The sequence below is a fragment of the Eschrichtius robustus genome, chromosome 3, assembly GCF_028021215.1.
Source record: "Eschrichtius robustus isolate mEscRob2 chromosome 3, mEscRob2.pri, whole genome shotgun sequence".
Taxonomy (NCBI): domain Eukaryota; kingdom Metazoa; phylum Chordata; class Mammalia; order Artiodactyla; family Eschrichtiidae; genus Eschrichtius; species Eschrichtius robustus.
Window position 1 is genome coordinate 88,424,040 of NC_090826.1, and position 288,358 is coordinate 88,712,397.

Consider the following 288,358-nt stretch of genomic DNA (forward strand, 5'->3'; position numbering starts at 1 on the left):
TTCACTGATACTTCTACCCCTATTGCTACTTTTGCTGTCTGCCACCTTTTTTCTATACTGTGCTCATTCCTTTTCTGTTCCATTTTTTCTTCCTGTGACAGCTAAGTGTACTGTTTTAAAGCATGGACTTAAAGGCAGACAAATTAGGATTTGAATCCCAGTTCACCTTTTAGTAGATATGGGAGCTTCAGTAATTACTTAGCGTCTGTAAGCCTCAGGTTCTCCTTCTGTAAAATACAGGTACTAATGCCTACTTTATAGGGCTGTTGTGAGGGTTAAATGAGATTGATACAGACAAACTACTCAAAGGTACAATCCTTATTGGGAGCTTCAGGCCTTGGGTGCTGACTTGAATCTTTAAATGTGTTGGATGCCTAGACTTGCAGTTTAGGCTTTGCTGGACACTCTTCCCTGCTGAGCTTTTGTACTGTCCGGCTTGTCTTCACCATCATTACCAACCAGTTCCGTTCCGTTCAGGAAATATGTGTTAAGTTTCTACTATGTGCTAAGCACTGTGCTAGGTGCTGGAGATCCGGAGATAAATAGGATAGCACTGACCTCAAGGAGAGTGTTGGGCAGAAAGGATATATACAAATCAGATCACAATACAGTGAAGTAAAATATTTTGATATGCACAAGATGCCTCAAGATGTTATGGAACCACAGAGAAGGAGTTCAGACCCCTGGGAGGAAGGAAGCAAGCCTTCAAGTTTGTGATAATATCTGAACAGAGAATTAAAAGATGAATGGGGCTAACTTTAAAAAATATAGGCAGAAGCAGTGGAAACATATTCTACATTCAGCGAACAGCATGAGGAATAGGAAAAGGTACTATGAATGGTATACACAGGGAAACTCAAAGCTGTTCAGTGTTGTTAGAGTATAAATTGTAAAGCTAGGAGAGGTTAATGAAAGTATTACTTTCTTTTGGTCATCAGTTTTGGGACTCATATCTTTACATCAGTTGTGGGTCTCATATAGTTAACCCTCTATTTTCATTGTTGTTTTTGTTTGTCTAGAGTTTTGGTCATTTTCCAAGATGCCAAAGCACATGTTACTGTTTTGTAATTAATAAGTGCCTCCATGTCTCTTTTTTTCATTTTAAAGCTTTTTGAACAGACTAAAAGATCTTTCTTTTCTCTAAAAAGCTGTACTTATGTCATAGGGTATATTTTTCCTGCTGGTGTATTTTAAAAATATTTTAAATCTTTTTTTCCCCTTACAACCACACATAATTACTACTATTTTTTAATAAATATATATTCATTATATATTATCTATATCTATCTACCTATCTCTTAATCTTAGAATAGTGCCTAGCTATTATTATTATGCACCAGGCACATTTTACTTCCAAAATATATGGACAAACATTAAGATCTGATATATATTCCACCATCCAGGGAATTTCTCAAGATCATGTTACAGAACATTTTAAAGCCAGTTATTCTACTCTAACACAGTTATTTAATTTTATTTTACTGCTCTCTCTCCGTTTGTCTTTCTTGGACGTAGTTTTAATCACTTGCAATATAAAGAGACACAGGCTTAATTCATAGCGGCATTGTGTTAAGAGGAAAGGGACAATCCTACTCTATCTACTATTTGGCGGCGCTGCTTTGGGCGCGGCTCAGCCTCAGGGTCTAAGCCAGGGTGGGAGAATTGGTCGTTTCCAACCGAACAAGCTTTCCAGATGACTGGGTGGCAGCCTGCGCCACAGCGAATCTCGTTGGTTTTCACTGTCAGTGACAGTCATTTTTAGAAGCGGGTCTGTTTCCTTCCCGAATCCACCTCCTCACTCCCTCTCAGGGTCCTTTGCCCCAAAGGAGTTTGACTTTACTTTCTCAGTATGACACCCTGGCGCCCTCCGCCACCTGGCAGCCCGGCAGAGGCCCGCCGCTGGAGTTACTCCGTCCGCCAGGTCCCCTCAGGACACATCTAGCAGGAGGCACTGCCCCGGGCGGTGACACGACAGTGAAGCCGGCACCGGGGGTCGCCCGCGGGGCCGCCCGGGTGCCTCGCCTTCGGGATGGAGCCGGCCAGTGCCGAGCTGGGGCCACCAGAGCGGAGCCGGGAACGGTGTTCGCCCGGGCCGAGGAGGAAGCCGGAGCATTTGGGGGACTGGACCGCGGGAACCCGGAAACGCCTGGGCCGCACCGGGCCGGCGGCAGAGACGGCGGCGGGAGCAGGTGCCGCTGCGCTTCAGGGGTCGCGGGGGACCCGGCGGGCGCCGCAGCCTGGGGTCCCGGCGGAGCGGAGCCGCCGCCCCCAGTGCGCGCAGCCTGCCGAGCCGCGCGGGAGGTGAGTCTGGCGCGCTCCTGGGCGGCTGCGGGCACGGGGAGGCCGGTGACCGCGGCTCCGGCCAGGGCAGTGATGTGAAATCCGTCTGAGTGAAGGGGACGGTGTGGAAGACCTTAAGTACTAGCTAAGTAGGGGTGGGAGTGGATGAAGTGACACGTTGTTAAGTCCGAGGGAATACGTGAGGAATGTGCTGGGTGGAGGAGGAAAAAAGGGCCCGGGGAAAGGGGTGTGTCAAGCGAATGAAAACCGCAGTGTGTGCCTTAGAGGCTGGGGCGTGGGGAATCGCGGCCGGAGGGCCAGGCTGGCGGTCATTCTGTCAGCGAGCTGCCCCGGAGCTCCTGCTCGGTGTGTGGCCCTGTGGCAGGTACCGAGCCACCAGACGGGGGCCCTGCGATGAAGAAGCCGCAGGGACTTAAAAAAAATGGAAAAGCAGTCCTTGGTAAGGTTAATACATAGGCAAGGGCTGTCTGAGGCCAGGTGGGATTCCTATCAGAACAGGTGTGTTTGTTGGGAGAGGATTCTGAGTGTTTAGGAAGGGAGGATTTTAATTAACATTTATTTAAACCAACTAAACTCCGGGGAACGCTGGTTCAAATGAATTAAAGGATAATAATATTAAATGTAGTACTGGGCCTTGCTTAGTAAAACACGTGTCAGTACTTTATGGTAGAAGACTGAATCTTTTATTATGTTCTGTTACATGTAGTATTTGAAAATGGAACCAGAGTTAAGTTTTTTGTTTTCGATCAACATTAAACTTTGGTAGTTAAATATGAAATTTGGTACAGTTTCTCACTTCGTGCGCTTACTTATTTTCACTGGTAAACTCAGGTTGTTTCCTTTAAAGGCATGACTTCTAAATTTACACTTTTGGTCCAAACTTTCCTCCCAGGTATTGATTCTACTTTTTCAGCATCTCAATTTTCTTCTTCCCTTTTTCATTCCTGTGCTGAACGTGGCTTCTCTTTCCTCTTCTTACTTGCGCTATAGCGGTGGCTGGACTTGCTGCCCTCAGCCTGTCTCCCTTCCAATAACTCCCCTCCATATTGCTTTTTAAAGCCAGAGGTATTGTGTATTCTTTTCCCTCAGAAATACTTGGTGACTCTCTATTGAATCCAGAATAAATTTAAAATTATTTAGGGTAGTATCCAAAACTCGTCAAAATTTGTAGCTGTCCATGGCTCCAATCAGATCAACATGTCCCTTTCATTCTTTTTTAAAAAATTACTTTATCCCACATATTCTATTTTTTAGCTAAACCATAGTAGTTACTTTGAAATGTAGTTTCTGAACATGTTCTATGCCTACCTGTCTTGGTCTTTGTTTACATCCTTTCTTCCTGCAAGGAAGGCCTTCCTTACCATCTTCGTAGAAATTATACTTATTCTTTAATGCGACCTCCTTCTTTAAAAACTTTTTAAAAATTGAGATGTAATTGACATATAACTGTATTAGTTTCCAGTGTACAACATAATAATTTTTTAAAAGTAAATTTATATATTTATTTTGGCTGTGTTGGGTCTTCATTACTGTGCACGGGCTTTCTCTAGTTGTGATGAGCGGGGGCTACTCTTCGTTGCAGTGCGCGGGCTTCTCATTGTGGTGGCTTCTCTTGTTGTGGAGCACGGGCTCTAGGAGCATGGGCTTCAGTAGTTGTAGCACACAGGCTCAGTAGTTGTGGCTCGCGGGCTCTAGAGCACAGGGTCAGTAGTTGTGGCGCACGGGCTTAGTTGCTCCACGGCATGTGGGATCTTCCGGACAGGGATCGAACCTGTGTCCCCTGCATTGGCAGGCGGATTCTTAACACTGCGCCACCAGGGAAGTACCTCAGTTTTTCAATCTGAAAAATGAGTGGTACCTCCTTTTACAGATTAAATGAGATTTAAATGAGATGATGCCTGTGAAGCACCTAGCACAATGTCTGATGGGTTGAAGGTGCTCAGTAAATGCTATTTCATTAATTTAACTTCTCTTGTGAAGCTGCAATTATTAGAAAATATTTAATGAGAACCAGTTTCAGCGTGCATTTGTCTTTTATGTATATACAGAGAGACTTAATTGATGAAATCATTCTTCCCTTCAGAGAGTTTACATATTGTGGAGTTTTATTTATTCTTTTATAAATCCAACTAGAGTAAATGACTAATATGTGACAGGCACTGGTAAGGAAATACAATGATGAATAAATGTCAACAAATTAGTTTGGTATTATGAAAGATACCTGCAAAATGGCATGGGAGTATAGTAGAGGGAAGGCTTCAGTTTACTTAGAAGACTTAGGAAAGCTTCACTGAGAGGAGTCTTGTATTGTGAGGTCTGTAGGATATATAGAAGTTCTACAGATAAAGAAAAGGAGGTTTTTTTGTTTGCTTTTTCTTTTTTTATGAAGGATATTTGTTCAAAGGATGCATGAAGAACAACTGTTTGAGATCAGTAATATTTTATGACAGGAAATTTAGGTTGGGGCCAGATTATGAGGGGCTGTTTTAAGTGAAGGAGTTTGTACTGTATCTTCTATTTGGTAGGGAGTCAGTTTAACTTCACACTTAGGGAAGGCATGTGATCAGATCTACATTTTATTAAGATATCTGCTGTATGCAGGATAGATTTAGAGTTGGAAGAGTCTGAAGGCTGTCCCCATCAGTTAGGAAGCAGGGCATGAGATGTATTCATAAACAGAAACAGACTCAACAGACACAGAAAACAAACTTATGGTTACCAAAGGGGAAAGGTGGGGGGAGGGATAAATTAGGAGTTTGAGATTAGCAGATTACAAACTACTATGTATAAAATAGATAAACAACAAGGTTCTACTGTATAGCACAGGGACCTATATTCAATATCTTGTAATAACCTATAATGAAAAAGAATATCTATAAGTATAACTGAATCACTTTGCTATACACCAGAAACTAACACAACGTTGTAAATCAACTATACGTCAATAAAAAAATTTTTTTAAAAAACAAAACATTTGGAAACAAAAAAACAAGAAATAAACTAAAATGTATTCATATTCTATATAGTTAATAAGCCCATAGTATATATAAACTTCTAAGACTATAGGTTTACTTGGGAGTGGTTGCACTCTCAGGTTTAGAAAGGATTTGAATTTTAATAGTGGAATTTTGTCCTTAGGGGAGTGTGGTAATCTTTCATTAATTACCCAAGCACAGTTAACAGCTAGGATTTTTAAAACTTTTAAAATGCTTGACAGTTTGTCAGGCCATAAATAAATAACAGCTCATTTTATGTGTTTTATTAAGTTTCAGTTAAATTATTTTCACTGATAAATACATTTTTCTAAAATTTTTACCATTTGTGAAGGCTGTAAAGAAAAATATTTTAAGGCCCCTTATCTTAAAGGTTTATCCTCAGGCTGAATTAAATAAATAGCTAAACATTATTCTTGATTACCCTAGTACATTTTAATAAACATATAAAAAATTGTTAGAAAATGCTAGAACCCTATTATTAATGTTACTGCTTAAGAATCAATACTATCTTATAGAATAATTATGTTTGACTTTCTGCATATAGGTAGATATATTTCAGATGGCATGTTTTGACACATGTAGTATACCTGAAATTGGACAGTAAATCATGTTTAAAGGAGTCAATTTGAGAATAATCAAATATGGACAGAAAACAAAACTGGAAATTAATTTCTAGCTTATAACCTTTATCTCTGATTACCTACTCTTACTATTTCAGGTTATAAAAACAGACTAATAAAAATATCATCTGTACTTCCTTTTGCCTTTATGTTCTTTAAAATAGCAAAGAAATTGATGTTTTCTAAAATCAGCTGTAGTAGAATTACTTTGTAATGTTGGTCAAGTCTTTACCTTCCCTATAGAAATGTTATTATTATTGTTATTTTTTGGTTTCTCTTTTTTTTTAACATCTTTATTGGAGTATAATTGCTTTACAATGGTGTGTTAGTTTCTGCTTTATAACAAAGTGAATCAGTTATACGTATACATATGTTCCCATATCTCTTCCCTCTTGCGTCTCCCTCCCTCCCACCCTCCCTAAGAAATGTTATTATTAATCATTTAGTTTTGGGCTAAAGTGAATGGGCTTCAGATTTCCCTGATGGATGATCACTAGACTAATATCTCATTTTTTTTGGTATCCTTGATTTGTTACTGAGTTTGGCATTTATTTTTAAAAAAAAATTTTTTAGCACATACTATGTGCCAGGAACTGTTCTATGCACTTTTCAGTATAATCCAGTTTTCCTGATAACTTATTAATTCTTTTGAGTACTGAAAACTTAATTTTAACCAGTCTTCTTCCCACACGTATTAAATGCATTCTTCCTGACTAGACATGGACTGGGGACCAATTACATTTTTTCAGTATAGACCCAGATGCTTGTATTGGTTTCTGGGGGCTACTGTAACAAATTACCACAGATTTGGTTGCTTAAAATAAGAGAAATGTATTCTCCCACAGTTCTGGAGGCCAGAAATCCAAAATCAGTATCATTGGGCTGATATCAAAGTGTCAGAGGGACTATGCTCCCTCTGGAGGCTCTAGGAGAGAATCTGTTCCTTTTTTTCATCCAGTTTTTGGTGGCTGCCAACATTCCTTGGTTTGTGGGTGCATCACTCCAGTCTTCAAGCCCAGCATCTTCAAATCTCTTTTTGCTCCATCTTTACATTGCCTTCTTCTCTTGAGTATCTGTATTTTCCTCTTCTGTCTCTTATGAGGACACTTATGTTGGCATTTAGGCCTCACTTAGCTAATGCAGAATAATTTTCCCGTCTCAAGATCCTTAACTTAATTTCATCTGCAAAATTCCCTTTTCCAAATAAGGTAACATTTACAGGTTTTAAGGATTAGGACCTGTTGCTCAGTAGGGTCAGCAGTTGGGAAGAGTTGACCTAAAGCAGGGAAGGGAGGATAACTGGAACCTGCCGGCACCTTTGTTTCTGTTTCACCACATTTAACTGAGAATCATCTGGAGTAATGGCTCTTGCTTCACTTCTGCCTTCCAGATCTTGTGCAGGTTTTGTGTTTAGCCAATTCTGACCTGGCACCATATAGAGAAGGGGATTTGCGGAAATGTGTTTGCGTTTAACCAAGTTGATACAGTAATAATACAAGGACCATAATTTCCCTATGATATTTTCCTATGTCATATCAGTTTACACCCTTATACTGTTCCTTAAATTATTTGAATAATATGTGTCTTCCATGCTAGAGGATAAGCTCTATGAAGAAACAGATTATATTTGTTTTGTTCATCATTGTGTATCCAGTGCTCACCATAGTTCCTGACCATAGTTAGTATTTAAATATTGATGGTGAATTGTGTGATACCTTTATTTTCTACTTCTGACCCGCATCTCCTGAGTCTTGAAACTTTACTAATGGTTAGTGCCTGTGGACCTGTCATGGAGGAGGAATTTTTCCTCTACTCTTCTAGGTTCTTCTGGCCCGTCTAAGAATTAAATTGACATGAGACAGATTGAGGAGAAAAATCACACAAAAGTTTAATAACATGTATACATGGGAGAGACCCAGGAAAACTGAGTAACTTGTTAAAATGGCTGAAACCCTCACATACCATCTGCAGCTAAAGACAAGAGAGGATGTTGGGGGTAGTGGTTTGAGGCTTCAAAGGGGAGGAAAGCAATTGACATGGAGATGGAAAAGCAAAAGTTTGGTAAATAAATGTTGCTGGGCCATGCAGAGACAGTGGGACACAGAGTGGACTCTGATCTCTAGACTCTGTCTAGAGTTTCCCTCCACCACACATAGCCCATATTCTTAATTCTTTGCAGATATCTCTGGTGATACTGTGGGAACAGGCCCTCTATCTAATTTTTTTTTTTTTTTTATCAGTTAGGGGAAAGGTCAAAGATCTTGCTGAGTCTTTAGGGCCTTCACTGTTTCCAGCTTGAAATAACCCACATGCCAAAGAGATATTTTGGCGTGACAAGTTTTGCTACCCTACAGATCCTACCTGGATTGTACAGTAGTCTCTGTTCTTCGTAGAATACCTATAACATCAGCCTTTAGCTGTAAGTGGTGGGAAGAGACCATAGCAGAAAGTGGTTGAGCAGAATAGCACAGGGGTGGGGAAATGAGAGGGTGAGAAAGGAGTACGTTTTTACATGGCACCTCACATTAGAAGGGGATCTTAGGGCTATATTTATTAGGTCTTTATGTTTTCCCAGTCATTGACATTATGTAAAGAGTACAATAATACTGAACAATTTATAATCTAAAAATCAGAATGCAAATAGGTTTTATGTTTGTTAAGTTGAAGAAATATTTGAGTACTATTGATTTTATCTGAATGTAGGAGTGGAAATTCTGCAGTCTATAAAAGAACAAGTTAAAAATTGACAGTACTGTAACTTACATACAAGTGATATTGTCTTTTGTAAACAGGTACCTGACACCTTGAGGAAGAAAAGGAAGGAGAAACAATAAAAAGTTGTTTAACTTAGAATGTAATAGGAACCATAGAATGTAAAGAGTCAGTTGTTAAGTGTTATCAAGCAGGATTTTGCTTTTCTAAAGCACTTAAGAGTGAACTTAAGTTCACTAACTTAGTGGAGGTTATTATTCTTATTGTAGAAACAAAATTGACTATATCAATAATGTAAAGTACCTTTAATTCATATTTCTTTCACTTTTATAAATAAGATTTTGGGTTTTCCACAGGATTATTATGGACTTCAAGTACAACATATTGTTGCTACTTTTGGGGAATACTGTCTCTACTTCTGAGATAGTTTGGCAAGAAGATATATAAATGCCAGTGTCAGAAGTAAAGCCAGTTGTGATGAATTTTGTCATTATTTAGCACACAGTTATAGGTTGCAGTTTTAAAGTTTTGGCATCATGGAAGATAATGAACAAAAAATTGCAGCTGAGGTCAGCATTACTTTTTCTGTTCATGTACTTGGAAAAACTTTAAAAGGTTTGTTTTTATACCAATAGCTGTTTCTGACTAGTGTAATGTGAATTTATATTTGCATAGCACTTTAAAATGTGTGTGTTTTCATATGTACTCTATTGTGTCATTAACCTGAAATAGATTATAATATTACACTTAGTATATTTCAGAACTAATGTTTAGAAAATGTAAATATAGCTCACTCTAAAAATCTTAAATTAGAAATTTAACCTTTTGTTTTTATAATAGAAGGAAAATTGATTTGCAGAATTACTTAGGTACTTAGTAGTCTTTAAAAATCTATATAAATTTTTTTTTTTTTAAGTTGCTAGTCTCTTTCCTGCCTAAAGGAGTTCCTTTAGCATTTGTTGCAAAGCTGGTCTGGTGATGCTGAATTCTCTTAGCTTTCGCTTTTCTGTAAAGCTTTTGATTTCTCTGTCAAATCTGAATGAGAGCCTTGCTGGGTAGATTATTCTTGGTTGTAGTTTCTTCCCTTTCATCTCTTTAAATATATCATGCCACTCCCTTCTGGCTTGCAGAGTCTCTGCTGAGAAATCAGCTGATAACCTTATGGGAGTTCCCTTATATGTTATTTGTCATTTTTCCCTTATTGCTTTTATTATTTTTTTTGCCTTTAATTTTTGTCAATTTGATTACTGTGTGTCTCTGTGTGTTTGTTTCTCCTTGGGTTTATCCTGCCTGGGACTCTCTGTGCTTCCTGGACTTGGTTGACTGTTTCCTTTCCCATGTTAGGGAAGTTTTCAGCTATTATCTCTTCAAATATTTTCTCGGGTCCTTTCTCTCTGTCTTCTCCTTCTGGGACCCCTATAATGCAAATGTTGGTGTGTTTAATGTTGTCCCTGAGGTCTCTTAGGCTGTCTTCATTTCTTTTCATTCTTTTTTCTTTATTCTGTTCTGCGGCAGTGATTTCCACCATTCTGTCTTCCAGGTCACTTATCCATTCTTCTGCCTCAGTTATTCTGCTATTGATTCCTTCTAGTGTATTTTTCATTTCAGTTATTGTATTGTTCATCTCTGTTTGTTTGTTCTTTAGTTCTTCTAAGTCTTCGTTAAACATTTCTTGCATCTACTCAGTCTTTGCCTCCATTCTTTTTCCCAGATCCTGGATCATCTTCACTATCATTATTCTGTATACTTTTTCTGGAAGGTTGCCTATCTCCACTTCATTTAGTTGTTCTGGGGTTTTATCTTGTTCCTTTATCTGGGACATAATCTTCTGCCTTTTCATTTTGTCTGACTTTATGTGATTGTGGTTTTCATTCTGCAGGCTGCAGGATTGTAGTTCTTGCTTCTGCTGTCTGCCCTCTGGTGGATGAGGCTATCTAAGAGGGACTGGGTCTTGCTCTGGTGGGCAGGGCCGTGCTCAGTAAAACTTTAATCCACTTGTCTGCTCATGGGTGAGGCCGTGTTCCCTCCCCTGTTAGTTGTTTGGCCTGAGGCAACCCAGCACTGGAGCCTACAGGCTGTATGGCAGGGCTAATGGTGCTCTCTGGGAGGGCTCATGCCAATGAGTACTTCCCAGAACTGCTGCTGCCAGTGCCCTTTTCCCCACAGTGAGCCTCAGCTGCCCGCTGCCTCTGCAGGAGACCCTCCAACACTAGCAGGTAGATTTGGTTCAGTCTCCTATGGGGTCACTCCTCCTTTTCCCTGGGTCCTGGTGCACACATGACTTTGTGTGTGCCCTCCCAGAGTGGAGTCTCTGTTTCCCCCAGTCCTGCGGAAGTCCTGCAATCAAATCCTGCTGGCCTTCAAAGTCAGAGTCTCTGGGGATTCCTACTCCTGTTGCCAGACCCTCAGGCTGGGAAGCCTGAAGCGAGCCTCAAAACTTTCACTCCAGTGGGAGAACTTCTGTGGTATAATTGTTCTCCAGTTTGTGGGTCGCCCACCTGGTGGGTATGGGATTTGATTTGATTTGATTGTGATTGCACCCCTCCTACCATCTCACTGTGGCTTCTCCTTTGTCTTTGGATGTGAGGTATCTTTTTTGGTGGGTTCCAGTGTCTTCCTGTTGATGGTTGTTCAGCAGTTAGTTGTCATTTTCGGTGCTCTCGCAGGAGGAGGTGAGCACATGGCCTTCTACTCCACCATCTTGAACCAATCTCTCTATATAAATTTTATTACAATTTAAAGACATTGACTAAAGATTTAGTTTTGTGGAACTTTTAGTGACTGAAGACATAACAGCAAAATACAGATATTATTGTCTCAGTAGAATAATGGGCTTCATACACAGACCTAAAGATTATACATGTAACCTATTGGATATAATGTAGCCAAGACTGATTTTCAGATTTACCTACAAGTACCTATCTCTGTTTGAAAAGATAAATAGAAATTATTAGTATATAGTGTTTTGAATATTTCAGAACTTAGTTAATGCATATCTAGTGCAATAATGGTGGTATATAAACAACTAATTTCTCACTAACCCTGATTAATATAAGGGTGGAAGTAGTAGTAGTGTGCATTAATGATACATATACTTTATGTAATGTATATTTTTTAAATGTTTAAGGCCTGTAAAGTAACTCAGAATTGGCTGACAAAGCACTGTAAAGGCAAGGATCTTAGGGAGCGACTTTAATGGAAATGAGGGATATGTAATTAGCATATCAAATGTACTTAAATTATACCTTCTAGCATGTTTTAAAAACCTTTTTTTCCCCCTTAAGAGTAATAAATACTGAGAATTTTTTTGAACTCTTAATAAGCTTACTAATATTTTTTGCACACAATTCTAACCAAGTCATCATCAAATCCAAATGAATGGAGCTTATTAGATGAATGAAGTTTTTGTTGTACATTTTTCTTTCAAGAGGTGAGAAGGGATTTAAAAATAATAAAATTCAACTTTGTAAATATCACACTTATCTAACAATTCAGGAGAAAAATAATGATTGGAAAGCAAGTACAAGATCTTTTATAGTGACTAACCAAATCCTGAAATATTCCTGTGCAGAGGACTTTTAGAAGTACTTTTAGCAGTGTGACTGTATCGAATAAGTATGATTATAGTATATACACACATACACAAAAATTATAATTATACATTATTATTATGCAATAATTATACACTAATAATTTTACAATAGTTAATGATTATATATGTTATTTATTACTGTGTGTATACTCAAAGTTTACAATTTAAAAATTGAGACACTTTTAGATGAAAAAATTGAAATTACTTTAATAAAATTGTGTGTGTGTGTATTAGAATTGGAAGAGACCTAAGAAATCATATACAATATTAAATTTTAGCAAAATGACTTGAAATATTTGTAGCTTATATAATATTTAGGAGCTACTTGTTGAAAAAAAATTTTTTTTTGACTTAAACAACAAACATTTATTTCTCACAATTCTGGAGAGTAGGAAGTCCAAGACCAAGGTGCTGGCAAATTCGATGTCTGGTGAGAGCCCTCCTGCTGGTTTATTGTAACTTCACGTGCAGAAGATATAACCGGTCAGTGAGACAGAGAGAGAGAGAGACAGACAAAGAGAATCTCTCTTGTATCTCTTCTTACTCATGAATGATCACGAGGGCTTCACCTTCATGACCTAATTAACTCCCAAAGGCCTCACCTTCAGATACAGTCATATTAGGGATTAGGGCTTCAGCATACAAATTTGGGGAGCACAAACATTCAGTGCATAGCAACCCCCAAGTAAAGTTTAAGACCTTCGAAGAAAGAAGCTGTTCCTTTGCTCTCGTTGGTATCCTCAGTGCCTATGGCCATCCTGAGCACAGAGTGGGTACTTAATTCTTTTCTGAGCAACTGATCGTTTCTGAAGGATAACCTGAGAAAGACCATTTTCAGTTATGCAACATCAGCTCCCCAAATGGCAACTCTTTATCCTTTCTGTCCTCATCCACAGTTTGCTGGTTGGAGCAGTCGCAGTTAGGGAGAGAGATACGGGAGAGAGCCCAACTTCTAAAAACTGTAGAGGAGGGAACAGGTTAGAGCCACTGTGGTGCTCCATTGAAATATCGAGCAGAGCTGCAGGGAATTGTTAATAAAAACAAATCTCTCTTACATTGTCATTATGTACATTTGTACCTTACATATTGTCTGCAGGCTCACCTCTTCTTCCCTGGTAGATATATACTGTTTCCTCAGCAGCATTCTTTTCTTTGTCAAAGTTGACTTCCCCTCTCCAGGTGGTCCAAGTGGGGCTGTCAGTGACATCTCTTCATCACAGTGAGATGCACTTGACCTATGACGGTTAATCAGACTAGCCACTCACCCAGCACAGTAATTTAGTGGAATGAAGCAGAGCCAATTACAATCTTCCGTGAGATTTGCTCTAAGGACACGAGGACATAGAAGGTCTCTCCCCCTTGAATCATATGTTGTGAGAATGTAGGCTTATAGATGCCCTCAGCCATCTCTCCACCGTATCAAGAGACTCTGCCTGTGGAATGAAGCTGGACCTTCTCCTTCCTTCATCTCTATTGTCTCGGTCCTCAATTTTTATTCATATCTTATTGTTTCTCTTCTGTTATGAATGGAGTCATGACTAGTCCATGTTGAGAGCTCAGGGGGGCTGGTCCGTTCCGGTCCCTCCAGTCCTTATCTGCAGGCTGTTTGCACTCCTATTGGATTGGGCACAGTCTCTCAGTTTCTCAAATGGGCATTCTGCACTTTTAGCGAATGTCTGTTGACGGTGTGGGGACTCCCCTATTCTTAGGTCTGAGAGACGTCTGCTCTTTCCCGCTGCTTCCCCCGAAATGGAAGCCGAAAACATCTAGGTCTTACGGCTATCGGTAATCTGTTCCCATCTCCTTGTATTCTGGAGTTAATGGGGATACTTTGTCACCTTTTTGGGTTGTTCATGGATTTTTTATCTTGCTATCTAGTTGTCTATTTCTTTTTTTTTTAATGAATTTATTTATTTATTTTTGGCTGCGTTGGGTCTTCATTGCTGCGTGTGGGCTTTCTCTAGTTGCAGTGAGTGGGGGCTACTCTTCGTTGTGGTGCATGGGCTTCTCACTGCGGTGGCTTCTCTTGCTGCGGAGCACGGGCTGTAGGTGTGCGGGCTTCAGTAGTTGTGGCTCGCGGGCTCTAGAGTACAGGCTCAGTAGTTGTGGCGCACGAGCTTAGTTGCTCCGCGGCATGTGGGATCTTCCTGAACCAGTGCTTGAACCCGTGTCCCCTGCATTGGCAGGCGGATTCTTTTTTTTTTCACTGTATTTTATTTTTACAGGAGATAAATAGACTGACACCAAGCATTGTAAATGGATGACCACAACAAAAGCAACAATGATTGCAATTACCAAACACAAAACACACTCATACTACGTCATAATATTGACATTCAGTCTAGTAATCCTCCACTGTAACAGCTCCTTTACTTTGCAGTGAAAATTGATTTGTATATTCTTTGCCTCTGAGTCCTTGTGGGATTTTTTTTTTTTTAATTCAAACAGAAAGTCACAAAAATTATAATTATCCTCATCAGTTCACTCAGTCCCATGTAATTAATTTTTTTTTCATCTTGATCTTTTGTTAGCACTTTTATGAGTTCATCAGTTTTTCATTAGAGTTCTGAAAATGCTTATTCATTCAGTTCAGCAGTACAGTCAGTTACCAGAAACCTGTACTTGTCAGAGTCTTCACCATGAATTCCTTGAAGATGAAACCCTTTTATAGGAACATATTTGCAAAAGCATCAGAGTACACCCAGAACTGTCTGTAAATGACAAAAGACTTAAAAATGACCACAGTTAAAGATTTGATGAAAGTTCATAATAATGCAATTGACAAGGAAATTTAGTTATTTCTGAGATATACATTTTAAAGTAATAACTAGAATTATGACTTATAACATTATACCAGAACATATAAGATTTTTAGAAATTTCATGTAATGTCTGAAACATTTATATTAACATATTTCCATACAAATAGCCCAATGAAAGTTTAGTATTAGTTGTTTTGTTTGTTTGTTTCTTTATACTGCAGGTTCTTATTAGTCATCAATTTTATACACATCAGTGTATACATGTCAATCCCAATCGCCCAATTCAGCACACCACCATCCCCACCCCACCGCGGTTTTCCCCCCTTGGTGTCCATACGTTTGTTCTCTACATCTGTGTCTCAACTTCTGCCCTGCAAACGGGTTCATCTGTACCATTTTTCTAGGTTCCACATACATGCATTAATATACGATATTTGTTTTTCTCTTTCTGACTTACTTCATTCTGTATGACAGTCTCTAGCTCCATCCACGTCTCAACAAATGACTCAATTTCGTTCCTTTTTATGGCTGAGTAATATTCCATTGTGTATATGTACCACATCTTCTTTATCCATTCGTCTGTCGATGGGCATTTAGGTTGCTTCCATGGCCTGGCTATTGTAAATAGTGCTGCAATGAACATTGGGGTGCATGTGTCTTTTTGAATTACGGTTTTCTCTGGGTATATGCCCAGTAGTGGGATTGCTGGATCATATGGTAATTCTATTTTTAGTTTTTTAAGGAACCTCCATATTGTTCTCCATAGTGGCTGTATCAATTTACATTCCCACCAACAGTGCAAGAGGGTTCCCTTTTCTCCACACCCTCTCCAGCATTTGTTGTTTGTAGATTTTCTGATGATGCCCATTCTAACTGGTGCGAGGTGATACCTCATTGCAGTTTTGATTTGCATTTCTCTAATAATTAGTGATGTTGAGCATCTTTTCATGTGCTTCTTGGCCATCTGTGTGTCTTCTTTGGAGAAATGTCTATTTAGGTCTTCTGCCCATTTTTGGATTGGGTTGTTTGTTTCTTTAATATTGAGCTGAATGAGCTGTTTATATATTTTGGAGATTAATCCTTTGTCTGTTGATTCATTTGCAAATATTTTCTCCCATTCTGAGGGTTGTCTTTTCATCTTGTTTATGGTTTCCTTTGCTGTGCAAAAGCTTTGAAGTTTCATTAGGTCCCATTTGTTTATTTTTGTTTTTATTTCCATTACTCTAGGAGGTGGATCAAAAAAGATCTTGCTGTGATTTATGTCAAAGAGTGTTCTTCCTATGTTTTCCTCTAAGAGTTTTATAGTGTCCGGTCTTATATTTAGGTCTCGAATCCATTTTGAGTTTATTTTTGTGTATGGTGTTAGGGAGTGTTCTAATTTCATTCTTTTACATGTAGCTGTCCAGTTTTCCCAGCACCGCTTATAGAAGAGGCTGTCTTTTTTCCACTGTATATTCTTGCCTCCTTTATCAAAGATAAGGTGACCATATGTGCGTGGGTTTATCTCTGGGCTTTCTATCTTGTTCCATTGATCTATATTTCTGTTTTTGTGCCAGTACCATATTGTCTTGATTACTGTAGCTTTGTAGTATAGTCTGAACTCAGGGAGTCTGATTCCTCCAGCTCCGTTTTTTCCCCTTAAGACTGCTTTGGCTATTTGGGGTCTTTTGTGTCTCCATACAAATTTTAAGATGATTTGTTCTAGTTCCGTAAAAAATGCCATTGGTAATTTGATAGGGATTGCATTGAATCTGTAGATTGCTTTGGGTAGTATAGTCATTTTCACAATATTGATTCTTCCAATCCAAGAACATGGTATATCTCTCCACCTGTTGGTATCATCTTTAATTTCTTTCATCAGTGTCTTATAGTTTTCTGCATACAGGTCTTTTGTCTCCCTAGGTAGGTTTATTCCTAGGTATTTTATTCTTTTTGTTGCAATGGTAAATGGGAGTGTTTCCATAATTTCTCTTTCAGATTTTTCATCATTAGTATATAGGAATGCAAGAGATTTCTGTGCATTAATTTTGTATCCTGCAACTTTACCAAATTCATTGATTAGCTCTAGTAGTTTTCTGGTGGCATCTTTAGGATTCCCTATGTATAGTATCATGTCATCTGCAAACAGTGACAGTTTTACTTCTTCTTTTCCAATTTGTATTCCTTTTAGTTCTTTTTCTTCTCTGATTGCCGTGGCTAGGACTTCCAAAACTATGTTGAATAATAGTGGTGAGAGTGGACATCCTTGTCTCGTTCCTGATCTTAGAGGAAATGCTTCCAGTTTTTCACCATTGAGAATGATGTTTGCTGTGGGTTTGTCATATATGGCCTTTATTATGTTGAGGTAGGTTCCCTCTATGCCCACTTTCTGGAGAGTTTTTATCAGAAATGGGTGTTGAATTTTGTCAAAAGCTTTTTCTGCATCTATTGAGATGATCATATGGTTTTTATTCTTCAATTTGTTAATATGGTGTATCACATTGATTGATTTGCGTATATTGAAGAATCCTTGCATCCCTGGGATAAATCCCACTTGATCGTGGTGTATGATCCTTTTAATGTGTTGTTGGATTCTGTTTGCTAGTATTTTGTTGAGGATTTTTGCATCTATATTCATCAGTGATATTGGTCTGTAATTTTCTTTTTGTAGTATCTTTGTCTGGTTTTGGTATCAGGGTGATGGTGGCCTCATAGAATGTGTTTGGGAATGTTCCTTCCTCTGCAATTTTTTGGAAGAGTTTGAGAAGGATGGGTGTTAGCTCTTCTCTAAATGTTTGATAGAATTCACCTGTGAAGCCATCTGGTCCTGGACTTTTGTTTGTTGGAAGATTTTTAATCACAGTTTCAATTTCATTACTTGTGATTGGTCTGTTCATATTTTCTGTTTCTTCCTGGTTCAGTCTTGGAAGGTTATACCTTTCTAAGAATTTGTCCATTTCTTCCAAGTTGTCCGTTTTATTGGCATAGAGTTGCTTGTAGTAGTCTCTTAGGATGCTTTGTATTTCTGCGGTGTCCGTTGTAACTTCTCCTTTTTCATTTCTAATTTTATTGATTTGAGTCTTCTCCCTCTTTTTCTTGATGAGTCTGGCTAATGGCTTATCAATTTTGTTTATCTTCTCAAAGAACCAGCTTTTAGTTTTATTGATCTTTGCTATTGTTTTCTTTGTTTCTATTTCATTTATTTCCGCTGTGATCTTTATGATTTCTTTCCTTCTGCTAACTTTGGGTTTTGTTTGTTCTTCTTTCTCTGGTTCCTTTAGGTGTAAGTTTAGATTGTTTACTTGAGATTTTTCTTGTTTCTTTAGGTAGGCTTGTATAGCTATAAACTTCCCTCTTAGAACTGCTTTTGCTGCATCCCATAGGTTTTGGATCGTCGTGTTTTCATTGTCATTTGTCTCTAGGTATTTTTTTATTTCCTCTTTGATTTCTTCAGTGACCTCTTGGTTATTTAGTAACGTATTGTTTAGCCTCCATGTGTTTGTGTTTTTTATGTTTTTTTTCCCTGTAATTCATTTCTAATCTCATAGCCTTGTGGTCAGAAAAGATGCTTGATATGATTTCAATTTTCTTAAATTTACTGAGGCTTGATTTGTGACCCAAGATGTGATCTATCCTGGAGAATGTTCCGTGCGCACTTGAGAAGAAAGTGTAATCTGCTGTTTTTGGATGGAATGTCCTATAAATATCAATTAAATCTATGTGGTCTATTGTGTCATTTAAAGCTTCTGTTTCCTTATTTATTTTCATTTTGGATGATCTGTCCATTGGTGTAAGTGAGGTGTTAAAGTCCCCCACTATTATTGTGTTACTGTCGACTTCCTCTTTTATAGCTGTTAGCAGTTGCCTTATGCATTGAGGTGCTCCTATGTTGGGTGCATATATATTTATAATTGTTATATCTTCTTCTTGGATTGATCCCTTGATCATTATGTAGTGTCCTTCCTTGTCTCTTGTAACATTCTTTATTTTAAAGTCTATTTTATCTGATATGAGTATAGCTACTTCAGCTTTCTTTTGATTTCCATTTGCATGGAATATCTTTTTCCATCCCCTCACTTTCAGTCTGTATGTGTCCCTAGGTCTGAAGTGAGTCTCTTGTAGACAGCATATATATGGGTCTTGTTTTTGTATCCATTCAGCCAGCCTGTGTCTTTTGGTTGGAGCATTTAATCCATTCACGTTTAAGGTAATTATCAATATGTATGTTCCTATGACCATTTTCTTAATTGTTTTGGGTTTGTTTTTGTAGGTCGTTTTCTTCTCTTGTGTTTCCCACTTAGAGAAATTCCTTTAACATTTGTTGTAGAGCTGGTTTGGTGGTGCTGAATTCTCTTAGCTTTTGCTTGTCTGTAAAGCTTTTGATTTCTCCATCAAATCTGAATGAGATCCTTGCCGGGTAAAGTAATCTTGGTTGTAGGTTCTTCCCTTTCATCACTTTAAGTATATCATGCCACTCCCTTCTGGCTTGTAGAGTTTCTGCTGAGAAATCAGCTGTTAACCTTATGGGAGTTCCCTTGTATTTTATTTGTCGTTTTTCCCTTGCTGCTTTCAATAATTTGTCTTTGTCTTTAATTTTTGCCACTTTGATTACTATGTGTCTTGGCGTGTTTCTCCTTGGGTTTATCCTGTATGGGACTCGCTGCGCTTCCTGGACTTGGGTGGCTATTTCCTTTCCCATGTTAGGGAAGTTTTCGACTATAATCTCTTCAAATATTTTCTCTGGTTCTTTCTCTCTCTCTTCTCCTTCTGGGACCCCTATAATGCGAATGTTGTTGCATTTAATGTTGTCCCAGAGGTCTCTTAGGCTGTCTTCATTTCTTTTCATTCTTTTTTCTTTAGTCTGTTCCGCAGCAGTGAATTCCACCATTCTGTCTTCCAGGTCACTTATCCGTTCTTCTGCCTCAGTTATTCTGCTATTGATTCCTTCTAGTGTAGTTTTCATTTCAGTTATTGTATGATTCATCTCTGTTTGTTCTTTAATTCTTCTAGGTCTTTGTTAAACATTTCTTGCATCTTCTCCATCTTTGCCTCCATTCTTATTCTGAGGTCCTGGATCATCTTCACTATCATTATTCTGAATTCTTTTTCTGCAAGGTTGCCTATCTCCACTTCATTTAGTTGTTTTTCTGGGGTTTTATCTTGTTCCTTCATCTGGTATATAGCCCTCTGCCTTTTCATGTTGTCTGTCTTTCTGTGAATGTGGTTTTTGTTCCACAGGCTACAGGATTATAGTTTTTCTTGCTTCTGCTGTCTGCCCTCTGGTGGTTGAGGCTATCTAAGAGGCTTGATGGGAGGTTCTGGTGGTGGGTAGAGCTGACTGTTGCTGTGGTGGTCAGAGCTCAGTAAAACTTTAATCCACTTGACTGTTGATGGGTGGGGCTGGGTACCCTCCCTGTTGGGTGTTTTGCCTGAGGCAACGCAACACTGGAGCCTACCTGGGCTGTTTGGTGGGGCTAATGACAGACTCCGGGAGGGCTCACGCCAAGGAGTACTTCCCAGAACTTCTGCTGCCAGTGTCCTTGTCCCCACGGTGAAACAGAGCCACCCCCCGCCTCTGCAGGAGACCTTCCAACACTAGCAGGTAGGTCTGGTTCAGTCTCCCCCGGGGTCACTGCTCCTTCCCCTGGGTCCTGATGTGCACACTATTTTGTGTGTGCCCTCCAAGAGTGGGGTCTCTGTTTCCCCCAGTCCTGTTGAAGTTTTGCAATCAAATCCCACAAGCCTTCAAAGTCAGATTCTCTATGAATTCCTCCTCCCGTTGCTGGACCCCCCGGTTGGAAAGCCTGACGTGGGGCTCAGAACCTTCACTCCAGTGGGTGGACTTCTGTGGTATAAGTGTTCACCAGTCTGTGAGTCACCCACCCACCAGTTATGGGATTTGATTTTACTCTGATTGCGCCCCTCCTACCATCTCATTGTGGCTTCTCCTTTGTCTTCGCATGTGGGGTATCTTTTTTGGTGAGTTCCAGTGTCTTCCTGTCGATGATTTTCCAGCAGCTAGTTGTGATTCTGGTGTTCTCACAAGAGGGAGTGAGAGCACGTCCTTCTACTCCGCCATCTTGGTTAATCCTGAAAATTTTAAAGAAAACTTTTAAATAAATCTTTAAAAGGAAAAGAAAGGATCTTAAATATTCATCAGTAGGAGAATGGGTAAATAGAAGGTCTGCTTATTTGTTGGAATAATATAGAGTTATTTAAAGCAATGAACTAGGTCTGTATATCAATGTAGACAGCAAGACAATGCTGAATAAAGTAAGGAAGATGCTGAATAATGTATACAGTTTGATACCATGTATGTATATTAAAATATTTAGGGTTACAGATATTTCTGTATAGGTGTATAAAATTTTAAAAGTGCACTGAAATACATACTCCAAATGCATGATAATAGGGGAGGGGAAAAGGAATAGGACTTAGAGTTTGGCTTAAAGGGGACTTTAACTGTAGTGTTTTATTCCTTTAAAAAAGGAAAGGTAAGCAAACGTGACAAGATTGACACTTGTTAATTCTGGGTGGTAGAATCATGGATGTTTGTTATATTCTTGGTACTTTATTGTATTTTTAAAATCCATTTTTTTCCCTCAAGAAAGATCTATTATTTTTTAGGAGAATTTGGAACTTTGTGATTACAAGACTAGTTTCTGTATAACTAAGAATCCCCAAAAGTTGTTGAAATCCTTTCAGTGGGAATATGAAATGGTCTAGGTACTTTATTTTACCTTGCTGCTAACATCCTTGAGTTTAGGGATTTCCAAAAAACTTAAGAAAAATTGACAGAATCTATATCAAAATATCATTAGATGTCTTTGAGTGGTGAGATTATGGTTCAAATTTTTACTTATTAATATAATTTTTAAGTTTATTAATTTTTTTCTCACTAAGAATATACTACTTTTTTAAAGTAAATAAAATAATAAATGTCTTTTTAGAGAAACCAGAACAAACGAAAACAAAGGAAAGCAATCCGAATGAAATAGTGCCATTTACTCTAGTGATCAGGAAGAATACATTTTTCAGGTCTTAGCTGTTAAGGTAAAAGTGGAGCATCTAAGCATCCTGTCTCTTTCACACTGCTGTAAATCTGAGAGCCTCACTGAACTCCAAGTGGGTTTAGGGAGCTTAGTAATTGGGGTCTTTAATGGAACACGGGTAGTAATTTGTTGACTGGTTCATGACTTTTTGACAGTAAACTGAATGAGGCTCCATTTGTGAAAGAACCTAACAGTTTCTTATTATTGATATAAAAGTTTCTTGGATAGGAAATTTTTATGAAACAAAGAATAATCTGGAAACCAGAGGATTGGCAACACCTGAAAGGATAAAAGAAGGGGAATTCAGCGGTAAGAGGAAAAAAATGTAGGAGACTGAAATTAAATCTTAAACATGAAATGGGTAAAAGATTGTTTTCAATTATAATGAGAAAATATTGTAGACTTTAAAATGAAGAAACAATGTTAATCTTATAAATTATAGAGGTGGAACATAATCTTTGTTTTGGTCTATTTCGTGTTTATGTATTTGCTTTGCATTTAGGGGTTGTATTAAGTGAAAGTACTAACTTTTACCTATATTGTACTAAGTGAAAGTACTAACTTTTACCTATATTGTACTCCAACCAAACTAAGTATTTGTATATCTTAGAAATACTAGTATTTTGAACTTTTTCATTTTGAGTTTTTTCTTCCCTTAGGCAGAATTGTAAATTAAATTGTAATTCTTTACAGGTGATCTAGTGCAAATGAGCGTGTGTTTGCATGTATTTTACTTCTTGACTTCATATTAGAAAAGCAACGCCGTTCTTTCCTCCTATGTGTTTCCTCTACTCCTCATACAGAATACTTCACTTCTGACACTTCTGGTCATCACATGTATGCGAGGTTTTTCCCCACACCAAGCAATTCTCTGCAACACCAGCTGGATGTCCTACTTCAATTCTCACACTGTCTGTCTGGAGATGGTATCAGATCCCACACGTTAAGGGCTCAGTCCCACAAGACTGCTCCCACCCCACTTCATATGCCAATCACAAGTAGTAGGTCCTCAGGTTAGGCACAACTTCTGTCTGACTTGGACTTGGCTACAAATCAGAGGTTCTCACGACCTTCTCCTCATGTTTGATTAAATTGCTATAGTGGCTCACAGAACTCAGGGAAACACTTATGTTTACCAGTTTATTAAAGGATATGATAAAGGATACAGATGAACAGTCAGATGAAGAAATATATAGGGCAAGGTCTGGGAAGGTCCCCAGCATGGGAACTTCTGTCCCCATGGAATTGGGGTGCCTCACCTTCCCTGTGTGGATGTGTTCACCAACTTGGAGGCCCTCTGAACCCTATATAGTATCGTGATTTTATGGAGGCTTCATGATGTAGGCAAAATGGATCATTAACTCCATTTTCAGCCCTTTTGCCTTCTCAAGAGAATGGGGAGTAGGGGAGCTTGGGGAATGGGGCTGAAAATTCTAAGCCTCTAATCATGGATTGTTCTTTCTGGTGAGCAGCTCTCTTCAGAAGCCATCCAGAAGCCTGCCCAAATTTGCCTCACTAGAACAAAAGACACTTCTATCACCCAGAAAATTACAAGGGTTTCAGGAGCTCTGTGTCAGGAACTGGGGTCAAAGACCAAATATTAGAACAAAAGATGCTCCTAGTGCTCTTATCACTTAGGAAATTACAAGCGTTTCAGGAGCCCTGTGTCAGGAGCCAGCACCAGAGACCAATATACATGTCTTCCTATTATCTCACAGACTTAGAAAAACAAAACAAAACATTGTGAGAGACTAAAAATATTACGAACTGTATTATCACAGTGAATGTTTATATTGATGTTGTATGTACTTGGAAATGGAAAAGCAAAATTGTACAAATAGTGTATCCTGGCTTAGAATCTGACCTTTAAATTTTCATTTGAAAAGAAATCAGAGTATTGCTGTTATAACACATACATTATGGTCTTAGTTGTACAGAATAAACAAAAGACTTTCTTGAACAGGTTTGAAATAATTGTTTGACATTTTCCAGGAAAATCAGATGCATGTGCCAAATGTAGACTGCTGGCAACTTGTTCTCCTTTTATACAGAGATAAAGGCCACCAGGAAGTCTTTTGAAATTCTACAGTAGCTTGTAATGGGATCTGCGGAACTTGATATTTAACTTTATAACTGTTATTTTCAATTAATAATTATAAGACCTTGAACAAGTCATCTAACTTCTCTGTTCACTATTTTCTTTATTTTAAAATGAAGATATTGTACTAGATGATTTCTAAAGCATCTTGTACTTCTAAAATGCTATAATTTTATTTCACATTAGGATTCTTCTGCTAATGCAGATTTATAAAAATGAGATAGTTGGTTGATAAAGTGGTTGTGGCATTTTACATTCCCACTAGCAAAGTTGAGAGTTCTATTTGTTCTAAATCCTCTTCAACACTTGGTAGCATCAATTTTTAAGATTTCAGCTATTTTAATAGGTGTATAATGTTATCTCATTGTGGCTTTAATTTGTATTTCTCTAATGACTGTGATGTTGAACATCTTTTCATGTGCATATTAGCCATTCATTTATCTTTTTTTGGTGAAATATCTATTGACATCTTTTGTCCATTTTAATTTGGGTTGTTTGTCTTCTACTCATTGTGTTGTAAGAGTTCTGTATGCATTCATTGTGTTGTAAGAGTTCTGTATACATTCTAGATACAAGACCATGGTCAGATTTTTGTGTTGAGAATATTTTCTCCCATGATGTGGTTTGCCTTTCATTATTTTTACAGTGTCTTTGGAAGAGTAGATTTAAATTTTGATGATGTCCAATTTTTCCATATTTTTCTTTTATGGTTTGTGCTTTTTGTATCCTAAGAAATCTCAACCTATTTTTATGTGGCTATGATTTTCTCCTATGTTTTCTTCCTGAATATTTATAGTTTTAGCTTTTTTAAAAATAAATTTATTTATTTAATTTATTTTTGGCTGTGTTGGGTCTTCGTTGCTGGGTGTGGGCTTTCTCTAGTTGCAGCGAGCGGGGGCTACTCATTGCGGTGGCTTCTCTTGTTGCGGAGCACGGTCTCCAGGCGCGTGGGCTCAGTAGTTGTGGCACATGGGCTCTAGAGCGCAGGCTTAGTATTTGTGGCACACAGGCTTAGTTGCTCCGCAGCATGTGGGATTTTCCCGGACCAGGGTTCGAACCCGTGTCCCCTGCATTGGCAGGCGGATTCATAACCACTGCACCACCAGGGAAGTCCCTGTTCTGGACTTCATTCTATCCCATTGACCTATTCTTTTGTCCTTATGTCAATATCAGTCTTAATTATTAGGGCTTTATAGTAAGTCTGGAATGTCAGTAGTTTAACTCCTTCCACTTTATTCTTCCTTTTCAAAATTGTTTTGCTGGTCTAGGTCCTTTGTATTTTCCTATAAATTTTAAAATCGATATCAATTTCTACCAAAAAAAACCTTCAGAGATTTTGTTTGAGATTGAATCTTTAGATAAATTTGAAGCAAAGGATGTGACCTGGGTTGGAGAGGCAGTTGACTGATCATGCACACTACATTAAGTCCTTCCTTGAAGGAGGATCTTAGTGGAGCATCTCCAAGTCTACAGAGTTACAGTGGTTGATAGTGTTGTTCAAATCTTCAATATTCTTACTGGGTTTTGTGTGTGTGTATATTCTATCAGTTACTGGGAAAGGTGGGTTAAAATCTCATATTCTGACTGGATTTACCTGTTTTTCCTTTTAGTTCTGTAAGTTTTTGCTTTATGTATTTTGAAGCTATGTTATTAGCACATATACATTTATAATGGTTATATCTTCCTGATGTGTTGATTCTTTTATCATTACAAAGTATCCTTTAATTCTAAAAATAATTCTTATGTAATCTGTTTTGCCTGATATTAATCTAACCCCTCCAACTTTCTCATAGTTATTTTCCTCATGGCTTTTATCATTTTCCACCCTTTTACTTTTTAACATATTTGTATCTTCATATTTAAAGTGAGTGTCTTAGAGTTAATATTAAATTGCTTTAGAAAAAATACAGAAACTTTGCTACTTTTATTATTGGGGGAAGCCAGGTGGAGGGTACATGAGAACGCCTGTACTATTTTTTTCAGCTATGTAAGTCTAAAATTATTTCAGGAATGTTTATAATTGCCTGTTGGTTGGTGCATTTTTGTAGTAACTTCTCTAAAATTCTTGTCTGATAATTCCAACATCTGTATCAACTATGTGTTGTTGTTGTCCTTTGATTGTCCTTATTCATCCTAGTTGAGATTTTTTTTTCTGTCTTTGGAATGATGAGTATACTCATTTTGGATTGTATCCTGGATGTTTTGAGTGTTATGAGACCTTGGTTCCTACTTAAATCGTCTATATTAGTAGGCAGCCACTGGAGAGGGAGGAATGGTGCTGCATCTTCGCTGACATTCCCCTTATATAGGGCAGGAATGGTTGGCAGGGCTCTGCCCCCATAGTCTTTGTGGCTGCATCCTGGTGGGGGATGGGAGGGCCACCACCTCTGTTGTCCTTTGTGCAGGGTTGGGATGGTCAGCAAGGCTCTGCCCCACAGATTATACAGCACTCATTTGGGAGGGTTGCATCCTTCAGGGCTGCTGTCTTCCCAGTCCTTTGGTTGGAGACAGTGGGTTTTTTCTTATGGCTTTTTTGTTGTTGACCTACACCTGTTGGTGGTTCCAGGTTGTAAACTGCTGTCACACCCAGGGTGAGATACATGAATGGCAAATCTCAAGATTTTTTAATCACTCAAGATCTGCAGTCTCTAGCCAGTTTGTCTTATTTTTGTCACCTTTTCAGAGTCTCCTTGTAGTTGCTTTGTCTTTGGTCCAAGGTTTATAGTTGTAATTAGCAGGAAGAGTAGGATGCAGTGCACTTATCTTGTTTGGAACCAGACATCTCTTACTGGTTTTTAAAATATTTATAATTTCTGTATTTTCTGTTTATTTGCCCTGTGTATTTTGTTTTTCAGGCAAATGAAGATAAAACAATGTCAGCCAACCTAAAATACCTTTCCTTGGGAATTTTGGTCTTTCAGACTACCAGTCTGGTTCTAACGATGCGTTATTCTAGGACTTTAAAAGAGGAGGGGCCTCGTTATCTGTCATCTACAGCCGTGGTTGTTGCTGAACTTTTGAAGATAATGGCCTGCATTTTATTAGTCTACAAAGACAGCAGTAGGTATCGAGGTTTTTTAAGTCATTGCAATTTATTTAATTATTTTGCAGTTATTCACATGTGATATATATATATATATATATATAGTATATATGTATAGGTACTTATATATGACATATATATATATTATATATAGGTAACTACACATTTGAACACTTGCATTATTTAAGAACATTTCAATTTTCATTTTATTAAGATGGTTTTAGTCTAGTAATAAAGGTATTTTATTCTTATCTGTTTTGATTCATGTCCTCTGGTTAATGCTGTAAATATGAAACAAAGTTTCTTGCATTTATAATAATTTGAGAGTAAGTAATTTAGAGGAGTAATAATTTTTTTACTAAAGTCAAGCCTTTTTTATTTTATTTGCTGCATGATTAGTCCAGCAGTGACTAATTTGATATAGTTTTTTTAAAAAAAAAAATCTTTATTGAGGGAATTCCCTGGTGGTCCGGTGGTTAGGGCTCCATGTGGTTAGATTATTTGGGGGTACATTAAAATGAAAAACAGACTTTTTTCATGTTTTTATATATCAAACCAAATGAGAAGACAAGCAACAGACTGAGAGAAGGTATTTACATCACAGGTAATCACTAATAATTAATATCCAGAATGTACAAAGAACTCCCACAACTCAATAAGAAAAAGATAAGAAACTCAACAAAAAAGGGACAAAAGATATAAATAGGCAACTCACAGAAGAGAAAACCTGAGTGGCCAATCAATGTATAAAAAGATGTTCAACCTCTCTAGGAATCAGAGAAATCAAATTAAAGCCACAAGACTCAATTCCACTACCCTCATACTGCTAATGAGAAAAATATGTGACAGCATCAATTATTTAAAAATTTAATTTTAAAGATGAGCTAATATTTTATATTTTTTCTGCTAAAACTAAAAAAAAATCTTTTGGTAATTTTTGTTTTACTTACATAATTTTTTTACCATTATTTTAGTCAGGAAAGGCTATCAAGTAGCACTCTTTAGTTATTTTCATTTTGTAAACTAAACATTGTAAATCAACTATACTCCAATAAAAATTAATTTAAAAAAAGCTATTTTCATTTTAAAACTTTTCATAAAGTTTGCAATTTTTTTTATCATCACCTTTTTTGACCATGATTCTTTCTTTCTTTCTTTATTTATTTATGGCTGTGTTGGGTCTTCGTTTCTGTGCGAGGGCTTTCTCTAGTTGCGGCAAGCGGGGGCCACTCTTCATCGCGGTGCGCGGGCCTCTCACTATCGCGGCCTCTCTTGTTGCGGAGCACAGGCTGCAGACGCGCAGGCTCAGTAATTGTGGCTCACGGGCCTAGCTGCTCCGTGGCATGTGGGATCTTCCCAGACCAGGGCTCAAACCCGTGTCCCCTGCATTGGCAGGCGGATTCTCAACCACTGTGCCACCAGGGAAGCCCAAGTTTGCAAGTTTTATGTTGGGAGAGAAAATCATCTGTGAAGTGTATTGTTGGTAAGGTGGTAGGGTTCCTTAGAATTTCTCCTTTCTTTGGGGGTTTATGTATCTCTGAAAGTTCTTTGGGCATTTTTTTGTGATTGATACTGTGGGTTGGCTAGCTCAGAGTCCATTTTTAACTCCTTTCTCCCTTTCTTATCTCTAATGTGGAGAATATAAAAGAAAAGAATTGATTTTCCAGCTCCCTTGTAGCAGGGGGTAGTCATGCAACACACAGTCTTGGTCAGTGAGAGGGAAGAAGATGCCTACTAGGCCACTGTTTCCTCCTCTTCTTTCTTCCTTCCAGAAAGAAGAACCAGAGGTGCATCAGTCAGTTGGTAACCTGTTGCAAAAAATCACGTAGGCAATACATGAAAAGCATGAAAATAAAAAGCCAATATATATACAGAGAGAGCTAGGTCCCTGATGTCATCACGGAGCTGCTGTAGCAGCTTTTGACCTGGACTCATGACATGTGAGACAAATCCCTATGGGTTTGAGCCACTGTTGGTTGGGTTTTCTGTTGTTTGAGCCAAACCCACTTCCTGGTATCCTTCTTTTCATGATTAAAGTCTTCATAATTATTAATTGGCATTAATGGCTGATGATAAAATACATTATAAAATACAAAGTATCAATATTATAATATTGCTATGATAAAGTAAGAATACTTGGTTGACAAGTTAATACTTTGAGGTTTTGGTTATCATAAATACATATGTGTATATATAATCAATTTGATTTATTTCCCAATGAAAAAAATATATATATAAAGATAATGCTCTTCTTAATATGCTACCTTATAATATTTAGTATTAGCATCATTAAAGGTATAGGTATACCTTATTTTATTGCAGATATTGTGTTTTTTACAAATTTAAGATTTGTGGCAACCCTCCATTGTCAGATGATGGTGAGTATTTTTTAGCAATAAAGTATTTTTTAATTAAGGTATGCACATTGTTTTTTTTAGACATAATCTTATTGCACAGTTAACAGACTACAGTAAAGTATAAACATAACTTTTATATGCACTGAGAAACCAAAAAAATTCTTGTGACTCACTTTATTGTGATATTCACTTTATGGCAGTGGTCTGGAAATGAACCTGCAATATCTCTGAGGTACGTCTGTATATTTTAGACCTAAAAGGATCTTAACGTGTAGCCAAATTTCCATTTTTTACAGGTGAAAAAACTGAGGACTTGAGAGTATGTAACTTATTTGGAGTTACTTAATTACTGATTTTGCCCATTTCATGTTTTTTCTAGAATGTAGTCTAAGAGCACTGAATCGAATACTACGTGATGAAATTCTTAATAAACCTATGGAAACACTTAAACTTGCTATTCCATCAGGGATATATACTCTTCAGAATAATTTACTCTATGTGGCACTGTCAAATCTAGATGCAGCTACTTATCAGGTATTTAAAATACATTTCTAGTAGTGTTTCTAAGAAAGAAAGAAAGAAACAATAATATTAGCTGTTTTCTCTTTCAGGTCACGTATCAGTTGAAAATTCTTACGACTGCATTATTTTCTGTGTCGATGCTTAGTAAAAAATTAGGTGTGTACCAGTGGCTCTCCCTAGTAATTTTGATGACAGGAGTTGCTTTTGTACAGGTAACTATTCAAGATAAGTATAACTTTTACTTTTATCACAGTTTCAAACCTCATTTTGGAGAATATGGTTCTGTTATTTGTTGAAGAAAATTAATGCTTATTCTCACAACTGACATTTTTTGAGGGCTTCCTTTGAGCAAGATACTACATTGGGACTGTAAATGACACAAAGAAGTAAAATCAAATTATCCGACGTAAAGAAATGAACAGTCTATTTAGGGAAATAAGACACTGTAGGTAAAACAAAGCTGATTTTTACTGAGTGTCTGGACATTTGAGATCAACCACTCCCTTCCTATTGTCTCTCAGCTTCCCTGATACCACTCGCTCCTGGTTCTTTTCACATCTTTCTAATGATTCCTTCTTGGTTTCCTTCCTGGGGTCCTCTTCCTTGATATTCCCATTAGATATTGTGTTGTTGATAGGCTTGTTATTTCTCTTAAATTATGTCCTCAGTTTTGGAGATTTCATTCTTTCTGAAGGTTTTTACTAACACATATGCTTATAGCTTCTTGGTCTGTGTCATCAGCTCTGGTTATCACCTCTAGTTTCAGATTTATATATCTAAAAGCACATTGGACATCTTTGTTTGGTTGTTCAATAGGCCTTATAAACTCAGTGTATCCAAAGCTATACTTTACCTTTTCCCCACCAAACCTGTTCTTTATTTCTGTTTTTTTCCAGTCATGATTTACTTAGCCTGAGAGTTGTCCTAGACTCTTCCTTTAGCCTGTACATCCAGTCAATCACTAAGACTTCCTGATTCTGCTTTCTAATACTTCTTGATTCTGTCCTTGTCTGTCTCTACTAACACTTCCCCATTTCATGCCTTCTTTGTGTCTCAAGTAATCTTTTGCCTCCTAATTGATTTTTTTTTTTTTTTTTTAACTTCTGTCTTACAATTCAGCCTCCACTTAGTCACCACTGTGGTCTATCTAAAAGAAATCCAATCATGTCAATCTCCTGCCGTCCAAAGCCCCCCTCCCCTACAATCACTTTCCTCAGAGTGTGGTATGTATATTTTGAATAAATATTTCTAATAGTTATTTAAGTGGTTATTAGAAAAATATAATTGGCATATCAAATCCATATTTTCATAGATCCTGCTTAAGGTAAGGTAAAGTCCGTATTCAGTTTTTAAAAGTGAGGTATTTTAAATTAAAATATCAAGTAATTAATAGTTTAGGGAGAACATACATTTGACAAAAACCATGAAGATGATAGGGAAATAAGTGAAGTTTTAGGAACACTGATCTACAGAATAAAGCTCAGAATGGTTAGCATGAAATGGACCTTCCATAATGAAACAACAGCTCCATACTCATTTTTGCTGCTCCAACACTTCACACTCTGAATTTCTACAACTGAACTGCTTGTGGAGGCTATTTTGTGCATCTGTGCGTTTATTATACTCTTTCTCTCTTTTAGGGTATTTTTGAAATTATAAATTATAACAGTAATATCACTATGGGGGAAAAAAATGATTCTAAGTTTTTCTTTCAAAAGCTCTCCTCTGCAATCCCCAAGAATGGTATTGGTTGCATTTTTACCTTAAGGTCTAAGAGTGGACTCTAAATATGTATTTTGTAAAACATTATAGGAATTAAACTTCAGTTTTGTTTTTCTTTTTGTTCAGTGGCCCTCAGATTCTCAAGAGCTTAATTCGAAGGAACTTTCAGCTGGCTCACAATTCGTAGGCCTCATGGCAGTTCTCACAGCATGTTTTTCAAGTGGCTTTGCTGGGGTTTACTTTGAGAAAATCTTAAAAGAAACCAAACAATCAGTGTGGATAAGAAACATTCAACTTGGTAAGTTTTAAATGTTTTCTAATATTATTTTTAAAGGATTATATTGTTATGTTTAAAGATTTCTGTGTTTTTCTGTTTCTTTAAAAATTTTTTGGCCACGCCGCACAGCATGCGGGATCTTAGTTCCCCAACCAGGGATTGAACCTGTGCCCCCTGCATTGGGAGCACAGCGTCTTAACCACTGGACCGCCAGGGAAGTCCTATGTGTCTTTAATTAAATAAACCTTTTATAAAAGCTGCTGTTGATGCAAATATCTAGCAGGGTTTTTGCCTTTTGAAAAACTGTCTTTTAAATGAATGTCTTTTATTCAAGAATATGGAATTTTAGGTCTGTGCTCATAAGAGTGTATGAAGCCTGTTTCTGTCCTCACCATTTGGAGCCTTTGTCTTTGGTTGCTATGTTTTCCACAGATGTTGCAAATAACTTACATATTTTCCTCCTGGAAAAAGAGATTAAGATAGCAAATTTAATTATATGATACAGTGTTATCAGCTACGGTCACCATGTTGTATATCAAATCAGCACAATGTACACTTAAAATGTCTTAGAATTTTACTTATCAATTATACCTCAATAAAGCTGAAAAAAATAGATACTTAAATGGAGGAAGTTTGAAATGAAGAAATTTTTGTCTCTTTAAAATCTTACTATGCTTTTTTATTTCAACTTGTTACACTTTAGCTTTTAAATACTACAGCATTTTTTAAACTGAAGGTGAATAGTTTAAAAGAAAAAAGAGATTGAGAGACTGCCTTTGAATAGATATTTAAACTATTTGTATACAGTATTGTAACATTTAACTCCTCATACAAAGATTTCAGAATTTAGTATTCTTGCCATATTCATTTTGGAAGATGCTACATGTGAGAAGCAGCTCAATTGCAAATCAACATGTTCTGTTTTAAGCCTCTGTCCCTGTGACTTTGGAGCTCACCTTTGAAACCATTGTGTTTTTCTTTGAAGCCACTATTTTTTTCTTCACATCAGCTTAATAGCTATACCATGTTTCATGATAGCAGTCATAACAGGCCCTTCCAGGCCCTATACAGTGAATTGTCTGTAATCCTAATGGCCTGTATTTTAAGACAAACCTGCAAAATTTGATTAAAGTCCATCCTTTCAGCTGTTTTCACATAATATGATAACAAACAGACTGAACCTTCATTTTATCACACAGTATTTATTTGTTTCTCTGCAAAATTTGTAGAAATGTATCGTGTGTGTTTTTTTTTTTTTTTAAGAACTTCAAGGTAAATATTTTTGAAAACAAAATTAAATTAGCTTCCCTTTGTTCAGTTTGCCTAGAAGGCAAGTTCAGACTTGAAAAGCATTCACCATTTCAGAAAGAGTATATCTATAGCATAGTGGTTAAGAACTTTTGGTTTGGTAGTCTGACCACTCAAATCCTGATTTTATTACCTACCACATGTGTGGCATTACAGAACTTACTTAACCTTCCTCTCTGCTTCCTCATCTATAAAATATACTTAATTACGGTACTTATTTCATATGTTGCTATGAGGATTAAATGAGATAATACATGTAAAGTGTTTAGAATAAAGTGCCTTGTGCTTTATTAGTGCCTAAGCACTTATGTCAGCTATTTACATTAATATGCAAATATCAGAAAAGAAGGAAATATTCAGGTTTGTATGAGTTGCCCCAAATTTTCTCGATTATAAGATAAAAATGAAAGGTCAGAACTCATGATTCTGTGGTATTACATGGATTTCTTATTCCTTGGTTTGACCTCATAACACAATCTAATGGTAATGGTAATAACTCAAAGTTCTGAAAAGGATACATAAATAAGTTATAGATAACTCGAGATTACAAAAACAAAACAATGTATAGAAGTTTTCAAACATCAACGGTCAAAGATTAGCTAATTGATAAGATCCCATATTAGCCACAGAATGGAGAAACAGGAACTCTTGTTACCTAAGGTTGCTAGGAGTACAGTCTTCCCTTGGTATCTGTGGGGGATTGGTTCCAGGACCGCCGTGGATGATCAAGTCCCTTGTATAAAATGGTGTATAGTGTTTGCATATAACTTTTGCAATCTTCTCATATACACTGAATCCTCTCTAGATTATTTATAATACCTAATACAGTGTAAATGCTTTGTAAATAAGTTGCTGTGCCAGCAAATTCAAGTTTTGTTTTTTGGTACTTTCTGGAATTTTTTTTTTTTACATTTTTGGTTCACGGATGGTTGAATCTGTGGATGCAAAACCTGCGAATATGGAGGGCCAACTGGTAGACTGATGTAACCTTATTGGATCTCAATTTGGGAATATATAACAAAATTTTAAATAAATTACAGCTTTAATGTAAAAATTCCATGTCTGGATAAGAATTTATCCTACAGATACAAATATTTATACAAGAGCACAAAGATAAATGTCCAAGTTTATTCATTTCAGCATTGGTTACCATTGTAAAAAATAGAAAACATTTAGAATACTGGTTAAATAAATTATCAATATGATTAAATGGTGTAGTGGTTAAGATCATAGACTTCAAAACCACTCTGCCTGGATTAAAATTTTGAATCCATCACTAACCAGCAACATGAATTTGGGCAAGTTTATTTAACCTCTCTTTGCTTCAGTTTCTTTATCTGTAAAGTGAGCTAGAAGTGTCTACCTCATAGGGTTGTTATGAGCTAACATACATAAAGCACTTAGTACATTTCGTTGCATGTGGCATTATATGTGTATTTCGTACTATTATTGTCCGTACGATGTAATATTATACAACTGATAGAAAGAATGCAGTAGATCTGTACATACTGACATGTGTGTACTCTTCTGTACTCTATACATTTTTTGTAATTATCAAGTGTTATTTTTATAATTAAAAAAGAAATGAATAATACCCTTGGAAGTGTTTATTTTTGTGATTTTGTATTATGCCAGTATTATTTTCATGTTCTAAATTAGACATATTAAAATGATAGAGTTGGCATAAATAAAATTTTAGAAAGAACATCTCACATCCCTTTTAGTTCTTTTTCACTGTGGAATACTTTGATTAGTTGTGGCTTTATAAAAAATTGCTTTACCCTGCAATCTTTGCATATCTTACCACAGACTGCCCCAAAGAGATGACCCCTGTAGTATCCATTTCTTTATTCATAGTTTAGGATTGCTCCAGGAAATCTCAGATCCAGTAGTCATGTGATAAGCTCTGTGGTAGAAGTAAGGGATTCAGCAGTGAATAAGACACATTTCAGGCTCTCACTGAGCTGACTTTCCCTAACAGTGAGACTTCAATAACAACATTCTGATGTTGCCTATGGCTGATGGTTTCTTAGCTCTAATTTTTTGTTTATTAATTATTGTACATCCAAAATTTCTAAATAAAGGAAAATGCTGCACCACATACCTGAGCTATTATATCTGCATGTATGAATGTGAATATATGAAAATCTAGATCTAGTAAATAGGAAGATATAAGATACAATGAAATACACCAAAAGTGAGCATTTTACAAATATTTGAATGGGACAGCCATTTAGTCCTGGAATGTATACATTATATTTTTTCAGTCCTCCAAAGTTGGTAATCTCTGTTCTTTTTTATATTCCCATGTCTTTTTATTACAGTCATAATATAGTACTCAGTATACTTTTCTTAAGTTTATATAATTATACAAGTAAAAAAATTTTAAAGTAGTCTAATTTTATCAAAAAGGAAAAGTTAAGTTTAAAATTATTTGGAATGTTAATGGAAAAAGATCTCTCCAGACAAACTAAATGATGTATGACATAGACTTTACTTTTTTTTTTTAGGTTTCTTTGGGAGTATATTTGGATTAATGGGTGTATATGTTTATGATGGAGAACTGGTATCAAAGAATGGATTTTTTCAGGGGTATAACCGGCTGACCTGGATAGTTGTTGTTCTTCAGGTAAAGCATTTAAAGTCTTACATTTATGCTAATAAATTTTATTTTAATATAGAGAATCAAAGTAGCTATGATATACTGATATGAGTAAAAAGGGTCCCTCCTATCAGTACTCTCATTATCTCTAGTTTATTCAGGGAAGTTAAAATAGAACTGATCTAAATGCCGTAATGAAAACTTATTTGAAAATGAATCATGAATGAACTTTATGGTATTTAAATTTAACATAACGAAAATGCAAGTTTAAGAATAAAAGAGTTGAAAGCTGAGGACACATATAACTTGTAATTTTTCTACTGTTCTGATCATTTTACAGGAAGTCTGTGGTCAGCTATTTCAGGCTCAAGAAGCAGATCTAGATATTTAAATCTGTAACAGTTTATAGTTTATATTTTGGTTACATATTGGAGTATTCCTATCAAATTACCTCGGCTTATAACTTGAAATTATTCAAGGGTTGAGTAATTTCATCTTCAAAAAATACTTACTGGGTACTCTGGAGGATACAAAAATGAAGATAGAAGTCTCTGTCTTCACAAAGCCTTTCTCTAGAGGTATTTGAAGCTGTAAGAAACAAGGTCCCTCAGGGAGGATGGGTGAAGGTGGCAAAGGATAGTTGTGTTTTGAAAGCAGGAAGGATACTTCTATTTTTAATATAGGAGAAAAGGAGACAAGGGTAAGTGAAAATTCAGAGAAAATTTGAGGTAGAGATAGGGTAAGTCAGGAGAGTTTATGTATGATGGCTTTTATCCTATCAAGGAGGGAAGCTCTCTTTCCTTAAGAGGGGGCTAAAGACTTGAGAAAAATTTTAAAGGTTTGGTACAGTTGGTATGAGGGAGTAAATAGAGGAATGAGAACACTGCTAAGAAATACCAGGACTCAAACATCAATTTGTAGTGAGCTCACTTGGCATAATTTGTGACTTTCTCTCATAAAGCTTCTACCATTTGAAGACGTGCAGTGAAAGTGGGTAACCCAGACTTGGGAGCTGATATGTAGGGTTTGGTAGAAAACAAAACTATGAGATATGGTAAAACTTTGTTATTTAAGTAGCCACAATTTGGAATTTGAGAGGGATTTGGTAGAAAGTTCTTCACTCTCAAAGAGAATGATTAAAGTGCTTTAGGAAGAGTAATCTGACAGCAATGAAAGGTAGATTAGAATGGGAAGAAACTAGAGGAAGAAATCGAAGTTGGCTATTAAAAGGCTAGTAAAATAACTTTCAAGTTACAGTTTATTTTTAATCAAAAGTAAAAATATTTCACTAATCAGTGTGTCCAATTTTCCCACATTTGTCTGAACAAGTGATATTTAATTACTAAATTGGATGAGGATAGATGTTTTATTCATAATACGGTCAAACTCCATTGTAACAAACTGCAGATTATGCTGGTAGTTATTTTATCAGATACCTTTTGAAATAAGGGGGCTATTGAACAAAACCTAGAAGTCCATTTGTTATGAGATGTTTAATAAAAATCACTTACTTTAATGGGATTAGATTATAGGACAAAGCCTAACGCTTCATTGAGATTGTTTTGAAAAGCAGTTTTATATATGTTTAATTTTTAAAATAATCTTTTAAATCTTCTGCAGGCACTGGGAGGCCTTGTAATAGCTGCTGTTATTAAGTATGCAGATAACATTTTAAAAGGATTTGCAACCTCTCTGTCCATAATATTATCAACACTGATATCTTATTTTTGGCTACAAGATTTCGTACCAACCAGGTAGTGTATTCTTTTCTATTTCTTTAAATCTCCAAAAGTATATAGACAAATAAGAGTCCTTCATAAGATCTAATCTGAAAAATTTTGTTCTATTACAACTTTCAAAGAAATATAGTAAGATTCATTTAACTATCTTTTTAAAAAGGTTTCAAACTCAATGCATGAAAGAAAATCTAACACTGGAAAGCAATTTATACAATTTGGCTGGCCAGAATTTTCCCAATGGATCTGAATAGGTTTTTTTCCCCCAAAGTTAGAAGTCATATTTTTAAAAGTTAATAAGTCATAAAAGTCATAAAATAAGTCATATAATTACATTTTTAAATGAAGAATTTATATAGCTAAAGCCAAGAGAGTAGGTGACATTCTTGAAGAGGTTAGTTTGTTTATATAGAGAAGGTGGCTCATGAGAAAATTCAGTTAGGTGGTGGCAGGGAGAAGAATAGTCTGAAAAAGAATTGCAAAAGGAATGATGGGTGAGGCAGGAGACCCAGGATCGTGTAGTGTCATGGATGCCAAGAGAGAAGACAGAGTGAGGAAGAATAAAGTGTAATAAAGTTCTGTTTTTTTTTACAATTACTAATTTGTAATCCCAGAGTAATGAGATTATATTTTAATGGATTCCAGGATACCATTCATGGTTTCCTCTAACTTCACTCCCCTCCTTATCTTCTCATTCTCTAAACTTCAGAGTACTCGCTTCATCTGTCCTTGGACTTCTTATATCTGCACTCACTCCCTTGGTGATCTCTATTCTCATGGCTTTAAATACCATCTATAGGCTAATAACTCTCAAATTTAAATTTGAATTCCAGGCTTTTATATCTAATTGTCTATTTGACATTTTTTTCAATGTCTAACTCATTCCCCATCTCTGTCAGGGTTTCCAGTTTAGTAAGTGGCAGCACCTTCATTCTTTCAGTTGCTTAGGCCAAAATCCTTTTTGACTTAGATAGGAACACAGTATATCCACAGTAACTTCAGAGAAGGCAGAGTCCATAGATATGGATATAGATAGATTTATAAGAGGAAGTTAAAATGTATGGAAATTTTTTATTTTCTTAGTGAAGTAAGGTCATCAGCTTCTCTTTACTCTTCTCTCACATGTCATTCTAATCCAGAAACAAATCCTGTCAACTCTTCCTTTTTAATATCTCCAGAAGCTGACCATTTCTCACAACCTCTACTGCTACCACCACGATCCACGTCACCCTCATTTTTCGTCTAGATTAAGGAAATAGTCTCCTGACTTGTCTCCTTGCTTCTTCTCTTCACCTGTGTCCCCGAATTTTCTCCATTCAGTAACCAGAATGATTCTTTTCAGTGTAAATCAGATCATACTCAGAAACCCTCTAATTGCTTCCCATGTCACTCAAAAGTTGTCACCATCGACGGCCTATTTGCTTTGGCTTTTAGCTACCTTTCTATCCTTACCTGATATTACTTTCCTCTTGTTTACCTTTTTTTAATTTTTTAATTTTTTTTTTTGCTATTGTAACTTCTTTGCTATGGGCTTTGACTTGCCCTATTTTTCTTGGAAAACGCATCCCCTACATATTCACATGGCATACTCCCTCATGTCCTCAGATCTTGGCTCAAATACCTCTTTATCAAGAGATCTCTCTAAAAAAAAGCACCCCCTCTTCCAACATTCTTTCCTCCTGTCTTCAGAAGACTTACACCATCTGATAATAAGTAAGCAAGGCTGGAGCTTGGCACATAATAGATACTCAGTATGTTTGTTGAATGAATGTTCAAGACCTTAAAATTTTAATACAGTTAGTAAAATTAATTTGTGTTAGTGACAGTTAGTGAGATAGGATTGTGGGTGGAATTTGGTAGTAGAAAAATGTAATATGCTCATTCTATTTCTATACTGAACATTTATGGTTTGGTTCTTCTCTAGCAACTTGGACAATAGGTCTGGGACATGCATGTTGAAATCTGTAATTTTTCTGAGGCATGAATTTAAAAGTATTTGTTTTTAACTTGGTATGGGAATGAATTACTTACATTGAGACAACTGTAATAATTAGCACCTATGTCTTAGTGATGCTTTATTCCCTACGTATTAAACGGGGAAGTTACATGCTTTAATATTATTTGAGAATGTTTGGAACTTGTAGGTTTTTAGGGTAACTTAAAAAGGCCATACCTTTTTCAAAAAAAATAAAACCTCAAATAAGGCCAAACTGTTAACTTTAAATCTTCAAATCATGCAGGGAATAAAACAAGTAAATGATCAAGTAAACCAGCAGAGGGACAAAAGAGTAGGAGTTTTTCAGTAAGCTACATACCTGCGTTTGTAAATCCATGTTTCTGAGGGAGCATGTAAGGTATGTAGGGATGAAGCTAAAAAGAGAAAAGACAATGATACTGTTATTATTGAATGAATGAATGTTTTGAGAATATGCATAGGACACCAAGTCAGATGGAGAAGACAGGTTATTTTTCCTAAAATAGAGAGCTAAGCCCTCCATCTTTATGTATTCTTACTTTTGTGGAGAACTTCTATTATCCAATAAATGCAATGATCTGTATTGTGAATGTAATAATATATTTTCCTTTGTTATCCCCATTTCACCTCCTGAAACAGTTTTTTGGTTTCTCGGAAGTAGTACCCCTGACCCCTGTACCTGCCTTTCTGATTGTTCCTTTGGTAACTGTCAGTCTTCACTCACTCTCTTATCTATCTCATCCACTGCCATGTCTTATCTGTCCTCTCTATGAAGATAACTCTAGATCCCTATTTTCAACTGACTGCTAGACATCTCTACTGATATATCACCAGTATTCCCTTTCCTGTTTTTTTTTTTTGTGCTCATTATTTTGCTTATTGGTATTACCATCCTTGTATTTAGGCTTGCTTATTCTTTTATCAAAAATTTATTGTGTCCACTATATGTCTGCCTGCCAGTGTACTAGATCCTGGAAAAACAGGAATGCCCGAATAAGGTATGATTTTCTATCTTCAAGGAGGTCCGAGTGACTGGAGAGACAGGCATGAGAATAAATTATTAACTATGATCAATGCAGCAATGGAAGTATATACACAATTCCATTAGAAAGAGGGGGCTCAAATCCTTGAAATATTAAATTCTGATAGCTTTTTCCTTAACAAAATTTTTTCTCTCAGAACCACCTAAATAATAGCTGTCTTGGGAAGCAGGGGTTTCCTGACAGCAGATAGTCTAGTACAGCGGTCCGCAACCTTTTTTGGCACCAGGGACCAGTTTTGTGGAAGACAGTTTTTCCACAGCCTTGGGAGGAGGGATGGTTTCGGGATGATTCAAACACATTTATTGTGCACTTTATTTCTATTATTATTACATTGTAATATGTAATGAAATAATTATACAACTCACCATAATGCTGACAAGAGGCAGAGCTCAGGCAGTAATGCGAGCCACGGGGAGCGGCTGTAAATACAGATGAAGCTTCGCTCACTTGCCTGCCGCTCACCTCCTGCTGTGCGGCCTGGTTCCTAACAGGCCAGGATTGGGGACCCCTGGTCTAGTAGATCCTGTTAGAGATATCATACAGTGGGTTCCTACGGTGGGTAGAAAGTTGGATCAGACAACTTTCCAACTGAGCATGTGATTCTATGTAATTCCAGATTTCTGGAAAGTTAAGAGAAGCTCATAATGATTGACAAAGAAAGTGCTCAGTCAGAAGCTTATGCAGCCTAAATAGTTACCAAATATTCCTGTGGTAGTTATTTTATTCAAGATATTTACATTATAGCAAGTTTTATGTTCTCTTAATCTTATATGTATACATGTATTCAAGGCTTTTGAAAAGTTACACATCTGCATCAACACTAGATTTATCATAACAGATAATGATTAAGCTCCCTATATATGCTAGGTACTAGGAATATAATGATGAATGAGGAACACATGGTTGAGCAGGGGAGCAGAATGTAAATAACACATTATTTACTACAGTGTGATAAAGTGTTACCATACAGTAACTCTGCTTAGGGGAGTTAGTCTTGGAGACTTAAGACCTGAGCTGCTATGAATAAGCAGTTTTCTTGGGAGGGACACTGCAGGCAGAGGAATAGTATCTACAACGATACTGCCCTGAAAGGCATGTTGTGTTCACTAAATGGAGCGGCTGAATTATAGGTGGGGTGGGGTGGAGTGTGGGAGATAAGGTTGGAAGGACCATATTATGAAGGGCCCTTTAACTCATAATAAGGATTAGTGATCTTTTTCCCTTCTAGAACAATTCTGTTTTTTTGAGGCAGGGGAATGACTTCAAACTGTTAATAAAAACTTTAAAAGCACAACCAATTCATGTCCCTGTAACAGCACTTTGAAGAATATACATGTTAAAAGTTAAGACTGATATTCCAGTTTACATTCAGTTTGAGTTCCAGTACCAGTTTAAATTCATTTCCTGTTTATAGTAAGGTATATTATATATATGGAAGAAACCAAGTCTTCCTGCATTCAGTCTTATTTCCTTTTGTAAAGCATCCTACAAAAATCCCGAGTTTTGCTTATTACTACCTTGTATTTTAAACTGAACTTTACTGTGGTTTGAAAAGAATGCAATTTTCCCTTTGTATATTCAAATTAAAAAAAAAATTGAGATCTCTTATTATTCAATGTATTATAGGCAAAAGGCACATTACAATGAAATACTATATATACATATATGTGTAACTGAATAACTTTGCTGTATACCTGAAACTAACACAATATTGTAAATTAACTATACTTCGATTTTAAAAAATGGTTTTGAAAAAAGATGAAATAGAACATTTTATACATCTTTGCTTTGGGAGACTACAGTATATAGCACAGTGGATGAAAGTGCAGGCTTGGCTCTAGAGTTAAACATACCTGAGTTTGAATTCCATCTCCCACTTCAAGCTGTGGGACTTTAAGCAAATTATTTAAATTCTCTAAACCTGTTTCCTCATATAGAAACAAATGAGGACAATGCTAGTCCTTCTTCATAGGGTTGTTGTGAGAACTAAATGAGATAATGCATGTAAAACACTTAGCTAAATATATGGAATATAGTAAGTACTCAGTATTTGTTAGCCATGTTACTGGAACATTTTGTCCCAAATTATATGTTTTTATAGTAAAGAAATATAACTTGTTTTGTTTTTAATCTGATTTTCTCTTTTTCATTTTTTCTTCATCTATTTAGTGTCTTTTTCCTTGGAGCCATCCTTGTAATAACAGCTACCTTCCTATATGGTTATGATCCTAAACCTGCAGGAAATCCCACTAAAGCATAGTGGTAATACTATCTTTATCTGGTTTTTCACAATGGTGCACTAGGAAGCTCAACATTAATCCTGCACAGAGGACTTCTACAGATTCTAAGAAAAAAATCATCATGCTGAATCTGATCATAATGTTCAAATGGTTTGAAAATATAAAAGTTTAAGGATAAAATATATGTATATGTAACAAAATGCCTATTGCATCTAGAAATCAAAACTTGAAAGTATTTCCAGGGATTAGAGTAATTATTGGAGGAAACTTGAAATCTGAATTTAAAAAGATTTTATGTTTTTGACTGCTGCAGAAATATCCTATGCATTCTTTGCAAGAGCACACAACAAACGTCAGACATCCGTTTTGCAAATTAGATATATTTAATCTTATTAAATGTTTTTTATCTTACTCTTTCTGTATAGATATATCAAATAACATGGATATTCAAAGTTTGAAAATTATAATTACCTATAAAGCTGTGAAGAAATAGAAGGATGATTTGAAAAACATTTTCATGTATCTCAGATTTTTATATTTATACAGAAGATTACTGAACAAAGGATTGCTATATGTTGCAAATGTTCAACTGCATAAAAATTGATAAAGTAACATTCTGGGTCTGATTTGTCAGACAATGAAATTCATATTTAAATTTAATGTAAAGAAATATACACATCTATTTCTCCATCTACATTTTAAGATCTTTCAGTGCTTCAGAACTGCTGGAAGCAAGCAATCCAGTTGTTCCTGTGCTAGATAGTAGCCAGTTTTACACTAATGGAGTTTTGTCCTTAATCTCTTAATTGTATTTTTCTGTAAATCAGATAAATCCTTAATATTACTTTAAAATAAATTTCTGTGTGTTAATTTCCATTAAAGTTTTAAAATGTAATTTAAATACTCATATAATAATTTAAAATAATAATAATTGTCTAATGTCTCCATTTGGAGAATTATGAACTATCAAAGCATATACTGTATATAACTAGAGCATTTTTAGATGAATATTTTTACTCATTGATCTGTAAAAACTTCTTTTAATCTACAACTGTTGACAAAACAACCAAAAAAATAGTAGTACAGATATCAATAAATTGAGACCAAAATGACTTTTCTTGGAGACATTCCAGATTGCCATGATATTACATTATTTTAAATGGCACTATAAGTATAAATTCAAGGCTGCTCAGAAGAACTTTCTAGGCCTCACGTAAACCCACCATTTCCAGGAATTCTCTGATGCATGTCTGGGAGAGGCAGCCGAATTCTGAATTCCCTTTCTGTGGCCCTACAAAAGCTGCCAGGAAGGAGCCACAGCTTTGCTTTACAATAGTGGTTTCCTTTCCATTTGATTAGCACTGGAGTTGAGATTGAAAATTACATGAGTTATTTAATAAATTGGTTCAGGGAGAGAAAATATAGCAGAAATGATCAAATGAACTGGTGGGCACAAATACTTTCTAAAATTGGAATATGGGTTTAATATAATTATTGACTAGAGACAGAATTACCTATTATGTATAGGAAGTAATTTATTTTTTTTCTTTCATACATTATATATTTTTAAAAGTCTCCTGTTCTAATAGTATAAATCTGTAAAAAATAAATATTTTTATATAATTCTAATGGATTTTGTTAAACAAAATTTGGCTGAAAAATACTATGTTACAAACTGTTGGCTACTTTTGGCTAATTAGGACTGGCTGTGTTACTTTGCTGAGGCAAACCTAGCCTCTACAGGACAAAAGCCTAATATATTCCATACAGAGTTTTAAAAAATGCTTAAAATTACAAAGTATTTTAAATTAATTTGCTGGCGATTCCAAGTTGGCACCAAGCAAACTTTCTGGAACTCTGACTTACGACTTTCAGTGACCACCTTTTAGAGTATTTATTTAATAACTTTACCACAATTTGAGAATGGTGTTTTTAGCCTGTAACAACATTCAGGCTTACAGCTTATTACTTACTGCTAAGGGAAATCTAAGTCCTATAATGCACAGAATTCTAGACTAAATGTAAAGATTTATGTTCAGCTCACACTGAAGTACTGGTTGGGTATTTATGTGTTAATTCGGTGTGCATTCATAATTTATTGTTAATTCAGGTTTAGTCTCTCAATTTTAACACTTCAAAAAATGATACAGCAAATTATTGGACATCAGACATGTTAGTTACAATAGTAATATATTTTCAGGTGTCCAAAATAACACAATTTTCAAGATTCCCACCAAAGTTTATAAAATGTAATCAAGAGTTCTGAGAAAGGGCAAAATAGTCTATTTTCAAAGTAAACTTTTTTAGACAGGCATAATTTATATTTTGCTTTTCTAGTAGGTTTGAAAATGTTATTAGAGATTTGGTTGTGTAGTTTATGATTCATAAAGAAATAATCATATTTGAGAAGGTGGACCTGTATCCTAGATCATGTCATATATACAGATAATGCTGTTTTCTTCTGTGTGTGCTGTGTTTTGATGACCTCCAGAAGCCTTATTGTATCAATCTTTTATAATGATGACTCCTTGATTATTTAAATTCTTATACTTTTTAGAGTTTACATGTTACTACTTTGTTCATTATAAAAATGTGCTAACTCATGGGAGAAGAGTGCCAATTGATAGTTCTATAAAACTTAAGAATATGGTATTTTGGAAGAAAATTTTGAAATGCAACATGTAGACGTATCAACACAGTAATATTATCAATTCTATAATAAGTGATTTTTAGAGACATTGTAGACTACTTTTATGGTGGAAAATGTAGTTTAGAGATGCGAAACTTAAATGTTTACATCAATTTATATTGAATGTCACAATTTCACAGAAGGAAAGGTGGTTTGATATTTAAACTAGATTCTAAGGAGACAGAATCTGAGTGGAAACTAATTGACTTTGTGCTCAGTAGACTTAGTGTAATACAAACTGTTCTTAAGAATTGATACACTTTTCCTACATATCAAATTATTAGACTTTTAACATGTCATTGTATAGTCACTCACCTGAGTTTTGTTTTGTTTTTAAAAACAGGGTTTAGCATCACTCATTTTATTTACACTTTCGTTGTTATAATATTTAATTACATGTGAATGTATGCTCTACATAAGAAAAAGCTTATAAAAGTTATTTATGCTATATTGAAAGTCATCTTAAGGATCTCCCAGATATGTAGCATATTTAAAGTAATTATAGGACCAAAGAAAAAGCACCTTTATCAAAATCTGGTCCTATGTGCCTTGCTTTACCAAATACCTGACTTTTCTGGAGGACAATACTGTAATTCACAATTTTGGACACATAGGCAAAATTAGGATGTTTTAAGAATAACTATAATTCAATTTTTTCGTTGTTTCAACATTTGCTATTTAAATCCATTATCTAACAGAATATTAAAATAGGTATATTATACAAGTATTAGTGAACAGAACTTATTTAAATAAATTATGGTACTATTGCTCCATCATTGAAATTTTGAAACTTTAACAATTGTAAATAACTGTCATTTTGGTTTTTTATTTCTTATTATAAGATATAATTTACTGTGATTTTTAAACTATTTTTTTAATGATTTGGATTCTGAATTTGTCTATATGTGTATTTCCTTTGTTTAGGAAGACTCTTTTGGGTTTGGGGCTGTGATTTGTATATTTAAATTTTTTACGGACATAATTCAAAGGAATCTGTAAATTGGTCTTTTGTTAAATGGCTTTTTAATTGATAAATTTCTCTTTGTCATTTTTTGGTATCCAGTTATTATCTATTCAGTAGATTTATGGAAATAGATTATTTTCATAACTATGTAAATTTTTTCCTATATTTCCTTGTTTCCCTATTCACCTGTGCTTGACTTAACCATGAATTAGTCTCCTCTCTATATATCAAAAATGACTCACTGAGCCTTTCCCTACCTCTCTAGTTACCTTTATCATGTGTGTGATCTTCCTTTTTACTAGCCTATGCCCTAGCATGAAAGGCTGGATTTTATTTAAACTCGTTAGAATTTCTCTACCTGTATGATGATAACAGTCTAAAAGTTTTTTTGCTTTAAATAAATTATCTCTTTGCTAGCCTCAGAGTTAAGAAATTACAGTAATTGGTATATATTTTTTTCATATATTTTTTTTGGCCGCGCCGCACGGCTTGCGGGATTTTAGTTCCCTGACTGGGGATCAAGCCCGTGCTCCCTGCAGTGGAAGCACGGAGTCCTAACCACTGGACTGCCAGGAAATCCCCAATTTTCTTCATAATTTGAATATAATTGCTTGTATTGTGACTATCCAATGCATAGAGATCAAATGATAAGCAATATAAAGGATTTTATTTCCACCTTTATTACTGAAGTAACCTTGTACAAAATGCTGTTTTAAAATGTTACTAAAATAAGAATATCAGCATTAAAATGTATACTCTTCTTTGGTATCTTCTCATGAGAAGCACTAACTGAAAATCTTTAAATATTTTTTTTATTGGAATACTTTCGTTCAAAGTGTATCAAAATCCTTGAATCCTGTGCTATGCAAATACGCCTCATAATCTAAATCTTATAGATACCACTGCCATTCAACACAGTCAGATAGTGACCAGCATTAGTAATCAAAATTGTCTTTCTTACTGTTCTTAAAAAGAGAATTTTTTCAAAGCAGGATTGATTACATACACATTCCAGAGGAGAAAATATCAGAGGAAATAAATTGCCGAACTTCAAATCCCAAAGATTTGAAATTGTACTGTAGTAGAGTGTCTTGGTGACTATAAATTCAGAGGTTCCCCAAATTCACCTTCAGGTTCAATAATTCACTAGAAAGAACTCACTGAAAGCTATTATACTTATAATCACATTTATTCCAGAGAAAGAATACAAATTAGAACCAGCCAAAGGAAGAGACACATAGGGCAGAGTCTAGGAGGGGTCCAAACTCCAGTCGTCCTTTCCAATTGTCCACTCCCTGTGGGGTCTTAGACAATATTATATACTCTGGCCACAATTTATGATACTACACGGGAGTACTGCCAATCGGGAAAGTTCACCCACGCTTTGGTGTTCAGATTTTTACTGAAGTTTTATTATGTGGCATGACCGATTGATTCTTCGCACACATGGTTGAACTCACTCTCCAGCCCTGACCCTCCCTGGAGAACTAGCTGACCTCAGGCTCTAGGGGCTCATGTTACCATAAATTATCAGATGTGATTTGAGGAGCCCAACATGAATAACAAAGACACTCCTCTCACTGGGACCTCCTGACGATGAAGGCCAGAACTCTTTGGGTAAGGCCAAATTCCTTACACAGTGGCCATTCGTCTCTAATACACATTCTTCTGAACTGATGAGGATGACACAAGCAATGACAATTGTTTATGGAGACATTTATACATTGTCATTTTTAATTTCAGAAATTTTGTGAAATGATTCTGAACATATGACTCGAGGGCAGAAAAACATAATCAGATACAGTTCTAAGTAGCATATGTAGTATTTATTTAGTTTTCAGTTCTGATATTTAATTACAATTTTATTAAGTGTTGGAATATTTAAAAGACAAATTTAAAAATTATAAACTTTTAATCTATGCTGTATATTAACATACAATTTTGAGCTAATTTTATTTATTTATTTATTTAGAAGCTCTGATTGGCTTTTTCGACGATTCATGAATTGGGCAGCATCCCATCTAGCAACTAGAAGGGTGCTCCCTGAGCTAATTGTAAATTACCAGTAGTCATCACTTTAGGTTGGCTCATAATAGGCCTTCACTGTTAACTGACAGCTCCACATTTCCAGTCATCCTTTATTGGGGTTAAGTATCAGCCCTCCATTGGATCTAGTCAGGTTTTTTAATTTATGCATTTATTTACATTTATTTATTTAGGGTTTCTAATATGTTAAAAGTAACTTCTTTAAAACAAACGGTAATGATATTCCTTTGGGAATAGTTTACCTGAGATACACACTTTCATCCTTTTTTAACTTGAACTTACTGAGGATTTAAAAGAATAATGAATGCTGTTACAGTGTTTTGGGTAATCATCTGAAAATTCGCTCTAAAAAAATGTACTTTAAAGTATTTAAAAGGCTTAGTTAAAAGTGTTAAATCAGACTTCACTTGTATATTTTAAACACAATCTGTGGATGTGAGTTTATGTGTTTGTTCTTTCTTTTAAAAAACACTGTATATACAAAAAACACAATTTCTAATAATTGAGGGTTTAAGTTTTCTCCTTTAGGCTGAAGTTTTATTATGTTCCATTTTATTTTATTTTGCTTGGATAGTAAATACAGCAATTAAAAATTATGATGCTAAGTGCTTTTTCTAATATATGCAAGCTGCTTCAATAGGTTTTTAAATATTATAGCAACAGTAATGTTTCTTGGATGCTAATGGGATTACAGAAAATGACGGAGGTGAGTTTATGTTTCATTTTACGGCCGTTTCAAAATATTGCTATGAATTCTAAAATTTTAAAATCTGAAGCTTACTTTGGATGTTATATATATATATATATAATGCCCCAAATTTTCATTACTTTATATTTGTCTCCATTCACCTTAAAGGCCTTTTTGCCGTGCCGCAGTTTGCGGAATGTTAGTTCCCTGACCAGGGATTGAACCTGGGTCTCAGCACTGAAAGCATGGAGTCATAAGCATTGGACCGCCAGGGAATTCCCCTGTTTTTGCTTTTAATATTTCGTTTTTATACTCTTATTGCCGTTTTAATGACTTCAATCATGCTATGATAGATTGTCAGCTTAGTTTTGAAAAATTCATGGGTCATCTCCGTGCACTCACAAAGTAAGCATTGTTAAAGACCTTTTTTTTTTTTAATTTAAATTTTCCCCAGCTTCTCACTTTGAAAAAATTAAGTACATAAAAGTTGAAATAATAGTATACCCGTTTGCCCTCCACCTGAATTCAACAATTATTAACATTTTGCCATACTAGCTTTATCAGGACACTTCTAAAAATATGGACATTTTTCTAATTAAATTCAATCCCATTATCACACTTAAGAAAATTTAATTTGATTGTATCATCTACGTTCATATTCAGATATTTCCAGTTGTCTCAAAAATGACCTTTTACAGTTTTTTTGGCTTTGATCCAGGATTCAGTTGAGGTTCATACTTTCTATTTGATTGTCTCTTTTAGTCTAGAAGATCCTTCCCTGAACCACAATGGCTTTTTTTCCCCCATGATGCGACTTTTTGAAGAATCTAAGTCACTTGGCATCTATCCATGATCTGTCAATATCCTTGATTTTTTCCCTTTATTCTTTGCATTTCCTTCAAACTGGAAGTCTGTAGGTTTGATTAACTACAGGTTAAATGTTTTGGGAAAGAATATTTCATAGATTATCTTGTAGGTTTTATATTGTATCACATTAGAAGACACATAATTCTAGATTGTCTCATTATTGATGATAATCATTCAGTCAAGGTGGTGACTAACAGATCTTTCCATTGTAAAGGTCATTTTCTCCCCTTAGTAATTAGTATTCTTTAGGGTAATATTTTGGCACCATGGGAATGTTCTTTTTCCTACCAGCCTTTCATTCAATGGTTTTAGCATCAACTGATGATTCTTTTTTTAATTTTATTTTATTTATTTATTTTTGGCTGTGTTGGGTCTTCGTTTCTGTGTGAGGGCTTTCTCTAGTTGCGGCGAGCGGGGGCCACTCTTCATCGCGGTGCACGGGCCTCTCACTGTTGTGGCCTCTCTTGTTGCGGAGCACAGGCTCCAGACGCGCAGGCTCAGTAGTTGTGGCTCACAGGCCTAATTGCTCCGCGGCATGTGGGATCTTCCCAGACCAGGGCTCGAACCCGTGTCCCCTGCATTGGCAGGCAGATTCTCAACCACTGCGCCACCAGGGAAGCCTGATGATTCTTAACTGAATCATTTATCACACTGAGGTGCAAAATAGTGATTTAACATTTTTTAATTCTCTAATTTTCTTCTACATTTATTATATAGTTTCTATTCCTCTATTTTAAAAAGACTATTTTCCCTCCTTTCTTGTTCCCAAAGCCCTCTTTTTTCTTTCCAGATATCACTGTCCTTAATCTTCAATGTAAATATTATAGCTAATTACAGTCACAGTTTTGTTGTTTTGTGTTTTTGTTTGTTTTTTTTTAGCTGTGCCTCACGGCTTATGAGATCTTAGTTCCCTGACCAGGGATCGAACCCAGGCCCTCGGCAGCGAGAGTGTGGAGTCCTAATCACTGGACCGCCAGGGAATTCCCCAGTCACATTTCTTTTTGATGTTCATATTGTAAGCCAGTAGCCAGTGGAGGTCACTAGAAGCTAGCTTCTGTTCTTTTAGACATGACCGCATTAGTCTTTGAGGGCCTCCTTTCTTCAGGTACAACAATATGTTCCAGACTTGCCTCGTACTCGTCCTTTTCCAAAGCTGGGGAATATCAGCTATTTCTCCAAGGAGCCCTATCTATTCCTTTTAGGAGGAACGGAATTTGAACTCCATTTGCTTATGGGCCATATATCAGTGGGCAGAGCTAGGAAATAACATTTTTAAGAGTTTATGAATTTAAATCAATGTTTACAATTAAAAATTAGTATTACAAGCTTTTTTTCTTATTTTATATTTTGCCTCTCTTTTCTCTTACGGTGAAAATATTGGTTCTGAGTAACATTAACTTATTTGCTTATATGTTTTATTATATAGCTTATGTTTCAGCACTACAATACCAGTATTACTAATGGAAAACATATTGAATAAAATTTAAGATCTCTTTGCAGTTCTCTTTGTCCTTAGAATAATAGTCCACTAAGAGTACAGTGTTCAGAAGTTAATGTAAATTACTATTTTCTCTACATGGTTATGCTATCACTGTGATAGAACTAGTTTAGTTTGTTTTTGTTTGTATTCAATTTTATATTTAATTTAAAATTTTTATTGCTTTTGAATACATGAAACATTTACATGGTTCAAAGTTAAAATTATATAAAAAGTATACTCAGATTAGCCAAGCTGCCATGCCTATGCTTCCACCCCATTCCTAACCACCTCCTATAGATAATTATTTTCATTAGTTGCTAGTTTATCTTTCCTGTGTTTCTTTTTAAAAAATAAATGTGTGTACATTGCTATATTTATTGCATTTCTTTCACCATGTGGAGTGTGTTCCTTGCTTTTAAAATTTCTTTTTATGTTTAGAAAGGGTTTTCTGTTCTAGTGGTTACCTTTTTACTGATAACATTTTATGTAATGCCATAAAAGACCTCTTTTTGCTTGTTTAAGCTTCTACTGTTGTTTGCCGTTTTAAATGTTCTTTGACTCCCATCTAATTGCCTTTGTGACAACCAATGAACTTATTCTACTCCTTCCTCCCATCTTCTCATATTTTTTAGTTGCCTTATTTCTATTCGAAATGTTTTAGAACATATAACATTTACACACTATTTTTTCACCCTAGTCCCTGCATTTGTTATAAAATTAAATATATTTTAAGTATATTTAATACTCTTCACCAGTACTTTAGCTGAAGGCTCCCCAATCAACTCTTGGCTGGATGAAGCTCTTCTAGTATAGTACTCAAGGAGGGCTTGTAAGTACAATATTCCTCAAGTTCTAGCATGTTTAAAATTTCTTCTAGAGCCTAGATACTTTAAGTACAGCTTGATGAACTATAAAATCTTTGGCTCACACTGTGAGTTCTTTTGAAAATGTTGCTCCATTGTTGTGTTGCTTGGTGTTATTGTCAAGAAATCTGGCACCATTTGATTTTTTTTCCCCCTTTGGAAAAAATATTAACTTTGTTTGTTGTTGTTTTTTTCCTGGAGGCCCAGACAATTTTTTCCATGTCATTTTCTCTCTGATCCTTATTTTCTCTTTTTTTCATTATAGCTGATTTATTTCTCTCCTTCATGTTCCTTATTTTCATGTGTATCTGTTCTCTCTTAGGAACCCTGTAATTTAGTTTTCATTTTTTTAGATGATTTTACTTTTTCAGTAAATTGCCTGAGTTTGATCAACTCTCATCTTCCTATTGAGTTTTTAACAGTTTGTTACATTTTTTCACATCTGCAATTGCTCATTTAATATTTAATTCATATTGGAGTGATGTATATAGTTTTCCTCTGCTTCATACTTTCTAGAGGGTAGTATTTTCCATTAATTTAAAAGTTTTTATTTTCTGTTTTCTTTTTATAGTAGCCTTTTATGGGGTTTTGGTGGCTTTTTCTGTCCCTCGTAAAACGTAAGATTTTCTTGGATCAGCAAGAACAGATTGTTCTACAGAAGGAAAGCTTGAAAGAATGTAGGTGACTGTTTCATAGTTAAGGAGGCCCTCTTCTGTTTGTATGGTGAAGTGCAGTTTCTTTAATAAACGGCACATTTGGGGGGATTGGATTCTGCCATACAATCTTGTTTCTTTAGGAATATTTAGCTTCAGCCACTTGCCCTTCTCTCCAAGGGATTTCTCTCCCTTCCAAAGTGCCTCATGAAGTGTTCTCATGAACTTTCCAAATACTGGTTCTTGCCTGTTTTCAAGCCTGATTATTCACCTTCTCATTAATTTTGGGAACTTCCAGGATCCTTCCAAATCACTCCATTTTGCTTATGTTAGCTAATGCTAGTTTCTGTTGACTATAACCAAAGAACCCTAACTGACACATCAACCTCTTAACGTAAAGTTTGTGAATCTTCACAACCCCAAATCACACAGAAAGCCACAAGTATATGCACAGTAAGTCTGTTACAAGACTCATCTCTTGTTTACTATTGCAGCTCTTCTACCACAATGCCTGGGACATTCTGGACATTCAGTATCTGCTAAATTTCTCTTATTACCTTTTTTACAACAGCACTTACCACAATTTGTAATTATCTTCATTTTGTGTTTGTTTTATAACTCTGTCCCCCAGTATAATTAAGCTCTACGTAGATAAATATCATGTCATCTATTGATGTATCTCCAGTGTCTAGTAAAACTGTGGCAGACACTTAGAGGTACTCAAATATTTTTTTGAATGACTGAACAATAATCAGTTGTTAAGGATGATAAATGGTGCAGCTGATGATAAATGGTGCAGATGATGATGGTGCAGCTAGATGAAGTATGATTTTGAAAAAGGTCGGAGTAACCACACAATAAATGAACTTACCAACCCTCCCTATCCATCCAAAACAAACTCCTGGGGATTTAACTGTGAAATCTATCTCATCTTACTTTCTCTAAAGAGCTTTAAGTCTGTTTCAGTAAGAGAATATTTTTTAAACAAATGTTGAGTTTACTTACTGAGGAAACATGTAACTTGAATTATCAAGCTAAAATGCCTTTCTTCTCCCTTCCATGGAAATTGATTTGTTCTCTATTTCTAGTCAGTTATCGAAATAGAAAGAAAATTCAATCAAATTTATTTTTTAACATTTTAAAATAATTTCAAGCTTACAGAAAAGTTGCAATAATAGTACCAAGAACATACACTCCCTTTACCCTGTGTATTAGTAATCTACAGCTGTGTGCCAAATTACCCCAAAGCTTAGTGGCTTAAAACAAGTACTTTTTATCTTACAGTTTCTGTCAGGAAACGAGGAGTGGCTTAGCTGGGCAGGCATAGCTCAGGGTTTCCTGAAGTTGCAGTCAGGATGTTGGCATGGGTTGCTGTCAGCCAAAGCCTTGAGCAGGACTGGAGGACTGGCTTCCAAGATGACTCACATATCTGTTGGTGGAAAGCCTCAGTACAGGCTGCCTAAGTGTCCTCATGACATGGCGGCTGGTTTCCACTAGACTTGGGTCCTGAGTGAATGAAAAAGAGAAAGCTAGCGGGAAGATGCAGAGCCTTTTACGACCTAGCCTACGAAGTCAGATACATCACTTCTACAATATCCTATTAGATAACAGAGAGTCACTAAGCCCAGCCCACACTCCTGAGAAGGGGAATTAGACCCCGCCTCTTCCAGAAGAGAATATCACTGAATTTGTGAACATATCTTAAAACCACCACACACAAATTCACTATTTTTTAAATCACCTTGCCATTTTGCTTTATCACTCTCTCAATCCCCTCCTCTCACATACATACATGGTATTTCCTAACCATTTAAGAGTAGGTAGCATGCATCACATTCCTTCACTCCTTAAGGCTTCGGCGTATATTTCTTAAGGAAAAGGATATTCTCTTACATAACACAGTAATCGCAAATTTAACATCGTGATACTTTAATTTGAAGTCCATACTCCACTTGTGACAACTGTTAATTAACAACGTTAATTTTTAAACAACACGGTAAAACAGGTAGTGGGCTACAAAGTGTGGCCTAGATTATGTAAATTTTTATTAGCAGGGATTAGAGAAAAGATCCTGCCTGGGGCCAGGGAGCTCCTGGAAACAGGCGGGCTTCAGCTGTGCTCCAGGCTTTCCCCACCCCCGCCCCCGGCACCAGAAGGACGAAAGACTAGGAAAACTCAGTTTATCTTTACTCCTTCAGTCACCCACTACTTCTGTAAAACTATTTCAACCGTTTCCTTCGGTTCCGGTGTTGGTGAGAACACAGTTGGAGACAGCCCTCATAGTTGAGGACACCTGGTTAAAATTCCAGTGCAACCGTTTATCAGCTGTACTTCCACTAGCAGGTAACTTTTAGAAACTTAAATTCTTCCTCTGTTTAGGGGATCTATCACCGTCCCCAGCGCCCAGGGCTGCGGTGAGGGCTGAGCGAGCTGGTGAACGGAGAGCACACGGCTGCCTCCACGCGCCGCTCCCTCCACCGGCTGCCTCCGCCGCGCGCCGCCCGCTTCCCTCGGGGCTTCCCTCCGCGGGCGCCGACTGCCCAGCGGCTGAGCGGGCGGGGCGCGTCACGTGGGCGGGGCGGGCTGGTCGACAGATCACACGATGTGACGCGCCGCCGGAGGCAGGTCGGGCCCTCAAGATGGCGGCGGGCGCCCCGAGCGGCTCGGCCCGGCAGTAGTGGCGGGACGGCACTCGCCGCTGGGGCCGGCCGCCCCGGGAGTGGCTGCAGCAACGCCAAGAATCGAGGATGGTAAAATGACCCAGGGGAAGAAGAAGAAACGGGCCGCGAACCGCAGTATCATGCTGGCCAAGAAGATCATCATTAAGGACGGAGGCACGGTGAGCTGGGGTACCGCGCCGGGAGGGTCTTTCGGGGCCCGGATCTCTTTCTGCCCCCAACGCTGACGCCTGCGGCCGCCCGCGACTGCCCCCGCCCTCCCTCACCCCGCCCGCGGTGCCGGTGTCTCGGGCTCCCGGGCCCCCAGTGCCTCTGCTCCAGGGGCTTTCCTCCTCGCCCCGGCCTGCGGCCTCCGGGGCCCGTCCTCTCGAATGGAGAAGCCGGCCGCCTCTCCCGCACCTGCCACCCTTTCCTTTGGCCGCCCCTGGAGGCCCTGCGGCCTTGAGCCCACGAGCGCCTCAGCCGCGGGGAGGAATCGACGCCGGGCTCCGCTGCCGGCCGGGTCGCCGGGGCGGAGCTGGTTCCGCCGTCCCCTTCGCCTCCGCAGCCTCGCCTGCGCCGTCCAGGCCCCGCGAGGCCGTGGCCACGCTCTGGAAGAGGCCGGGAGCAATCCCTGCCCTCCCATATGCTGCTAACCGGGTGGCATCTGGCGCGGCGACCCCGCTGGGGCCCCGTAGTGCGCTCGCTCCCTTCTTCCGCGGCGTTCTGAGTCAGTGCTCCTGCTCTTGGCTGCTTCCAGTACGGTAAACACTGTCAGAAGGTGGGCTTTGCTCCTCGCTTCCCGCAGTCAGGAGCGCGACGGAGGACACCTGGGGCCTAGGCTTCAATCTGCTAGTTTTCAAAGAAGAGTCATCACCCTGTTGTTTTAAAATCACCTGGTGTATTTTAAAACAAAAAATACTAGGTAGAGTTGATCATGGCCTGAGGATTGGAAGACCTTTGAAAGGAAGACAGATTGAGGGCGAGAAAAAAATTTTTGCTTTTTAGAAACAGTTGTCATCACAGTCAACTTTATGCGTTGTGCTGTTAACCGGCAGGGGACGTAGGCCTTTTAATTGACAGTAACTCGCCTATACTTTTTTTTAGCTGAAAATTCTCCGTTGCTACACTCTCTGGTCTTCGTTGCATTCTTTGATATCACGTTCCGAAATAGAATGCAAAGGTGAAATACATACTTCACTTTTCCGAGAAATGTGCAGAAATGGTTCCTTTTTTGCATATTTGCTTGTGTTTTGTTGGAGCCCTCAGCTACTAGCACAGTGCTAAATACGTAATTAGGTCGCCATTGAGGATTTGCTAAATTCATTTGAAATCAGAGACAACTTTCTTTTGACATTTAAGAATACGACCCAGTTAGTTATGCTAAAATTTAGAAAGCTTGGGACATATGTAGCAATTTCAGAATATACTTTTAGTTAACTGTCAAATCTGTAGATGTCATAGCTTTGACATTTGGTGAAAAAAGAAACTTTGAAATTCAAGTCTTCAGATCTTTTTGTTGTATTTAATTTATTATTATTTAATTAAAACATTATTTTGATTAAGTCAGTTATGAATTGTCATGGCTCTTTTGACCAAGTTGGTTAGAACTACTATGTGGGGAGAGAAATAGCTTGAAAGAATACTGGTTGCCTTTGTCAATCATAGGGATTTGATATTTTAAGTTCATCTACAATCTACAAAATAGAAGCATCAAAGAATTGTATTTTGTAAAAGCAAGTGGTATTTAAGATTAGTATTTTTTTTTAATGAATTTATTTATTTATTTATTTTTTTATTTTTGGCTGCATTGGGTCTTCATTGCAGCGCTCGGGCTTTCTCTAGTTGTGGCGAGCGGGGGCTACTCTTCCGTTGCGGTGCGCGGCTTCTCATTGCATGGCTTCTCTTGTTGCGGAGCACGGGCTCTGGGCGCGCGGGCTTCAGTAGTTGTGGCACGCAGGCTCAGTAGTTGTGGCTCGCAGGCTCAGTAGTTGTGGCTCGCAGGCTCTAGAGCGCAGGCTCAGTAGCTGTGGCGCACGGGCTTAGTTGCTCCGTGGCATGTGAGATCTTCCCGGACCAGGGCTCGAACCCATGTCTCCTGCATTGTCAGGCGGATTCTTAACCACTGCGCCACCAGGGAAGCCCCTAGTATATATATATATTTTTTTTTTTTTTAATAAAAGATAAGAATGAAGCTGTTTTCAAGAAACACACCTTTTACCTTGTAAAGTTCAGTTTTGTTACCTCTGACTTTTTAAATTCGCTTTATAGCAATTAAATCCTGGGCGATTTGGAAGAGGTTTTTTTTTTTTTTTTATCTTGATATTTACTGAAGTTGTAGTGAACTCATAGCTTGCTTTTGGACACAAAATACAGTTTTTACTCCATCATAAAATAAATGAAAGCTTCTTTTGAAGGATGTGGGCATGGGGGTATTATCATTTATCATCTTTGTACACTTATGCTGAACTTTCCATTCTAAGAGCGCTGGACACCTCTTTAGAATAGGGACTTTGTTTATGCATCTTTTAATCCTACAGGGCCTACTATGTGAATTTAAAGTGATAAAAACACATTTAAAGTGATTTTTAAAAATGTGTCTAGTAGCACATTCTTAAGATGATTTTTTAGTGTAATTTTATTTATTCCTATATATAATCAGGAGATATTTATATTTCTAGAAGTGCCAAGGTAATTTTTTGCAGTATTTGTATTTTAATCTACTCTAGCTGTAAGTGAAAATATGTGGAATTATTATAGTCATAAAAATAGTTTTAAAATGACATTTACTTCTCTGCCTCTCTACTTAAAATTTGTCGGACTACTGTTATGAATATCCAGGTGTCTGAGGCTATATGGTCACACATGACAAGCTCTGAACAGTATTTCACATCCCTGGCCAATGGTACTGACCTGATCCCCTTCCATTTTCTTCCTAGTGTTCAACAATGTTAATATTATTTTGCTTTGTTCTTCTGCTAATGGCATCTTTGTAAACTTGATCAGCCAGTTGTAATATTCATAAACAAAATTAGTAATGAGCTGTTAATTTGTCAAAAACTTAGCACATACTTATTGTAGTTTTTAACAGTTTTGAAGAAGTGAACCCTTCTAAGCAAACCAGGTTAATCATAAGTAACTAAATGTTTTTTTCTTGAAATTGTATTTCAGTTGGCGCTGAAGCCAGGGTAAGGCTGACTATTATGTTGTTCATTTGAGTAGTACACAATTAAGATAAATTACATGAAGGTGTGTGATTCTGTATCAGGAGTTCTTAACTTGGGTCTGTTCACCCTGAAGTTGTTTGCAAAATTTTCTTTGACTACACATTTTTCTAGGGAGATTCCACAAAAGGATCCATACTTCTTGAAAGTTTAAGAACAGTTGTTCTATATGAAAACAACATAAGTAACTAAAGAATAGTTTCACAGGTTAAATTCAATAAATATTTACTTAATCATCTACTTATACCATTTTACTGATGAAAGTGACTGTGACATTATTGGTGATTTTGCTTTTTGAAGCATCTGCACATAGGATTACAGTGTTTAATTATGTTTTAATGTATGTAACATTTTGCTACATCTCTTATGCATTGCAGACCATTTAGGACAGTTGAATTGAAAGTGCATTCTGACACTTCAGAATACTTCGGGTTTTGTTGTTAAATCATTACCATGTATTAGCAGATAGTTTATAAGTATTCTTGGTAGAGGCTAAGAGCCAAAGAATTATTTACGTGAGTTATTTGTATTATCAAAGATAGAATTTTCCTTACGATTTTTTAAAGTTTTCTTTGTTTTGTATTGTGATCTTTATTGTTCTGTGAATACAGTTGTGGGTCTGCATCTCTGACAAAGTGAAAAATGTCCATTTTTTTCACAAGAATTGGTAAAATGACTTTAAAAATTAGATAGAAAGCAAGGCATATGTGTATTGCTTTATTGGAAGTACCTGAAAAAAGTAAAATTGACATTTCAGATATACCCAGAGATGCAGAGCACCAGATGTTTATTCCTGATATCTCTGATTTTAATCACAATAAATAGGAGTCAAAAATCATTTCAAAAGTCTGGACCTAAGCTCTGATCATTTGCACTCTTCACCTGCTAGGATGGCTGAAGGAGTTGCAGAATAGCTCTTTGTAGCCCCCAGAGAGCAACCTCTGGTTCCTAGAGTGCAAGCCATGAAGAGGGCCACGGTGCCTTTCAAAAAGCAGCCGTTCTTTGAAATCAGTAGTGCATGCCTAGAAACATCAGGATGTATATATGTCCTTGGCAAGCTTGTGGCAGGCAGAACCATGAATGACTTACCTCCTTACCTCCTTGAGTCAACATTTGCTTTAGGTTAGTGTGTTTGAGGGTAAATTAGTAAACAGTTTTCTCAGATTATATTTCCAGTTTGTCTTACTATAGTTTGAAGACCTGCTTTCCAATATCATCTGTGGAAATTCACTTATAGTTGAAGTGTTGAAGTTAAGTAAAAAGAATAGCTTTTCTCAAGTATCATTCTGACAGGTATATATGATTTAAATTTTTCAGTTATTTAAAAGCTTGAGTTGTCTTTTGGCATTATTTTGAATTAGTTATGAATTCTACCACAGGAAATACTTCTTAGGGAGTCTTTTTAAAACAAGAGGTGGTCTATATTTTATCATTTAGCTCTATAAATTGAGTAATTAGAGATTACCCTAAGACCGGTCTTGAGCTTAGGCTCCATCTTAGACATTTGTGACAGTTTGATTTTTGTGTTGATGGGGGTTTTTTAATTTTTAATTTTATTTTACCTTTTTAGTGAGTTTAGTTTGTAGTCATTTGAACTGTGTAACCCATTCGGTGTTCATGGGGATAAGCACTTAATGTAATGATGACTTGATTTAACAGCCAGCCACATATTTTCCCCTCAAGAATGGAGAGGGATGCAATAGATTGTCATGTTACTTATCTTTTCAAAATTTACCTCAAAGCAGTACAATCTCAAGCTGTAAACCTTTTTTATTTTTTTAAGAGTAAAACTTGATCTCACTATACTCTTGTTGAATATTTATAGGAAGTGTATTTCATTCTGTTTAGGGGCAATCTAACCAATACCTCTTCACTTCTGTGATATACAAATATTGAATATCTCTTTTAAATTGATCCATAATGTATCCATAAAATAATTCTGAAGTCTCGCTGCAAATTAAGCCAAAGTGACTTAATTAGTATAATGGTGTCTCTACATGTTTATGGTGATTCATACTTTCAGGATATAAAGGATCAGTTTTCTTTTTGTTCACAAATGTAGTAAACCTTGCCTTGCCTGATTAAAGTCATAGAAAATAAGAAAACACCAGCTGACTTTGTGAGAGAGGAAACATGATACCAAATACTAGCAGTAAAGTCTTATTTCCTCCAGTTATTCCGTAATGTGTCAGGATCCCAGGAAAGCAGCTCTGTAGTTATGGTATTCTCTGTAGAAATTTTTGTTTTAGTGTTCTTCCATGAAAAGCTCCAGGTCTTAGATGTCTATAATTAAGAATCTTTGTCTTTTTTTGTGTAAGACTTTTACATTAAATTATTTTAGTAAACTTAGTTATATATTGTTCAGAGAAAATTCAGTGTTTCTTTCTGAAGATTTATTTTATCCTCATTCTCGATTGATAACTTGTCAGTATTAAATTCTAAGTTCAAAATTATTCTCCTTCATACCTTATTTTTTTTGTTGTGTTTTTTATTTCCCCAACTTTTATTTTGAGAATTTTCAGAACTACAGAGAAGCTGCAAGAATAGCATAATGAATATCTATTTGCCCATCCCATAGATTTGTGATTCACCAATTGTTAACATTTTGCCACATTTGTTTTTCCTTTCTCTATATATATTTTTCAATTTTTTCTGAACCATTTGAGTTAGTAGTAGACATCATGACACTTTATCCCTAAAACATTCAGGATGCATCACCTAAGAATAAGGATATTCTCCCACATAACCACAATATAATCACTATATTCAGAAAATTTAACACTGATACAATAATATTGTGTAATGTATAGGCCAGTCACATTTCCCCAATTTTCCCAATAACGTCCTTTATAGTCTTTTTTTAGATGCAGAATTTAATTATTACATTTAGTTGCCATGTCTCTTCTGTCTAGAATAGCTTTTTGTTTATTTTTGATAATATTGACATTTTTAATAGTCTAAGCCTTTGTTTTGAAGAATGATCCTCAGTTTGGCTTATTCTCATGGTTTCCTCACATGATAACATTCTGTTTAATAAATAGGATTATAATGGCATTATAATGCCCAGTTACTGGTGGAATTACTTCTTTCTCCTGGCCAACAACCCATATAAGTCCCTGATTCATTGATAGGAATATAACATGTTATTAAAGTCCATATTCCCCACAATAACTGCTGAATTCATAAACTCATATTGATTGGACAATCATAGATGTGGAATTTGAGAGTTAGATGAGGATTTAGGTAAGAAATTAATAGTTTACCCCTAACTGCTAAGAGAGGTAAAGTGACTTAAGTCATTTAACAGCTACTGACTCTCATGATAAGGGTTATCAGTCACTCCATGAGCATGAAATACCCTTTCTATACTAGGCATTGAGCTATGCATCGAGATACTAAGATGGTTAAGATTGGACCCCTACTCTTAAGTAACAGTCTGTGGTAATATGTGCAGTGTAACCACTGCAACCAGTGTAGCTCCAGACTTGGGTGGGCTTGGCAGTTGCCTGGATTGACTGATCCATCTCTTGTGTGCTGTATTGGACTGTAAAATGGAGATAATAGTATCTAACTTGAAAGGTTAGAAGGGGTAAATAAGATTATGAATGTAAATCATTCTAAGTCTTTAGTGATTTTTTTATTTTTTTAATCTCATGTATGTGTACAGTAAACCCATATGATAGATGGTACAGTAGCAGACAGTAAGAGTATAGAGGAGGGAGTTAATAGGGGAAGTTGCAAATTTAGTTAATGAATATATTGCCCTTTTAACAATATTTAAATACAGTAACCATATACTGAATGCCTAAAGTGATAGGTAGAGGAGACTTACAGAGTAATTCATTTCAGTTCTGCAAACACTTTTGTGCTATGCATGTACCACATGCTCCAGATTGTAGAAGAATAAAGCATAGGGCCTGCCTCAGAGAGCGTGAGCTTGAAAAAGGTAAGTTTAAGTTAAATAAAATGAAATAGGTACTTTACAAAACAAAATATAACTTTGTAAAAGTTATCTAGTGTTATAGAATAGAAGAATAAATAAGTAGATTTTTAAAAGGCTTAGCCAAAAGCCTAGATGATGAAACCAAATATGTTACCAATGGAAAGTATGCTTTGAGAAATGGAATTAGATTGGAGGGTGGAGGTGGGGTTAAAGGAGATTGTCCCCGACTTCTGAGGTTGAAGTTAGAGGTGACTGCCATGGAATCATCTCTCATGCCTCCATAAGAGGGAAATTTTCAGCTGAATGGACTTTTGGTATAGTAATTATTACGCTTTTAGGCGGAATATCTTGGCATTTAGGGTTGGGTACGTGTTAGTTTATGTTCAAATTTGTCTCCTTCAGAATTTTTCACTTTGTACCTCTTGATTCTTTTGAGAATCTTCAAATGTCATATGTTGATATGATCTCATTATGCTGAACTTTCTACTCTTGATGTTGTAAACCACGCACTGGTCAAATATTTGCCCCCTACCTGTCTGTTAACCCTCTTCCCTTAGTCTTTCTGCTGAGGCCATGACCCTTGTATTCTTCCCAATTTGTCCTGGAATTTTGATTATGGATCGGTATTCCGTTAAAACTTACATCAAAAGTCCTGCCTAGAAGTTTCTGTAATTCCAGATTAGTAAAATATTTTAAAAATTTGTCAGTTTTATTAAGATCTTGTATTACTTTTGAATTCATTTAAAACAGGATAGATGACTATGGATATAATACAACTCTCAAAATTACCAGTACCTTAGGGCAAGCAACTATCTCTCCCCCTGCCCTGCCTTAACACATACACACACACACACACACACACACACACACACACACACACACACACACACACACACACACACACACACACACACACACACTTTTTTCCCCCAACTCTGGGAAATATGAGAGAATGGCTTAAGAGGGACAAGCATATGCAACTACCTATCTTTTACATAGTTTTTCTCTTAGATAAGTAAAACATTTTCCTCTTATTTATTTATTTATTTTTAAAAATTTATTTTATTTTATTTTTATTTTTTATTTTTATTTTTTTAATAGATCTTTATTGGAGTATAATTGCTTCACAATACTGTGTTAGTTTCTGTTGCACAACAAAGCGACTCAGCCATATGCATACACATGTCCCCATATCCCCTTCCTCCCATCCTCCCTATCCCACCCCGTAGGTCATCGCAAAGCACCGAGCCGATCTCCCTGTGCTATGCTGCTGCTTCCCACCAGCCAACTATTTTACATTCAGTAGTGTATATATGTTGATGCTACTCTCACTTCGCCCCAGCTTTGCCCTCCCACCCCATTTCCTCAAGTCCATTTTCTGTGTCTACCTCTTTATTCCTGCCCTGCAACTAGGTTCATCAGTATCTTTTTTTTTTTTAGATTCCATATATATGCGTTAGCATACGGTATTTGTTTTTCTGTTTCTGACTTATTTCGTTCTGTATGACAGACTCTAGGTCCATCCACCTCACTACAAATAACTTAATTTCGTTTCTTTTTATGGCTGAGAAATATTCCATTGTATATATGTGCCACATTTTCTTTATCCATTCATCTATCAGTGGACATTTAGGTTGATTCCATGTCCTGGCTATTGTAAATAGAGCTGCAATGAACATTATGGTACATGTCTCTTTTTGAATTATGGTTTTCTCAGGGTACATGCTCAGTAGTGGGATTGCTGGGTCATATGGTAGTTCTGTTTTTAGCTTTTTAAGGAACCTCCATACTATTTTCCATAGTGGTTGTATCAATTTACATTCCCGCCAACAGTGCAGGAAGGTTCCCTTTTCACCACACCCTTTCCAGCATTTATTGTTTCTAGATTTTTTGATAATGGCCATTCTGACCGACGTAAGGTGATTATTTTATTTTATTTTAATTTATTTTATTATTTTTCGTTGTGTTGGGTCTCTGCTGCTGCGCGCGGGCTTCCTCTATTTGCGGTGAGCAGGGGCTACTCTTCATTGCGGTGCGCGGGCTCCTCATTGCGGTGGCCTCTCCTGTTACGGAGCACGGGCGCCAGGAGCGCGGGCTTCCACAGTTGTGGCTCACGGGCTCTAGAGCGCAGGCTCAGCAGCCGTGGCGCACGGGCTTAGTTGCTCCGCGGCATGTGGGATCTTCCTGGCCCAGGGCTCGAACCCGTGTCCCCTGCATTGGCAGACGGATTCACAACCACTGCGCCACCAGGGAAGCCCCTCCTCTTATTTAAAGTACACTCATGACTATTAGAAAAGATTCAGAAAATTCAGAACAACATAATAAACAATTTTATGTCACTTAAAATCACTATCTAATATAACCATTGTTAACATTGAGGTGAGTTTTTATTTTGTTCTTCATAGTTGAAATTACACATACAATTTTATATCCTCCTTTGATTTTTTTAAATTTAACATTGCCATAAACATTTTTACTTGTCATTAAAGATTATCAATAAACAGTTTTTGGCTGCATATTATTCTGTCTAATTTATATACCATGATTTGATTATAGGATATGTAACTAAAGGTTGAACATTTAGATTTCCATATTTACTACTATAAATGATGCTGCTGTGAACATCTTTGTGGTGGAGCTTGTACTGAATGTTTGGTTATTTCCATGATAGAATGTTATGAGCTATTTTTTAAATTATTTGTTTATATTCTTTATATTTTTATAGCGTCTTAGTGCTTTTGTATTGGTTTTCATGAATGCTTTACCTAGTTAAGATATTAATCTTTTGCTCTTTCTTGCATAGTTTACTCACTTTGTTTTCTTTAAATTCAGCTAATGCTGTACGTGTTTTTCTCAAACCAGTATGCCTGAAACTAATCTTTTATTCTTTCCCTTTTCTTCACTGTCCAGCTAACCAAGGCAGAAACTGAAATCTTTTCATCTTTGATCTTCTCTACCCTCCTCTGCTACCTCTAGTCATCCACTGACAGAGTCCTTATTCTACCTCTTAAATATTTTTTGTATCCATTCACTTTGCTCCATCCCTACTCCCTCTATGTTATTAATCCCTTTGCGAAGCTTTCCTAACACTGTCCTTGAATGATTAAGTGTTCTTCACTTAAGCAGCCACTTCCAGGCTTTTGGCCTATGTGTATATTTATACACATTGTTATGTAATTATCATCTTACTTTTTATCAGTATTTCTCAGACAGTTTTCCAAGGAACTCAAGTGTTGGCGAGATACTGTCTCTTATATGACAGAGGATTTCATGGTCAAGTTTGGAAAATAATATCTTCTTGGAGATTCATAATATAAATAATATAATATAAATTAGCATGTTAAAGGCCCTGAGAAGTTCTACTTGGCATTTTAATAGGTGCTGAGTATATGTGATGGTGAACAAAACTAGTTTGGAGCTTAACGAAATCCTGTGGACATTTGTTTTTACCTTATCTATTTGGTACTGGGCATTACCCCTTCCTTCCTAAAACTGCTCCTTTGTCATCTGTGACACTGTATTCTCTTGATTCTCCTGATGTTTCTCTGATTGTTCCTTCTTTATCTTCATGGGTTCCTTTTCTTCTGCCCACTGCAGTCGACCCATGAACAACATGGGTTTGAACTGCCCGGGTCCACTTATACATGGATTTTTTCAATAAATACATACTACAGTACTACATGATCTGCAGTTGGTTGAATCCACAGGTGCAGAACCTGGATATGGAGGGCTGACTGTAAAGTTATACATGGATTTTTGACTGTGTGGGGCTCGGTGCCCCTTAACCCCTGCATTTTTCAAGGGTCAACTGTACTTAAATTTTGGTGTTTCTTGGGGCTCTGTCTTAGCCCACCGCTCTTTTCACACTTCATCTCACCTACTCTGGTGGTTTCAGATATCACATTTGCTGCTGACTAATTGTTTTAATCAGCCCTCAGAGGACAATAGAAATGTTTTAAGTACAAGGGCTATCTTGTAGATAGAATCTGAAGTAAATCTGAGCCTCATGGGGGGAAAAGAGCTAGGAAGCTACCAGCTTCCACTAGTAGACAACCAAGCTAAAAACTTGGAAGTCTTCTTGACTCTTCCTCCCACATTTATCAAATTCTTTCAGTTTCAAATCCTAAATTCTTATTTCCGTTCCCTCCCTTCCAGTGTCCATGCCACTCCCCTATGTCATGCCCTCATCACCTCTTGTTTGAACTGATTCTAATAGCCTGCTTCTGCATGCAGTTTGCTCCTGTTACATCCTTTAGGAAATCACCATGATGTATTGAAAAATCCAGGTCTCATCACACCATTCTCTTGCTTAAAACTCTTCAGTGGTTTCCTATATCTCTAGAGTGAAGATGAAAAACTCCTTACCAAAGCTTAGAGGCTACTTCTCCTGCCTTCCTTTCAGCCTTAAACTGTCATGGCCATTGTCTACTTCGTCTGTTTTTTTTCTCTGATGTGATTGTCCACACTACTTCATTTTCTTGCAGTAACCTTTCCTTGCTTCCTAACTTGTATATGTCTCTTTTACTGCATTTACGTATAAGCAGATGATTATAGTGAGGCCTCTTCCTCTCTACACTGTGAGCTCCTTGAGATCAGGGAGTGTGTCTTACTGGTTTTTTGTAATCCCAGCACCTCTGGTACTCTGAATGTTTGTTGAATGAATGAGGTCTTGTACAAACTCATTCCCAGCCATGGTCCTTCAGCTCTTATGTCTCCCAACCCCTACCCCACCTCTGTTGTCTGATTCCTCAACTGCAAGTTCTCCTACAAAGGGGGTTTTCAGGTACCTGTATTCTGCAGGTTGGGAGAGACATCTATTTTTATAAAATGATATAGCATCATTTTTAGTGTATAGAGAAATCCAAATACTATTAATATTTTGCATATAAGACTACTGAATATATTTTTAAAACTTAAGTATGACATTGTTATATGTATTCATTAAACTTGTCTTTCTGTTATATAAACTTGTTAATGGTGACTGAGTTAATGTTATAGGTCATTTGCTTTTCTATCAATTTAATATTGCCCTTAGAAATATAAACTCCAGCAACTGAAGTAATTCTTAAGATATCTCTAGCAGCAGTATAAAGTTAATTTTGTAATGTCTTTCTTGTGTATATCAAGTCCCAGATCTCTCATATACTACTCGGGACTTTTCTGCTTTTGAACCATGTTGGTGTCTGTTACCATTCTTGCCACGTGATTCATTTATGTTTTGGGATCAGTGCAGTAGCCTCTTAACTTTCCTTAGTTTTGCCCCCTTTTAATCTATCTGTTACACCTTTGCCGGAATGATCTTTCTTAAAACTTTCATCTGTTTTACTTAACATCCTTTAGTGGCTCCCCATTGCCTTCAGAATTGAACATAGACTCCTTAGCATGGAAGTTAGCCCTGTGTGCCTCTAAGCTCATCTCTCAATACTCTCAGCGTGCAGCCCGTGCTCTAGTTGTACTGAACTGTATGAGTCCTGTAATACCTCCTGCTCTCAAGCCTTACCACCTTTGTGCAGGCTGCTTCCTTGACTTCTGCTGTCCTCCTTCCCACTCCTGCTCCTGGCCTACTTCCTTTACATCCTTTCAGCCTTCCTCCTGGAATTCTGATACTCCCCTCCCCACTCTGGATTCTGTGTTCCCATTGCACACTGTGCTTATATAATGTATGTATTTGTTTCCTTGTCTGCCCCCATCACCTTGAGGACAGGGACAGTGAGTGTCCAGATATGTGGCATAGTGCCCAGTACATGCATGTTCTCCATAAATGTTTATCGACTGTTGTCATTGTTAGTAATTCTGGAATGCACCGTTAATGTTTTAAAACTCTGTTTTTGTAGCCTCAAGGAATAGGTTCTCCTAGTGTTTATCATGCGGTTATCGTCATCTTTTTGGAGTTTTTTGCTTGGGGATTATTGACAGCACCCACCTTGGTGGTAAGTAATCTTTTAACTTATTTATCACTGACTTTAAAATTTCTTTTTCTTCGGTTTCAGGAGGGAAATCAGTTTTGGGAGGGAAAAAAGGCCCTTTTTCCTTTCCAAGGTTAATTCTCCCACCAATATCGTCAGCCCTTTAGTACTGTATTTTACTGGTTTAGTTGTCTTTTCCAGCCTTTACTTCTCCCTTACTTTTTAGCAGGGCTTGGGCGGGTGTGATTCTCTGGTGAACACTGGACAAGTTTAAGCAGGGCTCAGTACCCCCTCTGGGTAAGGTGGAAAGGATTCTTATACTGACAAGCTTAGGAAGAATGGTGTCTGTGCCCTGAATCACTCAACATTATTATTTTGAGATTCTTTCTTGCAGTTGCATTTTCCAAATACAAGTTTCTTTCAGTTTAGGCAGAGGATCTAGAGGTAGCCATCTTGAGAGGTCATTCTTTTCATAGCTCTAAGCTGATTTTACTCAAATATTCCCAGGTTTAGAACCTCACAAAAAGACCTCCCTGCCAGACCAAACATCTTAGGTGATAGCTAGTTTTCGCCTGTCGGTTTAGATGAGGGGAATGGAATGAAGGAAGGAGTAATGGTAGACCTCTATGATATCTTGAAAGGTGTAATCAGGATAAATGTACAGCTTTCTAAATCCCAGAAGAACAGATTTTTAAAGAGATATACTTCCTTGTATTTTCATGAGCTTGTTTGTTGATACACAAAAAAGACTTTTATAAACAGTTTGTTCATAAATAAATTGAATGATCATATATAGATAGATTGAACTAGTCTAATAATCATTATGATTATGACATTTGTAACCACATTATACTGTAATAACCTGATGTCAAGGGCTACTGTGGTGCTGTAATAACTATGTGTTCTCACACCTTTGTATTAGCTTTCTAATATTAGAGTGTGCTTATTTATAATCTACCAATTTAACATATAAATCTGTCTGGTGGATCATTAGTCCTGTGGTTTAAAGTACTTGAGCTTTGTAATAGCAGTTTGTATATATTTATATAATGATGAGTCCAGGCATGGTACTAAGCACTGTAAATATGTTACTTTAAATCCTCAAAACCACTTTATCAATGAGGAATTAGCCTCCTAACGATGCCGAAAGCTCAGCCTCTCTGTACACTGGTGCCAAATCAAATCTTGGAGACAGAGTTTTGGGTGAAGTAGAAGAGAATAGCTTTATGGCTTTGCCAGGCAAAGAGGAACACAGCTGGCTCCTGCCCTCTGTGAAACTATGAATATGTGTCCCAACCTGGGAGGATTTGATGAAGAGTTTTATAGCAATAGTTCAAGGGTGGAGTTGCTGATAAGATTAGGGAGGGTATGTGTAGGGCCTGCACTCCTTTAATCTCATCTCAGGTAATCTTGATGAGCTTCTCTGGTTCCTTTAGTCTGGCCTCAGTTGGTCTTCTCTGGTATGGAGAATGCTGACATCTTCCATTTGTTGGTTTTAATTCTATAAGAGGGCTTAAAGATATTGTTATGTGTGTCCCTTGAGGTGGAACCAGGACCCTCCCCCAAGGCTGCACTATTGTTTCTTGACTGTTCCTCCCTTGGCTCTGCATCCCTTCCCTTCCTGGATTAGCAACTGTTCAAATCTGCCCTTTGGAACTCAGGGAAGGTCATGGAGGCTGAACAGAAAGGCTCCCTGTGCCCAGGAGCCCCTACAGGGTCCTCCTCAGTTTCAGTAATACAGATGAGGAAATTAAGGTTTAGAAGAGTTAAGCAACTTGTTACTCTGATAGTAAACTGCAGCTTTGGTTTTAAACCTAGGCTTGTTTTGTTCCCAGTGCTCAGTCTTGGAGAATACTGGTAGCAAGTGGTTCATACCCATGTTTTAGGTAGTTGAGGTTATCTGCAGCCCAACTACTAGCTGAGTAGAGAGATTAAAATATTGGGTAAACTGTGAGCAAGCCATCAAAAAAAAGCTTTTTGTGATGATTCCATAATTTGAAGTGTGTGTATCTGTTTTTTAAATTCGTATCTCATTTATATTTTTTAGATATCTCAACTTTTTGTCTAACTTTGGTATCATTTTTTCTAATCGGACAAAAAGAGTCTCTTCTTTAAGAACAAGGAAGAAATCCAGTTATTTAGATATAACTGCTTGCTTGTTAGTTCATTTTTCATAGCTATGGGAAAACTGTGTGCTTAGTACGTTCTTAACTATTTTTTGTTAATTAAAAAATGGATAGTACCTTTGATTTTTCTTTTTCTTTTTCTCTTTTCTTTTACTTTTTAAAACACTGAATTGAATTATGGTCAGGAAAATGAAAAGTGCTAATTTGGGACTTAATGAATTATTTTTCTTTTGCCAGCATAAATACATTTCTTAGAATAATTGCTATAACATTGTTGCCAATTATTTCATTTATGGAAGGACTTTTTTTGCCCCATTGTTGTTGTAACAGTTACTCTTAATTCCCATGTTTGTTTTTAATACTTGAATTTTTTTAAATGGTGAAATGATGAGGTGTTACCTGGGGCAGTTGTCCATAATATTATCGTCATAATTCTTTACCTTTTTCAATTTTTCACTTCATTATATTTTTTTAAATCAAGCTTTCTCTCACGAAAAATAAGTTCAAATATTAATGAATGTTAAGCTCAGAGTTTTATTTTTCTGATTCTTTTCTCATCTTTAATGTATACACATTTTTAAAAATAACTGCAGTGTTTGTGCTCTACATTTTTTTGCTTGATGGGGAAAACCTTGGGTGGCGAGTTTTAGGCAAAACAAGGATTGAATTGTAGAGATTAGATGTACCTAAGTGTTGAGATTTGTTATACTCTAGGTACTTCCTGGTGTTTTGGCCTTTGGGCATTGGAACAGCAAGAATCTTTGAAACGTCACTGAAAAAGAATTGTGCATGGGAGATCCATATATATACAGTCCTCTCTCTCCATGTTATATATGTTACTTTTTAGTAATTAGAAACGCAGTGTGTGCCTGTTGTAGACCATTAAGCAATGTGAAATGTGTAAGAACAGGAAAGTTCTCCTGCAGTCCTACTCATCCCTCCAGGCAACCATCAGTTTAGGAGATTTTGGCTTCAGGGTAGGCTTTACCAGCCCCATTAGGACAGATTGGCCAACTGGAGATGAAGGTTTCAGCTGTTAGAATGTGGTATCTATTAATTCAGTGATTTTTTTAAACCAGAGGTGAATATTAGTGATACCTGTTTTTGTTTTTGTTTTTTCCCCCAAATACCTAGGCCTTACGACCTGTCTGGCTGAAATCAGAGTTTTCAAGGGGGGAGGCTCAGGCATGTGTATTTTTTAGAAGTGATTCTCATATATCTAGTATATATCACTAATTAAGAACCAATATACTAATTCAGTGTGGGCTTTTAAAAAAGGTTTTGCTCATTTTGAGACTTTCTGCTTGCAATTTTTTATTGTTGTTGATTTTATTAGCAGCCTTTTTCTCTTTGTTTTGGACTCCTATACTCCCCGGTGTTGGGGTGTGGGGAAAAGTGAGTTTCGGGGTAGAAGACACCAAGTTGTAGCACTTTGCTCTCTTTTCCAAAAGTCTGTTAACCTTTAAACATTTTATTTCTGTCTTAGGTGTTTTGAAACTGATTATAAATGGTGCCTGCTAGAGAGTCACAGCTCTTAACATTCATTTAAAAAGGGAAAGTGAGGATGTAGATATAATTGAGTTTATTTGCATTTTATGTATCTCTCTCTTCCCATACATAGCTCTCAAAAATTATAAAGTTTAAGCATTTCAATTTTCAAAGATACTCTTTGAATTAATTCATTTAACAGATAACCAAATTTAAAACATATTAATTATAATAAATGTTTGGTTTTGGATTTATAATAGCCTTCCTTTTAAAAAGTAATGTGAAGTTAAAAGAAATTTTTAAAAAATTTCATGTGGTTGCAATTATCTTTGAGTTTTAAGCCCATACAGCTTCCAGAACACTGTTCTAGAATACAGTCAAAGAACAAAGGCTGCGTTCTATGTGGAGGACCTGCCCAGGGGAGGATGGTGAAATCTCCACCAACAAAGGGATTTACGTTAATTACACAGAAGAATTTTATACTGACATTTTTAAGGACAGTAATCTAACACTTTGAGAGGTTATGACTGTATGGTTGGTTCATAGTGGGTGTTCAGTCAGTGATTATTGATTGACTAAATAATATACATTTACATAAAGAGAATTAATGACAGTAGGTCTAAGGATCTATAATGCTAAGAAGTGGCTTCACTTTTTTGACAGACCTATGGTTCTAGAAATACTAGGCCAATATTTGATGGTTCAAGTTGCTAGATGCACAATCCATGTTACAGAGCAAGACCCTGTGCTCCAGTCCTCCAGCATCTCTTCTATATCAGTGGCTTAGCATTCTTTGCTCAGAGATAGTCCTGAAGCATTTAATATTTTAAGGACTATTTACTCTCAAAATTTTTTAAGTTCTTAAAAATTTTAAGATGCATAAAATTTATTGAAAAATGATACATTTTTTTCCTGTTCAGCTCCAGTGTTTAAGGGTCCCCCAGGATCAAAAATCTTTACAACCAACATTTTTATTACTTCTTATATTAATATTTGTCTCTGTGTTAAAATTTTTGTTAAAAAAAAAAACAAACGTGAGGGTTTGTTACCTTTAGCTATACTCCTTTGGAGGGGTTATAAAAGTTTTTATTTTGTAACATTGGTTAAATCAATTTGCATAATTGTCATGTTATATTAAGTCATTTTGAAGGCAGAATTTATAATCTGTTAATTATGAACATTTAGTGAACAGTTAATATATGAAGGCACTCTATTGATGAGGGACTAATAGAAATAAAAATATACTAAATGCAAAGTGTAGTAGATATAGTGCCTGTCTGCCCTTAAGAAGTTTGAACTATAATTGAAAAGAAATATTTATCAAATACCTGATAAGATGAAAAGTACAAGACCTAAGTAACAGAGTACTGTAATATAAAAAATATTAGAAAGCTGTATGTGATGACCAAGGGAGTGCTGTAATCACCTATTATATGGTCCTAAAGGAGAAATTGATTGCTTTGGACAGGAAAGTTTGGTAGCAAAGGAACAATATGGAAGATTTTGGGGTCGACTAGATAGGGAAGATAAGGGGAACAAACATTTATGGTAGATAGGATATCATGTGTAAAAGTATGAATATTGGAAAGCATAGGAATATTTCTAAAATAGTGAAAAGACCGGATTGATTGGAATGGAAGATGGCTTGGCAAAGTGAATTGTTAGAAATAAGATTTAGTGTATTACAAAACTTCTTGTAAGCATTTGTTATGTCCTTCTTTCTTTTTAACACCAAATCCGTTCTTTGTCCCTAGAAAGAATTGGCCCTTAGTAATAACTGGAACAAAAGCAGATTTGAGTTGTTATGCAAGGTTTGGGGATACCAGTTTAAGGAGTTTAAAATCTTTTTCTCTAGTACAAGAACTAGCAAACTATGGCCAGAGCAAATACTGCTAGTACCCTGTTTTTTGTAAGTAAAGTCTTACTGGAACACAACCATACCTATTCATTTACATATAGTCTATGGTTGCTTTTATTGAGTTGAGCACTTGTGACAGAGACTGTTTGGCCTGCAAAGCTAGAAAAAACTGAAAATATTTACTGTCTGGTTCTTTACAGAAAAAGTTTGCACACACCTTCTTTGGATCCGTGGGTCTTCACTATAAATAATAAATAATAGGGTTTCTCAACTATTGAGATTTGGGACCAGATGATTATTGGGGGGGAGGGCAGGATGTATCATAGGATGTTCAGCAGCCTTCCTGACCTCTACCTCATAGATGCCAGTAACGTCTTTTCTTTCCCCCGACCCCCGCCCCCATCCATCATGTTGTGATAAAAATGTCTCCAGACATTGTCAGATGTCCTCTGGGGGTCAAAATCACCCTCCGTTGAGAATCACAAAATATATGAATATCATAAATATGTGATTTTTCCCATATTAGTGATTTTCTTTGAATACTAAACATTTCTAATTTAATTTTACATACAAGCCAATTTTTGTTAAATTTCTAGTTATTGGCAGAAGAGTGACTGAAGAAAAGCGAGCCTTCTAATCCTTCTAAAGGTTTTACTTGCAGGATGTTAGAAAGTACAACCAGCTTAGTTTTTCTTCCTAAAGAGAAGATTTTCCGACCTGTCTCATTCCCCACATTGCCATTCTCTATTGTTTTTATTGAGAAACAGTATGGTATAATGGAACAAGCATTGGCTTTAAGTCAAGCAAGAACTCAGTTGCCACATCTGTAAAGTGGTAATATCTAATTCATAATATTGTTAGGATTAAATAAAAGTATATATAAAGCTTCTGATACATAGGCTGTGAAAATGGTGGTTGCTGCTTTTTATTTTTTTAGTTACCTTTCCCCCAGTTACTTTCTCAACCAATGAGTTCCCAATGGTTCACTTGTTACCCGGTGAACAGACTGATGCCATGTGGTTTGAGACCAGGCCTTGGAAAGGATAAAGAAACTTGTTATACATTTTCATGGGTTGGGATTTTTTTTTTTTTTCTTTCTTACCTTATGGAATCTCTAGGTCCACTTTTTGGCAATTAAAATTTCCCTATTTATTCTCCTAGTCTCCTATCTTAGATAATACACCTTTCTGTAAAGGGAGTTATAAGTCAGTCGGTTATATGTTGGAAACAGGATAGCATAGTGATTAAAAGCATGGACTTTTTCAAGCTTGACTTCCTGTGTTCACTTTCAGTTTTGCCACTTACTATGTGATCTTAGATAAGACATTTAACCTCTCTGTGTATCAGTTTTCTAATAGGGCCATTACGAAGAATGAAAGGAGATAATGTGATAAAGTGCCCAATTTAGTGCCTTGGGACATAGTAAATGCCATATAAATGTTTGGTATTATTAGTATTTTACTCATATGCATAGTGTCATACAAACCTGAAAATTTATATGAAATAAAATTGGATTGTGTTATGAAGGGATGTTTTAAGTTTTACTAGGACTAAAATGTAGCATGAGCTTTTTATTTTGTTCTTATTCTTTAGGTATTACATGAAACCTTCCCTAAACATACATTTCTGATGAATGGCCTAATTCAAGGAGTAAAGGTAGGATCAATCATATATATATATATACATATGTATATGCATGTACACAAACATGCACATATATACTTATGTAAATATATGTAATTCTGCCAGTTTATTAAGTTAGTTGATCAGTCTCCTAAGTGTTAATTTTTACAATTGGAGTATATCTTGGGGGATTACTTAGCATTTTTTAAATGAACTGGGTTTTAAATATGGTTTGACTCACATATAGCCAACTGTGTATAATAATGATAAAGCACATCATAACAAATTTCCCCTGTGTTTTATGTGTTGGCACTTTCATTACAGAGATCTGAGTGCTTTTTGTAAACTAGCAACAAGAAAATAGATTGAAGAGAAAAGAACTATTTAAAAAATGCATGAGTATAAAATATATCAATATGGTAAACTTTTGATTATTCTACATATTCTTTACTCTTGATTCCATTTGATCAACAAGTTTATAAACTGATAATTAGCATATGATATTCCTTCTAGAATTGCTAGAGTTGTGGTTGAGAATTCATTAGAACGTTTTGTGTTTAATATGCTACCAGAGCCCGCACGCAGATGGTTCTATACGGTCTTGAGAAATTTTAAAATTATATACAGACAAGAAACAAGTTGTTTATCTAAAGTTTTGTGATATACTTATTTTAGAAATAAACTTGTTTAAAATTCTTCTGTGGTAGTAAAATGATTTGGTTTTGGCTCATCAGTATACATGGTATATGTATTTTCTTCATTTAACTTTTTTTTAGGGTTTGTTGTCATTCCTCAGTGCCCCACTTATTGGTGCTCTTTCTGATGTTTGGGGCCGAAAATCCTTCTTGCTGCTAACAGTATTTTTCACGTGTGCCCCAATTCCTTTAATGAAGATCAGCCCATGGTACGTGCACATTATAACAACTAAATATCAACTATTAATTGTTTTCTGAATATTCCCTTATTTCTTTCACTTTTTTTCCATCCTATCTATGTAGGTTTTTATTTTTCTAATACATTTATTCTTTGATACAGATAAAAGGGCCTTTAAAAATATAGTCGCTAAGTAATATAACAGTAAGTAATAAAGTTCTTTGAACTAGATGCCACTATAGGAAGCATGTAGACTACCAGCTAATCTACTTTTGGATTTCACAGCCCAAATTTCAAAACAATATTTTAGGTACTGGATAGGGTTGCTAACTTTTTATTTTCTTAAGTAGGATGTTAAAAACACAAGGTTTATCATCATTATCTATATTAATTAGGAATAGATTTTGTTATATATCAGTAAAGTCCCAAATAATAGTTTCTTAAAAACAAGGAAATTCATTGCTGATTTCTCTCCCCATATAAAAGAAGTCTGGAGTTGAGCAGTCCAGAGCTGGTAGGGCAGTTCCCGGGAACCAGACTTTTTCTATCTTCATGCTCTGCCATCCTCCACTCTCACCTCACGGTCCAGGATGGCTGCTTAAGTGAGCTCCAGCTTGTGTCACCTTCAGGCAGAAAAGATGGAAGGAGTGGCTACAAAGAGCATACTGCCTTCCTTTAGGGAAACTATGGAATTCCCACCCAACCTCTGCTTGCGTCTGTTTGGTCAGATTTCAGGCATACGCTGCTCCTAGAAAGCTCACAAAGAGAATGATTTTCCCAAGATAATAGAGCCCAATTTAGTTGTACATTTTTTAATTCTTTGACTAATATTCTACTCCACTTGAATATTAATGTTAGTTAATCGTATATCATAGATCGGCTGTATTTCCATGGTGAATCTAGAAAGGTCAGGGCTATTGATGAGGCAGGATCTTCTTTCCTCTCATAGGTGAGATATAACTCTGAAGGCCAAACCCTTGATGAATGCTAATCATTTAAATGAAATCTTACCAAACAAATTTAGGGCATGAACAAGTTATTTGCTGTGGAAAGCAGCATGTTAGAAAAAAAATTTGGTAAGCAATAAAGTCCCGGTGGCATGATATTTTGAAAGTGCAATATGATTTCACTTGATTTTAAAAACTAAACATCAGCATTACAATAGAGACTTCTTATTCTCAGCCAGGTATTTTTGAATCATGTATAGCAAAATGTAATTTGCTTTTTAAAATAGCTTTTGTTCATTTTATTTTGGACACTGCCATACAGGTTGTTTTGCCAACATTTGAAGAACTAAAGTTAACTTATGGAAAAACATCTAGTTTCTATATATAGACTCAAGATAAATATAGACTAACTTGTCCCTCAGTTTTATTTACTGGATTTTGTTTTTTTGTGTAGTACTGTGATGGGAAATTGTAATAGATGAATTATAGTAGACTCTAGTTTGTTGCTATTTTTAGTAGAAACAACAACAAAGCCACTTAACAATTCAACAATTGGGTAAAAAATTGACCTGAATTTTCTAATTTTAAGTATTCCTGCGTAGTAGCTGAGTTGCTATCGAAGGCCCACATCTAGCCCTGTTTACATAATATCTGGGGCTTATGATTTGTAGAAGAATTAATCTATGAACTGTCCTAGTAAGCTGTTGACTGAAATTAGCTATACGTACATTAGTTCACTTATAGAAATGAAGGAAGATTAAGGTAATAGTAATTGTTTTCTAACCATTTCTTGTCAATTGTCTTTCAATCCTAGGTGGTACTTTGCTGTTATCTCTGTTTCTGGGGTTTTTGCAGTGACTTTCTCTGTGGTATTTGCATATGTAGCAGATATAACCCAAGAACATGAAAGAAGTATGGCTTATGGATTGGTATGTATTTTTAATCTGTACCTTTGTATCTGCTGAAAAACACCCTGTTGTTGTCTTTTATTACAAGGAGTGCAAGCCTTTGCATTATAAGATTTATTTTTGCATAAATACATTTTATAATAAAATCATCCATTAGACTACATTAAATGTTTTTTCAGTACAAAGCCATGTAAGTTTTGATATTTTCATTCAGTATTAGTCACACATATCAGATTTGAAATTACAGTGGAATATTTTTACCTTATATAAGTTCTTTTTAATAGAATACTAAAAGTAAAGAACTATTTAATATGTAATGAGTTTTAAAATTACTATTATTTAATGGCTAATCTAAAATATAATAGGTTAACACCCATCTCAGGGATCCCAAACCTTTTTGGTGGCTTTCTGGGCCACACAGAGTCTCTCTCATATTTTTTCTTTTTTCTTTTCTTTTTTTTTTTTAACTTAGCTTTTTTAAAAATTAATTTTTATTGAATAAGTCTGACATAATAACATTATTTAACTTTAAGGTGCACAAAGTGTTACTTTGATCCATTTATATATTGTAATATGATTGCTGTTATAGCTATATTTATCACATTACATAATTATAGTACAATATTGTTGTCTATATTCATTTTACTTTGCATTGGATCTCTTTGGCTTATTCACTACTCCTTGCAAGTTTGTCTCTCATATTCTTTTGTTTTTGCTTGTGGACATGTGTTTATATTACTTTTAACATGGAAGAAACATTTATAGCTAGATTCGGCCCACAGGCAGTAGTTTGCCAAACTCTGAACACTTAATGTCTATCAAATCTAGAAATAAAATAAGTTAACAGATCACTGTTAGCCAGAAGTAGGACAGTGATGAGCTTCAGCAGGGAGCAAGCATCTTTTGTTAAATAAGGACTGAATATTGTGTCAGGTTGAATCTTACTTTTATGAGAGCCTGTTGTCTTTGATTCAAAGATCAAAAAATATAACAAAGAATCATGGAATTAAGAGGATTTGGAGGGAAATACCTATAGTGAGAAACTTACCAAAAAAACTAATGATCAGTTGTAAACTCAAGAACATTAAATGATATGAAGTTAATGATAGCCAGGATGTTTTTAAACAGCTTTATTGAGATACAATTTACATACCATAAAATTTGTCCATTTTATGTGTATAGTTAAATCAATTTTAGTAAATTTATACAGCTTTGCAACATGCCCACAGTCCAGGTTGTTTCCGTTTTTGCTGAGGTAATTTATTTTGTCATAGCCAAATCTTTGAAATTAATAACTTCAACCTGGAAGCTTTATGTATTGAAGGCACATCTAGGAAATGACAGTTTCAATCTTCTAGAAATAATATGGCTGCAGATAAAAGGGAATAAAGTGATCTTTGTGGTCCTCTTTCTGTCTGGCCAGAAGAAAATAGCCACCAGGGAGGAGAATTGAGGAGAAGGGAAATGACATGAAATACCTGCACTCTGATTAGACCTTTGCTCTCTCCTATTCCTAGATACCTCACTGACGCTTACAGTGAGAACCATCGCCCCTTTCCCGACTCCAGTGCCAGAGCTCTGCTCATAACCCAGGTCTCTCTGAGACCACAGCCCACTGTAATGAATTTCTAGAGCTACTGTAACAAAATACAACCACAATACAGTTTTAGAACATTTCCATCAGCCCAAAAAGTTCCCTTGGGCCCATCTGCCATCCGTCTCCACTTTACCTCTGACCCCAGGCAATCACCAGTCTACCTTCTGTCTCTGTAGTTTTGCTTTCAATAGAAATTTCATATAAATGAAATAATGCAAAATGTAGTCTTTTGTGTCTACACTTAGCATAATCTTAGGAGGTTTATCTATGCTGATACATATATCAACAGTTCCTTTTTTATTGCTGCGTAGTATTCCACTGTATGGGATATACCACATTTTGTTTATCCATTCACTAGTTGATGAACAGTTGGGTTGATAGCTAGATGTTTATAGTTATTAGAATTTTATGTACTTGTCAAATAAGTGCTTGTGTAAATAAGCACTCCTGTGAAGTTTAAATCCTCCATGCAAAAGTCAGAAAGAGCATACAAACAGGATAAAGCACAGAGTAGGGAGCAGAAGCTCATGCACCTCTAACATTGATTTCTAATTATCCTCTGAAGAGTGTGGTCTCTATCAGGTGTTACCTGCTGTCACACCTACTGTTGATTTGCAGTCCACTTTGTCCAGTAGGCCAGATATTTCTGGGATTAACAGTTTTTCTCCCCCTGTTTTCTCTACTTTAATCTGCATTTTCACCAGACTTGTATGGGCTTCCTCAGGATGTTAGAGAGACATGGCTAGAGATGGGCTCAATGCCAAGGATCGATGATCTCAATGATCTCGTTCTTCCTAACCCTGCCACCTAATGATGACCAAGTTCAGATTTGTGCTGTGGCTTAAAACTATTACTGCTGAAAAGATAAACTTTAAAGTCTTTAAGCTTTATTTCAGCCAGCTTTAAATATGTATCAAAGTAAACATTCATTTAGTTTTAACTTTAATATTGGGGGAAAAGTCACAGTGGCATTGGATTTCCTTAGAGTATTGTTTTAGACTCCTTTCACAGAGCACTGTGCGATTATGGAGGCACCCCAGGGGCCAGCATGCCTGGCAGTCAGGGTGGGGGGGGTATTTGGATGGTAATCCAGGCCCCCAGCCCTTCTTCAACTAAAACAGTTTTTTATTTTTAAATCTGTTTTTACTTACAAGTTTGTCAGTAGGATTTATTTAAACAGAGGGCTTCAAGGCTTAAAGGAAAGTTTGAAGCCACTATCTTAGAGGTTATTACATATTTTTTAGTTAAGAATCTAATTCTTTTCTCTTCCTGCAAAAGAAGAAAGTATAAGAAAACTGGCACAGGTAGGAGGAGGAAAGGGAGACTGCAGCAGGAGAACTGACATAAGTCAGAGTCTCTGGTGTGGAAGTAAAGGAGCCAGATGTCCTGCCTAATCTCTTTCTATTGATCTTGGTTTGTTGCAGGTTTCGGCAACATTTGCTGCAAGTTTGGTAACCAGCCCTGCAATCGGCGCTTATCTTGGGCGAGTGTATGGGGACAGCTTGGTGGTGGTCCTGGCTACAGCGATAGCTCTGCTAGATATTTGTTTTATCCTTGTTGCTGTGCCGGAGTCATTACCTGAGAAGATGCGGCCCGCATCATGGGGAGCACCCATTTCCTGGGAACAGGCTGACCCCTTTGCAGTAAGTTTATGCTTTTTCATTCACTTTGGCAAAAAAATGAATGTGTGGTTCAGCGCAGCATTAATGTTTTGTTGTGGATGTTTCTTTGGGGAAAACATCGTGATGGATTTTTAAAAATATTTTGAAATACTTTTCAGAATACTTTTGGGGAGGATGAGAATAAACTGGGGGAAAAAAAAGACAACTAGGTATCTGTATGTGCACTGCCAGAAGATATCTCTGCATGTTCTTAAGAATAGTTCAGTGTTTTGATATAAAACCTTGCATTGGTCTGTTTTTTGTTCTAGTCCTTAAAAAAAGTGGGCCAAGACTCCATAGTGCTGCTGATCTGCATTACGGTGTTTCTCTCCTACTTGCCGGAGGCAGGCCAATATTCCAGCTTTTTTTTATACCTCAGACAGGTAAAATTCTGTTCTACCAAGGTGGACTTTTCTTTCATTGTTTAGTGCCTTAATACAAAATATTTAATCTTGAGAGAACTTTAAGAGCAGAGCCTTTTAGAAATGACTATCATTTTTAAAATAATGGCTCACTAGAATTAACCTCCTGTTTAGTGTGGCTGATGTTGCTTATGCGTTTCTATGAAGACTTGTGGCTTAGGCAAAAAGAGAGAATTTTCCTGTCAAAGTGTGTCATTTGAGCTTGTTTATGTGTTGCTTATCAGGTGATGGGATGCTTTAATCCATTCACCTGCTCCAGTCTCTTTGTGATTTAGAGCATATATTTGTAAAGCAGCTAGCCACAATAAGAGCATTAGTTCTTTTCTCCTTGACACTAGTCTTACTAGGCAGAGATTAAGCCTTTATCAGTACTTGTAAAAAGCACAAAATGGTGCAATATTTATTTGTAAAATGGATTTTGAGTGCTTGATAGTGGTCTCCTATTTAGGAAATCGAAATTACGGGATTTAGATTTACTTAATCTAAGTTACGTAGCTATTATTTTCAGTATCTAACACTTATTATAATTGTGGTCCTCAGTGAAAGCCAGATTCTTCCTCTGAGGAGTTCTTTGGTTATAAATGAATTGCATTTTCTTTTTCTGGCCGATTTAATGTTAATATACAAGTAGTTGCATTAGTATGGTATTTGTTGTGCTTATTTTATTAATGTTTCTTTTTCTGGAAACCTTCTAGATAATGAAATTTTCACCAGAAAGTGTTGCAGCATTTATAGCAGTCCTTGGCATTCTTTCCATTATTGCACAGGTGAGTTACTTTTTCGTTAGAGGGAGAGATGTTCGAAGGTTCGGAAACATAATTCTGTTAGTATAGGTAGTATTGATTAGATTTTTGGGACTGACACGTACTAATCAACATACGATGTGTAAACCAGAAAGACAGTTTATTGATTTACACTAGAGTATTCACCTGCATAAAATCAGAAATTTTATGTTAGTCTTGTTCTACTGTTGATTCATTCATTCAGTAGATATTTATTGAATACCTATCATGTGTCAAGCGCTCATGATCCCTGCTATTGTAAAGTTTGCATTCTTGTGGGATAAGAGAATGAATAAGCATGTCAGTGTAAGCATATCAGGTATAATGAAAGCTATAGAGAAAAAGGGCACAAGGGATGTAGAGCATGGCTGGGGGCAGGGTGTTATTTTATTTGGAAGGGTCGGTAAGGCTTTGCTGATACAAGTGACGTTTGAGCAGAGACCCAAAGGAATGAGGAACGGTCCACTGGAATACCTGGAGGAACAATCCACTGGAATATGCCAGAACAGAACTACAACTCTGAAAGACAATTCCTGGCATGTGTAAGAAAGAGCCAGGGGACAGTATGGCTGTGGTGGAGTGAACAAGGGAGAGAGTGTCAGGAGATGAATTCTGAGAGGTGGAGAGGGACCAGATCGCGTGCGGCCCTCTGGGTCATCATAAGACTTGACAAGAAGATAGGAGGGTTTTGAGCAGAGAAGTGACATGAAAGTATTTTTATCTTGGAAACCCAGTTGGTAGCTGGTGGTTGTTTGATGAATAAGATATTAATCAACGCAAGATTCTGGATTTTCTTAGGAGATATTTCATCTGGCCTTCAAACTATCTCAGTTCCACTCTTTCTCCTTTCTGTGAAAAAACCCCTCGCATTTCTTTCTGTTGGGCTTTGTTTTTTCCAGACTCTGTAAACGATCTACTCTAACACTCTTTCCCACCTTAGATCCAGTCTACTAGGTTGCAGCTTTTTCTGTTTTATTCTACTCTTAAAATGGAAAGTAAAGTCCATTTAATAGTACTCTAGGATGTTTCACCATCTTGGAGGTAGGATTGCTTCTGCATATCTCATCATTTATGAATTTCTGGTAGATTTAGTGATAAACTTCAAATTTAAATTTCAATTGTATAATATACTTCCCCCAAGGCCTCAGAAATGTGCTCGTTAGCTTTGGGGTTATTGTTGCCCATATATAAAAATAGCTTAAAAAAAAAACCTTTCTGGGGGCTTCCCTGGTGGCGCAGTGGGTGAGAATCCGCCTGCCAATGCAGGAGACACGGGTTCGAGCCCTGGTCTGGGAGGATCCCACATGCCGCGGAGCAGCTGGGCCCGTGAGCCACAACTACTGAGCCTGTGCGTCTGGAGCCTGTGGTCCGCAACAAGAGAGGCCGCGATAGAGGCCCGCGCACCACGATGAAGAGTGGCCCCCGTTTGCCACAACTAGAGAAAGCCCTCGCACAGAAACGAAGACCCAACACAGCCAAAAATAAATAAATAAATTTATTAAAAAAAAACAACCTTTCTGAACACAAAGGAGAGTGTACTAAGACTAGAGCTCGATGAATTATCAAATGTTAAACTGACCTTGAATCCTGAGATAAATCCAGCCTGATCATTATGTCTTATCTTTTTCATATATTGCTGAGATTAGATTTGCTACTATTTTATTTGATTTAGATCTTAAAGAGAACAGGCTAACATTTACTCTAATGACACTTAAGAGGTTGGTAGTTGTAAGGTCTTAAGTTCCATTTCATACTTAACTGAGCATGCAAGCTGTAGGTGGGCACCTAGTAAATTTGGGCACACTGTGGACTGCTTGAATGATGAGTTGAAGGTGCTTTAGAGGAAATTTTCCCTCTGCTCAGTAGATTGCATCAGGCACAAAGGAATACAGGATGGAAAACAGTCCCTAAGAGCTCAGAATCCAGGAGGGCAGACATGTGAAGCCAGGAGGGGGCATGGTTGGGTTTGCGCTGGAAAGAGCCCTGCAGCAGCAGGGTCATGAGGGCTGTGAATCTAGAAGGAATGAGCCACGACCCAGCCAGCGTTGCTAACACAGCAGATACTGTGAACAGAAACCTGGTCTACAAGGAATACAGTACTTAAATGACCATTCAGCTTTGGGGGCCTACATAGAAGCATAGTTTTTGAGATGTAAAATCACATTTCTGAAAGTGAGAAAATTAGTTGAACTTCAAAAACAGGTGAATAGGCATATGTAGTCCGCATGTAAATATTGATAATTAAGTTTATGTCATTATATGAATTAAAATATCAAGTAAAATTTATAGCCCCAAAGGAAGAAGCATTAGCTTATGCTCTCATTTATGGCAAGTATACAGTTGAGAATGACTTCTCCCCTGTTGACCTCTAAGTGAAAGACTAGTGTCTTTGACTCTCCTCTCCAGTAGCACAGAGCCTGCCTCTCTTTGTTTATTTTCTTGCTTGCCCTTGTGCCTTTGTTCCTGCCGTCCTTACTGCATCCCCCTTTCACCCCTAAGTATACCTTCTCTGAGTTCTCATATTAACTTGGGTGTATCTCTATCATGGTACAGAATGCACCGTATTATGAATTTTACCTCTGTTTTTCTTATTATTTTTGCCTCAGTAGCTTTGTGAGCTCTAGTAGAGCTCTGAGAGGATTGCGAGGTCAGAATTATATCATACTTGTCTTGGTCAGGCTAACACCCTGCACTGTGCCTGCAGCCCAGCAGGTGCTAAATTAGAGGTCATTGGTTTTTTTCCCATAGTGATTTTAAAACTTTAAAAAGTAGTAGTAAGCATTTAAAAATTGGGAGGTATGATATGAAAATATGGAAATGCAGCTTCTCCCCCAAATGAGGAGACGTGGTAACATGAATGTGACCTTCAGTGACAGCCCCATGGTTGCTGCCCCTTCAGGCCTTTGCTCTCTGGTTTGCCACAGGCCCCATCACTTCCTTGGCACTAGCAGGCACGGGTTCATAACATCTGCACTCGATAAACGTTTACGCGAGTGCACGGAGATAGTTGTACACACTTCCTCAGTGCTGTCTCACACGCCTGCTGGGCATCCCACCCTTGACGCGGCTGTGACCGCCACCTGGCTTCCTTCCACCCAGTGCTGTTCGTCTCGTTCAGTGGCATCACCGCTCTCCTGGCTGCTGGGGCCAGGAACCTGGGTGCCATTCTTGATTGCTTTTTTTCTCCTTCTCCCACATCCAGCACATCAGATGGTATCTCCTTTCACTTCTCTCCAAAACATATTTTGAATTGAAGCACTTCTCACCATCGCCATTACTAGGAGTCTAGTCTAAGCCAAGACCGTAGCCTCCATCTGGTCTGTTTCCACGTTTGTCTCCCTACGGCTTATTTGCCACTTGGCAGAGGAATTGTTGTAAAGTGGGAGTTGAGCCATAGTGCTTTCTTGTTTAACATTCCCTTCCTGTCACAACCAGAATAAAATCTAGGCTCTTGATGGAGCCCCCGTTTCCCCCGTTCTCCATGTTGTTGAATACACTCCAGTCCAGCGCCTTTGTGCTTGCTGTCACCCGCAACTGGAGTGCTCTTTGCCTAGATACTCACATGCCACCTCCTCCTCCTCATTCGGCTCTCACCTCAGATGTCGCCTCAGAAGGGCCTTCCCTGCATGTCCTGGTTTGAGCAGCCCCTCTATCACACTACCCTGTCTTATTTTCTTAGAGCAGCTACAACCCGGAATTATCTGGTTTGATAAGTATGCTTATGTCCGTTTTCCCTCTACTGGGAGGTAATCTCTTTGCTGACCAGTACTCTGACCTGGGTCAGTGCCCTCAGACCTAGAATAGCCATTGGATACAGTAGGAACTGGGCAAATATTTGTTGACTGAGTGACCAAAGTTGGTGTCAGTTAACTGTTAATTAGCTGTGTCATCTTGGTTAAGTCATAAGTCATTTTAACCTTTACAACTTGGTTCTCTTGGTTCTCTCCGTTCTCTTTAAAATTTTTTTTTTTTTTTAAAGAAAGAACTTATGCTAGGTGCTGGGGATACAAAGATAAATGAGAAGGAAGTCCTTGCCCTTGGGAGAAAATCGATGTCCCAGTTAGAGTATCATATACACAGGAAGTTTTTCTTCTCTGAGTGCTCGCTCTGGGTGAGTTCCCTTTCATAGCTGTGGTTGTTGAAGAATGTACTCCAGGGCTCCGTGCTTTGTGGAATTCAATCTCACGCTCACCCGATTTAAGGGAAAATCTCAGAGAGGAAAGTTATGAGTGTTAATTGTTCAAGAATCCTTAAAAGAATCTTCATTTGCTTCCCGCTGGCTTATTTGTGATTAAGCCTGATTAAACTCTTAAATGATTGTCTCAATTTAAAGAATTTTAAACTTATACTTGATAATTTTGAGTTTAGAGTATCAGCCAGTCATCAAGTAGTGATTTCCTGAATTATTTTCACTTCTTCCTCTATGGACTTAATAGCTATCTTAAGGGGTATGTTTAATACTAATGTCCCCAAATGATTGCTGAATTTTTATTAACTTTGAGAGGAAAGCAAGAAAACCCAATTCATAATGTTGTTTATTAAATGTGCCAGGCACAATGCGAAGTATATCATTTCATCTAACTCACATGACACAGTTTTGAAGTAGGTACTATTATCACAGTCTTTTAAGAGACCAAACTGAGTTTCAGAGTGAGGTGACTTGCCCAGGGTCACATGGTTAGAGCCAAAATGATGATTAAGGCTGTTTTTCCCAAGGCTGTGTTCTTAGTTATTAGCCTACACGACTCCCAAGTCATACTTGTTAAACTGATCTACTGTTCATAAAAGCATCATGGTTTCAGCAGTAGGTTAATTTAGGTGAAGGATATATGAGTAATTGTGCTGTTTCAGCTTTATCTAGTCAGGAGAATAAGCGTTTTGGATTAACTTGGACCTGTAAAAATTTTTAAGCTATTCCATAACAGGGACCTCTAAACCATGAGTTAGAACCTTTCAACCCTACTGTTTACAATTTCTTATTTTAAGTGGTCCTCAGGAGAAATGTACTGAACACGAAGTTCACCTTTTCTATTTTCAGTTTTCTGACTTTTCCCCTGAATCTGGATCTGTGTCAGCAGAGGCACCTTTCATCTGCTTATATGACCTGGAGTAATGGTTTCAGATATATTCAGGGCAATTGTTGCTGAAAAGCCAAAATGTAGAAAAGTGGTAATAGTCCTTTTATATTATAGATTGAAATAGGTCACCAAATAGCTTTTTTTCTTTTCAGTATTAAAAAGCTTATTCTAATAAGCCACTTTGATTTTTCATATTTTCTAGACCATAGTCTTGAGTTTACTTATGAGGTCAATTGGAAATAAGAACACCATTTTATTGGGCCTGGGATTTCAAATATTACAGCTGGCATGGTATGGCTTCGGTTCAGAACCTTGGTAGGTACAAATATTTTAATTTTCTTAATTTTGTTGTTTGCCGTGTTTTTGTTTTTTTCAGCTTTATTGAGGTGTAACTGACAAAACTTTTATATTTCTTAATTTGCTTCTCAATTAAGGCTTAGACTTTAATGTCTCTTAATATGCTTTTTTTTTCTCTCAAAGTGTATATAACACAGGTTTCTCACTTGTGTATTTGTATATTCTATAGTGGCTTGAGGATAGCGGAGTGACATTTTGTATCTAAGCAACAGGTTGGGTTTTTGAATGAGATTGAGTTTTTCAATCTCTAATGAGCATTTAATCCAGTTTAGTTTGTCAGAAAAACACTTGTAATCCCAAAGCAGCAAGGTTAGAAAAAAAAAGTTGAGTAACACCAGTGATCATTACTGATGGCAAACCAGAAGTCCGGTTGTTTTGGTCCCGGCTTTATGCTGGGAAAGCTCTCTGCTTTTCTTGCCAGTCTGGTTTCCTGCAGGGTGGGAATAGTGCTGCTGTCAGGTTGCCCATGCACACCTTTGTGCTCAGGTATTACAGGACTGAACTCCACAGTGTGCAGTAGTGTTTCATTCAACTGAACACATCATCTCTGTTTGGACTTGGATGAGTAAGCACCAAGAGTATGTTTTGATGGATGTTTTATTTTTCAGTCTAGCCTTGCAAAAGAGGTGCTCACAATTTATCGAAAACATTTCTTTTAAACATCAAGCCAGTAGCACATTTAGATCAAATTAGTGATTTCTTCACACTGAATCACAGATCTCTGGGAACCTTGCCGTTCTACTAGCGAACGTTTGGAAACATTTAATGATGTTTCTCAACATTCTCTCCCCACCCGCCCAAGTCCTGCAGAAATAATACCCAACACACTTTACAGTTTAGATGTGATATGTGATATCCCAATTCTACATTGAAACCCACAGCATTCTTGTGAATAAGTGGTTGTTTTACTGCTTTCTAGAAGAGTAAACAGGGTTAGACTTTTAAGTTACTTGCCCAGTTACATAGGAAAGAAGGAAGAGCAAGTATAGTTCTCCTGACTTTGACAGGTACAATGGAGAATAATAACAACATACTATTTTTGTTTTGCTGCTTCTGATTGCAGGATGATGTGGGCTGCTGGGGCAGTGGCAGCCATGTCTAGCATTACCTTTCCAGCTGTCAGTGCACTTGTTTCACGAACTGCTGATGCTGATCAACAAGGTGAGTTGATAGGACCCAATGATAATTATTTAAAAATACAGAATATTCTAACCCTCTGTTCTGTCTCTTTCCTAAGTTCTGAAACATAAGCGTATCTTCACGGTAGAGAATTTTAAATTGCTTTCATTGTACTCAATACTCTGTAATGGCCCAAATGGGAAAAGACTCTAAAAAAGAGTGGATGTATGTATAACTGATTCACTTTGCTGTACGCCTGAAACTAACACAACACAGTAAATCAATTATACTGCAATAAAAATTTTTTAAAATAAGTAAATTGCTTTCATTGTAAAGAGGAAAAGCAGATTCTAGGGTATTATTATCCTTAGGTAGATAACCTTGTCTGTCACTGTGAATATGTGGCCCTGTCTGTTCTTTTGCTAGAGAATTTAGTGATGAAGGTTAGTCACCTTATATTCACTAACCATTTATTTATTACATAAACAATATGCTATGATGTGCTAGACATCTCAGGGATACACATATAACCCTTTCATTAACATTGTATGTTTGTCACCTAAAGACACATAGAAAATGTATTGTCTTACACTTTTGTGGCAGGAACACTTAATTCTTAAAATACTAATAGGTGAGGAATAATTCTTTGAAAAGCCTGTTTATGTCAAAAGGAAAAACAGGGGCATTACAAGAGTGGCAGAGGTCACTTAGTTATAAATAAGGAAAGGCCTGTGGCCAAATCAAGTTGCATTTTAAATTTGGGATAAGATCCCAGACGTAAACAAAAATCAAACACTATAAAAAGGGGCTATATTTGGGGTCTTAAGTAGCTGCTTGGGGACAGAGTTTTTAACAGCTGTGCTTATGAACTCATGCTGATTTTGAGCCAAGAGATTTTTTTTAAAGGAAATAAAGTGCTTTTGCCCCCTTGTTTCTACATTAGACCTGAGCTTACATTTGCATCAGATAGCTCACTATACTTTGTAGAGCTTATAACTTCTAAGTAATTTTGATGCCACTGCAGTAAGTTGCTAGTGTCTGATAAAAGTTTTGCCTTTAGAATAAGTGATTTCATGTTTGTATCGGTTCTAGGGTAGGAAAAAATAAGTGATACACTAAATAACTTGTGTAAACAATTCAGGTGTCGTCCAAGGGATGATAACAGGAATTAGAGGATTATGCAATGGTCTGGGACCAGCCCTTTATGGATTCATTTTCTACATATTCCATGTGGAACTTAAAGAACTGCCAATGACAGGAACAGACTTGGGAACAAACACAAGCCCACAGCACCACTTTGAACAGGTAATTATAAAATATAGTTCATTTGGCTGGATTGAAAGGTGATGTTTTTTGGTCACTAAAGCTTTTATTTGAGATTCTTAGATTGAATAAAAACACTTAAAACCAAAGCCTAAGGGACTATGTCCTCCCATATACGTACTTCTTTCATCTGAGGCTTCTGGAATGTGAGAGGTTCCCTGTATCAGGTCTGCCTTCTGTAGAAGAGTCAGTTAGGTGCTGGTAAACATCTTTGTTCACTTGCTCACTATACTCTCCTCCTTACAACTGAAAACATTAACAGCGAAACATTATTTTAGCCAATACAAACAACTCATTAGTTTCCTTGTATTTAGCAGAGTTCTACACTAATCTTCTAACCAGCTAAGACTACTTTTAAATGAAAAAGAATGTTTGTCTGTGGGCTCTACACAGGTAAAACTGGCAGTGCAAGTTTTTGCTAAGAATGAATGTGATTTGGGGCTAAAACACAGGTCTATTTGATTCTTCTCATGGTAACATTATCTGTGTTTTCCTTACTTGCAGTCACTAGAGAATATAGTTATCTTTTTAACAAAGAAAATGGTAATTGATTCTGCTACTGTAGTTAATATTGTATGTTACTTGATTTTACTTGTGAGATCTCCCTGTTTTCCTCTTGAACTAACAAATTAAGTGAAGGTTCATAGAATGTGTTCAGATTTTATGCTGTAAATGACAATATATTTTTGCATGTATTTGTTTTAAAAAAATCTTTTGGCTGTTTCTTGGGTCAGCTGTTATCCCCCAGAATTTTACGTTAAGAGTGTGATAGTGTTTCTTTTCCCCTTGAAAAGGGAATGTTTTTTCTAACTGTGGCTTTAATGAAGAAAGAGAGGAGTCATTGGCTTGTAATTCACAGCAATCAGTTACTACTAAAAGATAAGCAATTTCTTGTTATGAACAAAGAAGTCTTTGCAAAAATCCTAATTCTCTTTTTCTTCCTCAGAATTCCATCATCCCTGGCCCCCCCTTCCTCTTTGGAGCCTGTTCAGTCCTGCTGGCTCTGCTTGTTGCCTTGTTTATTCCGGAGCATACCAACTTAAGCTTAAGGCCCAGCAGCTGGAGAAAGCACTGCGGCAGCCACAGCCATCCTCATAGTGCGCAAGCGCCAGGAGAGGCCAAAGAACCTTTACTCCAGGACACAAATGTGTGACACCGAAATCAGGAAGACTTTTCTATCAGCACCCAGGTCTTAGTTTTCACCTATAGTTCTGGATGTACATTCCATTTCCATCTACAATGTACTTTTAAGATTGTCTTAAGAAATGTATCTGCATGAACTCCGTGGGAACTAAAGAAAAGAACTGGACAGTTTTCCAAAGATGTTACAATTTCTTTTGAAAAGAAACCTTTTGTTTATTAGCACCAGTTTCTTGCCACTAAGCTTTTTATTTTATTATACATCCTTTAATTAAAATTAAAAACTATATATGTAACTTCTTAGATACTAGCAATGTCTCTGCTACCATTTCCTTCAGGTGTTGAGCTTTAACTCTATTTATGCTGACTCGCAGTGAGACAGAGTAGATAGTATAGTGTGGAACTGTTCATTTTAACATTGTAAAATCGTGAGTCAGATTTTAATATTGTAAAATCTTGGGTCAAATAATTCAAAGCCTTAATGCAGATGCACTAAAGAAATGGTAAATGAACTGTTTGCATTTAAAAAACAAAACTCTTAAGAAAACTATACTAAATCTGAATCATGTTTCAAGCTTGTTTGTAGTAATTTTATTTTAAACATTATTCACTACTGTTTTTGAAATGAGAAAATATCAGCCATTTAGAATTTAAATTGGGGTGTTTGGAGCCTGTAAATCTAAATGCTGGCTCGCATTTGTTCCCAGCTACTTATACCACTATTCTTTTAATGTTTGCATAATCATAAGAACCTCAACACTTGAATACATAATCTAAAAATTATATAGTAAAGCTGGTAGCCTTGAAAATGTCAATGTGATATCTATATGTAGATAAATATATATAGTGGCCTTTCAGGACTGTCACAGTAACACTTTATTTACAGAGCTAATGTTTGTCCTAAATTTTCAGGACCCTAGAAGAGAGCTTTATACAATTACTGATGTGAATTTCTCTAAAGTGTATATTTTTGTGTCCAGTTATATTATTTAAAAAAGTGTTACTTTGTAAAAATTGTACATAAAGTATTGTATAGTTTACACTGTTTTCATCTTATGTGTGGTTACTGCTTAATGCTTTTTAAACTTGGAACATTCACTATGGTTAAATAAGGTCTTAAAAGAAATGTAAATATTCTGTTAATAAAATTAAATATTTTAATGATTTTTTTTTAAAGAAAGTCTTGATCTGTGATTTCCCTTATGAGGCCTGTTTTGGCTTTGTTACTATATTTTTTACAGTAACAAATCAAAGCATTATACCTTCCCCCTTTGCATCCATTTCATTTCCCTCAATAAAATACTGTTGTAGGAAGACAAAAGCAAAGAAATGAAAACTTAGTTCATAAATTAACTGTAAGTACTTAATTTTCTAAGCACAGGTGTTGTAGGTCAGTCCTATGTTTGTTTTTACATACTGTTTACGTCAGATTCCCAAAATATGAATACTTTTTATTAACAAATCTCACAGTTACAGAAATACATTAAATGCAATATTTTGATTATTAACGCATGTACAACTGCACACAGCAAAACAATTTCAAATAAAAGTTTAAGAGGTAGAGCAAATAATTAGCACACTAGAAAGTCTGTGTATATACATTTAATACCAAAAAGTCTGTAGCAAGTTTGATATCAAAATGATCTCTATCCTATCTTTTGGGAGTTCTCCCAATTTTCCATGTGTGGATACGGAAAAGGATATCTATATTTAAAAAAAAGAGCTACCTGTATGTCATGTATCCTATCCAAACCCTTGTCACAAAGTTTTATATTACATACTATTTACAGGAACGATTCCAATATTGCCAGCAAGTTTCTTTCCAGATTATTAGTGCTTTCAAGTTATTATAACTGAGTATTCTTACTAATATAGTATATCTAAATGACAAAAATATATATATAAAAAGTGACTACCTAATAACGGTTATTAAATTTTTTAGATAAGATCCCTAGTTTAAGACAGCTTGTGGTTGCCAGCAGTTTCAAAAGTATAAGGAAAGACTCAATACTGTGGCTTCATAAAAAAATTAGCAAATACTTTTTGTCTTACCATGGAAGCCAATAACATTAGCATGTCATCAATATCCTGAAATGTCTCTTTTCCTCATCTGTGTAATAAGGTCCTTGAAAATATTTTTTTTAAGTATCACATGAGCATTAGCAATCTCTGCAAACAAATTGATTTAGAGTTTTCTTAAGAGAATGCTACTCTACTGGATGGTTGTCAGTAAGAAAACAAAATGCAACCCTGTGTCTCTGGGTGAATTTTTTTAAATTACCTCATTTTTCCCAAGGAACAATTCTTACTTGAAACTTTTAATTATAGGGAAGAGAAGAAAGTTGTAACTTCTAACATTATTCATTTTGCCTACTTTACTAATAAGCAAACATGAAAATGAACCTATTTTGATATAAACAAAATGAATATTCATGATGCTCTCAGGAAATATTTTGTGTAAGTACTAATTTTTAAAACAAATATTCCACTAATACAGATTTAACTGCATAACAAACAAAACTCCAAATGAAGGAGAAAAACTGGATGACTGTAGACTTCCAGGAAGCATTAAAATCCATAAACTCTGCACCTCAAAAGACTAAAAGCACTTTGTACCTAATCTGGTCATGTAATTAGACTGTCCAAGATTTTCTGTACAACAAATTTATCAAAATTACTTAACAGACTTATTCAAAAGATAATTTAAAGGTTTCAAGGAAAATATTTACTTGCTATGAAGAATTTATTCATTTAAGGTAATTTCAGGACTTTTCCCTTTACTGTAAATGTCATCAATAATACATCTCAAGAGATAATTATTTTCCCTTAAAATTCTCAGGTGGCAAATTTAAAACTTTTATTGTACTAATGAAAATGATAAAATGAACTGATAGCATTCTTTGGTTTCATACTATATATCTGAGCAGGTTTTAATTAACTGAGATATTGAATATGATTAGAATGTCCCTTACAAGGATCAACTCTTTCCTTAGAACATTTGAGAATTTCTAAGGATTAGTTTAATAAAATTCATACTATTATTCTACAAAACACCATGTTCCAAACTAAAAAGAATCTTCACCCATTCCCTAGTACAAATTTGCCCCTCTAAACTGCATAAACAACAGCAGTACTTAAAAGGATCCAAACAATCTAATACAGTAAGTAGCTCAAGTAAACTTTGAAACTTGCTTATTCAGAATTTGATCTGTGCTGTTTCTATATTAAAACCACGCTGAATTTCTAAAATTTCAATAAAAGTAAAAGATGACACTAGGATTAACTGTTTGGTAACTGCCCAGGGAAATATGCTGAAGATGTAGAAGGGAGCACCGCGGGTTTTGAAGATGTCTGTAATGCTAAAGTGCCGTCTTTTTGATGGTCTGCAAATGAGGACAAAAAAAGATTATCTGCATTCATGTAAGTCTTTATATAATACATTTACTTAAACCACAGTGTACAATCCATTTCAGAAATGTCTTCTCACCTGGATTATTAAATAGATTTTGGTTGAGCCCACGTAAAGGAATGCTGTCTTCCCTTTTCTTCAGATATTTGTATTCCAGCCCTAAATTTTCACCACTTGAAAGGAAAATAGTAATTATTTACTTATTTTAACAGTCTTACTTTCTCTTCAGTAAAGTTTGAATGTTTAATCTATATACATACATACACTATGTATACAATAATATGTTATATTTATAGCTTTGTTCAAAACAAATCCCATTTTTCACTGGGTTCTTAAGCAAATAATTTATCTATTCATAAGCCAAAGTATACTTCTTCCCAGTAAAGAGTAAGTTATCTTTTTCCTTTGACCAAAAGCTCCTCAAAATTTTGTAATGCTTCAAAGTTGTCATTATTAAACGTTAATACACATTGTACAATAATGAATTCTGGTCGGATGAATACAAATATGAAATTTTGAAAAAACAAAGGAGAGGATATTTCTGTAGTTGTATTTTTCCTCTTTCAACCACGATATTCCTTCTTTCCAAATCTGTCCAGTATTAACAGTTTCTATATTAGTACACTTGCAAGAAGTAGTTCAGGGCTCTTGCAAAACAATGACATGTTATCTTTAAAATTAAATGATGGTCTTTTCCCAATTTTCAGAAAAGAATTAAGTGGGTGAATAGGTGTTTTTTCCAATTTTAAATTTTTTCTTTAACCGTTGCCACTTATTACTAGCTGACAACAAAACAACAAACCAATTCTAAACAAAAATCTCAAAATAGCTGAACAGTCCCAATTTTATGGACACATGATTATGTTTGATTTTGTACCACAAATATGATCTGTAAGTAAAATTGTTCTTAGTGTATATGATGGCGTTAAACATATAAGCATCATGGTGTTCTACCATTAATATGAATTCTAGGTGCTCTGCCACTTTAACAAATATGAGCTTAAATATAACAAGCACATACATTTCAGGACTTCAAAGAATTCTCACTTTTAAGAAACAGAGGCTCGGGGCTTCCCTGGTGGCGCAGTGGTTGAGAATCTGCCTGCCAATGCAGGGGACACGGGTTCGAGCCCTGGTCTGGGAAGATCCCACATGCCGCGGAGCGACTAGGCCCGTGAGCCACAACTACTGAGCCTGCGCGTCTGGAGCCTGTGCTCCGCAACAAGGGAGGCCGCGATAGTGAGAGGCCCGCGCACCGCGATGAAGAGTGGCCCCCGCCTGCCACGACTAGAGAAAGCCCTTGCACAGAAACGAAGACCCAACACAGCCATAAATAGATAAATAAATAAATAAATTTATAAAAACAAAACAGAGGCTCATAAACATTAACTATTTTAATACTTGTCTTGGTACTAATTTTAGAGGAGCCAATGAATGAAGAGAGCTGGAACAAGACGCCTCTTTGAGCCATGACAGTAATTTTTTAGTTTGTAATATATTGGGGATGGTGATAGCTCATGATAATGAGTGCCAGCAGACAAGCTTTAAAGCAATTACATTTTAAGTAAATAAAGGAACAATAAGAAAACAGTATTACAAACATAAAGACTACCCAGAGAGACAAGTTTGCATCTATAAGTTGTTTACTCTAGCTACAACTCACTGATTCAGCAAACTTCAGTATATAAAACCTGCTTAAGATCTAAAAAAATAGGCAAAGAATCTCTGAGTAGGCAAAACAGAAGTCACAAATTGGCACTAAAGCTTATTTATGTTAGCTTGGCTAGGGGGCAACCTCACAAACCCTTTTACTCTTATTTACCCCAGAATTCTAACAGTTTAACCAGCTGATTTCTCAGTTTACTTTACACTGGAAGCAATTACTCAGAAAAACAAAGAGCTTCTAGAGACAGACACAGCCATACAGGAAAACAAAAGCAAAACAGCCAACTCTGAGGAATTTAAAAGATTTCTATCTATTTGCCCGAGAATATATGAAAGGGTGTTCTTCAGTTATGTAGGAAAATCCCTTTAAAAAAATTAAATTTTACTGTATGTCTATCCTACAGTTTTAAAAAATATGAGAAACCTCTTTCTTATAGCTAAAAGGGACTAAGTCAAATCCCACTGATCAGCAACTTAAAACGTTACATAAATAAGTGGTCATAATAGCTTTCAAACACTGGTAAAAACTCCCTGACTTTCAAAATTACAAACATTAAATTTTATGTCAAGAGCTTACTTTTCCTTATCAGTTGAGCAAGGCATACTAACAGTTGTTCCTGACTGAACATCTCCTAGTGATGTACTTGGTTTTGTAAACTGCAAGTTAAACTGCACCTGTGAAGAGGGAAAACACGTAACTGAATTAGTGAGAACTGAGACAGTTCTATATGGAGATAGGTGGTTAAATTTTTTCTCTGATGAATATAGACCACAGAAGTTCAACCTATATTTTATAACACAAGCACATTTTATTGAGAAGATTTAATTTAAAAATCCTATTTCTCCTTGACAAAAAAGTTCCTGTCATATCAGCAAGATGAACAGCACACATTATCTTAATTATTTTGAAACAAAAACATGAACACTAATACATTTAAATGTTATTTTTAATGCTAAAAGTAACCAAGTACCGCAATGATGCATTTACCTCATGCATTCTGAGAATTCTTCCCTTTTCACGAACTTAAAGCCTGTCATATTTAAGGATTCTAAATGAGTGCTAGGAATTTGAATATTGAAATAGTCAAAAGTAATCCAAGAATCTATACAAAAGTCCAAACTAAAATATCAAGCATATAGGATGTAGTAGTTTACTTAAAATAATAATGACTATGACTGAGGGGGTTTCATACCAGGAATGGGTTCTATGTTAGGAAGTCTATAAATATAAGTCACCATACTAATAAATGAAAGAAAAAAGGTATGACAACTCTCATGCAGAAAAAAGAAAGAAAGAAAAAAAGAGAAAAAGGCATGAGAAGATAAGAAATATCTATTTTTGGTAAAAAAAAAAAAAAATCCTAATAAAATAGGGAGAGATACTAGCTTAATAGGATAAAAGTATAAATGAGAAAGGTATATGCTGCTGTCCTTGGCTATCAGGGTTCAATATTCTAAAGATATCAGATCATATTAAATACAAACAGGATTTTTAAAAAGTGAGATAAGCTGATTTTCATATTCCTTATAGAAAAATAAACATGCAAGAGTGAAGAAAATTTAAAGAGTATAAGATATTAATACATAATATAGTTTCCAGCCACCAATAATTAGAAAACCAGACAAAATAAACAAAAAGAATGGTCCCAAAAACTGAACAACAGGTAGTACAGGACTGTGATCTCTAAGAAAAGTGTGATCCTTACAACTGACCTGACCCAGCTTTCTAATTAGAGGCACTTCCTGACTATAGGTACGGAGAAAGAACATAATTGCTAAATGGAGGAGATTAAAATCAGTTCAGGGAGGATGAGGTGCCTGAAGCCTGCAAGGCACAATTCTGAAGAAAAGTGAGCTATAAAGAGAACAAGCCCCAGAAATCTACACATGAATCCCCTTGAGTTTTTGCTGAGTACTAGGAACATGCATATGGTAAAACTCCACAATGCTGGGCAAATAAAAATGGGAGTTTCACACTGAACAACTTCCAAGGTTCATAATCATGGAGACAAAGTGGACAGTCCTTGGTAATCATTTAGGGCATTCTGTGGGGAGCTTCATAACAGGGCTGAACTAACCCTTGAGTAAAAGTTACTTTAAATGCATCCTAGTAAAGCTAAAGGAAAAAAGAGAAACAAAAAAAAAAAACTCAAAAAGGACCAGTGGATCCACAAGTAACTTAAATACCTGCCACCCTTTAAAGGAAGATAACAAAATCCAGATAATCAACAATGTAACATTAACAATGTTCCACATCCTATCAGGAATTATTAAAGGGACTTCCCTGGTGGTCCAGTAGTCAAGAATCTGCCTTCCAATGCAGGGGACGTGGGTTTGATCCCTGGTCGGGGAACTAAGATCTCACATGCCGTGGGGCAACTAAGCCCACGTGCCACAACTACTGAACCCACACACCTCAACTAGACAGCCTGCGCACCACAACGAAGAGCCCTCGCTTTCTGGAGCCCATGCACCGCAACGAAGATCCCGCGTGCCACAGCTAAGACCCAAAGCAGCCAAAAATAAATAAATAAAATAAATATTTTAAAAAAATTATTAGAAATGACAACAAGTAGGAAAACATGAGTCATACCAAGAAAAATCACTCAACAGAAACAGATCCAGAGATGATACAAATGATAAAATAAGGATGAACATGTTAAAACAATTATAACTATGAACAAGGATGTAATGGAAATCAAAAGTATGAGAAAAATGGAAGATATAAAAAAGAATGAAATGGAACTTCTAGAGATGATAAATTAAATATCTAAAATGAAAAGTTCTCACTGGACAGAATTAACAGCAAATTAAACAATGCAGAAGAAAAGATTAGTGAACTTTAAGAAAGCATTAGAATCTAATATATATAAAATGAAGCAAATAAATGAACAGACTCAATGGGACAATATCATGTGATCAACCATGAGTAACTGTAATACTAAAAGGAGATAACAAAAAAAGTGAAGAGGGACTTCCCTGGTGGCGCAGTGGTTAAGAATCCACCTGCCAATGCAGGGGACACGGGTTCGAGCCCTGGTCCAGGAAGATCCCACATGCTGCGGAGCAACAAAGCCCGTGAGCCACAACTACTGAGCCTGCGCTCTAGAGCCTGTGAGCCACAATTACTGAGCCTGTGTGCTGCAACTACTGAAGCCCGTGCACCTAGAGCCTGTGCTCCACAACAAGAGAAGCCACTGCAATGAGAACCCTGCACACTGCAACGAAGAGTAGCCCCCGCTCGCCACAACTAGAGAAAGCACGCGCGCAGCAACGAAGACCCAACACAGCAATAAATAAGTAAATAAGTAAATAAATAACCAAATAAATACATACATACATACATACACACATACATAAATACACAACAGTTAAAAAAAAAAAAAGTGAAGAAATAATGGCCAGGCCAGAAACTGTTCAATCCAGGCAACTATGGAATGATGGCTTCAAAATGCTGAAAGGAAAAAAGAAACTTGTCAACCTAGAATTCTAAATGCAGAGAAGATAAGGTCAAAATAAAAATGTTATGAGACAGAAGCAGAAAGAATGAATTGCCCACAGGCATGCACTATAAGAAATTTTAAAGAGCTGCACTGTAAGAAATCTTCATTACAGGAGAAAGGAAAATGATACCAGATGAAAATGTAGATCTACATAAAGGAATAGAGTTGTGTAAATAGTAAGTATATGGGTAAAAGGACTTTTTCCTCCCTATTTAATTTATTTAAAAGACATATGACTGTTTAAAAAAAAAAGTGGGATTTATAACAAATGCAGAAGTAAAATTTTGACAATAGTTAGCAGGACAGGAATGAGGAAATGGAATTATTGTAAGGTTCTTACATTATATGGAAAGTAGTATAAAATTTTGAAGATAGATTATGATGAGGTGAAGATGTATACTGTAAACTCTAGAGCAAAAAAAAAATAAAGCCAATAAGTAGAGACAAAATAGAATGCAAAATAAAATCAGCAATTAATTGAAAAGTCAGGATTAAAGTAGAAAAGAGGGACAAAGAACAGATGGGATATATAGAATACAAACAGCAAGATGATAAAACGTATCAGTATATACATTAAATTTTAAATTGTTAAAGACAATGTCAGAATGGATGAAAATATAAGAGTCAGGTATAGAATATCTAAAAGAAATCCAGTTTAAATATAAAGATACAGATTGGTAAAAGTAAAAGGACAGAAAGTGATACATCATGTAAACGCTAAGAAAGCCAGAGTACAATATTAATATCAAGGTATAGTCTTCTTTCTGCTCTGAGAAATGAAAGAACAAATTCCTAAGTGTCAAAGAGAGTAAGGAAAATCCCCCTTCTTTCACAGTTCTCATCTGCCCCAACCCTCAGGCAATTCAGTGGAAACAGAAGCGAAAGGGGTAATGATGATAACAGCAGTGGCCAAGCAGGCACCTAAAACTCTGAAAGAGGGGAATCACACCCTCTGACCAGAGGTGCTGTGGTCTCAGACGCATGATACAAATTCTCATTATGTTTTTTCTTTCTCTGTCCTCCCAATGTTTGGCACCAGACACAGACACAATTGCAGGAACTGTGTCTTAGACCAGGGAATTTAGGTCCATGATTTCTAGCCAGTTTTCAGGAAGGAGGACTCAGGGGATTCTGAAATCTGGAGGGAAATCACAGAGAGAAAGGAACTCAAGAAAGAGATCCTATAAAAGCTGTATATGAACTATTGGGTTCTATTCTAAGCTGGACATGCAAGATCTGACCATAGTCACCATACCAAAGGCTCTGAGAACTCAACTATGGAGTAAACCACCACCCAGGTCACAGAACAGGCACTACTAGATGGTGCACACATAGACAGATCCAAATAACATGGGCTAACTCTTTAAGGACTGAACTGACACAGAAACCACAGCCTACAAACAGTAAGTCAGAATTTGCAATTTGAACCTAATAAAACTATTTGCTACAAAAAAAAATTTTTTTTAATTAAAAAAAAGTTTTAAATTCACATTCTCCTTAGGATTTAAACAACATCTAGAGTCTCATAACATTCAATACTGGATCCAGACAGAATCCAAAATCACTCAACAAAGAACCAGGAAAATCTAAGTAATTTGCAAGGCAAAAAACAAGCCAACAGATGTCAACTCCAAGATGACAAAGATAATGGAATTATCAGAAAGGCAGTTAAAAGTATCTATTATAACCATGTTCTAAGAAGTAAAAGTGAATACTCTTGAAACAAATGTAAAGAAAAAGTCTCAGTAAAAAAAAAATAGAACATGTAAAAAAGAAACAAATGGAAATTTAAGAACTGAAAAAATTCACTGGATGGACTCTATAGCATTAAACTGTAAGATCAATCAATAGAAATTATCATATCTGAAAAACAGAGAAAAAAGAAAGGAAGAAGAGAGCCTCACAGACCTATGGGAAAACAGACATGGTCTAACATTCATGTTGCCTGAGTACCAGAAGGACGGGGGAAGAGTGTAGGGCAGAAAACATTTTTAAGAAATAATGGTTGAACACTTCCAAAATTTGGTAAAAGTTATCAACTTAGAGATTCAAGAAACCTAGCAAATCCCAAAAAGGATACAAAGAAATTCATGCCTAGACACATCATCAGACTCCTGAAAACTAAAGGAAAAGAATAAATCTTGAAAGCAGCCTGAGAAAAAGGATGCATTATATACAGTTGAACAACAGTTGGAATTTACTTCAGATTTCTCATCAGAAATCACGGAAGTCTGAGGGAAGTAGAATATTTTTAAAGTGCTTAAGGAAAAAAAACTATAAATACAGAATTCTATGTCCAGAGAAAATATCATTCAGGAATGAAGGTGAAAGAAGCGTGTTTCCAAGAAGAAGAAAAACAAAGAAACTTCTGTGCCAGAAAACCTCCTCTAAAACAAAAGCTAAATAATATTTTATTATTCAGGGAAGTGATATCATGGAAAACATGGAATACCAGGAATAATGGAAGAGCAACAGAAATGGTAAACAGGGATAAATATAATGGACCATGCTTCTCCACTCAAGTGTTTTACACATATGTATATTTGTTAATAGCAAAAATTACAGCACTGTCTGATAGTTTCCAATGTATAGCTGTAATACATATGACATACCAAAACAAAGGGGTAAAGGTAAATGGACTATATGGTAGTAACATATTTATATTCCACTTGAAGTGGTAAAATATTAATTCTATACATACTGCGAAAAGCTAACTATGTTTATTATGATGCCTGGAGCAACCACTAAAAAAAAAAGTGTACAAAGAGATATAATTAAAAAACACACCAGAAGAACTAAAAAGGAATATTCTAAAAATGTGCAAATAATCCAAAAATGAAGTCAAGAAAGGGGAAACAAAGGAATGAAAAATAGAGGGAACTAAATATGCCCTTTACCTGAAAACCATTTTAAATAGGATATACACAAGTTTAAAGAAAAAGGGTGGAAAAAGATACTCCACGGAAACACCACTCGAAAGAAAACCTGAGTAGCTATATTCATATCGAACAAAGTAGACTTCAGAGCATGAAAAATTACCAAAAATGAAAGAGGAAATTACATAATGATGAAAGGGTCAAGCAACCAAGAGGACATAACAATTATAAACGTGTATGCACCGAACAAAAGAGCTTCAAAATACATGAGGCAAAAAATGATAGAATTAAATGGAAAATGATAGAAATGGAAACACCCATAATAATAATTGGAGATATCCACACTCCTCTCTCAGTAACTAATACAAAGTCAACAATGATATAGAAGAACTGAACAAAATCAACCAACTGAATTTGACTAACATTTAGATCAGTGAAGTTTATCCCAAGGATGCAAAGCTTATACAATATTTGAAAATCAACATAATACATCTATTAACTGATGAGAGAAAAATCACACAATCATATCAATTCATTAAAAAGCCACTAGTAATGAGTTTAACAAATGAGTATAGCAAGTTTTCAGGATACAAGGTCAATATACAAAAATCAATTACATTTGTATACAGCATCAATGAATATTCAGAGAAAGTAATTAATAAAACAATTACATTCACAATAGCATCAAAATGAGTAAAATACTTAAGAATAAATTTAATAAAAGAAATGCAGAATTTGACATTGAAAACTGCAAAACACTGATGAGAGAAATTAAAGGATACTTAAATAAATGGAGAGGCATATTAACATTCATGGATTTAAAAACAAAATATTGTCAAAATGACATTTCTTCCAAAATTGATCTATAAATTCTATATACCCTATCAAAATTCAAGCAGGCTATTTTGTAGAAGTTGACAAGCTGAATCCAAACATTTATATGGAAATATAAAGTATCTAAAATAATAAAACAAGTTTGAAAAAGAGAGTTGGTGGATTTATACTACTCAATTTCAAAACTTAATATTATTAAGTCACAGTAATCATGACAGTGTGGTATTGGCACAAGGATAGACAATCAATGAAACAGAATTAAGAGTCCAGAAATTCTTACATTTATGGTCAAATGATTTGCCTAAATCAAGTCTTTAACAACTGTTACTGAGAGAACTGGATATCCACATGCCAAAACAAAACAGAAAAATCCAAGACCCTTACCTCATTCCATACATAAAACTCATACTATACATAAAAAAAGTAACTCACAAGGGATCACAGATCTTATTTCCACCTGTGGTTGCACAGAGTTCGTAGATACAACTCCAAAAGCATCATCAACTAAAGAAAAAAATTTGGTAAACTAGACTTCATCAAATTAAAAACTTTTTGTTCTTCAAAAGAGAAAATAAAAGAGAAGCCACAGACTGGAAGAAATATTTGCAAACATTTATCTGATAAAGGACTTGTATCCAGAATATTTAAAGAACTCATAACTCAAGAGAAACAACCTAATTTTAAAGCAGGCAAAAGATTCAAATAGATATTTCACCAAAGCAGATATACTGATGTCAAACACACACATAAAAAAACTGCTCTCAACCTCATTAGCTTTTAGGGAAATGCATGCTAAAATCACAAGATACTTCTACACATCTAATAGAATGCCTGAAATTAAACAATTGACCATATCAAGTGTTGATAAGGATATAGAACTTGAACTCTGAGACTGCTAGTGGTAAATGGCACAACCACTTTGGAAAAGTGTGGTAGGTTCTTAAAAATCAAATATATATCGTCAGCCAATCCATTCCTAGGTACTCACCCCAGAGAAATACAAAGACTTGTACACAAATGTTCATAGCTTTATTTGTAATACTCAAAAGCTGAAAATGACCTGAATGTTCATCAGTTGATGAATGTATGGATAAGCAAGTTGTTGTATACCCATACAACAAAATACTACTGAGCAATTAAAAGAATGAACTACTGATACACACTACCACCTGGACAAAGCTCAAAAAAGTCATGCTGAGTGAAAGCAGACATAATGTATGATTCTATTCATCTGAAATGCAAATTTATAGAGACAGAAAGCAGATCAGTAGTTGCCTAGGGCTGGGGGCAAGAGTGTGGATTAACTGCAAAAAAGCACTAAGGAACATTTTGGGGAAATGTAAATGCTCAAAACTAGACTGTCATGATGGTTCCACAACTCTATAAACTGACTGAAATTATTGAACTGTAAACTTAAGCATGGGAGGACTGCATGTGTGAACTATAATAAAGTTTTAAATTTTTTAAAAAGGCACCTTAAAAAGAGTAAAAAGATAATCCAAAAATTGGGAAATAATAACAGTTAACATATAAAACCAACAGCAGACCAGTGAATGTTCAGAATATATAAAGAACACTTATGATGCCATCGTACAGGGGTTAAACATCCCAAACAGAAAATGAATAAAAGAAATGAAGAGAAATTATACAGAAGAGGAAACATAATCCATAGATACATAAAAAGATGTTCCTCACTTAATAATCAGGGAAATGCTGATTAACATCAGTCACTAGATAGGCAACATGCCTCTGACCTATAGTTACTTTTAAGAATTTGTCCTACAGTAAATACATACGCACCCAACATAGGTACACCTCAATACATAAGGCAAATGCTAACAGCCATAAATGGGGAAATCAACAGTAACACAATAACAGTGGGGGACTTTAACACTGCACTTACACCAATGGATAGATCATCCAGACAGAAAATTAATAAGGAAACACAAGCCTTAAATGACACATTACAACAGATAGATTTAATGGATATTTACAGGACATTCCATCCGAAAGCAGCAGAATACACCTTCTTCTCAAGTGCACATGGAACATTCTTCAGGATAGATCACATCTTGGGTCACAAATCAAGCCTCAGTAAATTTGAGAAAACTGAAATCATATCAAGCATGTTTTCCAACCACAACGCTATGAAATTAGACATCAATTATAGGGAAAAAAAGTGTAAAGAACACAAACACATGAAGGCTAAACAATATGTTACTAAATAATCATTGGATCACTGAAGAAATCAAAGAGGACATAAAAAATACCTAGAGACAAATGACAATGAAAACATGACAATCCAAAACCTATGGGACGCAGCAAAAGCAGTTCTAAGAGGGAAGTTTATAGCAATATAATCCTACTTCAAGAAACAAGAAGAATCTCAAATAAACAACCCATCCTTACACCTAAAGCGACTAGAGAAGAACAAACAAAACCCAAAGTTAGTAGATGGAGAGAAATCATAAAGATCAGAGCAGAAATAAATGAAATAGAGATGAAGAAAACAATAGCAAAGATCAATGAAACTAAAAGCTGGTTCTTTGAGAAGATAAACAAAATTGATAAACCATTAGCCAGACTCATCAAGAAAAAAAGGGACAGGATCCAAATCAATAAAATTAGAAATGAAAAGGGAGAAGTTGCAATGGACATCACAGAAATACAAAGGATCATAAGAGATTACTACAAGCAACTACACGCCAATAAAATGGACAACCTAGAAGAAATGGACAAATTCTTAGAAAGATACAACCTTCTAAGTTTGAAACAGGAAGAAATAGAAAATATGAACAGACCAATCACAAGTACTGAAACTGAAACTGGGATTAAAAATCTTCCAACAAACAACGTCCACGGCCAGATGGCTTCACAGGTGAATTCTACGAAACATTTAGAGAAGAATTAACACCTACCCTTCTAAAACTCTTCCAAAAAATTGCGGAGGAAGGAACACTCCCAAGCTCATTCTATGAGGCCACCATCACCCTGATACTAAAACCAGACAAAGACATCACACAAAAAAAATTACAGGCCAATACCACTGATGAACATAGACACAAAAATCCTCAACAAAATACTAGCAAACTGAATCCAACAACACATTAAAAGGATCATACACCATGATCAAGTGGGATTTATCCCAGGGATGCAAGGATTCTTCAATATACACAAATCAATGTGATACACCACATTAACAAACTGAAGATTAAAACCATATGACCATCTCAGTAGATGCAGAAAAAGCTTTTGACAAAATTCAACACCCACTTATGATAAAAACTCCCCAGAAAGCGGGCTTAGAGGGAACCTACCTCAACATAATAAAGGACATATAAGACAAACCTACAGCTAACATCATACTCCATAGTGAAAAGCTGAAAGCATTTCCTCTAGGATCAGGAATAAGACAAGGATGTCCATTCTCACCACTTTTATTCAACATAGTTTTGGAAGTCCCAGCTACAGCTATTAGAGAAGAAAAAGGAATAAAAGGAATCCATATTGGAAAACAAGAAGTAAAACTGTCACTGTTTGCAGATGACATGATACTATACATAGAAAATCCTAAAGATGCTACCAGAAAACTACTACAGCTAATCAATGAATTTGATAAAGTTGCAGGATACAAAATTAATGCAAAGAAATCTCTTGCATTCCTATACACTAACAACGAAAGATCAGAAAGAGAGATTAAGGAAACAATCCCATTTACCATCACATCAAAAAGAATAAAACACCTAGGAATAAACCTGTAAGGAGCCAAAGACCTATACTCAGAAAACTATAAGATACTGATGAAAGAAATCAAAGATGACACAAACAGATGGAGAGATATAACATGTTCTTGGATTGGAAGAATTAATATTGTGAAAATGACTATACTACCCACAGCAACCTACAGACTCAATGCAATCGCTATCAAATTACCAAGGGCATTTTTCACAGAACTAGAACAAAAAATTTTACAATTTGTATGGAAATACAAAAGACCCCAAGCAGCCAAAGCAATCTTGAGAAAGAAGAACAGAGCTGGAGGAATCAGGCTCCCTGACTTCAGACTATACTATGAAGCTACAGTCATCAAACAGTATAATACTGGCCCAAAAACAGAAATACAGATCCATGGAACAGAGATAAACCCATGCACCTAGGGCCACCTAACCTATGACAAAGGAGGCAAGAATATATAATGGAGAAAAGAGAGTCTCTTCAATAAATGGTGCTGGGAAAACTGGACAGCTACATGTAGAAGAATGAAATTAGAACACTCCCTAACACCACACACAAAAATAAACTCAAAATGCATTAAGGACCTAAATGTAAGACTGGATACTATAAAACTCTTAGAGGAAAATATAGGTAGAACACTCCTTGACATCAATCACAGCAAGATCTTTTTTGATCCACCACCTACAGTAATGAAAATAAAAGCAAAAATAAACAAATGGGACCTAATGAAACTTAAAAGCTTTTGCACAGCAAAGGAAGCCATAAACAAAACGAAAAGACAACCCACAGAATGGGAGAAAATATTTGCAAACGAAGCAACTGACAAGGGACTAATTTCCAAAATACACAAACAGCTCATGCAGCTCAATATCAAAAAAGGAAACAACCCAATCAAAAAATGGGCAGAAGACCTAAATAGACATTTCTCCAAAGAAGACATACAGATGGCCAACAAACACTTGAAAAGATGTTCAACATCACTAATTATTAGAGAAATGCAAATCAAACCTACAATGAGGTATCACCTCACACTGGTCAGAATGGCCATCATCAAAAAATCTACAAACAATAAATGCTGGAGAAGGTGTGGAGAAAAGGGAACCCTCCTACACTGTTGGTGGGAATGTAAATTGGTACAGCCACTATGTAGAACAGTATGGAGGTTCGTTAAAAAACTAAAAATAGAGCTACCACATGACCCAGCAATTCCACTTCTAGGCATATAACCAGAGAAAACCAGAATTCAAAAGGATGCATGCACCCCAATGTTCATTGCAGCACTATTTACAATAGCCAGGACATGGAAGCAACCTAAATGTCCACTGACAGAGGAATGGATAAAGATGTGGTACATATATACAATGGAATATTAGTCAGCCATAAAAAGGAACGATATTGTGCCATTTGCAGAGACATGGACTGATGCAGAGAATGTCATACAGAGTGAAGTCAGAAAGAGAAAAACAAATATCATATAATATCCCTTATACGTAGAATCTAGAAAAATGGTACAGATGAGCTTATTTTCAAAGCAGAAATAGAGTCACAGATGTAGAGAACAAACTTATGGTTACCAAGTGGGGAAGAGGGGGTGGGATGAACTGGGAGATTGCGATTGACACATATGCACTATTATGTATAAAATAGATAACTAATGAGAACCTACTGTATAGTACAGGGTACTCTGCTCAATGCTCTGTAGTGACCTAAATGGGAAGGAAATCTAAAAAACGAGTGGATATATGTATACGTACAACTGATTTACTTTGCTGCACAGCAGAAACTAACACAACATTGTAAAGCAACTATACTCCAATAAAAATTAATTTAAAAAAAAAAAGAATTTATCCTACAAATCTATTTGTACAAAGCCACAAAGAAGTATATACAAAGATAACTGCTGAAACATGTATGACTATCTAGACTGATAACAACTTAATCATCCATTAACAGAGCACTATTAAATTATAGTACATCCATATACTGGAGTACTTCTAACTTATTAAAAACAAACAAGCAAGCAAAAACGTACATTCTAATACATGAAAATGGACCTGTACCATGATAATACTGTTAAACGAAAAAAGCAAGGTGTAGAACAGTGGGCATGTACTATTTATGCTTATCTATACCAACACTCATGTATACAAACATACAGACATATACATATATCCTTGTATATATTTCAAGTATTTTTCGAATATATCACAAAAAACTCCCAGGATTTTTTCTCTGAGGAGGGGACTAGGGACCACAGTAGGTACATTTAGACAATACATCCTCTTAAATATTTGGGAGCTTCCCATGCTCATATATTTTTATCTATTTTTTAAATAGTTAATACAAAAGAAATAAAAATTAATTTAGAACCATCTGTGGAATGAGGTGGTTAATCAAACTGAGAAATGCTATCTCTAGATAAAATCTGTCTCTGAATACACACTCTGGGCTAAACACTATCAAAAATTAATCAATCATCTGATCTCAGTTCCTTTCTTACTGCAGAAAATCCCTCACCTACTTCATAATCTCCAGGATGAAATCTGATCATGTTTGACTTTGTGAATTTATGCCACACAAAAAGAATCAGAATCAGATACTCTAAAGTTTTTAAGAGATTCTGTCACAAGTACTTTCTTTGACATCAAATAACATCTCCTCTTTAATAAAAGGTTAGTCTGAAAGATACTACAGTTAACCATCATAATGGTGTTTCACCACAAACTGTACTTTGTCTTGTTCATTGCTATATCTCTTGCAACTAGAACAATGTCTAGCCACAGCAGACATTCATTAAATATATACCAAATGAATGAATCCTTAGAGATTACTGTCTTCAAAAATAAAATTGAAGAAACAAGTTATTTTGTCTATTTTGCTTTAAAAGTATCAAGTGATCTTTCTATTTGTCAGCATGGCACGATCTTTTAAAACACTCCTATGTATTTCCTTCAGCATGATTTTGTTTATTTCTTAATTTAACTCATGTTATTCTACATCCTCACAGTTAAACAACTACTTGAATGTACTAAATCTTGACAGTAACATTTTAAGAAATCAGGTACATCACAGATTCAATGTCATTAAATGATTTTTTTTTTTTTTTACCGCAACTAAAAAGAACATGTTTTAATCGCCATGGCTGCTAGCACAAGACTACCTAGATTAGTGGTCTCCATAGCAGGCAGTGATTACAACCACCCATTGGGGTATGAGAAGAAAATCTTTTAACTTTGATTTATACACATTTTTTAATCTCATTCTTTAGTTTCTATTTTGGAATACATTTTATTATTAATAAATAACAGGTAACATTAATGAAGCACTTACGTACCAGGCACTATTCTAAGCAAATGCAGCAGCTCACTTAACACTCACAATAATCCAGTAAGATAGATAAAATTATTGCTCCACTTTACAAATGGAGAAACTGAAACACAACAGTTGGATATTGTTTTTTGTTTGTTACTGGCTTGCCCAACTTCATACTGACAGAGGCAGGATTTAAACTCTAACAACAGATTCCATGTTTTTAACCATTATAATTGAGTAGTATATGCATTCAATTCACAAATAAATAAATATTCATGTATCAGAGATTCAAGCTCAAAGTGTTTTGTTAGTATTAGGGTTTTTTGGTTGTTGTTATTAGGGATGCATATCAAAAGAATATGGAGATCAATAATATAGGAGACACTTAAAGTCTTGAGTCAGTATTTAAGAACAGGATTGTTATAATGATTCCTCCGATTCCAGAAGAGCTATAAGAAAGCTAATCTTATAAGTCATATTTAGTTCTACCAACTAAGCAATTATCTGTAGTAGTTCCTGTCCTCATTTTGGACATTATATATATTCCTGGAAAGCTGTTTAAAATAAAAAAGCAATTGTGAATTTGATAATAATTCTCAAGAAAAAACTGATACCAAGACGTAAACACACTTGAGCATACTGATATTTATTTAAAAACAACAGTATTCCTTTGATTACACATATCTAATTTTCAATAAGCAGTATAAGAAAAGCCAATTAAATGCAACTAAATACTCCTTACATAATAACATTCTAAGCATAAAAACTCAGGCTTAATTCTCATTTCACTGAGAATTCTCAATAGCTCCAAATAGTAATTAATAAGGTTATGGCTAAAAAGAAGTACATGCCTAAGCAACACAGCAAACTTATTTTTAGGGCAGCCCAAAACTAATTTGAGAAAGAGTTTATAATAGCAGTTTCAAAGTCCTCAATTCTACCTTTTATAAAATATTCTTTTCAAAAATGTTTGTGTCCATGATTTAGGAAAAAAAATCAATTTGGACCTGAAGTTAGGAATGAAAACAGAATCAGTGGCTCATCTGGGTGGATTAAATTACAGTGAAAATAGAATTATAATACATGTGAAAACAGTGTATATATCTAAGACAGTAATAACAATGATGAAAAACTCAAGTGAGCAGAAAAAAGCCTTCGCAAATAAATCAAGGTTTGGAGGGATTGCTAAGCGTGTGCTATTTGAGATAATGTTGCCAGAACTACATTTTATAACTCGTTATAACCCTGCCCATCAGACCCTTAAATTCTGACAGTGGGATCCAAAATGTCACCACAGCTAATATACCGGCAGTATGAAGTCAGTAATCCTAGATAAGTTTGAGAGTTGTAGAAGATATAAGGAGAAGAATGAATAAAAATGGAGAGGTTGAACAGGAATAAAAAAAGTTTAAACATACTGATATCTAGGTTATTATAAATTATAGTGACTCAAAAAAAATCATACAATGTAGATAGTATTTCCTGTAAGCATATACACTAGATATTCAGAAATATATTCATCTAATACATCACCTAATACACTTAGCAACTGATCAAAGAATAAATTAATTTTTTAAATTAAAAAATAAATTGCTATTTAAAAAAAAAAAAAAAAAGGTATTAGAAAAAAAAAAAAAAGTATTAGATTTGGCTACCTTTGGTCCTGAAACTGGGTGGATGGTATTTTTGGCAGCTATAGGATGAGGAAAGGTATTCTGGAATGCAAATGCAGAGGAGACAGGATAACCAATCCCACAAGTTGGGTAAGTCAGTCTACTCTCAACCTAAAAATAAAAGCATAAAAAAGGTTAAGGATGAGAAATTAGTTCTAAATGGTATTTGGTGATCCAGGAGGCATTAGCATCTGTTATAATAACTAACAGTTAAGGACACTATCTCAGAAGCCGATTTTGTTTATCATGACACCACAAAACTCTGCTTCATTATATAATATATCACGAGGCTGGAATACCTTTGGCCCAGAGGGCTTTTCAGAGTGGCTTTGCAAGCTTAGACAAAACAAAACCACTGGACCTGCCTTTGAACTGAAGTAAAACAAAGACCTCTGAACCATCTTGGTTCCCTCGAGGCCTCAAATTACTGAAAAGGGGGTTGAGGGGTAGTCATAGATCAAAAGGCCAATAAGGGATAAAATAAAAATAATTTTCTGCCAGACTGAGTAAAAACAGTATTTGTGTTCTTAGAAATAATTTGCTCTACCACTAATTTTCAATATAGTGACACCACCATTAACGAACATCATGAAAAGTTTGTTTTTACAAGAGGACAATTACAACACAAATCTTCATAAGCACTCATGTACAAAAGTGGCTGTATGACAAAAATACCCTTTACACAGCTATTTATCATCAGTCATTGAGGTTAAGCCTGTCAAGTTTTTTCAAGTTCGTAATTCAGTACCAGGCACTTCATTCTGCACCTTTTCCCAAATTAGCACAAATCCTTTCCCTTTAAACATCAAGTACTATCTCATTTACTAGAGTAGATTAAAAATTCTATTATGGATTTGCATTTTAAATCCTCTGCCAATGCCCTCCAGTCAAAGACCACCAGAAACAAATCTAGAGGTGTACACACTCTTTGCAACAAGGAAGACTACACACCACGTGGAACCTAGTAAGAGAGGTGTCTCAGTAAGACAGTGTTAAAAGGGAGTTATTTATTGGACTTAGTCATGTGTTAGGTGAGTTAAGGAACAGTTTAAGAACACGGGGCTTTGCTGTGGACTGCACGCTATCAAGAAATGGGGATAACTATATGACTGGGTATCTGAATAAATCTTATCTAATAAGGTAGGATGAATGTATTAAGGCTGAAGCTATAATTAGTAATGAGCAGCAGTCACTCACTTTAGCCAGGGTAGAAGGATACTTGCCCATTTTTGTGGTTTGGCAATGTCATATTCTTGTCTGTGTTCAGACATGATTATGAAGTGGTCTTGTTTTTGTCTTGATCCATCACAGTCAGAGAGTGGCCTTGCCTGATGCTCATATTCTGTGAAACTGTTTATGTTCAGCAGGAGAACCCCAAAACCTCGCTCTCAGTGCAAGGTCAGTTCCCAGCAATCCCTAGACCTAGCTGATAATACCAAGCCAGATCCAGGTACTCAGAGCTAAAAAACTCTAACGAGTTTCTTCCAGAATCTAGAGCTGACAAGCCTGGTAACAGGGTTTTTCTTTCTCTCTTTTTCTTCTAATAGAATTCAGAATAGGCTCCTCCACTACAGTGCCAAACTTGAGCCCATACCTTGTTCTCCCTTACTGAGGCCTCCTAAATACTGTGTGTGTGTGTTAACAGTTTTTCAGCACATTTGGCATTAGTTAATACTGAGTGATTTCAATATCCATTAAAATCTTACAAAGACGTGTACCCTTAAAATATAGCCTCTTTGTTAAGAATAAGTGTACCTTTATGTCCCACTTCCAAATGGAACTTAAACTCTACTTCAGTGCTAAAAATTGTAGGACTCTAGTCATATTAGGTACCAGCACCTAACAATCTGGAAATATGTTTGTTTTAGAAAATTTACTAAGACCACTCACAACATCTTAATTTAAATCTTACCACATTAGAGTTAGGAGAAATTCCACTTCTGATGGTGTTGATACTAGAATGTACAGGTGGAGTGGCTGAAGGTCCCAATACATCTTGCTTTCTCACTAGCTGATTTTCATTTAATTCTTTATTTAACCATGTGATTACTTATATAAAAGAACAAGAAACAAGGTAAAGAATTTTGAATATTTTTATTTTTCTAATAATTTTAAATATTTAAAAATTATATTGAAATTTTTTTAATTATAAGTTTTTAAAACTACCTTATATCACAGGAGAACAACATAGGTTCACCTAAATTTTTGTCATTAAATATTCTTATTTTAGCAACTGCCACACAGGACTCCTTATTCTTTTACTATCAGAAGCACATATTTCTGCTAGTCAAGGATCTCTTTAAAGGCTTTCATTTCCAGAATGATACCTTCCAGTTTATTTAAAAATCAAGCTCTTATTTCTCATAATCAATATTAGAAACTGAGAAAATGTTAAAGGCTTAATCTCATATTTTTGTTTCAAATAATTCATACCATTGCCAGTAGGTAAACACAGCAATTATAACAAGTAGTAGTAAAGAATTTAAATAGTAAATTATAGTTAATATTTTCAACACTTAATTTTGGGTTACTGACACGTGTAATAGGGTTTTTTTAAATAATGATGGTAACTGTTTTACAGGACAGTTGATATAATTTACTACAGCAAAGACATTAAGATGGTACATTTAAAGCAGATTATTTGTATATAGCAGTACCTTGATTTACCTAGACTTATGAATTCAAATAAAAATTTCAGGTTAAGAATAAAGCTACGAACCTCATTTACATAAAAAGGTAAAATACTTACACTTCTCATTATTTTTTAGAAGCTGTTTGCTTTCTTCAAGTTTTTGAACTGTAGCTTCTAATTGTTCTTGTAATTTGCATACCTGAAATATGTTAATCCTTATAGTAAGCATAATAAAGGCTAAAACAAAGACTGAAGAAATGTATTCATTAAATAATTCATTAAATGTATTCATTAAATAATTCATTAAATGTATTCATTAAATAATTAACAACTATTAATTACTATTAAATAAGAAAGGAATTAGCTCAGCAGTGAAATAAAATATATACATATAATTACATATATACACACATATACATACACATATATACGTATGAACACTCAAGGTATTTGAGCCATGATAACTAACTTTTCAAACTGAAATAGGTTATTAAGTTCTGTTGATTATAGTCATGTTCTTTTGGGGAAAAAAAGCCAAAACTATTCTCTAAGATAACAAAGTAGAAGTTTTAAAAGTACATGAGGACATTCATTATGCTTTGCAAATAGTCACACATGCAAAAATATAAAATATTAACTACCTCTTGCTCTTTAATTCGGAGAGACTGTCCAACATCTTGTAATTCTTTTTGTTCCTTTTGTAATTTTTCTTCCTTCTCAGCCAAGAGTTTCTCTTGCTGAATAGTTACTGTATTCTTCAGTTTCAATTTACCCATTAAGGTCTTCAGATCCCCTTGCAACTTTTTGATAATTTCATTTGCCTGTAAAAGAACTTCATATGTACATCTCTACATAATCCAATGAAATATCAATATTCTATTAAGTTTTTAAAAACAAACCTTAAGAAGTTCAGCTGATAATGATTTTATTGTAGCTTCAAGTTTTCCTAGTTGCACCTGATTTTTCTCACCATTTTCTTCTAAAGCCACCTGATACATATTTTTAAAAACATGAATAATTAGGAAGTCTGTGTTTATTTAGGAAAAGCATCATTTATAAATGTGATCATTTATAGATCATTTATAAACCATCAATTTGTTTAGAAAATTTTAAAATAGACCTTTTGTTCCTGGATTGTATCAAATGCTTCTTTTGTTCTTAAAACAAGCTGATCCTTATCCTTGATTTCCTGTTCTAGAACAGCCACTTTTGTTTGTAGCTGATTAATATGCTTTTCTTTTTCATGGCACTCAGCATCAAGTGTAGAATTCTCTCTTCGCAAAGAGAGGACTTCTTGCTTAGCCCGCTGGAGCTCCTGGAGGAGGAAAAAAAAAAAAGTTGCATTATGAAAAAGGGAAGTTGGCTGGTCCGGTAATTTATAATTAAGATATTTAAAATAGAAAAAAAAGTCTTTAATAACTTTAAAGTTCTAGTACTGGTGTTCTTTTAAAGAAATGAAGGTCTCTCTAAAGGCATATGTAACTTGTAGATTTGAAATATAATTGTAAAATACACTAGTATCTAATGCAACAACAACAAGGGAAAATAAAACAATCCTTATTTATGAATAAATTACTAGAACTTTTGAAAACCAGTAACAAGAATTTTCTGATGTCTTGAAATTTACAGTTTTAAAAAAAATCACTTAGGTAATAAATGCTCATTATAACAGAATTTCAAAATACATAAAATATATAAATAAAAAGAAAGCCCTATCATTCTACCACCAAAGCAGTGACTCGCAATCTAGTCTGCATATTGAAATCACCTGGAAAGCTTTAAAAACTACTGATGCCTGGTACCATGCCCAAGAGATTCTGATTTCATTAGTGTGAGATATGGCCTGAGCTCTTCAACTGTTTCCAAGGGCAGCAAGGAATCATGAGATATTGTTAACTGACAATAATTGCTAATTAAAAACAGATTATCATACTAAGTGAAGTCAGAAAGAGAAAGAAATACTATATGATATCACTTATATGTGGAATCCAAAATATGATACAAATGAACATATTTACAAAACAGAAACAGACTCATAGACATAGAAAACAAACTTATGGTTACCAAAGGGGAAGCCGGGGGGCAGGCTGGCTATAAATTAGGAGTTTAGGATTAGTAGATACAAACTACTATGTATAAAACAGATAAATAACAAGGTCCTAATGTATACCACAGGGAACTATATTCAATAACCTATAATAAACCATAATGGAAAATATGAAAAATAATATTAAAAAATAGATTTAAAAAAAAATCTATACTAGATCACATCTCAATCAGCTAATATCAGTCCAAATGTTGCCAGTATACTATACTAAAGTCCAGTATGTAGTATTCCTAGTTACTTTCGATTTTAACAAAAACTTTACAAAATAATTTTAGAGTATTATACCATAGTGGTTTTAGAAGCACAGACTCTGCTATCAGGCAGACTTAGAATACATATCCTGGCTCTTCTGTGTGACCCTGGGAATTACTTAACCTCCTTAAACTTCAGTTCCCTTATTTGTAGAATAGAAACAACACCTCATAAATTATTTAACTTCATCTTCACAAAAACCCTTACATAAACTACTTAGTATATTGCCTGGCACATAGTAAATACCTAATAAATGGTAGTAATTATTAACTTTAGGGTACTAATCTCTAAAAGGTATAATTTAACATAATTAGGTAACAATACTCAGAAGTTTAAAAAAGAAAATTCCCAGGACTCATAATTTGCAAGTCTTATGCAAACCTTGGAAGAAATATTTTGATTACATTATATGAAAATCAACATAACAAAGCACACTGTTTATACAATGGCCAGTGTCAGTGCTAAAACAGAAGAAACCACATAGCATTATAATGAAGTATTCACTATCCAATGTACTATGCAGGCTGAAATGTTTTACTAACTGGTGTGAAAGGTGAAGGGGGTAGTGAGAAGGACTGAAGACATCTGTTAGGGCAGAATGCTGTGAGGATCTGAACATAAAATCAGTCAGGCTTTAGAGTTTCTAAGCATAACAGACTGGTGAAATGGAGTTGGATGTCTTGTGAGCTAGAATAACACTGGAGATCTTTACATTTAAACAGGACAGACTTAACAAAATCTACATACGTTTTCTAATAACTCATATGACAATAATGTATAATAATGCTAGGAAGGAGTCTATCATCACTGCCAAAGTATCAACAAAAGTACCACTATAGCAAAATATTTTAAATTGTCTCTGCTGCCTAAAAGAACAAAGTAGTACTAGTACTAGAGACAGGTAAATAAAGGATTTCAATCCTCACTATTCTACTTATGGCCATGCCAACTTGGGCAAGTTACTTAAGCTCTCTCTGTGCCTTAGTTTCATCATCTGTAAGATGGGGATAATAACAGTACCTTCTTTAAAATAATTGTTATAAGAATTAAATGAGTTAATATATATGCAAAGCACATAAAACAGTGTTCAGTAAGCATTCGCTATTATCATTTCTATTATTAGCATTATTATTTCTAGACACTAAACTTCATATAGTTGTTTAATATGTTGAGTAGACTGAAAGAAAGAACGAGCCCTGCCAACACTGAGCACCCTGAGCCACAGACACTGTGCTGATGTTGAAAGTACACTGAGAGATCTGAGGGCCGTGCCAATGAGCTGCTCCTCAAGGCCCCAACTAAAAATATCCAAGTTTACCTTAGCACTGTTCTCAAATAGTCCATTTTATTAGATTTCAGATTCTCAATTTTTTTCGTATTGTCTGAACTGACTACCCTAAAACTACAAGAGATCCTTGCAGAGCATCCCGAACACCACCCGTACACGTAATAAAGTAAACAAATTAAAATCAAATTAAACTGTGCTTTTAAATTTGGGGGTGGAAAGACCAACCCCAACGTTCCATACCTCTTCAACACCAGACAGTTTTGTTTTAAGTTCTCTGATGGTAGAGTCTCCTTTATATTTCCTTTCAGTGAGGTCTTTATTAGCAGATTCTAACTCAGACAATCTGTTTTGTAGCTGCTGGATGTTTCGTTGATGGAGAATTTCTAAATCTTTTTTCTGTTGTTCATGCTGCTGTTGGTATCGAACCTGTGCCTATTATATAATAAAATACAGAACCAAAATTCAAAGAAAAAAAATACAAATATGAGATTTGAAGAAAAAAAAATCTTAATTATTCTTCTTTATAAGATTTCCTTGCTTTTAAGAGAATCTATTTTCAATTATGGATTTCATGAAAAAGAAAAGTCAACAAAGTCAAATTTGCCACTATGATCTTGTTCATAATTTCTTCTTCTCCTAAACCCACATGTTTAGACATAATGGTCTTCAAATTAAGGGAAGAATGATATAGGATTAAGTTAAAAAAGAAAAAAGCAAATTGCAAAATAGTATATATAGTGTGAACCTATTTCTGAGAAAAAAAATGAGCAGGTACATAAGGAAGTTTCAGTATTTGCTTTAAACCACATTATACTGTTTCAGTTTTTTTTTTTTTTTTTAAACTTTGGGCTTATTTATTTATTTATTTATTTATTTATTTATGGCTGTGTTAGGTCTTCATTTCTGTGCGAGGGCTTTCTCTAGTTGCAGCAAGCGGGGGCCACTCTTCATCGCGGTGCGCGGGCCTCTCATTATCGCGGCCTCTCTTGTTGCGGAGCACAGGCTCCAGACGCGCAGGCTCAGCAACTGTGGCTCACGGGCCTAGCTGCTCCGCGGCATGTGGGATCCTCCCAGATCAGGGCTCGAACCTATGTCCCCTGCACTGGCAGGCAGACTCTCAACCACTGCGCCACCAGGGAAGCCCCTGTTTCAGTTTTTTACAACCAGTATATATGTCTTCTAATGAAAGAAACATCTAAACTTGTAAAATTGACAAGGTATTGCTCAGTCTTACATTTAGCTGTTACATTTTACCAACAATAAAATTTGAACATAGTTGTAACTCTGAAATCTCTGGTACCTCTTTGAATCATACCACTAATCTATCTTAATAATTTCTGTCATTGGACTTGGAGGGCATTATGCTAAATGAAATAAGTCAGAGAAAGAAAAATACTGTATGATATCACTTGTATGTGGAATCTAAAAAATACAGCAGACTAGTGAATAAAACAAAAAAGAAGCAGACTCACAGATATAAAGAACAAACTAGTGGTTATCAGTGAGGAGAGGGAAGGGGGAGGGGCTATATAGGGTTAGAGGATTAAAAAAGGGTTATTATGGGATTATATAAAATTATGTATGTGAAACTTTAAAAACTGTAAAGCACTATAGAATTTAAAGAATCTTTCAATAACAAATTTAAAAAATTTTAAATAATAATTTCTGTTGATGAACACTATCAAATCCTAAATACATTTTAAAAATAAAGAGTATTTTTCTGATTATGACAGTTACACATTCTCTTAAAGGCATAAAGAAAGAAATCACAAATAACCGATAATCTCATCCAAGGAGTCATTCTAAATATTTAGGAATATTCCTTTCGAGTCATTTATACACTTATACTGACACCACACATACACACATAACACATAGTTAAATTTAACAAAATGAGACCAACCTGTTTACACAATTTAATCATGCTTTTTAATACTTTAGCATTTGCACCTCCTCACATCATTAAAAAAACTCTTTGTAAATACTTTTAATAGCTGCACAATATTCTATCCCATGGCTATACCATAATGCAATTAACCCCTGCTCTACTATGGATACTGAGTTCCCAATTTTTCGCAATTACAAATAAAACTACGGTTAATATTTTTATACGTAAGCATACATCCAAATTCAGATTACTCCTTATGATCAATTATAGGTCAAAAATATGTAAACAAATATAAAGCTTGATACTAGCTCCAAAACTGCATTCCAGAAAAGTTGTACCCATTCAAAAATTCCTACCACAAAACCAAGAGAGTGTCTCTCTCATAAAATACTTTGGGAATTTTACATAACTATTTTAAGAATTCCTCATTTCTGGAAAACTGAAATTGAGAGAAGAAGGAAGAAAAAGAGAGAAAACAGAAAAAAAGAGTCCATATAAAACTGAAAATGCAACCTTGGAAGAAAACACTCAAGGAGCAATCAAGAAAAAAAAAAAACAATGAGCAAACTGGTACAGATGCTAACTGCAACTGTCTAAGAGGGTAATCAAACACACTGAAGGCAACAGAGACCAAAGATTATAAAAATAAAGAACTGGCTTTATCCCAGCGATAATCAGAATTTTGGAGCTTTTGTTTTAAAAAGTGTAATGGATAGGATTACAATATTTACATTTTCTACTTTGTTTATTTCAGGTGATTCTGATGCACACTAAAGTCTTAAAATCACTGCCCTATAGACTATCAGCAGGAAGAGAAGAGTGGCTTGCTTGGTTTTAAAGTCTCAAAGGACTGATTCACAATCCTATTAGAAAATGCAGTAAGGAATGCAAACAAATCCTTCAGTCATTTTGGTGTTATAAACAAATACACTTATTATGAGACTTTTAGAACCTAACTTGTTTGAAAATAGAGACAAAAAAAACTTTAGTAAACAATAGAAACTAATGAAATCAGGGTGGGTGGGGAGACAGTGTAGAACTAATTAATGAAAGAAAAAACTGGTTCTTTAAAAATACTACAAAAAACCAGACAATCAAGTCTCATTAAAAAAAAGACATTAAGAACGTAAGAGAAATGGTATGAAGACTTTAAAAATCATAAAACAACATATAAGATATTTTACTAATACATTTAAACACAAAGATGAAATACATGGCTTTTTAAGGAAATATAACTAACATAACTAACTCAAGAAAAAACAGAAAATCCAAAAGGACCAATAATCATGAAGGAAATCAGAAAAGAACCTAAAGAAAAATGTCTTGAAAAGGCATCAGACCCACGCACACGACCCGCCTGAGCTGAGGTGCTGGCAGTAGCCATTCCACACTAGGAACTCCAGTCAGAAGAGCCGGGTGCAAGGCCTCTGCACGTGGGCCCCTGTGAGCAAGTGAAACCCGACTAAGCACAAAGGGAAAAAAAAAGCTGTCTTAGAGCTGTGACTATTTTCAAGGCTACTGTTTTTCTGTGGAACACTGCCTTTGGGGCGAAACAAGGAAGAAACAGGTGATTCTAATATGCAGGCCAGCTTCTCCTACTGTCAAGGCACTCCAGCCATGTGGCTGACAGGGTCTTGATGCTCCAGCCAGGTGTCAGGCCTCAGCCTCTGAAGTGGGAGAGCTGAGGTCAGGACACTGGACCACCAGAGACCTCCTGGCCCCACATAATATCAATCAGCGAGAGCTCTCCCAGAGATCTCCATCTCAACACTAAGACCCAGCTCCACTCACCGACCAGCAAGCTCCAGTGCTGGATGCCCCATGACAATCAACTAGCAAGACAGGAACACAACCTCACCCATTAGCAGAGAGGCTAAAATCATACTAAGTTCACAGACACACCAAAACACACCACCGGATATGGTCCTGCCCACCAGAAAGACAAGATCCAGCCTCATCCACCAGAACACAGGCACCAGTCCCCTCTACCAGGAAGCCTACACAACCCACTGAACCAAACTTACCCACTGGGAGCAGACACCAAAAACAGCAGGAACTATGAACCTGCAGCCTGCAAAAAGGAGACCCCAAACACAGGAAGTTAAGTAAAATGAGAAGACAGAGAAATATGCAGCAGATGAAGGAGCAAGGTAAAAACCCACCACAACAAACAAATGAAGAGGAAAGAGGCAGTCTACCTGAAAAAGAATTCAGAGTAATGATAGTAAAGATGATCCAAAATCTTGGAAACAGAATGGAGAAAATACAAGAAATGTTTAAACAAGGACCTAGAAGAACTAAAGAGCAAGCAAACAATGATGAACAACACAATAAATGAAATTAAAAATTCTCTAGAAGGAATCATATAGCAGAGTAACTGAGGCAGCAGAACAGATAAGTGACCTGGAAGATAAAATAGTGGAAATAACTACCACAGAGCAGAACAAAGAAAAAAGAATGAAAAGAACTGAGGGTGGTCTCAGAGACTTCTGATACTAAAACCAGACAAAGATGTCACAAAAAAAGAAAACTACAGGCCAATATCACTGATGAACACAGATGCAAAAATCCTCAACAAAATACTAGCAAACAGAAGCCAGCAGCACATTAAAAGGATCACATACCATGATCAAGTGGGGTTTATCCCAGCAGCACATTAAAAGGATCATACATCATGATCAAGTGGGGTTTATCCCAGGAATCCTCACCTGATCATACACCATGATGAAGTCCGGTTTTATCCCTTCATTATATGCAAATCAATGAATGTGATACACGATACCAGCAAATTGAAGGATAAAAACCATATGATAATCTCAATAGATGCAGAAAAAGTTTTCAACAAAATTCAACACCCATTTACGATAAAAACTCTCCAGAAAGTAGGCACAGAGGGAACTTACCTCAACATAATAAAGGCCATATATGACAAACCCACAGCCAACATCGTTCTCAATGGTGAAAAACCAAAACCATTTCCACTAAGATCAGGAACAAGACAAGGTTGCCCACTCTCACCGCTATTATTCAACATAGTTTTGGAAGTTTTAGCCACAGCAATCAGAGAAGAAAAAGAAATAAAAGGAATCCAAATCGGAAGAGAAGTAAAACTGTCACTGTCTGCAGATGACATAATACTATACACAGAGAATCCTAAAGACGCTACCAGAAAACTACTAGAACTAACCAATAAATTTGGTAAAGTAGCAGGACACAAAATTAATGCACAGAAATCTCTTGCATTCCTGTACACTAATAATGAAACATCTGAAAGAGAAATCAAGGAAACACTCGCATTTACCATTGCAACAAAAAAGAATAAAATACCTAGGAATAAATCTACCTAGGGAGACAAAAGACCTGTATGCAGAAAACCATAAGACACAGATGAAAGAAATTAAAGATGATACAAACAGATGGAGAGATACACCATGTTCTTGGATTGGAAGAATCAACATTGTGAAAATGACTATACTACCCAAAGCAATCTATAGATTCAGTGCAATCTCTATCAAACTACCAATGGCATTTTTCACAGAACTAGAACAAAAAATTTCACAATTTGTATGGAAACACAAAAGACCCCAAATAGCCAGAACAATTATGAGAAGGAAAAACGGAGCTGGAGGAATCAGGCTCCCTGACTTCAGACTATACTACAAAGCTACAGTAATCAAGACAGTATGGTACTGGCACAGAAACAGAAATATAGATCAATGGAACAAGATAGAAAGCCCAGAGATAAACCCACGCACATACGGTCACCTTATCTTTGATAAAGGAGACAAGAATATACAGTGGAGAAAAGACAGCCTCTTCAACAAGTGGTGCTGGGAAAACTGGACAGCTATATGTAAAAGAATGAAATTAGAACACTCCCTAACACCATACACAAAAATAAACTCAAAATGGATTAAAGACCTAAATGTAAGACCAGACGCTATAAAACTCTTAGAGGAAAACATAGGCAGAACACGCTATGACATAAATCACAGCAAGATCCTTTTTGACCTACCTCCTAGAGAAATGGAAATAAAAACAAAAATAAACAAATGGGACCTAATGAAACTTAAAAGCTTTTGCACAGCAAAGGAAACCATAAACAAGAGGAAAAGACACCCCTCAGAATGGGAGAAAATATTTGCAAACAAAGCAACAGACAAGGATTAATCTCCCAAATGTACAAGCAGATCGTGCAGCTCAACATCAAAAAAACAAACAATCCAATCAAAAAATGGGCAGAAGACCTAAATAGACATTTCTCCAAAGAAGATATACAGATTGCCAACAAACACATGAAAGGTGCTCAACATCACTAATCATTAGAGAAATGCAAATCAAAACTACAATGAGGTATCACCTCACACTGGTCAGAATGGCCATCAACAAAAAATCTACAAACAATAAATGCTGGAGAAGGTGTGGAGAAAAGGGAACCCTCTTGCACTGTTGGTGGGAATGTAAATTGATACAGCCACTATGGAGAACAGTATGGAGGTTCCTTAAAACCTAAAACTAGAACTACCATATGACCCAGCAATCCCACTACTGGGCATATACTCTGAGAAAACCATTATTCAAAAAGAGTCATGTACCACAATGTTCATTGCAGCACTGTTTACAATAGCCAGGACATGGTAGCAACCTAAGTGTCCATCGACAGATGAATGAATAAAGAAGATGTGGCATGTATATACAATGGAATATTACTCAGCCATAAAAAGAAATGAAATTGAGTTATTTGTAGTTAGGTGGATGGACCTAGAGTCTGTCATACAGAGTGAAGTCAGTCAGAAAGAGAAAAACAAATACAGTATGCTAACACATATATATGGAAACAAAACAAAACAAAACAAAACAAAAAAGGTTCTGAAGAACCTAGGGGCAGGGCAGGAATAAAGATGCAGACTTTGAGAATGGATTTGAGGATGTGGGGAGGGGGAAGGGTAAGCTGAGACGAAGTGAGAGAGTGGGACTGACATATATACACTACCAAATATAAAACAGATAGCTAGTGGGAAGCATCACATAGCACAGGGAGATCAGCTCGTGCTTTGTGACCACCTAGAGGGGTGGGATAGGGAGGGTGGGAGGGAGACGCAAGAGGGAGGGGATATGGGGATATATGTATACGTATAGCTGATTCACTATGTTATACAGCAGCATCTAATACAACAATGTAAAGCAATTATACTCCAATAAAGATGTTAAAAAAGAAAAATTGTCAAAAAAAAAAAAAAGACATCAGACCCAAATGATAAAAGGCTAATTCTATCAGGCCTTCAAGGAACAGATAATTCTTCATTATTTGACTGTTCCAAAGCATAGAGAAAACCAGAAAATGTTTTCATACCTTTCCTGACGCTAGCATTAATTCTAATACCATAGTCCAAAATGCATAATTTTAATTAGCAGACTAAGATAGAGTGCAGGATAATAGTAATCTCAAACCAATCTCATGTGTGAATATACATACAAATGTCCTAAATTAAATATTAGCAAACTGATTCAACAGGATATTAAAAATCTTTGACTAAATATTATCCTCTGAATTCAAAAATGGTTCCACTTTTGGAAATCTATTATTATCATTATTTTACTATTAAAGTGAGAAAAATGATTATTTGGTTAAATCCCTAAAAGTCACTTCATCTGACTTAGCACTCTTTGGAAGCCAGAAAGAAGAAAACTTTCTCAAAAGCAGAGCAAACATCATACCTACTGGAGAGATATTTTAGCTATTTACCAAAAAAGATTAACTTACCAAAATTAATACACAGAAATCTCTTGTATTTCTATATACTGACAATGAAAGATCAGAAAGAGAAATTAAGGAATCAATCCCATTTACCATCTCATCAAAGAATAAAATACCTAGTAATAAATCTACCTAAGGAGGAAAAAGACTGGTACTCTGAAAACTATAAGATGCTGATGAAAGAATTGAAGATGACACAAACAGATGGAAAGATATACCATGTTCTTGGATTGGAAGAATCAATATTGTCAAAATGACTATACTACCCAAGGCAATCTACAGATTCAATACAATAACAATCAAATTACCAATGGCATTTTTCATAGAACTAGAACAAAAAATTTTATAATTTGTATGGAAACACAAGAGACCCCAAATAGCCAAAGCAATCCTGAGAAAGAAAAATGGAGCTTGAAGAATCCAGCTCCCTGACTTCAGACTATACTATGAAGCTACAGTCATCAAAACACTATGGTACTGGCACAAAAACAGAAATATAGATCAATGGAACAGGATAGAAAGCCCAGAAATAAACCCACACGCCTATAGTCAATTAATCTATAACAAAGGAGGTAAGAATATACAATGGAGGAAAAAAAGACAGTCTCTTCAATAAGTGGTGCTGGGAAAACTGGACAGCTACATGTAAAAGAATGAAATTAGAACATTCTCTAACACCATACAGAAAATTAAACTCAAAATGGATTAAAGACCTAAATGTAAGACCGGATACTATAAAACTCTTAGAGGAAAACATAGGCAGAACACTCTTTGACATAAATCACAGCAAGACCTTTTTGGATCCACCTCCTAGAGTAATGAAAATAAAAACAAAAATAAACAAATGGGACCTAATGAAACTTAAAAGCTTTTGCACAGCAAAGGAAACCACAAACAAAATGAAAAGACAACCCACCGAATGGGAGAAAATATTTGCAAATGAAGCAACCAATAAGGGATTAATCTCCAAAATATACAAACAGCTCATACAGCTCAATATCAAAAAACAAACAACCCAGTCCAAAAATGGGCAGAAGACCTAAGTAGACATTTCTCCAAAGAAGACATACAGATGGTCAAAAAGCATATGAAAAGATGCTCCACATCACTAATTATTAGTGAAATGCAAATCAAAACTACAGTGAGGTATCTATCACCTCACACCAGTAATAAAAAGTCTACAAACAGTAAATGCTGGAGAGGGTGTGGAGAAAAGGGAACCCTCCCACACTGTTGGTGGGAATGTAAATTGGTACAACCACTATGGAGAGTAGTATGGAGGTTCCTTAAAAAACTAAAAATAGAGCTACCATATGACCCAGCAATCCCACTCCTGGGTATATATCTGGAGAAAACCATAATTTGAAAAGATACATGTACCCCAGTATTCACTGCAGCACTATTTACAGTAGCCAAGACATGGAAGCAACCTAAAAGTCCATTGATAGAGGAATGGATAAAGAAGATGTGGTACTTATATACAGAGGAATCTTAGCCATAAAAAAGAATGAAATAATGCCATTTGCAGCAACATGGATGGACCTAAAGATTATCATACTAAGTGAAGAAAGTCAGACAGACAAAGACAAATACCACATGATATCACTTATATGTGGAATCTAAAAAAATGATACAAATAAACTTATTTACAAAATGGAAACAGACTCACAGACTTTGAAAACAAACTTATGGTTACCAAAGGGGAAAGGAGCGGGGTAGAGATAGATTAGGAGTTTGGGATTAACATACACACTACTATATATAAAACAGATAATCAACAAGGACCTACTGTATAGCATACGGAACTCTACTCAATAATTCTGTAATAACCTATATGGGAAAAGACTCTGAAAAAGAATGGATATACATATATATATATAAAACTGAAATCACCTTGCTATAAACCTGAAACTAACACAATACTGTAAATCAACTGTACTTCAATATAAAATAAAAATTAAAAAAAAACTGAAACAAGATAAGATTCCACTATTATTTATCATTTCTCTGCATAAGAAAAAAAAGATATAAATCTTGGAAGAGATAAATTACCATTTTTTATAGTTTACGTATCTATCAGAAAAACCTAAGAGAATCTCTGAAACTAATAGAATATGTAAATTAAAATGCAAATTTGTAAATATAACCTAGAATTAATGGGTATGACATTAATACACATAAGCAATAAACACTTAGAAATTATCACACTAGTGGGGTGTGATAGATGGTCCCATTTATAGAGCAAAAATCTGTAAAATCTCTAGGCAAAAACATTTAACAAGAACTGTAAAAGAGAAAAAGAAAGAGAAAAGGAGGTAAATAAAGAGTAAACTATAAACCTGTTTTAAACAAATAAGAAATATCTCTTCAAATAAATGAAGAGATATTTCTCTACACTGGACAAGAAAATTCCAAGGATATCAGTTCTACCCAATGGCCCAGAAACAAGACCAAATAAATAAAGGAATTTAGTATATATTAAAGGTTGCATTTTAAATCACTGGAAAATATGGTATTGGAACAACTCACTGACTATATGCCAAAAAAAATCCATCTCATACTCCAGAAAAATATACTCCAAACAGATTAAAAAGTTAAATTCAACAAGAAAATTATAGAAGTATTAGAAGAGAATACCAGAGAATATCTTTCATAACCTTGGTGTGGCAAAGGCTTTCCAAACATAAAATGAAGCCTTATACCATAAAGACACAGATTGAAAGACTGGATGACAATCAAATAAAAAGAACTATAGGGACTTCCCTGGCAGTCCAGTGGTTAAGACTCTGCGCTTTCAATGCAGGCAGCGCAGGTTCGATCCCTGGTCGGAGAACTAAAATTCTACATGCCGCATGGCGCAGCCCAAAAAATAAATAAATAAACAAAATTTTTAAAATAAATAATTAAAATTTAAATTTAAGAATATAAAAATTAAAAAAAGAACTATATATGGCAAGAGATACTAATAAATGCAAATGACAGGCTAAAATACAATGTTTATAATATACATAGTAGGTAAAGGTATAATATCCTTGCTTTACACCAGAAATGAAAAGGCAAGCCATGGACAGAAAATATTCACAGTGCATGTATCTGACAAAGGACTCATGTCCAGAATATACAAAGAACTCCTACAAATCATTAAAAAAAACACAGATTGCACAATTAATAAATAGGCTGAAGACTCAAATGGGCACTTCACAAGAGAATATCCAAGCGGTCTATATACATATGAAAAAGTGTTCATTATGAGGTACTACCATACACCCACTGAATGGCAGTGTGATCTGATATATCCACTTCGGAAAACTGTTTGACAGTTTCTACTAAAGCTAAACATATGTCTACACTAGAACCTAGCCATTCTAATCCTAAATATATACCCAAGGAAAATCAGTACATGTGTTCACAAAAAGACATGTACAAGAAAGTTCATAACAGTTTAATAATAGCAAAATGTCAGAAACAATTCAAATGTATCCCAACAGGAAAATAGATAAATTACGGCATGTTCATATAATAGAATCCTACACAACAACAAAAAGAAACACCCAAGAATATAACTGAATCTCAGAGATATTATGCTGAGTGAAGAAGCCACACACAAATAAGTACATACTGTATGTGTCTATTTATCTAAAGTTCAAGAACAGGCAAAACCTGTTTTGAAGTGATGGGCTTCCTGTGGGAGTATGAAATGGATTGGGAAGGCACACAAGGCAACCTTTTAAAGGGGTGGTACAATTTTCTGAATCTTAATTTGGGTGAAAGTACACATAAACTGTTATCAAGCAGTACCCTTAAAAGCAAACATTTAGTAAGGTGCAAAAAGCAAAAATAGAATTTTATATTAAAGAATAATTTAACATTAATTAAAGAAATTAATATGATATAAAAGGTATAAAATACTGTAAATCCACACTACAAAGCAGTAGAAAATGAGAGTCGCACAGAGAAAGCAAAAGATATTAAAAGAAATAATCCACAGAAGAAATTAAAATGGCCAAGTCATATTAAAAGATACTTATCTTCACTAAAAATCTAAGAAGTATAAATTAAAATTAATACTACTATAATACCTATCAGGTAGCAGATATTAAGAAGGTTAATAGTATCAGGAATATGGGGAAGTAAGTATGATCATACACTGTCTTTGGGATTCCATTTGGTACAACATTTTTGGGTGGCGAATTTGCAATATCTGTTAATATTTTATATGGGTATATTGCAATCTCACTTCTAGGAATAAAAATGTTCACTGCAGTATTATTTGCAATAACCAAGATTTGAAGCATTTAAATGTCCAGCAGTTAGTAAGTACTTAAATAATTTATGTTATGTCCAAGTAATGAATACTACTCAGCCACTTCTGAACTGATAAAAAAAAAAATGATATCAATTTAGGTGAAAAAAACGTTACAATCAATATATCCAGGAGGACCTCGTTAGCTTAGAACAAAACCAAAACTCAGATACGTGTGTACATATCTCCCAATTTACATATTTCTAAATTTATAAATATAAACAATTATTTATAAATTGTATATTATTTACATATATAAAGTCTGGAAAAACAAATATCAAAATGTTTATAAATTATCTCTGGGTAGCAAGATTTTTAAGGAGAGACTTAATTTTTATATACTTCCGCACTGTTTGAAAATTTTAAAGCAAGCATGTATTACTTACATAATTAACAAAATGACTAACGGCAATAACAAAATATTTTTCCAGTTTTTTTAACATTCATACCTGCAAAGCTTTTTCCTTCTCATTCGTCAGTTCCTGGGAATGCTTACTTGACAATGTTGCTGTGTGTGATGCCCATTCGTTCTGTAACTTATCTAATTCTTGGATTTTTTCTGATAATGTCTGCAGTAGAGTTCAGTATGAAATATTAAAATTCTTGAATATGTTATTAGATTGGAACATGAAAATATTTGCAAAGTATATTAAAGGAGATGGAATCACAGCTTTTTAAGACATACTCAAAGTCTTTTCTTACACAGATGTTTTTGTATTTAAAGAAACCAAGATTAGAATAAAAGCAATTTTAGAGTTAAAATGGTCCACAGTTTAACAATCACTAACCTTTTAGTTAAATCTGGCTCTTCGCCTCTCAATCCTCTCCTCTGGCATTAAGAAAAAAAGAAACCCAGGGTAGACCAAGTCATAAGTAGTACAGATGACCTTAAACAACACAGGTTTGAAATGCACAGGTACGCTTATACTCAGATTTTTTTTCAAGAAATACGTACTACAATACTACACAACCCACGGTTAGTTGAATCTGATGATGTGGAACCATAGATACGGAGGGCTGACTATAAACTTATGCAAGAATTTTCAACTGTGCAGGGGGCCGGTGTCCCTAACCCGCGTGTTGTTCAAGGGTCAACTGTAGTTTACTTATACACCTAAAACCTAGTAACACAGGTTCCCAAGATGGGTCATGTGGTGCAGGACTATTTTCTACCTGAAGCCATGCAGCTTATCAGATACTTTGGTCCTCAATTTCAAGGAGTAGCTATGACTGAAATGATGATAAGCCTATCAGAGGAATTAATTCTAAACTTAACAGAAGGAAGGAAGGGAAAGATTTAGAAGACAGGAACTGAAAAGCCATTTAGACAAGAGGAATGAGGTGAATTAAAGAGGAGCAGAACTAACATATGACAGATACTATATATTATTTAATGAAGACTTGGAGAGAATGTGTCATATACTGGGGATAACAGAAATGTTTGGATAGAATAAACTATCAAGAAGAAAAAGCATCAGATTTAGACAACTGGTAGGGGAAAGGTGGCAAAAAGGAGGGGGAATTCAATGGCAGTGTGCTTTGAAAAAAAATACACAAAAGCCTAGATTTGATTCAAGAAGCAATTCAGAGCCTATGTTTGGATGACTTACAAAGACAAAATGAAATTTGAATTACCTTTTGTGTGAAATTCAGTTGCCTGGTAACGTCATCTAGTGATTGTGTCAATGATAATTTTTCTTCCTATTTATAAAAATAAAATTATGCAGCTTACAATTTAATTTAATCATCTGTAGCTGTGCTACTCAAAGTGCAGAAAAGTAAGCATCAGTACCACCCTGGGAGTTTGTCAGAAATACAGAATCTCAGGCTCCACCTCAAACCTTCTGAGTTAGAATCTGCACGAGCAAGATCCCTAGAAGATTTGCCTAACCCTTAAATCTTGAGATGTACCAATCCATAGTATTTGACTGAAAAGACTTTCTGAAAACTCTTACAAGGCATCCCAATGTTGTTTCCTTGTGCCACGTACCTTATATAGTTATAGAGCACTTTCTAATCTTCAAGACACTTTCATATATTTTATCTCATTTAAGATGGCCTAGAAAGGGTACATATTTCCATACATATCTACCAGCTGATGAAACCAAGACACCAAGAGTTTAAGTGACTGCTCAAGGTCACAGAAAATTAGTAAAAATCCTGGGACCTAAGTTTCTCAATTCCTGGCCCAGTTCTATCCTGTTGTACCTTGACTAAAACAATAAAGTCAGTACATGCTATAAAAATTTCCTGGACATCTTTAAAAGAACTTTATTCAGAAAACAAAATCTAATAGCAATATAGCTTTTCAGTGGTTTATCAGAGAGCTTTGGGACTTATTTAAAAGACTAACTTAAATTTAAATCTTACCTTGCTACATTTCAAACAGTCTGCTAGAAACTTCTTTATTTCCACATCATTTCCAGGTAACAGTTTTAATGAAAGGTGTGTAAGATGCTTAAAAGGATTTGTCTCTACCACATTTAAAAAAGCAGGTGAGCTATCCAAAATAGCTTCTGGAGAAACTAACTGTAGCAAAAACCTTTGAAAAGAAAGTGTCACATAACACATTGATGAGACAGTGAAACTCTCCCATTGAATCATGAGCTCTATTGGATCATCAATGATTAAAAGGATCAGAAAAGGGAGCATAGTGGAATCATAGGAGCCAATATGAAAGGACTCCCAATGGTAAAACTGGATTAATTAGTGTAAACAGTAAAACGGAGATTTATCTATTGATTGAAAACAATGAATATATAAATGTCCATGAGTTCACAATGAGAAACAGATGAGCAGAGAGAGAAAACAAAACACTAAAAACAAAAACAAATCAAAAGCCCATTGAAACCACAAAAGTAACTAGAGTAACAACTCCTTACTCTGAAAACTGACAATTTAAAAGTAAGAATTGAGCATTTATCCTTTCCTGTATGAATTTTCAGAGTAATCAAATAGCTCTAATTGATAAAGGAAAGTTCTTCTTTATAGAAGAATTATATCTAATAAATATAGGAAGAATGATGGAATTGGACAAGCATAATTTTATAGTTGCTAATGAAATAATTAATTCAAACAAGAATCATCAATTGATGAAATTTATACATAAAAGGGTTGCGAGCTTTACAAGGAAAGGATTAGGTGTTACACTAAACAAATACAGATATATGTGCACACAAAATCTTATTATTCCCTTTTTCCAAGTTCATTACAAAAACATATACTTGAACACTAACAACAAAACTATCAAAAAGAGGAACTAAGGAAACAATCCCATTTACAATTGCACCAAAAGGAATAAAATTTCTAGGAATAAACCTACCTAAAGAGATAAAAGACCTGTATTCAGAAAACTGTAAGACGAGACACTGATGAAAGAAATTGAAGACGATACAAACAGATGGAAAGATATGCCACGTTCATGGACTGAAAGAACCAATACTGTTAAAATGACCATACTACCCAAGGCAATCTACAGATTCAATGTAATCCCTATCCAAATACCAAGGGCACTTTTCACAGAACTAGAACAAAAAAATTTTTTAATTTATATGGAAACACAAAAGACCCTGAATAGGCAAAACAATCTTGAGAAAGAAGAACACAGCGGGAGGAATCATACTTCCTGACTTCAGACCATACTACAAAGCTACAGTAGTCAAGACAGTAGTATTGGCACCAAAACAGACACATAGATCAATGGAACAGAACAGAGAGCCCAGAAATAAACCCACACACTTATGGTTAATTAATCTACAACAAAGGAGGCAAGAATATACAATGGGGAAAGACAGTCTCTTCAATAAGTAGTGCTGGAAAAACTGGACAGCTACATGTAAAAGAACAAAATAGAAAATTCTGTAACAACATATAAAAAATTAAAACTCAGAATGGATTAAAGACCTAAATGTAAGGCCGAAAACCATAAAACTCCTAGAAGAGAACAAAGGCAGAACACTTTCTGACATAAATTGTAGCAATATTTAGACCTATCTCCTAAAAGAAAAGGAAATAAAAGCAAAAATAAACAAATGGGACTTAATTAAATTTAAAAAGCTTTTGCATAACATAAGAAAACCATCAACAAAACAACAAGACAACCTACTGAATGGGAGAAAATATTTGCAAATGTTATGACCAATGAAGGGCTAATATCCAAAATACATAAACAGCTTATATAACTTAATATCGAAAAAACAAACAACCTGACTAAAAAATGGGCAGAAGACCTGAACAGACATTTTTTCAAAGACATACTGATGGCCAACAAGAACATGAAAAGATGCTCAACATGGCTAATCATCAGGTAAATGCAAATCAAAACCACAATGAGATATTACCTCACACCTGTCAGAACGGCTATCATCAAAAAGAACACAAATAACAGATGTTGACGAGCATGTGGAGAAAAGGGAACCCTCCTACACTGTTGGTGGGAATGTAAATTAGTGCAGCCACTGTGGAAAACAGTAGCGAGGTGTCTCAAAAAACTAAAAACAGAACTACCTTATATGACCCAGCAATTCCATTCCTGGGTACATATCCAAATCAAACAAAAACACTAATTCTAAAAGATACACGTACCCCAATGTTCATAGCAGCATTATTTACAATTGCCAAGATACGGAAGCAACCTAAGTGTCCATCAACAGATGAACGGATCAAGAAGATGTGGTATATATACACAATAGAGTACAAAAAAGAATGAAATTTGCCATTCACAACAACATGGATAGACCTAGAGGGTATTATGCTAAGTGAAATAAGACAGGAACGACAAATACTGTAGGATATCACTTATATGAGGAATCTAAAAAATACAACAAACTAGTGAATATAACAAAAAAGAAACACACAGAGATATAGAGAACAAGCTAGTGGTTACCGGTAGGTAGAGGGAAGGGGGAGGGGCAATATAGGGGTAGAGGATTAAGAGGTACAAACTGCTATGTATAAAATAAATAAGCTACAAGGATATATTGCACAACCCAGGGAATATAGCCAATATTTTATAATAACTATAAATGGAATATAACCTTTGGAAAAAATATACATTTGATGCTGTTAAATATTTCAGGTAACTTTAATGGCTTTGCCAAAACGTGAAAATTAAGGGGCAAATATTTCTGATTTTATAAATTTGAGATTTATGAACCTCTCACCACAGCTTTGAAAATAGACAGAGGTACTTATAATATATAGAATATTTTGCCATCAACTTGTCTTACAAAGAAGAGTCTGTCTTGAGGGAAGTTTAATGATATAGTGCTCTTCTGAGACTTACCTTGGAATTTCTTTGGCATGTTCTTGAGTACACTGCTGAAGGAGATCTATGAATTTTTGTGGGAAAGCTGAGAAGTCTATCAGAAGACCTTGTTGCAATTTTAAACTATGCAGAAGACAGGAAAACAATTTTTTTTAGAATTTTAATTACTGTATTTAATTACAAATAACATCCTGAAAGACTATTCTTTTATTTACTGAACACCCATTATAATCAAGAATTAAGCTAAGGAACTTTGATTTTTATAGAGCTTATTCAATGGAGGGAAAAGGTCAATAAATCTAGCTAAAGCTCCAAACTTCTGAGCTGTTAAGCAAAATGCTGATAATCTATGAAATATTTATTTTCAAAAACAGCCTGAATAATTACAGTATAAATAGTCCAATGTTCCCAAAATGCCCAAATGTTTCTAATAGGTATGTGTTTCAAAGAGGATAGTACCGATACATTCATAAAACTTAAAAACTTACTTATTCCTAGATCAAAGAACAGAAAAATAAATATAGTTACCTCTGAAAATCTTCCTCTGATATAACAAGGTTATACAGAAAAAATGGATCAGTATCATCAGTCAGACGGATAACTAAATCCTAAAAGAAAGATTGTTATTTTTAATGTTTTCAGTAGATTTGGCTTTTAGAGTAATTTCTTCCTTCTTGGACGTGAAATCATCTAGTATCATCAACGTATCGCTGTTATAGTTCAGACAGCTCTGTCTTCTGGTGCTGCTGGGTTTTCATTGGTCTTTGGAGACCTTAGCATCTTAAATAGGGGTAAATATTCTGCTCCTTGAGAGCCACATAGGGTGGAAGGTGGGAAGGAAAGGGGTCTATAAAAGCTAATTAAATGCTAGGAGTTGAAAGTTGAAGAATATATCATTCTATCAGAGGCTTAAGAAAGTTTAGACCCAGCCTTTGGTGCACTATGATACCATAACAAAAGTATTCTTTACCACTGATCATATCATACTCAATTATACTTTCAGTTTCCCTCAAGTTAATTGTCTGGTATTTCCAAAGTGGTAAATACATCAGCAGAAATGACAAACAATCATCTACCCTAGATAAGAAAGGAACATTTGTCTCTCAGGCAGAGGACAGGGGTATCATGTGACAGGCTGCCAGGGCTTCTTCCTAAGAGCCTATTCTCTCCCACTCTAAGTGGCCACTGATGTGGAACCCCATCTGTTTTCAGTTTCAAATGAAGTGAATACCTTTCATAAAGACCATTTTATCACAGCAGCTAAAACTCACAGAAAAGTACACAGAAATTATGTATTTCAGAGCATAATGGCACAAGGAAAACAGGACTAGCAAGATGATGGGCTAATAGAGGTTAAGATTAAGTTTCTACTTAGAAATAAAATCTACTTGTGGCTACTGAGGAACCGCTAGGGTCCTAGAAAAATCTAAACCACTTTTATGAGTAGAGCTGGAAAATGAAGAGGTACAGCAGGCATAGGAATAACATGTAAGAAGTATAATATATAATCTCTACCCTGGAAAATTAGCACCTAGGTGTTTGCTCTGCTTCAGAAGGCGCTGTTCTTAAAGCAGCTTCCATTTAAGTATTTCTTGAAATCCACCCCAAGATGCTATAAAAAACTGAAGCTGCTACTAACACCATTAGATCCTTGAATATGTATAGGGAAAGCTATGACACAGAGAAAACAGATGTATTTCTTAGCTCTCCATTCTATATCCTCATTTCTGTTAATGACTCATACTTTTAAATCAGCTTAGACTGATGCTCTAAACACCTCTCTTCAAAAGGCAAAAAGATTCAAAAATATCTCTTTGCAGTGCTTCAATTCATTCTGTTCTCACATTTACATGAAATGCTAATTCTACAGGGTAGCAATATATACTCTAGCAACTTTAAAAAGTGTAATGGGGGAATTCCCTGGAGGTCCAGTGGTTAGGACTCTGAGCTTCCACTGCAAGGGGCACGGGCACAGGTTTGATCCCTGGTGGGGTTCGATCCCTGGTCCAGGAACTAAGATCTGGCAAACCACAAGGGGTGGCCAAAAAAAAGTGCAATGGGGCAAACCTAAGGAGACTGTTGTCCCAATCCCCAATTCTTGCATGCTTTAGAAATATATGATATAATAATCTCTCAGTTGTTGTCTTAGTAGATTCTACCACCCCAGATCTGCAAGTTATAAGATGGCCCAAAATTAAAAAGCAAGATGATATAACAAAGATCTCACATTCTTAAAGAACAAAAATAATTATAATGTACAGAATTACCATATCTCAAAAAAAGAAAAATATTTATTTCAAAAGAAATAAATACCAACCTTTCTGTGAACTGGATTAGAAACTGATTGTAGTTCAATGCTCAGTCTAATACTCACTCTCCTGTATGAAAAGATATGCCCAACTATCAGAAACATTCACATGAAATGAATTATTACTACCATTTGTATAGCTAACATTTTCCATCTTAAGCCACAAGATCCTCCACAGGTTGTCCCTAACTTATGAACAGATGTTTGGAAAGCACGCTGGATCTGAAGTTTAAATTCCTATTTTTCTCCAAGTAAGCAATCAGGTTTTCAACCTGAGGATAAATTTTTCTCTCCTGTAAAAAGAGGTTGTTGTGAGGATTAAATGAGATAAATGATGTGGAATGCCTACTGTTAGCCTGGTATACAACCTTACTGGGCTGATTCTCAAATAACATCTATTGAAAGACAAACCATCAGTTTTATAACAATTTTTCACATTAAATACCACCTGATCTGTGCTAATTTCAAACCCTTGTTTTATGCATCACCCCACCTCAGCTTTCCCGTTAAGCAGCCATAGTGTGTTTTCTAAATGTGTGACTCTGTTCTGTTTTGTAATTCAGTTCATGTGTAGTGATTTTTACATTCCCTCTATAAGTGATATCTTAAAAAAAAAAAAAAAAATACCACCTAAAATGACCAAATTGATTTATGAGAGATTTCATTTGAAAAATTTAAAGTGTGAATAATATTAAAATACTTTAATGTTTACAACAAAGGAAATAAGAAAACATGTTCGCTTCCCTTATGCATACACAAAATAATTTTTTTAAGATCCACAAACTACATCTGATCAACAGACTCTCTATGCAATATATCCACAGAAGTATTGTCAACAAGTTTATTATCTATCTAATCCCAGAGTAAATCTAAACCCTAAAGGGAAAAAACCATAGCTTTACACATTCTGTACTGCATCTTAGAAAACCCGGTACTGAACAGAAGCATATAAATAAAGGTGCTCATAAACATTAATTAAACTAAGCAAAAATGTTTAAATAATTCAGGAAACAAAGGGGAAATGGTGAAAAATCATCTCTGCACAAGTGGTTCTCAAACTATTCTGCTAGAATTAAATAACAATGGTCTTTCCCTGATGTGAAGGGAAAATAAACTAACAAATTGAATTTGTTCAGTTTTAAGTTATTCTTTTAAAGATGTTTTAAACTTTTTCTGCATTCTACTATTTCTACAGAAGTACAGACAGAGTAACTGAGTGTTGATGGAAAAACTTGGTAATAGTTGACTAAGGCTAGATTCAATTGTTTAGTTTTTTTTATGCTCTGACTTGTAATTTATATTGGTTAAATACATGTCATTTTAGTTAAATTTCTTATTAAATATATGACTGGATATTAAATCTTAGTTCACATGATGAGGTTACCATAACTTGTACATTATCTAAAAAGGAACAAGCAGCGCTGGTAAACACCACTAAGATAGGAAGAATTACCTTTAAAACAAGAGAATGTTTTGTTTCTATCTTCCTAGTATCTAAAGCAATGTATGTGATACAGATTAAACTCCTACTCCAATTCCACTTAAATTAAGTGTTCTTGGCGGGGGGGGGGGGGGGGGGGGGCAGGGGACACGATGACACCTTTCAATTCCCTAATTTATAAAAAAAAGTGGACTGAGTTAGGTTTGTGAGGGCCTTTTCAGCTCTACAATGTCATTATGCTTCGTTTTCATCTTTTGAAGTTTTTTCTAGTACATACTGCCATAGTGATATGACACTGTGGTTGATAACTTTACACTTTTAAAAGTGTGTCATACTTGATAAATTTGTAAAAAATTTCAGGAAGCATCCATTAAATAAAGTGTTCTCTACATAATACTGGAAGTTTTATTACTATGATAAATTTCCAATCCTATTAATGATTTTGTTGCGTATATTCCAAAAGCCTATATGCATTAGATGCTGGGGGGAAAAAGAGGAGGAGAAGCCCATTGATTAAAACTATTCCCCACGTTTACTTCAAAAACCTCCAGAGAAATATCTTGTAGAAAAGCGTGAGCTTTCAGAGGACCTGAAATCACAAATCTTATTTCCTCCACTGTAACGGTTAATGTCATAGGAACAATATAAAATGAAGTTTAAAAAACAATTTAAAAAATGCTATTTTTCAAAATAAATGTCACATTCTGAACAATACATAAATCTGCATAACATCCTCCCTGTCAGTTAGATTCAGCAGAACTGGATTCTAACCCACCTCTGTCACATAGCAGCTGTGACCTTAAACTCTCAATTCAAACAAAAGCTACTCTAAGCCAGGTACTATGCTGGGTGCTAGGGATACAAACAGAAATAAACATGGTCCATGTCCTCAAATTGATATCAGATTAAATGACTTTACCCTAGGTTTGCTTCTGATTGTATTTTAAAGCTTCAATAGAGAGGAGGGAATGGTTACTAGCACTTACCAATTCATTCACTACTGAGTGCCTGCTGGACACTTTGCTTATATCGTCTTATTTAACAATAATGTTGTCAAGTAAATATTATCTCTGCCTTACAAAGGAAGAAGCTGAGATGCACAGAATTACAAATTTGGTTAAGGTCACACTGCAGAGCCCAAATGAGAACTCAGATTTTTCACCTACACCATGCTAATAAATGATTAAGGACAATTAATTTCAACTTAGGCAACTTTGAAAAGGTCCCTATAGCGAAAGAATTTAAGACAGACCTAGAAAGTTATGAAAGAAAAAGCATTTGAGGTTTCAGGAAGAGCTGGAGTAAAGTTATGATATTGAGAGAGTATCAGGTACACTCAGAGGATAACAAGTAGTCCTGTGTGACTAATATATTGGAGAGAGGAGCTTAGGGAAAACAAAAAAATGAAAAAGCAGGTTGGTGTTAAACCGTGGGCTTCAAAATTTTGCATCACTTTCCTCCAGACAGAGTTCTCTGAGCACTACTACTATCTTCAACTGAAGTCCCTTTTACTCTATGACTTTAATTCATTTACATTACTTCATGCATTAATCATACTTTAATAATAGCTAATGTTTACTGAATGCTCATTAAGTTCCAGGCACCGTTCTAAACACTTTATATGTATTAACTTATTTAATACATGCTCATAATAATCCCACAGGCAGGTACTTTTATTTTTATCAATTTAAAGATGAGGCACAGAGAAGTAAGAAAAATTGTACAAAAGCAAGCAATAAGTGGTAGAACTGGAATTTAAACCCAGACAGGGACTTCCCTGGTGGTCCAGTGGTTAAGAATCCACCTTCCAATGCAGGGGACATGGGTTAGATCCCTGGTCAGGGAACTAAGATCCCACATGCCGCGGGGCAACGGAGCCCACATGCCACAACTAGAGAGCCCACATGCAGCAACTATAGAGCCCATGCGCCACAACTAGACAGCCCATGTGCCGCAACCAAGACCCAACGTAGCCAAAAAACAAATTTTAAAAAAAATAAAATAAAATAAACCCAGACAATGTGGCTCCATAGCCTGAACTCTATTTTTTTTAATGTACAAAACAGAGGGATTATATATCCTTTTCTTAAATTGAACTATAGTTAATTTACAATGTTGTGTTAATTTCTGCTGTACAGCAAAGTGATTCAGTTAGAAATATATATTTTTTCATATTCTTTTCCATTACGGTTTATCATGGGATAGTGAATATGGTTCCCTGTGCTATACAGTAAGACCTTGTTGCTTATCAGAGCCTGAACTCTTAACCTATGCTATGCTGCCTCTCAAAAGAAGATCTTTTTGTTTCCCCTGTTAAAGTGTGAGTTCCTTGAGGGATAGAATGAAAATTGGTTTTTTGCTGTTGCTGTTGTTGGAGGAAGGTGGTGAGGAGGAAGGGAGCTTCTCAGCACCTAGGACAGTGCCTGGTACACAGTAGGAATTCATAAATATTTGTTGAGCTGAACTGGCCTTGAATACTTTTAACTAAAGAGTCTGGATTGTTTTTCCTGTAAGTCAAGGGTCAGCAAACTTTAGCTGTAAAAGGCCAAATAGTAAATATTTTAGGCTTTGCAGGCTATAAGGTCTGTCACATTTATTCATTTCTGCCCTTATACCACAAAAGCAGCAACAGACAATTCCTAAACAAATGAGAATGGCTAAATTTAATAAAACTTTATTTACAAAAAAAGGTAGTGGGCTATCTGGCCCACGGACTCTAGTTTTCTGACCCCTGCTATAGGTGATACGAATATACGAAAAGTTTCTAGACAGAAAGACTAAAAAGGCTGAAACTGTTTTTTTTGTTTTTTGTTTTTAAACTTCTTGGGTTTGTTTATTTATTTATTTATTTATTTATGGCTGTGTTGGGTCTTCGTTTCTGTGCGAGGGCTTTCTCTAGTTGCGGCAAGCGGGGGCCACTCTTCATCGCGGTGCGCGGGCCTCTCACTATCGCAGCCTCTCTTGTTGCGGAGCACAGGCTCCAGACGCGCAGGCTCAGTAGTTGTGGCGCACGGGCCTAGTTGCTCCGCAGCATGTGGGATCCTCCCAGACCAGGGCTCGAACCCGTGTCCCCTGCATTGGCAAGCAGATTCTCAACCACTGCGCCACCAGGGACGCCCTGAAACTGTGTTTTAAGAAGATAACTGTGATGACAATGTAGTGAGATGGAGAAGAGCTAGGAGTTTCAACATTGGGATCAGGAATTATGCCCTCCCTTTCTTTTATCTTTCTGTAATCATTCTAGAACACAGCTGTCCAATAGAGATACAATGGAGCCACAAATATACGGCACGTATGTAATATTTAATTTTCTAGAAGCCACATTAAAAAATTAAAAGAAACAGATAAATCAATTTTAATATTAACCCTATATACCATTATTGTCACCTTAACACATAATCAATATAAAAACTGAAATATTTTACATTCCTTTTTTCTCCTAGTAAGTCTTTAAAGTCCAACGTGCATCTTACTCTTGCATCAGTTCAGCTTAGCTCCATTTCAAATGTCCAACAACCACAGTGGCTCCCATGCTGGGCAGCACAAAAGAATGACCAACTAACCTATAGATCTCCATTTACAGCTGCTGGTCTTGGTACCGTCTCCTTGCCTGGCCTGCCAATTGATTCGGAATCGGATTCTGCACTATATACTACTTTCACATTACTGGCAGCTTAATATAGCAGTGTCTTCGTTTTTCGTATGTCACATTTCCACACCATTTAGTCTTCACACACATTTTCACACGTGATCCTCCTAACAACCAACCATGTAGGTAGGCCTGCTCTATCAGTTTTACAAAGGAGAAAACTTACAGTTCAGAGAAGTTAAGACAGCTGACACTCAGTGGTGGAACTGAGACGAAATTGAAATCTCCTGACTTCCAGCCAGATCTCTCTATTTAAGCCTCAACAGCACCACCTCTTTAGTCAGTTGTAATTTCGCATTTACCTGTGAGACTGGCCTTTATTTCCTCCCCCACTGGACTGTGAATTCCACGAACACAAGGACTTTTTCCTGACCATTGTATCCCCAGGGCCCAGCAAGGCGTTTTGCAAGTATGCAGTATTTGTTGAATGAAAAAATGAATGGATGAACTTGTAGTTTTCCCCAACTGTCTTTAGTCTATTAAACGTAATCTATTTTTAGTAACTAATGTTAAAAAAAGGCAATATACCATAAAGTTGATTTTTTTTTTTTAAGTCGAAGCTTAAATTTACTTCCAATATAATTCAAAGAAGAGAGAGAAAAAAAAAAGGCTGGGAGCCAAGGCCTGAGTTCTAGTGCCCGCCCTGCTGTAAACTCGTGAGCCCTCGAGTAAATAAAGTTCTCTGGGCCAGAGTTCTTACCTGTCAAAAAGAGAGAAAGGGGCTACACTGTCCACGAGAATGTTCAGTGATAAAGTTTTTTTTTTTTTTTTTTTTAGCTTGATGCGGGTCAGCGTCCCATTCCTCACACCCTTCCCTCCTCAGCAACGGCGGACTTAGTGAGAGGTAGCCACTAGGTCCCAGCAAGGTCTCCCTCCACGTCCCGGGGACTCCTGCCGGACACCCAGCCGCAGGCCGGGACCCACTGGCTGGAGCCGCCATCTTCCCCCTTGGCTCGACCCCAACCGCCATCCGCGGGCACGGGGTAACGCGGACCTCACCTGTCCTCGCAGTCTTTGCATTTCACTTGCAACGGGACGAGGTGCTGGAACAGAACCTGGCTCATGCTGAACCGCTTCCCCGGCCGGTGTGCGAGAAACTCCAACAAGCCCGGCCCGCAGCACTAGCCTAAAAGACGTCCGGGTCCTGTTAAAGTTTGAGTTTGGCGCTCGGTTTCCGCGGAGGAGGCGGGGAAAAAATAAAACAGAGAGGCTAGGCGGAAACTTTGGACCTCGCCAGCCACCATCAGCTTCTTCCGGTTTTTTTCGGCGGATGGGGCGGTAGTTCCGGCCATTATCCTGCGTGGCTGGACCCGAGGCAGACATATTTGTTAAGGGAAGGAGACCCGAGAGAACCTGACAACTTTTCCTCTCTTCACCCGATCAATGCTTGCCACCCAAAGTGAGCCCTGAATTATGGCGGCTTCTGCGCCGACGCCGCACGGAACTGGCTTTCCAGCAGAGGGGCGATGTGGCTACTATGTGGAAAAGAAGAAGCGCTTCTGCAGGATGGTGGTGGCAGCAGGAAAAAGGTTCTGTGGTGAACACGCTGGAGCCGCGGAGGTCTGGTATCGCCTTACCCTCTCGAGAGTCGGAAATAAGTTTCCTGGTCCGGCACCTCCCCTCTGACAGATTTCTGCTTCAGTCCCCTGGATTTTCCAGCTTTTCCTGTGATAAACGCAGTCCTGGCCTCCCTAGGGAGAGATGATGAGCCGTAGTGAAGTGCAGTGTTTTCTTGTACTAAGTAAAGCGCCAGCAGTGACCCGTTTATCTTGATACCAACTCATGGTAATGCTAGATTTTAGTTTTACGGCAGACTACCGCTTCTTGCCCTCCGCTCACTCTCCGCCTTCCTGATGGGAAATGGTGGTTTAGAAAGAAGAGCGATCAAAGAAGCATCCCAAGGTTTCACTAATTGTGTTTTCATTGTTCCGTGAATGATAATAACTTCTTGTCAATGCGGTTGAGAGAAACTTTTTAAATTTTTTATTTATACGTACAATCTTTTGAAAGCAACTAATAACTACTTTGCTGAAAAGGGGAAGGAAAGATTTGAAAACATGGAAGAATTGACTCTCCTTTTAAAATTGAGAACAGAAAGTGTACAGTTTTGTTCAATTATACATATGATTGTATTGTCAAACAACATATAACTTTAGTATGTGTGTTTCTTTAGGATATATATGATAGGAAATTTAAAAAACAAGAACAGTAAAATGCTAATAGAAAAAGAGCATGTTTAATAGGTTTTAGAAAGATTAGACCAAAGAGACAAGCGTCTGATTTTATGCCTTCTGAATGTCCAGTATTATTTACATTATTTTTCTTTGTTAGATGGTTTATCCTTCTAGGCAATATCCAGTACAGATAAGCCCCCAGAACACCTTCATCTCCTACTGTCCCTCATAGCTATAGCTCTAGTTCATATTTTGATTTGGCTAATATTTGCCTAGGGTGAAGTGTACTGAAACAAGCTTATTCTTGTTTTGGAATGTGGGTGACCTGTGACTTATGGGAACTCTTTGAAGTACACTCTCTGTTGTATTGGCTGGTTTTGAGAGCACCAGCAAACATCCCCTGATTGAAAAATGAACTTTCTGATAGGAGGAGGATTTTGTTCTCACTCTAAGACCTTACACTTCACCTTAATCAGACACCCAGAGGTGACTGCAGACGGTGACAGTGGTAGAATATGAATAGATCCTTACAGGGTGATCCATGTTCCTGGAGAGGAATGACATCATGTTATTAATCCCTTGAAAAAAGACTGCAAAACACTAAGTGGAAACACTTTCCATGACTATGATTTGGTTTTCAATTTTGGGCATCCTACTGAGTCTATAATTTATGTTATAATTGGGTGTATTGTTTCCGTCTTTTTTTTTTCTTAAGTGTCATATATGGCTGAGATCACCTGTACTCATTTTTACGCAGTGGTTCTTAAATGGGGGTGATTCAGCACCCCCAGACAATGAAGACATATTGGTTGTCACAACTGAAGAGTGTTTCTTGCTTCTAGTGGAGAGAGGCCAGAGATTCTGCTAAACATCCTACAATGGACAGGACGAAAAAGAATTACCCAACCTGAAATATCAGTAGTGCCAAGGTTGAGAAGCCCTGTTTGTAAACCCAAATAATAAATTTTAAAAGTGCTTTTTTCCCCTACTCTATCGTTAAGCTTTGGGAGGTTAGTATAGAGTCTTCTCTTTCATGGAGGTTAGACTTTCAAGTCAGCAAATAGGGAAGAATAATGTACTATATTTTCAAAAGATACTGAAAAGTCTCTTAGCATGTTCATGAAATTCAGTGTACATAGTTTCATGGATATGCTGGGAGGCAGATCAGAACTGAAATAAACTGAAAAAGGAATTGTTAATACTAATCATGAACACTTAGCATTTACTGTATGAACAACCCTTAGGAGGTAAGATATATTATTCTCATCTTTCAGATGAGGCAGTAAGACTACCTCAGGTCGTAGAGTTAGGAGCTGATAGTTAGGAGCCTGATAGATAGAACTGGGAATCGTACCTAGGTAGTCTGGCTGACCTGTGGTTTTAACTGTTATGCTATCCTGTTATATACAGATTCATATCAATGTTGGGTAGACTTGCCAACACTATTAATTCCTTTTTTTTTCCTGAGTATATGTAGTTAAATCCATGTAACTTAGAAACGAACAGGGTGTAACTCTTCTATACTAAAAAGTTGCAAAGCTAGTAGAGTAGGGCCACATACCAAATGGTTAAAATACCATAGAGACAGTCCCCAACTTACAATGAATGGTTCAACTTACGATTTTTTTAGATTTATGATGTTGCAAAAGCGATAGGCATTCAGTAGAGAGCGTACTTTGAATTTTAAATTTTCATCTTTTCCGGGGCTAGCGATATGCACTGCTGGGCAGTGGCAGGGAGCCAGGGCTTCAAGTCAGCCACGCTATCACTAGGGTAAACAACTAATATGCTTACTACCATTCTGTACCCATACAACCATCTGTTTTTCACTTTCAGTACAGTATTCAATAAATTACATGAGGTATTCAACACTTTATTATGAAATAGGCTGTTAGATGATTTTGCCCAACTGTAGTCTAATGTCAGTATTCTGATCACATTTAAGATAGACTAGGCTATGCTACGATGTTCAGTAGGTTAGGTGTATTAAATGCATTATTGACTTAAGATATTGTCAACTTACGATGGGTTTATCAGGTTGTAATTCCATCATAAGTTGAGGAAGATCTCTTTTGTTGTTTCTGAGATACTTTTTTTTTTTTTTTCACATTTTAACATCTCTGAAATCAGAATGCTTCTTAAAATCAATGACATGTTATAATTTAAATTGGCAACATTTTTTCTTTCTTAGTAGTACCTAAAATAATAGTGTATATTATAGTCAGTGCTGTCATAGATTGAAAAGTCCATATGTAGGCCTTTTCTATAACCTGTTTGAAGCTATAGACCCTTGTTGTCCAAAGCAGTATTTGCTCAGATATACATAAACGAGCTACACCAAAGATTTTTTATTTTTATTGAAGTATAGTTGATGTACAGAGTTATATGCTACAGGTGTACAATACAGTGATTCACAATTTTTAAAGGTTATACTCCATTTATAGTGATTATAAAATATTGGCTATGTTCCCTGTGTTGTACAGTATATCTTTGTAGCTTATTTATTTTATTTTATTTTATTTTATTTTATTTTATTTTTTTTTTCAAAATACTATTTAGCAACCTAAAAGAAGGATTTACTTATACATACAATAACGGATGAATCTCAAAATAATTAGGCTGAGTAAAAGAAGCAGGATTAAAAAATAATGCGTATTGGACAATTTCATTCATATCAAATTCTAGGAAGTAAAAAGTAATGTACGGTGACAATAAAGCAAATTGGTGGTTATATGTGGAATAGTGGGACATGGCGGCAGGAGAGGCAGGGAATGGAAAGGTGAATAAGGAAACTTTTAGGGGTAATGTATCTTGGCAATGGCTTCGTGAGTGTATGCATATATCAAAACATCAAATTGTACATTTTATTTATTTTTTATTTTTTTTTCATTTTTTTTCACACACACACACACACACTGTATTTTATTTTTACAAGAGATAAATAGACTGACACCAAGCATTGTACATGGATGACCACAACAAAAGCAACAATGATTGCAATTACCAAACATGAAACACACTCATACTATGTCATAATATTGACATTCAGTCCAGTAATCCTCCACTGTAACAGCTCCTTTACTTTGCAGTGAAAATTGACTTGTATATTCTTTGCCTCTGAGTCCTTCTGGGATTTTTTTTTTTTTTTAAATTCAGACAGAAAGTCACAAAAATTATACTCATCCTCATCAGTTCACTCAGTCCCATGTAATTAATTTTTTTTTTTATCTTGATCTTTTGTTAGCACTTTTATGAGTTCCTCAGTTTTTCATTAGAGTTCTGAAAATGCTTATTCATTCAGTTCAGCAGTACAGTCAGTTACCAGAAACCTGTACTTGTCAGAGTCTTTTCCATGAATTTCTTGAAGATGAAACCCTTTTATAGGAACATATTTGCAAAATCATCAGAGTACACCCAGAACTGTCTGTAAATGACAAAAGACTTAAAAATGACCACGGTTAAAGATTTGATGAGAGTTCATAATAATGCAGTTGACAAGAAAATTAGTTATTTCTGAGATATACATTTTAAAGTAATAACTAGGATTATTACTTATAACATTATACCAGAACATATAAGATTTTTAGAAATTTCATGTAATGTCTGAAACATTTATATTAACATATGCTTATTTATTTTATACATAGCAGTTTGTACCTCTTAATCCTCTACCCCTGTACTGCCCCTCCCCCTTTCCCTCTCCCCCCCTGGTAACCACTAGTTTGTTCTCTATATCTGTGAGTCTGTTTCTTTTTTTGTTATATTAACCAGTTTGTTGTATTTTTTTAGATTCCACATATAAGTGATATCCTACAGTATTTGTCTTCCCTGTCTGACTTATTTCACTTACTATAAAACCCTCCAAGTCTATCCATTTTGTTGCAAATGGCAAAATTTCATTCTTTTTTATGGCTGGATAGTATTCCACTGTATGTGTATGTATGTGTGTGTGTGTGTTTGTGTATATATATATATACCACATCTTGATCTATTCATCTGTTGATGGACACTTAGGTTGCTTCCATATCTTGGCAATTGTAAATAATGCTGCTTTGAACATTGGGGTACATGTATCTTTTCGAATTAGTGTTTTTAGTTTTTTTGGATATGTACCCAGGAATGGAATTGCTGGGTCATAAGGTAGTTCTATTTTTAGTTTTTTGAGATATCTCCCTACTGTTTTCCGCTGCACCAATTTACATTCCCACCAACAGTGTAGGAGGGTTCCCTTTTCTCCACATGCTCGTCAACATTTGTTATTTGTGTTCTTTTTGATGATAGCCATTCTGACAGGTATGAGGTGATATCACATGACACTGGAGATTTTTGTTGTTAAACTCTTTGACCTGATTTTGCCAGTGTTTTGTTAATGTCCTTTTAAGGTTTCCTTACCTTGTTTTGGTATAGCATAAGCTTATGATTACACTGAAGTTGTATCTAGTATCTGTAAGCAGTGAACTTGATATTTTATTCAAATAAATATGTCCTTTCTTTTTTTTTTAATTAGGAAGAAAATGCTCGGAAAAGAATCCTGTGTCCTTTAGATCCAAAACAGTAAGTATGGGTCAGAGAAGGGTTTTTCTGTGCTGGCAACAGTGATTATCCCAGTCTCATTTTAAATAATTTTCTCTTTAAATTTAGCACAGTATATGAAGATCAACTGGCAAAACATTTGAAAAAATGTAACTCAAGAGAGAAGCCAAAACCTGTAAGTGTTTGATCAGTAAAACTGAATGGTGAAATGTGTGGTATGTAATGTTTATATATACTTAGTAGATTACAAGTGGGAATTTTTAACAAGCCTCTTGCCTCAGGAGGCTTAAATATGGCAAATACATTTGAGTGTATATAGGACATCAGATTGTGAATCCACTTAGACTCCTAATTGAGATAATAGAATTTTATGCAAGAAGAGTGGTATTCAGAGAATAATTCCAGAGTTTATTTATTCAAAAATATTTACTTAGTGCCTACTAAATTCATTTCAATAAAATATGATCCCAGCCTTCACGGAACTTATTTGAGACTGGTAAGTAACTTGTAAATAATGGGCATTATTTAATAAGTTCAATGAAAGAAGTATGTACACATGTGATAAGAGCACATACTTGCATTAAAATTAAATCCAAGGGGTCAAGAAAGGCTTCCCAGAGGGAATAACACTTGAGCTAAGTCTTGATTTGGCAAAGAAAAGAAAGAAGAATCTTTCTAAGTGGCAAAAACTATATGTGCAGAGGCAGAAATTGAGAAACCACTTGAGGTTTTCAAGGAACTTGTACTTATTCTAAAAGATACAGGGAACCATTGAAAGATTGCAAGCGAGGAAATGGTGGGGTCAGATTTATCTCTTAGAAAACTTTCTCTTAGAGCAATGTGGGAGGATGGCTTGCAATCAGAAGGTCTAGTTAGGGGGGCATTGCTGCAATCCAGGTAGGACATGATAAGAGACTGAATTAAAGAGGATGGAAAGAATATAGATAAATGCAAGAATTATTTAGGTAGCAGAATCAATAAAACTTGCTGACTGATTGGAAATTCAGAGTTGGATATGTGAGTCCAAAACTCAGTAGAGAGGTTGGGTAAGTAATAAAGATTCAGAAGTCAAATACATACAGATCATAGGTGAAGCTTTGGAATTTTAAGATACCCAGGGTAAGAGATTAGTTAGAACTGGGGGGAAGTTGGGGGACTTGTTTATTCAATAGATATTAATTGAGCACTTATGCCAGACATTGTACCAAGCACCCTGCTTAAAATAACATTACAATCTAGTGGAAGGGATAGAAAATACAATATTATATGTGTTAAAATAGACTAAGTACAGAGTGCTATGGAAGAATAAAGGAGAAGAGCCTAACCCTTTTGGGGGAGGACATAGGGGTTTAGAGAGATGGGAAAGGAGTCAGGGAAGCTTTTCTGAAGGAATGTCATAAGATGAGACCTAAAGGTCAAAGGAGAGTCATCCAGACAAGGAAGAAAACATGGGTAACTCACATGACAAGTATGAAATACAAGGGGAGAGCTGAATAGAAGATGAGAGGTAGGCAGGAATTAGAGCAGGAGACCAAGGACAGAGCTCTAGGTGACACTGACACCTAAAAGGTGAGCTGCTAGTAGGAACCATAGAAAAATATTGACAAGGGATGGCTGGAGAGGTAGGAAGGAGAAAAAAACAGAGAAGCATGGTATATGGGAAGACAGGGGAAGGAGAATTTCAAAAAGAAACAAGTGATCAGCTGTGTCTAGCATCACAGTGGAGTCAAGTAAGGTAGGGACAGAGAAGAATCCATTGGGTTGGCAATATGGCAGTTTTTAAAGATCAAAGAGTTTAGCAAAATGCATATTAAATAGGGTGGAGTGGGCAGAAATCAGACTGAAATGATATATGAGTAAATGGAAGACAAGGCAGTAGAAATCTTAAGTGTCGACTATTCTTTTAAGAAACCAGTCTATGAATGGAACTTGAGAGGTAGAATAGCAGTCAGAGAGGAAGGTAGGACAGAAGGACTGTGTTTTAAAATGGGAGGGACTTCCCTGGCAGTCCAGTGGTTAAGACTCCACACTTCTAATTTAGGGGGCGTGGGTTCGATCCCTGGTCAGGTAACTAAGATCCCATGTGCCGCGTGGTGCGGCCAAAAATGAATTTAAATAAATGATAGATAGATAGATAGATAGATAGATAGATAGATAGATAGATAGATAGATAGATAGATAGAATGGGAGAAAAGAGTGCTATTTGTATGCTTAGAGTAATGAGCCAGTAGAGAAGAAGAAATTGGAAATAGAAGAGGGCATCACTGATAGTGTGAGGCTCCCCAGGAAGCAGGCAGAAATAGGGTACAAAATAGAGGTAGAAGGGAAGAAATAGGGGAAGAAATAGCTCTTCCATTTACGTAGATGGGAAGTAGTATAAGATGGATATCAGTTCAGGCATATTTAGCTGACAGGAGGTTAATTGAGAAAGATGTCATTTGATAGCTACATTTCCTTGCTGAAGTAAGAGATAAGGTGATTAAGGGAGGTGATGGTATAGTAGGAGATTTGAGGAGAGAGGTAAAAGTTTAGCATTAGAGTTATGCAGAATAATTGCTAGGCATCTTTGAGAGTCAGACTGATGGAGATACTGAATTTGAACTGGTACCAGTCCAAATGACTGAGGAGCTTTGCTTCAGCAGTGTTCAGCAGTTTTAACTTTCAAACTATTGGGAGTTAAAAGTCATATTAACGCAGGCATTAGGTTTTGTAAGGGTGGGTTTGACAGAGAACCAGATCGTGAAAGATAATGATAACAATGGTGCTGAGTGTCCAGGCTGGGTGGCATGAAAGGGAAGCCAGAAATTAGCTGAGAAGAAATAGAGGTCTTTAAAAGGTGAAAGAATATGATTCGGAACAAGAGAATCACTACACTTTGTACTAACATAGTACGAAGTTATAGTCGGAGAATGGGCTAATGAAGTTTAAGGTTTCAGAGGTTAAATGGTTCATAGTAACACCAGAATCTAGAGGGCCCCTGAAAGTAGTTTGCCAAAGTGGAGCAAAGGTCATTAGAATTAAGAAGGTCAAGCAGAGCTATTGGTTGGATGGCTTGAAAACATAGTCAAATTGGCTGAACTTAGTGGAAAGAACAGCTTGGTGTCAAAGTTCCTAATGAATATTGGATAATGACCAACAGGTTGATAGTTGACAACTGCTGGGAGATTTAGAAGATGTTTAACAGCCCAGTGTTTCTCAGTGGGGGCTTTTGGCATTTCGAGTGGGACAGTCCTATCCTGTGCACTTCAGAGCATCCCTGTATTTAGAATTCCTGGCTTCTGAGTGGCAGATGACAAAGGCCCTTGTCAAGAAGTATGAAGGATTTGAAATTTAATCTTATTTTCAAGCTAACAAGTTAGCCTACCATAGGTTTGTGGATGCTGGAAGAAGATATGAGACTCCTGGGTCAGAGACAAAGGGCTTTATTACTCGCTGCACAGCAAGCAATGTGAGCTTCTTGTCTGCATCAACTCCCTTTGTTCCCTCAAGTTGAAGTGGTCTTGGTGGATGCTGCACATGTTTGTGCACAGCTTGTGTCATAGCTGAAGAAGGCCAAGCTTAGGAAATACGTCTTTTTAAATGAGCAGTAAGGAAACCTGCCTCACCTTTGTTCCGTAAGTAGACATTTCTTTATTGTATTGTACAATAAGCAGGCCTGCCACTGCTCTAGAAGGAGACACTACTTCTGTCTTCCAAGATTGCTTGGTATACAAATGTCCTTGCAAAGATAGTCTGGAACAGAGGGGGGTCAGTGCCTTTGCTTATAAGACTTGCAGAAAATTGAGAGACCTGTAGATAATTGTCTCCCAATAGCACCTCTCAGTCATTTTGAGAACAAAATATCCCCATACATTTCCAGATGCCTCCCAAGTGAGAACTAGTAGGACAGATGGCATAAGTTTAAAAAGAAAGTATTTTTACATAAAGATGTGTAGAAGATTGTTTCCTTAATTTCTCTTTCTGACCTTTCATTGTTAGTGCATAGGAATGCCAGAGATTTCTGTGCATTAATTTTGTATCCTGCAACCTTACCAAATTCATTGATTAGTTCTGGTACTTTTCTGGTGGCATCTTTAGGATTTTCTACGTATACTATCATGTCATTGGCGAAGAGTGACAGTTTTACTTCTTCTTTTCCAATTTGTGTTCCTTTTATTTCTTTTTCTTTGATTGCTGAGGCTAGGACTTCCAAAACTATGTTGAATAAGAGCAGTGAGAGTGGATGTCCTTGTCTTGTTCCTGATCTTAGTGGAAATGCTTTCAGTTTTTCACCATTGAGAATGATGTTTGCTTTGGGTTTGTCATATATGGCCTTTATTATGTTGAGGTAGGTTCCCTCTGTGCCCATTTTCTGGAGAGTTTTTATCATAAATGGGTGTTGAATTTTGTCGAAAGCTTTCTCTGCATCTGTTGAGGTGATCATATGGTTTTTTTTTTTTTTTAATAAATTTATTTATTTATTTATTTACTTTTGGCTGCGTTGGGTCTTTGTTGCCACGCGGGCATGGGCTTTCTCTAGTTGCAGCGAGCGGGGGCCACCCTTTGTTGCAGTGCGCAGGCCTCTCATTGCGGTGGCCTCTCTTGTTGCAGAGCACAGGCTCCAGGCGTGCGGGCTTCAGTAGTTGTGGCACCCAGGCTCAGTAGTATGGCTCGCGGGCTCTAGAGAGCAGGCTCAGTAGCTGTGGCACACGGGCCCAGCCGCTCCGCTGCACATGGGATCCTCCCGGACCAGGGCCCGAACCCATGTCCCCCGCATTAGCGGCGGACTCCCAACCACTGCGCCACCAGGGAAGTCCAATCATATGGTTTTCATTCTTCAATTTGTTAATATGGTGTATCACATTGATTTGCGTATATTGAAGAATCCTTGCATCTCTGGGATAAATCCCACTTGATCATGGTGTGTGATCCTTTTAATGTGTTGTAGGGTTCTGTTTGCTAGTATTTTGTTGAGGATTTTTGCATCTATGTTCATCAATGTAATTTTCTTTTTTGTTTGATATCTTTGTCTGGTTTTGCTATCAGTGTGATGGTGGCCTCATAGGATGAATTTGGGAGTGTTCCTTCCTCTGCAATTTTTTGGAAGAGTTTGAGAAGGATAAGTGTTAGGTCTTCTGTAAATGTTTGATAGAATTCGCCTGTGAAGCCATCTGGTCCTGGACTTCTGTTTGTTGGAAGATTTTTAATCATAGTTTCAATTTCATTACTTGTGATAGGTCTACTAATATTTTCTAATTCTTCCTGGTTCAGTCTTGGAAGAAATTAAGGAAACAATCTCATTTACCATCTCATCAAAAGGAATAAAATACCTAGCAATAAACCTACCTAAGGAGGCAAAAGACCTGTACTCAGAAAACTATAAAACGCTGATGAAAGAAATCCAAGATGACGTAAACATATGGAGAGATATACCATGCTCCTGGATTGGAAGAATCAACATTGTGAAAATGACTGTACTACTCAAAGCAATCTACAGATTCAGTGCAATCCCTATCAAATTACCAATGGCATTCTTCACAGAATTAGGACAAAAAATTTTACAATTTGTATGGAAACACAAAAGACCCCGAATAGCCAAAGCAATCTTGAGAAAGAAAAATGGAGCTGGAGGAATCAGGCTCCCCGACTTCAAACTATACTAAAAAGCTACAGTAATCAAGATAGTATGGTACTGGCACAAAAACAGAAATATAGATCAGTGGTACAGGATAGAAAGCCCAGAGATAAACCCACGCACACATGGTCACCTAATTTATGACAAAGGAGGCAAGAGCATGCAATGGAGAAAAGACAGCCTCTTCAATAAGTGGTGCTAGGAAAACTGGACAGCTACATGTAAAAGAGTGAAATTAGAACACTCCCTAGCACCATACACAAAAATAAACTCAAAATGGATTAAAGGCCTAAATGTAAGACCGGATACTATAAAACTCTTAGAGGAAAACATAGGCAGAACACTCTTTGACATAAATCGCAGCAGTATCTTTTTGGATCCACCTCCTAGAGTAATGAAAATAAAAACAAACAAATGGGACCTAATTAAACTTAAAAGCTTTTGCACAGCAAAGGAAACCATAAACAAGACAAAAAGACAACCCTCAGAATGGGAGAAAATATTTGCAAATGAAGCAACAGACAAAGGATTAATCTCCAGAATATATAAGCAGCTCATGGAGCTCAATATCAAAAAAACAAGCAACCTAATCAAAAAATGGGCAGAAGACCTAAATAGGCATCTTTCCAAGGAGGACATGTAGATGGCCAAGGGGCACATGAAAGGATGCTCAACATCACTAATTATTAGAGAAATGCAAATCAAAACTACAATGAGGTATCACCTCACACCAGTCAGAATGGCCATCATCAAAAAATCTACAAATAATAAATGCTGAAGAGGGTGTGGAGAAAAGGGAACCCTCTTGCACTGTTGCTGGGAATGTAAATTGATACAGCCACTGTGGAGAACAGTATGGAGGGTCCTTAAAAAACTAAAATTAGAACTACCATATGACTCAGCAATCCCACTACTGGGCATATACCCTGAGAAAACCATAACTCAAAAGGACGCATGCACCCCAATGTTCATTGCAGCACTATTTACAATAGCCAGGACATGAAAACAACCTAAATGTCCAACGGCAGATGAATGGATAAAGAAAATGTGGTACATATATACAATGGAATATGACTCAGTCATAAAAAGGAACGAAATTGGGTCATTTGTAGAGATGTGGACAGACCTAGAGTCTGTCATACAGAATGAAGTAAGCCAGAAAGAGAAAAACAGATATCGTATACTAATGCATATATGTGGAATCTAGAAAAATGGTACAGATGAACCTACTCGCAGGGCAGGAATAGAGACGTAGACGTAGAGAATGGACATGTGGACACGGGAGGAAGGGGAGAGTGGGACGAATTGGGAGATTAGGATTGACATACATACACTACCATGCGTAAAATAGATAGCTAGTGGGAACATGCTATAAAGCACAGGGAGCTCAGCTTGGTGCTCTGTGATGACCTAGATGGGTGGGATTCGGGGGGGGTGTGTGGGAGGGAGGTACAAGAGGGAGGGGATATAGGTATACATATAGCTGATTCACTTCATTGTATGGCAGAAACACAACATTGTAAAGCAATTATATTCCAATTAAAAAAAAAAGAAAAAAACGTGTAGAAGAAAAGTGATGACTACCCCAGTTAGCCCCTCAGTAAGAAGAAAGAATGTTGCCTTTACTTTCAGGTATGCATGGAGGTTATCTTCCTTACCTAAGTGTCAGGCTTTAGTTAAAGCAAGCAGGTTGAATACGTGTTCTGGGAACAGTTTGAGAGAAGAAATGAATTTATTAAAAATGGAATACCCCTGTGAATTTCCTGGTGGTCCAGTGGTTAGTACTCCGTGCTTTCATGGCCAGTGGACTGGGTTCAATCCCTGGTTGGGGAACTAAGATCCCACAATCCACATGGCACGGGCAAAAAAAAAAAAAAAAAAAAATGGAATACCCCTGCACAGATTCCATTGCACGCTGGGACACAGTGGAAAGGAAGGGGAGAAAAGTAGTGGGATGACGAGATAAGAGGAAAGAAATGCAGAACAGTGTTTAGTACACTATGTGTAACATGAAACCCAGGTAAAATCTTATCACTCGTTTGTTTACTAATAGTTATAGTTAATTTTCTCTTATAGTTTTGCCAGTCATCCAACAAAGTATTCTAATACCTGCTTTCTTCACCTGTTCACTTAATCACTGGTTTCCGTTATTACCCACATAGGTAAAGGTAGCAACATACAATCCACATGTTACCTTTCTCCTATCTGTGTAACTAAAGCCCATTGCTATGCATAATGTCCCAGGAGTTGTTTTCACTTTCAAAACAATTTGTAAAAATTGTGCTATTTCATTCATCTATATCTACGTGGTCTAATATGGTAGCCACTAGCCATGTGTAACTATTAAAATTTGAGTCAATTGAAATTAAACAAAATTGAAAATCCAGTTCCTCAGTCACACTAGCCGTATTTCAAGGCTAATAGCTACCATGTTGGCCAGGGTAAATATAGAACATTTTCATTATTGCAGAAAGTGCCATTGGACAATGCTAATCTAGATCCTTACCTAGAGTCTCTCTCTCTGAAAATGGACTAGAAATATCTCACTATGTTAATTTAAACAACATAATATCACAGGATATTTCTATTTTCTATTTTAATTAGTATTTTAAAATAGAAGAAATCAGACCTAAACCATTGTAATATTTTTTCTTATCTCTGTTTTTGGTCCTGCTGCCTATCTGATAAACAGCCGTTTGTAGTTGGGTCTTTGTTTTTGCTTTAACCATTAGCAAAAATGACACAGTCCTCAGTCTATGCTGGAGACAGGTAAAAACTTTAATAAGGGCTTCCCTGGTGGCACAGTGGTTGAGAGTCTGCCTGCCAATGCAGAGGACGCGGGTTCGAGCCCTGGTCTGGGAGGATCCCACATGCCGCGGAGCAACTAGGCCCGTGAGCCACAATTACTGAGCATGCGCGTCTGGAGCCTGTGCTCTGCAACAAGAGAGGCCGCGATAATGAGAGGTCTGCGCACCGCGATGAAGAGTGGCCTCCACTTGCCGCAACTAGAGAAAGCCCTCGCACAGAAACGAAGACCCAACACAGCCATAAATAATAAATAAATAAATAAATAAAAATTTAAAAAAAAACTTTAATAAAAATTACTAATGAATTTCTTCAGGCTATAAATGTTTATTCAAATAGCCACCTCACTAGAATGTAAGATGCGTGAACACAGAGATTTTTGTCTGTACTGTTCACTGTGGTAAATCCTCAGCACCTAAAGCAAGTTAAGGACCACAGTAGTCACTCAGTAATTATTTAATGAATAAATGAACAGGAGAAAGGGAGGATGGCAGGTACAAAGTATTGGAAGAAGGCACGGATCAGTTTTTCAGCTTAATTTTTGTGAACTCGTCACATTAATGATGATATTGTTATGGTTTGGTTTTGTTTTTATTCAGGACTTCTTTATTCAAGATATTAATGCAGGCTTAAAAGATGAAACAGAAATACCTGAACAATTAGTAAGTACTTGACTTTTTAATTTTACAAAGTATTTATGAGCATCTCCACACTGTAAATAAGCTGTGTTCCAATTTTTGGGATAAATTAACTATTTTGATTTAGAATGCATTTTCTTATAGAATCAATGTTATTTATTAGTTCCCAGACCAGCTCACTCCCCATTTTTGTATATAGGTTCCAATTTCTTTTCTCTCTGAAGAGCAAATGGAAAACTTAATTAAGAAACTGAGAAAAGCAAGTGAGGGTAAGTCTGCCTAAATTTGCAAGTTAAATTTTTTTAGAATAATCAGGTGGTATATGAGTTAATTCCACTGTGGTTTAAGAGATATTACTACCATTGTTTAGAGCCCTACGGTTTCATGTTTGGTTGTTTAAGCTTTTGTGCTTTTATTTGGCACAGGTTTGAACTCTACACTTAAAGATCAAATTATGTCCCATCCAGCATTGCATGATGCCCTTAATGACCCTAAAAACGGTGATTCTGCAACCAAACATCTGAAACAGCAGGTATGTTTAAGCCATAGCAACTCTACTGAAAATGGCCTTTTTGTTCATTTGTCAAAGCTAACATTCTGTTGTTTCTAAATATAGTTATTAATGAGATTTTGTTTAGATTATCTTTCAGGGTACAGAATCCCCATTTCAAAAAATGTATATAAACATATATAAAAAAATCCTTGGAATGGATATAGTTCTGAGTACTACATGTTAAATATTTAAAAGCAAGAGAAAAGCTTTAAAGCCAAACAAAAATTATCAGTGTGAACATGCTGCCCTATATAGAAATTATCTTGCTATTTTCCCATTTGAGCCGAATGTTTTTGCTCTAGTTTATAAAATAATCTCGTGAAGTTTGCAGGCTTCTATTTTAGGTAACATTGAAAAATTAAAGTTACTTGGTCCAAGAAGATGCTTTGTTGAGTTTGGAGCAGGAAAGGGAAAATTATCTCATTGGGTTGATATTGCCTTAAAAGATGCTGAAGAAGTTCACTTCATCCTAGTAGAAAAGGTGACCACAAGATTCAAGGTAAGTGAAACCATTGTAGTATATTGGTAACCAAACTTTGTTTGCACTTTTCTTGTTTGAAAAACAATAACATGCCTCTTAAAGAAAATGAATTTTTTGTGTGTTTATTTGATTATAGCTTTTTATTCTAATTATATTGATGATTTAAACTGAAGGTAAATTTTTTAATCTAAATTTTGATAGTTCATTGATCTGAGTTCTTAAAATATTTACGGAGACAAGAAATTATGTGGAAAGAGCCAAGCTCAAGCTAGGAGTTAAAAGTCTTAAGTCCTAACTTACATCTGAAACTTACCAACTGTTTGTTCAGTAAACATTTATTGAGCATACCACAAGTACCTTGATAGATATTGGGTAAAGTCAAATAAGACAATGTTCTTATGTTCTGTTACTTATATTGGAAAGAAGAGACAAACAGATAAATGATTATAGAAAAGGGTTAAAATATGAAAAAGGGTCGTATAGAGTACAGTGTGGGTTCAAAGGAGGGAGTGACAAGTTTTACTGTAGAGAAGGGATGGTGAATGGCTACACAGAAAAGGTGGTGCTTGAGCTATATCTTGAAAAGTGGGTATTTGCTAGATACAGGGTTTGAGGAGCATTCTAGGAAGCAAGAAGAGTGTAACCAAATGCCTGAAACGACAGGGAAACATGGAAACATTTCTGTGTGATGGAAGTCCATGGTGTGAAGTAGAGTTCAGCAGTGATGAGATGGGAGAGGCGGCCTAGACTCTGGAAGGGCTCATATTTTATGCTAAGGGAGGAGTTTGACTTTATCCTGCTACATGCTGGGGATACAGTGGAAACAAGATTTAATTCTTGTCTTCAAGAAACTTAAATGTAATGGGACAGACTTATAAGTATCTTGGCTCAGTATGCTAAGTGTCTTATGATAGTGATAAGTACCAGATGCTATAGGAGTGTGAAGATAGAATGCCAGCCTCAGTCTAGTGTGGGTCACTGAAGCTTTCCTGGAGGAGGTGGTAGCTGAGAGGAGATTGAAAGAATATATAAGAATTGGTGAAGTAAATAGAAAAGGGTTTTAAAAGTTCCTCCTAGCAGTACCATTGAAGCTGTATCAGAAGAGTGTGAACCTTGAATTAGGGAGATTAATAATAAGATCATTATTATCCAGTAATCCAGGTAAGACATGGGCCATAGCTAAGGATGTTGCAATGAGATAGAGAGGAGGGAAAGAGTGTGAGAAATGTTATGATGTTGGAAGCCCCAAGACTTGGTGACTTGTTATCCATTAAGTATGAAAGAGGAGTTACTTCTGGTGACCTTTTGTGCCTTAAGTGACTAAGTGGTGTTCTTCCCTCAGATAGGGAATACAGAAGAAAGGAAGGGAAAAATAGTTTGGAGGGAGAAATAATGAGTTCAGTTTTGAATGAGTTTGCTGTTGAAGTAGAGCTTTTTATTATCTATGAACCTTAATTCCTTCATCAGTGAATTGGGAATTTTTAGAGTTAAAGGAAATAATGTGTACATAATAATTTATAAAATGTTCAAGTCTTATAAAGATGTACGATATTGTTATTTTGGAGATTTCATCACAGAATATACAATCTTAAATTTTTTAATTAACAATTCTACTTTTTAAACACTAAAAACTAAGATGGAAAATTATTTGCTCTGAATTTTGAAAACAAGTAGAAATCTTTTTTCATAAAGCTTTTTTTTTTTTTTTTTACATAAAAGCCATTGTTATAATAATGTTCTGTTTGCACAGGTAGATGGCAAACACAGAAAGAAAAATTCAGTGTTTGAGAGACTTCAAATTGATATTCAGCACCTGTGTTTGAGTAAGTTGCATAACTTGCAGTTGCTCTTCCATAAATCATAGAAGTTTCAAACTCTGAGGGTTGCTTAGAAATCCAATCCCACAGAACACTGCTTCAGGGAAAACAGAGATTAATCCATTGTTAATATAGAATGTTATATCTAACATTTAGGTAAATATAAATGGAATTAGGGCTGAAACTTTAAGAAATTGTTTTTCAGTATCAACTAGAAATGAAATATCATAGTAGGGAATAGCTTAAAAGTTTTGAGAATATGTCCTTATGTTGCTTCTTTATCCTGTTTAAATTAATTACTGAGTCTGTTCATACCATACACTAGCCTTCTGCCTATAGTTAACATGACTTTAGCTAAACTCTTACAGAAATGAGATAGTTCTCTGCCTAGCTAATATGTAAAAGATACTTAATGCCTAGCTAATATGTAAAAGATACTTTCTGCCTAGGTGATATGTAAAAAATACTTCCTACAATTTTAAATTATACCAAAGAAAATAACCCATCTCTATGGACCTCATACTTCATACACACACACACACACACACACACACACACCCGTCAGTCATACTCTTTAATGCCCTTTCTGTACCTTTTAATAGTTTTTCATATTATTTAAAATGAAAATATGGGCTTCCGCTGGTGGCACAGTGGTTAAGAATCCACCTGCCAATGCAGGGGACACAGATTCGAGCCCTGGTACGGGAAGATCCCACATGCCGCGGAGCAACTAAGCCCGTGCGCCACAACTACTGAGCCTGCGCTCTAGAGCCCGTGAGCCACAAGTACTGAAGCCCACGTGCCACAACTACTGAAGCCCGCGTGCCTAGAGCCCGTGCTCTGCAACAAGAGAAGCGACCACCACAATGAGAAGCCTGCGCACCGCAGCAAAGAGTAGCCCCTGCTTGCCGCAACTAGAGAAAGCCCGCACGCAGCAACAAAGACCCAATGCAGCCAAAAATAAATAAATAAATTTTAAAAAATAAATAAAATGAAAATAATACAAACATATGCCAGCAACCTCTTCTGCTAATTTTAATTCAGCTCTGTGACGCAAACCACAGCTGGCCCATGTAGTAAATAAAATTTATTGAGTTAATAGTTAATTTAAAATTTTGTTTACTTGGTCTTTTAAAATTGTATTTGTTTTAAGGTCCTATTGTATAGCACAGGGAATATTCAGTATTCCTGATAAACCATAATGGAAAAGAATATGAAAAAGAATATACATATGTATAACTGAATCACTTTGCTGTACAGCAGAAATTAACACAACATTGTAAATCAACTATACTTCAATTTAAACAAAAAGGTATAACTTTAAAATTTGTATTTGTTTTAATACATTTACCAAGTATTCTGTTAGTTTCTATCTTCCTGAAAAATTCTCTCCTGTATCCTTCAGGTACGTTCCAATGTAGACTGGGTGCCCTCTGTTCCTAGAGCACAATTGTCAACCTTAAATTTCTCTTCATTTTCATCCTGGGGATTCCCTTCACTCTCCTATGTTGGGATTTATTTTTCCACATCTTATCCCATATCTTCCTCTATTGATTTACTGTCTTTGGGGAAAGCACCTCCTCCTATAGCTTCCTGAGAAACAATTGCATTAGAGATAAATTTGAGACATTGCATTGTCTGAAAGTATCTTTTCCTTTACCCTTACACTTGATTTGCCTGGGTATTTCTATTTCTAAGAATTTTGAAACTATTACTCCACTAGTATTGTTGTTCAGAAGTTCAGTGCCATTCTGAGTCCTGATCCCTTGTGTGTTATCTGCTTTTTTCTTTCTAGAGATTTATAGGCTCTTTTCTTTGTCCTCAGTGTTTTAAATTCTCACAGTGATGTGTCTTGATGTAGTTATATTTTTATCTGTTGTACTGGGCACTTGATGGACTCTTTTATGTATAGCAGTGGTTCTCAACTAGAAGCAGTTTTGGCCCTCAGGGAACATTGGCAATGTCTGAGATATTTTTCGTTGTCATAAGAGTGCACGTGCTGCCAGCATCTTATGGATACAGGCCAGGGAGCCTGCTAAACCAGAGACCTGCTAAATATCCTGTAAGGTACAGTATAGCTCCCGACAACAAAGAATTATTGGGGTCGAAAGTTAATAATGGCAAGGATGAGAAATCCTGACTGAGAGATTCCAGTATTCTCAGCTTTCTGGGAAATTTCCTTGCATTCTTTCTTTCATAATTTTCTCTGTTCCATTTTTTCTTTTCTCCCTTAATGGAAGAACTTTTATGATTTAGTTATTAGACCTCCTGGAATGGTTCTCTACTTTTCTTGACTTTACTTCTCTGTTCTATATCTTTTGCCTTTTTGTATACTTTCTCAGATTTCTTCAACTTAATTTCTTCTATCATAGTTTTAATTTCTAAGATTTTTTTTCTCTGAATTTATCTTTGTAACCTGTTCTTTTTTCATAATTGTACTATCTTTGTGAGGATATTAATGATTTTTTTTAGAAGTATCCTCCCTTCATATTCTGTTTTCACTAAGTTGCTCTTTTCCATTTGTTTTGGTCTGTCTCTTTCAACTTAGAGGCTCTGCTCAAACATCTGTGCTTTTTGATGGTGTGTTCATAGTGAGGAGTGAGGGACTAAGAGCTCTGAGTCTTCAGGTGGAGTTGTTGACTCTGAGCTCCAGTTTGGAATGACCTGTCTAGAATGTGATCTTTCCTCTTGGGCTGGTCAGGTTCCCCAGAGAAGACTCTTCTGATCACCTGCCTAGAGGGTAAAGGTCTGATTACCAACATTCTGGGACCCAGTGACAAGTAAGAGCTTAATCTATATGCATACTCACTTAATCCTGCTATTTTACCACACTTCAACTTTCAACTTCCTATTATCCTTCAACCCAGTGACCTCCTGTTTTACTTGCTTGAGAGAATTAATCTACAGTTTTCCACCAATTGGTAAAGAGGTAGTCACCAGGTGGCTATGAGGTGAGGATCTGATTACTTCTTAAATAGACTTTCTGTAGGCACACTCTGTTATCAGTAACTAACTCAGCTCTACTTCCAAGGTTCCTGATGCCCCCAATTCCCTAAGGGCTTTCTTAGACAACCTTTCTCTTCACCCTGATTGAGGATAAGTTTCTTGAACCACCTTACACAGGCAAACTATTCCAGTTGGTACCAATTTCTTCTCCTAGTATGTGATACCATCTGAAAACAAGCAACAAAGAATTTGAAATATTTACTAAGGACCTCCATTGGACAATTCACTGTGCTGGGTGCTGTAGCTGGATTTGTAGGGGGAAACATACTTTTTATTTCAGAATCTTAGAAAAAGGAAAATGAATGGGGGGGGAAAATGGAAGCCTTAACTGTGATATACTACATTTTACTGCGATATACTACATTTTACTGCATTACCTTGTAGATGTCTTTTTTTATTTTACTTTTATACTATTATGAATCTTTTCTTTTATTCATATTCAGAACAGTGTGAAAGCTAAAATAATATCTTATCCTTGATTATCAAGATGTAATGAAAGCTATATTTTTTGTTTGATTATAATATTGAGTATAGTATTCTATAATATAAAATGTCGGTTGTATTATATGTATTTATCATATAAGTTATGCAAAATAAATCTAGTAAAGAAACTTTCGAGTCCTTTTATCAATGGGTAATAATATTTAGCAAAATAAGGCTTCTACAGGGTAAAGTCCTGAGTCAGTATAGAAGAAATAGCATTGGCCTAAAAGTCAAGAAATTAACTCAGGAGTAAAGAACCAGCTGGGGGCGAGGTGGGAAGAAAAGGAAGATAAAAATTTTTAACTCTGATTCTGGCTATGTCTGTAGCCATCTGTGTTACTTATCAAGTCACTACATCTTTGAGCCTCTTATTCCTAAGCTATAAAGTGAGAATTTTTTGTCTGTGTCTCTGTCAGCCCTAAAATTCAAAGATTCTAATTAGTTCTCTCTTTGGGAGGCCACTTAATGCCTTAATTCACAAGAGAGCTAATTTAGTTCTCATTTCTTTTTATTTCAGACAAGATTCCTTTGCTAAGCAAAGAAAAACTACCTGTGGTAGGAATTGGAAAACATCTGTGTGGTGTGGCAACAGGTATGTAAACATACTAATAACGTCACACATTAAGTTTTAGCTTAACATGGTCCCAAATATTTAAAGAGTCTCTTTTCAGTAGTTTTTATCCCTTGTTTGCAACTCATTAATCTTCATAGTAGCACTGGCCCTGTATTATATCAGATTTAGAGCTTTCCTACTTATCTGCTCATTTTGGCCATTTTGCAGGATGAATTAAAGAGTTTTACGTGTAAATACTGTGTCATATGGAACCTTAAAGTTTGTTGGGTTATACTTCAACCAAAAAGGAAATAAATCATTTATGGAAACTGTATGATTCTATCCCAGAAGCTACTCATTTTTTTAGAGGAGTTGCTTGGGAAGGACTCTGAAACTTCTCCCACTAGAAGATGATTATGTATCAGGATTCTAGGGAAAACAAAAAAGGAAATATTAAGATTTGTCTTAGCACTTGGATCCATCAGATGTAGCATGTTAAAGTAGAAAGAACATGGGCTTTGAAATCAGATAGTACAGGGTTCAACTTTGCTGTATAACTTTGACAGATTACTTTACCTTTCTGAGCTTTGGTTATCTCGTCTGTAAAATGAGGATAACAACATATAATTTGCCAGTTTACATATAAAGTGTCTGGCACATATCAGTGCTCAATAAATGTTAACTATTGTTACATCTTCTTCTGGCTTCCGCTAATTTCATGTCTACCCATAAGGGGAACTTGGAGCCTCCATAAGAGTTATTCAAGTTGGCTGGAGATGACTTTAAGTATTATATATTTGTGTTGTCCTTCATAGTTTTTAGATGATTTTCACGTACCTTGTCTCATTTAACTCTCATAAAAGCCTTCTGCAGTAAGCCAGTTCTATCCTGGGGAGGAAACAAAAAATGCTCCTTTACTCCTACCCATCTAACCCAAGTTTCTCAGAAATGTTATCTACACTGGCCATTTCTCATTGTTCCACACACTTTTTCCCTCCTTGATTCACTCTATCTGAATTCTCCCTTCATCACTCTATCATCATCTTAATGAAAAATCTCTGCTATTGTTGCTTACCCTTCTGGAAATTCTATTTTCTTCTCTTTTGTGACATTCTTTCCTGGTTCTTCCCCTACATCTGTGCCATTCTTTCTGTATATCTCACGGTGTCCTTCCACTACTTGTCCTTTAAATACTAATATTCACACCCATCTTCCACACACCTCATGTCTCTTTCCCCTTCTTAAAACTATTCAGTAGCTCCCAGTCACCTGCACCTTAAAGTCTAAGCTCTTTAACATGACATCCTAGTCTTAATCTGGCCTCTGCCTTCCTCTCTTTGCCCCTTCCTGCCTCTATATCTATTGGTCTATACATTCTAACCCTTCCCATATACTATACTGTGTCTGTTTCTAAACTGATCAATTTCTACTCCTTCTTCAGCTCATTGTCACCACTTTCAGGGAACCTCCCTAAATAAGATACTCCTCCTTAGTGTTTATCATAATTGCCTCTGCATATCTTAAGCTCATTGTATATTAGTTTTCTGTTTATATATCTAATTCTCCCAGTATGCTGTTTTTTTGTTTGTTTTTCGGAGCATAGGGAGTGTGCTAACATTGATGCTTGGTATATAACAGGAACTCAGTAAATCTTTGAATGAATAAATAATCTTGGCCACAAATGTGCTGTGTTTCCTTGTCCCTTTCTAGGTACGTGGCTTTATCCCTCAAGTTCTCTGTAAAGGAGGGGTTGAGATGGATTGCTAAAGCTCCTTCTGATTCTAAAATAACTTCATTCTTTTAATAATTTTTCTGATTATCCCCATTTCTGAAAATCATTTACTTAACTCCAATATAAGTAAAACAGTGACTGAATATCTTTTGTCAGAAAATAATAGTTTATAAAATAATAGATCAGCTATCGCCTTCTCCAAATAACAGGTTCCCGATAGTTTGTTGACTTAAATTCATATATTGTATTATATACACTATAAAATATCAGATCATTTACTATTCACCTGTGACATCTTGGGATAATAAAGTTTAAAAATACATATGTTTTTGATTGAGCAAACACAGTGTGACGTTCTAATCAGACAGAAAATGTGGATTTTACAGCATATATTTGGAGTCTTTCTAGTATTGTCAATAATATAGCAGTCGTCAGTGGGAAATTATCATAATCATCAAAAACCCATTTGTTTAGTTTTTAAGTGGACTGTAAATTTTTCATTTTAATATAAAGTTCATTTATCTCTAAGTCTGTGTTTATTAATCATCATACATCCACAAAGCCTTGCACATGAAAGACATTCAGTAACTATTTGCTGAATGAATGTATAACTATAGTAAGGCTACTCAGCGAGGCCTACTTTCCACCTTCTGACCCCACTCTTCTCAACTCTTCACTATTTGCTGTGAACATCTTACATTTCAAGACTGACACCTAACATCAACTTAGCAGATGCTTAGCCGATGCCTTTCCTCTTTCTTTCTTTGGGTTCTTTAAGCTCAAAACTTCCCTGGAATGTTAAATGTAGAGACATAAATTTTTTTCTATACAAGTCATTTCCTCAACAAGGGTAGGAGAAAAATGAGAGCAAATTTGAGTAGTTGGACAAATAGTTTTACAAATTTTAGATCTTAAGCTTCACACAGTTTTTTGGGGGAAGTTGGCTTTATGCAGAATAAATCATTAGAGAAAATGGTACAATAATGAGAAAAGGGCAAATATGAACAAAGTTGATAATTCATGAAAGAATTAGTACAAGTATAGAGCTAAGTAAGTTTTTGTTGGGCTTTTAAAAACCATACTGCCTAATATATGTAAAAAATACTTATTTTTAAAGATGATGTGGTTTGGGGGGCCACATAATTGTGTTTGCAGATCTTGCATTACGATGTTTGGTTGAAACCTATGCTGCCAGTTGTGAGGAAAGGAATGAAGAACCTTTAGCCAAACGCGTAAAGAATGATAAAACAGAAAAAGAAATTAACACTTTGGCCAAGGAAGGAAATGAAAAAAATATCCCAGAGAAGTGGACCCCTGTGGCTGGCATTGTTATTGCACTCTGTTGTCACCACAGGTGTGATTGGAGACATTATGTGGGCAAAGAATATTTCAGGGCTCTAGGCCTTGGAGCAGTGGAATTCCACTATTTCCAGCGAATGAGTAGTTGGGCGACTTGTGGGATGCAAAAAACATCTTTGGAAGCTTCAAATATCTCCACAAAAAGAAAAGATAAACAGAATGATGGCAGTGAAGAGCATGATGATGGAGGATACAGAATCACAGATGACAGCGCTGAGAGTTTGCCTGGGTAAGTGACTACTTTGAAATGCACAACACTAGGGCAGAAATACTTTATTATTACTATATTTTTAGATGAATATTACCAAAAATTCATTCATGAAAATATATTTTACTAAAATATATATATATATATATATATATATATTTTACTAATTTTAGAATAAGTTAAAATATACACACTTTAATTGTGGCATTAATAAAACGTATCTATCTTGGAAGCATGGGACATAGCACATAGTATGTTGTGGGTTATTTAGCAGCTTATCAATGAATAAGACTAACTAAAATAATTGGTCATAAGGTTTTACAGAATTTTAACAATGTGTTGTGTGTGTTTATTCAATTTAGGTTTCTTACTGTTGAAGAAAAGAAGAAAATAGGGCATCTTTGTAAATTGCTGATTGACCAAGGCCGAATCAACTATTTACAGCAGAAAGGATTCAATCCCGCTTTACAGTATTATACAGACCCTCTGGTGTCTTTGGAAAATGTATTGTTAACTGCTCTACCAAATCATTCTTCATCACCAGAAACAACTGCTTAATGGAAAAGAAATTTTGAACATCTGTCTTCCACCAAAAAAAATTTTTTAATTGTATTTTTATATTCATGAAAATATAATTTAAATAGCAGATAATATGAACTTTAAAAAATGTGGCCTCGTTGAACTTTGGTAATGGCTTTGTTTTTTACTTTAGAAGTCCAAACATTAGAGAATTCACCAAATTCCCAAAGTAATCCTCTTCAGCAGGACATCTTGAATTATATTATCCATCAGCATTTATAGAGTTTGGTAAAGTAGTAGAGCAGTTGACTTGGTTACCTGAAACACACATAACATGTCAACATGTAACTAGCACATTAACTTTCTATTTGCATAAATTTTGGAAACTTATTTTCCTTTGGTTTTATTTAATACTTTTTATTTTTCAAGTTCAAGATGTAATAATCAATTGTCAGTTTATAACAAGGACCAATCTGAGAAGTTCGCTTATGTATGGATTTTTTTGTCCAGGCAGATCTGGAAAGAATAATTAATTGTGATTATTTGTTTCTACTGCAAACAAATTCAGAGATTTTCACAATCAATTAATGAATTCACCTTCAGATTTCAAGAGCCATACCTGTGTTTATATATTATCAATCAGAATTTGTCCATGACAGACACCAAAACTAAAAAGATATTTTCAAGGAAAAAAACTATTTCACTTCATTTTTTTAATTAGTTAATTATCTAGTGAGAACTTCCAAAAAGATACTTGTTAAGCCTAATTCACAAATTAAATTGAAATTTGCAAGTAACTTCTGAAGTTAATTAGGTGTCATATCTTTTAAAAGGTCATTTTTACATATACAAGAACAAATATAAGTATATTCTCTCCTGTTCGGGAAAATAATTTGGAATAAAGTAGAAATTAGATAATGATACCAAAAACCTCACTTTCGGGCCTCATTTAGCTCATAAGCAGTTTCTATGCACAAGCAAACATTAAACCAAACATATGGTAAGACTGTTAGTCTTTTCCTCATCTTATCCTTGGTTTATTTCTGCCTTATTTGTAAAAATTATCTTAATCATTGTACATTTGCCAAGACAAAGATACAGAATTACTGATTGTAGATATTATAATGATATTCTTAGGTAACTATTATTTGTAGGTCTATGATTACCTTAATTATAAATTAGAAGTCTAGCTCATTTTTAGTTTCTGACCTTTCTACTTTAGTTTAATCTTACATGTCTTAGGAGACTGCCTAGGTTCAAATCCCAACCCTACTACTTGATCTCTTTGTGCCTCAATTCCCCGCTTAAAATGGGGGTGATGAAGATAATAATAATACCTCACAAGGTTGTTATGAGCATTAAATGAAATAACACATTAAAATGCTTAGAACAGTTCTAAGTACAGAGTAAGTACTCAATAAATATTAACCGTTTTTAATAGTACTAATTCATAATATTTTTAATGAAATAGGCAGACTTGGTTTTATTATCTCTGTTTAAGTTGTAACCTTTTTTCTCTTGTTATAAGTTCTATGTCAAATATTATTAAAATAAGGTAGTTTGTTTAAATTAGCTACTCATGCCCCCAAATCAAAACATAAATGAAGATAACAATACGTCGTTCAATAATTAACCTGATTTTACTCAGTTAGGCAATGCTAATTTGTGTTATACAGTCTGTTTTGCTTCATTCAACAATTTATGCCCAGAAATAAAAGCTATCCTACAACAGGCATTATCTCTGTTATATTTCATAAAACATACACACACGCACAAGAATTATACTGATAGAGTCCTGTGGCCCAATGAATGTTTCTGACAATGATACCAAGTCCTCTATGGGAAGATAAGGTTGTTCTTCAACATGCCAGCTGTAGACCAAGATTATTGTTTTCCCCAACCTTGCTTATTTCCCTTAAGATTACATGAGACAGTGAATGCATGGGATATGCATATAGCTGTTTCTCGACCTGCAGAAGTTGCAGGTTCAGCAAACTCCTTGAACTTTAGATTGATCTACACAACTACCTCTTCCTGCACGTCTCACAGATATATCAAATGTACTGTTAAAACTGAAGCTCATGTTCCACGTCTACCACCAAACCAGCTTCTATACTTCATTTCCCCATCTCAGCATTACCATTCATCCAGTTGCTCTAACCAAAAACACATTCATCCTGGACTCCTCCCTCTTCTCATCTTCATTCAGTCATCAATTCTGTCTCCTACTTGTCTTTTATATATTTATACTCTACTTTTCAAACCTAGGCCCCAAACTATTACAGCTTTTTTACATATCTTCCTCCAATCTAACCTCCATGTTACTGTTTCTGTGACCTTGCTACAACAGATCTAATGACCTCCATTGGATGTTGGTAAAAATATTTTCTCCAGCTGAAAATAATCTCATATCTGTTTGCTCAGATTATACCTGCTCTTCAAAGTAACTGTTTGAAGAGGTAACTAAATTCTACCTTTTAACTCAAAAATTCTTCACAGTTTAGTGAATTATAAAACCATGTTTTCCATTACTATACTATTTATTATTTTTTTTATAAAGCTGTTTTTAAAAAATTTATATTTTATTTATTTATTTTTGGCTGCATTGGGTCTTCGTTGCTGTACACAGGCTTTCTCTAGTTGCGGTGGGCGGGGGCTACTCTTCCTTGTGGTGCACATGCTTCTCATTGCGGTGGCTTCGCAGCATGTGGGATCTTCCCAGACCAGGGCTCAAACCCACGTCCCCTGCATTGGCAGGCAGATTCTTAACCACTGCGCCACCAGGGAAGTTCTATTATTTTTTTTATTAACAGAGAGTTATGCTCTTTGTCCTCTTCCCCTAATCTTGGGTTAAGTTAAAGTCATTCCTTCCTTAGTTAAAAAAACAACAAAAAAGAGGTTTTAATTCTAAATTATCTGAGATAAAAGTGAAATCTATGTATCAAAAACACATTTTAACTGTTGGCTAAAATCTATGTTCTCTTGATATTTTTCATTCCTAGGCACAGTAGCAAAATATTTTTCATTCCTAGTCAAAATATTTCTTTTTGCTATTTGTGGATTGTAGAAAAAGAGGAAATGGCGGGGAAGGCACTGTTCATGAGTAAACTGACATATGACAAACTGATAGAATGAGGTAGTGAAGCTTTAAGAATTACATCTTCATTCACTTGGTCGTGCTTCAAGTGCTTGACCAAAGAAGTTTATTTCCTGACTCTACTTGAAAGACTTTCAGTATCTTTACAACCTTTCTCTCCAAGCCTTTATCAAAATCGTGAACAGATTAGAATTTCACTTTTTTTTCCTTCAACAATATTGACTAAGAGACCAGAATTTGACAAAAGGTAAGATGGAATGAAAAGTCTATAAAGGAATTTATATATATATGCATTCCTCTACTAAAAAGAATTTTTAACCTGTGTTATATACAAATCTCATACCTTCTCTCCGTGACTCCTGTATGTATGTGTGCATAAACTGAAGGCCGAATAATTCCCGTTCCTCTTCCTCATCTATGCTTTCACAGGGAGGAAGTGTTACTTCCAATTTCAGTGGGTTGTCTCGGAAGTTGACAAACCTAGCAGTTCACCAAGAAACAGTATTTTTATAGGTGCCATAGAAGTGTACATTTATTTTCCTGGAGAAAGATCAAGTGGTTAATATACTAAATTACTCTTTTTTTTAACTGGTTTCAGTAACTGAACATCTTGGTGAGATGTGATATATCCCAAGAATCTTTAAGTTTCTTTCCTAGAGGAAAAAAATATTAGCTTTAGACAGCTTATTTTCCAAGCTTGTAAAAGCAACTATTAGTCCATAGCATATGTTTAATGTGGTACACTTAAACTTCCAAGAGCAACCCTAACGCATCTCAAATATACAATTAATGCTATGAACTTAAATTTTCTGCATATTTTATAAAGCATGTCTTATTTATCATTGTATCGTCACCATCTAGTACAAGGCTCAGTTGCTGAATAAGTAAGTGAATGATTTTGTTATGAAAGTTGTGGGATTTGGTGTGAATTCTCACGTCTTATGCTCACTGTCAGGAAATTAAGTTTTAGAAGTTATGAGGGAAGTTCTGTTAGTAATTCACTTAGTAAAAAGTTATATTTACCTCTAACATAATCGCCTTGTCCATTTGTAGTTATTTAGGAGGAAAATAATCACTATTCTTATGGTTTTGGTTTTCATATCATGGATAAAGTTTGTTAGCAGTTATAAAGATGATTTTCAGGAAAATGTCACCAACACAGGGCATTCCTTAAAGCTGATAAATCCCAGTACGGCTTAAGTTTCAAGGATTCTTTCTTGAATAATTTAGACCAGTATTATATTAATCCTATTTATAAATTATAGAATTTCAAAGTTGGAAAAGATTTTTAAATGTATTCATTTATGTGAATGAGAACTCAAATCTGTTAATAACAATTTCTTTATATTACTTTGTTCTGCAGCCAGAAAGGAACATGTCAGTTCTGTATCTACAACTTTTACCTTAGATTGGTCATCTCTTCCATGTACACTGGAATATCTTTCAGTTTATTGTTGCTGAGAACAAGAGTACCCAGATTTTTCATATTGCTGATTGTTTCTGGCAAGCATGTTATTTTATTCCGTTGGAGCCATAATGTGTGTAGACTTTGCATTCTGAAGAATTAAGAGGTTTCTGTGATTAATCACATATAATATGAAAACCCTGGTTCTTATTAACCCAAAATTTTTTTAAATGGCATCTTGTATAACAGCTCCTTTAACCAGTATATCTATTGAGTTAACTGACTTCACATTACCTGATTTTAGGGAAACTATAACAAGGGAGTTAATCTCTATCTACAGTATAGCTCTCATCATGTAGTGGTAGAAATTAAATCAGTGTATTCTAGAATTCTTCACTATTCTCATAGGATTTCTTGCAGAAGAACTGCTAAAATGCTATCTAATCTGAATTAGAGTCTTAAGAGGAAACTCAGAAATTATTAATATGCCCATTTAGGGCAAGGCAAGTATGCATAATGGTTAACAGCATGGACTCTGGGGCCAGGGTGCCTGGGTTCAATTCCTAACTGGCACACTTACTAACTGTGATCTTGAGCAATTTACTATCATCTCCACATTAGTTTCCTCAATATGTTTTTAAAGTGCACAGAAGTGCCTGGCACACACTAAGCAATGTTGTTATTGTTATGGCCTATTCTTGTCAATTTGTTGAAGTCAGCCAGTTTTTCTCTCCCAAACCCGCCGCCCCCCCTTTTCTTTTTTTGGCTGTACCACGTGGCTTGTGGGATCTTAGTTCCCTGACCAGGGATCAAACCCGACCCTCTGCAGTGGAAGCGCTGAGTCCTAACCACTGGACCACCAGGGAGTTCCTCAAAACCCTTTTTTTAAAATTTGGAGTACATGAATATATTCTGTTAAAAAGTAGCATACATTATTTGGAACTAAATGGATCTATTGTCATTGATTATGTTTGGGGTCCCCTGTGTTTTGTTTATTCTTTCTTATTTATCATAGAGAGCTCCAACACATCTCTTGGTAGCAAAAAAATTTATTTACTTTACCTTTCTATAGTATCAGGAAGTTGTTCAAGTCTGTTGCTTCCCATATCAAGCCACTCAAGGGCAGGCATGTTCAACACAGCAGGAGGGATAGTAGTAAAGTGGTTCATACTCAAATCAAGGTGCGTAAGCTTTAACAAATTGCTGAGCTGAAGAGGAAGGCAAGGGTTTTCAAAATAAATGTCCACAATGTAAGCTACTAGAACACTCACAATGGTACAGGAGATATATCCCATCAAGGATTGTCTACATGATGCTTGCACTTTATTTAGTCACAGCAGTCCACAACAAATTTGAGATAACAATAATGCTAAATAACCTCCAGATAAATGAAAAACTCTCTCATAGAAAGTTCATCTATTCAAAGAAAACTTATCTCCCAAAATAACCAAGCTCCAGGGCTTATAGCACCTGCCTGGCAGAAGCTTTTTTTTTCCCTTTCTGGGAGTAAACATATGTTTTCCTTTTATCTAGTAGTCGAGATTTTCTTGGGAAAACCCAAACTTCAGAATAATAGTTACTCTTGTTAACCCCCTTTCTTTGTGCCTGATGCTTTACATACGTTATCTCAGTCATAGAATTTACTGTTTGGTAATTCTATTTTTTAACTGAAAACATCAATAAAAATTTATTAAGACTATATAACAACACCAGCGTGCTCAGCTTAAGAAAACAAATATATCAATATGACTGCCCTCAATGTACTTCTCCCTTCTTCCTCTTTAAAGATAACTCTATCCTGAATTTGGTATCTATTATTCCCATGCATTTTTTAAATGTTTTTATTACTATACATAAATATATGTTTTCTATATAGTTCTCTCTCTGTATTACTATTATGTGTATTTTTCATAAACGAAATTATCTTTTTATATGTTTTTGCATTTTATTTAAAGATGATGATACTGTACTTATCTTTCTTTAACTTGCTTTTTTCTCTCAATATCAGTCTTTATATGTATTCACATTGATGCATATAGCTCTAGTTTATTCATCAACTTTACGAGGTGAGTACCTTTTTTCCCTTTTATGGACAAAATGGTTTAGGGAGGCCATGTGACTAGAAATGATGGAGCTATGATGTGCACTCAAGTTTTCGTGGACCTAAAGCTGCAAAATGTCTAAATTTCTCTTTCCTCTGTAGTGAAAATTTCAAAATGTAAGAATTTAGTTAACTTTTACAAAAGACTCTCCATTTAGCTAGGCAAGTTCTATGTTTTATTTCTATCTCAGGGCACATTCAGATTCATTCCACACCTTTAACACCTCAAAAAATGCACAAATATAGTGTTTTATGGGTAATGCAAAAAAGCAGTTTTCCATTTAGTAGCCGATATTTCTCTAGCTTTATAATTAGTCATGAATAAAACACTTTTCAAAACTTGTCATCAGACTTTTAAAATTTTCAAATGATTCAGAATAGTGTATAAAAAGATTGTTTTTACATTAGCATAAATTTGTTTGTGTGTTACAGTGTGTGCAGTTTAATGACTGAGAGCTAAGTCTCCTGTTGCAGATTTCTCAGTGGGACTAGAGCCCTTTGGTTTTAAAAGCTTGAAGAAAGATATTAAAACCATTATAATCTAAGTCTTAATTTTGCATAAGTGAAAATTGACACCTAGTTATGTAAAGTGGTGTGTTCAAGGCCACACAGCTACTTAAAGGCCACACTTGGAAATAATTCCAGGCTCAAGATCTCAGTTCACTATTTGTTCCTGTAAAACGTATTTCTTTAAGTAAAGACATTAAGGTAAAGACAGGTTAATAGACATGCCCAAATTCACATAGCTTTTTAGTGACAGAACCAAAGCTAGAAACAAAATCACAATAATTAAAAATTAGAAATAAAATGTTTATTGGCCCTTTTTTAGGTATAAAGAAATTGTCCCTGTGATCATGATTTTCATCATAATCAAGTGTATACATTTCACTAAACTGAACTATCATAAGATCAGATGGATATAACTATAGTAACTATGTTTTACTTGCAAGAGCAACAATAATTGGTGCATGTTTACTGATTTGGGGAGGAAAGTGACATTCTTACCAAGATAAAGTGGGAAAGGAGAATAGTCTTTTATTTTGAGTTTTATTATTTTTCTTAACTTTTATCTTGCAACATCATTGTTTTCAAGGCAAAGCACCATGGAAATTTCCTTTGCTGATTCTAAGAGCCTTAAATATGCTTGAAAAATAATAGGAATGTCTGTATCTCTATGATCAGTTTGGTCTTACCAAGAACAAGATATCATACCAAATCAAAGTTTGAGGGCTTTCCAAGCCCACTGCCTTGCTTTACTTGGTAGAGCCTAGGAAGCTAGCAAACACTTTTCCTAAACTGAAGAATTCATGTCTTTTTACTTTACCTCTATCTCAAAAGCTGATCACCTATAAAAACTAACTAATAAACAAAAGAGTTTTTCTATCACCACATTGTCTGCGCTTTATGATTATCATTTATTCATTCAATAGGCATTAAGTAACATCTACAACCTAGGCTGTGCCTTCAATTCTGGGAATTGAAATAAGTAAGATTCTCACTCTGGCCTTCAAGGAGATCACAGTCTAGTCAACTAATGATGTCAGTACTGTGACAATAATAGAAATAGCTTTTTATGCTAAATAAATCTTTCTCTAATTAAAAACATGCTTTATAATAATAGGAAATGGTTTTCACTAAATATTTTCTGAAATAAAATTTATAGCATTTTTCCATCAGTGTTATTTTTAATGATCACGCAGTAGAGAAGTAAACCACTAGTAGAAGGAAAATAAAATCATAGGTATTTATATCATTCTGACCTCTTGTGGAAGATCACATATATCTCTGTTAACAGCAAGTTCAAGTTTCTCCAAGCTGGCACAGTTACTTAGTTCCTTGGGGACAGTTTTGATATTGTTGTAACTAAGAATCAGTTCCTGAAGTCTAGTGAGCAGTCCTACAGAAAAATAATACACAATAAAGAGCAGAGGGATATACAATAATGTTTCCAGTTATTAAGTATTACAGCATAACTTACTTGCCCGTTTCATATTGGCAAATTCACACTTAGGCTCTTCCCTTTTCCCAATGTGTGTCCCTGCCCCTTCTTCAGATAAAGAGCTGGTGATTTATCAGTGCTATAGACAAAAATATTTTTTGCATTCTGTTTTATCTATACTATATCCTGACCAGTTTTCCATTTGGGGATTTTTTTTTCCTCATTTAAGGAATTTTTTCTAATTTTCTTTCTTGTCTTCAATTTGTTCCCTTCTAGGAGGAATAACCAAACCAACAATATTGTTTCCAGAATCTACACAATATTATTTCCAAAGAGACTTCTCTTGCATTGAAATCTCATCTTGAATCACCTCAGTAAATCCAGAAGCTTGAATTCCCTGGAAGCTTCAGTTTAGACTAGATGTTTAAAATTTTAAGATTCAGGACTATATAAAGATGAGATCTTTATTCCATGTATCAAAAAAAAATTCTCAGTGAAAAACACAGGAATAAAAGCAATTTTCCTTACCAATTCCTCGAGGTATGTCTGAAATTGTGTTTCGAGATAAATCTAACACAATAAGGTTCTGGAATCTTCCGATGAATTCAGGAATTTTCACCAAGCCAGTTCTATGAAGTTGCCATTCCTGTAGCTGATTTAGTTTTACTAGAGAAGAAGGGAGGGTCTAAACTCAAGTAAAAAAAATGAAAGAGTTACTATATTACTTAAATTATTTTAGTATCATGCCATACAGAAATATGACTGTAGAGATACTATTTGATTTGTAAAAGAACTTAGGAATATTTTTTCTTTAACGGGTTATATTTCCAAATACTTTGTGCTACTTCTAAGAACTTTCCTTTTTTGGCGGGTGCTAAACCTTCAAACCCCAATCATAATAACATAAACAAAAATAACATATTTCAGTCAATATTGCACACACATAGAGCTGTGTTCTAAAGATTCTATTTTATTAGGCTTAACTAGAGTACATATGTTTGAACATGAGAATATGGTGGCTAATTGAAATTAGAGAGAAACAAAAAGATCATTCTAATCAATTCAAACTTCCCATTCTGTTTTGAAATAGTTTAGATTTTTTAAGCAGATTTTCTTTTAATTTAAGAATTTTAAAAGTTTCAACTATTCTGAACTCTATGCCTTTTCCCTTTCAGCCTAAAGTAGCCAAAAGACAAAATAAAGGAGCTACCCCCTAGCTAAGTATACCGATATGTATGAAAACAAACACTGACTCAAGGGATAGAGGTGGCCCTTGTCAAAATTAGAGTAGGCCTAATGTAAATAAGCAACTATGTTTGTGTGTGTGTGTGAGAGAGAGAGAGAGGGAAAGAGAGAAAGAGGAGATAATGTGAATCTGGTTGTGGACCTAAGAAAAAAATTAATATACATTTCCATTTTGTGAAGTTTTAACTGAGCATTTCCTTTTTTGTTTTTTTACTTTAAGGCCAAAGCTTTATTTAAAACACCTTCCGCTGCTTTTAATTGAGCATTTGCTTTGAAAAAGCTACACGATTTTTGTTAAGCAGATGGTCACCTTTTTATGGAAAATGAGAAATTGCTTATTAGAAGGATTAGTGGGAGAAATATTACAAATGACTTAAATTTAGGCAGAGTTAAAGCACGTTGGTTGAAGTTTTGCAATAAAAAGTTGTGAAGTTACATTAATTTTCAGTTCATGTTGCCCAAATTCATTTGGTACATTATTAAAATTAGAATTCCTAACTATTCCAGACTTAAGCACATAATTTAAGAATCGTTCTCTCAACTCTCCCACAAAATGCGAAATATAAAAAATCAAATATTACTTCTATAAAGCTTACCTTCCATTCCTCTTTTTCTATCTTCAAAACGACCCTTCCGTCTTCCCTGGTGACCTTTTCTCTTAGCTTGGTTAAGCTCATTCGTTCTTCCCAGATTCCCACTAGCCTAGGAGACCAGGAAATCATTTTAGTTCACAAGTAATGATATAGGTAGCATTCACTTTTGTATGAAAAAGTGACCCATCAAAAACAACCATTTGATTGATAGTGTCTGGAAATCAGACAAGAATTTAGTTTTCAAGAATTATAAATATGATTAATATGATAAATGCCCTATTTTTAAGTTTTTGAAAAGTATCATAACTCTCCATAGGTTTTTTTGTAACAGCTTTATTGAGATATAATTCACATACCATAAAAATCCTTTTAAAGTGTACAATTCAGTATTTTTTCATATATTCACAGAGCTGTGCAACCATCACCACTATCTGATCCAAAACATTTTCAGCACTCAAAAAGAAACCCCATGCCCTTAGCAGTCACTCCCCATTCCTCCCTCCCCCAGCCCCTGGCAACCAATAATCTACTTTCTATCTCTATGTCTATCTTTCTTTCTCTCTATCTCTACTTTCTATCTCTATCTTTTCTATATTTGTCTAATCTGGACATTTCATATAAAAGGGATTATATAACATGTGGTCTTCTGTGTCTGGCTTCTTTCATGTAGCATAGTTTTATCCAAAGTTTATGCATGCTGTAACGTGTATCAGTACTTCATTCCTTTTTATAGAAGAATAATATTCTGCCAAATTTTGTTGATCCTTTCATCAGCTGATGGACATCTGGGTCAATTCCATTTTTTAGTTATTCTGGATAATGCTACTATGAACATTCATGTACAAATTTTGGGGTAGACATATGTTTTCTCTTGAGTTTGTGTATTCCTAGGAGTAGAATTGCTGGGTCGTTTCGTAACTCGATGTTTAACTTTTTTAAAACTGCCAAACTTTGTCCAAATTGATTGCATCATTTTACCTTCCCACCAGCAGTGTATGAGGGTTCTGATTGCGCCACATCTTTGCCAACATTTGTTAGTGTCCATCTTTTTTTTTATGTCACATTTCTTTTTTAAAAAAAATTTATTTATTTATTTATTTATTTATTTTATTTTTGGCTGCATTGTGTCTTCGTTGCTGCGCACGGGCTTTCTCTAGTTGGGGCGAGCGGGGGCTACTCTTTGATGTGGTGCGCGGGCTTCTCATTGCGGGGGCTTCTCTTGTTGTGGAGCACAGGCTCTAGGCACGTGGACTTCAGTAGTTGTAGCATGCAGGCTCAGTAGTTGTGGCGCACGGGCTTACTTGCTCCGTGGCATGTGGGATCTTCCCGGACCAGGGCTCGAACCCATGTCCCTGCATTGGCAGGCGGATTCTTAACCACTGTGCCACCAGGGAAACCCAGTGTCCATCTTTTTGATCATAGCTATCCTAGGGGTGTGAAGTGGTATCTCACTGTTGTTTTGACTTGCATTTATTAAATATCTAATCCATAGATATTTAATTAAAAATGTTTTAAAGACTTGCAAATGATATAGTTCAACTTCAGAGTTAAATTGTATATTACTATATTCTATTATATCCAGATTTAGTTTTTCAGATATAAAAATGTACAAAATTCTAGAGCACATCCTATTGATTTTTGGTTCATAGCAAACATACATAATGTCAAGCTTATAAAAATGACTAACAAAAGGTTGCAGATGGTTTTCTATTTCTATACTAGAAATTTTTCATGTATGAAAAATAAAGAATAAGTTTAGAATTGAAATTTTGCACTTTTAGCCTATTAGAATGATATATAATAAAGAAATATAAGCAATCATCAAAGAAGATAGGTTTAATTAATTTGAATATTTATTTGCCAAAATTCTCTTGACATCTAAGTGTTAATATATATTCTTAGCAATTCTGCGTATTAACTGATCTTCAGTGAGGATTTTATTTTAATGAACAGAAAACCAAATATCTCTAAAAGTATAATATTTGCTGTCTATATATGTTTGTGTTTGCAAAACATTTCTATGGAGTCTGCGTATTTTCATCCACTGCTTGTCTGAAAGTTAACTAATCTGCTAACAAGTGCACTGTGGCAATGGCTATGTGTAGCCTTCTAGACTGAACAGCTAAGCTTCCAATAGGTGTGGTTAAGTTAGACAAAATGTATACTGCCATCTATTCAATTACACCAAGTTTTATAAAAATAGAACTATTTAAACAGTAGACATAATGATTATTAATTACTTATTACTCACTGAAATAATGTATTTCAGAGCAAGATTTAATGATGGGCAATGAAGTGTGTTATTCCCTCACGTTTAATTTCAATTAAAGAATTCATCAAGCACCCATTTTATGCCAAATACTATGCTGGACATTGTGGACACAAAAAGCTCTGTCCTTAATGAGTGAGGCTAACTAGTATTAAACAAGTTTATTTCCATCTCTTAAATGATTCATTAATTCTTTCTGGCTCTGTATTACTATGATCTAAGTCCAGAATGTATCACTTAATTTGGTGACCATGGGCAAGACATCTCACCTCTAAGGACCTTGCCGATAAAACATGGGGTTTGGATTAAATAATATCTAAGGTCTCTTCTAGCTCTAGTATTCTATAATGCCTACACTGTTTATTTTAAGCTTGATGTTCTTTCAAAGTTTTGAAAGGAAATTTTCTACCTCCTCTAAAACCCTTTTATTATAGTCTAAAGACTTTCTCCAATGTTGTTATACCAACTCTTACCCAAGTGCTTGCTTTCTTCAAGGCAGCTTGGCATCCAAAGACAGAACAATTTCTGTTTAAACTTAAGGCTTTTTGAGCTAAATCTTTAGCCACTTTTAGCTGAGAGAAGAAGCATTAGATTACATTTTTACCCCTTGCCTGTTTTGTATAGAGAAAACTTGAAGCTGCTGAAATTAAATGATTCTTAACTAGACAAATATAACAGGTGAAATTCAAGAGTTTAGAACCAACTCGTGATTTCTGACCACAGTTTTTTAAAAAGTGGTTAGGATTTATAAGAGTACTCGAGTCAATAGAGAACAGAGAACAGACTTGTGGTTGCCAAGGGAGGGGTGGGGTTTGGGATTAGCAGGTGCAAACTAGTATATATAGGATGGATAAACAACAAGGTCCTATTGTATAGCACAGGGAACTATATTTAATAGCCTGTGATAAACCATAATGGAAAAGAATATAAAAAAAATATATATATACATATAACTGAGTCACTTTGCTGTACAGTAGAAATTAATACAACATTGTAAATCAACTACAATAAATTTTTTTTAAAAAAAGAGTACTTGAGTCAAGTTTGTCATAATTGTATAATATAAACATAATATGTGTCATAAGAGTAGTTTTACATATTTCAGTCTAGGGAAATTTAAGACCTAAGGTGAATATAAGCTTACTGAGTCACATTGCTTAGGTACGAATACAAGTGAATACCAGTTCCACATTTATTAGCCGTGTGATCTTTGACAAGTTACCTAGGCCTATCCTTCAGGTTTTCCATCTTTAAAATGGAGAAAATAATATCACCTATGTGTGGCAGAGACTGCTTATCTTTCCCCAGTATCTGTTACTCCTCTTCTTCCTCAGTAACAGATCCTCTAAATTTAACTGGGCACAAGACTTCATTTAGCCATCCTCCTTTGCAGCTAGGTATGGGTCATATGAAGCTTTGGCTAGTGAGATGTTAGCAGAAATAGTAATGTGTGCAACTTCCTGCTGGCTGGAATCAAGTACATTGGCCACAGTTGGTGTATCTATGTATTTGGGGCCATGAGGTGACTAAAGTCCATTCCTAAAGGAATGGAGACTATGCACAGTTGAGCAACAAGATAAAAGCCCGAACGTGTGACTCAGTGGAGTGCTGTGCCAGCCCTCTTCTTTGCTGGGAGAATGCCAGTTATTTCTAAGTGTTTACACTTCTTCCAAGTTACCCAAGTGTAAATCTTAATTTGTCTAAACCAATCATACAATCTCATTTCCCTGGAAGGTAATTGGATTAGGGGTGTACTAATGACCCAATTCTGGCCAATGAGAGGTGAAGGAGAAGTTTGATGGAGACCTCAGAAAGGTTTTCTCATTCTTAAAGAAGATACAGAAATAAATAATTCCTGCTCTTCTGATAACGTAATGATGCCTGGCTGTGATGCCTGGAAGTATACCAGTCATCCTGTGACACTGAGAGAAGCTAACCTGAGGACCAAACTGACACACTGATAAAAAGAAGCTGAGTCTTTAAAACTGTTGAAGCTTTGGAATTGCCTTACCTCAGGACTTCCTTATTGTTTAAGCCATTTTTAGTTGAGTTTCCTGTTATTTGCTGACACAAGACCATTTTTTTAAATGAGATATAACTGACATATAACATTATATTAGTTCTAGATGTACAACATAATGGTTTGATATTTGTACCTATTGCAAGACCATTTAATGTTTAGAAAGAGACCTAACAAATGATAAATGAAGGGAGCTACATGGAATCTATGAGGAAAGGGGCTATACTTGCAAGAGTAGTAGGATAATTTGGAGATACCCAATGAGGAAGGTAGGTCGGTATCAATAAGGCAGAGGAAGTGAGAGCCGAACTATTTAAGTATAGCCCAAATAGAGGAATCAGGTGATCCACAGGGGCCCTGGCTGGAACTCACAGTTATTTAAATAGGTGAGAATCTACCATACCTTCTACTGCCAGTTGTTGTTTTAGATCCTAGGGAATATAATGTTGAACAAACAATCTCTGAAAAGTAGACTAAATGATACTAATCAAACTTTGATGAAAGTTGAACAGACTCCTAGGGCAACTACTATTTTCACTTACAGACACTTGTATTTTTTGTGGCCCCCATCACATGGCCACACTTAATTGTCAGGTGCTTCCTTTAGTTATATTTTGGGTTTTCAGTAACAGAAACCTCTATCAAATTCAATAATAGGCATTTAATAAATACTATTTTTAATAATAAGGATGTTATGAATTTTTGCTAATTCAAGATAATAAACATGTTATAGCATACTTTAGTTGAAATTCCTTCTCTCGCTTCAGGTCTTCATTGTATTTCTTTATTCTTTTCTCCCAAACTTCCTTTAAAGAATTGACAGCTCCAGTACAAACCACATTTTCTGACATGACTTCTCCACATTGTCACAGAGTCACCAACTTCATTAAATTTTGAATAGCTGAATCACAGATGCCATCTCAGAAAGGGCCTGATTGTACCAGAGAGAAAAAAAAAAAACAGTAGTGTTTCAGAATGTTTACTGAGTACCACAATGATCATAATAGTTTTTTACTGAACACATTCCATGTTCCCAAAACTATTTTATGCACTTTACATGCCATATTTCACTAAATAATTCTCATAAAAATATCATGACATGGGTACTTTTATTGTCTCTAATACACAGACAAGAAAACGGATCCCTAAAAAACGTGGGCAATTGGTTAAGGTCTCATCTCTAATAAGTGGCAGAGGGGGGAACTGATGCCAAGTCTACTTCCTTTGTTACTATTAATTCACAATAATGAAAAACTGCAACTAGTTTACGTGTCCAGTTATAAGGAAATGTTTAATAATGGATATACAAGATAAGCAGGTATCTTGGTATATCTGCTTAATCTAGATGCTATATGTACAAGCTGGAATTCAGTTAAGTGGGATATATTGGTATTGTTTTCTCTTGTGTAAAATAAATGGCAAACGGACTCATCTAACACTGAGGATTGTGATGTGAATCTCAGAAATGGGAGGAAAATAATAATAGGGGAATGTTTATGTAAATTATGGTAGATCTATTTGATGGAATGCTCTTTGTCTTACAAATAATAGTACTGATTTTTCACCATATTATGTTAGTAATAATGAAAAAATTTGATTCACAATTAATTTAACTATTTTGTTAAAAATTCAAGAAGCCAAAGATGTCCACAATTACCACTTCTATTCAACATTATACTGGAATGCAATAATGCAAGAAAATTAAATAGAAAGGTATAAAGTTTGGAAAGGAAAAAGTGAAATTTGCAACAGCATAGGAAAAAAGGTACTCTCATGCACTAAAGGTGACAGTATATATTGTTATATTCTCTATGGAGAGAATTTTAGTAATATCTATCAAACTTACAGAGCCACATTCACACTCATAAGAATATATATTGTAAATATTTTCAACTGTAGAATGACATATTACAAAGTTATTCACTACGGTGTTTTTCATAACAGCAAAAGATTGGAAACAACATAACTTTCCACCAATAAATTATAGTACATGCATATCATGGGAAATTATATAGCTCCATAAAGAAGGAAAAGCATTTTATATACTGATATACCATGATCTCCAAAATGTATGACTATGACAGTTTATTGTCCATTCTAATTAATATGGATACTTGGGTCCCAGATTTTTGCTATTATGAGTAATACTGTTTCTCAAATTCCTGTTCTTATCTTCTTGTTGCTCAAGTGGTATTATTCCTATTGAGTATATACTCAGGACTAGAATTGCTAGATCACTGTGTGTGTGACTGTTCAAATTTATAAGATAGAGCCCAATTGTTCTCCAAAATGATTATGCCCATTTATACTCTTACTACAACTGTATAAGGGTCCCCATCAATGTATATCCTCACCAATACACTACTGCATAAAATGATATCTCATCGTGATTATCATTTACGCTTTCCTGATTAATAAATGCTCCAGGCTAATAAACAAAGATTGTCCAGTTGAATAAAAGACAAAATCCTGTGTATTGTTTACAAAAGGCACACCTGAAACATAAAGATAGAAAAAAATGGAAAGTACAAAAAAGAAAAAGATCACTCCTAGGTTTATACTCAAGAGAAATGAAAATATATGTTCACACAAAAACTTGTACATGAATGTTGATAGTAGCATTATTCTTAAGAGCCCTAAAGTGGAAAACAAATGGCTATTAACTAACGAATGGACAAACAAAATGTGGTGTATGCATACAATGGAATGTTACTCTGGCACAAAAAGGAACAAAGCACTGATACATGCTACATCATGGAGAAATTTTGAGTAAAATTATGCTGATAGAAGCCAGACACAAAATACCACAAACTGTGTAATCCCATTTACATGAAATGTCCAGAATAGGCAAATCCATGAAGAAAGAAAATAGATTAGTGATAACCAGGGGTTTTGCAGAGGGGGAAATAGGAGTGATTGCTAAGGGTACGAAGTTTCTTTTTTGAATGATGAAAATCAACTTTTTGAAATAAATCAACCTATGAAAAAGCAGACTTATTTATGGCTAAAAACCAGAATGTAATAAATGTGGTACATCTTGAAAATATAAAAATAAAAGTACTTTTAATAGAATGTGGAAGAAGGAAATGGGGAAGTAGAGGGTAGGGGAGTCAAGAGATACTGTCTATACTTTATGGAACAAGAAATAGAGATTTAAGTATTTAAGTTATAAGACAATCAAAAGAGAAATTAAAATAGGGATATAACTCTATGGGGGTGCAAGTGAACTTAAGCATCATCTTTCATAATGAAACTCCATAGATAATGTCTAAAGCTGAGAAGACACAGCATAACTGCCTTTGGAAAAGAAAAATGTATTATAGAGATAACCACTGAAAACTAATCCTGAAATAGTTAAAATGGTTACTTCACGACAAAGGAGGCAAGAACATACAATGGAGAAAAGACAGCCTCTTCCATAAGTGGTGCTGAGAAAACTGGACAGCTACATGTAAAAGAATGAAATTAGAACACTCCTTAACATCATACACAAAAATAAACTCCAAAAGGATTAAAGACTTAAACGTAAGACCAGACACTATAAAACTCTTAGAGGAAAACATAGGAAAAAACACTCTTTGACATAAACCACAGCAAGGTCTTTTTTGACCCACCTCTTAGAGTAACGGAAATAAAAACAAAAATAAATAAATGGGACTTAATTAAACTTAAAAGCTTTTGCACAGCAAAGGAAACCATAAACAAGACAAAAAGACAACCCTCAGAATGGGAGAAAATATTACCAAATGAAACAACAGACAAAGGATTAATCTCCAAAATACACATGCCGCTCATGGAACTCAATATCAAAAAAACAAACAATCCAGTTAAAAAATGGGTGGAAGACCTAAATAGACATTTCACCAAGGAAGACATACAGATGGCCAAGAGGCACATGAAAAGATGCTTAACATCACCAACTATTAGAGAAATGCAAATCAAAACTACAATGAGGTATCACCTCACGCCAGTCAGAATGGCCATTATCAAAAAATCTAGAAACAATAAATGCTGGGAAGGGTGTGGTGAAAAGGGAACCCTTCTGCACTGTTTGTGGGAATGTAAATCGATACAGCCACTATGGAGAACAGTATGGAGGTTCCTTAAAAAGCTAAAAATAGAACTACCATATGACCCAGCAATCCCACTACCGGGCATATACCCTGAGAAAACCATAGTTCAAAAAGAAACATGTACCACAATGTTCATTGCAGCACTATTTACAATAGCCAGGACATGGAAGCAACCTAAGTGTCCATCGACAGATGAATGGATAAAGAAGATGTAGCACATATATACAATGGAATATTAGCCATAAAAAGAAACGAAATTGAGTTATTTGTAGTGAGGTGGATGGACCTAGAGTCTGTCATAACAGAGTGAAGTAAGTCAGAAAGAAAAACAAATACCGTATGCTAACTCATATATATGGAATTAAAAAAAAAAAAGGTACTGATGAACCTAGGGGCAGGACAGGAATAAAGAGGTAGACATAGAAAATGGACTTGAGGACATGGGGTGGGAGGGCAAAGCTGGGTCAAAGTGAGAGTAGCATCGACATATATACACTACTGAATGTAAAATAGTTGGCTGGTGGGAAGCAGCAGCATAGCACAGGGAGATCGGCTCTGTGCTCTGCGATGACCTAGAGGGGTAGAATAGAGAGGATGGGAGGGAGGCTCAAGAGGGACGGGATATGGCGACATGTGTATGCATATGGCTGAGTCGCTTTGTTGTGCAACAGAAACTAACACAGTATTGTGGAGCAACTATACTCCAGTAAAGATCTATTTTAAAAAATAGTTACTTCTAGGGTGATAGAAATGGGGTGGATAATATTGCTTTTCATTATTAATCTCTAAATTACTGATTTCTTTAAACTAAAAGTATGCAGTGTGTGTGTGAGAGAAAGAAAGACAGAGACAGAGAGAGGGAGAAAAATGTGTTGATATTACAGAGGGAAAAAGTTTAACATTTCAGGATGAATGTATAAGTGCCAATACGCAGAAAATTATTAGGAGGAGGTCCTTATTTTAAGCAATGCATGCAGAATTTAAACAGAAACAGATCTGCAAGATCTTTTTGCCATCAAGAAACCTTGGGATATTTATGCTAATAATCCAACCCCCTGTCCAGTTACAATTTATTATCTCAGCTGTAAGCAGGTTTGAAGTAGTTATTTATCAAATAATAAAGTTTAAAATCTCAAGTATCTACATGTAAATGTGTATTTTACTGGACATATATAACTATTCATGTGCTCATTCATGTCCTCGTTTGCCATTAAACTTAGGTCAGCCATCTGTTTTTCTGTAATAGTGACCAATGCCCCTTTGAGGAAAACAAGTCAGTAGTGATATGTGTGTCTGCCTCCAGCATGGGATTGTGTTCTCTACCTTGATTACTACAACAGAAAAGCACATCGCGTGGCGGTGAAGTAGGCATGGCTGTGACATGACTCAGGAGTCAGCTTCCCAGAGTCAAAAGAAAACAAAAGAAATACAATCTCAGAAGAAATATTTCTTGACTTCTGGGGAAATCAATCTTCCAGAGAAGGACAACTACATGAATGATTATGAACCTCCAAGAGACTTTTAAATTCAATTCCAATTTTAGTTGTACATTCCAGCAAATACTGACACAGTAAAAACATCAACAGCAATTTATTTATATGTCAAGAGTGGGAATAAACGTTTTTGAAAAATACTTACCACAGTCGGTAGATGAAAACGCTGACATGCCCAAAGTTAGTGTATCAACTAGGAGTGGATTGCTGGGAGAACTGTTTTCAGTGTGACTCCGAATGATTAAAATCCTCAGTCAGACCGTAACCAAGTGAAATGTAATGTCAGCCTAGTTCTAATTTTAGTTCATGGTCAAAGCTGAGAATAGCAAAAATCACATGGAGCTTCTGCACAAAGGATCAGCTGATAATGTATGTGAGTGCATTGCGTACACTGCAAAATGCTGTACTGCAGGTATTATAAAACCATCAGGCGTAACTACTTCTAAGCTCCTGAAAAATAACTCCCATTGAAAGTCCTTCCACTTTTCATGATTTATACCTTTTGGGTATTTAATAGAATTTAATGAACCTGTTCCAAGCAAAGAAATTGAGAAATACACAGATGTATGCCATAACAAAAACCCTACCTAGTAAGCCATAGATATTTAAATATTTAAACTAAAGTTTCAACTGCTTCAGAAGAAAAGAAAAATGAAGGTGTGGAGAAATTCAGGTAACAGAGGAGCCCCAAGCTTCTGCTGCACCCAGGTTTCAGATTTAATTATCTCTTAATTCTCATCTCTTCAGACTTCAAAAATAGGAGTTAATTCCAAATTCTTTAAAAATATATGTATTTATTTTTTGAATTGGTAATACATGAACATGGAACAAAATTCAAAAGATGATGAACACTTCTCGCCTCCAGCCGTTAAGTTCTCTTCTCTGAAGGCAACCACTATTGCTAGTTACTTCTGCGCCCTTCCAATGGTGGTCTGTGAATTTACAAGCATGAATGTCTACATTCTTTAAAAGCCCACACACATGCTGGTATGCACACACACACAAATGGTAGCATACTATATACATTGTTCTATACCATGTTTTCTTACTCAGAATATCTTGAAAATTGTTTTATATTAGCATATTTAGAGTTGCATCCTTCTTTTTAATGCCTACATAGCATTTTGGTGTGTAGGTTGGTCATAATTTGTTTAGTCACTTAGACACTTCCAACAACCTCAGTGCTTTTAAATGCCTGATCATTCCATAGAAATTCTCTAATGCTTCTATAGTGAATAAGCTCAGAGAGTTATGGGGTTGCTCAAGATTACAGAAAGAGTAAAGATCACAGAACCTAAGCTGTAGTCTCCCTGTCCAGAGAGTTTGCACCATCCCACACGTGGCTGCCTTGAATATGTTCATAAGTCAACACTGAAGTTCAAGGAGTAGTTTTGTTTCCATTTAAAAGAAGACTAAATTGTCCCCATGGAAACAATTTAGATTTACTTCTGCCTTTGGCACTGTCTACAGTTAAATTTTAACTTGACAAAGTTTATAGAAAACCCATAAATTTCAAAGCTTCTCTCTCCTTCTCTTATCTAGCCTCTTATTTTCCACACTCAGATCTAAGAGGCAACACTGCCGGAAGTGAGACCAGTTGAGAAGTTGTTAAAGTGACCTACACTAGAGAAATGGCAGGGAGAGTGGGGAAAAGTGAACAGATTTATGAGCTATTTATGAAGGAGATTACAGTTCTAGTGATTTGAGGACAACAGGGGATTAGAGAGAAAGAAGAGATAAGGCATGTATAGTGAATATCTGTCATTCATGGCTGCCCCAAATCTTGCGAACACCTTCTCCACAGTTTGATAACCCCCTCATTGTGAATCCCACTTTACCAAGATAGAATTAAGGGGAAAAAAATCCCAGTCTCCCTTGCTACTGGATTAGGGAATGTGACTAAGGTTCTGCTAATCATATACTTTGATTTAGAGGCAAAGAATGTGAGGACAGAGGCTGGGTGACTGGAGTCCATTTTTGCTGGTATGGGTAGAGCAGACAATATATTCAGGGGTCAGTTTTGGCAGCAAGAGTTTCCTGACCACAGTAGACACAGCTAGTTCTGGAGACAAACTCAGCAGCATCCTTACTAGGCCAGTTCTGTAATGTAGCTCCAGGAGTTGTTTTGTGAACTAATATCCCTTCCTTAAACTTGCTAGGGAGAATTCTGTTATCTGCATCCGAGAAAATGACACAACAACTATTTTAACGGTTTCATGTTATGTTTCCAAACACATTCTTACATTGCTATTTCTTCATATACAAATTTCAGAATCACCTATTGACTTTGTACCATGAAAGATGAAAATTCTGTGGTCTTAAACCACCCACTCATTATATCTCTCCTCCTCCTGTCCTCACAATCTAGTTCTATCACAATTTTTGTTAAGTCAGTAGTGTTCATTATTATTATGAAAATATTATTCATAGATGAACTAAATAGTGGATATGATTACATTCCTTTGCTTTGGAACTTTCTGTTTTTTCTGGAGTTAAGTGTACTTTTTTAACTTGCTTAATTTTCTGTGTACCTATTACTATATCTTTATATACTTGAATATCCCAGCTCCCACTTGTACCTTGGACAAGTTATTTAATTTCTCTGTGCCTCAGTTCTTTATTGGTAAAATGTAGATAAAAATTAGGGCTTCTCATGGGCTTTTGTGAGTATTAAGTGAGTTAACATATGAAAGAGCTTGGACAATGCCTGAACATAATAAGTACTCAATGAGGGTTTGTTATTATTTCCACCCTCCAGTAGTGGAGCCAAGAGAAGGAAGGAGCTGGGTGTGGATTTGAGTGCCATATGATCATAAGAAGATTGGCTAAGTCAAAAGGAATTTTCTTCTGTGACTGAGACAAAATTAAGGAGAAGAAAGCTTTACAGTGGAGGGGAGATAAATGAGCTCATCTTAAATGGCTTCACTCTTCACACAAAGTATCTCATTTTACATTGTTGCACACATTGGTTTATCCTTTCCTGTCATTGTGTGTTGCCAGCCGCTTGGTGCCCAGGTTTGCATTCTGAGGTCCCTCAGGGATATATTTCATTGGAATCTATGGCCCTGACTGCATTCAATTGCAATGCTTGTGTTTAGAAAAAGAAAACAAATCTAGAAGAGGGCCAAGTGGGATGGCCAGGTGAGAGAGGGAATAAAAGCACATTAAAAATGTAACGTCATCCAAAAGAACTCAAAGCAGGACTCGAAGAGATATTTGTACACCCAATGTTCATCACAGCAAAACTCACAATATCCAAGAAGTGGAAGCAACACACGTATCCATTGACAGATGACTGGATAAAGAAATTGTGATACCTACAACGGAATATCACATGCTACAACATGGATGAAACTTGAGAACATTGTGCTAAATGAAAAATTTTTAAAAGTCACGAAAGAACAAATTATATATCATTCTACTCACATGAAGTACCTAGAGTAGTCAAAGTCACAAAAACAGAAAAGTAGAAAGGTGGTTAATAATATGAGGAAATGTTCATGATACCAGTTACAAGAAAGAAACGGTTACAGACTTTTTGTTCTATTCAGGTATTCATTTGATTGGATGAGTCCTACCCACATGAAGGGGTGAAATCCGCTTTACTCTGTCTACCTATTCAAATGTTAATATCATCCAGAAACACCCTCACAGACGTACCCAGAATAATGTTTGACAAATATCTGGGCATCCTGTGGCCCAGCCAAGTTGACATATAAATTAGCCATCACAGTAGGCATCCCTATTGTATGCACAAAAAATCCAAGGTTTAGAGAGAGTAAGGGACTTGTCAAAGACACAGCTGGAAAATAGCTGAGCTAAATTCCAACTCAAATGGATCTGGCCCCCAAACCTTGATCATTGGGCTATTCTGCTTCCTCTTAAAAACAAGTCTATGGAAGTTACACAGAGTTATATTTGTAGATAGACACCAATAATATCAAAGCAATTTTTTTTATTTTTAAATTTGTCTATTGAGAGGCAGTGAATGAAGATGGGAGAACAAATGTAAAAGTAACAGGGGGCTGAGAATAGTTCATGCTACCTAGTTCTATTTCCTTTTCACTCTATTCCATCATAACCTGTGTTAATAAATGCAGAAATTTAGAGAAAGATTGTAACGTTTTTAAACACATAACACTAAGTAAAGCAGTTATTACCTTGTTTTTTTTTTTAAATTGATTTTATGAAACCTAGAGTCTTCTTTTACAAAGTATAGTAAAACAATAGGATTAATAGTTGTTCAAACTTCTTCCCACAAATTCTAACAAGACTACAGTACTATAAGTAATCATATCAAGCATACAAGCCTCTATTTTGTGTGTGACCCATTCATTCAAATAAGAACAGGAGAAAATAATGGAACACAGGGAAAAATGGAAAATAAGAGTGTATTACCTTGGAATTTTAATTTTTATTATTAATTTATTAATTAATTAATTTTTGGCTGTGTTGGGTTTTCGTTGCTGTGCACGGGCTTACTCTAGTTGTGGCGAGTGGGGGCTACTCTTCGTTGTGGTGCACGGGCTTCTCATTTTGGTGGCTTCTCTTGTTGCCGAGCACAGGCTCTAGGCGCGCAGGCTCAGTAGTTGTGGTGCCGGGCGTAGTTGCTCCACAGCATGTGGGACCTTCCTGGACCAGGGCTCAAACCTGTGTCCCCTGCATTGGCAGGCGGATTCTTTTTTTTTTTTTAATTAATTAATTTATTTATTTATGGCTGTGTTGGGTCTTCGTTTCTGTGAGAGGGCTTTCTCTAGTTGTGGCAAGCGGGGGCCACTCTTCATCGCGGTGCGCAGGCCTCTCACTGTCGCGGCCTCTCCTGTTGGGGAGCACAGGCTCCAGACGCGCAGGCTCAGTAGTTGTGGCTCACGGGCCTAGTTGCTCCGCGGCATGTGGGATCTTCCCAGACCAGGGCTCGAACCCTGCATTGGCAGGCAGATTCTCAACCACTGCGCCACCAGGGAAGCCCGGCAGGCGGATTCTTAATCACTGCACCACCAGGGAAGTCCCTACCTTGGGATTTTGATCTGTAATGCTCTTTTTATGACCCTCTAGAGTCCTTTAATAAAACAAGTAAACTATTAGCAATTTGTCAGAATGCAAGGCTTTGAAACGGAAACACCATATAACTCTAGAGAACAAAGAAAAATAAATATATGAGACACCCTCATTTATTAGATCAATAATTTTTCAATGTTAAAAATTCTATCTTGCAAAGATAGAATTTGAAGCCTCTATAATTGCACTTCAAATATTTGAAAGACAAACAAGAATACTTTAAAAACTGATTTGTTCAGCTCTAGAACTTTCTGGAACACTGATATCCTTTAATGTGGAAATGTTCCAGTAAAAAAGGTTGGGTGAATGTGTGTGCATGTGTGTGTGTGTGTGTTTGTGTATCCTAAATAACAGATCACATACTTGCCCAATATTAGGGAGTCAGCTCTTCTCCATATTTTGATACTTATATTAGAAAGTTATAGCTACATACTAACTTGTTCCACTTTGTCTGACAAAACAGCTATTTCCTCCTGAGATGGTAGGAAATACCATTAGGCACCAAATGTCTTTCCCCTGGAGCTCCGGCTCTCAGATTCTAGCCAGTCTCAAATGACTTCTGCCACATTACTCCACAGAGTTGCAATGTTTTAATAACTTTAATAGTGAAGTTACTAAAATGGCTGAGGAGAGTATCTCATTTTAAATGCTAATTATTCCCTTTTCCCTATTATTAAATATGTGTTTTGTAACAGAAAGTTAATGTATTTCACCAGGCATGTACTTAAAATGTACTTCTGACCTTGAGACTTTTGTGCTGGTTGTCATTTTTGATAGATACACACACACACACACACACACACATCATTTCCCTAAACCAATCAACGGTGGAGACACAAGAAAATATTACATGAAAACCATTTATTCTATAGCCTACTGGGGATGGGCCAAAAATTAGAAGGTCATGGAAATGATTTAATCTTCATTTGTGAAAAGTATGCTGTGAATCCAGGTAACAAATATGTCATTTAGCCAACAAAATACAAGTGAACAAAACATAATTTCTCTTACGAATGAAGTGGTTGCCATATTTTTTCCCTTAAACTGCCTTTCTTATGTAAAGATAATTCTCACATGAAATATAGAACCTAGGCAATAGTACTCAATATTATGCAACTTCCTTGGGCAATTTAAACCTAAAATCGGATGAACACAAAATAAAAGCCATTATAATCTTGCCTTGAAAGAAAAAAAAATAGAAAAAACGATACCCCTTCCATACCCACCAAATATTGACACAAAAATTTCACTGGCTTCCTATATGTTGAATGAGATATTTTTACCTCATAACAAATTGAAAATATGTCCTCCTTCTGCTTTTATTCTTATACACTGCTTTTTAGTTCTATGGAAATAAAAGTTACCCTAAATTTTAAACTTTCACTGGATAATTTTGTATGAATTACATAATACTTTGTTTCCAGGATACTGACCCAACTTTTGAGATACTGTATACACTTCAAAGGGCAACTACAAAAATTATTTTTTCATATGTCCACAAATACCATGCAGAACCTTTAATAGCTAATAAAGGTAGAAACTATGAGAACTTTTATTGTATTTAGAAAGTATTATAAACTGAAAAGAAACATCTTATGGAAATAATGCCATTTTATTGAAACTGGAATGCACTGCATTTATATATCAATATTTTTAATATTCATAAACTTATTTGGGAAACTAGGGCAGTAAATGATAGTGGTGGTTTTAAAAAATCATGCCATCTCTCTGACAATCTGTCCTGCTCTGTCCAAGCAACACTTGAACCAACGGGGTCCTTCTAATCTTGTGCCAGAAACACAATAAGGTTAAGACCAGGTTCTGGCGCGATTTGTGAGCCTTTGGCTTGCAGAGTTGTTAGTCTGATGGCTTAGCCTGTGGATTCCTCTCTGTCACATTTGAATATCTAATGTTTCAAATTGTTAGTCATGTTCAGATTTATATTCATGTCTGCAGTTTCCAATTACTTACTTAGACCTGCCATCAACTTAGTTAACTTGCCTTGGTTACTGCACTCTGAACTCTGGTTGCATTTTTCAAGGAAATGAAATTGCTAAGTTTTTCCAGATAATTGCACTCTGTACAAGCTTTATAAGTTTTCTTTTACTTTCCTTTTCACCATATTTTTAGAACGATCTACCACATACTTAGAAGCTTCTTGCAGCAAACTTGAAGTTAGTTTATTGCAAGTTGAACCCGGTCTGATGGCTCCCCTGGGAAGGCGGGTGGGTGGGGGCAGTGTGCTGCTCGTGAGAGGAGGCTGCCGCCCGCTCAGCTGAGAAGAGGGTAAGCCCACCTTTAAGCGTCCTGACTTCCCCCTGTGTCTAACCTAAATTCTTGACCTCCCACCTGTTCTCATTTCTTCCATCCTATCTCTTAGTAAGACCCACAACAGCTGCTCCCCATGCTGGGCGTTGTAACATTCCACATGGTACCCAGTAAAAGCCTGATACAGATGGCTTCTTCCTAACAGAACTGCCATTTTTCTTGTCATGCTTCGGTTGTTTTTGTGGCTCCCCTCTGGACCGTCTCCAAATTCTTCTGCTCAGTTTTAGCAAGCTGGCCGAGAGTTCCCTCGCAGGGCTCTGACTCGCCTATGAATTAGCTTGTGGTCAGAGCCTTTCTGCTCAGTACCGGGACTGCCTCCTAATGAATTTATTTCCTTTTAATTCTAAGCTTGCAAACATCAAGGATTCATGATACCTTCAGTGTTCGTCTAAACGCGAATGCCTTCTGTCACATTGAAAAGCCTGTGGTTATTTTGATGGGGTTAACAATGGTAACATGACCCATCTGTGGTTTGGCATAAATAGTTCAGAGTTGACCTGGTCTGTCTGAGGAGATGTCCCTGAAACGTGTGGTGACCTTGAGTTGCTAAAGAGTGAAAATGAGCTTACGAGAGAGGTGGATCCAGAGAGAACTATTTAGGAAACATTTGAGAGAGAGATGTGGCCAGACCATTTGCCAAGCGCACAGGTGAGTAGTAGGGAAGGAAGCCAAACTGCAAGGGGTTCAAGACCACCCATTCAATTCTAATTGAACTCAAGTTAGGCAAAGGCAGGAAGGAGCAGGACGGGAAGCTTGTCCAGGCAGTGGCAGCAGAGGTAACAATGGGAAAAAGGAGTGTTTTGAGTCTTCTTTTAGGCAGTGGGAAATTAGCCATTAAAGAGGTAGGGAGGTTTTTTTGTTCGTTTGTTTTTGTTTTTGTTTTGGTGGTGGTGGAGGATTATTTTAAAAATAAGAACAGTTTTCTCTGTATGTTTATTTTATTCGTTAGGGCAGCACTGTCCAGCAGAATTTTCTGTGATGATGGATATATTCTGTATCTGCAATGTCCAATATGGTAGTCACTAGCCACACATGGCTATTTAAATTTATTAAAATTAAATAAAATTAAAATCAGTTTCTCAGTTACACAAGCCACATTTCAAGTGTGCAATAGCCACAATAACTAAAACTTAAATTTAAATAGTCACATTCGGCTAGTAGGTATTGCTCTGGACAGCTTAGAGTTAGGGTATTATTTTGAGATTAGTCTCCAAATAGTGTCTTAAAACAACAAAAGTTTTTCACCTGCATTACATTCAAACCAATCAGTGCTAGGACATGGGGGGTGGGGACTTTGCTGGTGCCCCCCACTGTGTGTAGCTGCCATCTTCAACATGCAGGCTTCTCGGCGGTGGAGAGAAAGGAGAGAGAGTGTGGAGGAGTTCTTGGGAGGTTTAATGGGCCACATCTGGAAATGGCCTACATCACCTCTACCCATATTCTAATGGCTAGAAATAAATCACACGGCCCTACCTAACTGCAGGCTAAGCTGTACATATTTAACTGTGTGCCCAGAAGGAAAAGTTAATGGCTCTAGGGACATTCAACATTAAACTTCCACATTTATCAACAATAAATTTTTTTAAATTTAGAGTGTTCTGAGTCTCTAATGACTTCGCTGTGAAGAACTGGAAATTAATCTTAACTAGTGTGCCAAGGGGATCTGAACTAGCTTAATTGAGGAACGATTGGGAGAGCACAGGATCAAAAGGGAGCATGGCCAGCTTTCCCCTGCCCACTTGGGCCCCTGGGAGCCTGCTGAGATCCCAGGCCTGATTCTCTGCCCACCGAGGCCCCCTCCAGCTGGCGGGTCCTGAGGGAGTGGGAGGGAGGGAAAGGGGAGCAAAAATAAAGGCCGGACCTCTTGGACTGGCACCCCTGAGGGACGGCTGGGGGAGGGGAGGAGTTCCTACACCCAGTGGGACCCACCCACGGTTAGGGGTCCAGCGGGGACAGGGGAGACCCTAGGGGAGACAGTGGGGGAGGGGCACAAAGGAATGGAAGGGAATGCGGCCAGTGCTTTCCCCGTCCACGTAGGCACCAGGGAGCCTGTTGGACGCCTGGACCTAATCCTCTGCCCTCGGAGCCTCCCTCCTGCGGTGCAGAGCCCAAGCCCCGCCCCTACACCCCCACCCAGGGCCCTACCTCTACATTAGGAGACCCCCTCGGAGACCCTCTCCAACACGCTGGGTCTAAACCCCACCCACACACCCTCACTCAGGGCCCTACCTGCAAACTCCGGAACTCCACGCTCCAGAGGCCCTCCTTTCCACGCGCTGCCTCTCCCCGTCTGTGCAGGTACTAAGCAAAGGCCCCGCCCCACGCTTGAACGTCGCCCAGCCTAGGCTCCGCCCCCAGGGCCTTTCCCTGCAGCATGGGTCCTGAGCCTAGGCCCTGCCCCATGCTCAAACATCACACCCCCACCCGCCTAGGTCCCACCCCCCTAAACCCAGCCCCTGCCTAAGTTCTACCCCCGCCTAAACTCTGCCCCCACAGCCAAGGCTTTCTCTTTTTTTTTTCTGTTGTGGTTTTGTTTTACCTTGTTGCAGTTGTTTCAATAATAGTTTTATTTTTCCTAATATATTTTTTATCTTTCTAATTTTATTTTGTTTTTTATTTTTTGATATCATACTGCTCCTTTTTTCCTTTCTTTCTTCCTTTTTTTTTTTTTTTTTTTAACCATGCCACGAAGCTTGTGGGATCTTGGTTCCCAGGCCAGAGGTCGGGCCCGAGCTCCTGTGGTGGGAGCTCCAAGTCCAAACTGCTGGACTAACAGAGAACCTCAGACCCCAGGGAATATCAATCAGAGTGAGGCCTCCAGGAGGTCCTCATCTCAGCACCAAGACCCAGCTCTACCCAACTGCCTGCAAACTCCAGTGCTGGAAGTCTCAGGCCAAACAACCAGTAAGACAGGAATACAGCACCACCCATTAAAAAAAAAAAAAAAAAAAGGGGGGCTTCCCTGGTGGCACAGTCATTGAGAGTCTGCTTGCTAATGCAGGGGACACGGGTTCGAGCCCTGGTCTGGGAAGATCCCACATGCTGCGGAGCAGCTGGGCCCGTGAGCCACAATTACTGAGCCTGCATGTCTGGAGCCTGTGCTCTGCAACAAGAGAGGCCATGATAGTGAGAGGCCCGCACACCGCGATGAAGAGTGGCCCCCGCTTGCCACAACTAGAGAAAGCCCTTGCACAGAAACGAAGACCCAACACAGCCATAAATAAATAAATAAATAAATAAATTCAAAAACCTTCATCTGTTTAAAAAAAAAAAATGAAATGACAAAACAATTTGTTATGGACGAAGGAGCAAGGTAAAACCTACAAGACCAGGTGAATGAAGATGAAATGGGCAACCTGCCTGAAAAAGAATTCAGAGAAATGATAGTAAGGATGATCCAGGGTCTTGGAGGGACAATGGAGAAAATACAAGAAACATTTAACAAGGATCTAGAGGAACTGAGAAGCAAACAAACTGATGAACAACACAATTACTGAAATTAAAAATGCTGTAGAGGGAATCAATGACAGAATAGCTGAGGCAGAAGAATGGATGAGTGAGCTGGAGGATAAAATGGTGGAAATAACTGCCAGGGAGCAGAATAAAGAAGGAAGAGTGAAAAGGGTTGAGGACAGTCTCTGAGACCTCTGGGACAACATTAAACACACCAACATTCGAATTATAGGGGTCCCAGAGGAAGAAAGGGTCTGAGAAAATATTTGAAGAGTTTGTAGTCGAAAACTTCCCTAACATGGGAAAGGAGATGGTTGGTCAAGTCCAGGAAGTGCAGAGAGTACCATACAGGATAAACCCAGGGAGAAACATGCGAGACACATATTAATCAAACTATCAAAAATTAAATACAAAGAAAGAATATTGAAAGCAGCAACAGAAGGGCACCAGGTAACATTCACGGGAATCCCCATAAGCTTAAAAGCTGATTTTTTGGCAGAAACTCTGCAGGCCAGAAGGGAGTGGCAGGTCATATTTAAAGTGTTGGGGGGGGAGAAACCTACAACCAGGATTGCTCTACCCAGCAAGGATCTCATTCAGATTCAATGGAGAAATTAAAACCTTTACAGATAAGCAAAAGTTAAGAGAATTCAGCACCACCAAACCAGCTTTACAACAAATGCTGGGGGAGCTTCTCTAGGCAGGAAACACAAGAGAAGGAAAAGACCTACAATAACAAACCCAAAACAATTAAGAAAATGGTAATAGAAACATACATATCAATGATTACCTTAAATATAGAAGGATTAGATGCTCCACCAAGGGACATAGACTGGCTGGGTGGATGCAAAACTAAGACCCATACATACACTGTCTACAAGAGACCCACTTCAGACCTGGGGACACATTCCGACTGAGAGTGAGGGGATGGAAAAAGATATTCCATGCAAATAGAAATCAAAAGAAAGCTGGAGTAGCAATTCTCATATCAGACAGAATAGACTTTAAAATAGGGACTGTTACAAGAGACGCGGAAGGATACTATATGGTGATCGGGGGATCAATCCAAGAAGAAGATATAACAATTGTAGATATTTGTTCACCCAACATAGTAGCACCTCAATGCATGGGGTGGATGCTAACAGCCATAGAAGGGGAAATCGACAGTAACACAATAATAGTAGGGGACTTTAACACCCCACTTTCACCAATGTACAAATCAACCAAAATGAAAATAAATAAACACAAGCTTTAAATGACACATTAAACAAGATGGACTTATAGTGTTTGGACTGATATTTATAGGACATTCCATCCCAAAACAGCAGAATACACTTTCTTCTCAAGTTCACATGGAACATTCTCCAGGATAGACCATATCTTGGGTAACAAATCAAGCCTTGGTAAAGTTAAGAAAATTGAAATCATATCAAGTATCTTTTCCGGCCACAATGCTATGAGACTAGATATCAATTACAGGGAAAAAACTGTGAAAGATACAAACACATGGAGGCTAAACAATACACAGCTAAATAACCAAGAGATCACTGAAGAAATCAAAGAGGAAATCAAAAAATACCTAGAAACAAATAACAATGAAAACACGACGATCCAAAACCTGTGGGATGCAGCAAAAGCAGTTCTAAGAGGGAAGTTTATAGCCATACAACTTACCTCAAGAAACAAGAAAAATCTCAAATAAACAACCTAACCTTACACCTAAAGCAATTAGAGAAAGAAGAATGAAAAAAAACCCCAAAGTCAGAAGAAGGAAAGAAATCATAAAGATCAGATCAGAAATAAATGAAAAAGAAATGAAAGAAACAATAGCAAAGATCAATAAAACTAAAAGCTGGTTCTTTAAGAAGATAAACAAAATTGATAAACCATTAGCCAGACCCATCAAGAAAAAAAGGGAAAAGACTCAAATCAACAGAATTAGAAATGAAAAAGAAGTAACAACTGACACTGCAGAAATACAAAGGATCATGAGAGATCACTACAAGCAACTATATGCCAATAAAATGGACAACCTGGAAGAAATGGACACATTCTTAGAAAAGCACAACCTTCCGAGACTGAACTAGGAAGAAATAGAAAATATAAACAGACCAATCATAAGCACTGAAATTGAAACTGTGATTTAAAATCTTCCAACAAACAAAAGCTCAGGACCAGATGGCTTCACAAGCGAATTCTATCAAACATTTAGAGAAGAGCTAACACATATCCTTCTCAAACTCTTCCAAAATATAGTAGAGGGAGGAACACTCCCAAACTCATTCTACGAGGCCACCATCACCCAGATACCAAACCAGACAAAGATGTCACAAAAAAAGAAAGCTACAGCCAATGTCTCTGATGAACACAGATGCAAAAATCCTCAACAAAATACTAGCAAACAAATTCCAATAGCACATTAAAAGGATCAATCACCATGATCAAGTGGGGTTTATCCCAGGAATGCAAGGATTCTTCAATATACGCAAATCAATCAATGTGATACACCATATTAACAAATTGGAGGAGAAAAACCATATGATAATCTCAATAGATGCAGAAAAAGCTTTCGAAAAAATTCAACACCCATTTATGATAAAAACTCTCTGGAAAGTAGGCATAGAGAGAACCTACCTCAACATAATAAAGGCCACATATGACAAACCCACAGCAAACATCACTCTCAATGGTGAAAAACTGAAACCATTTCTTCTAAGATCAGGAACAAGACAATGTTGCCCACTCTCACCACTATTATTCAACATAGTTTTGGAAGTTTTAGCCACAGCAATCAGAGAAGAAAAAGAAATAAAAGGAATTCAAATCGGAAAAGAAGATGTAAAACTGTCACTGTTTGCAGATGACATGATACTATACATAGAGAATCCTAAAGATGCCACCAGAAGACTACTAGAGCTAATCAATGAATTTGGTAGAGTAGTAGGATACAAAATTAATGCAAAGAAATCTCTTGCATTCCTATACACTAATGATGAAAAATCTGAAAAACAAATTAAGGAAACACTCCCATTTACCACTGCAACAAAAAGAATAAAATACCTAGGAATAAACCTACCTAAGGAGACAAAAGACCTGTATGCAGAAAACTATAAGACACTGATGAGAGAAATTACAGATGATACAAACAGATGGAGAGATATACTCTGTTCTTGGATTGGAAGAATCAACATTGTGAAAATGACTATACAACCCAAAGCCATCTACAGATTCAATGCAATCCCTATCAAACTACCAATGGCATTTTTCACAGAACTAGAACAAAAATTTGCACAATTTGTATGGAAACACAAAAGACCCTGAATAGCCAAAGCCATCCTGAGAAAGAAAAACGGAGCTGGAGGCATCAGACTCCCAGACTTCAGACTATAATACAAAGCTACAGTAATCAAGACAGTGTGGTGCTGGCATGAAGACAGAAATATAGATTGGTGGAGCAGGATAGAGGGCCCAGAGATAAACCCATGCACCTATGGTCACCTTATCTTTGATAAAGGAGGCAAGAGTATACAATGGAGAGAGGAAAGCCTCTTCAGTGAGTGGTGCTGGGAAAACTGGACAGCTACATGTAAAAGAATGAAATTAGAACACTTCCTAACAGAAATAAACTCAAAATGGATTAAAGACCTAAATGTAGGGCCAGACACTATCAAACTCTTAGAGGAAAGCATAGGCAGAACACTCTATGATATAAATCACAGCAAGATCCTTTTTGACCCACCTCCTAGAGAAATGGAAATAAAAACAAAAATAAACAAATGGGACCCAATGAAACTTAAAAGCTTTTGCACAGCAAAGGCAACCATAGAAAAGACGAAAGACAGCCCTCAGAATGGAAGATAATATTTGTAAACGAAGCAACTGACAAAGGATTAATCTCCAAAATATACAAGCAGCTCATGCAGCTCAGTATCAAAAAAACAAACAACCCAATCCATAGATGGGCAGAGGAAATGAATAGATGTTTCTCCAAAGAGGATATACAGATTGCCAGTGGACACATGAGGGGATGCTCGGCATCACTAGTCATTAGAGAAATTTGAATCAAAACTACAGTGGGGTATCACCTCACACTGGTCAGAATGGCCATCATCAAAAAATCTACAAACAGTAAATGCTGGAGAGGGTGTGGAGAAGAGGGAACCCTCTTGCACTGTTGGTGGGAATGTAGATTGGTGCAGCCACTACGGGGAACAGTATGGAGGTTCCTTAAAAAACTAAAAATGGAACTGCCATATGACCCAGCAATCCCACTACTGGGCATATACTCTGAGAAAACCATAATTCAAAAAGTCATGTACCACAATGTCCATTGCCGCACTGTTTGCAATAGCCAGGACATGGAAGCAACCTAAGTGTCCATCGAGAGATGAATGGATAAAGAAGATGTGGCAGGTATATGCAGCAGAATATTACTCAGCCATAAAAAGAAACGAAATTGAGTTATTTGTAGTGAGGCGGATGGACCTAGAGTCTGTCATACAGAGTGAAGTAAGTCAGAAAGAGAAAAACAAATACCGTATGCTAACACATATATACGGAATCTAAAAAAAAAAAAAAAAAAGGTTCTGATGAACCTAGGGGCAGGACAGGAATAAAGACACAGATGTAGAGAATGGACTTGAGGACACGGAGAGGGGGAAGGGTAAGCTGGGACGAAGAGAGTAGCATTGACATATATACACTACCAAATGTAAAAGAGATAGCTAGTGGGAAGCAGCTGCATGGCACAGGGAGATCAGCTTGGTGCTTTGCGACCACCTAGAGGGGTGGGATAAGGAGGGTGGGAGGGAGATGCAAGAGGGAGGGGATATGGGGATATACGTATACACATAGTTGATTCACTTTGTTGTACAGCAGAAATTAACACAACACTCTAAAGCAATTATACTCCAACAAAGATGTTAAAAAAAGAGAGAGAGAAAAGAAAAAAAAAAGAGAGAGAAGATGACTAGAGAATTACTTCCTAAAACCTGAGCAAGAGTATCAGAGAAGGAACTGAGTCAGAAAGGACTCAGAATGTCCCCTGAGTAGATTTCCCAGGGTTGGATGCCCTGGGAGACCCATTCACGGAAATTCTGTGGGTGCCAAGTTAGGTTTCTGATGGTTACCAAGGACATATAAATGATCTGAATAAGTTTTCATCAACCAGGGGAACGAGAATTCAGTTTTGGCAAGGCTGGGATGCAAAAAGGCGGAACTAGGAAGTGGGATGAAGACAACTGACTTGGTGCTGTCTGCGTCTCTCTGGAAAAACAGAAAAATCAAGACTGAACTTAAGATTCCCTCTCTCTTTTTTTTTAGTTTGTTTGTTTTTGGCTGCGTTGGGTCTTCGTTGCTGTGCACGGGCTTTCTCTAGTTGCGGCAAGCGGGGGTTGCTCTTTGTTGTGGTGCGCAGGCTTCTCATTGCGGTGGCTTCTCTTGTTGCAGAGCACGGGCTCTAGGCACGCAGGCTTCAGTAGTTGTGGCACTCGGGCTTAGTTGCTCCGCGGCATGTAGGATCTTCCCGGACCAGGGATCGAACCCGTGTCCCCTGCATTGGCAGGCGGATTCTTAACCACTGCACCACCAGGGAAATCCTGAGATGCTTAATTTAAAATGTGGAGTTCCCTGGTGGCACAGTGGTTAAGAATCGGCCTGCCAATGTGGGGTCACGGGTTCAGGCCCTGGTCCGGGAAGATCCCACATGCCATGGAGCAACTAAGCCCGCATGCCACAACTACTGAGTCTGCGCTCCAGAGCCTGCAAGCCACAACTACTGAAGCCCACACGCCTAGAGTCTGTGCTCTGCCACAAGAGAAGCCACCGCAATGAGAAGCCCAAGCACCGCAACGAAGAGTAGCCCCCGCTCTCCACAGCCAGAGAAAGCCCGTGCACAGCAACGAAGACCCAACACAGCCAAAAAATAAAAAAAACAAAGAACCCCCAAAAAAACCCAACTCCATAGAGCATTAAAAAAAAAAATACATAAAAGTATGTGTGGGACCGTGTTCCAATAAAACTTTATTTATAAAAAAATTATGTAAAGGTAACAGTAAACGACAACACAACAATGATAGTTATACTGTTCAAATGTGGTGAATATGACTATGGACACAGTTGCTTTCTTAAATTCTTTCTGAAAGTGGCAGGGCATAAATCAATAAATCAGTAAATCAATAAATTAAGTAGTTTCTATTTTTTTGGCATAGTAAATGCACCTGTAATGTGGGTATTGTTTTCCCATATAAATAACATTGGAGAATTTGGCTGTGTTATTTCCTGCTTGGCCTCACATAAATCATTGCTTTGCTTAGTCACATGGTGTAGTGGCATAAATGAATCATTTGCAGTAAACATTTTAAAAAGCAAAATAATGATCCAAGTTCTATAAAATCTAAAATGAGCTTGAAAGCACTAAACATTCTGATTAACTGAGGACTTACAATGAACTATGAAATATACACAACACATAGAAAATATAACTGTCTTTTGTCAAAAATTTAAAACAAATGTCTTACCAATTATAGGGAGGTTTGAACAGATTCCTTTTCCTCTAGATACTTTTCCTTGTAGCAGGCATAGCCATTCAGAGTCATTCCATAGATACAAGAGCTGCCTCATGGCCATGGTTGCTTCACATTATACTTTTCTGGGTCATTGGCAATGCTTCAATGCTACATGAGGACTTCATAAAAAAATGTAATCAAATCCAGGGCATAGATTTCTTTTTAAGTCAACCAGCACATACTGAGTACTAGGCAATTGAGCTGGGGCTACTGAGAGGGTTCACAGGCCAGCAGTGAAGACATACCCATCCAGCTACACCACTGCATGAGTCCTGTTGGAGGTGTGGACAAAGCAGGAGAGAGAGAGGAAAAATAAATATCGATTCAAACGTAGGGAGGCGCAGTCAGAGGAGGTCTAAAAAAGGAAGTGACTTTTGTTCTGGATTTTCTTCTGGTGGAGACCAGAGTGGAGAAACAAGCCCAGCAAAGGCATGGAAACATGAAATACACTGCATGTTGTTTTCAGGGAATGGGGACTAATTCATTGTGATGGACGATAAAGCGCATAAGAGGATCTTCTGAAACCCAAATTCTGTGCTTACCTCTTTCTAGTTTTCGAGTGCTTGTACCTGGGGAAGATAAGGCACTGTCTGCAAGGATGGAGACCCCAATCCTTTCCTCTGGAAGTCTCAGGATTTTCCTTTGATCATCTCCCGAAGCACGTGATATCGTCCTCATGCTTTGCTACAGGCCACCAGGAACAACTGGGACGTCACTGAAGGCAGCTTCAGGTTTCACTCTCATTCCTAAAGGAAGCATCCTGTACTCTGAGAATCCCCAATGGCCAGCTCTCTTCTACAGTTTGGTTCTGGTGTGTAAAGGCTGGCTCAGTAAGAGAACAGGAGGATGTTGGTAGATCCTGTTCTGAGGTGAACTGACATCATGCTGCTCTCATAAACTACTGCTGCAGAGAATTCATAACACCAAAACCCCTTCCTTTCGGTGCCTGGAGAACGCAGGGCCTTCAGGGAGCATTTCAAACTGCTAAGACCCCTAAGACAAACAAAAACTCTCTTTCTTTTAGCTCAATAATACCAGTTCCTCAAATGGCATAAAATCATGGACAATCCTGGCATTTGGAACACAAAGTGAGGTATAATAGTTTAGCTTTTTATACTTCTTTAGAGTATGTTAATCCACACGCATCCAAGTACTTAAACTCTGTTTCCTCAAATGGGGCTAATCATTGCACCTACCTCATAGTGTTTCTGGAGAGACGAAACGAATGAATATATGTAAAGCATTAGCGGTGCCTGACACTATTATTATTATTGTCTCAAATTTTACTCAATTTTTCCCTCTCTACCACTATTTCATGAGCATAGAGGCTAGATGACTCATTGATGGTAGTTTAATTAGAAGCTCTTTTATGTGCACTCTGAAAATATTATGCTCAGATGGTACAGCCCTTGCATATTGCTCCCTAAATGTCTGGGCTCATGTAGGTCCCCTATGTTGCTTGCCTCATGAAAAGCAACACCCAAACCGTAACCTGAAGAGCTTGAATGGCCTGTGTCTGTGTGACCTAAGGACAGAGTCTATCTCATTATTAGGTGTACGGTTTGTGAGGCAGGATTGATGAGGCAGGCCTAGTGTGTAAAGGAGACACAATGATCTAACCTCAGTGAGAAAAAGTTTATAGGGAAGGAGCAAAACCACCATAAAGAACCGACTGGAGATATAACTCAACTCTAGAAGCACTGCTCTCCTCCATGTTACTGGCACAGACCCACTTCTGGTGAAGGCTTTAATCACCAGCCAGAGTTCTCACTGTGAGGTCAGAAACTTCATCTATCTTCTTCATCTTTATGCACAGCGTATATCTCAGGGCCTGGAACTGAATACATGTATTCAGTAATAAATATGTGCAGAATGAACTAATTAATCAATTACAGGGTGAATGTTAAATAAGTCCGAAGACGTCAAGGAAAGGTTTGTACTTCGGGGTTGCAGGGCAGTGCTGAGTGAGTTCCATCATCTTTCTCAAACCGTAGTTTACTTAGAAGTCAGCAAAGAAATCCATCAAGTGACCTTTGGGACCCACTTTGGAAAGCCATGGGAAATGCTGAAACAGGCCTGTGGGCTCTCTTTTCCCTACATAACCACTTCTTGGAATGTTTCAAGATTTGGTACATTTTGATCTCTAAAATGGAAATTAATACCAATCTGGCTTCTGTCCTTCAAACTTCCTTCCCTATTGTGCTTCCTTTTCAAAATCAGAGGAATGCCCCACATAATGAATGGAACCTTGATTTTCTTGTTGGGCGCTCCCAACAATAATCTGGGGCCAATAACTTTGGCTTCTCCCCCATGGACATATAGTACCTTCCAACCTCCAGACATACTAGTGAAGGACTTGAATTTTCTGGCTTCTTCCCTTTAATTTCAACCTTTAGGAATACGGCTAAGGCCTTGTTCTAAACAGTTCCCGCCCTATGACGTGTGGAGCCCTGTGGATCCGCACTGCTACTAGGGCTGTGCTCCTGGCCCCCTCATCCCTCCCAGTGGATCCTCTTATCTTAAAGGTCCAACACACAATGGAAAGCAAATCCTTTGCTGAATTCTCAAAGGATGAGACAAAAGAGAAGGTGGTAATGGCAGGGATTTGGGATAGAACAGATAGCTCAAGGGTTTATTCTGAGCCAATGATGTTGGACTTTTAGGGGAACATATTACATACTTAATTCAAAGCTCTTGTTCTCCTAGTTTTCACATTTCTTAAGTGAAGGGGAAATTTTTACTGATCATGTCATTCTTCACTTAAAATTCTGTAAATGCCGTCAACAGGGAATTGGTTAAATTATGGTACCTCCTCTCCTGATCTTCCCAGACAGGATCAGTAACTTCTATTAGATGCTCTCATAGCACCCTGTTTTCTCCTACTTAGGAGTTAATTATATTCTTATTTTTATGATTATTAAATATCTGTCTCCCTCCCTAGACTGTAAGCCCAGTGAAGGCAGGAACCATGAGGATGGGCATTGTGTACCCACTGCTTAGCATCACACTTAGTATACAGTAGATGTTTAACATTTAGATGTGTAATAAATGCAAACAATAGAATATTATGCAGCCATTTAAAAGTATCATAATGTGGAACTGTTTATTGACTCATAATGTTAAATTTATAAAATCAAACTATAAAATAGTAGATACAGCACAATCTTATTTCCATAAAAAGAATAGCTATGTATACAGATACCTTGATCAAAATGTTAATAGTGGTTGGATTATGGTTGATTTTATTTTCTTTGCAACTCCTCATATTATCTGAATTTTAAAAATAACATTCATTAGATCCATTATTTTCTGAATTATACATCATTTCCATTTTGAAAAAAATCAAGTAGACATTAAAACAACTTCTTCTGTCACAAAACTTCACTTGAACATACAGTATTCAATTAGACAATATTAGAAACAACCTGAATTTCTGATTCAAGTGGGCCTCTAACAAAATGATCATGAGGATACCTTTATTTCTGTGCAAAATTTATTATTTTATTTTAATGTCCATAATTACCCATTAGTCTTCTCTCTCCCCTTATTCATATTCCTTCTCAGGATATGAAGAATAGAATAGACCCTAACTTCTTAATCTATCCTATTTTTTTAGCTGAAGACCAAGAAAGTAAAAAAAAAAAAAAGTTAAAAGGCAATGGACTTCTGAATGTAACACAATGTCAGTGGTTGCTACATTTAAAGTACCTTCCTTACATTGAAGCAAGGTTGTAAAGGTGAAGTTTTTCCCAATAAAAACTAAACCATTACCAAATTCTAAAAGTATATCCACTTTAAACAAATACTTTTAATGGCCTTACTGGCTATAAAACTATAATTGGGCATTTTTAAGATTAGCTTATAATTTTCCCTTTTAAAAGATATTAATTTATACAAATAAGACATTTACAGATGATAATCTCTACAGAGCAACACACTCCAGGATATCTTAAAAGCTAAATACAATTGCACTTATTTTATACAATAATTTGCATTCTTGTGGGGAAATAGAAAATACTTTTGCATATAAATTCCTTTTCCCAACTAAGTATAATTGAAAAGTTTCATTAAGAATTAGTTTAGAGACTTCACTGGTGGTCCAGTGGTAAAGAATCTGCCTTACAATGCAGGGGATGTAGGTTCAATCCCTGGTCAGGGAACTAAGATTCCACATGCCCAGGGCAACTAAGCCTGTGCGCCACAACTACTGAGCTCGCGTACCTCAGCTAGAGCCCGTGCGCCACAAACTACACAGCCCACACGCCCTGGGGCCCGCACGCCACAACTAGAGAGAGAAAACCCACACGCCACAACTAGAGAGAAGCCCGCACGCCACAATGAAGATCCCGTGCCGCAAGGAAAGATCCCGCATGCCTCAACGAATATCCCGCGTGCCGCAATTAAGACCCGACGCAGCCAAAAATAATAAATAAAATAAATTAAAAAAAGTTTATAAAAAAAAAAGTTAGTTTAAAATAAAAAAAAAGAAAGAAAAAAATAGGGCAAATACTGTATATGGCGGCCTGTCTTTCAGTAATATTCATTTTGTTGCCCCTGCCAGTTTCAATCCATTGACACAAAGACCTCAGCACTATATTAAGAAGTTGTACTATGACCTATAAAATGTGACAGCCCAGGAGAATTATTATACCATTATTCCTTTTCAGTAAAAACCCTAACAGAATAGTGATACATATTGTGTCTCAGAACTGTAATCATACATTACAAATCATTTACAATACAAACTGCAATGAGGAACGTGTGCTGCACAGCTGGGTTCTGCATTTTCTTTCGAAGCTCAGAAAGTTCAAGGATGTCTTATCAATCTTCATTTCAGATCTAGTAACATAAAAGCTGGGTTTTCTAAGTAGGATTTCCACAAATTGGAGAAGCGTGACATTGTAGCACCATCAATAATTCTGTGATCAGCTGACCAGCTCACATTCATTATCTGGGCCTTATATACTTCCCCTTTCTCGTTAAATCGGGGAAGGGCCTACAAATAAGGAAAAGGACAGAGTCAGCCTTCACTTGCTCAAAGCAAGCTCTAGTAAAAACAATGGTGAAAGATTAGGCAAATCTCCCTCCCTATAATAGAGAAGAAATGGGCATCCCAAATGACTTTTGATAATGCTAACTACTACTCTTCCCATCTTTGTGAGTGTGTGCTTCAAGCTTTCAGAGTTTCTCCAAGGTATTTCCTGTCACCTGTAAAATTTCCATATGTACAGTAAACTTCATTTCAGATTTCAATTATTTAACAGCTATTTATTGAGCATCTACCATGTACCAGGTACTCTTCTAGACTCTGGGGATAAAGCAATGAACAAAACAAATAACAATCCTTGCCCTCTTGGAGCTAACATTTTAATGGGGAGAGACAGATGATTAAGATAAATAAGTAAAAAATATATAGTGTGTTAGATAGTGAAAAGTGCAAATGAAAAACTAAAGCACTTTGGAATGGAGAGATAGAGATTATATGCAGGAGGTGGAAATAGGGGAGAGGTTGCATTTTTTTTTAACAGGTGGGCAGGGAAAGCCTCACCAAGAAGGTGTCCTCACTGAAGGCAGTGAGGAAGCAAGCCATATGGACACCTGGAGAAAGACGGGGGGAAGCATGGCTGGAGTGTTGGAGGACCAGCAAAGTTGGCAGGGAGGCTGCAGTGGAGGGGCCAGGGTGAAAGGTGGGAGATGAGGTCACAGAAAGATCAGGCTGAAGGGGGGCATGTTGCTAAGACAACAGTTATGCTTCCCAGTCTGTCTCTGACTTTTCCAAAAACAGATTTAAAAAAAAGCGAATTCATTGCAGGCTATTTTTAAAAAAATATATATCAAAAGTGAATATATATCAAAAATATATTATCTTTTTATAATGATATAAAAAGATATACAAAATGTTAAGATCCACCTCTTATTGTTAGGTTCAGTAGACATAAAATCACTCTGTCAAAGGGCAATGAAGGTTTCTAAGCCCTACTCTCCCCTTCTGTAGTTCTCCCCTCATAGGCCGGATACAACAGTCACAGCCTGATGTGGGTCCCAGTCACACTGAGTGGCACTGGTGTAGAGCCATGGTAGGCCACTGCAGCTAGTTTGCCTTTGATTTGGAGTGAGGTGAGAAGCTATTGGAGGTTTCTGAACAGAATGGCCAGTCACTGCAAGGAGAAGACTTCAGGAGGAGCAGGTGAGAGGGTGGGGTGGTGAGGGAAGGAGCAGGAAACTGGAGATGCCTAATTAGACTTCTGAGTAGGAAATAAGAGTTTGGAGTTCAAAGGAGAGGTCTAGTCTGGTCTGGAGATATAAACTTGGGAGCTATCCACATATAAATGGTATTTAAAGCCGTGAGACTGGATCAGATAAAGAAAAGGGCCAGAACTGAGCCCTGGGGTACTCCAATGTTTAGAGATTGGGAGACGAGGAGGTACAGGCAAAGGAGACTCAGAGGGAACAGGCGCTAGGTAGGGGGGAAGCAGACTAGCGAGGTTTTCTGCAAGTCGCAGCGAAGAAGCTTTTCCAAAGAGGCGGTATTGATCAACTCAAGTGCAGCTAATGGGTCAAGAAAGATAAGGACTGAGAATTGAGGAATGTGGAGGTTTTAGTGACTTAAGACTATTTAGTGACAGTTTAAAATTTACAGTGAAAACAAAAGATAGCAAAGGAGAGATGACCCAAAGGGAGAAAGGAATGAAATACTGTCCCTACCCAACAAAGATTAACTACATTAAGTCACTATGAAGATTTATACTTCAAGAACTATGCTTCATAACTTGAAAAAACCATGAGTAAGATGATTCTGAAAAAATGCATCTCACACAGGTAATTGTACACCAATGTTCATAGCAGCATTATTCACAATAGCCAAAAAATGGAAACAACCCAAATACTCATTAGAGATGAATAGATTAACAAAATGTGGTATATATTGTGCACACAGTCTCAGTTTGGGATGATAAAAAAGCTCTGGAGATGGACGGTGGTGATTGTTGCAAACAGCGTGACTGTACCTACTGCTGCTGAAACATACGCTTTGATTAAAATGCTAACATTTGTCATGTATAGTTTACCACAGTTACATACCTATATGTACAATTCAGAAGAAAACAAACTGCTTTCACGAAAAGGGAAAACAAAACTACTTTGTTAAATAGGTATGACGGTTTGTTTGTAAGCTGCAAAAAGTCAGAATTCTTTGAGAATCAAATGCTGAATGCTTGTTGGGGGCGGATGAGTGATAGAGAAGTTAATCCCTTAGAGAAACTCCTGATTTGGACAGAACAGTGTCATGCTATGTGTTCTTATTTTTCCTCCCTGTCTCTTCTGTGTGCCAGAAGGGAAAGTAGAGCTAGAAGAGGGAGTAACTTAGCAGCCAAAGTACCAGCTGCTAGAAAGCAAATCAAAGGCTGAATGAAAGTATCTGTGAAGATTTTGGATGCCAACATGAAAGTAATAAACTCAGGAAAAGCAAGTCCCAGAGATGTTCCATGTGGAAGCATTATAAATACAGAGAAGAAGCAAGGTTCTTCTGAAAACGTGAAGATCAAAATCAAGGTTAATGTAGTGACAATGACATTTAATAATGGTGGTATTGAAATGGTATCTATGAGCTTATTTCTTTAACTCTGGTGGTTCTCAACCCTGAGTTAATAGGGATGCCCAAGCCCCAGCGCCCCCAAATTCTGGTGCAGTTGGTATGGGGCGAGCTTGGGCACTTTTTTCACACTCTCCAGATGATTCTAATGTGTAGCCAGGGTTAAGAATCCCTGCAACCCTTATTCTAAGTCAGTCTCCTATAACATAGACACATGGGTTCTTGTTTAATATGTAAATTTTGGAGGCTCTGTCCCCAAGGCCAAGAAATCTGCATTTTTAACTGCACTCCCAATGATTCTTGAACAGAGCAAAGTTTAAGAAAAACGCTCTCAGTGGTGTTTTCCCGTTATAAATAATAATTTGGATTGGCTTACTATTATTCTTTGGTATTCTGAAATAAAGATATTTTGATAGACTCAGATTGGCTATATTTGTGATTATTCATAAAGACTCACACCTGTGCCTGGCATAATCCACAATGGTTGATCCATACAGAAACAATTCAGATCACAAGCATTTACTCTACAGAGGCAGCCATCGGAGTTGTAGACCTAGTTCTTAGGAAGAAATAATTGGCTTACTAAACCCAATACCATACTCAAACCTACAAAGTGAGGGGAAAAACCTCAGAAACAGTTACTCTTCTTTGTTTTTCCTACCCCAATTTGCTTAAACTCTTTTTTCAACTATGTAACAAACATACCTTAATTGTTCCCACGGCCCCAATTGCCACTTCGGGTGGCAATATCACTGGTCTGGCGTAGGTACCACCAATCTAGAAAACAAGCAAAATAGAGTAGAAAAATTAAGCTTCTGAGGAACAAATGGCAAATTAAAGTTTTTATTTTTAACTGAGCATATGGTCACAAATCTTAATTTATGGTTTATGAACTTGAACATTACTATTACTCACTGATCCAATGTTGGAAAGAGTAAATGTTCCTCCTGTAAGGTCAGTGGTGCTGAGCTGACCGGCAGAGCCCAATTTCTGGAGGCGGTTCAATTCAGTGGCAATCTCAAATATGGAGCGGATCTGAATATTTTTCACATTAGGTACAATCAAGCCCTGCTCTGTATCCATTGCTATCCCAATGTTATGAGAAGCCTAAAAACAAACAAACAAACAATTATACAGCAGCCTTTTCAAAAGCTAACAGAAAAGAAAGTCTCAACCTTCACTGCCTTATGAACTCAACTATAGAAAACTATTTTCACCATTTTGGTGATGATTTAAAAGAAATAATTTTAAAAGATTTTTTTGAAAAAGATAAATTTCTTTTGGTAAAAATATAGGGCAATAGATTATTTCCATCCATTGTTAGTGGAAGCGTAAGCTGGTATATACTTTCTGGAGAACATTTAACAGTACGTACCAACATTTACAAAAATGTGTGCTAAGGAGATAAATGCAAAAGTATGTAGAGATGAACAGAGATGTTGAGTCAGATTGTTTGTAAGATTGAGAAAGTGCAAATGATCAAAATGTTTATCAATAAGTCACTGGCTAAACAAATGATAACAAAGCTATATTTATTGACATGTAATGATGTCTAAAACATATTAAATAGAAAATAGTTAAAAGAAAAACGTTTTAAATTTAAAAAGATATATATTTTATATATATATATATATATATATAATATATATAATTCCATATTTTTTAACTATGTAAAAATAAAATCCTAGACAGATGTACATCTCAGCATAAACAGTGAGTTATCTTAGGATTATGGGACTGAAGGTAAATATCACTATTTTCTTGTCTGAATTGTTTGCAACAAGTATATACTTCATGAGGAAATTATATTAATAACATGGAAAGATTTTAGATGCAACCCCCCAGAATGTAAAGCTCACTTCCTGGTGTATATTTCCAATAAGAAATACAAGTAAGGGCCGCATCCTCAAAAGAGTTCTCAGCCTTAATGAAATTTCACTCCAAACAGAAGAGTTCACTCAACGAATTCAAACTTTCAGTACTTTGCTCATTTAAATGGTTGTTTTATTTTATTTATTTTTTAAATTTTAAAAAATATTTATTTATTTTTGGCTGCACCAGGCATTAGTTGTGGCACGTGGGATCTTTCGTTGCAGCACGCAGGCTTCTCTCTAATTGTGGTGCACGGGCTCCACAGCATTCGGGGCTTAGTTGCCCTGCGGCATGTGGGATCTTAGTTCCCCAACCAGGGATCGAACCCGCATCCCCTGCATTGGAAGGCGGATTCTTAACCACTGGACCACAAGGGAAATCCCTTTATTTATTGTTTTAAATGGGTATCAATACACAAGCATGTGATTTTATTTATTTATTTTTTAAAAAAAATATTTATTTATTATTTATTTGGCTGTGCCGGGTCTTAGTTGCAGCACGTGGGATCTTTGTTGCTGTGTGCGGGATCTTCTTGCGGCATGAGGGATCTAGTTCCCTGACCAGGAATCGAACCCGGGCCCCTTGCATTGGGAGCGCGAAGTCTTAACCACCGGACCACCAGGGAAGTCCCTAAATTATTCTTGTTTTAAAAACTGCAGGAATTCCATTTTGAGAGAGCTCTTCTGTTTGTGGAGAGGGTATGTACGATGGGAAATGTAAACCATTGCCTCACAGCTGTATATTTCCATTATTTTAACCAGAAAACCAAAAGGCGTTAAAAATGGCAATCTGCATATCTGAATAGTATCATTAATTATTAACCAGTAAAACCAACATCAATAGCAACAGATTTATCTTCAGTTTAATGTTTTACCCCATACTTTAATTTCCAGTTTGAAGAAGATCACCACTTGAGGTATAATAGAACCTTCTTTAACCTACAAGCACATTTGCACTTTTATTTATCACAGCACATAGCCAACCTTATATGTTATGTTCTGGCAGTTTTCATCCACAGAAGCATTAAGGATAGGAAACTGTAGTAATCCCAAGGAAGCAGCCTGTTTAGAGAGAGAAATACAACGTTAGCACTTTTAGCTTGGAAAGGATAGGGGATTTGAAGCAATAAGATGTAAAGGATGGAAGGAAAGAACTCTTATTTAAGCTGAGTTTAATTACAAGTCTACATGTACCAGGCATATTACTCCCTATGTTACCTCCCAGCAATGTGGAACTAGGTTACCCTTATCATTTAAGAATAAAAGATAAAGTAGTCAGGGAGCTTGTAAACATCAAGGAGATTTTCAAAGTAACTATGCAGACTGACCAAAGTACCAAAAAAAGGTCTAAATTCTACATGTTTTCCTCACTTACATGTAGAGTCTTAAGGTTTCCGTGAGAAGCAAACCTGTAGTTCAAAGAAACACTTTGAATTAAAACACAAAAAGGCAGTAAGCTATTTTCCTGTGTAGAAAGAACAAGTGATAAGGATTTGAGAGGCCACTGTTCCACCTGGTGTCCTTGGCCAAACGAAGGGCAGAGCTGGTGCAAACATTTACTTTAGAGCCCGTTTCCCAGAACTGATGGCATTTGTGCCTTCTCCTGCCTTAATCTCTCCCTTTCCTTTTTCCTTTTTTCTCTTACTACCATTTCTCTTCTGTCCATGTTCAGATTTACCTGTCTCCAAAATATTCTTTATAGCTGTTTCTCTGCCCATCCAGGATCTAATCAAAGTTCACACACTGCATTTGGCTGTCATGCCTTATAGTCAGTTTAAAAAGTAGGAAAATAGGGAATTCCCTGGCAGTCCAGTTGTTAGGACTCCACGCTTTCACTGCTGTGGACCCGGGTCAATCCCTGGCTGGGGAACTAAGATCCTGTAAGCAGTGCCAAGTGGCACAGCACACCCCCCCCCCAAAAAAAAAGGAAAATAAAAATGTTCAAAATTGTCCCTAAAAAGAATTCCCTCTCCTACTGCCTTCATCTTGTCCAATTAAGAGTTCTTTATGTGCATTGTGTTAAGTGTTATTTTTGTCTGTGGGTCAGTGGTCTTGACAGAAAAAAAGAAATCATATCCTTGAACTAGAGAGTTAAGGAAAGTTTTATTAAGCATTTGATTTGATAACTATAACTTTAATCTTCTTTATATAAAAATCCATAACTAAGGTTAAAGTGTTATACATTAAAAACAGTATTTTGAGTATAATCCAAATTTTGTAAAAGGAAAAACAAGGTGTGTGTCCACAGATAAGAGGTCATTTTTTCCCCCTGTACAATACTTTGTAGTATTTTCCAAATGTTCTAAAATTATATAGACTGGAAAAAAAATATTATTTTAAAACAAAGCATATTAACTTTTATTTTCAAAATAAAGATCAGATATTTCATTCAGACTGGAACAATAAAGAAAAACAATCATGAAATCAATTTAACATATTAAAAAGCTGGACTGTCCTTGCTGCAAAACAGACTTGTCATGGGAAGCAGTAAGAGGAACCCAGTCTGAAACAAGAGGTGGCACTCTCTTCTCCTCCAGGTGAACTTCTCCACCGGGGTCTGCATCTTCACTCCGCCCTCATGCTCAGGCACTGTTCTAACAGTGCTTCCCATTCACGCATTTTTAACTTTCCATTTTCCAGCTCTTTCCCTCAGCCTACAGATCTGCTCAATTCTTCCTTGAGGGTGTGCAGGAGGGGAGGGAGCAGTTGGAACCTTTCTTCAATCTACTCCAACCACCATAACTGTCAGCTGTACCTATGCGCTGTCTGCCTGTTTGCATATTTTTTCAGGTTTCGCCTCTTCCTCAATTTCTTTCATTCCCCAACTAACTGCAACCAAGCTTCTACCTCAACAATACTTTATTCAGTAAGTTCTGGCTGAGGCCACACATGACCTCTTCATTACCAGTCCAATAGCCTGTTCCCATCCCTTATCCTATTTAACCTCTGTAATGCATATAACCATTATCTACTTTCCTCTTAAAACTTTTTTCTTGTCTCTTGGTGTGAGAGGCTGAATCAAAGGCCCCAATCTTTAACGAGCCTCTGTATCCAAGTCCCTTGGCAGTGCTCTTGCAAGCTGATTCTGAGCTTAGTCATGTGACTTGCCTTGGTCAATGAGTTAAAAACAAACTCATTGCAGCACAGCTTGGGGAAAGTGCTAACATTCTGCTTCCGCTCTTCACCCCCGCCAGTACTGAGACCACGTGCAGGCTAGCATACTGGGCAGATAGGAGAAGCATCCAGAAGAGAAATGAGTCATCCTCACTGAGGCCATCCTACACCAGCTGGCCCCTAGCCAATCTACTACCTGTCTATAGACATATAAGTGAGCTCTGCTAAGATCAGCAGACTGGTCCTGCTCACTTGTAGATTCATGAGAAATAATAAATGGTAATTGTTTCAAACCATGAAATTTGGGAGTGGTTTGTTATACAGCAATAGATACACTTGGCTATTAAGTGACTCTTTTCTGGTTCTCCCATTGTCAAACCACTGACCCCACTCACCCTCTTCCATTGCCTTTGCCAACTCAATTTCTACCTACCCCTTAAACACTGATGTAAAACCCTCAGCCTTCTTTTCTTCTCCTTCACACATAATTTGGGTGATCTCATCCACGTGTTTCAATTGCTGTGCCTCTGCAGATGACCCTCTATAGCTGTAATATAGTCCAGATCTCTCATTTACTGGCACCTACTACATCTCATGTTTATAGACCATCTCTTTCCCTGTTAGGGTAGTTGTTAAAAAGATGGACATATAGGAGAACAGCTTCTGCCGTACAAGACTCAGCATCAGTGAAGAGACAACTGAGTATAAACACTTTCAATACATTGAGATAAACTGCAGTGAGAACAAAAGGCCATTTAACTCAAATTGTGACAGCCACTGGCTTCTGTAGGAGGAAACGGCTTCTGTATTCTGTTCCATACTGGAATAAAATTTGGTGTTTAGGATGCACATGTATTTGATCAAGGGAGGAGGAGGCATTTCAGGTCAAGTTGTGTATTCCAGCAACTATGCGTAGCTTAATCTGACTATAGCGGAGAGAGTGACTGTGAGAGAGAAGACTGGAGAGGTAGGTGGCAGAGGTGCATAGAAATACTTTTTTACGCCACGTTAACGCATTTAGAAGCTACCCTGAAGGCAATCCTGAATGGGAACCATTGAAAAGAACCATGGAAAGGGCTGGTAGGAAGCCACACTGGATTTAGAGATGACAGTATGCATTTTTGAGAAAAATGGACCAGAACCGAAAACTTAGCTTCTCCACTTGTTAGATATAAATTCTTGACAAGTTTCTCAACTTCTCTGAGTGCCAATTTCCTTAAATGGAAAATGCAGATAGCAATATTTACATGTTAGCATTATTCTGATCATTAAAAGAGGTAATGTATACAGCACACTTGGTACTGGGTCAGGCATATGGCGGCTGCTTTCTAAATGGTGGTTAGTGAGCTGCTCAAGGTCAGCTGATGGCCTTATTCTTTTTTATACTGGCACCAAGGCCTAGTACTAGAAATGATTCCCAGAAGCCTCAATATAAGTTTGTTGAAAAGTGAAAGATCAATACCAAGTCTCACTTTTCTTCAAATCAGGACTTTGCTGGAGTGATCCTTTCAGAATTAAAGGCTTTACCTACATGGCAGGACAATCCTCACCTAGCTCAAAGAGATAAGTAGATAAAAATCTGACACAGATATTTCAATTTTATAAACTTCCATGAAACAAAGAGAGTGTACTTGTACGTTTTTCTAACTATGTGATATTGTGAGAAATATATTTTTATTCAAACCCATAGTTAACACATTGCATATTCGCAAAACAAAATTTAGATGTCTTACTCAAGCCTTGTTTGAAATGACTAAAATCTTACCTTTAAGAAGAAGGGCATAAAGGAGAGTTTAATTCCACGAGCAAAAGCAATGGGTTTTAATTCTTCTCGTAGCTTAACCAGTTCAGTAAGGTCAACCTCATCACAATACCCAAAATGAGGTATATTCAGGGCTGCAGACATGGTCTTGACCATCGCTTTGTGAAAGCCTGGAAAACATTAAATATACATACATATATGCATATATATACATATATGCATATATATATGTACTTTATAACAATTCTTAAATCCTTTAATCCCTTTAAAAACTAAAATAGAAGGTTCTCTAATGTCACTTACTCTTAATTAAACTCTTCTTCTTGGAGCTACCATCTTCATTACATAACTTGAAAGCCAGTAATTTCAATGCTGAAGCACTGACTGTAGCACAACACCCAGTGTCAATTGTAATAATATAACAGGTAACTGCTTTCAACACTGTGGTATATAAAAAATTCAAAAGGGGGCTTCCCTGGTGGCACAGTGGTTAAGAATCCGCCTGCCAATGCAGGGGACACGGGTTCGAGCTCTGGTCCGGGAAGATCCCACATGTCGCGGCGCAACTAAGCCCGTGCACCACAACTACTGAGCCTGCGTTCTAGAGCCTGCGAGCCACAACTACTGAGCCCGCGCGCCACAGCTACTGAAGCCTGCGCACCTAGAGCCTGTGCTCCACAACAAGAGAAGCCACTGCAATGAGAAGCGCTTGCACCGCAACGAAGAATAGCCCCTGCTCGCCGCAACTAGAGAAAGTCCGAGCACAGCATCGAAGACCCAACGCAGCCAAACAAACAAAAAAAATAATAATGCCAAAATAATAATAATAATAAATTCAAAAGGATGCAAGCCATGTATTTACACAATGGCTTCTTGCAAAGCCACTCTTCTGGAAGTTAATCATCCTAAGAGTTTGTAAATAACAAATCAGAAGTAGTTGTTTTGCAAGCTAACAAAAAATAATATTTAAAATATCCCGAGCAAGTCTTCAAACAGAAAAATTATCTGTACACAAATTTATACTGTAAGAAACCTGCTAACATATTACTCTTTAAAAATTATCAGGGGCTTCCCTGGTGGCGCAGTGGTTGAGAATCTGCCAGCCAACGCAGGGTACACGGGTTCGAGCCCTGGTCTGGGAAGATCCCACATGCCGCGGAGCAACTGGGCCCGTGAGCCACAACCACTGAGCCTGCGCGTCTGGAGCCTGTGCTCCGCAACAAGAGAGGCCGCGATAGTGAGAGGCCTGCGCACCGCGATGAAGAGTGGCCCCCGCTCGCCGCAACTAGAGAAAGCCCTGGCACAGAAACGAAGACCCAACACAGCCAAAAATAAAAATAAAATAAATTTAAAAAAAAATTATCAGTATATATTAAAGCTTTTCCTAGAAAAACTGTAATTTCATCATGTTGAAGCAGCTTCCCCCCAAATAAATTACTCTATTACCTTACATTACTATTATTATTACCTTTAATGGGTTCTGTTCTGTCTTTGCCTGTGAATACTGGAGGTTTTGATATTGGTATAGGAATAGTTCTGTCTTTTGGTTTTGGTGGAGGTGGCATAATTTCAGCTTTTGGTGAAGGAGGTAGTATAGCTCCTGTTTGCTTTTCCAGATAGCTGAGAATATCTTCTTTAAGTATTCTGCCATCTTTTCCTGAGCCAACAACTTCACTCAGCTTAATCTAAAAAATGACACATTTTAATGCTAAAAATAAAACTACCTAAAAAATAAATAAACCCATCATTGAGGTCTCTAAGTGAAATTAAATGAACTGAAGGTAAAAAAGTATCTCTGCCCAATAAATTAGAATAAGGAAATAACATTTTAATTATCTTAATAGAACACTACAAACTATAAATAACATTTTCATCTTCTCAATAGAATGCTATAAACTATAGCTACTCTTCATAAGTGATCATTTGTTACTTTTGTACTTACTGTTCATTTGCCCATGCGGTAACAATGTAATATCTACATTGTATATAGCTATTTATGAAAACATATTTTTAAACAATCAACTATTTCAAAATTTCTTGCATAATTCTTATTTGATTTTTTTCTATTCTTGGAGACTACATAAGAAGAACTGAGAGTTTAAACAAGAGTTAAACACTATAACAAATGTAGACCACTGTTTCTGACCTTGGCTACCAGTAAACACATAATGGTTAAAATAATCATCCTATAAAAGCTCTCTTGAATTAGTTTTTTTCTGATGGCTGTTTTAGAAAGATCAGTACAAAACACTGAAATTAACTTTATTGAGGCATACTTGGAATGTGAGTTCATTGGTCCAAGTTAAGGGTCAAATAGTTAAGTTTTATTATTGCTTTCCACAGAATAAACAATTGATGATATAATTCCACTTTCTACTGGGCACTCATGATACTTTTTGGAAACATTTGTGAACTGGCTTTATTTGATCACTTCCTATGTTTGTTAATAGAGATAAAATATTTCACTAAATTGAATTGTACTTAAATAAAAAGACACATTAGCTTGGATGATATCCTCACGCATAGTGTATATTAGTTAAACTCTCAAGGTTAAGTCCTATTTCATTTGTATTAATGCTTCTCTAAGAATGACCATAAAAGAGTAAAGGACTTTATCACATCAAACATTTAGTTTATAACAAATGAACTCTAAGAATTTAAACATAATTTTTAGGTAGTTACAAACAACTGTAAGTGCCACTGGTTTTTAATTTTAGACAAACTCAATTAATTAATATACAAACTGCAAAAAAAGGGGGAAAAAGGTGATTTTATAATAATAAATCTATTATTTAATTTCTAGTAATTATACAAATGCTCTAATTGTACACATCTTTAGGAAGAGGAAAGCCACATCATATATTTCTACACGTAGTCCTTCTATATAATTTTTTTTAAAATGGTAAAATGTTTATAGCTTTCAAAGCAATATATAAGATCATTATTTCATCTGCTGCCCTTAACAGTGTAGTGTTCCATACTACTATTTCTATTTTTCTGTTATGCTAAATCGTCTTCATGTTTGAACACATTCAATGGCTAATAAATTTTCATTAAGGGTTTATAACATAATTTTCATAAGCATTTCCCTGATTTTGAACACATATGTGCCTTCTAATTTTTGGTTATATAAAACACTTTAATATATCGTAGATTATCTCCTTGGGATAGTTCCCCAATGGTAGGATAACTAGCTGAAGGAGAATGAACATTTTAATGACTCTTATTCCCAAAATGTAAACTTTTTTCCCCCCAACTGTAATTTAACTACTTCTCTCAAAAACAAACAAACAAAAGCCTGCATTGTGAGGCACAGTGGAAAGAACTCAGGCTTTGGAACCAGACAGATTTGTGCTCAAATCCCCAGTTCAGCTACTTACTTGATTTTAGGCAACTTAATCGACTTCTCTACCTTTTCTCATCTGCAAAAAGGGGATAATCCAAACCAGTCTGCAAGGTTACTGTGAGGATTAGCGATAATGTATGTATAGTGTCTGGCTCAGAAGTGCTCAAATAATGGAGGCATCAATTGTTGAGACACACACACACACACACAAAATTGTTGAGACACTATTAATGATTAAGAGCGCTGGTTTCAGAGTCGCAAAGACTCACTTCAGAATCCTGGTTCCACCACTGGGTTAGCTGTGTGACCTTGGACGAGTTATTTGACCTCTCTAAGTCTTAGAAGGGCCCTTTGTCTCAGAGTTGTGAAGATTAAATGAGATAACATGTAAATTATTAGCACAATGCCTAGGAGCCATCTCACTTTGGAGGTTAAGAAACAATGACTGTCAGTTAAGAGGGAAAACAGAAGGCCAGGCTCCTTGACTCAAGTCAGTATAGCTCTATGGTTTTCCCTACCTCCCTGGGATCAGGCAGATCCTTGGGACCACATCCTTGCCTGGCCCATTTCCCATCCCTTCCCTATACTGCTTCCTTCATTCCTAGTAAAGATGATCACTCTCTCAATCAATCAATCAATCATGTGTTCCCAAACGCCTGTCCTCAAGCTATGCTTGTAGGGTACCTGATCTAAGACACTAGTATTTACAAGTGCTCAATAAATGGTAGCCCTGAATGTTATTAGGCTCTCAGGAAGAATAATAAATCCACACTTCTCAATTAACATGAATAATAAGTTCACAATTTTTTTTCTCATTGCTCGTGAGGACTTTTATGCAACTATCACTTTTTAGTAACAGACATTTTCATGTTTCCTTTAATCCCAACTTGAGCCATCTCATCATGGGATAGCTGGGTAATTCTTCATAGATACACATGTATACCTTCTATGTGATCTCACACTTAAATATTAAGAAAACTTACATTGTTTTCCATTGCAAGGCGACGAACTGCAGGAGTTGCCAGTGTTTTTTGGCCCTTTATCTCTTGGTGTGTGTGTTCATCATGGGACACAGCAGGAGTTTCAACAACATCTTCTTCTGAATCTGGTAACAAGGTAAAATTTTACTCTTTAGTAGAAAATACTGAAACAACAAAAACAACAAGCTTAGTGTCTTATAACATATAAATAAATTCAACTTAAAGTATATAGTCAAAAAGCATAATAGATGAGCTACTTCAGAATGGAAAAACACAACTGTAAAATGGAAAAACATACAAGGGTACTAGAGTGAGTGAGAGGGGTGTACGGGTACCAGGTACTGTTTAATGATTATTATTGCCTGCTGTTTACTTCATTTCTGTTAAAATTACGTAGCAGCCTCAAGTTAAAAAATGCAAGTTTCTTTCATAAATTTTAAAACACATTGTATTGTAAACATTTTCCTAATAAATTTCTCATATACGTATGAAATGAGAATCAAATGTGAGGTAAATTACATGAATCATGTAAAATCTGTGACAACCTTAAATGCTTTCCTAAGATAATACAGCATTTAAATTTTTTCTTTGCTTGGATTATGGCTTAAGGAATGCTGTGGAAGGTTTTATTTTCATGGCTAATACTAATTTGGTTGTTTTATTCTCTAACTGTAGAGTAGTGATATAAGAAAAACTATCTTGGGCTATTAGCATGTATTTTTGCAACCAAAAAAAAAAAGTTTTTGAGAGCATTTAATTGTCAAGGTCGGATGCTAGGAAATCAGTGCTATAGTACAGCAGAATCTCTGTGGGAATAAGTAAACTAGAGCCAACCTGTGAAAATCAGCAGAAAACTGAGTTAGCTTTGACATTCAATTCTAAGCAAATAAAAATTTTCCACTGCTGGAAAACTATGGAAAGACATTCTATTCATTCATTCCTCCTCACTAGTCTATGAATTGGTCTGGTGGAGCTCTCAAAGTTCCCCTACGGTTAAGGAAGAGAAAAAACAAACACTTTGTATTGAACATGAAGAGTAGTAGAATATTCCACCCCAAAATGTGATTGTAGGAGTTCAGGACATGCCACCCCAAAATATGCCACTTTGGTGTACTGATTATTTTCAAGAGCTGTAGGCACTTGAAAAACAACAAATGCAGGGAGAGGCTTACTCTGAACTCTCTTCATGTACCTAAAGACATCCAAAAGGAACTCAACTGTCAGAAACTCCCTAGGAGTTTCATCCAACCAGGGAAGATTGACTCATCACAGGAGAAGAGACTAGAAATCAGCAACACACCCATATAAACTTTTGTCACAAACTATCATACCTCCCATATATTCTTCTAAGAGCCAATTCATCCTTCCTAAAAATCATTTACTCTTCCCTAAGAGGCCTACATCCCTCCTCCCCTTTCCCTATTAAGAAGGTATTTAAACCTGAATCCTAAAGCCACCTCTTTGAGTTATTCATTTTTCCTGGGTATCTCCCAGGTATACATGAGGTCTACATGTTAATAAATTTGTTTTTCTCTTGTTCATCTGTCTTTTATTACAGGGGTCTCAGCTAAGAACTGAGAAGGTACAGGGAAAATTATTCTTCCTTCCCACAATCACCTAGTATATATCGTATACTGCACTACATATGTAATATCTTAATCTTCACTCCAGTGTGTAAGATAGGTGTTATTATCCCCATTTTACGGATTTTAAAAAATGAGACTTGAGATGAAGAGATTGGCCCAAGGTCACACACCTAATAAACTGTGAAGAGCTGGGATTCAATCCTAGGGCTGACTCAGTTTGTGCTGTTTCCTTTAGTTCATGGCCCTAGTAGATTTTCTTTCTGGTCAAATAAGCTGGAATACAACTTCTACAGCCCAAGGCATAATTTTATTGCACTTTGAGAAGCCCTGTGTATTGTCCACATCTGTTGAAGTTACTGGAGAAACTAGTAAGAAAGATTAGCATTAGGAACTAAGATCCAAAGAAAAATCAAGGGGGTTCAGTTGTAGGAATCCCAAATACTAACTTGAATAATGCATATTTGCTACAGTTTGAGAAATGCATAAATGTCCAGACATATCATACACAAGTTATTATATAACTTGTTATTTATCAAATAAATATTTATTTGGTTATTTACCAAAATAAATATTTGGTTATTTACCAAAATATCATGTTATTTATTGCTACTCACCTTTCTGGAAAACATTCTATATATCACCAAGTAGTACTGCCTTTTGGAATAACTTCAGTGTAAGTATTAAGTAATAAAACAAAGATTTGCAAGAAGTCACTCATATTATATATGAGTTGTAGTTGTCATGTAGTTGTGGGAAGAAAGCTCTCTTAATACTAAAATACTACCTTGCTAAGGACATTGGAAAGCCAGGGATGATTTAACAGAGATTTAACAGAGAATATCTACCAGAAAGCCATTTCCATGATCCAAGGGTTTCCAGTCTTTTTGTTACCTTGATCATAGAACTGATCTTAAAAGTGACCCAGTAGAGAAGAAGTAAATCATAATTATAAGGATATGGAGGGAATGTCATTTTCTAAATGGATGAGTGTTTGTGGCATGATGCCAAGATAAACGGAGTGATCACCATCAAATCACAATTTCGCACAGATACAAAAGGATATTTGGTTCAGAACCTAACAACTAGGAAAACGATCTAGGAAGATGAACAGATCTTTTAGGCAGGAGAGAAAGGAACAGTTTCTAAATTCAACTTAGAGAGCTAGTGGCCACAATAACTTCTATTAGCATTTGATTCAATAACCTTAGCCCTGACTAGAGATTGCACATTTGGAAAACAGTTACAGTTTTGGAGAAAGTTGCTGCTGGTTCAATTTTGCTGATGGAACAATCTGTTCCTGTTATGGTGCCCTGTTACCTCGATGAAATAGAGATTGCAAGCTGTACAACTGGGAAACCAACAAAGTCAAGCTGTCCTGGCTGTTCTGGTTTAGCCTTTGAACGGTCAGCTTAGCTATAAACTGCAACATGTTTAACACAGGGGGAGGCCCATATTGCTACCCCCAAAATGTGGAATGCTTATTACTTTTTCCAGATTTAATTAAACATATGATTGTTCTATGCAATATGAAGAAAGTGTGGACAGTAAATCAGAGGATGACTAAAATAAAACCATGGTGATCTTTGATGTAAAACCAGAGTTTGTGTAACAGAGTGGGACCTGGCAGTAACTCCTGTCATTTTTCAACTTTTTGAAGAGTAAGTCCTAACATTTGACTCCTTCCTACTGTACTTCAAATAGATGACCAAGATGATGAAGAAATTATTAATAGTAAATTCTAGCTTGTACTTTCCCCTGAAGCTATTGGACATAATTGTTTTCATATCATGAGCTTATAAACAGGAACCTAGTATTTTATGATTGTAACCAATCAGACTTTGAAAAGCAGGAAGTTTTTTATTGTAAGTTAGAAAAAATATTCTTTTCAGGATTGTTTTTGGACATGTATATGGTAAAAGTACAACTTAAAGTGTTTAAAATAAATGTTAAGTATTTGGCACAATATTTTGAGGAGCTTAGTTAAACGTAAAGGACTTCCGTGACTTTTCACATTAAAATGTCAAATTCTTTTCAAATGAGGCTTTGGGGAAAATGATTTTGATCATACTGGCTTTGCTTATAATTCTATTCATTCAATGTACTTTATTCTTTGCCTTTTAAAATAACTGATTTTGATTCTGAGAAAATTAAGAATTCCAGTGTGATAAACGCAATTTTTCTTTTATGCAAAAATGAAGTCTTAGTAATTTTCAACTTAGTTTTGTATTCCAGGTATGAGGTTGCCTTAAAAAATCTTTTGAAACTTGTTTAAAAAATAAATAAATAAAAATAAAATACTACCTTGTTAAATAGCACTTGAAGTAATTTTCTAAGTTTTTTATATGATTATACTTATATAAAGTATACTTTATATACTTATTTTCTCCTTTGATGTTCACAATAATGCTACAAGAATGCAGGGCACATTTCTTGATTTTACCAATGTAGAAACAGACTCTAAGGGGGATGGAGTTAAGACTAAGCTAAAATTTCATGACTCTCCCCAGCTGATGTGATTTTCACTGTTCTTGCACTATACTCTATTATGTGGGATTTTATACCTTCAGTAGTGGATTTAGATACAGTTTTGAAAACCTTAATTAAATTTTAAGAAAGAACAAAAGAACTCTGGTAAATAAGTTTTTGTCATGAAGACTGTCAATTTAGTGTTGCTGGAATTCATCATGTGAAGCAAATTTATAATAAAACTATATTATTTCAGATTAAATAAAAGAGTAATTTGAATTAGTAAAAATATTAAAACTGTGAGATTGCAGTGGGAAATACTTTTTGAAATATCAAAGCACTCAAAGGTTTTTGAAAGAGTTGTTTTTGTAAGAAGCTTTAAACTTTTCCTCCCTGCAAAACTTCTTAGGAAGACCTTTCTTCATAGCACAAATCTAAACCTTAGTTTAGTTTCTGCTCAAATGATCATAAATCGAGAATTATTGACAACTAAACCAATGAGATTGCATAACATTTTCTTTCTCACTTCAAATTACTGAAACAGCTAATTCAATCAATTCAGTCTACAATTAGCTATACAAAATAAGGTTTTAGTTACCATTTACTGAGCACTTATCACGCCCAGGCATTGTACTATGCAATTTATGTTATTGAGTGTAATTTAATTAAATGACATGCTATGTTGTTCAAATGGTTTTATGTCAAAGAGCTTTTCTTTAACTCTAAAACACTGTATTATCCTGGCAAACATTTAATACTATAAACTCTATAGGATGCCTAACTTGTGTTGTTACAGCAGAATGTATGCATATGTACATTGTTAGAAATTTAGCCCCAGTGTTCTAGATGAAGAATGGAGCTGACACCCCGTCTCTGAATACAATTTTCAGTGTAACAAAGCGGTCAGGAACATGTGTTTTAGAATTAAACAGAGCTGGGGTCAAATCATAGCTCTACCAATTACTAGCTGTGTGGCCATGGGCAACTTATTAACCCTCTGTGGGTCTCAACATTGCATGTGTCAAATGTGGATAATAATCTATATGATTTAAAGAGGTAACGTATACATAGCATTAGCACAGAGAAAGCATTCAATCGATGATAGGTGTTCATGTTAAAGGGTAAATGCAATATAACAGCAGAATAATATAAAAGTATTCTGCTACATCTTATGTCCCTTCTGCTATAAAGTATTCTGCTACATCTTATGTCCCTTCCTCTCTTCCCTTAATACTTCCCCATGGTGGCAAGACTCCTCAATTAGAGCTAATTAGGTATAGTAACTCTCCACTTGTCTGGTGGTCAAGCATTCTGGCAACTTAATGTTGTACATAGCTGCAGGTGCAGAACACCTAAAACCGTGCCACGCAGCCTCAGCATTAAAACCATACACTTGCTCCAGAGAAAAGTCATTTAGACTCTCAGTCACATCCTATTTTCTCTTCTTAGCACATATTTCTTAACAACTTGGTTATCTGTGTTGCCAGAAAGTTAGGAAGGAGAGTGATGGCCTGGCACAATGACAAGGCTAAGAGGTAGGCTGAAAAAACAAAAATCAGAGGCAGAATTGTGTTTTTCCCAGAATAATGAATGTTCATTAACATGCCTTTGCATAATTAAAAAAGATTTTAGGTTATACCCAATATCCTCACTTTAAGAAGGTGTAAAATATGTAGGTTTAAAAAATAAATACATAAATAAAACTACTGATTCCCATTAAATAAATGGTTTAGAAAAGTTTGGGTTCAAAAAGCTTGACTTGTTTAGAAAAGTGAGGAGTCATCCTACTTTTTAAAATAGAGGTTAGAGAAAGCCAGGTTAGCTGTAAAGAGAACTCATGGCAATATTCCTAAAACTGAGTTCATAGCAGACAACATACTGAGACATGGATCAGCTTTGACATAATCTTGATAATATTAATTAACTAAATTTCAATTTGTAATTTTTTTTTTTAAACAGCATAAATGAGTCTAGTAAGCTCTTTTCAAGTAGAGTCTACCTACAGTCAGAGCACTCAGAGATAGGGGTTGGAGGTCACAAACACATTTTCCCTCATCAGAATTATCAAGACACTCCAGTCTTGAAAAGCAGGCTGCAACACCATGTTACAAAGAGAGTACCATAGAATATTATTTAAACAAGCATTAAAAGACAGGATTTAATTTCCATTACTGCTATTAGGACGTCTACTCTTGATTCCTTACACTCTTGATGGTTTTATGCTATAATTATTTCCAACCTGTAAAATGGACATAATGTGTCTTATACTTCTAAAAGACTTTTCTTTAGGTAACTTTCTATTTATAGTATAATTGGTTTTCTTGGCCCTAAAACAAGGAACAATATAGACAAATTCAGTATTACTACAAATTCTTGTTTAAGACAAGGTACACAAAATATTTAGAAACTTTTCCTGTTTCCAGAATTTAAAAAGAGGCACATATAAATTTCTTAGTAAATTGAACCTACTATTCTATAGGCTTGCTTGTTTGATATATAGGTTTATGCTTCATAGTTATTCTTCCAGTAAAAAACAATAAAAATTACAAGAAAACATAAATATAAAAGCAAGACGGTACACACACAAAATAAAACTAGCATGCAAGGCAATTATTCAGAATACACTTTGAATTGCAAATGAAATAGAATAGCTAACAATGATCAGTTCTCTATGAGGAAAATTATCAGATAATTTTTACTCTAAACATAACCTATCCAATCCCATTAAGTTTTTACAGACATATAATAAACTGCACATACATAAAATATAAAATTTCATAAGTCTTGAAATATGTATATACCCATAACTATCACCAAAATCAAGATAATGGACATATCACCCCCCAAAATTTCCTTATACTCCTTGGTAATTCCTCCCTCCTAACCTTCTGCCTCCTTCCTACCCTATCAGCAGGCAACCACTAATGGGTTTGTTGTCAAAATAGATTAGTTTGCATTTCTAAAACTTTATGTACATAGAATCATACAGCATGTTCTCTTTTATGTCTGGCTTCTCTGACTCAGCATAATTTTTCAAGATTCATCCATGTTGTACAGGAAATTAATTTTTGTAAAAAATTATCTAGAAAAAATATACCCCCTCCTGAAAAATTTCTATGATTTCATAATTTGCTATATCAAGACTTATTAAGTTGGATTTCATTGGAGATACCAAAAGAAACTCTAAAAAATAAAACTCTAAGAAATAAAAGGAAACAATAAAACCCCCCCACAAATCCCAATTGTTCACTTGTTCATATACAGTCAGCCCTGGGAATCCACAGGTTCTGTATTCATGGATTCAACCAACTGCTGATTGAAGATATACAGAAAAAAAATGTATGTAGGTTATATGCAAGTACTACACCATTTTATACAAAGGACTTGAGCAACCGCAGATTTTGGTGTCCATTTGTGTGTGTGTGTGTGTGTGTGTGTGTGTGTGTATGTCTGTCCTAGAACCAATCCTTTGCAAATACCACAGGATGACTATAATTTGCTTTTGTGGATGGCCTAGATAGGTATCTAATCTGGTCTACAGCACTTGACTGGGTATTCTAATTTACTGACATCCACAATAATGTTCAGCATCTTTGGTTGTCTCAGTTTATGCCAAGAGTATAATTCTTTCCTTTCTAGGTCTTAACTGAATGAAAGAAAAATCTATATCTATTATCTTGTTGATCTGTCAAAATAATTCTGTGTTTATTTCAGGTAATTTTTAAAGGTAAATTCTTTTTTGTTTTTAATATTCCTAAATCATGCCTTTCAATAGAAATTTGGAGTCAAGATAATAGGAAGCACCCCTAGTACCCAGATTATGGTCTCTTATTTATTCCACATTCAAAGAAACAGGAGGCCCTCAAGGAATGGATAATTCCAGGTCTGGGGCAGGAAAAGTATCAATATAATGTGAGTCCCAGATCATCTTCTTGTGCCAAAAGCAAGGAAGGTTTTGAAAAGTAACAGTGTCACGTTAAAAGAACACACAGAAGCCACCTTGAAATGGTCACCACTATTAATGATTTGAGCATTAAAAAGAATTATAATAAAAACATCAGGTCAAATGAAATATAAACAAAGAGAATGTTGGAAAAATTAATATCACCATTTGAAGGGCCTATTAAAGTAACTCCTTATTTTAATAATTGGTAAAGAAAGACTGGAATGTCTTTCCAATAGGAACTGTATTTCATAGTAACAAATAGCCCCAATTGATGAAGGAAGGGATAGCTCCACTTTACAGAATAATGCCACCTAATAATGTTAAAGGAATCCAAAAATCATCATTCTACAACCACTAAAACAATTGTTGATTTAGGCAAGGATTCTCAGATGATATGATAAACTACTTATATAGTACCAAAACATTACAACATCGATATCTCTCAGGTTGCAAAGGGAAAAACATAACTGTACAATGGAAGGGCAAGAGTATGGTTATCCTAATTCCATGTTTAAACTTAGCATCACTACACCAGGTCATCCAGACGTTATTTGTGTCCTGATATGGAGAAATATGAAGTACATAATATTTCCATGATGTAGATTCTAGCCAAAATATTTAACTGGAACCTAGCCTTTAAAACTTACTTCTAGTTTACAGGAAATATAAAGAAGAGAGGAACAAGTCAAACACCACCATGAAGAAGCAACAAGTCCAAAAGATGTGACATTCTGGAAAAAAAATGGCACCATCTCTTCAGCAAGTCAGTGTCATGTGGGGAAGTAGGAGCCAGATTAAAAGAGACCAGGTGCAATTTGTAGTCCTGTACTAGACCCTAGCTTGAACAAACCAGTTGAAATTCCAAGGACATTTTGGTGGCAATTGGGGAAATTTAAATTTAAATATGGTGTGACTACCAGATAAAATGAAAATGTATTGTCATGAAAACATGTAGAGTCATTAACTAAGCAAACACATTAGAATATACCAAATACAAGTCTGGTTAAAAAAATACCAAAATGCAAACAAAAATTAAATTCAAAGAAAAAATATTAAAAACAGCAAGGAAAAAGCAGAAAAATAACATACAAGGGAATCCCCATAAGGTTATAGCTGATTTCTCAGCAGAAACTCTACAGGTCAGAAGGGAGGGGCAGGATACACTTAAAGTGATGAAAAGGAAAAACCTACAACCAAGATTACTTTACCCAGCAAGGATCTCATTCAGATTCAACAGAGAAATCAAAAGCTTTACAGACAAACAAAAGCTATGAGAATTCAGCACCACCAAAACAGCTTTACAACAAATGCTAAAGGAACTTCTCTAAGTGAGAAACACAAGAGAAGAAAAAGACCAAAAAAACAAACCCAAATCAATTAAGAAAATGGTAATAGGAACATACATATCGATAATCACCTTGAATGTAAATGGATTAAATGCTCCAACCAAGACACAGACTGGCTGAATGGATACAAAAACAAGACCCTTATATATGCTGTCTACAAGAAATCCACTTCAGACCTAGGGACACATACAGACTGAAAGTGAGGGGATGGAAAAAGATATTCCATGCAAATGGAAATCACAAGAAAGCTGGAGTAGCAATACCCATATCAGATAAAATAGAGTTTAAAATAAAGACTGTTACAAGAGATATGAAGGACACTACATAATGATCAAGGGATCAATCCAAGAAGAAAACATAACAATTAGAAATATATATGCACCCAACATAGGAACACCTCAATACATAAGGCAAATTCTAACAGCCATAAAAGGGGAAATCGACAGTAACACAGTAACCGTGGGGGACTTCAACACCCCACTTACACCAACAGACAGATCATCCAGACAGAAAATAAATAAGGAAACACAGGCTTTAAATGACACAACAGACCAGATAGACTTAATTGATATTTTTAGGCCATTACACCCATAAGCGGAAGAATACACTTTCTTCTCAAGTGCACATGGAATGTTCTTCAGACTACATCTCATGTTGGGTCATAAATCAAGCCTTGAAAAATTTAAGAACACTGAAATCATATCGAGCCACAATGCTATGAGATTAGAAATCAATTACAAGAAAAAACCTGTAAAAAACACAAATACATGGAGGCTAAAGAGTGTGCTGCTAAATAACCTAGAGATCACTGAAGAAATCAAAGAAGAAATTAAAAAACACCTAGAAACAAATGACAACAAAAACACGACGATTCAAAGCCTATGGGATGCAGCAAAAGCAGTTCTAAGAGGGAAGTTTATAGCAATTCAAGTTCACCTCAAGAAACAAGAAAAATCTCAAATAAACAATCTAACCTTACACCTAAAGCAACTAGAAAAAGAAGAACAAAGAAAACCCAAAATTAGTAGAAGGAAAGAAATCATAAAGATCAGAGCAGAAATAAATGAAAGAGAAATGAAGAAAACAATAGCAAAGATCAATAAAACTAAAAGTTGGTTCTTTGATATACAAAACTGATAAACTTTTAGCCAGACTCATCAAGAAAAAAAGGGAGAGGACTCAAATCAATAAAATGAGAAACAAAAAAGGAGAGATTACAGCTGACACTGCAGAAATACAAAGGATCATAAGAGACTACCACAAGCAACTATATGCCAATAAAATGGACTACCTGAAGTAATGGACAAATTCTTGGAAAGGTACAACTTTCCAAGATTGAACCAGGAAGAATTAGAAAATATAAACAGACCAATCACAGGTAATGAAATTGAAACTGTAATTAAAATCTTCCAACAAACAAAAGTCCAGGACCAGATGGCTTCACAGGCAAATGCTATCAAACATTTAGAGAATAGTTAATTCCTATCCTTCTCAAACTGTTCCAAAAAACTGTGGAGGGAGGAACACTCCCAAACTCATTCTACGAGGCTACCATCACCCCGATACCAAAACCAGACAAATATCACACACACAAAAATTACAGACCAATATCACTGATGAACATAAATGCAAAAATCTGCAACAAAATACCAGCAAACAGAATCCAACAGCACATTAAAAGGATCATACACCATGATCAAGTGGGATTTATCCCAGGGATGCAAGGATTCTTCAATGTATGCAAATCAATCAATGTGATACACCATATTAACAAATTGAAAAATAAAAACCATATGATCATCTTGATAGATGCAGAAAAAGCTTTTGACAAAATTCAACACCGTTTGTGATAAAAACTCTCCAGAAAGTGGGCATAGAGGGAAACTACCTCAACATAATAAAGGCCACATATGACAAACCCACAGCCAACATCATTCTCAATGGTGAAAAACTGAAAGCATTTCCTCTAAGATAAGAAACAAGACAAGAATGTCCACTCTCACCACTATGATTCAACATAGTATTGGAAGTCTTAGCCTCGGCAATCAGAGAAGAAAAAGAAATAAAAGGAATACAAATTGGAAAAGAAGAAGTAAAACTGTCACTGTTGCTGATGACATGACGTTATAAATAGAAAATCCTAAAGATGCCACCAGAAAACTACTAGAACTAATCAATGAATTTGGTAAGGTTGCAGGATACAAAATTAATGCACAGAAATCTCTTGCATTCCTATGAACTAACAACGAAAGTTCAGAAAGAGAAATTAAGGAAACAATCCCATTCACCATTGCAACAAAAAGAATAAAATACCTAGGAATAAACCTACCTAAGGAGGCAAAAGACCTGTACTCAGAAAACTATAAAACACTGATGAAAGAAATCAAAGATGAGATAAACAGATGGAGTGATATACCATGCTCCTGGATTGGAAGAATCAATATTGTGAAAATGACTATACTACCTAAAGCAATCTACAGGTTCAATGCAATCTCTATTAAATTACCAATGGCATTTTTTACGGAACTAGAACAAGAAATTTTAATTTGTATGGAAATACAAAAGACCGCAATAGCCAAAGCAATCTTGAGAAAGAAAAATGGAGCTGGAGGAATCAGGCTCCCTGACTTCAGACTATACTACAGAGCTACAGTAACCAAGACAGTATGGTACTGACACAAAAAGAGAAATACAGATCAATAGAACAGGATAGAAAGCCCAGAGATAAACCCACGCACATACGGTCACCTTATCTTTGACAAAGGAGGCAAGAATATACAATGGAAAAAAGACAGCCTCTTCAATAAGCAGTGCTGGAAAAACTGGACAGCTACATGTAAAAGAATGAAACTAGAATGCTCCCTAACTTCATACCCAAAAGTAAACTCAAAATGGATTAAAGACCTAAAGGGTAGGATAGGGAGGGTGGGAGGGAGATGCAAGAGGGAGGAGATAAGGGGATATATGTATATGTATAGCTGATTCACTTTGTTATAAAGCAGAAACTAACACATCCCTGTAAAGCAATTATACTCCAATAAAGATGTTAAAAATAAAATAAAATAAAATAAATAAATGTAAGGCCAGTCACTATAAAACTCATAGAGGAAAACATAGGCAGAACACTCTGTGACATAAATCATAGCAAGATCCTTTTTGACCCACCTCCTAGAGAAATGGAAATAAAAACAAAAATAAACAAATGGGACCAATTAAACTTAAAAGCTTTTGCACAGCAAAGGAAACCATAAACAAGATGAAAAGACAACCCTCAGAATGGGAGAAAATATTTGCAAAAGAATCAACAGACAAAGGATTAATCTCCAAAATATATAAACAGCTCATGCAGCTCAATAGCAAAAGAACAAACAACCCAATCCAAAAATGGGCGGAAGACCTAAATAGACATTTCTCCAAAGAAGATATACAGATGTCCAACAAACACATGAAAAGATGCTCAACATCACTAATCATTAGAGAAATGCAAATCAAAATCACAATGAGGTATCACCTCACACCAGTCAGAATGGCCATCACCAAAAAATCTACAAACAATAACTTCTGGAGAGGGTGTGGAGAAAAGAGAACCCTCTTGCACTGTTGGTGGGAATGTAAATTGATACAGCCACTATGGAGAACAGTATGGAGGTTCCTTAAAAAACTAAAACTAGAACTACCATATGACCCAGCAATCCCACTACTGGGCATATACCCTGAGAAAACCATAATTCAAAAAGAGTCATGTACCCCAATGTTCATTGCAGCACTATTTACAATAGCCAGGACATGGAAGCAACCTAAATGAATGGATAAAGAAGATGTGGCACATATATACAATGGAATATTACTCAGCCATTAAAAGGAATGAAATTGAGTTATTTGTAGTGAGGTGGATGGACCTAGAGTCTGTCATACAGAGTGAAGCTAGTCATAAAGAGAAAAACAAATACCGTATTGCTAACGCATATATATGGAATCTAAAATAGTGGTACTGATGAACCTAGTGGCAGGGCAGGAATAAAGACACTGACATAGAAAACGGACTTGAGGACACAGGGGGAGAAGGGGAAGCTGGGACGAAGTGAGAGAGTGGCATGACATATATACACCACCAAATGTAAAATGGATGGCTAGTGGGAAGCAGCCGCATAGCACAGGGAGATCAACTTGATGCTTTGTGACGACCTAGAGGGATGGGATAGGGAGGGTGGGAGGGAAGGCTTTAGAGGGAGGGGATATGGGGATGTATGTATACATATAGCCGATTCACTTTGTTGTACAGCAGAGACTAACACAACATTGTAAAGCAATTATACTCCAATAAAGATGGGGGAAAAAAAAAAACCAAAATGCATATGTACATGTGCCTAGAAAAATGTCTGGAATGACATACACTAATGTGTTAAGAGTGGTGATTAATGAGTTGTAGGAATGTGTTTTCATTTTCTTATTTTTGTTTTTCTGCATTTTGTAACTTTCTACAATGCACACATCCTGTTTTTATAATAATAGAAATTAAATAAATAATAGGAAGGTTTTAATAAGTTACCTTCCAGCTTTTGGAGGCAACATGTTATAGCTGAAAATATTCTCGACAAAGACTCAGGACATCCGATTTCTAAATTTGGCTTTGTCACTGCCATTGGGCAAATTACCCAATGATTCTTCATCCATTAAACTGGAATACCTCACAAATAAGAATAAATAAAATATTAAGTGTGAAACATTGTATAAACTATAAAGTGTGACTATGATATTAGTATTATATTATTGTACAGACTGCAGGACTAAGAGTCAGCCAGCCACTCTAATTCAGACTCCTTCTAGACTTCCAAATTACACTACTGAAATATCTTTATCTCAGCACTTCCAGATAGATTGTGGGCTTAGGGTTGCATCACAGACTCTGCTCCCCCTGCCCCCACATCAAAGCTTCCTAGATGACATAACCTTGGTGTATCACAACAATGCCAAAGGGAACTTCTGATGTAGAGAGCCAGCTATTTGCTACCATAGGGACAGTGCACTGTTTTAATTTTCCAGTAACGTTCTCATAACGAATTCCCTTTTGTCAGGACATCTACTGCTTATAAGTTCTATGGTTGCTGCTGCTTCTGAATGCTAGTTTCTTTGCTTCTCATTCTGATTTTCCTCTTTTTGTCTTCTACTTCTCTTTAAGAAATTTGGCTTTCATAACCATCACCAATGAGACTGTGTTTCGGTTTTCGTATCAGCAGCAAACAGAGCAATCCCATTATGTGAGATTTAATCTTTGCATATTCCAAGTTTTATTAGTGACCAGTGTTTAAAGCTTGAATCTTTAATTCCCAAGAGAGCTTGTTGCTTCTGTGAACGCCAAGGTTTCCAGAAGGTAGGCCTCCAGATAAATGAAGTATTACTGTACATGTTTTTAACATGGTAACTGGTCAAAAGATAATCATGCATCACAGAGTACCTTTCCTATTTTCCTGATTTCAGCTTCTAAACCCCCCAAATCAAATCCTGTAAATTGTTAAAAGTAAACTCCACTTTCAATTGGTACCCAGTGACAAAAGGACAGCAGTAATCAATTTGGCAAAATAGATGAACATATATATACAGTACCTTTTAAAGCTTCCGTTTCTATGTCTACTAATGGCTTTCCCACATAGGCAATATCGTCTAGATTATAATATAGTTTTTTAATGACTCCATCGTAACGACTAGTGATAGTAACAGAAGCTTTATCACTTTGAACTTCACAGATGCTATCAAATTGAGACACTGTATCTCCTTCTTTTACATACCTAAAAGAAAAAGATGTAAGACACTTTTACATGAGCAATAATACAGATCATCTTAACGATATAAATGTTACACTGAATTAGATCAGTATCCATCGAGCCCAGCATTTGGTCCCAGATAGTATACCAAAGAATGTTTCAGAAGAGACTACAGTGACTTCCAGAGGCTCTTTGATGCCTATTCAAGAAATATAAAAAATATCAAAATAATTAAAAATTCATAGATCTATAACCCCAAAATTTAATTAATTTATCAGGTTTTCTGCCTCAAATATGAAAAAATGTATTTTAAAAGTGTTATTTCCTTTCATTGTCTTAGGCTTTATCAAATTTTAATAATGCCTATTATTTCTAGAATTAAATTTTAAAAATTGATATCCTCAATATGCATCCTTTTTAATTTCATGAATTTTAGTTTGAGTTCTTAGTCTTTGTTTCTAAGATGGCTAATAAGTTTCAGATTCAGGTTCTTCTGACCTGAGGTCATTGCTCTTTCCTTGATCCCACAATGCAACAGCTACAAAATCATAAAGTACATTTATGTTATTATAGCTCTCTCCTAACCTACAAAGCAATTATAATGAGAACAGCAGGGAAAGAATGTTCAGGTGGCTGAATCAGATTTTGGAAAGGATCTTTAACAGTATACAATTGTGGGAGAGAATCTATTGACTCACCTTAACTGTTACTTCTAGAAATCTTTGAAAATTATTTCAGTACCCAGAGGTGTTTCCTTTTTTTTCCAGAAAAGGGAAAGAAAGAAAAAGGATAGAAGGATGACTAAGTAAAGAGCTTTTTAATTTTTGTTTCAAGCCTTTTTTTTTAAACATCTTTTTAACCTTTCGAAAATTATTTTTTGATTCATGCCTTTTGGTTTAATATTGTAACTTTTTCTAAAAATATAGGCAAACTCTCAGGTAATGGTGAGTCAAATGTACTTGCATTCTTACTTAAGTCATTTTCGGTAAAGAGACCTTAGACTACATGATTATTTTAAAATAGTTTGGAAAAAAGCTCTAAGTTCATACAGTAAATGCTTTTCAAAACACATGGTCATATCAACTTAATACCTTTTAGTGGCAAATTTCTCTTTTTTAGCTGAAGTGAGTGGTGGGTAGTGAAAAAATTTTTTAAATGAGGAAAAAACAATCCTTAATAAATTACATTGAATAAAATGCCATACTGTAGGATGAATTGTGCCACCAGCATATTGGCAACACAAACTAGATTTACCTTATTGCTTTAAAAAAATCATTATATGTTACAGAAAGAGATGTCTCAATTTAAATAGATTTCTACTTATTTTTACTCAAATTATTTTTATACTTACTTAAAATTTTTTCAGAATAACTTACCATTCTTTAACAGTTACTTCTCTAATCCCTTCACCAATGTCTGAGAGTTTGAACTGAACAATCTGTCCCTGTAGAGCTTCAAAGACAAATGAGAAATGATCTCATTAAATATGTAATGTATTGCTAATAGACAGATGCTTTGACATCTAAAATTAGAAAATATTCTCAAGCAGAGGCAGAAATTATTCCATTTTTATAGATTTAAAAAGCATTTTATAATGCTTAAAAGCATAACCATCATTCATAACAACCCAAGATTTGGTCAATAGTCTCTGTATGCTCAGTCCATATACATGGAAACAAGCTGCATTATTTTTTTCAGAAATCTGAGATTGTTTCCAGCTCATGCAATATATCTTTTGCCATGTGGAAATAGGCCTCTTTGCACCCTGAGAGTAATGGACTGGACTTGGCAGAGATTACCATGATGAAAGCCACTCTGCCTGACTGTGGTTCCATTCAGATACTCTCACTTATTCTGTCAAATCCACTTGTTCAGTGCACTTGAAAATGGCTGTGCTTTTTCCACAGGCAACTCCTCAGGCAACAACTATTGCTCTTTCCTTTCATCCAAGCTTCAGGGATAACTGGAAGGTATCTGTGAGTGTAGGCACTTTTAAAGCAGCTGTTGACCTGCTCTCACTCACAACAGGAGTAAATGCTTTAGAATATAAAGGAACAAATCTTAAGTCCAATCAAATGGATATATATTATGACAGTTCACTATGCAAAGACAAACATGCTGAGAAACTTTCCTTTAGCCACGTGGGTCCAAGTTATCTCTGAAAACAGAGCCACGTCCGAGATCACACAGCCAGTAAGGGGAGAGAGCTATGATTCTGACCCAGGTTTGTCTGAGCAGTCTGTGTTCCCTCTAATCTTTGAAACAAAACTGTGCCCTAAAGATTTGCTTTGAAATGACCTAAATACCCAAATGTTTATTATTGGGTCAATGCTCTTATTTTCTGTTTTCATGTTACTGTGTGTGCAAATTTATTACACATGCTTGATTTTTCATTTGGTCTCCTCAGGTACATTACATGAAAAAATTTTAGATTGTATACAGAAAAGAAATGAAGTCCCACTTTGGTTTAAAGCAAGTAAACAACTAAAATTCCAGTTAAGGAGTCTGTATCTCATAGCAATTTAGAATAAAGGCTTTGAGTCACACACACACACACACACACACACACACACACACAAAACTACTATTAATCAAAATTGCTTATAAAATATACAACAAGCTGATTAAGGTAGGAAATTTTTCTTTAATAAATATGAGGAGATTAGTAGTTAAGAAATACAAAATACATTTTTGATATGGAGGTCCTAAGCACCTCCTGTTTCCTCTCTAGTAAGTTGGGCCCTCTCACAGCCTGCTGCTCATAGTACAAACTGGAACCTTTCTGAAAAATAGTTTGGCATTAAGAATCAAAAACCTTAAAAAAAGGGGCTTCCCTGGTGGCACAGTGGTTGAGACTCTGCCTGCTAATGCAGGGGACACGGGTTCGAGCCCTGGTCTGGGAAGATCCCACATGCCGCAAAGCAACTAAGCCCGTGAGCCACGACTACTGAGCCTGCGCGTCTGGAGCCTGTGCTCCGCAACAAGAGAGGCCGCGATAGTGAGAGGCCCGCGTACCGCGATGAAGAGTGGCCCCCGCTTGCCACAACTAGAGAAAGCCCTCACAGAAAACGAAAAAACCCAACACAGCCAAAAAAAAAAAAAAAACTTAAAAAAAAAAGTCTGTTTCTTTGACTCCCTAGGTAATTTTACTTTTAAGATTTTTTTCCTTGAAGAAATAGAGAGGTACACGAAGATTTCTGCTCAGGAATAGTTATCATAGAGTTATAATAAAGAATTGGAAACCAACTGAAGTAATCAAAAAATGGCAAGTAAGTACACTATGGCACCTCTATATGAAGCAATATTATGCAAGGAACAGCATGTGAAAGGGCATGGGAATACGACAGTATACAGCATGGTTAGGGAATGACAAACACTTCCGTACAGCTGAGGATAGGCTACGTGGCAAGAAATCAGCCCAGATTTAAGGCTTTGTGCCATGATGAGGTGAGGTGTTTGGAACATATCCTAGAGGTGATTAGGAACCAGTGGTAAATAATTATGGTCATTAATTCTTTGCAGCTCTTCCCATTAGAGGTAGAGTTTATCCTACCACTAGTAAAATCTATGCTGGCCTATGACTCGTTTTGACCAATAGAATGCAGCAGAAGTAAAGTTGTGTAGGTTCTGGAGCGCAAGCCTCACAGGACCTCGCAGCCTCCACTTTCTCCCTCTTGGAATGTGCCTTGAGATCCCCATGTTAAGGAAGCTGTTCTAGTCTACTGGAGGATGAGACACACCACGTGGAGGAGAAATGAGATGCCCCAGCTGAAAACCAGCACCAACTGTCAGATGACATATGAGTAAGACCATCTTGGACCTTCCAACCCAGATGACTGTGTAGCTGAATCCAGTCACATTAGTGAGCCCAGATGAAACCAGCAGATGACCTTGTAGCTGACTCCAGTCGCATTAGTGAGCCCAGGTGAAACCAGCAGATGACCTTGTAGCTGACTCCAGTCGCATTAGTGAGCCCAGGTGAAACCAGCAGATGACCTTGTAGCTGACTCCAGTCGCATTAGTGAGCCCAGGTGAAACCAGCAGAGGAGCCACCCGACCAACCCACCCCCAGAATCCTGAGGAACAATAAATCATTGTTCCTTTAAGACACTAAGTTGTGGGGAAGGTTATTATTCAGCAGTAATTAGCTGATAGGAGTCCCATCTACAATTTCAGACCTATAATTTTATATCTATAATTTTAGAGAAAAATATCTCTGGCAGGAGTGGGATGGAAAGGACTGGGGAAGGGGTGGCAGAGAAAGCAGTTAGGAGGCTATTGTAGGTAAGAAACTGAAGTATAGAACTTAATATATTTACATATTTTCAAAGCTGTCTGAAAAGGCGAAGACAGATTTAAGAAACATATAAGAGGTAATATTACTATATCTGGTAATCAACTTGATGTGAGACAAGTATAGGGATGGCTTCAGGTTTCTAGCTTAACTGTTTACTGAGTTAGGGCAGAATAGGAAGAGGATGTATCCCAAGTATGTAGAGCGGTGCCTTGGCATGGAGTTGGTGATCAGTCAGTTATCTGTGTTGAATGGATTTGCTCTCACAAGAATACAAAGTTGGATACTATGTTACTCCCATTTTCCAAATGATGAAACAGAGAGAAATTAAGTAACTTGCGTAAGGTTACACAGCTAGTAACCCAAAGCTCCTTAAGTGTTTAGAGACTAGGGTAGGAAGTTGGAGTTTCTGCTTGAATGGCCTCTATTTTCTCTGAGAAGTAAAGAGAAAAGATCAACTTTTGAAAATAGAATTTTTTTTTTTTAAATGGTGAAGATAAGGTTTACATATCTTAGGGTGATGCGGCAGAAGACATCTACAGGCATGGAAGGACTAATTGATCTCAGGGGTTGGATCCGCCTGGAATTCCGTTATTTTTCATCACTAGCACAGACTAAGGCACCAAGTATCTGTCAAAAGCTTAACGTTGTAACAAAAGTCTAGAGTTCTTTACCAGGGTTCTAAAACGAACATCAGGAAAAAAAAGTTTTAGTGCCTTTGCCAAATCTAATACTTAAGTCTCAAGTTCTTTGCAAGGTAGAAAAAGTTGGGGGAAAGGTAATTAAGTGGTAAAAGCCAGAGAACTTTCTATTTATACAAGCACCTCATCACACTATCTTAACATGACAGATTAAGTGCCTCATCCAAAAAAAACAGTAATACAGTGAGTACGAGGACACAATCTACTAAGTCAACAATTTAATCTAAGTCATATCAATGCTGACTGTTGCACTCAGGTAAGTCATATGATAAAGAACAGAGGGCCCAAGAGAATCCAGTCCCAGCATTATGAAGACACAAGTATTAAGGGAAAGTATGTGAAAGGGGAGTGGGAGCAAAAAAAAAGAAAAGAAAAGAAAATGAGAATTGGATAGATGTGGGGAGAGCAAGGAGGGCCAGGCTAGAAGTAAAAGGTCAACTTTTTTACTTTGATGAGTCTTCAGTTACTGAATAAATACAAAACATTATGTTGTACAGGCTATTCTGACATTACACTTACCAGCAGTTGTTTTCAGCAGCTGATGTGGGTGACTATACTTGAATGAAGGATAACCAAAGAAAGACACATAGTTTGGCTTCAAAACATGAATATTACCACATGTTTGAAAGTAGCGGACACAAATCTAGAGATGGGAAAACAAAACAGTAAAAGCTTTTATAAATGATCTTAATGGCGTATCTCTAAGTATATATTGAATTTCAAGTCTATTCTAAAAGTAGAACAATCATTATCACGATATAAACAATATGAAATTATCTAGGCTGAAATCAGAACACTTGGCATCAGTGACAAGTTTCTGGTCAAGAAACCAAAGGAATTCAAACCCTAGCACCCAGAATATTTTCTTGTTCTTTTGTTTATTTATTTATTTTGGCCATGCCGCGAGGCATGCGGTATCTTAGTTCCCCAACCAGGGATTGAACCTGTGCCCCCTGCAGTGGAAGCAGGGAGTCCTAACCACTGGACCACCAGGGAATTCCCTTGTTTAGTAAAATTATATCCTGATTTGTCCACATACTTATGATCCTTGCCTAAAATTCCCTATGAAAGTAAAAAAGTTTTAACAATGTTTTCTGTATAAACACAACAGTTTGTAGGTGTATTTGAGTCATTAAAGGCTTCCTGAAATAAAACAACTAAAGAATTCAAAAGTGAGTGCTAGCAGGCTTCCCTGGTGGCGCAGTGGTTAAGAATCCACCCGCCAATGCAGGGGACAAGGGTCTGGGAAGATCCCACATGCAGTAGAGCAACTAAGCCTGTGTGCCACAACTACTGAAGCCCACGCTCTAGAGCCCACAAGCCACAACTACTGAGCCCATGTGCCACAACTACTGAAGCCCACGTGGCTAGAGCCTGTGCTCCGCAACAAGAGAAGCCACCGCAATGAGAAGCCCACGCACCGCAATGAAGAGTAGCCCCCGCTCGCCACGAAAGCCCGCGTGCAGCAACAAAGACCCAACGCAGCCAAAAATAAATAAATAAATAAATTTATAAATAAATAATTACTTCTTTATTCTTAAAAAAAGTGACTCCTTTAGCATCTAAAGACACTGAAAAACACACATAGTATCGTCCCCAAAGGTTTTCTTATCATAATTTATAGATGACTCTTTAGATTTAACTATTGATATTTTATATAAAATCCTAATATAATAAAATACAATGTTACACAAATAAGTAGGACTGAATGTATTTCATTTGATATATCAAAACCTAAGTGTGTGAAAGGTACAATATTTTATTTTGAAAGTTAACATTTCAATGTTATTAATACCTGATTAACTACATCACACTTTTTTTAAAAAAAATTATACAATTTTTAAAGGTTACAGTCCATTTATGTTTCTTACAAAATTTTGGCTATATTCCCCATGTTGTACAATACATCCTTGAGCCTATCTTACACCCATAAGTTTGTATCTCCCACACCGTCACCCCTATATTGCCCTCCCTCCTACTGGAAACCACTAGCTTGTTCTCTATATCTCTGAGTCTGCTGCTTTTTTGTTCTATTCACTAGTTTTGTTGTATGTTTTAGATTCCACACATAAGTGATTACATACAGTACTTTTCTTTCTCTGACTTATTTCACTTAGCATAATGCTTTTCAAGTCCATCCATGTTGCTGCAAATGGCAAAATTTCATTCTTTTTTATGACTGAATAGTATTCCATTACATATATATATGTATATAGATACATATATATATATGTGTGTATATCACATCTTCTTGATCCATTCATCTGTTGATGGGCACTTAGGTTGCTTCCATATCTTGGTAATTGTAAATAATGCTGCTATGAACATTACGGTGCATATATCTTTTCAAATTAGTGTTTTGGTTTTTCGGATATGTACCCAGGAGTGGCACTGCTGGGTCATATGGTAGTTCTATTTTTAGTTTTTTTGAGAAACCTCCATACTGTTTTCCACAGTGGCTCCACCAATTTACATTTCCACCAACAGTGTACAAGGGTTCCCTTTTCTCCACATCCTCACCAACATTTGTTATTTGTGTTCTTTTTGATGATAGCCATTTTGACAGGTTTGAGGTGATACCTCACTGTGGTTTTAGTTTGCATTTGCCTGATGATTAGTGGTGTTGAGCATCTTTTCATGTGCCTGTTGGCCATCTGCATTTCTTCTTTGAAAATATGTCTATTCAATTCTGCCCATTTTTAAATGTTGAGTTGTATGATTTGCCTTGATCAAATTTATCAAAGGGAGCAGTGGAAGGAGCTCAAGTACCAAACTGCTGATGACTGTAAATGTCAGATTAAGGAGTCTGAACTCATACATTATGGATTATTGAAGAAAAAGGATTAATCATCTAACAAACGAAAGTCCAGGACCAGATGGCTTCACAGGTGAATTCTATCAAACATTTAGAGAAGAGCTAACACTGATCCTTCTCAAACTCTTCCAAAATATTGCAGAGGAAGGAACACTCTCAAACTCATTCTATGAGGTCACCATTACCCTGATACCAAAACCAGACAAAGATACTACAAAAAAAGAAAATTACAGACCAATATCACTGATGAATATAGATGCAAAAATCCTCAACAAAATACTAGCAAACAGAATCCAATGACACATTAAAAGGATCATACACCATGATCAAGTGGGATTTATCCCAGGGATGCAGGGATTCTTCAATATATGCAAATCAATCATTGTGATACACCATATTAACAAATTGAAGATTAAAACCATATGATCATCTCAATAGATGCAGGAAAAGCTTTTGACAAAATTCAACACCCATTTATGATAAAAACTCTCCAGAAAGTGGGCATAGAGGGAACCTACCTCAAAATAATAAAGGCCATATACGACAAACCCACAGCCAACATCATTCTCAATGGTGAAAAACTGAAAACATTTCCTGTAAGATCAGGAACAAGACAAGGATGTCCACTCTCACCACTATTATTCAACATAGTTTTGGAAGTCCTAGCCATGGCAATCAGGGAAGAAAAAGAAATAAAAGGAATACAAATTGGAAAAGAAGAAGTAAAACTGTCACTGTTTGCAGATGACATGATACTATACATAGAGAATCCTAAAGATGCCACCAGAAAACTACTAGAGCTAATCAATGAATTTGGTAAAGTAGCAGGATACAAAATCAATGCACAGAAATCTCTTGCATTCCTATACACTAATGATGAAAAATCTGAAAGAGAAATTAAGGAAACACTCCCATTTACCATTGCAACAAAAAGAATAAAATACCTAGGAATAAACCTGCCCAGGGAGACAAAAGACCTGTATGCAGAAAACTGTAAGACACTGATGAAAGAAATTAAAGATGATACCAACAGATGGAGAGATATACCATGTTCTTGGATTGGAAGAATCAATATTGTGAAATTGACTATACTACCCAAAGCAATCTACAGATTCAATGCAGTCCCTATCAAATTACCAATGGCATTTTTTACATAACTAGAACAAAAAATCTGAAAATTTGTATGGAAACACAAAAGACCCCGAATAGACAAAGCAGTCTTGAGGGAAAAAAATGGAGCTGGAGGAATCAGACTCCCTGGCTTCAGACTATACTACAAAGCTACAGTAATCAAGACAATATGCTACTAGCACAAAAACAGAAACATAGATCAATGGAACAAGATAGAAAGCCCAGATAAACCCACGCACCTATGGTCAACTAATCTATGACAAGGGAGGCAAGGATATAGAATGGAGAAAAGACAGTCTCTTCAATAAGTGGTGCTGGGAAAACTGGACAGCTACATGTAAAAGAATGAAATTAGAACACTCCCTAACACCATACACAAAAATAAACTCAAAATGGATTCGAGACCTAAATGTAAGACCAGACACTATAAAACTCTTAGAGGAAAACATAGGAAGAACACTCTTTGACATAAATCACAGCAAGATCTTTTTTGATCCACCTCCTAGAGAAATGGAAATAAAAACAAAAATAAACAAATGGGACCTAATGACGCTTAAAAGCTTTTGCACAGCAAAGGAAACCATAAACAAGACAAAAAGACAACCTTCAGAATGGGAGAAAATATTTGCAAACGAATCAATGGACAAAGGATTAATCTCCAAAATATATAAACAGCTCATACAGCTCAATATTAAAAAAATAAACAACCCAATCCAAAAATGGGCAGAAGACCTAAATAGACATTTCTCCAAAGAAGACATACATACAGATGGCCAAGAAGCACATGAAAAGCTGCTCAACATCACTAATTATTAGAGAAATGCAAATCAGAACTACAATGAGGTATCACCTCACACCAGTTAGAATGGGCATCATCAGAAAATCTACAAACAACAAATGCTGGAGAGGGTGTGGAGAAAAGGGAACCCTCTTGCACTGTTGGTGGGAATGTAAATTGATACAGCCACTATGGAGAACTGTATGGAGGTTCCTTAAGAAACTAAAAATAGAATTACCATATGATCCAGCAATCCCACTACTGGGCATATCCCCAGAGAAAACCATAATTCAAAAAGACACATGCACCCCAATGTTCATTGCAGCACTATTTACAATAGCCAGGTCATGGAAGCAACCTAAATGCCCATCGACAGACAAATGGATAAAGAAGTTGTGGTACATATATACAATGGAATATTACTCAGCCATAAAAAGGAACGAAAGTGGGTCATTTGTTGAGACATGGATGGATCTACAGACTGTCATACAGAGTGAAGTAAGTCAGAAAGAGAAAAACAAATATCGTATATTAACGCATATATGTGGAACCTAGAAAAATGGTACAGATGAATCGGTTTGCAGGGCAGAAATTGAGACACAGATGTAGAGAACAAACGTATGGACACCAAGGGAGGAAAGCAGCGGGGGTGTGTGTGTGATGAATTGGGCAATTGGGATTGACATGTATACACTGATGTGTATAAAATGGATGACTAATAAGAACCTGCTGTATAAAAAAATAAATAAAATGAAAGCATAAAAAAAAGAAATTAATCTAGGTGTGTGTGTTTGTGTGTGTGTGTGTTTGTTGGATTATAACAGGTAAAGCTTGGAGAGAAAGGACAAAGTTATGAAACAATTATTGTATTTGAGGCATGAAATGACACGCTCCTGGCTGAGAAGATTTAGAGTAGATAAAGAAAGAAAGCAACATAAGTGCAATAGGCATTATGTGATAAATAGTGATTGTGGCTATTAAGAGAAAGCTAAAACACATTAGTGAAGCTGCCGACTAAAGGTATAAAAACGAAAACAGAAGGATAAAAATGGAAGGGAGGGGCTTCCCTGGTGGCGCAGTGGTTAAGAATCCACACGGGTTCGAGCCCTGGTCCGGGAAGATCCCACATGCTGCAGAGCAACTAAGCCCGTGCACCACAACTACTGAGCCTGTGCTCTAGAGCCTGTGAGCCACAACTACTAAGCCCACGTGCCTAGAGCCCATGCTCCACAACAAGAGAAGCCACCACAATGAGAAGCCTGAGCACCACAACTAAAGAGTAGCCCCCGCTCGCCACAACTAGAGAAGGCCCACTCATAGCAATGAAGACCCCACGCAGCAAAAAATAAATAGATAAATAAATTTATTTTTAAAAAATGGGAGGAGAAAAAAATAATTTTTTAAGTATGAAAGACATTGTCTTCTACAAAAATAAAAAAAATACAAAGTAATGAAAAGACGGTTTAGCAGATTCACATAATAAGGAAATAAATTAGTAATAATTCAGCAGGCAGTTGTTGAGCATACCTAAAGACAGCATTGTTCTGTGCTCGAGAATTCAAAGCTAAATAAGATACAGAATACAGTCTCTGAATTCAAATTGCTTACACTTTACTGCAGGAAGACAGACAAAATAGAAAAATTCAAGATAATAGGGTAAGTTAATCAAGAGTCAAATGCATGATGCCATAGGGAAGTATAAACACAACATAATAAGGCTTTCTTAATAATTTACTATAGGTGATAAGACCTCTTGTTGCTTATGATTTTTTTATAACATATGGAAAAAAATAGACTTTTTTTTACTGAGTCGTTCAACAAATGTTTATTGAGTACCTACTATGTGCCAGGCATTTAGGATTAGAGAACAAAATTGATGTGATTCCTTCCCTTATGGAATGTATAGTCCATACTGTGAAAGATAAAAGCAAGTAAACAGGTGATTACAACAGTGTTATAATGGGGGAGATAGTGTTAAGAAAACACAAAGGAGGGAACCTACCTGGAGAAAGTGAAGTAAGACCTAAGGATGAGTAGAAGTCACCCAGGGGGTGAGATGTGTTGCAGAGAAGTCTATAGGGGAGTAAGGCAAGAGTCTTTAAAGCAGAGGAAATAGACGTGCAAAGGTCTGGAGTCAAGAGAGAGAAAACAGCCTGTGTTCAATTAACTGAAATTGTTCAATATACTTCTAGTGTAGTTTAGTGTGAGCTAAGGGTGAAGTGTCAGAGTGGGGACTGGGTAGGTAGGTTTTAGCAAGGAATGAAGCTGGAGAGGTTGGAAAGATCCAGATCATATATTGCTTCATAGTCACTTGAATTCTGAACATTTTGCTGAGAGCAGTTTTAAGCAAGGAAATGACATTCTCAAATTTGTGTCCTACTTTATAAGATCACTCTGGCTACACTATGGAGAATGGGTTAGAGAGGCACAAGATTAGAGGCAGAAAGTCCAACTTAGGAAGGTCCAGGATATCTGCAGCTGGAGACAGGTTGGAGAAAAATGACTAGATTTTTGAGATTTACAGGCTAGAATCAAGAGAAACAGGTTTGAGGGTTTAGTTCCAGAGCCTAGAGTCTGATGTTCCTCGGAGGCATTATAACAGTCACTGTGAGGTGGCTAAAGGCTAGTCCTTCCAAGCTCCCTTGTGCTAGCAGTGGCCATGTAACACAGTTCTAGCCAGTGAGTCTGGATGGTACCACCACTTCCTCCTTACTGCCCTGAATACAAAGTTGTAGCAGCCCTCCTGTGACCCTGAGGGAAAGGCCACATGAATTGCTAAAATGACAACCCTGATAATGATGAGCCACTTAATCAATCCCAGATGCCATCTAACTTTCAGATGCTTTGTATACACAGATACTTAATTTCCTACTTATTGGTTGGGTTTATTACTTACAGCTGAAAAACACCTAAAATACAAGCAATTTGGAGATTTCCAGGACAGTGAGATATATGGGGCTGCAGTAAAGCTGGCTGGAAGACTGGGGAACTTCAGGAATCATCAGCATATAAATGGCAACTAAATTTGAAGAAGTGGATGAGGTAACCCTGGAAGTGCAAGAAGCACACAGAGGGGCAAAGTCAGAACCCTTAAAAACACCAATATTTAAAAGTTAGGGAAGGAAAGAGGAGGAGGTTGGGATAAAGTGTTCAAAGATGTAGGAAAAAGAATACCAGGAAGCTGGTGTCACAGAAGCCAAGCATGAAGAGCTTTCAAAAGAAGGGAGGCCAATATCCAGTAAGGTGCTGCTGAGAAGAGCTTTCTTCTCTTGGTTACCTCCTACTTAGCTCTCACAAATCTCAAATTATACAGTATCCTCTGGGAACTCTCTGACCCCCCAAGATCCCTCCTATGTGTCCCTGTAGCTCTAGGCACTTGTTTCATCTTCTCATGCTGTGCTGTAATTGCTTGTTTAATGTCTATCTCTGCCTTTCTCCCCTGTGCCATACCACAAGGCTGTAATTAAACTCTGAGGGGGCAGAAATCAGTGTCTGTCTTATTCATATTTGCACCCCCAATTCCTAGCACAGTACCTGGTACATAGCAGGCTCTTGGAAGCTTTTGTAAGATCAGGGGCCCAACACTGTAGGAAAATTCAGAAGAGGGGACCCAGGAAGAAAAACGCTATGCAAATAGGATGAAACACTATGATTATTGGGATGTTAATTGTTTGGTGCTAGAAGACTGTGTGAAAGGGGAGAAATGAAGGAGAGATGGTGGTGGGTCTTAGCTCTGGTGATTTAAAAGGTTGGAAAGATACTGGTGCAAATGTAGGAGATAGGTGTAAACCCAAAGAACAAAGCTCGAGCCTCTCAGCTGCTTGGAGGCAAGGACCTATGGTGTTAACGCTTTCCTTGCCCAGTCTCTTTCTCTAGACTGTAAATTCCTCGAGGGCAGGGGTCGTAATATCAGTGTCTGAAATTAAGGGGTGCTCAATAAATGTTTAATAAATACAGTATATCTGTTTCCCCAGTGCCTACCACAATGCCCGGTACCCGGATGGTGCTCAATAAAAGGCTGCTGAACGAAAGGCTAGCTGGGCTTCGGGTGCAGATGAAGCGGGAGGGCGACCAAGTCACGACATAAGTGCGCCCAGGTAAGGAGAGAGAGTGGGTCTCCAGACAGGTTGGGCACCACCTTCGCTGCCCTTCGTTTTGCATACCTCCCTCCACCTCTCCATCACGCGAGCCCTGTACGCGAAGCACTCGGAGGACAAAGTAACACACCTCTCCCGGGTGACTCCGAACAAATCACTCCTTCCCGACCTCAGATCTGCCCAACCTGCTTACCAGACGGCCGGCAGTCCGGCTCCAGGTCCTCAGCACACGCACTGCAGCCATCTTACTCCGGAAATGACCATTGCTCTGAGGTTGGAGGAGTTGCCTGCGCGGGGGACCTATTGGGAGCCGGGAAACGAGCCTTCCCCTGAGGCCTGAGCGGCCAATGGAGAGCGAAGGAACGAGCCTCCCACCCAACAGCCAATCAGGGAGCGGGGCGGGGCTGAGATAACCCTTGGGGTGGGGTGGGAAAGCCCTGCGGAGGGGGAGGAGAGACAAGTGGGGAGGAGGGCTGCCCAAATTTAGTTTCAGGGACAAAGTTGGGTAAGGCACTGCTGTGTAAGTACATAGGCACCAACGATCATCTTTTCAGTGCAAGTAATGGGAGAGACGGAGTATGTTAAGGAAACAAAGGAAGGGCACTCACCTGGAGAAATTTACGTTGAAGTAAGATCTGAGGGGTAAGTAGGAGAAAGCAAAAACAAAGACAAAAACCTTCCTTCAGCTTGTATTGTAACCGCTTGATTACAGAAAATGGGACATTTCTATACTTTGTAGCAAGGATTTGTACCGCTAGTTGAGTCAAGTCTATACTGGAATACTTCCCAATAACGGGCATTTCTTACTCGCATTGTGTTCTTGGTTACCGAAACTGGCTTTTCGATTTTTTTTTTTTTCATGGAAGATAAACAAGGTTACCATAACGTCTAAGATAAATGTCATCAACATTATCTTTCCTTTTTAGGGAATCTGTCAGATGTAGCTGCCCAGCACGTGCAATATATGTCAGACATACTACCTTTATTTATTTGCCTCTTGGGGAAAGGTCAAATTGAGGTCAGTGGAACTGGTAAAGAAAAGATCAGAACTTTAATGGTCAATCCTCCTCACAGCAACTAAGAAACAAATTTCTAGAAATGTCCAGGATATTTGTCTGTTCTTCCTCTTATAAGGGAATGAACATCTGTACAGATGTCTAAAGAATTACAGAGAACAAAACCGGAACAAAGACAAAATCATAAATTCTCAACACCTGAAGATTAGTGGTCGTAAAACAAAATCTCAGGTACTTCACAAATTCACTGTCTGATATTACTCAAACTCACACTTTTTATTTTGCTTTATTTGCCTTTCAGTGTATTTCACACACACACACACACACACACACACACACACACACACACAAACTGTAAGCAATAAATTTAAATCATTACCTTTATAAGAAAACCTGGATAGTCAAAGAACTTTGATTTTTTTTAACTTTCCCACTAACAAAACATTTTATAGGCACCAATAATATATTTCATAATAATACATGCATGTGTTTGTATAAAAAGATTAAGTAGCTGTGCCTTTGAATTGTTTCCTTCCCAAAGCCCCTATACTACCTTCTTCCTCTTAACTTTCCCTTTGACTCTACCTTCTCCTAAGAAAATGTGTAGTTTACTTCTTTTCTTTTATACTCTTTACCTCAACATGATTACTGCTTCCAAATCCAGTATGGTATGTTTCCTTATCCTTCCTTCCAACATCAAGAGATATGCCACATATTCACTAGTTAATCCTTTCACTTGAGCTCAAAAGAGCCAAATAACCCATTTCTTCTCTTTTTAAAAATTTAATTGAGGAAATTCCCTAGTGGTTAGGATTCCGAGCTTCCACTGCAGGGGGCCTGAGTTTGATCCCTGGTGGGGGAACTAAGATCCCACAAGCTGCGCCAGTGCGGCCAAAAAATAATAATAATTGAATGATTGATTGTTACCTGGCAATTCTACTCTTAGGTATCTACCCAAGAGAAATAAAAACATATGTCCACATAAAGACTAGTACAAGAATGTTCTTAACAGCCTTATTTATATTAGCCAAAAACTAGAAACAGCCCAAATGTCCTCCATACGTAAATGAATAAACAAACTGTGGTGTATTCATATAATGGAATATTATTCATCACTAACCATGACTGAAGTAATGATACATGCTTTAACATGAATGAACCTCAAAAATATTATGCTAAGTAAAAGGAGCCAGATCCAAAAGATCACATATTGCCTGATTCCATTTGTATGGAATGTCCAGAGAAGGCAAATCTATAGAGACAGAAAGCAGATGAGTGGTTGCCTGGCACTGGGTGTGAGAATGGGGAATGACTGCAAAGGGGCAAGAGAAAGATTTTTGTGAACAATTCGGAGATTTTTAGTATATTTACAAAGTTGTAAAACCATTACCACCATCTAATTCCAGAACATTTTCATCACCTCCCAAAAGAAACCCCATGCCCATTAGCAATCAATTCCCATTCTGGAACTCCCTCCCACTCCTGAGTCCCTGATACTACTAGTCTATTTTCTGCCTCTATAAATTTACCTGTTCTGGACATTTTATATAAATGGAATCATACAATATGTGGCTTTTATGACTAGCTAATGTTCTCAAGGTTCATCTGTTTTACACATGTATCAGTGCTTTATTCCTTTTTATGGCCAAATAATATTTCATTTTGCAGATATAAATATTTTCCTTTATCCACTCATCAGTCGATAGATATTTGGGTTGTTTCCACTTTGGGGCTATTGTGAATGCTGCTATGAACATTAATGTACAAGTTTTTGCATAGACATGTGTTTTATTTTTCTTGGTTGTATACCTAGGAGTCGAATTGCTGGGTTGCACGATAACCCTATGTTTAATTCTTTGAGGGACTGCCAGACTGTTTTCAAAGGTGGCTGCACCATTTCACATTCTCACTAGCAGTGTATGAAGGTCCTGGTTCCTTCACATCCTCATCAACTCTTGTTATTGTCTGTCTTTTTCATTATAACCATGCGAGTGGATATAAAGTGATATTGAAACGGAGCAGGACCCTATGGTCCTTGCCCCCCGCCCCCCATATCCTCAGCCTGCCTTTTGTCTATGGAAAAACTTTAGCCAAAGAATAAGTTTAATCAGAGAAGTGAGAAAATGCAGAAACAAAGGAAAACAGTCAAAGGAGACCAAATAATAATATTTAATCATTAAGCATAGTCAAAGGACCTTTAGTTCCTCCTTAAGGGCTCTAGATAATATTCTGGGCCATATCCTGTGAGCTGTTTTGCAGCTACTGAAGCCCCCAGCAGGTGGAGGAGGATGACTACATGATGACCAAACTGAAGCCGTGACAGAAGATTCCACAGTTCTGAGAAGTGGCCTCAAAGAAAAGGGAACAAACCCTGGAACTAAAGATTAATCAGTAATCTTGAAACAACCAAGACGATGCTGATCAGACCACCACATTACTTACTTCAAGATGACTGTCAGAGCTGACTGTGCTGTTCTGCTCCCTCCCTCTGCCTATACAGCCCTGAAACTCCCCTTTAAAAGCCCCTGTCCCCTGAGCAACAATCAGGAGTTGGTTCTCTTGCAGGAGTCCACCCTCTCCCCCGGTTGCCGGCCTCCGAAATAAAGCAACCTTTCCTTTCCTACCAACACTTGCCTCTCAAGAATTGAGAGAATTGTCTTTGAATTGTCTTTCAAGCGGCGTTCAGTAACAATATTTCGTTGTGATTTTGATTCGGGTTTCCCTAATGACGAATGATGCTGAACATCTTTTCATGTGCTTATTGGCCATTTGTATACCTTCTCTGGAGAAATGTCTATTCAAATCCTTTGCCCATTTAAAAATTGGGTTGTCTTTTTATTTTGGCGTTGTAATAGTTCTTTATATATTCTAGATACTAGACTCATCAGATATATGACTTAAAAATATTTTCTCCCATTCTTTAGTTTGTCTTTTCACTTTCCTGATAGTAACCTTTGAAGCACAAAAGTTTTTTGTTTTAATTAAATTGAAGTCCAATTTATTTTTAAAAAATTGTTTGTGCTTCAGGTGTCATAGCTCAGAAACCATCAACTAATCCAAGGTTATGAAGATTTACATCTATATCGTCTTCTAAAAGTTTTATAGTTTTAGCTCTTACATTTAGGGCTTTGACCCATTTTGAGTTAATTTTTAAAATATGGTGGGAGATATTTAAGTCTTTAAATCATCTTGAAATGGTTTTTGTGTATGGTGTGAAATACAAATCCAATTTCATTTTTTCTTATGGTTAACCTATTGTTTCCACACCATAAACTGAAGAGTTCTTCTTTTCCCACTGATCTGCCATCTCATCTGTCAAAGAAATCAGTTTAAGGGCTCTAAGTAATCTATTTATCACTGTACCAATCTCACATTATCTTAATTACTTTAGCTTCATAGAAATTCTGGGTTTTCAGAGGACAAGTACCCTTTACCTCATTCTTTTTAAATTATTCTTGCACTTTTGTTCTTTCATATACATTTTAGAATTGTCTTGTCAGGCTCCTTAAAAAAGTACTGTGGGCATTTGATTGGAATTTTATTGAAACTATATTTTCAATAATACATCTAAAGATTCTTTGAGGTTTTCTTTTTTTAACTTTTTATTTTATATTGGAGTACAGTTGATTAACAATGTTGTGTTAGTTGCAGGTGTACAACAAAGTGATTCAGTTATACATATACATGTATCTATTCTTTTTCAAGTTCTTTTCCCAATTAGGTTGTTACAGAATATTGAGCAGAGTTCTCCGTGCTATGCAGTAGGTCCTTGTTGGTTATCTATTTTAAATAGAGCTGTGTGTACATATCAATCCCAAACTCCCTAACTATCCTCCCCCCCCACCATAAGTTTATTCTCTAAGTCTGTGAGTCTGTTTCTGTTCTGTAAATAAGTTCATTTGTATCATTTTTAAAGATTCTGCATATAAGCAATATCATACGATATTTCTCTTTCTCTGTCTGACTTACTTCACTCAGTATGACAATCTCTAGGTCCAACCATGTTGCTGCAAATGGCATTATTTCTATGTAGGTAATCATATCACCAGTGAATAATGACGGTGTTGTTTTTGTCTGTCCAGTCTTGTGTCTTTCATCTCTTTCTTGTAAAATCTGACGAGACTTCCATCATCTGTTGAAAAGAAGCCATAACTGTGGGCATTACTATCTTGTTTTGATTTTAAAAGGTGTCTTATGTTTTACCATTATTTACTGTTATTAAGAATGAACTTTGCTGTAGAGTTTTCCAGATGTCCTTAATCAGGTTAAGGGAGTTTACATTTATTCCTAGGTTCATTTGCTTTTGTTTTATCATAAATACATCTTGATTTTTTTTCAAATGCTTTTTCTTCATCTATTAATGGGATCTTAGGTTTTTGATATATCATCATAACATTTTTCCAATGTTAGAATGATATTCAATCCCAATTTGGTCATACTGTATGGTATTTCATAAACGTTGTTGGATTTATTTGTTAATATTTTGATTGATCCTGGTGCATCTGAATTTATAAAATTTATAAATTTTTCTTCTCCATGTCATCTTTGTCTGCTTTTGGTATCAGAGATTGGGTAAAGTATATGCATTCCCAGGGCTTTCTCTGTTACAAAAGTGGTGGAATGTTGGGATTAGGAGACAATTGTGTTCGCATCAGAGCACCACGGTTCATATCACAGTATGCTAGTTAACTGTGTGGCCTTGTAGCAAATTGTTTAACACATGCAGCTGTAAATCAGAGTAAAAACAGTAAGTACTTCAGCAGGTTGTAAATGCATGCAGTGGCTAAGTGCTCAATAAATGTTGACTATTATTTTTATGATTTATCATATTCTAATTGCTGCTCCCTCTTTACTGAACTGTAAGATAAGTACAGTACATTATTATCATTAAGAAGAATGACATTATAATTTATCACTTCTCAGTCTCTACTATATACTTCCAATAACTTCGAGGCAGAAAATACCTTACTCTTCTTTGCTTACCTAGAGGCTTGCATATGATTTGGTACTCAGTTAATGTAGGAACTGAACCACAAGCGGAATCAAGACGCGGGTTGTCGTTCCTGCCCTCCTCTGAGGTGAATTACGTTAGTGGCACTGTTCATTGCAGTCATGAACTTGCACTCATTCTCGGACAAGGTGGCATAACTTTGGCTTTTTTGAGCATTATATTACTGATTCTGATTCTGTCCTTTTCCACTCATCCCCAAATAAATGGTGTCTAGCAGAAGAAAAAGAGATAATACTCTACACACACACACACACACACACACACACACACACGAAGAACGAGAGGCTCATGGGTATCATCAATGCACCAGGGATACACATTTCAAGGGACAGGCTGCAGAGAAGGCAAACCCGACCAGAGAGGGTGGTCGGTGCATTGCAGGGACCTTTCCTACATCTTCAGCTCTAAGAGTCTCCAGTTCTGGGTACGGCAGGATCCCCGAGAAAACAGAGATAAACGCAGATGCTTGCACAAGCCTGCGAGACAACTGGAGGATCCGACTAGAGTTGAAAGGGAGGCTTTCGGCAATCTGCGCGTTTTGCTGTGTTCAGGGCGCAAGTCTTCCAGGGACACATTTTCTACGACGCTCCAGGGAACCTCCCCGGCCACCACCCCTCCTGCTGGACAGCTTCCGATTTGCCGGAATTTTGTGGGCGCCGCCTCTTTAAGCGCCGCGCGGCGCGCATGCGCCCTGGCTGTGGGCCGGGTGAACCCGGCTTCTGCACGCAGAGCGGCTTGGTTTGGGTCGGGCGTTCCCGGAGCCGGCGCGTCCTCCGCATTTACGTGGAGCCCGCGGCCCCAAGCGAGGACCGCGCCTCCGGAGCTGCGGGGCAGGATCCCGCGTCTCCTCTTCCTCCCGCTCGGGCCGAGGCTGAGTCGCGGCTGGCCCGGCCCCAGGACGCCCCCCATGGCGGGCCCGCGGGTCGAGGTGGACGGCAGCATCATGGAAGGGGTGAGTGCCGAGCCCGAGGCCTGGCGGGTTGCGGCTGCCGCCCGGGGTGCGGCACAGAGCTTGCCCATCTGATGTTCTCTCTCTTCTCTCCGCACCAGGGCGGGCAGATCTTGAGGGTGTCTACGGCTCTGAGCTGTCTCCTGGGCCTCCCCTTGCGGGTGCAGAAGATCCGAGCAGGCCGCAGCACCCCGGGCCTTAGGTAAATCGGGGAGCCAGGCGGCGGGACTGGAGGGTGGAGAGCGGGCTGGGGGCTCGGGGCGGGGGACAGGCCATTGGGGGATGGGGGACGGGTCTTGGGGCTGGGAATCTGGAGCCCGACGGTGATGCTGGGAAGATCCGCCGGCCCCAGGGTTGAGGACTCTGCAGCCGGGCCGCCGGGCCGCGGGACGGTGTTTCGGGCTGGGCGGTTAGCCGTAGCCGGGCTTGTGCGCCCTTGAAAGTTTCAAGGGGCAAGTTCAGAAAATAGGCCCATGTTTTCTCTATTTGGCTAGAGTTGTCTCGTTTCCTAATGAGTTATCTTTTAAACGGTTTCCCCACCTCATCGAGCATTCCAAGTACCCGGAGAGCTCGTAGCAGCGGGCAAGGTAGATCAGGGCAGAACAGGCTCTAGGGCCGGAGGAAACCCCACTTTTTAACCAGTGCATTTTCTGCTGCCGCACGTTTTAGTCTCATAAGGACCCTGAGATGTGTCATTCCAGCTTTCATTCAGACCTCTAGGAAGCTGTGGATACGACCAGGATTATCAGTTGTAGGAGAGGGAAAAGTGTTGACAGTTGACCTTGTTTCTTCTGTCTGGGAAGCTAGGCATGCCACTATTTTAAGTGTCAGGTATATGCACCCTTTAGAAGAGGATCCAGGGGGAAGACAGACTGATTCCTTGTACTTGTATTTTGTATATATTTCATTCTAATGGATCAGCTATCTCTTAGTCTCTTATCCACATTCCATGTTGAAATTATTAAAAGGCAATTACTGATATGTGTGAACAGTAATTCTCTGTCACAGCAGTAGTTTGCAGTAACCCATTTCACCAATAGGGAAATTAATTCATTAAGGCTGTGTGAGGTATTTTATTAGTTTGTTAGGGCTGCCATAACAAAATACCACAGACTAGGTGGCCTAAACAACAGAAATTTATTTTTGCACAATTCTGGAGGCTGGAAGTCCAAGATCAAGGTGCTGGTAGGGTTGGTTTCCTCTGAGGGCCATAACGGAAGATTCTGTTTCAGGCCTCGCCCCTTGGCCTGGAGGTGACCACCCTCTTGCCCCCTCTTCCCATGCTCATCCCTCTGTGCATGTGCACCCCTGGTATGTCCTAATCTTCTCTTTTTGTAAGGACACCAGTGAGAGTGGGTTACAGCTCACTCTAACTGCCTCTTTTAACATAATCATCTCTTCAGAGGCCCTGTTTCTAAATACAGTCACATTGTGAGATACTTGAACATATGAATTTTAGAGGAACACAGTTCAGCCCATGCAGGTATCATAGATTATTCAGTGAAATGCAAGTGAGACTGGTGGCACTTAGATAGTTTTATTAGTTTTCCTCTTTTGCATACTTCTAATTTGCAACAATATTATCAGCATATATGTTTATAGTTAAAATAACTGGTCTGGAAGGAACCCTTAAAATAATGCCTACCAGCAGGTAGCCTACGTGCATAAAAAGCCAGAAGGAAGCTCTGGCACTTACTATGGTTAGAGCTTGCTGTTTTCTTGCCATTGAAGTTTTGCAAATGTGTCATAAAAAGTGGGGATATAGGCAGTCTGAATGCACACGTTTTGATGCAGTATTATGACCTGAAGGCCTCAGCATTTATCTGGACTGGAAATGATTCGAGATTTCTGTGATGGGCAACTGGAGGGGGCAGAAATCGGCTCAACAGAAATAATGTTTACGCCAGAGAAGATCAAAGGTGGAGTCCACACAGCAGATACCAAGACAGCAGGGTATGTGTCTCTTACATTCCATTTAAGTATGGGTTTCGGAATTAGACCTGGATGCACATGCAGGTACTACCACTTACTGGACAAGTGGCTTAACCTCTTTGAAGCTTTAGTTTCCTCACTTTTAAAATGGAGATAAAACACTTACCTTTCAGGGTTAGAGACTGTGTAAAGTTTCAGATACCTAATTGCTTCCTAATTCTAGCTATTGCTATACCTATCTAGAATTTTCTCACATGTGTAGTATAGCATATTTGTTTCTTTAGTTTTATCACTTAGAAAATGAATATCTGAAAACAACCGTAGCTTCATGCTCTATAGTGATAGTAGTCTTTGTGGTGTAGCATATTTAGTTCTTGGCTTACAGCAAATTATGAGCCATCTTCTACTTTTAGTCTAGGTATTTTTGTTATCCTTTAATAGATACTTACACAACCCTATTTAGAAATTTTTATATATGATCTTGGCTTTTTCTCCCCATTGAAAACTGGATATTTAACAATTAAATTGAGCCTTTATCCCGTTCCAAGAATCCCTCCTTTTATTGATAAAACATGGAGAGCAATTTTTGTGTCTTCTGTGTTATTGGCTGATTGTTATTGTAAGCAGCATCCTTTTACCAAAATCCTATCCATTTACTAGGAAATTTGGTAAAGTAAGAAATAGTACTGTAAACCCAATGCCAGTTTGTTTCAGAAATGACTGTTTCAAAAAATTATGATTTTTTTTAGCTTAAAATGTTTAGTGACGATTGAGATTTGAGTTATGATGTGAATAGAGTTCTGCTAAAAGGGGCTTGCTGCTAGGCCTAAGGTGAAGTTTGCCAAATGAGAACTTTCTTAAGGGGATTAAAGCATTTTGAGGTATCTTTATAGTGAGCTTATTATTTTGGGCATTCTCTGGTACAAAATGGGGGAAAAAGTTATAGTTAATCAGCTATCTAAAAATTAACTAACACAGAATCATAGAATTTTGAAGCTACAGGAGAGAAGGTAGAAACCATGTGTTCCAACCCTTTCTCCACTTTGTGAATGAGAGAGTGAAGACCCTCTGGTGTTAAGTGATTAACCAGAGGCGATAGAGTCAGGGTCAGAGCTAGAATTAGAATCTAGGCCTTCTGGATTCTAATCCACTAGAACGTATGGGCAGTGAGTTTAAAGTTGATAATCCAGCTCCATTCAGTAGACTCAAACAAGCTTGTTCCTAGTACGAAAACACATCTTATTTATTTGAATTCTAACATTTTCATCCCTAACTGTGATTACAGTACCATGTGTTTTCTCATGTCTACCTTTGTCTTTGCATTTCCTTACTCTTCTAAAATTAAGGTTTTCTTTAGTCTTCTTAGAATCTGATTTTATTGAATGGAAGAGAGACACTTGAACTGTGTTGGGTTTCTCAGGGAATAAACAGAAGTTCAGTAGTTATAAACCTATGGTTTATAGTAAACTGAACATTTCCAGGTTTTTTTCACTTGCTCCTAGGCTCAATTCCTGAGAACAGGGATTATATTGTATGCATTTTCTCTTACAGTGCCTAACACATTATACAGTCAATAAATATTTACTGAGTTAATGAAATGCATTGTCAGTGATAGAGACTTGTCTAATTCAGTACACATGCATCATTGCTATAAGAAAGTTAAGTAAAGGCTGTCTTTTGGTATGTAGAGGCTATGTTGCACTCCTTTTCAAACTACAGTCTATGTATTAATATGATTGTTTTCCCTTGACTTTGGAGAAGGGAGATAACAGCTCATTTAGGAATTCTGACTGTTTCATTTTATAAAATGCTACATATTCTATAATTATTTCTTATGATTTCTCACATTATTTGACTATAAGGACCAAACAGAGGTGAGTTATGGTAAGGATTATCTCCTTAACAGTTTTTTCCATGTAAAATATTTGGCATCAGTCTTTGTAAAACATTACTCTATCATTACCACAAATGCCACGATAGTAGGAACTGTGTCTTAATATCTGGAACGATGCCTTGTGCATGGTGGAGACTCAGATACAATCATTGGAATATTTCTAGACCTTGATGGTTTTGAATGCATTTTCATAAACTGTTACTTTTAAGAATCCTTTTATAAAAACATTGTAAAGATGCTTTAATTTAAATTTTTTTTTTACTTCTTTGTAACATAAAGAAAAGTGTTAGAACTTACCTAAGATCACACAGCTAATGTATTTAGTATTGGATTCAAACCCAGATTTGCTTATCATTTAAGGCCAGTTCCTTCTACTGCGAAATACTAATCGGATGTTATCATTCAGTCACTGGAGTGTTTTTTAACTTTAAACTTGAGGGCGTGTGCCTGCCTTCTCAGTTGTCTGTGCTTCAGCTAATGGTGATATGTAGTAGTAATGTCTCTTTCTTGACACTTTAAAAAGAAAATGCAGCTAAGCCTGTTCTGCCTTCTCCTTAGGAGTGTATGCCTCTTGATGCAGGTCTCAATGCCCTGTGCTCTCTTTGCTGCTTGTCCATCAGAACTTCGTCTGAAAGGTGGAACTAATGCTGAAATGGCACCGCAGATTGATTACACAGCCATGGTAAGGGCTTTTGTTGCTGTTGATAAACTAAGATGATTTCACATAGTCTTCTGAATCTCCATTCTCTATTTAAATATATCCTGAGTGTTTTTGTGTACATAGCTGTTTAATTTCTTAATGGTGTCTGGTTCTGTTGTGGGAGAGGATAATTATTTTAGTTTGTGTGTTGTATCTTAGAACTGTGCTCATAGTGAATTCTTTAAAAAGCCTCAGTTATTATATACATTATATTACTTATAATGTATATATATTATATTGCTTATCATATAAGTCTGTTATTTTCTGAATACAGGGATCATGATTTGGAAGAAAAACTCAAAGTAAGAATTAAATACTATGTTTGACAGGATTGGTGAGGATGTGGAGAAATTGGAACGCTTGCACACTGTTGATGGGAATGCAAAACGATGCAACAACTGTGGAAAACAGTATGGAGGTTCCTCAAAAAAATTAAAAATACAACTACGATATAATCCAGCAATCCCACTTCTAGGTATTGTCCTAAAGAGTTGAAATCAGAATCTCCAAGAGATATTAGCATTCCCATGTTCATTGCAACACTATTCATAATAGCCAAGATGTGGAAACAACCTAAATGTCCATTGATGGATGAAAGGATAAAGAAAATGTGGTATATACATACAATGGATTACTATTTAGCCTTAAAAAAAAAAAGAAATTCTAGAATATGTGACAACACAGTTGAACTTTGAGGACATTGTGCTAAGTGAAATGAGCCAGTCACATAAAGACAGTACTGGCATGATTCCACTTATATAAGATATCTAAAGTAGTCAAATTCATGGAATCAAAGAATGGAATGCTGGTTAGGGGAAGGGGGAAATTGGGGAGTTAATAATCATCAGACATAAATTTTCAGTACAGTAAGATAAATGAGCTCTAGAGATCTGTTGTACACATTGTAACTATAGTCAACAATATTCTGTTGTACTCTTAAAATAAATCTCATGTTAAATATTCTTACCACAATAAAATAAAATTTTAAAAAATAATTAAATACCATGTTTTGACTGTAAATTTTTAGAATGATAAAATTCAGTATTGGCATGCTTATACAACTAGTGGGAGAGAAAAGTGGTATCATCTTTTTTTCTCCAGGTTTATTGAGGTGTGGTTATTTATACTAAAATTCACCGTTTGTAGTGTACAGTTCTGTGATTTCTGATGTATGATTGTGAACCAGCCACCACAATCAAGATAGAGAATTACTGTAGAAAATTCCGTTATCCCTCTTTGTAGTCAATCCCACCCCTCCACCCTTGGCAATCAATGATCTGTTTTCTCTCATAGTTCTGCCTTTTTTTCAGAATGTCATATAAAAGAATAATACTGTATATAGCCTGTTGAGTCTGTTTTTTTCACTTATAATACATCTGGTTAGGGGAGAGTAGGATGGGGGAGGGATGGATTGGTAGTTTGGGATTAGTAGATGCAAACTACTATAATAAATGAAACTATAATAGAATGAATAAACAACAAGGTCCTACTGTGATAGACCATAATGGAAAAGAATATGAAAAAGAATGCATATGTATGTATAACTGAATCATTTTTTTAAAATAAATAAATAAATAAATAAATTTATTGCCTCCTTGGGTCTTCGTTGCTGCATGCAGGCTTTCTCTAGTTGCGGCGAGCAGGGGCTACTCTTTGTTGTGGTGTGCAGGCTTCTCATTGCGGTGGCTTCTCTTGTAGCGGAGCATGGGCTCTAGGCCCGCGGGCTTCAGTAGTTGTGGCACGTGGGCTCAGTAGTTGTGGCTCGCGGGCTCTAGAGCACAGGCACAGTAGTTGTGGTACACGGGCTTCGTTGCTCCGTGGCATGTGGGATCTTCCCGGACCAGGGTTCAAACCCTTGTCTCCTGCATTGGTAGGCAGATTCTTAACCACTGCGCCACCGGGGAAGTCCCATAACTGCATCATTTTGCTGTATACTAGAAATTAACACAACATTGTAAATCAACTATACTGTAATAAAATAAATTTTAAAAAATACGTCTGAGAGTCATCCATGTTGCTTGTATCAGCAATAAAAGCTAAGTAGTGTTCTAGTATATGGATGTTTATCAGTACCAGTTTATCCGTTCATCAGTTGAAGGACATTTGGACTGTTTCCAGTTTTTGGCAAGTATGAGTAAGCCACTATAAACACATACAGGTTTTTCTGTCTGAACATAAGTTTTTATTTGTCTTGGGTAAATACCTACAGAGGGGTTGCTCAGTTGTAATCATAAGTTTATGTCTACCTTTATTGAGAAACTGCCAAATTGTTTTGGCATACAATGTGGCTGCATTGTTTTGCATTTTCACCAGCACTGTAGGAGAGTTTCAGCTCTTCTTCATCCTCCCCAGCGCTTGATAGTCTCAGATTTCAGTTAAAAATGTTTTTGCCATTTTAATAGGTGGTACAGTCTTTTAAAATTCAGTTTGATAGTATGTATAATGAAAGTTAAAGTTAATCTCTCTTCACCTAGTAATTCCACTTCAAGGAAATGACCCTAATTAAATATTGTGAAATGCAGCAAAAGATAATGTTAAAGGTATTGGAGCAGAGCATTATATACTATAATTATTGTTATATAATATATATAATTATGTAATAATGAAAACTTGGACAGTGGTTAGGTAAATTATGCTAGAATGCCATGAAGTCATTCAAGTATTTTTTAGGAGGAATTTTATAATGTTGGGAAGATGCTTTTGTTTATAATGTTAAATGGGGAAAAATGTATAAAACGTTGTATATGCAGTGAGATTTCAACTATATAAAAAAAAATTGAGAACGCAGAATGGAGTGCTATTCAACACCCCCTAATTTCTTATGGTACATTATATTGAGAAGGTTAGGAAATACTGGCCTCTGGAGTTAAAAACTGCTAGGATCAAGTATGCTGAGTTCTGATTTTTTTTCTTTTTCATTAGATAGACTTGCACAGCTCTGATTAATTAAATGTTAAACTTTTAATTTTAGCTACATGTCAATTATTTTATTTGAAAAATAGAACTAGCCTACACATTTTTATATCACTGTTTATCCATGGTGCCTCGTTACTACTTCAGTGCAGAGCACTTTTGTTTACTAAATATACTTGTTGACAGTGAATATTGGTGATTAAAGTAACAGTAAACTGATTTTTCAGGTTTTCAAGCCAATTGTTGAAAAATTTGGTTTCACATTTAATTGTGACATTAAAATGAGGTAAGTTACTTATTTCTTAACCCTTTGACCCACTACTTGTGCTAAAAATAGTGGAAAAGTTAGATCTTGGAGAACTGTCATTCCGTAACCCACTTAATACATATCTTATAGGAAATAATAGTACTTCGTGGCTTAAAAACAATAAGCAGCAGAGGCATGGGGACTTGAAAGGGAATTGCTACACTGAGGCACCTTCCTATCTAGAATTATCCATGCTCACCACAGACAGAATGCTCACTGTGTGCGGACAACTGGAATGGGCACTGCAGGGTCGTAAAAGGGATTCTCTTCCACAGAGCAACCAGAATTATTTTTCTAAGAGACACGTTGGGCATTCAGGTTATTTCTCTGTAAGGCTTCCCTTCCCTCTGTAAGGCCACATAATAAAAAGGCCATATTTCTTGGTGTGGCATTTAAGTGATTTGCAATCTTATTCCAATTTACTTTTCTAGCTTTATTCTCCCTCCCCTCCATATATTCTAACTACATGATTGCTGCCATTCCCTAAACATACTTTGTGCCTTCAGACTTCCATATCTTTGTTCATGTTTTTCTTCCCCTGCTCTCCTAAAAATTGGAAATCCTACATTTTCTGAAAATGAAACTTGTAATTTCTTATGTGAATTGTCAGTGGTTGTGCCTCAGTTGGAGTTCCTATTTACATCTGTCTTGTAGTCCTCCTTACAGCCTGGCTTGTGTCCTAGTAGATTATATGTGGAGCCCCATCTTACCAGGTGGGGAGTTCTTTGTGGACAAGAGCATTGCCATTCTCATCTGTGTGTTCTCAGCATCTCTGTAGAATAAGTGACACTAAATATTTGAGTTAAAATTTTATTAGTGGTTCAGCTACTAAATATTCATCATATATTTATTGAGCACCTACTATGTGCCAGACATTGTTTTAGGCACTGGAATATAGCAGGAACAAAATAGACCAAGCTCCTACCATTAAGTAGTTTAAGTCTAAAACAGCACTGTTGAATAGAACTTTCTGTACTGAGGGAAATGTTCCCTATCTGTCCAGGATGGTAGTCACTTGATACATATGACTATTGAGCACTTGAAATGTGGCTAGTAGGATTGGGGAGCTAAGATTTAAATTTTATTAAATTTAAATTTAAATAGAGAATTCCCGGGTGGTCCAGTGGTCAGGACTCTGTACTTTCACTGCTGAGGGCGTGGGTTCAATCCCTGGTCAGGGAACTAAAATCCTGCAAGCTGTGTGGCCTAAATAAATAAATAAATAGATTTTTTAAAAAAAATAGATTAATTAATTAATATTTATTCATTCACATGTAGCTTGAGTCTACCATATTGGACAACACAGATCTAAAACATTATTTGGAAGTTTCAAACATGAATTATGTAGTTGGATATCACTCATATGTTATTTTATTGTAAATATTGAGCTTTTTTTTTGTTGTGCAATCAGTTTATTTGAGTATTTATGATACTTTTTCATAGGGGCTACTACCCAAAAGGAGGTGGTGAAGTGATTATCCGAATGTCACCAGTTAAACAGTTGAACCCGATAAATTTAACTGACCGTGGCTCTGTGACTAAGATATATGGAAGAGCTTTTGTTGCTGGTGTTTTGCCATTTAAAGTAAGTTATCTAATTCACTTTACTGTATACTTGAAACTAACACAACATTGTAAATCAACTATACTCCAATAAAAATTTAAAAAATAAAGTAATAAAAAATAAAGTTGTCTAGATGATCTTAGAAGTGTATGCATGTCTTGATAAGTATTATATCATCTAAATTTTGAAATTGAAAGAACTTAATTTTTAGATAAATCTTTTCATTAAAAATTTTTCTTAAAATTCTGTGTTCTCTACCATTGAAAATTGTGTTTTTATATGATGCATGTAAAAGTTATTAATTATATGTCTTTGAAGGCTTGAAAGCAATTGTCAAAATAATCATTAATTTATTTTATTCTATTTTTTTGTCTTGCCAAAATAGGTAGCAAAAGATATGGCAGCGGCAGCCGTAAGATGCATCAGAAAGGAAATTAGGGATCTGTATGTTAACATCCAGCCTGTTCAGGAACCTAAAGACCAAGCTTTTGGCAATGGAAATGGAATAATGTGAGACAATATACTTTTTCCTAGATGTTGGTTGAGAGAGCCCTGAAATAATTATTCTATTTTAATTAAAGATTTGTCTTTTTTTTTTTGTTTGTTTAAATTTGTAGTTTTAAGAAGATATATTTTTAAGGGCATTCCTACCTAAAACAACAGTATGATGAATTATGATGATTATTTTATTCTGAATTTTTTTTCTGAGGATGGTTTACCTTTTATTACATTATAAGAGCCTTTTTGTTTATATAGCGAACTTAAATGTTTAAGCTAATCAGAAGTTAGCCTTTGAAGATGATCCTAAGAGAAATATTTCCATTTGCTTTTCTATATCTCAAATGTGAAATCAGTTTACAAGTAAATATTAGATATGGCGAAGATCTATTTAACAAAGAAATATAGTATATTAATCCATTTAGTAGTTATTGATTTAAGTGTTATAAAAATGCTTTAATTAATATTTTTGAAGAATAAAAGTATCTTTTGTGGATATTTAAATTTAAGCTCTCTTTTCCAGATTTTCTATTAAAGGGTTTAAAGTAAATGCATTTTCTTTGTATGACAGTACTATCTAAAAACTATAAAACAAAACCAAACATCTCTGTAGAAGGACCTTTTCATTTAAGAGAATGAGTGCAGTATGCCTTTGAAATGGTACCACTTAGTGCTGATGACAAGACTTCTGGGAGGGCCATTCCTTACCTGTGAGTGGATTAGAATCTACTGTGACTTCTTGTCCGAAGTGCTGAAAGATACTCATACCCTGGTGAAGATGGAGAATGCTAATCATGCTGCTCTCTATGAAGACTTTCACTTTTGTAATATACTAGCCAGATCTAATTCTGCTTATTTAATAGTCACTGTTCTCCTGTGTTATATTTGCATGTAATTTTGGAATATTTATAGCATAGATAGTAATACTTTTTTTTCCCTATATAGCATTATTGCTGAGACATCCACTGGCTGTTTGTTTGCTGGATCATCGCTTGGTAAACGAGGTATAGCTAAATGAAGGGGGTCCACTGTTCCCATTGCTAGTGTACAATTCTTTAATTATCTGTCAAGATTAGGATGTTGTAGAATGATGGATAACAAGTTTGAAAGGATATGGTTAACTGGTTCTGTGTTAGAGTCAATTAAATTTTCAGTCTTTCCCCCAACTTTATACTTTTAAAATTTTCAAACTTATAGAAAAGTTGAATGATTAGTGAATATCCATACACTGTTTGCCTAGATTCACTGGTTATGAACATTTAGCTACGTGTTGTGTGTGTTTCTGAACCGTCTCTATGCAAGTTTGCAGGTACCAAGTCTCACCCCTGAATACTGCAGCGTGTCCATCCAAAGAATAATATCTGCATAATCACATTACCATTTTTATACCCAAAGAATCTGTCTATTATATATGTATATTTTTTTAAGATTTTTTTTTTGATGTGGACCATTTTAAAGTCTTTATTGAATTTGTTACAATATTGCTTCTGTTTATATTTTTTGGCTTTTTGGCGGTGAGGCATGTGGGATCTTAGCTCCCTGACCAGGGATTGATCCCGCACCCCCTGCATTGGAAGGTGAAGTCTTAACCACTGGACTACCAGGGAAGTTCCCTGTCTATTATATTCAGACATAACCAGATGCCTCCAAAATATTCTTTAGAGCAATATGGGGTTTTTTGTTTGCTTGCTTCTTTGTTTTTGAGCACACACAGCATTTGTTTGTCATGTCTGTTTAGTTTTTTTTTTTTGTTTTAAACCACAGAATAGTCTCTTCACCTTTTTTTTCCTTTCATGATATTTACATTTTGAAAAGTCCAGGCCATTTTCTCATAGGATTTTCCACAGTTTGAATTTGCCTGATTATCTCATGATTAGATTTGTTCAGGTTAAACATTTTTAGTAAGAATATTACACAGGTGATTTTGTGTGCATTCTATTGTATCACATCAGGGTGCACGTAATGTCAGTGTGCCCTTTATCAGTACAGCTGACTGATCACTTGGTTAAGGTGGTGTACTCCAGGTCTGTCTGCTATAAAGGTTCCTTATTTATTTATTTATCTACCTACCTATCTACCTACCTGTCTGTCTGTCTGTCTGCCTGTCTATCTATCTACCATGCTTCGCAGCATGTGGGATCTTAGTTCCTCGACCAGGGATTGAATCCGTGCCCCTTGCAGTAGAAGCACGGGGTCCTAACCACTGGACCACCAGGGAATTCCCCCTTTTCCCTTTATAATTAATAAATACTCTGGGATAATACTTTGACACCATCTGATTATCCTATCTCAATACAACTTTCATCCAGTGGTTTTAGCATCTGTTGATGGTTCTTCCCTGCATCCGTTATTACAGTGTTGATTTCAAAATACTGAATGTTTTTGTGAAAGGGAAATTTCTGTAGTATTTGGTATATTTGGGAGAGTAGATACATGTATGCCTCTGTTGGTTCGTATTTAAAGTTACTTTTGCCATTGAGGCAACTTCTAATTGAACTTTTCACTGTTTGTGTGGCAGTTGATTGCTTTATTCCTACTTTGTAGCATCTTTAAAAGATGCTTACTCTCGCTATGCCATTTAACCACATTATTACTGCTGAATACAAAAAAACCAGGTAATTTTAGTCTACTCAGTTGGTTGATCTAGATACAGTTGGGTGTCAAATCTAACCAGTGTGATAGAATAGGTAAAGTCAACACCTTTGGTTGACTGGACATAAATGAATTCTGTTTAAAACCGTGCTGTTCAGTGTGTGGTTGGCAGACAGGTAGCATATTGGCATCATCTGGGAGTTTGCTGGAAATACCGATTTTGGGGCCCACCTCATGTATCAGATTAGAATCTTTGGGAGTGGGGCCCAGGAATCTGTTCGAACAAGCTCTCTAAGGTATTATAAAATTTGAGAAATAGTGATCAAAAGCATATATTTAGTGTATACTCATTACTTGTTAGGTGCGGTGAGGAATCAACACGGATCAGTGAGCCACTACATGCAATATCTTTAAGTCTTGAGAGGGCAAAGATAATGCAAAATATAAAGCAGAGACTAGGACCCTATGTTACAAGTAGTAAGTGCTTGGCAGGCATTGGGTGGAATGTGAGTTCAGTTTGTTTGTATTATCGTTGGGTACCAAGATGTGCCAGGTACTATATATGAAGGATTCAGAAGTAAGAGCCACCGTTTCTGCCTCCTGGCTTAGTCTGGCAGAGGAGACAGACCAGTGCTGCGATTGTTCTATCCCCAGGGCACCATAGGAACACAGGAGAAGAAGAGCTCATTCTTTGGGGGCTGACTGACCTCAAATCTGTCTTGTGCCATTCAGTGATCCTCCAGTGGGTTCTGTAGATAAGTAGAAGTTAGCCAGATAGAAAAGTGAGAGCTAAGGAAGAAGGACAAAGGAAAGTGCTGACATAAAAGTGTAGTTCTGTGTTTGGGCAACTAGAACCATAGGTGATGAGTACAGGATCTGGGTCAATGCAGAGACTGAGGTTAGAGAGGTCAACAGATTTTTGAAGGGCTTTATAGGCCATATAAAGGAGTTTGGGTTTCATCCTGAAAACATAAAGATTTTAAAGAGGGATGTAATTCCAGGTCTTTGGAAGTAAGTCTGATAGCTGTGTAGAGGATTAGAGGAAAACCATAGTGGAGGCAGGAAGACAAGAGTCTGTTACAGCAATTCAGGTCAGAAATGGTGAGGACCTACACCAAGGAATGCAGGGACTGAGTCTAGAGAGATGAGTACTGATATAAGGGTATTTAGGAGGGTGAATAGACAATTTGGTGATCAGCTGGAAATGGGGGGTGAGAGATGCAGTGTAATGACCTTCTAGATTTCTAACTTGGGTAACTGGAAATACTTAAAACTTGTGAATATGGGAGGTCGTTAGTTTGCCAGGGTAGATGATAGTTTTGGATATGTTGCATTGACATCATAAATGGTCCGTTACTCTGTTATGAGCAATACTTGGAATTAACTTTACTGCCAGCCCTGAAAAACTTTCTTTCCTAATATTCCATAAACATTTTTTTTCACTTTGTCACATGAGACAGTTTTTACTTTGAAGTTGTCTTTGGACAACGCGCATGTAGAATGCACAGTACTTATTTTTAGACTTATAGTGGTAGGAGGGAATAGAGGATAGAGCAGCATACTTACTGAGGTTGCCTGACTCCTTCTGGTGCCTGCCCTTGTTTCCTGTCAGGCAGTTAAGTCAAAGGAGATGTCATTAGCAAATACAAAGACCTTGGGGTCTTCTCTCTTAGTCTAAGTAGTCTATATATTAAGCATCTCAGAGAATGTGATGGATCCCAATATCCAGATCCCCTTTTTATTTCAGATTTAAATTAACTAGAAAATTACTAGACTCTGAATCCTAATGTTTAAGCGTTATTATCAGAAGCAACATTGGCTGGTTGTGCACACCACCATATGTATTAGAAGCAGTAAGTTGTAACTAGTCATGCTTTTGTCATTGTCTCAGTTACTAAAACTATTTTGACCTTAGTTTCCTTATCTACTGAGTGAGAGAGTTAGCCTGAAGAATCTCTGAAATCCTTCCAGTTATAACATTCTTTAATCCTGTTGCAAAGGTGAGGTTTGTTTGTGTGTTTTTTTTTTGGAGGGAATCTTGCAGTTTTAGATGGAGGCAGTGCATTATAACAGAGAGCACTAAATTGAGAGCAAGAAGGCCTAAGTTTTGGTCCTATGTCTGTCATTATCTTACATGGTGACTCTGGGCTTTCCTTATCTGAAAAATGAGATTGGACCATTATCTATGTATAAGAATCCCTTCCAACTTTATATGATTGCTGTATGGACAGAATGTATTTGTCTTTACATTGTTGAATATCTGTGTATTCGTTGATTTCTCACCTTCCAGTTAGTGTTCTTTACTATGGGACAAATCAATTTGCTAAGATGAATTATACCTCTGGTTTATCAATCCTGTTTTTTTATGTATGGAAACTGCCTAGCTTGTAGTAAGCACTTTTTTTCCTCCTTCAGTATATGTGGTAATTCATGGCCTCTCTCTGATGCTATAATCAGTCCTCTAGCTTTCTCTGTTCAGCCTGATAACTATTTTATAGTTTTGTCCTTTTAATAAGCTAGAAGAAACCCCAAATCATTGAATATTCATTTTAATTTGTTATAAACCATCAAAATTGAGACCGTTTTAAGAAACCTCTAGAATATCAGAAGAGTATTTGTCAGAAAAGCCTTAAGTTTTCAGAAGAAACTAGGATTTTGCTCTTTTGTTTCGAACATAATACTAATAAGAAAAATTCTCATATTTACTTCATTTTGTTCAGTTGCCACAGACCGCTAGTAATATGTGGTAATTATGTTAGATCCATTCATACCATTATTCGCTCTCAAGGCGGCTGGGTAGGAAGGAATGTGAATGGCTCTGAGAAATACTTTGCCCCTAGGCAGAGAAACCTTGAGAAACCTTAGTGTGTCTACTGCTCTCTGATACTATTGATACAAAGCCAGGAATTCCTTCCTTCTCCTTCGCATCTTCCATGCAAATTTTAGCCATTCTTCAAGGTCTCACCTAAGTCCTTCATGCTCCATGAAACCTTCTCAAGTTATTCTAGAACCTGTAATTTCCTTTTCTGAAATCTCATTGGATATATAGTTTATACCATAGAGATTAGCAGTTACTTATCCTCAAATACTCTTATATATGAGTATTTTCTGATGTCTCCTTAGCAAAGGAACCAGTTTCTATCACTTAGTATGGTACACACATAGTAGGTACTCCATATTAACTATTTTTCTTAATAGCTTATTATGAACCAGTCTTGGTAATAGAAGCTTTATAAATATTATCTCTAATTTTAACAAGTTTGCAACTTAGGTATTATCATCTCCGTCTCCATCTAGAAGAAGGAATGGAAAAGGCAGAGTGGTTTACCCAAGAAGTCAAGATTCATACATATTCCAAACCATTTCATTCAGTCATGTAATGAAATGGTTTGGAATATGTATGAATCTTGCCTGATTGATGTTGTGAAGATAGTTTAATTTGTTATATTATTATAATAATTGCTGTAAGGGAAAAAATGGTTAAAATTTGATTTCCCCTTTTCTGGTAAATTTTATCAAGACATGCATATAGTCAAATGAATTTCCAAATATAAAATAAAATAAAAAATAACCACATTCTCATTTTTCAAAGGACATTTTCATTTGTAGCCAAGGGTTAATTTAGTTTAAAGTAAATAAAAAGAGTCATTTGACATTCCACTACTTCTGATGGACTTATTTTGTATTCAGCATTGTACCAAATATTTGTGGTATGTGTAGAGAAGTAGGAAGTAGAACATGGGAATAAATTTTCTGACTTATTTTCAAAATTAGGTGATACCGGGAAATTCCTTGGTGGTCCAGTGGTTAGGACTCAGTGCTCTCACTGCCAGGGGGCAGGTTCAATCCCTGGTCGGGATACTAAGTTGCTGTGAGCTGCGTGGCACAGTAAATAAATAAATAAATAAATAAATAAATAGTTGAAATTTTAAAGGAATAAAACTTTATAATATTTGATCTGAGAATTTTTATCTGTTCTTCCTTAGATGAAAATTATCTGACTTAAAAAAAAATCCTTTAATTCTAATGCAATCGGCTGCCGACTAATTGTAACATATATGAATTGCAAATTTAAAATTTTGAAATCAAGGTGTAGTGTTATAGGGTCATAACTTAGTTGTAAATTGGTTTTATAGTTAGTACTTCTTTTTTTTGTGTTCTTTGGCCACACCATGTGGCATTCGGGATCTTACTTCTCCGACCAGGGATAGAACCCATGCCCCCTGCAGTGTAAGCATGGAGTCTTAACCACTGGACCTCCAGGGAAGTCCCCCTATAATTAGTACTTCTTAAACAGGGCCAAAGCAGCCTGTTTTTTCTTACACTTGTGCATTTAATAAAATATTTGCATATGCTTAGCTCTCAGAAGATTAAATATACATGAAGATCTTATCCTAAAGGTTGCATTGGGTGAGTTCAGAGGCCTAAAAGATATTACACCAGTGCTAACTGGGATATATTAAACTTTTTGCCTTTTAGTAATTAATTTAGTTTTTTTTACATTGTGCCTGTTGTAGGTGTTAATGCAGACAAGGTTGGAATTGAAGCTGCTGAAATGCTGTTAGCAAATCTTAGACATGGCGGTGCTGTGGATGAGTATCTGCAAGACCAGGTAATGACACTTTTAGGATAAAAACCTTCAAGCCTATTAGATTCAAATACTGGGCAATTAGATTGAATGTAAATTTTAGTCATTGACTTTCAGACACTGATTGGTATGTCCTAGTTCAATCCATTTTTTAGGTATTATTCTGGAATGTATATACCATAAATTTCAGTTCTCATCTTACTTGACCTGGCTACAGCATTTGGCACAATCGAGCACTCCTTCCTTCTTGAAATACTTTCTTCGCTTGCTTTCTGAAATACTGTTATTATCTTTGTATCTCGCTAGCCATACATTCTAGTCTCTTTGCCAGTTTGTTACTGTTGTTTGCCTCTTCTCAACTTCTAAATTTTGGAGAGCCCTTGGGCTTAGGCTCACACCTCTTTTGTTTATCTGTATTCAGTCCCTCAGTTATTTTGTACAGTCTCATGGCTTTAGTACCATCTGTATGCTGACAGCTCCTAAATTTATATCACTAGCCCAGACCTTTCTCCTTAACTGCATGCTCATTATATTTCTTATGCCTGTCAGCATCTCTGCTTGGATGTGTCATACACCTCTCAAACTTAACATATCTACTCACATTGAGAAGTGCTAGTGAATATTTCCGAATAAAATCTTTTTATGGTGCACTGTCTTGATAGATTTTCCTTTCTACCCTAGTTTTTTCTCCTTAATAGCAAATCAGATGTCTATGTTTAGAAATGTATTACTCGAGATTTCTTGACCAGTTTCTTCAGACAGTTTTCCTTATGTCTAGTCTCTTCTTTCTTACTAGTCTACACTCCAGTAATTCTGTATTAGTGTATTTATTTATGTGTTAAAATGTTGTAATTCTACAGTATGGAAGAAAGTTTTGTATTGTATGTAATAGCTTGCAAAGATAGTTGGTCTGATTAAATTTATTAACTTTCTATATTCTGAAACATTAATTTTAAAAATCTATATTGAGATCTGCTACTAAGCATTTCTGTGCTACACCACAGACTTTTGGTAACATAGGTTTTGTATCATCTTAAGACTTTTGGAAACCTAAAGAAATAGAAATTCTTTTTTAGCTATGTTGATTTCTAGTATCAATAGTATTTTCATATGGAAAGCAGTAGAATTTTAACCCCAAATATTAGTAAATGTGTAAGAGTTTTCTTCTTGGTTCTTTTTTTAATAGCTGATCATTTTCATGGCATTAGCCAGTGGAATTTCCAGAATAAAAACAGGACCAGTTACGCTCCATACCCAAACGGCTATACATTTTGCTGAACAACTAGCAAAGGTGAGTATTCATCAGAAAGAGTAATTGATTTTCATTTTGGCCAATTTGGAGTCACATTTTAATCAACAGAAAACTTAATAGTAATTGTAATTGCTGTCATTCGGTGAATACTTCCTATGTGGCAGACACTGAGCTCACTCAGAAGTGAAGCTGAGTTGTCTCACTCTGCATGACCATTTTAGGTGGCCATTTATTATTAATCCCATTTTACTTATGAGTCTAGTGAGGCAGAGGAATTAATTGCTCAAGATAGTTTCTTAGTGGCAGGACTGAGCTTTGAGCAAACTGGGAGAGCATACATCTAAGCTCATGTGTGGTAGGTACTGCCTTCCAGTAAGTGAAAATGTTTTAATGGGAACTATAAAATCAAATCACAAGGGATTTGCAGTGGGCTATAAACTTAAATTATTTATATAAAAATTTTAAATGTTTTATTTTATTTTCTTGTGATTTTATTGGGGTAGACTAGAGTATTTGCTGGACTTCTAACATTTACCAGTCCTTTCAGCTTCAGAAAAGTAGATTTATAATTTTTTTTTTTTTAATTTGGCTGCACTGCATGGCTTGTGGGATATTAGTTCCCTGACTAGGGATCGAACCCCGGGCCCTGGCAGTGAAAGCGCTGAGTCTTAACCACTGGACCACCAGGGAATTCCCTAGATTTATAATTTTTAGTGAAAAAGAATTTAACATTGAATAAGCTCATATTTATACCTTTTCTACAGGATTCTTAACTTAAAAAATGTGACATGTATATTTCATCTGAAACTAATTTCTTTATAGAAAATTTAGAAAATAGAGGAAAAAAGCTGTCCCTAACTCCTCCTTGCCAGTAAAACCACTCTTGACGTTTAGGTATTCTCCTCCTCTCTTAAAATTGTTTCTCTTTGCATTTTTTTGCAGTTAATGCATACAGCTTCATTTCTTGCTTTTTTCAGTAATGTGTGGCATATTTCCATTTTACCATAGTCTTTATAATGTAATTTTATAAAATAATATAAAATTTATAACTCAGAATTGTATGAAGGAAGGTGCTGACCTTAAGCATTTTAAAAAATTATAAAAATAATGTACAGTAGTATTAAGAAATTAAGCATTACAGAGGTGTACCAAGCACAAAGCCATGGTTGCCCTACTCCTAACATGTTATTTGTATGATTCTTAATAATATGTACTTTTTTTTTTGTTACTAGAAAGGATAGGTAGATTTTGGTTAAATTGTGGGAAAAGGCTTGATAGGAGGCAAAGGCAAATTGTGTTTGATGTCAAAAGATAGTTAACTGTATTTTTTATTATTCTACTTATGCTGTATTTTGTAACTACTATTTGTCTCCCCACGTAGACTGTGATCTTCTTGATAGCAGAGGCAAGGCTGTATTCATTCTTTTCTTTTTTTTTTAAATTTATTATTTATTTATGGCTGTGTTGGGTCTTCATTTCTGTGCGAGGGCTTTTCTCTAGTTGTGGCAAGCGGGGGCCACTCTTCATCGCGGTGCGCGGGCCTCTCACTATCGCGGCCTCTCTTGTTGCGGAGCACGGGCTCCAGACGCGCAGGCTCAGTAATTGTGGCTCACGGGCCCAGTTGCTCCGCGGCATGTGGGATCTTCCCAGACCAGGGCTCGAACCCGTGTCCCCTGCATTGGCAGGCAGATTCTCAACCACTGCGCCACCAGGGAAGCCCCTCTTTTTTTTTTAAAATAAATTTATTTAATTTATTTTTTGCTGCATTGGGTCTTCATTGCTGCACGCGGGCTTTTTCTAGTTGCAGCGAGCAGGGGCTACTCTTCATTGCGGTACACGGGCTTCTCATTGCGGTGGCTTCTCTTGTTGTGGAGCATGGGCTCTAGGCGCGTGGGCTTCAGTAGTTGTGGCATGCAGGCTCAGTAGTTGTGGCTCGTGAGCTCTAGAGCACAGGCTCAGTAGTTGTGGCACATAGGCTTAGTTGCTGCACGGCATGTGGGATCTTCCCGGACCAGGGATCGAACCTGTGTCCCCTGCATTGGCAGGCAGATTCTTAACCACTGTGCCACCACGGAAGCCCTGTATTCATTCTTTCTACAGTACTTTGCACATAGTAGACACTCACATGTTATTTGAAGTGAATACACAGTGGAAAGGGCCGTGAACTGGAATTTTTAGCTCTGGTTTCTTGTTCAGCTTTGTTGTGTTTTAACTCAGTGATTTGGGGCAAAGGTGCTTCATCAGTCTGTGTCTCAGTGCAGATAATTCATCAGTAAGGTCAGAGAGTGTGCTGTAGTCCCTATGGCTCCTTCCAACTCTAAATTTTTGTAGTTTTCGGTAAGTTTATATATAGGCTAGAAATGATTTCCATAATTGTTACCTGTGTTTCATATTTATATAGTGCTTATAATTTGAGAAAAATATATATACTGTATAAATTGTCTATCTAGCTCAGAATTCAGATTCAGTGTTTATTCATTCAACAGTAATTTTCAGTGTCCAGTGTGTCAGTGCACTGCCACATAATACTGAGACTGGAATAATTTGTAAATATTACAGTTCAACAGGACCTCGGAGTAGTGGTTTTCAAATTGTATTTCAGAGAATCAAAAGGTTTTAGGCATACTTGAAATCCCTTTGTCACAAATTCAGTCAGCCTACTCAGTTGTTTTGATTTTAATTCAGTTTTCTTAGAATGAATACATTTGCTTTTTAAAAAATCATGTTTCCACAATACAATGATAGAGGTCAAATGTTTCAAAGCCAAACTTGAATTAGTTAAGTGAAAAATACAATGTTAAGCCCAATAAAGATCAATGAAGATGTTAGTTGTTACCTCCCTCTACCTTTCTGCTCTGAACTAGGTATTTTAAATAGTATATTTAGGGAATTAAATTAGCAAGAAAATTTGAGGGAATTAAAGGGTATTTTGATACTTGACAAGATAAAAGAAGTATAAATGCTTCAGTGCCATGTTTTAGAAAAATTTTAGGAAGTAAGTAGTGGAGATGCATTATTATTAACAGTTGAGATTTTAAAATTTATATTTGCTTAAGCTGTACTCCTTGGGGGTTCTGATTCAGTGGGTATGGAGTAGGGCCCAGGCTGTATATTCTGACAGAACTCCACAGGTATGTATACCCCTGAACACGGACCATGCTTCTGGAACAGAATATTTTATATCTAGGCCATTGAATTTCTCATGAGTCATTTGGTATTTGTATCTCTAGCTTCTTCAATAAAATGAGTTTGGTATTAACTACTGCCTATTTAAGCTGGAGTTGTGGGCTCGTCCCTCTATCGCTTTTCATATTATTTATATACTAAATTCTCTTCTGGTTTCAGGCTAAATTTACTGTGAAGAAATCAGAGGATGAAGAAGATGCTTCTAAAGACGCTTACATTATTGAGTGCCAAGGAATTGGGATGACAAATCCAAATCTATAGGGTATTTGCCTTTTAAATGATACCTCAATGATGTATTGCACTAATCATTTCATAAATATTATAGAACAATGAATAAGCAGTAACTTATTAAAGGACCTGACTTAAATTTGGAGATGAAGTACAGAAAGTTCTATATTTGCTGAGAATGCTTCGTCCTATTAATCTCACTTTGACTGTCTTCTGAGATAGATAGGGACAGTGAAATTTAAGAGTTGGTGAATATGTATGATAGCTGATTTCAGTATTAAAGTATTGAAATAAAATATTCTTTTCACCTGAAGTGTGTTTTTTTTTTTTGATATAGTATATTAAGTTATGGATGTAGATTTGATCTGTAATTTGTGTATAATTCTAATCACTACTAGAATCTCATGTAAAATTTAATGAGACAACTTTGTACACATGTACTTGCTGTGTCAGCAATAACATTTAATAAGCATTGTCTCATTATATGTATCTTCTTTCTAGTGGGTATTTGGTAGATATTGATTTTGAATCTGTTGAATATGTTGTGAAAGCTAAACAATGAGAATTGCAGAATTTCAACCCTAGTAAATTTGGCCAAATCAGCCCCAGGTATGTTTTTGTTTGGCTTATAGTATTAAAAAAATAATTGCCTTTAGAACAGAATGCTTTTCATCACTCTCTATTGTCTTACACCTAGCCTGTTCCACATTTAGATTATTTCCTGGTCCCTGTAGGCAGTTGAGGTTGTGACTCAAATGAAACTAGTTTTATGTAACAGCTAAATATGCCGTACTGTAATATAGTGAGGAATTCATTCAGACTTAGTTCTGTCTTGGACTTAATCTGGTAATGATTAAAACGTAGTACAAGATTGGGATTGACATATATACACTAATATGTATAAAATAGTTAACTAATAAGAACCTGATATATAAAAAAATAAAATAAAATTCAAAAATTAAAACAAAACAAAACAAAACAAAAAACATAGTACAAGATACAGAGCCAGAGGATGATATTATAAAACATTCAGAAAGTGCAGAATTAGTCTGTATAAAAAGGTGTAATGAAAAAAACTACTCCATGTACATAATCGTAATTCTTGTCAGTGATTTCTGTGGCCTTGGACAGTTGAGTTCAATTTGTTTTAAATATGATGATGATAGTATTGCTTGCTATTTGTATTTTCAGGGAGTAAATTTATAAGTTAATTTCTATAACACATAAGGCATGAAATGTCTTTCTATTTTAGAGTCAAACTACACTTTTAGTATAGCTGTTGGAGGGGCTGTGATAAGTTTGGGGGTTTTAAGACCAGTGATGATATCTGCTGCTTCTGATGAGGTGTGTGGCAGTGTTAACGAGGTAGGTTGGAATGCAGAGATTGGGAATTTCGGAGCAAGAGATTTAAGGTCAACAGTGTACGTGATGGGTTTATGATTAATCTTGGCTTGGGTGTGTCACTACTGTTAGTCTCAGCTTGGGTAAAATAAAGGGACTACTGCAAAGAAATTTTTGTGAAGTTCTAGAAGATGTTTATTTTCCTCAAACAAAATTGTACTTCTGTTCCTACTTCTATATCTGAAATTATATTGATATTTCAGTATGCGTCTTCATTTTTTAATAACGACCTAATCCAAGTAATTCTGTTGATTGGACCCTATGTGCACAATGGGTACATTTAATATTTTGATATTCTTTAAAAATATTCTTTAGTGACTTTCAAGCAGGGGTATTCATACCACTTGAGTTTCACAAAGCCTTCCCATGAATTTCAAGTTTTCAGATGTCAGTAGTTTTTAGAGAATATGTTCCCAAATTTCTCTACTTAAATATGTACTTCTTTCTAAAATAGAGTTGCCTGCAGTCAAAGTAGAACTTTGCAGTTTCTCCTTTTTAGCTTCTCTTTCACAATCTCCATTTTTCCTCTTTACAAAAGGAAAGTTTATTTTTTACCCAGCCTAATTTTCCTATGGTGTATTCCCCTGGAATATAAGAAAATCTCAAAGGCACCAAATAAAGGGAAAATCTGAAATATTAGTCTCTGAAAAGTCTTCTCAAACTAAGAGATAAACCTGGACCTTATATATATTTGCATGATTTTAAGTAGGGAGATGAAAGCGCCAATGTTTACTTTCCACAGATCAACATGACACCTTTAAATAAAGCTTATTTTTCTGATTATTAGGAGAAACATTTTCAGTAGCTTTGCCGAAAGGCTACTAGAAAATTTAAATCTTTTTAAAAATTTATTTATTTTATTTTATTTTATTTTTGACTGCGTTGGGTCTTTGTTGTTGTGCACAGGCTTTTCTCTGGTTGCAGCGAGCAGGGGCTACTCTTCGTTGTGGTGCGCGGGCTTCTCATTGCGGTGGCTTCTCTTGTTGCGGAGCATGGGCTTCTAGGCTTGCAGGCTTCAGTAGTTGTGGCACGCAGGCTTCAGCAGTTGTGGATCACGGTCTCTAGAATGCAGGCTCAGTAGTTGTGGTGCACGGGCTTAGCTGCTCCGCGGCATGTGAGATCTTCCCGGACCAGGGCTCGAACCTGTGTCCCCTGCATTGGCAGGTGGATTCTTAACCACTGTGCCACCAGGGAGGCCCTAAATCTATTTTTTTTTAAACTTTGGTAGATTACTGCTTAGTAAGAGTTATGAGTTACTTCTCTGCTAGCTGTTCACCCCTACCATGTGGAGTGTGTTGTAGCTTCTATAATCTATATTATTAATATTTTGTAAATAATACACACAACAATTATATATTTTTAAGCCCCACACTTGATAACCTTTTTGTTATTGATTTCCATTGAGCTCTATTTCATCCCAGTAATTAACATTATCTGTCCATAGATACATGATCTAATTTTTTAAAAAAGAACATCAATCTTATTAAGAGATATATTTCGTTTTTTTCTTTTTTTTTTTTTCCCCTATTTTTTGGCCACAGTGCGGGGCATGCAGGATCTTAGTTCCCCTACCAGGGATCGAACCCATGCCCCCTGCAATGGAAGTGCGGCATCTTAACCACTGCACCGCCAGGGAAGTCCCAAGAGACGTGTTTCCATAAATTTTACTTTTATATTTAGTGGTATATCAAAACATATATATGTTTATTATGCTCCATTGTATAATAATGCTGATAGTAATTAATCAAGCCAGAAGAAATTTAAAAAAATTTTAAGAGTCTTGTGTTCACTGAAAATTTTAAAACAATGTAAATTAAAATACATATTTTTATTGCAGAGAAATATAACAAGGTGAACTTTTAAGCATAAAAATATAAAATTGTGGGGGAAGGGAATGTATTTTTTTTTTAATGGAGATGGTAGATATTAAACAGCTGTGGTTTTTAGAGTCTAGTGGATAAATTTGAGAGTGATGGAATAGTTTTATTTTTTATTTTTTTTCCACAGTGGCTGATAGTTTTATTTTTAGTTTTTTTTTTTTTTTAAACATCTTTATTGAAGTATAATTGCTTTACAATGGTGTGTTAGCTTCTGCTTTATAACAAAGTGAATCAGTTATACATATACAATATGTTCCCATTTCTCTTCCCTCTTGCATCTCCCTCCCTCCCACCCTCCCCATCCCACCCCTCTAGGTGGTCACAAAGCACCGAGCTGATCTCCCTGTGCTATGCGGCTGCTTCCCACTAGTTATCTATTTTACATTTGGTAGTGTATATATGTCCATGACACTCTCTTACCCTGTCACATCTCACCCCACCCCCTCCCCATATCCTCAAGTCCATTCTATAGTAGGTCTGTGTCTTTATTCCCGTCTTGCCACTAGGTTCTTCATGGCCTTTTTTTTTTTTTTTTTCCTTAGATTCCGTATATATGTGTTAGCATACTGTATTTGTTTTTCTCTTTCTGACTTACTTCACTCTGTATGACAGACTCTAACTCCATCCAC

At 36.5% G+C, this 288,358-nt stretch overlaps 7 protein-coding genes and 1 long non-coding RNA gene across 14 annotated transcripts; 4 read left to right on the forward strand and 4 right to left on the reverse strand.

The window, feature by feature from the left end:
- The first annotated feature begins 2,029 nt into the window (after window positions 1-2,029).
- On the forward strand, window positions 2,030-46,673 carry SLC35A3 (solute carrier family 35 member A3). Its single transcript, XM_068540392.1, is given in 9 exon segments — window positions 2,030-2,237; window positions 2,240-2,301; window positions 26,967-27,171; window positions 29,891-30,045; window positions 30,123-30,245; window positions 31,882-32,053; window positions 35,851-35,969; window positions 37,563-37,696; window positions 42,866-46,673. Coding segments are annotated over 9 exon segments (1,269 nt in total). The 3' UTR covers window positions 42,957-46,673.
- On the reverse strand, window positions 19,872-56,557 carry LOC137762441 (uncharacterized). 2 transcript variants are annotated; one of them, XR_011073549.1, is made up of 8 exons: window positions 56,501-56,557; window positions 54,469-54,692; window positions 41,062-41,246; window positions 39,994-40,048; window positions 35,145-35,246; window positions 32,425-32,493; window positions 28,280-28,962; window positions 19,872-21,051 (listed from the first exon to the last, which is right to left on the reverse strand). It is a non-coding gene; the product is annotated as an uncharacterized lncRNA (long non-coding RNA). The 2 variants fall into 2 exon arrangements; XR_011073548.1 differs by lacking the exon at window positions 19,872-21,051 and having other exon boundaries at window positions 28,155-28,962.
- MFSD14A (major facilitator superfamily domain containing 14A) lies at window positions 55,801-93,328 on the forward strand. Of its 2 annotated transcripts, XM_068540390.1 has the most exons (13): window positions 55,801-56,025; window positions 68,845-68,940; window positions 75,982-76,044; window positions 76,788-76,915; window positions 78,646-78,760; window positions 81,761-81,979; window positions 82,267-82,380; window positions 83,115-83,186; window positions 87,181-87,312; window positions 88,482-88,594; window positions 89,700-89,797; window positions 90,897-91,060; window positions 92,025-93,328. In XM_068540390.1, the coding sequence occupies exons 1-13, from the start codon at window positions 55,942-55,944 to the stop codon at window positions 92,229-92,231; spliced, it is 1,605 nt and encodes a 534-aa protein (XP_068396491.1). In that variant the 5' UTR covers window positions 55,801-55,941; the 3' UTR covers window positions 92,232-93,328. The 2 variants fall into 2 exon arrangements, with proteins under 2 accessions (XP_068396491.1, XP_068396492.1); XM_068540391.1 differs by lacking the exon at window positions 87,181-87,312.
- A 1,818-nt stretch (window positions 93,329-95,146) lies between these two features.
- On the reverse strand, window positions 95,147-145,252 carry SASS6 (SAS-6 centriolar assembly protein). Of its 2 annotated transcripts, XM_068540393.1 has the most exons (17): window positions 145,117-145,252; window positions 139,037-139,097; window positions 137,248-137,327; window positions 136,738-136,842; window positions 133,824-133,995; window positions 133,089-133,154; window positions 131,903-132,022; window positions 119,745-119,936; window positions 116,978-117,172; window positions 116,757-116,846; window positions 116,499-116,678; window positions 115,975-116,056; window positions 115,138-115,274; window positions 113,208-113,336; window positions 97,870-97,967; window positions 95,706-95,800; window positions 95,147-95,601 (listed from the first exon to the last, which is right to left on the reverse strand). In XM_068540393.1, the coding sequence occupies exons 1-17, from the start codon at window positions 145,179-145,181 to the stop codon at window positions 95,498-95,500; spliced, it is 1,971 nt and encodes a 656-aa protein (XP_068396494.1). In that variant the 5' UTR covers window positions 145,182-145,252; the 3' UTR covers window positions 95,147-95,497. The 2 variants fall into 2 exon arrangements, with proteins under 2 accessions (XP_068396494.1, XP_068396495.1); XM_068540394.1 differs by lacking the exon at window positions 95,147-95,601 and having other exon boundaries at window positions 95,734-95,800; window positions 97,902-97,967.
- A 180-nt stretch (window positions 145,253-145,432) lies between these two features.
- On the forward strand, window positions 145,433-171,076 carry TRMT13 (tRNA methyltransferase 13 homolog). Of its 3 annotated transcripts, none has more exons than XM_068540395.1 (11): window positions 145,433-145,677; window positions 150,799-150,845; window positions 150,933-150,999; window positions 159,843-159,905; window positions 160,081-160,150; window positions 160,307-160,413; window positions 160,766-160,933; window positions 162,666-162,738; window positions 166,739-166,813; window positions 169,662-170,094; window positions 170,436-171,076. In XM_068540395.1, exons 1-11 carry the CDS (start codon window positions 145,531-145,533, stop codon window positions 170,629-170,631), a joined length of 1,446 nt encoding a protein of 481 aa, XP_068396496.1. In that variant the 5' UTR covers window positions 145,433-145,530; the 3' UTR covers window positions 170,632-171,076. The 3 variants fall into 3 exon arrangements, with proteins under 3 accessions (XP_068396496.1, XP_068396498.1, XP_068396497.1); XM_068540396.1 differs by lacking the exon at window positions 145,433-145,677 and adding an exon at window positions 145,685-145,902; XM_068540397.1 differs by lacking the exon at window positions 170,436-171,076 and having other exon boundaries at window positions 169,861-170,089.
- Window positions 170,855-186,112, reverse strand: LRRC39 (leucine rich repeat containing 39). Its single transcript, XM_068540398.1, has 8 exons — window positions 186,000-186,112; window positions 180,976-181,081; window positions 179,663-179,819; window positions 178,956-179,092; window positions 176,157-176,302; window positions 175,093-175,245; window positions 174,033-174,169; window positions 170,855-170,910 (listed from the first exon to the last, which is right to left on the reverse strand). The coding sequence occupies exons 1-8, from the start codon at window positions 186,110-186,112 to the stop codon at window positions 170,855-170,857; spliced, it is 1,005 nt and encodes a 334-aa protein (XP_068396499.1).
- Window positions 186,113-211,468: 25,356 nt separating this feature from the next.
- Window positions 211,469-256,068, reverse strand: DBT (dihydrolipoamide branched chain transacylase E2). Of its 2 annotated transcripts, XM_068540400.1 has the most exons (11): window positions 256,012-256,068; window positions 247,517-247,640; window positions 243,379-243,454; window positions 241,845-242,026; window positions 226,900-227,021; window positions 224,039-224,255; window positions 222,574-222,740; window positions 218,679-218,756; window positions 216,739-216,930; window positions 216,529-216,600; window positions 211,469-213,228 (listed from the first exon to the last, which is right to left on the reverse strand). In XM_068540400.1, the coding sequence occupies exons 1-11, from the start codon at window positions 256,060-256,062 to the stop codon at window positions 213,061-213,063; spliced, it is 1,449 nt and encodes a 482-aa protein (XP_068396501.1). In that variant the 5' UTR covers window positions 256,063-256,068; the 3' UTR covers window positions 211,469-213,060. The 2 variants fall into 2 exon arrangements, with proteins under 2 accessions (XP_068396501.1, XP_068396502.1); XM_068540401.1 differs by lacking the exons at window positions 241,845-242,026; window positions 243,379-243,454; window positions 247,517-247,640; window positions 256,012-256,068 and adding an exon at window positions 240,790-240,890.
- A 6,473-nt stretch (window positions 256,069-262,541) lies between these two features.
- On the forward strand, window positions 262,542-284,761 carry RTCA (RNA 3'-terminal phosphate cyclase). The gene is made up of 11 exons (XM_068540402.1): window positions 262,542-262,797; window positions 262,896-262,996; window positions 264,604-264,747; window positions 267,179-267,302; window positions 270,461-270,519; window positions 271,984-272,125; window positions 272,490-272,614; window positions 273,548-273,606; window positions 279,712-279,806; window positions 280,969-281,073; window positions 284,380-284,761. Exons 1-11 carry the CDS (start codon window positions 262,753-262,755, stop codon window positions 284,479-284,481), a joined length of 1,101 nt encoding a protein of 366 aa, XP_068396503.1. The 5' UTR covers window positions 262,542-262,752; the 3' UTR covers window positions 284,482-284,761.
- Window positions 284,762-288,358: the final 3,597 nt, after the last annotated feature.

Coding starts and splice junctions, on each gene's coding strand:
- MFSD14A (XM_068540390.1), top strand. CDS start 55,942: ATGACCCAGGGGAAGAAGAAGAAACGGGCCGCGAACCGCAGTATCATG. Junction 56,026..68,844: donor TCATTAAGGACGGAGGCACG/GTGAGCTGGGGT, acceptor CTGTTTTTGTAG/CCTCAAGGAATAGGTTCTCC. Junction 68,941..75,981: donor TGACAGCACCCACCTTGGTG/GTAAGTAATCTT, acceptor CTTATTCTTTAG/GTATTACATGAAACCTTCCC.
- SASS6 (XM_068540393.1), bottom strand. CDS start 145,181: ATGAGCCAGGTTCTGTTCCAGCACCTCGTCCCGTTGCAAGTGAAATGC. Junction 116,057..116,498: donor TCCGAATTAAAGAGCAAGAG/GTAGTTAATATT, acceptor AACATATTTCAG/GTATGCAAATTACAAGAACA. Junction 95,801..97,869: donor TGCTCAACTGATAAGGAAAA/GTAAGCTCTTGA, acceptor TTTCCTTTCAAG/TGGTGAAAATTTAGGGCTGG.
- TRMT13 (XM_068540395.1), top strand. CDS start 145,531: ATGGCGGCTTCTGCGCCGACGCCGCACGGAACTGGCTTTCCAGCAGAG. Junction 150,846..150,932: donor TGTCCTTTAGATCCAAAACA/GTAAGTATGGGT, acceptor CTTTAAATTTAG/CACAGTATATGAAGATCAAC. Junction 170,095..170,435: donor AGCGCTGAGAGTTTGCCTGG/GTAAGTGACTAC, acceptor TATTCAATTTAG/GTTTCTTACTGTTGAAGAAA.
- LRRC39 (XM_068540398.1), bottom strand. CDS start 186,112: ATGTCAGAAAATGTGGTTTGTACTGGAGCTGTCAATTCTTTAAAGGAA. Junction 179,093..179,662: donor AGACATACCTCGAGGAATTG/GTAAGGAAAATT, acceptor ATTTTTCTGTAG/GACTGCTCACTAGACTTCAG. Junction 176,303..178,955: donor TATGTGATCTTCCACAAGAG/GTCAGAATGATA, acceptor CTTCCTCTTCAG/CTCAGCAATTTGTTAAAGCT.
- DBT (XM_068540400.1), bottom strand. CDS start 256,062: ATGGCTGCAGTGCGTGTGCTGAGGACCTGGAGCCGGACTGCCGGCCGT. Junction 224,256..226,899: donor GCCTTGCAATGGAAAACAAT/GTAAGTTTTCTT, acceptor GTCATTTTTTAG/ATTAAGCTGAGTGAAGTTGT. Junction 216,931..218,678: donor GCCAGAACATAACATATAAG/GTTGGCTATGTG, acceptor GTTTGTTTTTAG/GCTTCTCATAACATTGGGAT.
- RTCA (XM_068540402.1), top strand. CDS start 262,753: ATGGCGGGCCCGCGGGTCGAGGTGGACGGCAGCATCATGGAAGGG. Junction 262,798..262,895: donor ACGGCAGCATCATGGAAGGG/GTGAGTGCCGAG, acceptor TCTCCGCACCAG/GGCGGGCAGATCTTGAGGGT. Junction 272,126..272,489: donor CTGGTGTTTTGCCATTTAAA/GTAAGTTATCTA, acceptor TTGCCAAAATAG/GTAGCAAAAGATATGGCAGC.